At 40.6% G+C, this 260,179-nt stretch overlaps 4 protein-coding genes across 7 annotated transcripts; 2 read left to right on the top strand and 2 right to left on the bottom strand.

Annotated features, from left to right (window-relative positions):
• The first annotated feature begins 21,170 nt into the window (after positions 1-21,170).
• On the top strand, positions 21,171-26,063 carry FAM237A (family with sequence similarity 237 member A). Its single transcript, XM_066233022.1, has 2 exons — positions 21,171-21,579; positions 25,891-26,063. The coding sequence occupies exons 1-2, from the start codon at positions 21,171-21,173 to the stop codon at positions 26,061-26,063; spliced, it is 582 nt and encodes a 193-aa protein (XP_066089119.1).
• A 3,592-nt stretch (positions 26,064-29,655) lies between these two features.
• On the bottom strand, positions 29,656-84,384 carry DYTN (dystrotelin). Its single transcript, XM_066233335.1, has 12 exons — positions 84,366-84,384; positions 80,032-80,106; positions 77,345-77,546; positions 75,367-75,452; positions 74,776-74,876; positions 70,546-70,617; positions 70,123-70,286; positions 64,713-64,824; positions 62,538-62,686; positions 41,661-41,820; positions 37,795-38,299; positions 29,656-29,759 (listed from the first exon to the last, which is right to left on the bottom strand). The coding sequence occupies exons 1-12, from the start codon at positions 84,382-84,384 to the stop codon at positions 29,656-29,658; spliced, it is 1,749 nt and encodes a 582-aa protein (XP_066089432.1).
• A 4,832-nt stretch (positions 84,385-89,216) lies between these two features.
• Positions 89,217-127,157, bottom strand: MDH1B (malate dehydrogenase 1B). 2 transcript variants are annotated; one of them, XM_066279583.1, is made up of 14 exons: positions 127,124-127,157; positions 122,758-122,870; positions 118,735-118,869; positions 118,393-118,535; positions 107,466-107,962; positions 103,651-103,792; positions 101,651-101,814; positions 101,093-101,143; positions 99,887-100,026; positions 99,521-99,572; positions 94,389-94,451; positions 91,634-91,699; positions 90,629-90,682; positions 89,217-89,294 (listed from the first exon to the last, which is right to left on the bottom strand). In XM_066279583.1, exons 1-12 carry the CDS (start codon positions 127,143-127,145, stop codon positions 91,671-91,673), a joined length of 1,551 nt encoding a protein of 516 aa, XP_066135680.1. In that variant the 5' UTR covers positions 127,146-127,157; the 3' UTR covers positions 89,217-89,294; positions 90,629-90,682; positions 91,634-91,670. The 2 variants fall into 2 exon arrangements, with proteins under 2 accessions (XP_066135680.1, XP_066135681.1); XM_066279584.1 differs by lacking the exon at positions 101,093-101,143.
• A 108-nt stretch (positions 127,158-127,265) lies between these two features.
• FASTKD2 (FAST kinase domains 2) lies at positions 127,266-145,042 on the top strand. 3 transcript variants are annotated; one of them, XM_066279580.1, is made up of 12 exons: positions 127,266-127,513; positions 128,204-128,987; positions 132,438-132,541; positions 133,262-133,370; positions 133,637-133,760; positions 134,045-134,184; positions 135,335-135,507; positions 139,797-139,960; positions 141,207-141,419; positions 141,812-141,896; positions 143,859-143,973; positions 144,840-145,042. In XM_066279580.1, exons 2-12 carry the CDS (start codon positions 128,268-128,270, stop codon positions 144,957-144,959), a joined length of 2,067 nt encoding a protein of 688 aa, XP_066135677.1. In that variant the 5' UTR covers positions 127,266-127,513; positions 128,204-128,267; the 3' UTR covers positions 144,960-145,042. The 3 variants fall into 3 exon arrangements, with proteins under 3 accessions (XP_066135677.1, XP_066135679.1, XP_066135678.1); XM_066279582.1 differs by having other exon boundaries at positions 144,811-145,042; XM_066279581.1 differs by having other exon boundaries at positions 128,167-128,987.
• The last annotated feature ends 115,137 nt before the right edge of the window (positions 145,043-260,179 follow it).

The raw sequence follows: 260,179 nt of genomic DNA, 5'->3' as shown, positions 1-260,179 counted from the left end.
CTCACACCAGGGAGGGAGCACAAGGACGAACTGGTGGTCAAAGGAAACAGAAAGAGACCAGAATGCCAAAGAGACAGGGGTTCAGGGCAGAATATGATATATTTCTGGTTTGCCTCCTTGTTTTATTAGTGTTAGTTATATAACTAGATGCTCTAATAGAAGACATCCTAAATAACCAAGAAATTCTTACTATTTTTGGTAAACAAATTTTTGCATTTTTTGTTTTACATAAGGAATGAAGAACATTAGCTTAAGGTCTTTATTTTATTTTATTCTATTCACTTTAGAGAAAGGAAAGAGAAAGGGAGAGAGAGAGAAGGGGGGAGGAGCAGGAAGCCATCATTTCCCATATGTGCCTTGAACTGGCAAGCCCAGGGTTTCGAACTAGCAACCTCAGCATTCCAGGTCGATGCTTTATCTACTGTGCCACCACAAGTCAGGCAAGGTCTTTTTTAAAAGACTTTTAAAGACTTTCCATAAGTGATATATTGATTTTAACTTTTTTTAAATTTAATTTTTCTATTACAGTTTCAGGTGTATAGCATACTGATTAGACAACCATATATTGCGTAAAGTATTCCCTGATATTTGCAGTAGCGACTTGGCACAATACATATTCATTGCAATATTTTTTACTATATTCTCTATGTTATTGGACTTTTAATTTTTTTTATTTGAAGTTTAAGTAAACAGAATGGGATTAACCATAGTAATTAATCCCTGTTCTTGATACTATTTTTAGTTCATTGGCCATTTGTATGCATACTTACCTACTTATTTAAAATCCTCTAGTATTTATAAATTTCTTACTTGATGTGATAGTTAGAACATTGACATTACCCAGCATTGTCTATGTGAAACTTCTCCATGTTGTCTACTGGGATCCTCCCTTCTATTGTCATTATTATTTGATTCTTATAATAATCATTTCATTGCCATTTGGAAACATACACAGTTTTTTTTTACATATTTCTAATAAATGCATAATATAGTTGTTTTAACTTTATAAAAAGGGTATTGACACTTTGTATATAATGTTTTAGTACTTATGTTTTCCTTCTCAATACAGTGTGTCCGTAAAGTCATGGTGCACTTTTGACCGGTCATAGGAAAGCAAAAAAAGATGATAGAAATGTGAAATCTGCACCAAATAAAAGGAAAATCCTCCCAGTTTCTGTAGGATGATATGGCAGCATGTGCGCATGCGCAGATAATGACGTAACACCATGTATACAGTGGAGCAGCCCATGGCCATGCCAGTTGAGATGTGGACGGTACAGAGGAAATTTCGTTCAGTGTGTTCCATGGCTCGCTAAATTTGAATCCGTGACCAAAGTGCAACGTGAATATCGGCGTGTTTATAACGAAGCGCCACCACATGGGAATAACATTACTCGGTGGGATAAGCAGTTGAAGGAAACCGGCAGTTTGGTGGAGAAACCCCATTCTGGTAGGCCATCAGTCAGTAATGAGTCTGTAGAGGCTCTAGGGATAGCTACCTAAGGAGCCCTAAAAAATCTGTGCGTGAGCCCACATTGAACTGCACTGAATAGGTATAAAACTGGGAGAGTTTTCCTTTTATTTGGTGCAGATTTCACATTTCTATCATCTTTTGTTGCTTTCCTGTAACCAGTCAAAAGTGCACCATGACTTTACGGACACACTGTATTATATTTCTAATACCATCCATGGTGTTCTGCCTGCACTTCACTTTAACTGCTGTGAAATAATCTATTGTATGAACATACCACAGTTTATTTCCTACTCTGCATTTGAGTTGTTTCTGGATATTTTCTATATAAATAATGTCTCCGTAAACATTTTTTATATAGTTATTAGTGTACAAGTGCAAGAATTTTTTTGGTGTTTATACTGAGTATAATTGTTTATTCATTCTTACTCCTTTCCACAGTGATTGTACCACTTCTAATTCCTGATTTCAATAATTTGCTAAACTCCAGGATTTCTAGACATTTATTTAATAATGAATTATTGCTGTAAATAATAGAATAATAAAGTATAAAGCAGAAAAGAATTTCCAGATGGTCTAATTAAACTCATTTAATTTACAGAGAACTTGGGTGCATAGGACAGATAAAATTATTTGCCCAAAGTCCTAGAAACAAGGAGCTTTCAAATGCATCCCCAAGAAGTATCTTCTATTTTTCAAATATTCAGTGTTTAGTGAATAATAATAAAACTTCCATTGTTAAGGTAAAGACAATAAGACCTAAGAAAAAAAGACAAGACAAAGGAGTTATCCCAACTTAGGGTTAAAGTTGAATTTATTCAATGGATAGTTTCTTCTATCAGCTCACATTGCCTTGTTCGGGTGACTTTTCTGACCTTTTCCCTAAAAACGATTCCCAACTTTCTGGACAAAGTACTTTACTGCCTTCCTATGTAGCAGTTTTTCCGAGACTTACTTGCATCTATAAATGATCATGTGACATACTTGCAACTTATGAATTTATGCTTAAATCCACTGATGAATATTTTAGAAATGCTTTTATTTTCTTGATTATAAAGTAACAGATATGTTTTGGCTGGGACAATCCTTCTATCTACTTCCAGCTTTGAATGTAGATGCGATGTCTGGAGCTATGGCAGTTACCCTGTGAGTCCAAGGTAAGCTTAAGGGAATCATAGAGGCATAGAGCCTGGTATGATTGGGCCATTGAACCAACATCAGCAGTCACTTGTCTCCAGATTTCTTATTAGGTAAAAACATGAACCCCTTTGTATTTAAGCTACTATGGTGAGGTTTCCTTTTACTTTTCACTTAATGCATTCATAGCTAATGTATCATTTTATAAAAAATAATCTCAAACTAGATTTAGAATGTTTCTTTTTTTCCAATGACTAAAAATTAGAATCTTGTCATTGAATGGGAAGTGGTTGTTTTTTTCCTTCAAAATAATTTTATTCTATCATACTTAACATCTACTTTTAGATTATAATCTTTCAACCAAAAACTCCATTTCAGATGATGCAGATACTCACATCAAGGTAATATCTCAATTCAACAAAAGTGTGATAAAAAGTTTGTGCACTGGATTAAAAAAAACCTGGACACACACACCTAAATTAATTGACCTACATTTTAATTTCTTTTCTTTATTCAGACATGGGAAGGCATTTTTTTTTCTAGCGAGAGAGAGAGAGAGAGAGAGGAAGAGGAACAGACAGGGACAAACAGGAAGGGAGACAGATGAGAAGCATCAATTCTTCATTGTGGCACTTTAGTTGTTCATTGATTGCGTTCTCACCTGTGCCTTGATTATGGGGCTACAGCCGAGTCAGTGACTGCTTGCTCAAGTCAGCAACCTTGGGCTCAAGCCAGCATCCGTGAGGTCATGTCTATGAGCCCGCATTCCAGCCAGCGACATTGGGGTTTCAAACTGGGTCCTCTGCATCCCAGGCTGACTCTCTATCCACTGCGCTACTGCCTGGTCAGGCAAGAGAGAAATTTGATTAATGCAAAGTTGATTAATACAGGTACTACTCCAATTCATATTTAAAACAAGACTATTTCCATACATTAGTTCAACCAATATTGATTAAGAACTTATTATATGTGTGTTGGGGTCTGCAGCTGAGAGTATTCAGACATGGTTCCCACGCTGAAGAAGCTGAATGTGGTTTGGGTGGCAGTGGGCAGGTGAAGAGAGACAGATCAGCACTTAGAACAATTACAATACAGTAACTGAATATTAAAAGTATGAACAAAATCTGGAGAAGAGCTGAGCTAATTCCCTCAGACACACATAAGTCAAAGAAAAATTTTTCTTCTCTTCCCAGGAGCTCTGCTTATACTGCAAGATATGTTGTGCCTTCAATATACAGGTCTGTGTCTTTATTTGTTCTTTCATAGATGTTTTCATGGTTGTCATTGAAACTGTGATATTCTGAGCTATGAATTTGTCTTCTCTTTTCGTAAGTGTTGAAGTAGAGATTTTATGCTGTTTAATGCTACTCCATCCTAACTGAAACCTTAAAAACAGAAATTTACTAGTGCTAAAACCTGAGACCTTTGTCACTGTTGCCTTGGCATGTAGACCAAATTGAAAACAAATCACTGTATTGTAGTCTCCTTTGGAAATGAGTACCCCCCAAAATGGGACAGTTCTGAAAAACAGTACTTATAATGGTCATTCCTGAAATGTCATAAGAGATAAACTCAGCTCTTAACAAAACCTTAAAAATTCACAGGGGCTTTGTAACCTACTGGAAAGAATGGGCCAAGGATGGATGGATCTTGAGACGTACCCTGGAAAGAAACCACCACTATGTCTATGATTACAGCCACAGAATCTTCACTTGTACCAGCAGGTAAAATATGAATGAACTATTTCTGTGTCTCTGAGTAATTTTCCTTTTTTTGCTCATTTTAGAATTGATGTCCAATATCATCTGACTACTTCACTGCAACTTGTCCTTATGAATTTAATCACACTTAATGACTCATCCACTTACCCCAATGGGCATTTCAAGAAATTGCCCTTATTTATTGCCATCTTCAAATGATGGAAAAACATAATAGAAATGAGAGAAAGTAATTATTTTTACTATCTGATCTTAAATGTTAAAGAAGCATCCTATTTTTAAAGGCCATCCCAAACATTTGCAAATTAATGCTCGGCTGAAGATGCAAACTATCTATATAACTGCTATGGAATTTCATTAAAGTTAATCGGAAGTCCTTTTTAATGTCTTTGAGAACTGCTTCAAGTGGCAAAAATCAGAAAAGCTACCCATGGGGCACATTCAGCTAATTGCAATTTACTTCTCAACTAGTCATTCTTTTGCTCTAGGCTGCAACTGCATAAAACTGAAACAACTCTAGATGACAAATGCCCGTCAAACCAGTTATTGAGTACCATGTAATTTTAAACGACCCATTGGTGTCCTGAATATTTTTTAACAAGTCAGAATGATGTGATAGACTGATTCTAGATGTAACATGGTAAAATTATTCTCTGTAAGTTGGACCTGCCATATGCTCTCTCTCTCTGTTGGTATTGGGGAACCAGTAGGGGGAATAAGGATAGACTATATAGTTAGGGGAACAGAGAATGACAGATAGTGCTTGTGCTTGTATAAGCGCACTATCTAGATCAGATAAATGGCAATGAGTCACACTAAATTTTGGGAACAGAACCATCTTCTAACTCTTACCAACTAAGTAAAATCCCTTAACAGCAAAACAGGAAACAAAAAGAATAAAATAAGTTTCTTTAGGATCACATGAGACCGTGTATATGAAAATGATGTTTTGCAAAATGTAGGTGCTGGCCAAATGTTTGCCATCATTAGAAAGAGTCTAGTCTGTGAAAATGAAACCACAGGATAGGCTATCACACTAAGCATTCTTATATGTTCAATAGTGTATAAAGTATTTCATTCAAATCAGTTACTGGTGGCTTTTTAAAATCTAAATGTAAGAATTAGCATGTAATTGTCATCTTGCAATTATCAAACTGATAGTAGTGTTCAGAGAAAAGATACACATTTCTTCCCAAGAAACTCTCCAATTGCCCTGATAACCAAGGAATACTAAATATATGTTATAACATAGTATGTAGTCATCAAGATCTTCTTCTAAATAAAGATATTCAAGAAGATGATGACTTAATTTTCAAGTGCAAGTTGATAAATTGTACTCATGTGAAATGTTTAATAAAGGCATTGTTATCCCTGGTGGATATACAAAAGTTTTACTGAAGGTTAAAACTTCAAGTCCCAGGTAATTATATTGAAAAGAAAAGAAAATAAAAAAGAAAAAGCATACAAGCAAACAAACAACAACAAAAAAGATTTTTGCAGGCTTTACTCCCATTGGCAAGAGCTGTTCTAGGCCAGTGGTCCCCAAATCCCTGGCTGTGGACCGGTACCGGTCCGCAGAGAAAGAATAAATAACTTACATTATTTATGTTTTATTTATATTTAAGTCTGAACAATGTTTTATTTTTAAAAAATGACCAGATTCCTTACATCCGTCTAAGACTCACTCTTGACGCTTGTCTCGGTCACGTGATACATTTATCCATCCCACCCTAAAGGCCTGTCCGTTAAAATATTTTCTGACATTAAACCGGTCTGTGGCCCCAAAAAGGTTGGGGACCACTGTTCCAGGCCATCTAGTCGGGATAGCAGCGTCACACACCCTCAGCTTCCATAAAGCAGGGGAGAGTGTTTCCATTCATTATCTTCAGACTTTCAGGAAAGGTGGAGCCAACTGCAGTGGCCTTTACCTTCCCTCTGTATCAGTGGTGTGTTCAGAATTCAGAGCTGCTCCACCTCTAAAATCTGAAATATAAATATCCTTCTCCCTGACTTGAACCTCTTTGCTTGTTAGTACCTTCTTCCTTTCCTCTTGTTCTACCTTTATCCCCCTTTAATGAGATCCCCAGTTTGCTTTATTTCCTTCAAGCCTTTCACCTCTCTACCCTCAGTCTCCTCTCTTTGTCTAACCTGCATATACACTTATTCTTTTGCATCCTTCTTCTTCATCAGAATTTACCCAACAAAGCTCTAATACTGAATTGGTGTAGTAATGACCATTGTTTTCTCTTACATTCTATCAGACCGAGCACTGCAGGAGAAAAATAATAATAAGCATTTGTCAACTACTTGCTACATGCAGCACTATTCTAAGTGTTTTCATGTATATGGTCTCATTTTATGCTCACTAGCAATAAGGGAGATTTTTGCCTGTTTATGGGCAAGAAAACTAAAACTGCTTTACAGAGGTTGAGTAGCCCAAAGCATTACATCAAATCAAAGACACCATCAGTTGTAGACATCCCTTTATTTTAACAAAACAAAAAAATAATGCTGCAATTCTAATTGCAAAGTGCCATCAGTTGACAAACACACCCTGATTTCAGCGGCATTAAATGTAAAAACAAAGTGCAAAATCTAAGAATCAATAGAATATGATAAGTGAGCAAACCCAGGCAGTTTGGATGCAGAGCACAACAGTTTTCGTCACTATGTTATTCTGCCTCATTAAAATCACGCAAGCATGTAAATAGTCTCAAACTTTATGGCCTCAAACTTTGCCTGGAATTTTAGTGCTTAGTCTCTCTCTCCTCTCATTTATCTCCTCTATCTCTCTTCTTCTCTTCAATGATTATTCCAAAGCATTTTCACTATTTTTAAGTTTCTTACTTAACACCTCCCTAATTCACTTTTTGCAGATGACTATGCATCTTACTTCCTTTAGGAAACTGAGATCATTGGTCACCATCTTTCTCAATTCCTGCTCCCTGACCCACCATACAACCTACAGACATATCCATATCCAGAGATGGCCTCCCTTCCTTTCTTGTTCAGAGAGATAGCTTATCCCCACTTCCAATAAATACTTATTCCTCCTTATTCTCTTATTTCTGTTATGTCTGATTTTCTCTGAGATTGTTAATTGTCCTTTTCTCCTGAATCTCAACTTCTTCCTGAGAGTTTCTTTCCCTCAGCCTATAAACACGACAAAGACCCAACCACTAACTTGCTGTTCTACCCTCCATAGAATGTGCTTACTGGGGCCGTCTGCATTTCCTCACTTTCCATTTCTGCCTCAGTCCCCGATTTTCCCCCCAACACTCAGTTGAAATCTTAATAAACACCTTGGTGACCTCCTATTTTTTTGGACCCAATGGAAAACTTTTCATTTTCATTTATCTGAATCTTCATTTGTCTGAATCTGTGTGATGTGGTTGATATCTTGCATCTTTATGAAAATATCTATGTCATTGGCTTCCGAAGCAGCAAGCTATCCTTATTCCTCTTAACTCTCTGTTTCTTATGTAAATGTTGGCACTTCTCAATTTTTATCCTCAGGCTACTTTTGTAGACATTTTACATACTTTCCATGAAGATTGAAGCTATTGCTTACAGGTAAATCTAACCCCTAAATCTAGACTTCATTCCTGCACACAACGCACTGTATCCCAAGTGTTTATTGTTAGTTCCCACCTTTTCCCTGCCTTTTCAACATCTCCATGTGGATGCCAGTCATCTCAAACTTAACATCTTAAAAGCCAAATTCTTGAATTCCTTTTCTCAAAACTAATACTCAAAGCATTTTTCCTCTCTTCGCTGATGGTAATTCCCAACATTCAGTTGCTTAGCCTCCCAAACTTGAAGTCATCTTCAACTTCTCTTTTTCTTGAACCCTACATCCAGTCCATTAATAAATCCTGTCCTTTCTATCATCAACATACATTCAGAATCTCATCACTTTCACTGACTCCACTGCTAACACCTATGTATATCTAATTTACCATCATATTTCATCTGGGTGGTTGCACCAGCTCCTAACTAGACTCCCTTCCGCTGCCTCAAAGGCAATCTCTTGCAACCTGTTCTCTCCTGAGCAGCCAGGATGGCTGACCTCAGGAGAAACCACCTCCCTGACCTCACTTCCTACCATTATGCCCAGAAAATACTCTTCTCACAAGAATGCTTGTACCCTGCTTCTCCAAGGCCCCATCTGGAACATTTTTTCATATGTATATGCATGGCTCACTCTGTCACTTTAATAGGTTTTTCTTCAATCTCCTCATCAAGAAAGGCTTCTTAGTATTCCATATAAAATAACTTTTCAATCATTCTTTTTCTAAATCTGATTTCCTTTTTGTTGATGATCCTTTGCTTTTTCTTATCTCACCTGCCACATTACACATACATTTTTGGGTTTCAGAATGATAGATAGACTCTCATCATTAACACATACATGTCCTTATTTACTTGTATAAGTAGCTAGTTATGTGTTTGTTTTTTATGTACAGCTGTTACTCACTGTTAAACATAGAAACTAAAAATACAAATCATTATATCTTATATAATTTTTAAATTAAAATGTAAATTTTATTTCTCCACTCCAAGTAAAATGTAAGCTCCAAGAGTGCAGGTTCTTTGTTTTATTTCTTCTGTATACAGAACATTTAGAATAGTGCCTGACACAGAAGCACTTAAAAATAAAGTAGCTTGACCAGGTGGCAGCACAGTGGGTAGAGCGTCAGCCTGTGATGCAGAGAACCTAGGTTCGAAACCCTGAGGTTGCTGAATTGAGTGTGGGCTCACCCGGCTTGAGCATTGGGTTGCTGACATGAGTTTGGGATCGTAGAACTGATACCATGGTGGCTGGCTTGAGCCCAAAGGTCACTGGCTTGAGCAAGGGGTCACTGGCTTGGTTGTAAACTCCTGGTCAAGGCACATATGAGAAAACACTCAGTGAACAACTAAAGTGCTGCAACAATGAATTGATGCTTCTCATCTCTCTCCCTTCCTGTCTGTCCTTATCTGTCCCTTCCCTCTCTGCCTCTCTTTCTTGCTAAAAAAATAAAAAAATAAAGTACACAATGCATATTTATATACCAATGTTTTCAAGGGTACTTAACTCTCCACATATCCCAAACCAGAACTAAATCACCACATCCTTACCTCTGTTCTTCCTTCTCTCTCTACAGTCATTCCCTCCATGCCTTTGTTCATGCTGACTTCTCTGCCTGGAGGAGACTGTCTTCTCTCTTTTGGTCTTGGGATACCTATATAACTTATTCTTTAGGAGGCTCACCAGTCACCTCCTCAAAGATGCCATCACTGTTCCCTTTTCCCCTCACCTTTCTTGGGGTTATCCCATGCCAAACTCTGTCCCTGTGTGTGCACACTGTGTTTCTCTAATGACCTTCTCCAAGAGGCTGAGGGCTTCTTGAAGTTAAGGAAGCAAGTTCAAGACCTCACATATTGAAGATGGCGATGGAGTAGGCAGATGTACCAACTTCCACCTCCCAGAGCCAAAATGGATTACAACTTAATTTTAGAACCATCATCTGGAAAAACCAACTTTGGACTAAACTAAGAGGACTCTTTAACCAAGGAACACTGAAGAAGCCACACTGAGACTGGAAGGAAAAATGGAAATGCGGAGAGGAGTGCCAAGCTCCTGGGCGTGAACGGCAGCCTGGAGGGACTTGCATGGCGGGAAGTGAGTTTAGCAGAGAGAGGAGGGTCCTGGGCCCCAGGAACAAAGCCCTAGCCTGCAGTCCCAGACACTAGAAGAGGCGGTATGGACAGTATTTAGCTGCAAAACAAGCCAGGATACTGTTTGTGAGAAAGAGAGAGATTTCTCAGATCCAAGATTTTTCTTAAAGGGACCGCATAGAAAATCTCTTTCACAACCACTCACCTGAGACTTTGGGGGATGGGGAGAGGTGAGAGGACCAGAGTAGCAGGAAGAGAAAGTAATCTAGGAGGGACAGGGAGAAATACTTTGAGGGACAGCCACCCTAACCCCTGGGTTGAGTCACTCCCCAACTCTAAAGTGAATATTTCCCCTGGAACCAGCAACACCAGCAAAGGGAAGCAGGACACCAGCCAAACATACTCTCCCACTGCACTCAGAAGAGTTGCTTAGAAGGAGGAAGCCATCAGGAATCCCAGTATTGAGTGCTAGGATCTGAGCTGCAGTGTCCCCACTCACACTGCTGAGGGCTTGCTGGAGGGTGGGTGGTGATGGGACGTGGAAGTGCAGTCCCATGGGCAGGGGCAGAATGCAGCCCGCCATGACTGAGGCTGGGCATGAGCTCAGTCCCGCTTGGCAGTGCATAAAAGCAGTCCAGCCCGGCTGCAGGCCAGGTGAGCAAGAGCAGTCCCACCTGCAATCACACCCATAGGGGCAAGGTAAAAGCTGGAGAACCAGCGAAAAGCCACAGCTGAGCAGGGGTGTGCAGCCCTGCCTGGGAGCCTGAGAGCCTGGGAGCCAGGGCTTGTGGCCTGGTGAGCAAACGCAGCCCCGCCATTGGGAGCAGGGCAAAAGCTGGGGAGCAAGGGTGCGCAGCCCCACACCTGGAGCTGGGTCTTGCAACCCTCGAGAGCACAGCCTTGCCTGCAGGGGCAAGGCAAAAGCCAGATTGGTGGAGACCTAGTGTAGGTATGCGGCCCCACCTGCAGTGCCAAGGCTTGCGGCCCCAGCATGGATTGCAATCCCACCTGAGGGGGCAGTGTGAAGGCCGGGGCCAGCCCAGGTTTGTAGCTTTGGCATGTGAACACAGCCCCTCTGGGGAAATAGCAGTAACTGCCGCAGCGAGCAGGCACCAGCAACACCCATACCTGAACTCCTGAGGCAGTGGCAGAGGTGGTGGCAGGCCTGCAGACAGACCACACATAGGAAACACAGAGGACAAACCCGTTGGACTCCTGTAGCCACATCCTTCTTATACACAGACAGAATGAGAAGGCAGAGAAATGCAACCCAAATGAATGAAGAGAAATCCCCAGAAAAGGACTTGGATTAGTCAGATGTAAACAAATTACCAGATGCAGAGTTTAAAATAATGATTATTAGGATGCTCAAAGATCTTAGAACAGTAATAGATGGACATGATGAGCACCTGAATAAAGAGATAGCAAATATAAAAAAGGACATTAAAATAATAAAAAAAATCAGTCAGAAATGAAAAATACAATATCAGAAATGAAGACCACAATGGAAGGTATTAAAAGCAGGATGGATGAAGCTGAGAATCAAATCAGCAAGTTAGAGGACAAGATAAATGAAGGCACAGAAGCAGAGCAGCAAAAAGAAAAGAGATTCAAAAAGTCTGAGGAAACACTAAGAGCTCTGTGACAACATGAAGAGAAATAACATCTGCATCATAGGGGTTCCTGAAGAAGAAGACAAAGAACAAGGGATAGAGACCTTGTTCAATCAAATCATAGCTGAAAACTTCCCTAAATTGATGCAGGAAAAAGTCACACAAATTCAAGAAGCACAGAGAATTCCATTAAAGAGAAACCCAAAGAAATCCACACCAAGACACATCATAATTAAAATACCAAAGCTAAGACATAGAGAAAATATTAAAAGCTGCTAGAGAAAAAAAGCCTATCACCTACAAAGGAGCCCCCACAAGGATGACATCTGACTTCTCAACAGAAACACTTGAGGACAGAAAGGAATGGCAAGAAATATTCAAAGTAATGCAGAACAAGAGCCTACAACCAAGACTACTTTATCCAGCAAGGCTCTCACTTAAAATTGAAGAAGAAATAGAAAGCTTCCCAGACAAAAACAAAACAAAACAAAAAAACTCAAGGACTCTTTATTATATGTGGCTTAAGTGTCTGTTTGTCACCGATAGCTTATTGGTTGCTTGCGTAACTGTACTAGCCAATGGGGTGAAGTTGCCACGGCTGAACGCAAATTGAACGGGTCAGGGGGAAGGTGAACATTTGTTTGCATTGGCAATCATCTGCTTTTGAAACAATTTAAGGCTGATCGCAAATTGAGCGTGTCAGGGGGAAGGTGAACATTTGTTTGCATTGGCAATCATCTGTTTTACATAAAAACTACGTCTTAACGTAATTTCTTTTAAGAATGCCTCCTAGAAAATACAGCACTGAAGAGGAGAGAAAAGGAGCTAAAGCTGCACAAAAACAGCTTTCTCAACAAAAAGAAACCACTGAGCAGAGAAAGACAAGGCTTGCTTCAGTCGCAGAGCAAATGCGTCTTTCTCAGCAAAATGAGACTGATGAGCATAGAGAAACAAGGCTTGCCTCAGATGCAAGACAAAAAAGCCTGTCTCAACAAAATGAGTCCCTTGAACAAAGGCAGGAGAGAAATGCAAAAAAAAAAAAGACAGAGTAATGCTGACTGAAACACAAAAAGGATTAAAACAATTTCAAATGGAGAAACTTTAATTTTTGAGCATTCCTCTGGTGACATGAATATTAAATGTGAACACTGTCAGTCCTTAAACTTCAAGTTAGAAACTAATCGATTTGACCGTGGCAAGAAAGGATTTTCTCAATGTTGCAAGTATGGAAACATTGTAGTTCCACTAATTGAGAATTATCCACCCCTCTTGAATAAATTATTGACTAATCAGCATCCAAATAGCAAACAAAGAATGGACGTAAAATTAAAAATAATTGATGGTCCTCTGCAAGGTGAGCTTAAAAATGATGGAAAGATCTACACAAGAAATGTTGCGTACTGCCTGACCTGTGGTGGTGCAGTGGATAAAAGCATTGACCTGAAAATGCTGAGGTCGCCGGTTCGAAACCCTGGGCTTGCCTGGTCAAGGCACATATGGGAGTTGATGCTTCCAGCTCCTCCCCCCTTCTCTTTCTCTATCTCTCCTCTCTCTCTCCCTCTGTCTCTCCCTTTCCTCTCTAAAATGAATAAATAAATAAATAAAATTTAAAAAATAAAAAAATAAAAATAAAAAAATAAAAAAAAGAAATGTTGCATACAAAGAGATCTTTGACATGTGAATTAACATTTTATTATTTAAATCACCTTTATTTATTGAGCTAGCGGTGGCTCTTAGGAAATGTACTGCCAGTGGTTTCCTTCATTGCACTCTACTTTAAGCAATTAAGCAAGTAGAAGGGGGAAACCCCATGGGGCACTAAGCAAAGGGGCGTCCTCGTCGCCTGCCCTGGATAATTCAATTTGAATTAGCAGACACTTTTGCACTAATCATTTTAATTACAATTTATAATATCTAGAACAGCGATCATTTCATATGACCGCCGGGCTTTCTAGTTCATTATAACCAAACCAGTGTTGCAAGAAATGTTAAGGGGCCTGTTGTAAACAGAACAAAGGGGAAAAGAATACAGTAAAAGAGGAGGATAGCTTTAAAGAATAAAATGGCAATAAACAACTACATATCAATAATAACCTTAAATGTAAATGGATTAAATGATCCAATCAAAAGACATAGGGTAGCTACATGGATAAGAAAACAGGACCCATACATATGCTGTCTACAAGAGACACATCTCAAAACAAAAGATACACATAGACTAAAGGTAAAAGGATGGAAAAAAATATTTCATGCAAATGAAAATGAAAAAGAAGCTGGGGTATCAATACTTATATCAGACAAAATGGACTTTAAAACAAAGGCTATAGTGAGAGATAAATAAGCTCACTACATAATGATAAAGAGACCAATCCAACAAAAAGATAACCATTACAAATATTTATGCACCTAATATAGGAGCACCTAAATATATAAAGCAGACTTTAATGGATATAAAGGGCAAGATCAACAGCCATATTATAATAGTAGGGAATTTCAATACCCCACTAACATCAATGGATACATTCTCAAGAAAGAAAATTAACAAAGAAACAGCAGACTTAAAGGACACACTAGATCAACTGGATCTAATAGATATCTTCAGAACCTTTTACCCTAAAGCAGCAGAATATACATTCTTTTCAAGTGCTAATGGTACGTTCTCTAGGATAGACCACATGTTAGGACACAAAAGTGGTCTCAAAAAATTCAAGAAGATTGAAATCATATCAAGCATTTTCTCTGATCACAATGGCATGAAACTAGAAATCAACGACAACAGAAAAACTGAAAAATATTCAAACACATGGAAACTAAATAGCATGTTATTAAATAATAAATGGGTTAACAATGATATCAAAGAAGAAATTAAAAATTCCTAGAAATAAATGATAATGAGCATACAATAACTCAAAATTTATGGGACACAGCAAAAGCAGTACTGAGAGGGAAATTCATAGCACTACAGGCATATCTCAAGAAGCTAGAAAAAGGTTAAATAAATAACCTAACCCTGCATCTAAAAGAACTAGAAAAAGAACAGCAAGTAAAGCCCAAATGTAGTAGAAGGAAGGAAATAATAAAGATCAGAGTGGAAATAAATGACATAGAGGCTAAAGAAACAATACAGAGAATCAATGAAACCAAGAGCTGATTCTTTGAAAGGGTAAACAAGATTGATGAACCTTTAACCAGACTTGCCAAGAAAAAAGAGAGAAGACCCAAATAAATAAAATTAGAAATGAGAGTGGAGAAATAACAACTGACACAACAGAAATACAAAGTATTGTAAGAAAATACTATGAAGAACTGTATGCCAAAAAATTAAACAACCTAGGTAAAATGGACAAATTCCTTGAAACATATAATCTTTCAAAAATCAATCTGGAAGAATCAGAAAACCTAAATAGACCGATTACAACAAATGAAATCAAAACAGTTGCCAAAAAACTCCCAACAAACAAAAGCCCTGGCCCAGAGGGCTTCACTGGTGAATTCTACCAAAGATTCAAAGAAGAACTCCTATCCTTCTCAAGCTATTTTATAAAATTCAAGAAGAAGGAAGACTTCCAAAGTCCTTTTATGAGGCGAGCATAATTCTGATTCCAAAACCAGGAAAAGACAACACAAAAAAAGAAAATTATAGGCCAATTTCCCTGATGAATTTAGATGCTAAAATCCTCAACGAAATATTAGCAAACTGGATCCATCAATACATGAAAAAAACCGTACATCATGATCAAGTGGGATTTATTCTGGGGAGGCAAGGATAAATTGTAAATCAATCAATGTGATTCATCACATAAACAAAAGGAAGGAGAAAAATCACATGATAATTTCAATAGATGCAGAAAAAGCATTTGATAAAATCTAGCACCCATTTATGATCAAAACTCTCAGCAAAGTGGGAATACAGGGAACATACCTCAACATGATAAAGGCCATCTATGAAAAACCCACAGCCAACATCATAATTAATGGACAAAAATTAAAAGCAATCCCCCTAAGATCAGTAACAAGACTGGGATGCTCCCTTTCACCACTCTTATTCAGCATAGTACTTGAAGTCCTAGATACAGCAATCAGACAAGAAGAAGAAATAAAAAGCATCCAAATTGGAAAAGAAGAAGTAAAGCTAATATTATTTGCAGATTATATGACACTGTATACAGAAAACCCTAAAGTCTCAGTCAAAAAACTACTGGACCTGAGAAATGAAATCAGCAAGGTGGCAGGGTATAAAATTAATACACAAAAATCAGAGGCATTTTTATATACCAACAATGAATTGTCAGAAAGAGAAATTAAGGAAGCAATCCCCTTCACTATTGCAACAAAAAGAATAAAGTACCTAGGAGTAAATTTAACCAAGGAAGTTGAAGACTTGTACTTGAAAAATTATAAAACATTGATAAAAGAAATCAAGGAAAATACAAACAAGTGGAAGCATATACCGTGCTCATGGTTAGGAAGAGTAAACATCATTAAAATGACTATACTACCCAAAGCAATTTATAAATTCAATGCAATACCAATTAAAATACATTACCAATGACATACTTCAAAGATATAGAACACATATTCCAAAAATTTATATGGAGCCAAAAAAGAAAACAAATAGCCTCAGCAATCTTGAAAAAAAAAGAATAAATTGGGAGGTATCACACTTCCTGATATCAAGTTATACTACAAGGCTATTGTACTCAAAACAGCTTGGTACTGGCATAAGAATAGGTATAGAGAATCCAGAAATAAACCCACACCTTTATGGACAATTAATATTTGACAAAGGAAGTAAGAGCATACAATGGTGTAAAGACAATCTCTTTAACAAATGGTGTTGGGAAAATTGGATGGCTACCTGCAAAAAAATAAAACTAGACCAACAACTTACACCAGTCACAAAAATAAACTCAAAATGGATAAAAGACTTAAATGTAAGTCATGAAACCATAAGCATCTTAGAAGAAAACATAGGCAGTAAGCTCTCTGACATTTCTCGCAGCAATATATTTGCTGATTTATCTCTACAGGCAAGTGAAATAAAAGACAGGATAAACAAATGGGACTATATCAAACCAAAAGCTTTTGTACAGCTAAAGACAATATGAACAGAATAAAAAGACAAACCACAAAATAGGAGAACATATTCAACAATATGTCTGATTAGGGGTTAATAACCAAAATTTATAAAGAACTTGTAAAACTCAACACCAGGAAGATAAACAATCTAATCAAAAATGGGCAAAAGAAATGAATAGACACTTCTCTGAAGAGGACATACAGATGGCCAATAGACAGATGAAAAAATGTTCAACATCACTAATCATTAGAGAAATGCAAATTAAAACCACAATGAGATACCACCTCACACCAGTCAGAATGGCGCTCATTAACAAAACAACACACCAACACACGATAGGTGCTGGTGAGGATGTGGAGAAAGGGGAACCCTCCTGCACTGCTGGTGGTAATGCAGACTTGTGCAGCCACTGTGGAAAACAGTATGAAGATTCCTCAAAAAATTAAAAATTGAACTGCCTTTTGACCCAGCTATCCCACTTTTAGGAATATACCCCAAGAACACCATATCACTGATTCAAAGAAAGAAATGCACCCCCATGTTTATGGCAGCATTGTTCACAATAGCGAAGATCCGGAAATAGCCCCAGTGTCCGTCAGTGGACAAGTGGATTAAAAAGCAGTGGTATATATATATATATAACCAAAATTTATAAAGAACTTGTATATATATATATATATACACACACACACACACACACACAATAGAATACTATGGGGCCATGAAAAAGAAGGAAATACTACCTTTTGCAATAACATGGATGGACCTGGAAACTATTATATTAAGTGAAATAAGCCAGGCAGAGAAAGAAAAATATCATATGACCTCACTCATTTGAGGAATCCAAGGAACAATGTGAATTTAGGAACAGAATTAAACCTGAAGGGAAGTGGGGAGGGAGCTGTTGGGAGGAGGGCAAGGGATATGTTGAGGGTAAAAGGGGGAGGGGGAGGCAATTGGAGTGACACTAGAATCTATGTAAACACAATAAATTAAAAAAAAAACACCTCACCTATTAACTTTTCCCATATCTTTAAGATGTAATTAAAACAGGCATTAATATGTCCAGCTCACAAATTGAGAAACAGAGGTACACTTCATTGGGTTTCAGAGCAAGAGAATAAGCCCAGAACCCTTCAGGAATCATCTCCAGAGCTCTTCTTATCACTTGAGTAGGGGCGGGGTCTCTATGTCTTCAGTAAACCTTGTAAGTCTGGTTCCTTCTGGTGCCCCCTCTGGAAGGTAACCATGGATACTACTGAGCTGGTACAGGAGTCTTCAGTTAAATTGATACAACAAGTGGTTTTTTTTTGTTTGTTTGTTTTTTTCATTTTTCTGAAGCTGGAAACAGGGAGAGACAGTCAGACAGACTCCCGCATGCGCCCGACCGGGATCCACCCGGCACGCCCACCAGGGGCGATGCTCTGCCCACCAGGGGGCGATGTTCTGCCCCTCCGGGGCGTCGCCATGTTGCGACCAGAGCTACTCTAGCGCCTGAGGCAGCGGCCACAGAGCCATCCCCAGCGCCCGGGCCATCTTTGCTCGAATGGAGCCTTGGCTGCGGGAGGGGAAGAGAGAGACAGAGAGGAAGGCGCGGCGGAGGGGTGGAGAAGCAAATGGGCGCTTTTTTAAAGATGCTTAAAGGGTTTTGAGGTGAGGGGCAAAACGTTTGTAAAAAAACATTTGTAAACGTAGGACTTTTGCCTCAGGTCTCTGGGCTGGAAATACTTCATTTAGGATGGATGCTAACGGTAACCCTGAAGGGGTGATAGAACTCTAGCTCAGGCTAAGATATTAACTAGCGGTGAGTCCAAAATCAAAGGCCAATCCCATCCTTTTTCTCTTCTTGGAAAACAAGGACCCCGCTGTGAATCCGGAGGGGTGGGCTGACTCAAACGATGCCAGTAACAACCAGAGCTCCTGAGATGATCGAGGCCACAGAGCCTGAAGAGGAAGGAATCTCCTGTCCCCAGAGGGAGCTTCCAGCAGTGTCACGCCCGTACCCACATCCTTGCCCCAGGGATATTTTTCTCCTTCCCTACCAGAACCACAGGCAAACACGAGAAATTCACACCAAGGGTGTCTCCGGGAAGCACATTATTCCCTGCAGCCCTTACTGGCCTCCCGGAGGGCGCCCACGTGCTTTCTCCGACTTGAAGAATCCCGGTCGTCTCTCACATCTCTTTATTCTCCAACTGGGCCCGCCTGGAGAGTGGAAATCGGGAGACTTCCTCTCGCTCCTAGACCGATGCGGAGCTGGGTCCCAACTTTCCAGTTGCTGCCCTCAGCGACACGCCTCCCGCGGTAGGGCGGAAAGGCACAAAGGCTCGATTCCGCCGGGTGGAGGGTGGGCGTGGGTCACGGTCAATGAGGGTGTGTGTGGCAAAGCCTGCTTATTTCCTGAAGTGAGATCTTCAAGTGAGGGAGGGGAGAGGATGTGGGAGACGGACTTGGGGGCGAAGGGTGGTGGCAGTTTCCCGGCGCTTTGACGTAGACTTGGAGAGGCGCGGAGCACTCCCACTGCTTAAAAAGAGGCACCGTAGCCTGCAGGACGCTGATCCTGGGGACCTTCACTCGCTCCGGCAGCAGCCTGGCGGTTTCTCTCCGCGCACTCGCAGAAATCCAGACAGAGCTGAGCAGGTAAGTGCGGAGGGGCACCCTCTGCCACCTGTGCGTAAAGGCGGGGTGTAAGGAGGCTAGTGGGGCACAAAGAGCACACCGAGGTATCTGGAAGCTGTGCTCCAAGGAGGGTAAGGCCAGGCGCGGGGACGGGACGCATCGAGCTCAATGCGGGGCTTGCAGCGGGAGCACGGAGGACCTCAGGGTTGGGAACTTCCACGTTCGAGGGGGACTCTCCTTAAGGCAACCTAACTGCGCCAAGGTGAGCGCTGTGTGGCGCGAGCAGACAGGGAGACCCAGACAACGCCAACTTCAGCACGCTGGACAGCGTCCCGCCCTCTGTCTTCAACTTAGCACGGGCACCTTGGACTTGTCCCCTAAAATAAAAGCAACCTTTGGGGCCCCTCGGCTTTGATATTTTAGTTTAGAAGAGGACATATTAAATATACTTTTGTACAGGTGGAGAACTTGTGTAAACGATATGACATACAACGTGAACATTTCTGAGTAATCTTGTATCTCAACATACCTCTTCAAAACAGGGACATACATGTTCAAAGATGGTTTTTGAAATATCAATTTAAGGGTATCTCAACACGTTCTGTTGCTGTGCAGAAGGAAAAGATTTTATATAAATGACCTTATAATTAAATATTTCAATTCAATATAGATGTATTTCCATGAGTTGTGCCCTGTTTGCCTTCATAATACTAACATCTATAAAAGGTTTGGACATATAAGGTAAAGTTGAAAGTTAGCTGTATAAGCCCTCCTGTTTTTTTCCATACATTAGTGTTATAAAATAGTTGCATTTTGTATTGTCTGCGAAGAGTCAGGTAACCTTTTTTAAAAAACGGGAAAATTTAAGTTACTATTATTTTAAGGACATCATTTTTTTATTGCACTTGTCTCAAGTGTAGCATAATTTCAACGTGGTATATGGATGCCTTGATTTTACTACAGCAGGGTTTGATAACCAGAACAGGTAAATGAGAGGCAAATTATTTTCATTAAAATTCTTGAGATTTATAACAAGAAGAGAGAAATAAGACATCATCTTTATGAAAGTTAAATCAGAATTAGAGAACATTTTAGGTGTTGATGTCTACTCTAAAGGGTTAAATATATGTTTCTTTGTTCACATACTTTTAAGCACACTATCTTGTGTCCACTTTTATTTACAACATTTTACAATTTTTATGCTTTTTAAAAACAAAGTCACCCTGAATAAGAAAACATTCAAGGGTAAGATATATTAAAATTCTTAATTGCATGGGAGTCCTTTATCAGAATAGCTAAGCTAAATTATGATATTATAGAATAATAAAAGTCATGCAACAAGATTTTAAATTTTCACTTAATACTCTTTTAAACTATATTCCTTTGTACTAGAAAAAAAACCCATATTTATTCATTCATCTTATAGAAAAACACATCTTAGAAATGCATGTTACATTGTCCCTATATACTTTATATACAGCTTTGTACTACCTAGCTGGACAATGAGTCATTTTATTTTATTTAAAATTTTTTATTTATTGATTTTAGAGAGAGGAAGGGAAAGAGAGAGAGGGACAGAGACAGGAACATCAATCTGCTCCTGCATGTGCCTTGACTGGGGGTCAAACCAGCAACCTCTGTGCTGCAGGGCAATGCCCCAACCAATTAAGCTATCCAATCAGGGCACAATGAGTCACTTTAGATGGAACGGGGCTTAGGACATGGGGAGAAAGCTAAGACTTTCCCTAAAGACAGTGGTGTATCTCCTTTGCTGGAGCCAAGGTTCTTAAAGGCATAATTATTTGCTTTACTGAGTAGAGCACAAGCAAGGACTCATATGAGGTATTTCCATCATTTGCATTTTCAGGGCCATGGCTGATCCTGGAAACAGAGGAGGGATCTACCGCCCCGTGAGCTTCACCTGCTTCCTGCTCATTGTGGGAATGTGCTGTGTGTCTCCTTTCTTCTGTTATAGCCAGACAGATCTGCTGGCTCTTAACCAAGCTGATCCCCAGTGCTGGGAGTCTTCCTCAATGCTCCTTCTGGAAATGCGGAAGCCTCGAATTTCCAATACAGTGTCAGATTTCTGGGATTTCATGTTCTACCTGAAGTCATCTGAGAACTTGAAGCATGGGGCACTGTTTTGGGATCTTGCTCAACTCTTCTGGGACATCTATGTGGACTGCATCCTTTCCAGGAACCATGGCTTAGGAAGGAGGCGGTTGGCTGGAGAGGAAGAGACCTCAGCAGTGCATCCACAACACACAGGGAGAGAACAAGGTGGTCAACCCCAGGTCCCAAGTCTTAAAAGGGTCAATCAAGTATGGATGTATTGAATTGTCAGGGAGACGGAAATGGCTTAGAAGAATCCATTGCCATAGATATTCCTCTCAGGGGTGAAACCCAAAAGCATACAAGTGATAAGAAGATAGATAGTATTTTCTCTTGTATTTCATACTAGTTGTTTATTTTAACATATTATTCTCATTCTTACATTTCATGTGAATAGCAGCAAGGAAAAGCCAGGAATCAAGTAAGGAGAAAGTATTAAGTCTAAAATACAACATAAAATTATAAAAGGATGCCCAAAATTAACAGTATTTTTGTTTTGTTTTTGTTTTTTTTACCATTAGCCTGAAAATTTGAATATAAGCCTGGGGAACATTCACAATGCACATAAACTTTTGACACACACACACACACACACACACACACACACACACACACACTGCTTTCTTGTAAATGGAATGGCTCCTTGAGATGTACTTAGTTTATGAAGTAAACGGTAGAAAAATTGGCTAGCTTGCAAATTTACTCCTCATTGCATTTTAAACAAATCTCAAGTAATTAACTTCCAGCAAGCTGAATAATTAATATTTAGTAATTCAGAATGTCTTACAAATTTCAAGGTTTTCACTTAAGTAAATATTATATTAAAATACAGTCTTCTCTAGGAGCACTAGAAGAAATACCTTTAATAGAATTAGAATGAGGAAGAATTAGCCTTATTCTAAGTTGAGAGATACCATAGCCTGGGACATATTCCTTTCATTCCTTTTTCGGTCGTGTTTCAACTAATAAGCTGCCAATGCTTGCAGCAAGTGTTATGTGAGTGGTAGTGATTCTAAGAATTATTTATGCCCAAGTGAAAAACACACAACTAATTTTTGCATGTGTACGTTTTATTGTGAGAATTCTTATATATTTCCATGATCTGTTGAAATGGCAGTTAGCAATAATAGTTTTAAATAAACCCTTTCCCAAGATATTATAGCGCCTTTATATACCTAGTTTGTTTGAGCCTTAGTGACCAAAAATGCTCATGATTTGCTGATCTGTAAAACCAGATAATCCACTGATATTTGTAGATAAATTTATTATTTTAACAAGTGTTATTGTAACTTAAACCATTTTATTTTTTAGCAGAAATCCTTGTTCGGCAGCTTAACTACTAAACTAGAAATACAAAGAGAGTGTGTCTTTGTCAGTTACCAATGTGAAAAAATATATTTCAAACAGAAGCTACCAAAACATCAACATCAATAAGGACTGTACATTTTCTTCATTTGCAATGTAGGGCCCATTCTTTCATTCCTGGCATATTTAGCTATCATATAAAAATCTTATATTTTTTTTTTGTATTTTTGCATTCAGTTTAAATTACTCAAGTATCTATAGAATAAATTAAAGTAATAATTGTATTCTCACTGAACATGGAAATAACTATATATATTCTTCCTCTGAAACAGCTTTCAGTTTGCTTGCTTGCAACAAGGCTATCAGAATAGTCTGAGACTATTTTTTTGAGCACACTTCATTTAACATGGCATTTCTGTCTTTTAACTTCAGCTTTGGAAGCCACTTCCTTCATCTTGTTACAGAGTTGCTATTGACCCAGCTGGTCTGCAAACTTTAGCTGGAGTTGCTATGCAAATAACAAGTGTGAACATTTCACTTTATTGAAGTTAACATTTGACATTAGCAACTGTTTGCAGATCAGAAAACAAGACTTTCCTTTTGGTTTGTATAATTATAGTCAAAAAGGGTCTTGGGTCAAGAAGACACCAAGTCTAAAAGTAAAATTGTGGCAGGAACATGGAGAGACATCTCAAGAGGCTTGACTAAATCTCTAGTGGCTCAACTGGCCCTGAATGTACCTGCACACATTCTGTACTAATTTTTCCTTTAGTCTTTGGGGGATCAACATGATTCTAAGTTGGGATGAGAATGAGGGTGAAGAGGTGTTAGCCTTTCTTGTTCTCAGGGAAATCACATCATAACAAAAAGCAAGAACTAAAATAAGTGCCTGTATAATATGCGAAAGGTTCTTGTTACTTTGATGTCTTTGAATTAAATAGTTACAGTTGAGAAATGTTGCTATAAATCATAATTTGTTAAAAACATAAAACTCCTGTATGATTTTGTGTGTTAATATATCATATTTGTTATAATTGGATCAACAAATATAAAAGCAGGAGATGTCAAGTAGCTATGTAAGTGGGCAAAGTAACTAACTTATTTAGCCCTCAGTTTCTTCATCTGAAAAAGAGGGGTATGGGAAAAATTAGATGACCCATAAAGTCTCTTCGGGTTCTCTGTTATAATGTTCTGTGAGTCTATAAAAAGAAATACAAAAGGCATGTATTTAAGTCTTGAAAGAATCTGGAAGAGCTTTACCCCATGGACAGTTTACCGACCTGGGTGATGGCTGACCTGGACATCATGATTCTTCGTAACAGTGATAAGCAGGAACAGAGGAGGTCCAGAAATGAAATGAGAATTCCAAAAAATCTGAGGACCACAGATACTATTTGAGAAAAAAACTCAAAATATCATTGTTATTTAGTCTGGAAAGATAGGAGCTAAGAATTGAATGCTGAACTATCTAGAACAGGGGTCGGGAACCTATGGCTCACTAGCCAGATGTGGCTCTTTTGATGGTTGCATCTGGCTCGCAAATTTTTATTAAAAAAATAATAACATTAAAAATATAAAACATTTTCATGTATTACAATCCATTCATTTCCTACCACTCATGTTCATGGTTGTGGGTGGCTGGAGCCAATCACAGCTGTCCTCTGGGACAACACCAAATTTTTATTGGATAATGCGTAACATACACGGGTTGTTGTATGGCTCTCATGGAATTACATTTTAAAATATGTGGTGTTCATGGCTCTCTCAGCCAAAATGGTTCTCGACCCTTGATCTAGAAGGTATGAGGCTGGTATACCAAGGCTTACCCACTAAATTGTGATAGATTACACAAAGACAGAGGGAGAGGGAGAGGGAGAGGGAGAAATTAATTAATCTAAGGAAAGAGTATGCTGATAATTCCCAAATAGGAATGAACAGAGTTGGCCCTGGCAAGTTGGCTCAGTAGTAGAGCATTGGCCTGCCGTGTGGATGTCCCAGGTTCTATTCCTGGTCAGGGCACACAGGAGAAGCACCGATTTGCTTCTCTACCCCTTCCCCTTTCACTTCTTTCTCTCTCTTCCTCTTCTGCAGCCATAGCTCCATTGGAATGAGTTGGCCCCTGCTGCTGAGGATGGCTCTATGGCCTCCGCTTCAGGTGCTAAGAAGAGCTTGGTTGCTAACAAGGGAGAAACACCCCAGATGGGCAGAGCATCGCCCTCTAGTGGGCTTACCGGGTGGATCTTGGTTTGGGGTGCATTCGAGAGTTTATCTCTGTGCCTCCCCTCCTCTCACTGAATAAAAAAAAAGCAAAGAAAATTAACAGAATTGTGATCAACTCATGGATGAGTAAACATTTCAATGCAAATGAAGACATTTTAAAGTATATATTTGTTTGTGTCAAAAATGATGTCCTGTTCCTTTAACAAACCTGTTCTGCCACTGAGAGAGGGGAAAAAACCCTGCCTGCCTGAGGAGTTCGTATGTTCTTTTAAAAGTTGTGAGGCTTTGCTTTCCTCTATGATAAAGAAATTAAAATATAGATTTATAATTTGATGATGCTTGCAATTGGTGTCTAACTAGCTGGCAAATGCTTCAGATACATAAATAATTAGATTCACAAATGCTTGATTTTCTACTTTACTCCAAGAAATGTTTTAAGGAACATACTCAGAAATTACCCATCTAGCAATCTATTCTAAGGAGACATTCAGAGATGTAACTAATGATACAGTATGAGGCTCTTCACTGCAGTATTATTTATAGTAACAGAAAATTTGAAAAAGCCTAAATGTCTCATAATAGAGTAATAGTAAACTAAATTATGGTATAAAAAGCATATGGTTATTTCTGGAAGATTATGTTAAGGGTGGTTTAAAGTTTTTACTTTGTATTTTTATATTAAAGTTTATACAATTACCATTTAAAAATCAGAAACATATCTTAATACATATTAATAAGGACATGTATTTAGTATCATTTACTTAAATATATAACTAGACTGTATAGGACACAAAGCTTGGCAGAAGCACAAATGTACATATACACCTCTGCAGTGAATTTGGATACTAGAGTGGCAGAAACAGCAATTTTTTTTAAAAAAGCAATGAATTGATATTTAATTAACATGGAAAAAAAATGGCAACTTAATGATGTGTTCCTTTTCTTTACTTTTAGGTGCATATTCTCAGCCACTAAAAATCCCTCCCCTGAAGGAAAAGGAGTTGATGGAAGATTTTCTAAGCATGCACGTGCCCAAGAGTGGGTCTAAGTTCACTGGAAAAGTGAGCAGTGGCCTGGAAACAAAAAAGAAACCTAACCGCAGAGCTAACACAAATCTGGGAATATAAATCCTGACTATTCTTGACTACTGATCATCTATTTACTTGAAATGATGGGAAATGTCCAGAGATGAATATTAAGCCACATTCAGAGTACTTAGTTTCATTTTTGCAGGCTGCTAGCATGTTCCTTCAAAGGGTGGCATTACTGGCAGATCATCCCTGAAAGAGTTAAAGGGGCTTTCAAAGATGAGCAGGGGTTGGGGGAGATTCAGATTCTTTGTAATCATTTTGAGCATTTGTTTTCAGATGCATGACATTGTTAATGAAGCAGAATGTCAAACATTTAACTTGAATACATTGCATGACTTCCAAGCCATTACCTACTGGATTGCTTATGCACTGACATATAAGGGACTATGTTTAATAATTTCCTGTTACTGATGACCTGTGATACCCAAATCAAGTTTGAGAGAATAATTTTTAATATTTTGAACAGAATGAAGCAAAGAAAAACAAAAAAACAGAAAACAAACTGCTAAATAAAGAACTGTTCCAATGGAAACAAAGTTAATAAAAAGCTCTGGACCACAGGTAGTATTACTGAAGTCTCTTTATTTCAATATTTAATGTTACCATCAATGATAATCCAATCTCGATTAAATAGCATTATGTTATTTCCAAATCAACATATTTTTTGTCTGATTAAAACTTTGTAATTGGTTACACTTTTCATTGAAAAGCAAGCTAAAAATAAAATGAACAGCGCTCTAAGAAAATTACTCATAAAAAATTTTCCCTTATGCCCTGGCCAGTTGGCTTAGTGGATAGAGCACCACCCTAGCATATGGACTTTCTGGGTTCGATTCTCGGTCAAGGCACACAGGATAAGCAACCATTTTCTTCTCCCCCCAGCCTCTCCCCCTTCTCTCCCTCTTCCCCTCCTGCAGCCAGTGGCTGAATTGGTTTGATTGTTAGCCCCCGGCCGCTGAGGATGGCTTGGTTGGTCAGAGTGGCTTGGCCTCAGGTGCTAAAAATAGCTTGATTGATTCAGATTGATTCAAGTGTGGGCCCAAACTAGGGATTGAGGGGGGATGTCAGGCGGATCTGGGTTGGAGTGCATGCGGGAGTCTGTCTTACTATCTTTTCTCCTCACACTTAAAAAAAATTCTTTTTCCCTTAAAATGCCAGGCCTGAAAGAGGTTCATGACAGAGAAGTCCACTTAGCAAAGTTATCTACTTTCTGGACACATTGCTTTTTTTGTCTCATGTAATTACTCTCATCTCTCCAGTCCTTCTATTCTAACTGATGATTGACAACCAGTTTGAATTTCAGATGTGTTACCAGTCCACTTGGTTTTTCCAGGTCCAAAGGAAGCCCCGGTAATGTTTTCACTGAAAGTTGAGGACCCTCTATAAGCTAAAATTCTTACTAAGGAGTTGTTATTAGAAGACTCAGCTGCAGCTGAGGGTTAGCCAAGCCCTACCCGTCGGGGAAGCAAGTCGGGAAGGTCATGGGGAGGGCCCGCCACAGCTTTTCTTGGTGAGGAGAATGAGCTTGTCAGCAGCTGCCACTCTGACTCCCACTTCCACACGGGGTCATGGCTTTGCATTCATGCTACTTTCTCTAATGCTTTTAATCATATTCTTAAAAACCATCACATACACTCATATCCTCTCATAAATTGTTAAAATAAAGCCACTCTTGCAATTCATGCAATGCCCGCCCCTCACTCTATCTTTCTGAGGTCTACACAACAGGAGCCACCCAGTCTTTCTGTCTAGGGTCAGATAGTAAATACTCCATGCTGTGTGGACCATCCAGTAGTTCTGCCTTCTGGAATGAAAGCGACTGGAGACGATACATAAATAATGAGCGTGACTATGTCTCAGTCTAACTTTGTTTATGCACTCTGAAATTTGAATCCATATTATTGTCAAGTGTCACGAAATAATTATTCTTTAAAAGTTTTTAAAATTGAATTTATTAGAGTGACACTGGCTAACATCGTTACACAGGTTTCAGGTGCCCAGTTCTACAGCACATCTCTGTGCACCATATTGGATGTTCACCCAACCCTCCCCACAAATCAAGTCTTCTTCCATCATCGTTTACCCCTCCTTTGGCCTCCTCCTCCTTCCCCCTCCTCCCGGCAACCACCACACTGTTCTCCAGGTCCGTGAGTTTTATTTATTTGTTTGTTTGACTTCCACAGCAGTCTATGTATGAGTCTTTCTCTGTTTTGCTTGTAAGTTCACGTTATTCATTAGACTCCACAGAAAATGATTATTCTTCATATTATTTTTAATTTAAAAATAAATGCAATAAACACTCCTAGCACTTAGCTTGTCCAAACCAGCAGTAGGCAGGATGTGGCCCGCGGGCTGTCGCTTGCTGACTGAAGCTCTGGGCAATGCCCATCCAATTTGTAAGGAACAAGCTAGGATGATGTAAGGAGAGGGAATACATTGAGCAAGAAAACCAAAATAAAATGTTTCTGATGAGCTGAATGGCAAATTCAAAAAAGATTTAAGATGAGACTGAGCAAGGAATTCAGTTCTAATTCTATCTAACTGGACATTAACTTCACTCTGGAAACAGTACTAGAAATTATAGATCACATAAACAAAAACTCAAAGCCTCTCTGAATGTAACGTGGAGTAGACATTAGATAACAGATAAAACAATGTGATCATGACAATATTTATTTACACAAAGTACAAAGCAGTGGTTTGAGTACAGGCTCAAGAGCTGGGTTTAAATCTCAACTTCTTTAAGTCCTGACAAAATGACTTTGGATACATTACCGATCCTCTTTGTGCCTCAGTTTACTTATTAAATATCAACTCGCTAGGTTTGTTGTGAAAATTCAATGAGTTAGTACATATAAGGTGCTTAGAAACAAAGTGTTCTAAAAGTAAAAACGGTTAGTTATTACGTTGGACATTATTAAGTCAAGCATCTATACCCTATCTATATACATACAGAGAAAAGAGGCACAGAGGTACTTTGACCAAACTAATTAGATGTGGGGTCTTAGTGGAAACACTCATGTTTTAAAAATAAATTTGAGATAATTGTTGATTTATATACAGTTGTAAGAAATAACACAGAGATATTCTATATACACTGCATTCAGTTTCCCTCAATGACATCTTGCAGAACTTTAGTAGAATCATACAAGCAGGAAACTGGTACAAACCAGTTTATCAGATTTCACCGGTTCTGTGTGCACTCAATTGTGTCTCTGTGCATTTAGTTTTTTATAAGCTTATTCTTTAGCAAAAGCAATCAGATAGAAAATTAGGTCCTTAATTCAATAATTTAAATAATCTTGAAGAAACAGTTGCATGAACTCCTGTAGAGCACTCGTTTGAGTATTACTTTCACTGTTTTTAAAGTAACTTTGGGCCCCACTGGAAACTCGGCACATCTGGATTGAATTCCGCCACATCTTTCCGGTTCTCTAACCATCCCTCACTCACAAGGGCTTTACTCTAAAGAACTAAGATGCATAGGTAAGACTGAAAAATAACAGTTTTTCTTCATGCTTCAAACAAGACTATTGAGAGAGAAGGTAGAAGGTTTACTTCTTTCAGTACAGATTTTGAAAATACATTTTGTCATCACCCCAAGAGGCCTTTGAGACTGGACTTCTTTTCACTTCAAGTTGGGCAAGGTGATTTGGTCAACAAGAGCTGAAAAGGCCCTGCATACTCGCTCAGCTCCATGATACAGGTCTGTGTTTACTGAAGATTGTGGGTCTGAAATCAACAAATAGGAGAGTTCTTTAGAGAAGGTACCTGTCAGTTCTCAAGCTGACTATTTTTATTATTATTCATTGATATTAGAGAAAGAAAGAAATATCAATTTGCTATTTCACCTATCCATGCATTCATTGGTTGATTCTGGTATGTGTCCTGACTGGGGATTGAACCTGCAACCTTGGTGTATCAGGACAATGCTCTAACCAACTGAGCTATCCAGCCAAGGCATCAAGTTGATCTTGATAAAGTTCTAGAACAGGGAAGAAACACAACCCATTTCTCCTCAGTTCCTGATAACAATACCCTTTCTCTAAGCTAGCTAGCCAATGAGATGGTTATTAATTAGTTGGATCAATTACTAATCCAACGAGGCTGTGGCTTCTTAAAGAGCATTTCCCCATGACTCCAAGCACAAATCTCAGTAGCCAGAAAGTCCCAATCACTCTAGAGCAGTGGTTCCCAAACTCTGGCATATATCAGAATCACCTTGGTAGTGTTAGACACTATTGTTATTTCCTACCCAGAGTTCTGATTCAGTGTATATGAAGGTTAATTTTATATGTCAACTTAATTGAACTAAGGTGCATTGATATTTGGTCAAATATTATTTTGGGTATCTCTGAGGGTGTTTTTGAATACAGTTAATATTTGAATAAGTAGACAGAATAAAGCAGATTGCCCGGGCATAGGGGGACAATGGGTGGCCAGGGCTAGTTGGGGTTGGGCATGGTGGGGCTGGTGGAGCTAAGTATATCAGAAATGCAGAAATTGCATTTCTAATCAGGTCTCAAGAGACATTGAAGCTGCTGGTCTAGGGACTACACTTTGAGAATCCCTAAAATCTGTTGTAATGGGAATTGTGCTGTAGAAAGAGCTACAATTTGGCAGTTACCAACCAAAAGTTTGATATGCATAATTTTTACCCTGAGAGTTCAATTTCTAGGAGATTCTACAAATATATTCACATAGGCGTACAAAGATATTTGTTTTAAGGATACTCACCAAAGCATTTTTATGACAATAAAAAATTGGAAGCAACTTAATTATATACCAATAAATAAATTATGGTACATTTATACTGTGAAATATTGTGCCACATTTAAAAGATGACATTGCTCAATGTCTGAGCTATATTGTCAAGTGAAAAAAGCAAAAGTAAATATAATATAACTTCTATTGAGAAAGTAAAGACGTACATACATGCAGAGAAAAGAGTTTGAGGGAAAACTCACTAAACTGTTAACCTTTGCAAAATAGTAGTCAAGGAGTAGAGGACATTATAATGAATTCATTTAAAAAATTTTTGCTTAGGCATTTTAATTTTACAATGAACGTGTCATATAATATTGTTTGTGTAATTAATAAAAAAGCACAGCCAATGAAAACATAAAAAGGCTTATTTTGTTAGTTATACACATGAGCTACATGATTTCTACAGAGGTGTTTATAGCTGTGAGTACATGAAAGTTTATTCTTGTATCATTGTTTATTAACTCTTGTGTTATTTATTTGTGTTACAATTGTAAACCTACTTTTGCCCACCACTGCGTTGTGGCTCCATCTGTGCTGTTTTTTGCTGAATGTAAGAGAAGTTTTATGCCTTATTTACTCTATCTAGTCTCTAATATTGCTCCAGAATGACAAGGACCTTCAATAAATAGTATTTTATTGTCTGAATAAAATATCTTGTCCAAAGGAAAAGTTATCTTAGTATATTTTATTTCTCAGCCTACAGGGATAAACATTTAAAATATAACAATAAAAAAATAGGGAAGCAATAATCCATTTTATAAATGGCAATTTTCCTCATTGTTTGCTTTCTTTCTAAGCTCCAGTCCCTTGAAATGTTAAAAACAGCCAAAGATATATGCACCTAGCATCTAACACATTGTTTGGCATAAACTTAGAATTCAGTCCCTTTAGGAACTGAATTAATATAGCATATAGGTGGAGGCCTAATAAAATGTTAAAAATACCTGTGAAATCAACAATTCAGAGGATATTAAACTGGGAAAATAATTCACTTGAATGTTACTAAAAATCTATTTGGTCTCTGAACAAATCAGGGATGTAGGAGAAGGCCATCGGAATGACAGATATGGAGGTTTAAAGTTTTAATTTATCTAGGCCAATAGACATACAAAAAGATACTTAATGTAACTAACCATCAGAGAAATGCAGATTAAAACCACAATGAGGCCCTGGCTGGTTTGCTCAGTGGATAGATCCTCTGCCCAATGTGCAGATGTCCTGGGTTCAATCCCTGGTCAGGGCACACATGAGGAGTGACCATCTGTTTCTCTCCCCTCCGTCTCTTCCTTCTCTATCTCTTGCCCTCTTACAGCTAGTGGCTCGATTGGTTCGAGCCTCGGCCCTGGGTGCTGAGGATAGGTCAGTTGATTTGAGTGTCTGCCCCAGATGGGGGTTGCCAGGTAGATCCCGGTTGGAGATCATGCAGGAGTCTGTCTATTTCCCCTCCATTCACTTAAAAAGAAAAATCCACAATGATATATTACCTCACTCTTGTCAGAGTGGCTATTGTTAATAAATCAACAGACAAGTGTTGGGGAGTTACGTGGAGAAAAGAGAACCCTTGTGCACTGTTGGTGGGAACACAGATTGGTGCAGCCACTGTAGAAAGCAGAATGAAGTTACCTCAAAAAATTAACATGGGACTGCCTTATGACACAGCACTTCCAAGAAATCCAAAACATTAATTCAAAAGTACAGATGTAACACTATGTTCTTTGTTACTTACAATAGTAAGTACTATTACAATAGTCAAGCTAGGAAGCAATCCAAGTGCCCATCAATAGACAAATGGATAAAAAAATGCTATGGTACATATATACAATGGATTATTACTTGGCCATAGAAAAGAATGAAATCTTACTATTTGCCACAACATGGATGGACCAAGAGGGTATTACGCTCAGTAAAATAAGTCAGTTAGAGAAAGACAAATACCGGATGATTTCACTTACACACGGAAATGAAAGAACAATACAAACAAACAAAACAGAACCGGACTAGGCCAATACAGACGAGATAGATACAGAGAACAGACTGATGGTTGCTGGAGGGAAGAAGGGTAAAGGAATCGAGACATACAGATTGATAGTTACTAAACAGTAACAAGGATGTAAAGCATAGCATAGGAGATAGTGTCAATAATATTGTTATAACTACATATGGTACCAGGTGGGTGCTGGAAATATTGGAGGAACACTTTGTAAAGTATAGGATTGGCTAGCCACTATGCTAGCCACTGAAACTAATACAAAATAATATTAAATGTAAACTGTAATTTTAAAATTAAACACAAAAATTAGTTATCTAGTATATAATTACATTTATGGGCAACTGAAATACTGAATCTACGTCTTCCTTACAACAATAGTTTACTAAGCAAACATAGTATGGGATATCTACTCTGTACTAAGACTTCTCCCTTGCGTTCCGGGTGGTATACATTGATTAACAATCTGATATATCCATTTGGATATTTCTCAGGCAATTCACACTTAATTGTGCTCAGAACAGAACTTTTTTTTTAAACATTTTATTTTTATTTTTATTTATTTATATTTATTTTTTACAGAGACAGAGAGTGAGTCAGAGAGAGGGATAGACAGGGACAGACAGACAGGAACGGAGAGAGCATCAATCATTAGTTTTTCATTGTGCGTTGCAACACCTTAGTTGTTCATTGATTGCTTTCTCATATGTGCCCTGACCGCGAGCCTCCAGCAGACCGAGTAATCCCTTGCTGGAGCCAGAGACCCTGGGTCCAAGCTGGTGAGCTTTTGCTCAAACCAGATGAGCCCACGCTCAAGCCAGCGACCTCGGGGTCTCGAACCTGGGTCCTCTGCATCCCAGTCCAACGCTCTATCTACTGCGCCACTACCTGGTCAGGCAGAACAGAACTTTTTATTTGCTTGCCTCCATCTCAGTTTTCTCAGCCTCCCCCACTGCAATTGTGTATCAACATCCACCCAAGCCAAGCCAACGCTGCTTTCTGCTTAGACTACACCAGGCTTACACTACACCCCATCTCTTTGCTCATCCCCTTGCCCTTCTCCAAGCCATTTCCACTCAATGAAAGAGTTTAAAAAACATATCTATCCAGCTAGACCATGTGGTGATGCAGTGGGTAGAACTCCAGCCTGGGACACTGAGGACCCAGGTTCAAAAACCCAAGGTCACCAGCTTGAGTGCAGGCTCATCCAGCTTGAGAGCAGGCTCACCAGCTTGAGTGCAGGGTCTCCGGCTTACGCCCAAAGGTCACTGGTTTGAAGCCCAAAGTCGCTGGCTTGAGTCCAAGGTTGCTGGCTTAAGCCCAAGGCTACTGGCTTGAACAAGGGGTCACTGGCTCAGCAGGAGCACCGCCCCCACCCCCAGCAAGAGACATATGAGGAAGCAATCAATGAACAACTAAAGTGCTGCAACAACCAGGTGATGCTTCTCATCTCTCTCCTTTCCTGTCTTTCTGTCCCTGCCTCTTGCTAAAAACAAAAAACAAACAAAACATACCTATCCTTTTCAAAATGAATACTCAGCACACACCAGAGCACTTGTCACATAGTAAATGTTGGATGACATTCTGTTAAATGCATGAGTGAATGCATGATGAACCAACCAGACACTTTTTCCTGCCTTCCTGGAGATTTATCAAGGTTTGAGTACACATTCTTAGAATTCCCAGGCAACATTTTAAAAGACTACCTTCTAAATAAGTGAGACAAGAATACAGTGCTGAATGTGTATTTCTGGGGTGGCTAAAGCACTGTTCTTTATTTCTTATAATTTGTTGAAGTTCAGCTTCATTTTTTGATTATTTACAATAACGGTTTGGGTGTTGGTTTCAGTGGGGAAGAGGAGAACAGGAGGAGCCCTCCGCCCTGCTCCCCCTTTACCATGCCCCTCCCCCCACTCCCGTGCCTTCCCTGCTCACTCTTGAAATCTACAGTGGCAAATGGATGACAAAAAGGGATGGCAGAGACGCTGGGAAAAGAATTTCAGAGATGTACACAAAAATTTTACTCAAAATGGAAAGAAAAAAATTTAAAGAGAAAGTAAGACTAGAGTATCATTTTCTTTAAAAAAAATTTTTTTGGCATCACATAAGCAAATAGTGTTAGATGCTCTGTCAAATCTAATCCCTTTACTGATAGTCTGAATGAGTTCATTGCTACTGATTTTCAATCCAACATTCGGAATTTACAGAGGTTTGGGGAACACCTTCTACACTTTCTCTTTTCTATTGAGCTTTTGTAGTCTTTTGAACTATTCTCTTAGATCTTGATACTGAATGTCTCTATGCAGTCAGTGTCAACAGTGGCCCTTAAACTGATCATCATTCTTACTGTTTTAATTTTGCTAAGTCTTACATAATAGGAAGTTCATTTTAATTTCCAAAATGTGTTGACTCCTTAGTAAAGGTCAGTCCAAAAGCGGGAGTTAGCTACTAAGATAATCACAGAACTGGGTGAATATGTTGACACTGAGTAAATCTTAGCACCTTGCAAACAGTATATCTTTCTAATCTTCCCAACAATTCTTAAGTTAAAAAACAAAACAAATCAGGGCCAGTAAAATTATCAGAAACTTCTTGATGTCATCTGATTCATCCATGACAGAGATAGAAATAAGATAAAAGTATCCAATACCTTAATTTAATTTCTTTGACTTTCCACATCTTCCTCAGTGAAGTTATCATGCTTCTGTCTCTGATTAAGTTGGTGTAATTCTATCAGGCATGCATAGATTATGCATAAATTATGGAGTGTATTTTTATAATCCATATTGTCAATGGCTAAGTAGAATTACAAACAGGATTGTATTCCTTACCAGGTTCAATAAGGATATAAAATTAATAAATATATGAGTGAGTAATGAGAGTGTTTAATAAATTTAAATAGTAGCCATGAAGGTTAACAAAGATCCAATAATTTAAAACCTCAAAGAAATAAAACTAATATAAAATAAGACTATAAATTTAAATCTTGTCAATTAGTATTTGCTGAATAATCAGAGTACACAGTATTCTAAGAACAAAAAAAGGAAAATATGCATCTTCCTGATAGTATCATAAGCACTTTGGTATAATAATGAATAATTTCTGCATAAATAGCTCAACTCTTCTACTTTGATTACGAGTGAAAGTAGAAGAAAAAATTTGAGATGTTTTTATTTTTATATTTTCTACAATATTGCTATTTGTATCTTTATACATTATTACATCATCTGAATTGAGATCTAAGCTTTACTTTTTCATGATTTTCTTTTAATGGTTCACCTTGATAGATCTCGATAAAGTTAGTTAAAATATGCATAAATCTTTTACCTTTAGGTATCAAACTGAACACAGTATTGGGACTCTGTCTTACAAATGATGTGTAAGACACCTAGTCTATTTGGAATCTGAACATGCAAAATAGCCAACTTACAGTTAGAAATCAGCAGCTTTCATAAGCTTAACTGGAGCAACAAAAACAAAAAATAAAAGTGAAATGAAGATATAAAATAATAAATAAATTTCTAGAATAAAAGTCATTTTTATGTGAAATTTTTCTAAAAAAGTCAAGTGGATATTGACTTTGCTTTGACTACTTGTCATGACCCTGGTGTTGCTTAGAGGAAATGCAGTGGGCAGAATCTTGTGTGAGCCTAAGACTGGAGCACAAGGTGTTCCCATGCCGTCTTCGTCTCAGGCAGGCTGAGCATCTTTGTGATCTGATTTCTCTAATACAAGGATTAGAACTCCAACTTCCTTCACAGTAGACATTTTTAGAATCCCAAAATAATTACTTCATTGGCGTGGCTTTACCAAGTTCAATATCTAACTGACATTATGTACCTATTTTATAGTTCACCCATTGTTATGGGCTGAATTGTGTCTTCCTCCTCAAATTCATAAATGGAAGTCTTAGTCCCCAGTACTTCAGCATGTAACTATATTTAAAGATAGTCTTTAAAGAGTTATTGATAATTAAGTTAAAATAAAGTTATATGGGTAGGTCCTAAACCACTACGTGTTGTGTCCTTATAAGAAGAGGAAATTTGGATAAGGACATGCACAGAGGGAAAATGGCACAAAGACACAGAAAAGACAGCCATCCACAAGCTAAGGAGAGAGACCTCAGAAGACATCGATGCTGCTAATACCTTTATCACAAACTTCTAGCTCCAAATCTCTGGGAAAACAATTGTGTGTGTGTGTGTGTGTGTGTGCGCGCGCGCATGCGCGCGCATGTGTGTGTGTGTGTTATTTATTTATTTACTTATTTTGCTTAAGCCGCTCAATCTGTGGTTCTTTTTATAGCAGCTGTAGCAAACTAATATATCAATTCAGAAATATTTTGAGAAGACCTCCTTTGATGCAGAAACACGTGAGAATGCTCTCTTTTATTTTATCACAAGTCTCTAGATGACTAACATGAAAAGATTTTAGGTATTCTTAAAAAGAACAGTTATAGATATCAGTATATTAAGATAACAAAATATTCTATGAATAAGACAATAGCAAGCCAAACAGAATAAATAACCATAACGAAGAATAATTAAAAAGAAAAAGCTTTCTGAATTTAGCAATTGGTCCTAGCTTATGAAGAATATGATGAGGATAATGATGGTACTACTCATAATATAGAAACCTTAACCAATGATCCTCTAGAAAGAGAGCATCACCTTTATCCTCATTTTTAAATGGTAACATCAGGATGCCCAGTTATATATGTTTTAATACTATTAATAATAATAACAAATTAATGAGCATTTATTGGATACTTGGTATGTGCCAGGTGCTGTACTAAAATCTAACGGTTTATCACCTTTCATGCCCTATGAATTAGGCAATTCTGGAAATCAAGTTTGGAGATGCTGTGGATGGGCAAAAGATTCACTAGTCTGACTGTTGATGAATTTCACTTACTATATAAATTGTAGCTGTTGGGCTAATGTGGTAAAATCAATTGTTTTAAAAGGCAGCTTAAAAGGACATCCCTATTTCTATTGTTTGTGCAACTCTTACCTGACGGCATTTCTAGAGTGAAGGCATCCATAAGTTTTGATAGCAATTCTTGCAGTTCCTCTTCTTCCAGCTCATCCTTTTCCTCCTGGATGCTACTTGTCTCTTTTCTTTCTACAGGTGCCAGAGTAGGACAATTTTTTTCAGTAAGAGCAATCTGGGAGGTGTCCCGCAGCGGTCTTTCTTGGGAACTGGTTGGGCAACTAAAGATTTCCTTGGAGGTTTTTTGTTCTTGGCTTTGTGCTCTGATGCTTTGTGTTGACCTTGGCTGCAAAGTGGCCTCTGGTGATTCTGATTTTGGCAGAGCATGGTCTACTTTTGCTTGACTTTGTTGGCTTCTGTTAATCACAGTGGGCGTAAGAAGAGGTTCCAATTCTGAACCATCCACACTGGCATTCTTACTCTGAGAAGAACCTCTTTCCTTCCAAAATTTTTCACCTTTTCCACGGTCGCCCTTGGAAATCATGTTTTGACAGGAAGAAGATGGATGGAGTGGCTGCAACATTGCCTGAGGGACAAAACTTTATTTATGAAGAAATTAACACTTACCTTACTTTTAAAAACAAATTTATTACATTTTAATATTCCAATAAAATATTTTAATGTAAGAGTTTTTCTGCTTTCTAGATACATTTATTTTATGGTGTTAATGCAATGTCAACCTAAAACTGTCTACAAAAGTTAAAACAGCTCAGATATTAAATTATCACAGGGAATAATCATAAGAAATTTGAAATTCTAAGCTCTTGAAGCTCTAAAATCATCACAAGGAATTTCTGAAAACATCAGCCTGTATAGAACTGATAGATTAAAAAGTTTTATAATAAAACATGTTCATAATGATCAACTGGGTAGATAGGTTGGGAGGGGTTTCATGATAACCCATAGGTATAAAATTTATGGGATGTGCTCCATACAGAACACAGTTTTCAAATTGTGGCCCTCAGATTCCTGGAGGTCCTTGAGACTCATTTATTTATGACAGAGATAGAGAGAGACAGAGGGGAGGACAGATAAGGACAGACAGACAGGAAGGGAGAGAGACAAGAAGCATCAATTCTTCACTGCAGCACCTTAGCTGTTCACTGATTGCTTTCTCATATGTGCCTTGACCAGGGGGCTACAGCAGACTGAGTGACCCCTTGCTCAAGCCAGCGACCTTGATCTCAAGCTGGTGAGCCTTGCTCAAACCAGATGAGCCCGGCTCAAGCCGGTGACCTCGAGGTTTTGAACCTGGGTTCTCTGTGTCCCAGTCTGACACTCTATCCACTGCGCCACTGCCTGGTCAGGCTGAGACTCTTTTAGAGGGCCATGAAGTTGAAATCATTTTCTCAATGATACTTATATGTTATTTGCCTGATCACTGTGTTGACATTTGCATTGAAGATACAAAATCAAGAGTAAGTAAGCTAACGCTGTTAGTGCCTTCACAAATCAACACAGTGTCAACAAATAGTGCTAGTCCTTACGGCATTCAGTACTTGTCATTGTGCACTTGCAGTTAAAAAAAAGGGGGAGCTACTTCCACTTAAGAATATCCTTGATGATATAGCAAAACATCTTAATTTTCTTAATAATAAAACACATCTTTTTCATATTGTCTGTGATGAAATGGGAAGTATGTGTAAAACACTTCTGACATTTACCGAAATACAAAAGTTGCCTCCTGTGTGAAAGAATTACTTACAGACTATGTTATTCAGACTTGGATATTTCTCAAAAATAATGGAAATGCAACTATCACAGCAAGGAAAAACAGTTGATAATATGTGTTGCCAGTTTTAACAGTTGAGCTTTTATATTTTTTTATTTTAAGATTTTATTTATTAATTGAGTTTTAGAGAGAGGCAAGACAGAAAGAGAGAGAGAGAGAGAGGGAGGGAGCTAGAAGCATTTGTATGTGCCTTGACTGGGCAAGCCCAGGGTTTCCAACTGGGACCTCAGCATTGCAGGTCGACTCTCTATCCACTGCACCACCACAGGTCAGGCCTTAAAATATAAATTTTAAAAGATTTTATTTATCGATTTTAGAGAGAAAGAGAGAGAGAAGGAATGAGGAGCAGGAAGCATCAACTCATAGTATGTACTTGCTTTTTGTGGCTTGACCTGAGAAGCCTGGGGCTTCGAACCAGTGACCACAGCATTCCAGGTGAATGTTTTATCCACTGCACCAGCACAGGTCAGAACAGTTGAGATTTTAAGCAAAAAAATTAAAATTTTGGAAAAGTTGCATTCATCTCCATAAGTTTGCTGGCTTTCCAATTCTTAAAGACTCTTCTGATGAGATTAGTTGTGATATAATGAATGTGATCTTTTTTTTTTTTTTTTTTTCTTTTTGGTTTTATATAATGAAATGGATGAGCATCAGGATATTCAGCACAGCTGGGTGAACTTCCAAATGAACAATGTATGAGGCTACAGAATCATGCATGGGTAGAAGAGTCATTCAAAGAGCACAACAGAATGTTATATTTTAATGAAACAAAGTATAAAATAGATATGGTTTCAGATTCAATATTGCAACTGTCCTTGAAGAAACAATCTTGATCATGTTTTGGTGTAGTATCAAAGAAGATCTCTAATTAACTGAAAAGTCTATTAAAATATTCTCTTTTTCCTGCAAATAGAACTACCTTATGACCCAGCAATCCCTCTACTGGGTATATATCCCCAAAACTCAGAAACATTGATACGTAAAGACACATGCAGCCCCATGTTTATTGCAGCATTGTTCACAGTGGCCAGGACATGGAAACAACCAAAAAGCCCATCAATAGATGACTGGATAAAGAAGATGTGGCACATATACACTATGGAATACTACTCAGCCATAAGAAATGATGACATCGGAACATTTACAGCAAAATGGTGGGATCTTGATAACATGATACGAAGCGAAATAAGTAAATCAGAAAAAACCAGGAACTGTATTATTCCATACGTAGGTGGGACATAATACTGAAACTAAGAGACATTGACAAGAGTGTGGTGGTTACGGGGGGGAGGGGGGAATGGGAGAGGGATAGGGGGTGGGGAGGGGCACAAAGAAAACAAGATAGAAGGTGACAGAGGACAATCTGACTTTGGGTGGTGGGTATGCAACATAATTGAACGACAAGATAACCTGGACTTGTTATCTTTGAATATATGTATCCTGATTTATTGATGTCACCCCATTAAAAAAATAAAATTATAAAAAAAAAAAAATATTCTCTTTTTCAACAGCAAATCTGTGTGAGGCCAGGTTTCGTCATAAATTTCAACAAAAACATCTTACAACAGATAGAAAGCTGAAGCAGTCATGAAAATCTAACTATTTTTGATTAGGCCGGATACGAATTATATTTATAAAAATTATAAAATAATGCCACTCTTGTAAGTTTTTAAAAAACATGTACTTACTGTTTTAAATTGTTATATATATAATAGATTTGCTATTTTCATTTTTAAATTAGTTAATCCATTTATTTTGAAATCTTGGCACAGTTTTAATTTTGATTATGGTAAAGAGCGATAGATATAACCCACAAAAGCTCCTTGGGAATCCTAAAAAAATGTTAAGAATTTAAAAGGGATAATGAGACTAGAAGGTTTAGGAATGCAGGCAGTAGAGAACCACCCCGCCCCAGGTCTATTATTTCTGAATGGTACTAATATCATTGTCTCCCAATGGCACTGCCTTCAGAAGGGGGTGGATCTAGTCAGGACCATGAAAGCCAGAGTTGGTCAGAGTATGAAGGGAAGAGGGAAAGGGACGAAGCTGATCAGAGTGAGGTGTGAAGTTTCAGGCTGCAGCCCTGCCTTGACCAGAGGATGTAAGGTCAGACTTTCAGATGGCCCAGACAGCCACACTGTTTCACCTTTTGTACCTGTAAATCCTGTCTCGTTTGCTGTAGCTTGGCCCACAGACTGTCCTGGTTGGCTGCGAGTTGGTGAATCTTTGTTTCAAATTTGCAACTTTTTTCTTCTTGGGAGGCGTATACAGCTTGCAACTTCTCTTTGTATCGGTTTAACTGTTTTTTAAGGAACCTGGAAAAAACAGGTCTGAGTGGGTTGAAAGGGCCAGAGGCCAGGAGACTAGGTAGAGGCATGCGTAGCAAGATTTATTCCAGGTCCTCTCTCTGGGAGAGGAGGCAGGAGAGGCCCATGCCTCGACTCTTATCTAACATCAATCAATCCTGTTTTAAACTGTTTGTTCAACAGCTGCCCTTTGTGTCTATTGTATGCACTGTTCCACTAAGAATTTTATTGGCTTTTAGAGGGTTTAGAAGACTCATCATGCATACCTTCACCAGATACTAGAATTTGAATACTGACTTCCTTCTGTATAGTTTTGTTTAGAAACATTCTAAACATTCTTTTGTTTAGAAGGATAGTATACATGTCCTGGCTAAACACTTACCACCTGACCAAGACCACAGGGAAGAAACAATGATGTAATTCATGAACTGTGGGTCTGTTTTGTTTCTTTTCCTAAATCTTGTTGTTCGTTGGTTTAAGAATGAACCGAGGAGTCTGGGTAATTCTTAAGGCAGATTATATCACCCCTTGGCTCAGAAACCTCCAGTGGCTCCCTCCCTTACTTAGAATGACCCAAAGTCCTCCCAGGGGCAGACTCAGCCGGCACGGTGGTCAAGACCCTCTCTCCTTTTTTGACCTTCTCTCCGCGTTCTCCTTCTCCATCTTGGCAACTCTGAACACATGGGGCATGTTTTCCCCTCAGAGCCTGCTCTTTGGTCCCCTCTGCCCCCAGGTTCTTGCTCATCTCCCCTTTAAATCCTTGTTCACCATCATATCTGCAGAGAGACCACCCCTGACTACCTCCCAGCCACTCCCCTACTCTACGTGTCGCCGGGGCTTTCTGTGATGTCTAATTGCTCCAGCGTGTGAACTGACCTTAGATTTTTTTACTTAATCTCCAGCTTTCAAACTTTTGGACAGTCACATTACATGACATACAACCTGTTTTAGTTATTATTTTACTTATATATTATTTACTCTTTCACTTAGTAACTGTTTATTGTCTCTATTTTGGAAACTTTTTCCCCCTATTTTGCTTGTTGTCATATCCTCAGAACAAAGCCTAAAACAGTCCCTGTCAGGGAGTATGTACACAGTTAAGTGGCTTATTCAAGGACAACCTTATTCTTAAATCAGTGGTATCGGTATATTTATTGAATTTGTAAAAATGGGCTCTCTGGTGGGAAATGCAACATTTTCCAGTGTTAGAGCCTTTGAAATTTCTAATTGCTATAGGTCTTGGAGAGATTATGGCATTTAGATTGGGCTTCCGTCAGGAAGCAGGAATTCTTTCTAAAGCCTGGCCCTCAAACTTCGTCACACTCAGGAGAAACATAAGTCTGACTCTAAAATCCTACATCATAACTGAAGTTTCAAGTATGTCTTCACGGTGGGTTCTTCAGGAAGGAGTTCGTTCAGAGATTTGATATTGCAGACTATTAAACATTCTTAGAATGCCTATCTCAGTATTTTCTGTACTTAAAGTGTGGCACTTGTTATGACCTCTAGTAACACTAGTTTCTCTTTCTCCCATCTTGTCTACCACTCCTGTCCTCTTCTCCTCTCTGGCCCAACCTCCGACAGTGAGCAGACATGTCCCCCCTTCTACCCACAATCCAGGTGAAAGTAGGTAAAGCCCTATCAGAAGTACAGTTCTCTTCTTACTCCATTTTTGTTTGTGTGTGGGGTTTATTTTGTTTTATTTTGTTTTTTGTATTTTTCTGAAGTTAGAAGCGGGGAGGCAGTCAGACAGACTCCCGCATGCGCTTGACCGGAATCCACCTGGCATGCCCATCTGGGGCATTGCTTCGTTGTGGCCAGAGCCATTCCAGCACCTGAGGCAGAGGCCATGGAGCCATCCTCAGCACTGGGGCCAACTTTGCTCCAATGGAGCCTTGGCTGAGGAGGGGAAAAGAGAGATAGAGAGGAAGGAGAAGGGGAAGGGTGGAGCAGATGGACGCTTCTCCTGTGTGCCCTGACCGGGAATCAAACCCCGGGACTTCACACACTGGGCTGACACTCTACCACTGAGCAAACCGACCAGGGCCTGTGTCGTTTTTTAAAGCAGGAATTCTCCTGCAGTTTTTGGTGGACATAGTTTACCTGACACCAAGATTTCCAGCAATGGGGGAGCCCAATAATTTCCAGGCTAATAACCACCGTTAACAAACAATTCAGATTCTTTGAGAAATAATTCTTTTCAAACAACCTGAAATCTGCCTTTCTAAACTTTAAAAAAAATCTTTATCTGTAGTTCTGCTTTATCTGTAGAGCTTGATTCTCCCATGTAATGGGTCTTTAAAATGAACACAAACACTCCCCAACCCATTGAATCATGCACAGAGCAGAGCAACATTTCTTTCTTTGATCAGCACTTAGCCAGTACAGAGTAATAAGTAGGTAACTAATGATAGAATAACACTCTTTCTTTTAATGTAGTCTGAGTTGCCTTTTAAATAATCAGTGATACAATGTTGGCTGTTATTGAACTTACAGTTAACTATATATCACAGTTCTTTTCCAGACTATTTGCCCTGAACCTGTAATTGTAGGTATTGCATTTAAATCTTTAATATTTGGCTTTTATAAATGGTCCCAATATTCCAGACTATCACATCTTTGTGACCTGAGATTGTCATTCAGCTTATTGTCTATGCCTTTTGGTATCATGTGATACACATTTGAGAAGCATGCCCTCTACTATTTTATCCAAATCATGAATAAAATAATAATGCAGAAAAAAAACAAGGATACAGTCTTCACAAGGATTTATTCATTATTCAGCCTCACACTTTGGTATACTTTATGTTGATAAATACCTTACTAGGAAACCAACAATATGGTTTCATAAGTTACCACAGATTTTAAAAATGTTTCTTATCAAAAGATAAGAAACACATTATGAAGCACATCTCATCATATATATATAATATATATATATTATATATATATATAATTAGCAATTTATTGACCATCTAAAAACAAAGGTCTTCCCTCAGGGGTAACTTCTTATTGAGGCTCAGGAAGTCTGTCTTCTAAAGGAATGATAATGGGAGACAGGAAATCAAGGAATAATTAGTCCCTTGAGACACAATAAGATGATAGACAGTTTTCAACAAATTTAAGACACCTGGTAGGAAGTTAGATGCTATTGGAAAAAGTGCACTGATTTTTTTAGAAGTAGAGAAAACACACACAAATTATACTTCACTAAAAATGCTTACCCAGTGCTCAAGGATTGCAATCAAAACTTGAAACTTAATTTAATTAACCAAATGATTTTTGTCATGCTTCACTACTCAAATGGAGACAAAACCCCTTTTACCTCCATACTGGAATCACAGGATTTTTCTGTTTAGGAAATAACTTCTAAATTAAATAAAAACAACAACATAGTAAAATCTTTGTAGAAAAAAGTTTCTATAAAAGCAAAAAAAAAAATGCTATTGATTTGTTTCTGTTGTCAGTATTTGTGCATGCACGTGGGTCCTACCTTCTTTCCCTTTGGAGAGCATTTATAGATTCATGAGTCCTCCACAATTCATTCCTAATGCTGACGATGGCCTAAAGGAACAAGAAATAGAGAAAATAAGCATTTTGGTTTGAATTTAATCCATATTCTTAAATAGTCATTATAAGAACATGATAGTGATATTTGAAAAATACAGTCTATTTCAAAAAGTGACTAATATTTGGGTGTATGTCCATATATATACAGGATGCATCTACATGTTCATATGCTCAAAATACAACCATATCATCTCATTTTTACATAACAGTGTTCCTGAAAGAGATTTAAACCTAAAAAAGAGTTTTAGGTTTTAAAATTAAGTTACAATAGTCTCATACTCAAGTTAAGTTGCTGCCCAGAATGTCTCCTTCCCCAAAAGCATCAACAAAAGCAGCTGGATCACTTTCTTAACTCTGAGCTCAAGAAATCTTCCACTTCTACCGTCCACTTTCTACTTAAACTTTCTTGTCCTTCCATTGATGCCGACTCAGAGTCATCACTGGGATGTGTACTTAGAGTCACGAGTTCTCTTTAAATTCACCAAGTCCCTTTGAATGAATAATGGTCAGCCAGCCCTCACTCAGGTTTCCCAAACCTTGTCCCTCACATCACACTCTGCCACCCACATGCAAGTCCTGACCTGACCCAGCCTGACTCAGCCTGACTCAGGCTCCTGGGGCACCATGTTCCAGCCTTGGGCTCCCACACATCTGGATGGGAGATTGCATTTCATTACATTACATTTCTAAGCAGCTGCGGCTACTCTCCATGGCCTCCCAGTGAAACTTTCCAGCAAAACAACAAGAAGTACTTCTTTTTTTTTTTTTTAAGTGAACATTCTGAGAATACTTTGTCCATGCATGTTTGAAGTGCACAGACTCAAGTCTGCAAAGGTATACCTCAAACACCTTACTTCTGGGAACCAAGGACCAGACCTCTGTTTGGGAATTATGGCTGAGAAGGACTTTATTTTTACATATAATTTTTAAAACTTTTTATAAGAGCCCTGGCCGGTTGGCTCAGCGGTAGAGCGTCGGCCTGGCGTGCAGAAGTCCTGGGTTTGATTCCCGGCCAGAGCACACAGGAGAAGCGCCCATTTGCTTCTCCACCCCTCCTCCTCTCCTTCCTCTCTGTCTCTCTCTTCCCCTCCCGCAACCGAGGCTCCATTGGAGCAAAGATGGCCCGGACACTGGGAATGGCTCCTTGGCCTCTGCCCCAGGCGCTAGAGTGGCTCTGGTCGCAACAGAGCTAAGCCCCTGGTGGGCAGAGCATCGCCCCTGGTGGGCGTGCCGGGTGGATCCTGGTCGGGCGCATGCGGGAGTCTGTCTGACTGTCTCTCCCCGTTTCCAGCTTCAGAGGAATACAAAAACAAACAAACAAACAAAAAAAACCTTTTTATAAGATGTAAACTGATTCAGGTCTTATTTATATGATTAAAGATTTTTTTTAATCAAAGAAAAACGTACTCCCTATGTAAGACAGGCTGCAGCAACTTTATAAATGAGAAGGAGGTGTGAGGGAGTGAAAGGAAAGTAAGATAAAGGAGAAAGCCGAAACAGCAAATCCTCTTTTAAATTTCTTCCCTCAGAACAAATACATGTTAAAGTGGAAAAACATCCCGCACTGTGGAAATGGCTTTCCTTCCTCTTTTCTCCGGAGCAGGAAACAGGGCAGCTCTTCATCTGTCCTCACAAGTGTCATCCTAGCTCTGCCAGCGCTGCAGGAAGAGGTGAGGGTGCTGCGTGCCTCCGCCCACAGGAGCGGATGGTGAGAGCGCACGTGGGACGGATGGACCCTCACACGGGCAGGGGGCCCCAGACCCGGCTTTACTGGGTGGGCCTCGCTCTCCATTCGCGCTTCCTCCCAGAACAGCTGCAGTACGGGAACTCTCATTTCCCTTTGCTGATGGAAAGCATTACAGACGATCACATTTGAAGACCTGCTTTAGGATCAGGCTGTACTGATGACAGCGATTGAAGGAAAGGCAGATACAAAAGGGAGGACAAGTAAACAGTTCATTGAAAACATGATAAAGTATTTGTGGAAAGTACACTTAGAAAAAAGGAGACCCCGCCCTGGCCGGTTGGCTCAGCGGTAGAGCGTTGGCCTGGCGTGCGGGGGACCCGGGTTCGATTCCCGGCCAGGGCACACAGGAGAGGCGCCCATTTGCTTCTCCACCCCTCCCTCTCTCCTTCCTCTCTGTCTCTCTCTTCCCTTCCCGCAGCCGAGGCTCCATTGGAGCAAAGTTGGCCCGGGCGCTGGGGATGGCTCCTTGGCCTCTGCCCCAGGTGCTAGAGTGGCTCTGGTCACGGCAGAGCGACGCCCTGGAGGGGCAGAACATCGTCCCCTGGTGGGCAGAGCGTTGCCCCTGGTGGGCATGCCAGGTGGATCCCCGTCGGGCGCATGCGGGAGTCTGTCTGACTGTCTCTCCCCGTTTCCAGCTTCAGAAAAAAAAAAAAAAAAAAAGGAGACCCCAATAACCAGGAAATATTTCTAATCCCTTTGATGAAAAAATTACATTGGGATATTTTTTATTAAAATTTTTTTATTGAATTTATTGGGGTGCCACTGGTTAATAAAATAATAGTGGCTTCAAGCATACAGCTCTATATTACATCCTCTGAATATTGCATTGTGAGTTCATCACCCCAAGTCAAGTCTTCCTCCATCACCGCCTCTCCGCACTTACCCTCTTCCATTTCCCCCAAAGCCCTTTTTTCCCTGCAGTCCCCACACTGTTTTCTGTGTCTGTAAGTTTTTTTTCCTTTGCTTAATCCCCCCTTTTTTTTAACTGGTCCCCTACACCCCATCCTCTCTGACAGCTGTCAGTCTGTTTCCATATCTGTGAGTCTTATTTCTATTTTGCTGGTTAGTTTATTTTATTCATTAGATTACATATGTAAGTAAAATCATATGGTACTCATCTTTCTTGGACTGGTTTATTTCTCTTGGCATGATCATTTCCAAGTCCATCCATGCTGTTGTAAAAGGTAAGACTTCTTTCTTTTTTATGTCTGAGTAGTATTCCATCGTGTAAATGCACCACAGCATTTTTATCCACTCATCTATACTGTATACACTTGGGCTGCTTTTAAATCTTGGCTATTGTAAATAATGCTGTAATGAACACAGGGATGCATATATTCTTTCAAACTAGTGTTTTGGGTTTCTTTGGATATATTCATTGGGATTTTTTTAAAGTGTCCTCTCTCATCTTATTTTTCTTTCAGCCCCTTTCACCTCTTCCTTTCTAAAATTCCTGAACACTTTTCTTACATATTGATAAGCTAATTTCCCCCCTTCACCTCTACTTTTAAGAACATCAAACCTTATGATATTAAATTGCCAAGTAAGGCCCTGTGGACAGAACAATATTTTACCTATAAGTTATATTCAGAAGTTTTGGGCAGAGTCTTCATACCTGTGGACACAGGAATAACTTAAAGATATCAAAACTGAATGCAGTTTACCTTTTGGATATAGACCTAGAAAAAGTCCCCGCAAGCCTAAATTTTGACCACTAAGGCAGTGGACAATGCAGTTCATTGGTTGTATATTGTTGGTGTTAGAATTGCTCACTCTTTGGAGGGCAACAGGTAAGAGAAAATTCTTGTTGCTCAGCTACGTGTAAATGAGGATAGATTTTTGTACCTCCTTAAGCATGTCACCATTGAGTCTTTTAAAACATGCCACCAATAAACAATATAAATTATACTATAATTAATTTTGTGTACTACTGTTACTATCAATTCATAGTTCCCAGCTGAACAGAAAACTCACAGTGTACTTTATCCTTGCAAACATAAGGTAAACCTGATCTACTCTACTCTTCAGGGAAAACTACTCAATTGATTATACTAAATAGGCCAAAATTGACAAGCAGTTATGTTCTTTGAGACTATTATCACAGGTTTTCTTAACAGATATTTATTTTGATTCTTCTGCTATAAATGTTACTTTATTTGTTTGTAGTAAAAGTTGATCATATTTGAGTTGAATTAAATAGAAATTTGAAACTTTGAAAAAAATGAGTAAAATAGTAAGTTTTTAACTTTTTAAACTAATTTTTTGAACATCTTGAAGTAGATACCTTTCTCAGGAAAATTAAATGAACAAAATCAGCTGAAGAAAGTATGGAAAAACTGTTAAGTTTGAAAAAATAGAAAAAATATTTAAATATTATAAAGGTTCCAATGTCCTAGGATTTTTCTCGAGTTCCGGCAATTGTTAAATAAACAGTACTTATCTAAGATAAATTGTTTTAAGGACAAAATAAAAAATGACTAGTTGTTTAATGTAATCATCAAAATGCAAATGTTCAAAACTGAAAAAGATAGCATTGAGAGAGATCAAGACTCTTCTGACTCTATGTTGCAAATCTAAATTTAAAAAAACCCATCAAATTTAAAGCAGATTTAAAGAATAATCCACTACAAACAAATATAGCTTTTAGCTCCAGTAATGCCAGGGATGTTTACTATTGAGCACTCTATTTATTAATACAGGACTTCCAGGAAGGAAAAACATGGGAGAAGTTCAGCTGAAGCTGAAAATGAATTTAAAATAAATAAATTCAAAATGAGTTCTGATTGCTTACAAAAACACTTAAAAAATAGGGGGAAAATGACTTCCCCTTCATTAAAAAGAACCTCAAACCTACAACACTAAGGAAATACCCCTATTAAATCTAATCCCATTTAAGATAAAATAAGCTGCCCCATTATCTCTTGCATTATTCATTGTGTTCAGAAAGACCTGGAGGCTTTCAGGAATGAAGATATGAAGCAGAAATGAGAGGTTTAGTTATTGTAAAGAAAAAGACCAAAACATCATTCTTTCCCGCAGACCACTTAATTGTTTACCTAGAAGCAAGAGATTCAAACTAAACCAATATTTGAAACTATGAAGAGTTCAGAAAGGTTTCTCTTTAAAAGATAACTATTCAAGAATCTATAACTTTTCAATATGCCATCACCAGTAAATTAAGAAGACACAAGTGAAGAAGGTCTTTATTCATAATAGCAACAACAAACATAAGATACCCAGGTGCCCTGAATGAGAAACGAGAATGACAGCAGGTGAGCTCTTTTCAGAATGCTGGCAGGACCTGAACTGCTCTAGTCGCCAGGAAACCACTTACAACAAAAACAGCAGTTTGAACTTGCACAAGGTTTTAAGAGTTCACTGAGGAAAACGTATTGATAAATATGTAGGTATGTGTGTGTCTTTGTGTGACCCACAACTCAATGGCAAAGAAATCTAAATAATCTGACTGAAAAAATGAGCAGAAGATCTGAAGAGACATTCTGCAGAGAAGACATACAAATGGCTAACAGGGCCCTGGCCTGTTGGCTCAGCGGTAGAGCGTCGGCCTAGCGTGCGGAGGACCCAGGTTCGATTCCCGGCCAGGGCACACAGGAGAAGCGCCCATTTGCTTCTCCACCCCTCCACCGCGCTTTCCTCTCTGTCTCTCTCTTCCCCTCCTGCAGCCAAGGCTCCATTGGAGCAAAGATGGCCCGGGCGCTGGGGATGGCTCTGTGGCCTCTGCCTCAGGCACTAGAGTGGCTCTGGTCGCAACATGGCGACGCCCAGGATGGGCAGAGCATCGCCCCCTGGTGGGCAGAGCGTCGCCCCTGGTGGGCGTGCCGGGTGGATCCCGGTCGGGCGCATGCGGGAGTCTAACTGTCTCTCCCTGTTTCCAGCGTCAGAAAAATGAAAAAAAAAAACAAAAAACCAAAACAAAAAAAACAAATGGCTAACAGGTACATGAACAGATGCTCAGCTTCACTAATCCTCAGGGAAATGCAAATCAAAACCACAATGAGTTTTCACCTTCCACCTGCTAGAATGGCTATTACCAGAAAGACAGAAAAGAAAAAGTTTGAGTGAGGGTGGGAAGGAAAAGGAACCTTTATGCACTGTAATGTAAATTGGTGCAGCCACTGTGCAAAAACAGTGTAAAGATTCCTCAAAAAATTAAAAATCAAACTATCATATGATCAGCATTCCCACTTCTGTTTATCCAAAGGAAACAAAAAAACAAAACTTGAAAAAAAATATTTATCCCTATATTTATTTATTTATTGCAGCATTATTATAATAGCCAAGAGGTGGAAGCAATCTGTGTCCTTCAATTGTTGAATGGATAAAGAAAATGCAAAATATATTTATAATGGAATATTATTCAGCCACAAAAAAAAAAAAAAAGAAAAGAAAAGCACACCATTTGCAACAACATGAGTAGACTTTGAGGGCATTACGCTAAGTAAAACAATTCAGACAGGGAAAGACAAATACTGTACAATCTCATTTATATGTGGGATAAAAAACAAAACAAAACAAAATGAGCTCTTAGATAACAGACAACAGATTGGTGGTTGCCAGAGATAAGAAGTAGGGGTGGGAGGTGAAATGCGTGCAGGTGGTCAAAAGGTACAAAGTTCATTCAAAAAATAAGTAAGTCCCAGGGATGGAATGTACACAGCATGAGGACTCTAGTTAGTGATATTAACTAGACTTATTATGGTGAGCATTTGCAATTTTAGAAATATTGAATCATGTTGTACATCTGAAACCAAAATAATATATATTAATTTTATCTAAATAGAAAAAAAAAACATCAAAAGAAGCTCTGAACATTGGGTTACTTTGGAAATAATCCCATACGAGCTAAAGTGATGGTGTGAAAGATCAGGAAGAAATGCAGTTGGAATAGAAAAGAATAGTAAAGAGAAAACTTGTTCCGTAATATGTTAATGGTATCATGGAGCTAGAATAATTCAAATAGTCTTTTTTATAAACTTTTTATTTATTTATTTTTTACTTAGAACTTAAATTAAATGGGGTGACAAATATATTCATACGTAAAAATAAAATTAAGACCAACTGAACAGATAGCAGTAAAAAACATTTTTAAATGGTGAACATTTTAGTATATACTAAAGGAACCACTATACAGAAATAAAAAGAAAGAAAATGATTACTTTAAGGTTAGAGAAAGTTGGCTAATATTTAAGTAAAAAGTAGAGTTTGGAGGAATACCCTGACTTCCTATCATGCATCAAAATAAAAGGTAGACTTGAATGTTGAGAATAATGAAACCACACTAAAGCAAATACAGCTAAAGAGTCATTTGATTTCTTAGTGGAGAAAAGTTTCCAAACATAACACTGTTTCTTAAGAAGAGAGAAAAAGATTGATAGCTTTTTCATAAGAATTTAAAAAGTCTAGAGAGCAAGTCACATTATGAATAAGACTAAAGAAAATAATTATGAAGATAGGCTGCCCATAGTTAAACTTAACTTTTTCAAAAGTTCAAATACATTAATAAATCAGTAAAAATTGGCAGAGGGCACCAACAGAAGACAAAAAACAATTGCCCGTCAAACTATGTGGGGAAAAGGAAGTTTCGTCTCACTTTTAATCAGAGAGATAAAAATTAAGGCAAATAAAATATATTCTGTTCATGAAATTAACAAAATTCAAAATATGGTAATAGTCAGGCCTGACCAGGCAGTGGCGCAGTGGATAGAGCATCGGACTGGGATGCAGAAGGACCCAGGTTCGAGACCCCAAGGTCACCAGCTTGAGTGCGGGCTCATCTGGTTTGAGCAAAGCTCACCAGCTTGGACCCAAGGTCGCTGGCTCGAGCAAGGGGTTACTCAGTCCGCTGAAGGCCCGCAGTCAAGGAACATATGAGAAATCAATCAATGAACAACTAAGGTGTCGCACGCGCACCCGTTCCTGTCTGTCTATCCCTCTCTCTGACTCTCTGTTAAAAAAAATAATAATTAAAAAAATATATATATAATATGGTAATAGTCAGTATCAGCAAGGATCAAATGAGATTGAATTTTTTGGGAGTGCAAATTTGGTATGCCCTTTCCAAACATCAATGCTGTAATCTGTAAAAAGAGTATCAAAAATATTCCCATTCTCATTTAATGATTCCATTTTATCAAGAATGATAACGGAGAAGAAAGTATACCAAAGTATTAACAATGGCTATATTATTGATTGATTGTAATTTTCATTTTGGCCTTTGCTCTTTTATGACTTTCCCAATTTTTCTATAGTAAATATATAGTGCTTTATGATTGAAGTTAAAAAGCTATTTTAAAAATATGTTCCTAGCTTTTTCCTTGATCACATTAACATCTTGAAAATAGTCCCCAAACTAAGGAATGAGTCGCCGAATCTGACTGCATCATTACAAAATGGTTCACAATAGTTGCGTCTTGACAACGGTTCCTTTCCCTTTCGGACTCACCTGATGGTGTGGGCTGGTGGCATCTGTCTGTTGAGCCTGAGACATCCTTTGACATACTTGTTTGGAGGCCTTCCTGGCTGCCGTTTCCACTGGACCAACTGGACTGGAATATGTTGGTATTTTAGAGCTCTTGTATTGGATAGAGAACCTGTGATATAAAGCAGAGTTTTATGAGAGATTGTAATAAGTTTTAATGAGCAAGTATAACAGTGAAGAGAGTCTTAGAAAATGTTAAATCAGATATAACATTTAATATCTAAACAATAGCAATGAAGTAACCCAATTTTTTTCCTCTCTGCTCTTTTCCAAACACTCAGTTGATAGTCAGTTAGCCAATAATAGGAACAAAAATTCCATTCTCCCCTCTTGACAATCTAGAAATGAGAACACAAAGAAATTGAGAGTTGACTGCAGGAGATCCCCAGGTCGTTGTGTCCGGGTCAGACACTAGGGTTCTGAGCGCACCTGTGGGTTTATGTTGTCATATCTGAGAGAACAGAGAGCAGAGCAGAGTAGTTTAAGGTCAGGCGCATTCCATTTTATACCATTCCATTTAGTTTCATTCCTTTTTTCAGAAACTGTTTAAAGACTTACATCTTGAGTCATTGCAGATAAAAAAAAAAAAAAAGATTTTTAAAGAAAGCAGAGAACTCCCTGTACACAGAGACTTCTCATCTAATAAACAGACAAATATACAATCATTTTTGACATAATATGATTCTTTCTACAGAATGCAAGGAGAGTATAGGAAAAGAAGCGATTATTCTAGAGTACATTTAATTATTTGTTTAAGGAGTGAGCATTTTGGGGCTGAAAAACAATGTTACCAGTAACTTCTTTGTCACATATCTTGTGAGTGACACACTACACCTACCCCATCTAAGATCACTTTAATACCTTGCGGGTATTCAAAATCATTTTCCGTACTCATACAAATATTTACGAATGTCAAAATACATGTTGAATTTGTTTTTGAAACAAAAATGGCATTATTCCATATGCATTATTAGGCCTCTTGCCTTTTTTTTCTCTCTTAAGGTCTGATGATGAATGCCCTCTAGTGTAATAAATAGGTGCTAAACTTGGTTCTTAAGTAGATCCATTATGTTCTGTTGTATGTGTGTATCATAGAAGTTCCACCATTTTCTTACTAGGGGACCAGGACGTTGTTTCTGATTTATTATCCTGCCCTACAATGCTACCATATTTATTCTTACTTACTACGTAGAGTTGCTTTTATTCCAATAAGACAGAGATCCAAAAGTGGATTAAGGACCAAAACTTGTGTATATTTTTATGTTGAGTAGATACCACTCTTCCAAAGCCAATTCCTCCACATGTGCAGTCGATTCCATCACTTCATGACTGCTGAGGGCACTGCTCCAACAGTTCTCCTCTCTTGCACCAAATCATCAAGTTTCCTCTCTACAATCTCATTCCCCTTGCTATACTAACGTGCTTTATTTTTTCCATCATAACAAAACATTCTCTTAACTTGAGTCACTCTCCTACCTAGATTATCTCTTTGCATCTGTACAGTAAAAAGTTATGAAAAAAATTGTATGTAGTATCTTCAATTCCTCATCTCCTATTCCTTCTTGACTGCCTCTGATTTTTTCTTCTACTCCCACTGTCATACAATGCTTTTTTTGAGGTCATCAATGACTTCCTTATCGCTAGATCCGAAAGTCAATTCTTCCTTGACCAAACAGCAGCATGTAGCACTGTAGACCATGCCCTCCTCGGTGGAAACTTTTCTTTGCCTGTCTTCCAGGATTCCCCATTTTCTTGGTTTTCCTCCTACTTCACTTTCTCAGTATCCCTTCCTAGTTTTTCTTCTCACCTCTGTAATGTGAAATATCATAGGGATCACTCCTCAATTCTCTCTTCTTCATCTACACTCTCTCTCTGATGATCTAATTTGGTCTCATGGCTTTAAAAGTCACATATGTCAACAACTTCTAAATTTGTATCTCCAATAGACTTTCTCTCAAATTCCAGATATGAATAGCTAACTGCCTACTCAACATCTCCACGTGTATGTTAAGAGACATTTCAATCTAAACATCTCCCCCCTTACTCTACTCTCCTGCTCCACATAAGTCTCCCCCATTTCACAATGTGGCAACTTCACACTTCTACTTTCTATAGCATCGCCATGACCATATCGTTTAGTACAGATCCAAGAATTGACCCAGGGATCTGAGGATAAGAATATAAATTTTATGAATTGATCCAAGTGTACAAAGAAAATTAATTAGTGACAAAGCTGGTATTTTAATTAAGAAGAAAAAGCATAATTGGCTATCTCTCTGAAAAACAGTGAGGAAAATTTATTTACTAAAATAAATTTAAAATGCATTGAAAATTTAAATTCAAATTAAAATAAAAGTATTAGAAAAAAATTTAAGAAAATATTTACATAACGTTGCTTCTGCTTTTGCCCTCTCTAGTCTATTCCCCACATCGCTGTCTTCTCCTGTCTACCTTCACAGGCCTCCTCCGCAGTTCTTTGCACCTGCCAAGCTCACTCCCGCTTGAGCTGCTGTCTCTTCATCCTGCAGGGTGGGCCACTCCCTCAGCTCCTCCAAGTCTGATGAAACATCGGCTCTCACTCAGGTCCGCTATCACCAACCTCCTCAAATTTGCTACCCAAGCTCCCTCTACTCTGCTCTCTTTTACCTGGCTCTCATTTTTTAATTTTACTTTAGTACCATGACTATGTTTTCTTGTGTGGTTCCCCTACTGGAATGAAAGCTGTATTCAGGCAGAGACCGTTTTTCTCTCTCTCTTTTTTTTTTTTTTTTTTTTTTTGCTGATATATCCCAAGTGCCCAGAACTGTGTTCACTAAATAGTTATTGAATAAATAAGTGAATGAGCATTTTTCAGACTGCTTTCTGAAGAGCCTGTGGCCATGTATACATCTACCAAATTTCAAGAACACCTATGTTCTTTCCTATTCACCAGCACTAGGTGTTGTTATTCCTTAATGTTTGCCATTCTGATACATAAAATGATGATCACTCATTGTTTCTTCAGTTTGCATTTTTCTAACCACTAGTGAGGTTGAGCATATGTTTGCGTTTTTAATGACAATTAGGAAATCCTCTTCTTTGGCTGCCTATTTATATATTGGGTGTATTTTCTTCCTCACCCACTCCCTCCTCTTCCTCATTTTCTTCTTTATTACTTCACCCCCTCCTCATTCTCTCTCTCTCTTTCTTTTCTTTGAGGTTTTTTAAAAAAATCAATTTTCAAGGATAACTTGTATAGCATAGGTTGTGCTATTAGTGAAAATATTTTTCTAAGTCTAAGGCTTATCTTTTGATTTTGTTTGTGATATTATTTATCCTAGTAAACTGTTTAAATTCAGATGTTAAATATAGCTGTGTATCTATCACTTCATGATTCCTTGTTTTTCTGTCTTGCTTACGAGGTTCTCTTCCAACCCAAGGTGTCCTAAATTTTTCTAATATTTTTATTTTAATTTCTTTTCATATCTAACCTTCAATTGATTTGGAACTTACTTTAGTATGTGGGGTAAAATAAGGGCAAGTTTTGTTTTCTGTCAGATGAAGAGACAGTTATGCATTCTTTTTTCCATGGGACTTAAATACCATCTTTATCATGTATTAGGGTCCCATTTGTGCTTGGATCAGTTATTAAATTTTGTTTTCTTGTCTTCAGGTCTACATGGCCATTCTTTTCTAAAATCTATACTATTTAATCATAGTGGTTCTACAGTAAGTTTTACTGTCTGTTGAGGAATGCCCTTTCTCATAGCCTTCAATTTCATAATTTTAAATATTCTTGTACATTTATTCTTCCAACATGTCCTCAAAACTATTTTATCCTATTTTAAAAATTGTGATTCTATTTAAAAATATATTTAATTTAAATACAACCAAATGTCATTATTGTTCCTTATGCTCTACACAGTCACCGTGAACAATGAATTAGTGAAAATCGAGCCATTGCTCCTAGGCAAACTATAGAAATAGGCTCTTGGAAGTCTCTGGTCAGAACATTTTCATCAACCAGTCAATACATAACCTTATTTCATGTGTCTTTCTGTTTAAATATGTCTTATTTCATACACAGTGTTGATTTACTAACATTGGACTCGTGGTCAGCAGCTCTATAATTCATGCCTGAATGAAGTTTACCTGACACACACACTTCCTGTAAAGGCAGATCACATCCTTCTTGCACTTAGGAACACTGGACACCAATTCAGCACTATGTTTGGGATCATTTACAATCATGAAATCACCAACAGAAAGCACAAAAGTGTGAAAACATGGTACAGGGTAAACTGTGACAGGAACCTGCATTCACAGTGTCAGAGCCGACGGGGGGTGGGGGGCAGAGTGTCCCAGGTCAGCCTCAGCTGTGCATCAGGCAGCTCTGTGCCTGTCTACAAATGGCCAAGAACGCATTCTGTGAGGAGTGGCTTTTGGGGGGGTTACAAATACATTTTTGTGAGTAGGTAAATTCATAAATATGAAATTTGCATACAATAAGGATCAATTATATAAATTTTTGGAGCATGTACATTCTAAGGCTAGCTAGTGGCTTCTCTTAGGAATTTGTATGTTTCTCTGTTCACGCTTTATTTTCTGTACTCAGTGAGATATTCCAGTTTTCTTTATATGAGTTTTTAAATTTTTTCTGTGTGAAGCTCCTCCTCTTTTTTAATTTAAGTGAGAGGAGTGGAAATAAAGAGACTCCTGCATGTAGTACCCCGATTGGGATCCACCTGCATCCCTGTCTGGAGCTGCTGGTTTGCCATCTAGGGCCATGCTCAAAACTGAGCTATTTTTAGTGCCTGAAGCCGAGGCTCCATGGAGGGAGCCATCCTCAGGGCCTGGGGCCAACATGCTAGAAACAATCAAGCCATGACTGTTAGAGGAGAGGAGAGAGAAGGGGGAGCGGGAGGGATGGAGAAGCAGATACCTGCTTCCCCTGTGTGCCCTGACCAAGAATTGAACCCTGGACATCCACATACCAGGCCGATGCTCTACCACTGAGCCAACTGGCCAAGGCTGTGTGAAGCTTTTTTTTCCAGTTTGTTTTGAAAAATTTTTTTTACAGACATAGTAAATGGAAGTTTTATAAACTTTCTAGCTGACTATTTCTTGTACATTGAGGAGTCATTTAATTTGTGCATATGTATTTTACTTCCCACCTTCAAACCCTATTAATTCTAGAAGTTTTCACTAGAGTTGCTTTCCTGGGGATGCACAATCATATTGGCTGAAAGGCAAGGAGTTGTTTTCTGTTCTTTTTCACTGTTTTGATTTTCTTTTTTATTATGGTTTCAAGAACTTCCAAAAATCTTTAATAATGGTTGTATTTGGTACTTAGCTTTCAATTATGTTTTTGTAAGTGAAAATATTCTCAATGTAACCATTACATGAATAGTAAGGGAATCCATATCAAAAGAAGGAGGGTTATTACCATGAAGAATATTCACTGAATCAATGGATGAACTTAATTATTACCTGTTGGCAAAACCATTATCTCTTAGAAAGTTATCAGTACTAATATGTCAACTTAGATATCAAGGATGTGTTTTTGTGTATTGTCACAATGTAAAATAGTAGTAGTCCACATTCATTTCTTCTCAGTAGCCACTAATCAGCATTTCTGAACTCATTAATATCTAGGATGAAGTAAAAATTACTTCTTAATTTTATTTTGGGGAACAACTCTTGCATTTGGGTGGAGAGATTATAATACATTGACAGTTCAAGACACATTAGCTTTGTATAGTGTCTGCAGTTTCCTTTCTTCCTCTTATCCCTACAAACGCCTCTTTGAGAGCAGGAAGAACAGGTTACCTGCACTACCAGGTGGAGAAACTGAGCCAAAGAAATGTGAAGTGACTTCCCCCGGGCTACACGTACAGGTGGCAGAGCACAAGGTGTCTGCACGTCTGTCCAGGCTCAACCAAGCTCCACCATCTTCTCCCAACACCGGGCAGTTACTCCTCTAACACTCTTTCGTGCTTTATTTTAAAAGAGCTTAAGATCCCCTTATCTACTCACCCATCATCTCTTAATCAGGCATCCACTCATTTTATTATTCAGTCAGCCAGTCAGATTCAGACATTGTTATAGATTCAGGTAATATAACTGAAAACAATAAAAGTTTTTTCCCCCACAAAACTTATATTTTAGCAAAAAAAAAAAAAAAAGGAGAGTTAACATACATAGGGTGTCAGATACTGATGAAGTGCTTTATAAAATAGTAATAAGGCGGCCCTGCCGGTGGGCTTAGCGGTAGAGCATCGGCCTGGCGTGCGGGGGACCCGGGTTCGATTCCCGGCCAGGGCACATAGGAGAAGCGCCCATTTGCTTCTCCACACCCCCCCCCCCCTTCCTCTCTGTCTCTCTCTTCCCCTCCTGCAGCCAAGGCTCCATTGGAGCAAAGATGGCCCGGGCGCTGGGGATGGCTCCTTGGCCTCTGCCCCAGGCGCTAGGGTGGCTCTGGTAGCAACAGAGCGACGCCCCGGAGGGGCAGAGCATCGCCCCCTGGTGGGCGTGCCGGGTGGATCCCGGTCGGGCGCATGCAGGAGTCTGTCTGACTGTCTCTCCCTGTTTCCAGCTTCAGAAAAATACAAAAAAAAAAAAAAAAAAAATAGTAATAAGGCAAAGGAGGAAGACTGGAATTGCCAGGGTGGGGGCGGGGCTGAGAGGCGAAGTGGGCGGTCAGGAGAGGCCTTAGGGATGAGATGAGTTTAAACAAAGATCTTTTGTGGGCTTTTAGGAAGTGAGGAGTCCAGCCATTCATGGAGGTATCCAGGGGACCAGTTCTTTAAAGTAAAGGTTTTAGTCTTGTGAGAAGAGGGGAGGGATCAGGACTGGAGCAGAGAAAATGTAGGTGAGGGCTGGGGCACAGAGGTGACATAGAGAGGTTATCAGGTGACAGATAGGCAGGAGCTTTCTAAGTTATGCTGCAAAGCTTCGTTTTTAGCTTAAAAAAAGAGGGATTTAAGGCAGGGAAGTTTGGAGAAGATGAGCATGTGAGAAACGAAATCATATTTGTGGTTTTAAAAAGCCGAGTCAGGCTTTGGTGGTCAAAAGAAATTAAAATAAGAATATGGGTCTTTGTGTTCTAACTATGGGAATGTAGGAATTTAAACAAGATATCAAGTATCCAAGAAATCCGACGGCTCAGTGACATATTTTATTGTTACTCTGTTAGGGAAAGGTGAAACAAATGGATTGAAGAAGACAGATAAATTAGAACCTTTGCTTTTATATTCAAATTCAAATTCTTTGTGCTCTATTAAAGATATACATCCTAATGATACACAAATGTCATGAGGCTACATTGATAAGAACCTGCTAGCAAATGTGACACAGGAACAATGAAGGCCATCTAATTGCAAAGTCAACATATGCCTCTTCATCTAAAAAGCTACAAATACATATTTAAGTTATACCAAATTGTCAAATGATAAAATAACCACAGAAATGAGCCTTAAATTGAGATAGAAATACACTGGTGGCTGTCTGAGAAAAGATAAGAGAGTTAAAAAAGAAATTTAGAAGTTAATATCAATTTAAACTGATTTTTAAAAAACATTCCCAGTAAATAAAATGGGAGTGAATAAATAAAGTAAATAAAAAATTCTGGTTTTTTTAATCCCAAAAGTTTAATGATCATAACCTGTAGGAAACATGATCTTTTCCCTTTCCCTTCTGAAATTTTAAATTACAAAGAAGGAGTTATTCCAAAAGTTAAGATCATGAAGACTTTTTAAACGTCATCTGCAGGCTGGCGATGAGGTCTGTGACGGGGGGCTCGTGTCCCGCTGGTGGTGCGGCTGCTTTGGGATAGCCCCAGGGAGCACTATTGGCATTCTGAATTTTGAGGATTAACAAAATTCACAACTTTTGTCCTAAGATTTCACTTGAGTGAATTTATTTTAATAAAGTGTTAAAAATATGAAAAGATACATGTATGTGTTTTTTTGTTGTTGTTTTTTACAGAGACAGAGAGAGAGAGAGTCAGAGACAGACAGAAACGAAGAGAGATGAGAAGCATCAATCATCAGTTTTTCGTTGTGACACCTTAGTTGTTCATTGATTGCTTTCTCATATGTGTCTTGACCTCAGGCCTTCAGCAGACCGAGTAACCCCTTGCTCGAGCCAGCAAGCTTGAGTCCAAGCTGGTGAGCTTTGCTCAAACCAGATGAGCCCGCGCTCAAGCTGGCGACCTCAGGGTCTTGAACCTGGGTCCTCCACATCCCAGTCTGATGCTCTATCCACTGTGCCACCACATGGTCAGGCTGTAGGGATGTTGATAACAAAATTTAGGGGGACAAAATGTGAAACTAAGTAAAATTGTCAATAATAGAAGGGATTGCTTTGGAATTGCGGCACTTCCTTATAAGAGCAAGAGTGAAGCCATAAAAAATGACGTTTTGGAAACTGGTGACATGAGACATGCTCTTCATCTAATGTAAGTGTGAAGAAGAATAAAAAATTGTGTCTATAGCATAATCCCTGCTTTGGAATATTAAAATGTGAACAGCATTCATCAGCGAGTGACGGAACACTAACTGTCTTTTCCTTTTTTTTTAAAAAAAAGCATTAGTTTCAAATTAACCTTTCAAAAGCAAACCAACAAAAAAAAACAAGGTATATAAACAAAGTTTTTCAAATACTCTAATATTAAAAATCTTCTGTGTCTGGTGCCCTTAGTGGGAATAACTAAATATTTAGATAGGCCACCTGAAGGTATTTTTACTTCTTACTCTACTTTAAAATTAAAGATCGTTGCTAGAAAGAAAAAGCACCTTAGTCCCCCCCCCCCCCCCCCCCCCCGCCTTCTGTAAGATCCCTTCTGCAGGATCACCAGCATTGTGCAAGCTGCTGCTCTGTCCCCAGGTTCTGGGCTGCCACCCTGCGGGACTGTCACTCGTGGACACTCACCTGGCTGGTGCGTGGTCGGTCATGTCCTTTGGAGTCACCAGATCCAGCAGCCACGGGCTCCTCGTGGCCTCTCTCCTCCTACAGGCCCCTTGGAGCAGGTTGTCCTTGAGGGTCGTGAGGAGGAGTTTTGTATTCTCCCTTGCGGACATCTGCTGGAATGGCCAACATAGCAAAGGGCATCAGATCGGTCTCAACACGGTCCTCTTTCCTTACTTGGGTAGACTGGCTGCCATGAAAATGTCCAGAAATACTTCACTTACATTTTTGCCCTCAGAAAAATCATTTTACTTTCTTACTACCTGCATTTTGTCACATTCCCTCTGTCTACACGTACACATAGCATACGTTTCCAAATTAAATACCTCTAAACTTCCATAATAATTTTTCTTTTTTAGAACAACCCAATAATGTGGAATTTTAAAAGTGGGAGGGGTGGTGTGGGAGGGCTAAATCCGTGGTTATCATTTCAGCTGTGGATTCCTTTAAGAATTGGGTGGTCACCTGTGGTGTTATCTCCAGAGAAATGGTCATACATTTAACTCTGTGTAAAATTTCAGTGGATGTCCAGACCACCTAAAGTCCACCCATCAACCCCATATTAAGAATCTCTGCCATCCTGGCTGGATAGCTCTGTTGGGAGCATTGTCCCAAAGTGCAAAGGTTGTGCTCCGGTCAGGGTACATATGAGAACATATGAATGTTCCTGTCTTTCTCTCCCTTCCTCTTTTTTTAAAATCAATAATTAAAAAAAAAAAGAAAAGAAAAAGGAAAAAACCTCTGCCAAAAACAAAAACAGGCCCTGGCTGGTTGGCTCAGTGGTAGAGCATCGGCCTGGCGTGCAGAAGTCCCGGGTTCGATTCCCAGCCAGGGCACACAGGAGAAGCGCCCATCTGCTTCTCCACCCCTCCCCTCCTCCTTCCTCTCTGTCTCTCTCTTCCCCTCCTGCAGCTGAGGCTCCATTGGAACAAAGATGGCCCCGGGCGCTGGGGATGGCTCCTTGGCCTCTGCCCCAGGCGCTAGAGTGGCTCTGGTCACGGCAGAGCGGCGCCCTGGAGGGGCAGAGCATCACCCCCTGGTGGGCAGAGCTTCGCCCCTGGTGGGCATGCCGGGTGGATCCCGGTCGGGCGCATGCGGGAGTCTGTCTAACTGTCTCTCCCTGTTTCCAGCTTCAGGAAAAAAAAAGAAAACAAAAACAAAAACAAAAACAAAAACCAGAGAAGGAATGCAATAAGGTATTAAAATTTTTCAGCACTTGAAATCTAAAGTGTAATAAACAATATGGCCACATGGTGTCAGTCTAATACCGATGAACTATATCCCCGTCAGCCTTCTAAAAAACGGGAAGATCACAGGCTAAGGAACCTGAGGATTTGGGTTAATAAAGTTTAGTAAAGCAGTGCCCACTGGGAATTATTTGGCAAGATCCAGGCACTTGACTTTTTTTGGACTATTCTTGTTAAAGGGGAGAACGAGAGAAAACTGTCCTCCAAAAAGCGAGCTAATCAAGATACTTCATTCACTATTGTGGTAGTTGAGGATGATGTCATCTGGAGGGAGAGACCGATTCATAGAAACTTTGTTGAGAAAGAAGTGTTCTTTCTGGAAAAACTTAAGTACTCTTTGTTTAAAATTTACTATCCCATTTCTCTTCTTAGAAAGATCTGGATGCTCTTGCTGAGAAGTCTTAGTTTTAAACTCTTCAATTCAAAACTGAGATAGTTATCTTTCTCTTCCATTTTCCCTAGAGAAAAAATAGTGAACATTCAGGGCCCAGGAGAAGACAAGTTAAGAAATAAGACTCCCCAAATGTCCTAGCAACTAGAAGCCTGGTTGTATCACCTTAACTAACCAGAGCCTTTCCTCTTCAATTCTCCCCTATTCTCAAGGCCTCCCCCCTTACACCTCAGACATTTTCTAGTCTGAGATCAATGGCTTCAGACTGGACTCTAGTTGGCCTTTTCTTAGCCCCAAAAAGTTTTATTGAAATTTACAATGTAAAGAACGCATATTTATGTGGAGACTTAAGGTTCACTTTGCCACTTCCTTCCTCTTCCATCTTCCTGGTGACTAAAAGGAGCAGAGTTTGTGGTCTTACTGGAGGGGGAAGCTCTGACACCACTTTGGCTTGTCCGGACACAGTTCACAAGGAGCTTTATACAGGAGGGGAGACGCTACCTGGACACGGTGCTCAATCACAGGATGGGACTGCTGGTGGGACCGGCTGTGCAGGCCAGACGAGAAACACAGCTGGCAGATGTCAAAGTCGAGACACTTCAGACAGCGGTATCTGCCAATTAAAATGGAAGTCTGACATCACCGCTGGTAGGAGAATGAAGAAAATCATATTCAGGGAGAAAAATGAGCAGAAGCACACAGGAGATGTCTGATCCGTCAAGTGATTATGAAGTTTCTCCCAAATTTTGCAGATCTAGGTGGTAAATGACTCTGATGTGTTTGTTTAATCAAAGAAATCTTTTAATAGCATTTTTATAAATATGGCATTATATTCACATAGTTTTATCCAACAAACTATATTATAAAAGTCTCATTTATTCCCCCCCCCTCCAATACCTCTGTATGCAGGGTATTGTGTGCTACCGTCCTCAGGACAGACCCTTAAGGTACAGCCACATTTTATGTCACTGTACAATGCATTCAAATATTTTGATTTTAGTTGCCAACTAAAAAACACACACACAAAAAAAAACCTGAGACATTTTAATAAAGTTTGACTTCTCTCTTTTCTTAATACTTTGCAAGTTATTATGATATTGGACCTGTGTTCTTGCATAGTGCTAGAGGAAATAAAACCATAGATAAATAATTGAAGATAAACTTTTTCTAGAAGTCTGTAAAAATGAAAAAAAAATGTAGAGGACAGGGAGTTCCTTTTCAGCCAAAGTGACCACCACACCCAAGTTTCTTAACAGGCCAACAAGGCTTCCTTTAATGAACAGTAACAATCTTACATGTCCTGTGGTCTGGAGGAGAGAAAAGAATCCTGAGACCCTCTGGTAAGGAAAGGTGCCTCATAACACTCAGGGCAAATATTATGATATCAGGGTGGGGGGCTGGTGAGACCTCATAGGCACGAATTAGTAACTTTTAAGGATATTGGAGTGAGATCATATTGCTGCCTGTTAAAGATCAAAGATATTCGCCCCCCCCCCCAATATTTTAATTCTCTTCTCCAACTGCAGTGAATATGGCATAAAGCTCCGTCTTCAACAGCAACAGTCGGTGAGGGACAAGCGGCAGCCACTCCGCTCAGCTGGAGATGCCATCTTCCGCCCGCCACGGTCCCTCCCCTCACTTCTGCTACTGGCCTTGCCCCTGTAAGCATTTGAGTTTTCAGTCCTGTCTGAAAACTCACACAATTAAGAGAAATATGACAAAATCCCTAGACTCTTCAAATTTCCTGTCTTGTCACAGAGATGATACGGAAGCTTGAGGTTCTGGCTAGGGGAGTGAGGTAACATGTGATTATGTGAGGTTACATGGGAGACATGGAAAGTGTCACAGGGAGAGAGAGGGGATGCTGCTGTATGGTCTGACAAGTCTTCCCAGGAAAAGTGAGACTTGCTGTGCAGCAAATGCTGGGCTGGAGTGAAGAAGAGTCTGGAGTTAGTCAAACCTATCAGACCTGCTGAGCACTCTGAAGAACAGAGGGATACAAACTTGGAATGCCCCTGCGGCCACATGGCGGAAGGTCCTGAAAGTCTGAGTCAAACCCCAAAGTCCTCTGGAGGCAGAGCAGGAGATTGTAAGTGCCATGACACACACCCTCGCTGTTCTTGTTCACTGTGGTACCCTGACACCTCGTCCCGTGGGAAGGTATTAATAGTGTTGAATGGCTATAATAGTAGGTAACATTTTTGAGCACTTCTGATATAGTTAGTCCCCAGGGAAGTTCTTTAAGGTAAGGCATTATTATCATTCTAACTTGACAGATGAAGAAACGGAAGCAGAGAGTTCAAGCAACTTGGCCAGTTCCACAACCACTTGGCAAGTTGTATTAATAGAAGCTGGTTCTGAGCCTAGGGATACCAGCTGACTGGAGAGCCAGCTATTTTAACCACTATCATAGACCCCCAAGGCAGGAGGCTTGCGTCTGAATCCACAGACCACCAGTACTACTGACCTTGAAGTGGAAATGGAAGCTTACTCTTTTGGGGGATACCTGGTCCATGGACGGTTTTCAAAGAACTTTAGTAGTTGAATGACAGTTTCTTCGCCAGGACAATGGGACTGGTAAACTCTGCCCACTCAGCTTTGCAAAGTGGTTACAGGGCTTTGAAAATTAGTCAACATGCATCACTGGGAAGACATTCACTTTTTACATGAAATGTATAATATTTTTGTAAGGATGACTTGCTAAGCCACCTGGCCTGGCTGCTTTATCTAGCGTTACACATGGTTGCAGTTGACTCATTTTGGGCAACCTTGTTGACCCTAACCTTGCATTATTCCTCTGCCCTGAAATTACAGCAGGTTTATGGGAAAGAGTGCAGTGTGGTTAATGAGACTGGTCTGTTGTTGATGCTTTTACCAAGTCCCCCGCCCCCCATCTCATCTTAACTCTTAAATAGCCATTTCAGAGCATACATATGACCCATTCTGCTAAAATTTAACACTTGGCTTAGGGACAATATTTAGTCGGTGTCCTTTCTCTTTGGCCTGACTAGGCAGTAGCACAGTGGATAGAGTGTCAGCTTGGAACTCTGAGGACCCAGGTTTTGAAACCCCAAGGTCACTGGCTTGAGCGTGGGATCATAAACATGACTCCACGGTCACTGACTTAGGCTCAAGGTCACTGGCTTGAGCAAGGGGTCATTGGCTCAGCTGGAGCCTCAGGCACATATGAGAAAGAAATCAGTGAACAACCAAGGTGCCGCAACTATTAGTTGATGCTTTTCATTTCCGTCTGTCCTTATCTCTCTCTCTCTCTCAAATAAATAAATAAGTAAAAATAAAAGTCACCTCTTCGCCCTCTTTCTGCTACCTCCAGACCTAGCCCGCTGCTCTAAAATGGCTTTATTAAGCTTCACTAAAATGAAAAACCTTGAGGCTATTGCTAGAGGTCCCGAGAGCCAAGAACACAGGCTTACGGTCAGGATTGTAATAGAGTCAAGCAATTTCTAATAGATCCAGAGGGTTACAGCTAAAAGAGGCCTGCGACATTATTCAACCCACCCCTCCTACTTTACTTACAAAGGAACTGAGGCCCACAGAGGGGACAGGCCTTGCCTAATCCCCCGGCTGTCTCGTGTATGAGACTGGTATGTGGCCTTGGGTGTCTAGGAGGAAAGATGGTTCAGAGGGAGGCACTTCTAGGAGGAAGCTTAACCTCCTTCTGAACAGACAGGGACACAATCTAAAACTTAAAGTGTGGCACCGTGTGTCCCCTGCCTCTGTCATTATTTGAGTGACCTGAGCAAGTCATTCAAACTCTCTGCGGCTTTTTTATAGAATAGGAATAACAAACATCTGATATATGTTACATAATTTTGAAAAAAATATTTCAGTGTAAAAGCTGCATTTTATATAATTTCAAAGTGAGTTCTGTACCTAGCTCATGTGGGACACATAGTTGCTGCTTAATTAATACTTGTTTATTGGTTACAGGATTATAATATACATGTAACATGGTAAATCATATTCATGTCCCTCCACTGTCCAATATTAAAAAGGCTTATTTTTCATTGTACTGTGGAGATTTCTTTGGTGTGGCTTGCTTGGTTTTCAACAGTCTTCTTCATTTATATGTTTTATTGGATAAAGTTCACTTATTTGCAAAGAGTTTTTCATAAGTGAAGTCTTACTGTGTCTTCAGAATTCTTTTCAAACCTAATTTATTTTTTTCAGCAAAATTAAAACCTGACTTCCAGTTTTTTAGTGGGCTCAGCAGACCCATTTTATATCTGCGGAGAGTATGTTTAAAGTCTGGGGCTAAAGGCTGGACACACAGAGGAGACGAGAAACTGATTGAGCCAGGCCCTGACTCCTGAGGCCCCCGCCCTCTGACCGCCCCTCCTTGGACTTGTTCTAGCTATGTAGGGTCCAGAACAAGTTCTACTGCGCCAGCCTGCAATACAGATTTATTTCAGTTGAAAATAATTTAAGTTCAAGAAGAGGTTTTTTTCTCCCCTTCCCCTTACCTCCCTAAAGGATGTCAGATAGAAAACCCTGCTTCGGGAAGGGATCCCCACATCGTCACCTGAGCGCATACGAATTACGTGTGGCAGACAGGGAGGACCCAGGAGTCTGTCAGATAGAAAACCTGCTTCGGGAAGGGGTCCCCGCATCGTCACCTGAGCACATACGGATTAAGTGTGGCAGACAGGGAGGACCCAGGAAGTCTGCTTGTCAGATTGTCCTGTGTGTCCCCTTGTTTCTGGGTGGCCAAGCATTTGTTTTCCACATGTTTGCTCTTTCTCCTCTGCCTGCGAATTTCCCACTTTCCCCCGGAGATCTCGGACCCCTGACCCCCTCTCCTGGGTCCAGAATGGCATATAAGCCTCAGCTGCCCAACGTGTCTTTGGGTTTCATATCCTTACAAAACCTCCATCTGTTCATATGTAGTCAATTTGGTCATTTTCTCTTGTTAAACTGTCTCACATTGATTTGATTATTAGTCCAGCCGGAAGAATGTAGAAGAGGAGAAGGAAAATCATCTTCCTGCTCCCATGGCTACCTGATGTCCCAGCGCCTCAGCCCGTCCTTGTCTCCAGCCCCTACACTGGTATTCACTCACCGTGAGAATGGCGTCCCCGTGCCTGGCTTACACCTGTTGCTTTCTTTCTCTCCTCCTCTAATCTTCAATAACAACTCCAATTTCACTTCGTTATTGTTTTGTGGGAAACCTACAACATCTGTTTCTTAAGATGAAATTTTGGGGGTCTTAAAGATCTAACCCTCTGAGCCTTAAACCTAGCTTTCAAATATGCCCTTTCTTCTAGGCAGAGAGAATTGGAGTGAGCGGCTCCCACAAAACCTGATCATTCCTGTGGGTCCAAGGAGTAGTCTCAGTTTCCTGCACAGGGGGGCAGCATTGCGCCATGACTGCAAAGCAGGGATCGTGAATTCAGACTGCCAGCTCCTGCCACTTGCTAACCACGTGAACCTGAGCAAGTTATTTAGTGTCTCTGCAAATCAGGGATTGTAATACCCTCTTTTATAGGGAGTTATAACAAGCTATAAGTAAAATAATTCATGTGAAGCACACAACCTAATAGTTATTTAACACTTACTAAAGGCAAAGTATTATTATTGTTTATGTTATGGATGGCTCCAAAGTATTTAAAAGGGTTTTTTTTTCTTTGTAACTAAAGATAAATTTTTTTCCCTTAGAGGAATAAAAATGTCTACTGCTTAAACTATTTGTCAGAGGAAGAATTCAATATTCCACTAATTATAGAAGATAAAATGCTTATTATCAACCAGGGTCTCTCACATAGGAAATTATTGCCCTCCCCCCCGCAAAAAAAATAAACTGAGCTTCAGCTGTGTAAGAAGGACCACAAAAAGAACCCAGCAAGACACAGTTGAGAGTGACTGTCGGTGTAATACTGATGAGTGACTCTACCTCAGTCCCGTGATTGGGAAGTTCCTGCATATTCTGCACCGAACGGGGTGAGCGACCGTTTCGGTGGCTGACAGTCGGTGGCAGGTCGGGAGCCACAGGAGGATGGGAGGCTCAGTCTGCAGCCAGGACAGGAATTTCTCTTCTTTGATCGCTGGGCCCAACACCTGAAAAACAAGGGCACCCTTCCATGTGTTCTAGACACAACTCTGATCTCTAGTATAGACGAAAAACATATTTTCTTCTTCTTTTCTGGCCCTGTTTCTGTGAGCTCTGCTGAAAAAGCTCAGTGCATGAAGTCAGAGGCAAGCCTACCCCCTCAGTTAGGTTGTCTGCGATGCTGTGTGGAGTAAATATTTCTGAACTTGAAATTGGTCCGCAAACGTGAATGCCCCCATCTCCCAGGGACGTTTGCACGGTACTCACCCCTTGGAAGCAGCTGCGCGTAGCACTTTCCACAGAGCACAGAGCACGACTCTCACCTACGACAGCAGGGATCTGCAAGAGGCCAGACACCCCAGGTAGGCTGTTAGAAAATGCAGAACTACGTGGACGTGGACCTCGGCATGCCTGGCTAGGAGGGCTTACAGCCACGGAGTCACCAGCACTGGGAGTTCGAGACTGGACGAGCTGTCCCAATCCAAGCAAACAAGAAATGCATAGGTTTTGTGCAATGATGAGGCAAATTCATGAAGAAGTGGGAAGAAGAGAAGCTGAGAGAAGGGAAGACGGTAAGAAGAAAGTCTGGCAATTGGGCAATACAGGGATGCCCACTGTTTTCTTATAATCTCAATTAAATTATTCTAACCCTTTTTTTGCCGTCATTTACCTCTGAATTATATACATACAAAGATACCGTATTAAAGTTCAGAGTAGTTTCAAGAAAAACCTTTTCAAACACTTTCATCTCATCTCATGTTAACAAATGCCCGTTTCTGAGGTGGGGCAGGAATCACTGCCCTTGTGTAAAGCAAAAGGTGGTTGAAATATGATATTTTGTTCCAGGTTAAACAAAGCGAGTTATAGCTACAGAGCTACAGAGGACTCCTTACTCTACCCGGGGCTCTCACAAAGCTCTGTCACTCCAACAGCAGGTTTATTCCAGTGCTCGGTCTGCACTCGCTCCAGCTTTCCATCACATTCACCGTAAGGAGTTTAGCTCAAGGGATTAAGAACGTCTTGTGACTGCCAAGGTGGCCAGGGACTTGGATCTGACATTACCTATATGCACATCTATGTTTACCTGTCACCTCCATTTATGCCCGTTCGGTCGCGGGTCCTGATTTCGCATCTGATGTCTTCTCTAGCACAGGCTGTCAGCAGGCACTGCCTGCAAACTCAGAAGTGATTTCAAAGACCCCCCTGCTGAGTCCATCAACTCGAATAAACATTCTTCTAATCAGGAAAGTGGCACTTAGAACCACTTTGCTGACAATTAGCCAGGCAGAAGTCAACAAACATTTGCCTAATAGTGACAAGATGGCTTGTACTTTAAATGGATAATAACCCCATCGCCAGTGGAACAGAAGGAACTACTCCCTGCGTTATTTGGTCTTTGTCTGAAAAAATAACTCGTTACCCATACTGTGGCCTGTGAATGCTGGTGAATTAACTGGGCCGCTTATTTAGACCTTGTCCTTGAGCCCTAGGAAAGGGGTTTAACCTAATTTGTGAAATAAGGGAAGTGTATCAGATGGGATTGACCTGCAACTCTGGGATTATGACACCAGTCAAATGAAAATTCACTTCTGTAGTGGGTTTTAACCTGCATTTTGGGCTTTAAGCGTGTTCATAAAGATTTTTTTTTTTTTGGTGGGGATTAATTACCCATTTGACTAATTTCTTGCAGGTGTTCTCTGGAAGAGTTAAACATGACTGGATGACACGCCGGGTGCAGGCAGAACGCCACTTGAAATGATAATTAGAATTCTTGGGGAGGGGTTTGAATCACAGAGCAAGACTTGGAATTTTATATGGACCATCTCTGAGTTCTTAATGGAAGTCAATGGGATGATAATTTGCTATGCAAATCTCCGCCTCTCCAACAGTCTTCTCAGGGGCATAATAATGTGCTGGGGGCAGACAGAGCTCTGCGGGAGCTGCCATTTCAGCAGCTCACGGACCTCAGCTGAGACTGAAACAAGGGCAGATTTTTAGGGCCTGTTGGGTGGGGTGTTAGCCTGAGGCCCGCTGTCAGGAAGCGAGCACAAGAATTCTACAGGGGAAGGAAAATGCCCGTCAGTCCACCCATCTCTTTTCATCACATCCACCTACACAGGCCAGTCTTGGGAGTCTCACTGTGTAAGTGAACAGACAGATTGTCTCACTCTCTCTGGCTCCCCACCAGCTTGAGTCCTGAGAGAGAGACGGGGATTGTTGAAGCAGTGCCTCTGCTCTGGGTGCTCCTGGGGGCAGCAGAACACTGGCCGTGAGAGTCATGTGCTGCTATGACCACCAGAACAGCTCAGAAATAACTACACCTGATGTCTTAACCTTTGTAATGTACAAAATATCGTTACTCTTTTTAAGAGATATAAATATATGAAACATTGCTTGGAATTTCCAGAATAGTTAAATGTTTGTTATTATGATCAATACGAACATAAAATATTAAGAGCAAAGCAAAGCAAAGGTAATTTTGGATAGGTTTTTCCAAATCATATTCTCTGTCCTGGAGTTCCAATAACCTTTCTCCACACACACTCCCCTCCCCAATCATGACTAGCCCCGGTTTAGAATTCCCGGTCCTAAAAGATACCAGAATATGTCATCCCAAAGGATGCTTCTTTAAATTATTTAAATTAAAGGCCATTGAGAAAAAGTAGATACAGGAAACATTCTAAAAATAAGGTACAAGTTTTCCTTTTGTAAAGAAAATGTACATTTATAAAGAAACTTTCCCATGCCAAAGGTGTCTCCCCCTCTCTATCAGGAAGAAAAGAACTCTTCAAAATGCTTATTAATGTAGAAGGAGCAGACTTAAACCTGAATAACAAACCTTACTAAACAACCCTTATTCACCATACCTTTTCTGGCCACCTTCTCACAACTTGCCTCCCACACTCAGAAGCTCAGAACCTCTTTTCTTTTGTTTAGCTTAAGGTGGAATGAAAGCCTGAGTTCTAACCACCTCTTTGAGTTACTCATCACTGGGTACTCCCATGTGATGAATCATGCACATATTAACAAACTTATTTGTTTTTTTTTTCTTGTTAGTCTGTCTTTTGTCAGTCTAATTTATAGGGTTTCATCCAGAGGAAACAAGGATGGATAGAGGAAAAGATTATTTTTCCCTCCCCTACAGCCTAGACCCAAGAGAAAAATGTCAGAAAGTTAGTATGGCTTTACCTGTGCAGAAAACAGTGTGGGGATTTTACAAGCGCTGGACAAAGAATTGAGATATTTTCTAAATGAGTAAGAGGTTTAGTGGGATGATGTGTGTTGAAGGCCTTAGTATGATACCAGGCACTTTTCAAACCATGGTAGAAATAAACATGGATGAGATATAATCCTTGCTTATAAGAAGCAGTCTAGTGGGGAAAGCATATGTGTAGGTAATAATTACAATAGAAATTTGACAAGTACTACAACAAAGTTATACCCAGGGAATTAAAGAAACTTTTAGTGAAGAGATGACTAATATTTAGTGATCTTGAAAGACAAACTATTTGTCAAATGAAAGAATAAACAGTGGTTTTGCAGAGAGTTGGAACTGTGTAAGTCAAGACATGGAGAACTTGGTGCATGGTGGCGCAGTGAGGATTTAGAAATGCAGGAGTGAAAAGGGTGTAAAGAATGTTAGGAAAAATCAAACACTCTGCAGTAAGCCAAAGAAACCACCAGTTATCTTTTTAGTGGGGATTATCTGAACCTCTAGAGATATGTAGACAGTGTATCTGTGGATATAAAGGGGGAAAATGAAAAGTACTTTTCTTGATTCATTATCTTTGGCTAGACTATTTTACAATTCTTTAAAGATTAGAGTTACCTTGTAGAAAACTGATCTAAATGCAAATAACTGTTATCTATAGACATGCAAATAAATTCTGTCCTGGATAAAGAACAACCCTCCCCCTTTCCCTCAAAGCTAGTCTTATATCGACTTCAAATTCATTTTAATATTTCTAATCTCTCAGTGTGTCTGTTTTTTTGGTTATTTCTTCTAACTAGCTGTAACACTTTACCAGTGTTAAAGTTTAACTTAATTAATAAGTTAAATAAACATTTGGACACATGTTCATTTTATATTCATATGAGAATCATGACTTTACTTCTTTTTGAAAAGAAAAGGATTGATTCAATTTATGAAAGCTTTGCTTGTGATGCTGAGTTTAGGGTTTGTTTGTTTTTTTATAGACATCAATGGCCATTGAAGAATTTGAAGCATGAGGGTGACATGTGTTTTGGAAGTCACTGGCTGTAGCATGGAGGTAGAGTTGGAGAGAGGAGACTGAGGTAGAGCTGAGGAAACCAGTTAGAAAGTGATTGCAATAGATCAGGCCTATACAGTGCTCAGAGAACAGTGGCTATTAAGTGGAGGAGTTGCATGCGGAATCATATTAAGGTAGAATTGATACTGCAAAAATCAGACTTTTTATTAACAAATGTGGCTAATAACTGGGACAAATATAGAATTCTTAAGCAGTGGAGATTTACCTGCTGTAGATCTGTTAGTAAATTTCTCAAAACCCTCCGAGTCATGCGCGCCCCAGAATCATAACCTCCTCTCTTATTTTCTGCATAGAGCTGAAAAAGAGCTAGACACAAAGGGGGAAAAGAAATCTTTAAATTAAATTATTGCAATGTATCTTTGAAGTGTATATGCTTTAAATTCTAGACAGTGTATCTGTGGATATAAAGGGGGAAAACGAAAAGTTCTTTTCTTGATTCTTTGCTATTTTGAAGGCTTTTCCAACTAGATCCTTTGATAACTACTGAAAACCTCTTTCACATTTCAACCCCTTGATGATTTCACATCGATGATGAAGGCCAAGAGATAAATAGCAATGTAAGGAGAGTCTCAGCCTTTAGAGTAATAATAAGCAGTGTTGTCTGAATAACCTCTACAGAAGTTAACCAAGTTATAAAAAGTAGAAAACATAGATCAACATCCGGAAAACCTCCAGGTTGCACTGAGTCTCTGGTGAACAAGAGTCACGTGGCCGGGATATAGGACTGAGAGAAGATAATGTGTGGGCCATTCGGAGGCCATTGCATTTCAGACACTCAAACTCCCGCGTAGCTTACCTCTGTATTTTGTGAGAGGGCTGTCCCCCGAGAGGGCAATCAGGGCAGCGGCGGCAGGTGCCAGCTTGAGAAAACCCGTTCCTGTGCTGCGTGGCGACAAACACAGGGGCAAGGATGGGAAAGGCAGGCCGACACATGGTGAAGTGGTTCATAAAAAACACAGCCATTAATAAATTTTCTGACCCAGTGTTATCAGTTCAAGCTTTTCATAGTCTGTTTTCCTTTATCTAGAATTTGACCAGACTAATAATTGAATTATAATATTTATCATCTATTTTTGTGTTCAGCTAATATTTATTGGGTGCCTCCTCTTTGCCAAGCATGGTGTTAGGCTCTGGGGATAGAGAGGTCCACCCTGTCTTCACAGAGCAGGGAGTCTTACTTCCTTTGGACTCACGTGTCTGGAGACCAAGTATCATAGACAAGGACCAAAAGGGAGGTGTAAAAGGAGCAAACATTTATATATTAAAAAATCCACCAGTTCACAGGCCCTCACTTGGAGCCTAATCATCCTTTGGCCACTGGCTATGCAAGTTTCACACCTATGAAACAATGCATTAAAAGCCAAGAGGATTAGTGCTTGTTAGGGGCAGGCACTGATATCAGAAATGACTGTCAAAAGCTTAATGTTTAGGGAGGCTGCAATCATGAAAAAATAACTTGTGAACAAGGTATAGGTTATTTGTGCAATTAAAGTAAATAAATAATAAACTAGAAAAGGAAACACCATAGAAATTTGCCAGATGGTTAACTCTGGGAGGCAGGCTTTGGGGTGATATTTCTTCTTCTTTATTCCTTTCTGCATTCTCCAAGTATATTATAGCCACTATGAATTTTTATTTATTAAAAAATTTATTAATTGATTTTAGAGAGAGAGAAACATCAGCCTGTTCCTGTATGTACCCTGAAGAAAGCGAGCCACAATCTTTGCATATTGGGAAGATGCTCTAACCATCCAACCTATCCAGCCAGGGTTCACTATGAATTTTTAAGAGTCCATTCTAAAGGATGAGGCTTGCTGGGTCAAAACCACATTAAATAAACAGAATGAAATGAGACAGAAGAACAAGAAGGCCCAGAGCCAGCAAGATGCACAGAGAAACATGTGCACACACATACACGCACATGCACACGTACACGCACACATTACTAACTCCAGGGCATGCATTAACCAAGCCTTTGACATGATCTAAACTGGTCTATAGGTGCAATGAACTGAATGTTTATGTCCCCCAAATTCATATGCTGGAATCCCAACCCTCCATGTGATGTTATTTGGAGGTGGGACGTAGGGAGATGATTGGATCACAAGGACAGCCCTTAGTGGTTGGATTAGTGCCCTCATAAAAAACGCCCTTGCCCTTTTTGCCATGTGAGGACACGGGGACTATATGGTCCTCTGTGAGCCAGAAAGCAGGTCCTCACTAGCTACTGACTGGCACCTAAACCTTGGACTTCCTAGCCTCGAGAACTATGAGAAATAAATGTTGTTTAAGCCAAGTAGTCTATGATATTTTTGTCATAGCCCAAACAGACTACGACGATAGGTTAGCCATTCATGCACAGGTCGTTCAACCTTACTCCACTTAAGAAACAAAACAAGAAAACTAATAATCGGTTACAAAGAAGTAAGCAAGGAAGTAAACTACTAGGGCCTCAGGAGAAAGCGCCCATTTTCGCATGCATCGAGATATAATTGCCATCGCAAAGGGTGTGCGTCATCTAAGAACGGAAATGGGTGTGTCTGAGAGAAGAGCAACATGGATTTTTAATTCCTTTTTGCAATCCAGAAGTCATTTCTATTAGTGAAGCTAAAGAACATGTCTTCTTTGTTCTCCTCCTGAATAAGTAATACGTTCGTGGAAAACAAAGAAGCCATCTTCCATATCAGACCATAAGCAAACATTAGACAACACCAAATGGTCAATGACCAGTGGCAACTAAACACTGCCTTCGAGGTGTGAGCGCTACACCTTACCTGTCATATATCGTTGTGAGAAGGCTCAGGGTGAGTTCCGAAGCTCTGGGACGCACCTGTCCCGGCTTTTCCACCCTGGCCCTGTGAAACAGCTCCTGGAGGGCCTGGAAAAGGTACTGTACCGAGAGGGGGCGCTCTCTGGTTTGCCAGAAACTTGGACGTAGCAGGACGTGCTGAATCTGAGAACTGTCAATCAAGTCCACTGTAGAAAGCAAATGAAGAGGTGAGTCTGATTTTCTGATGGGAACAAAAGGTTTCAAATAAAGCAAATGTCACATACTGTTTAATTAAGACTTTCTTTTTAATGGCAGCTGTTTTCTTTAAAAATAATTAGATATGACCACTATTTGGATACGTATCTCTTCTGCATAATTCCAGCATTCCTATTCTGACAGCCAATTTGATTCTGGAAAAGTGCATGTGTTAGTGAAACATAGTTATAACATTATTTCCAGTAAAATCTCTCGGTGTTGCTTTATGAAGTTGAAAGAAGAAAAAGCAAAAAACGTGAAAAATAGCCTTCCAAGGAATTTAGGACACTCTGGTGAAAAGTTAGGGAAACATTTTTATATTCTCTAAGTCGACTGAGCAAATTTAGTTTCAATGTTCAAATATTGTTTTTCCTGTCAGCAGCCTAGCTTTAAAAGTAATATTGAAACGCAATTGTCTTAGTTAAAAACCCCGCGATCTTTCTTCAAGAGCAGTTGCTGAATTTAATATCAAATATTTTAGGTTCCGCCCTTGCCTCGGGAATATGTCTTTTTTTTAAATTTTTTTAAATCTTGGTTCTATTAGTATTATTATCTGCGGAAGGCACTAAGTAAAACCGAAGCTGCTTACAAAAAATAATGGCTTATTTCCTATATATTTTTTACCACCACCTACACATTTTACAAGGCAATGAATATAAGGCAGAATGAAATAGAACTAACTCTATGGCTTCTTACAGATGGTGGATGACAGACAAAAGCAATAAACACCCAATTGTGTCATCTGAGAGATGCGGATGTCAGCGGCACCAAGAGCTGCTGGCGCTTAAAATGCTTCCGTCTGTGAAATGATAAAACCCTGTACTTCTCTCTGCTTCGTAAATCAATCTCACCGATAAGAAATCTAGCAAGTATAATAAAATTTTTTTATTTGTTCTCTCATACTGCTTTTAAGGAGAGAGTCAAAAGAAGTGAGGAGCAGGTTCCGGGATGTGGCTTTAATAAAACACCCCGCTGCAGGTGGTGGAGGCTGCCGGATCTTTTATCGTTACCCAGCCGCACAACCTGTCACCTCCGCCTGGCGTGCCGCGCACAGGACGATCGTGACTTCTGCTGAGCGTTCTGTCTTACAGCAAAACAGATAACACCCGTGTCCATTAATCTCACCACAAGATTTATGCAGCGATGCTCACCAGATCCCGCTGCCTGGAACTCGCAATATGCATTATATCTGTGTCTGGGACTCTTATTGGTTTCAGAATTTTATTTGGATATCTTTCTTAGGTAGAACTAACGACTCAACTACTAATTTTGCGTCTTAATATTTCCCATACGTGTTATTTATATTTACTGTTTCTGATGCCAGGGAAATAAAACGTATGAAAAGGCATCTCTTCAAATTTCTGCCTTTTGTTGATGCCCAGTAACAAATAATAGTTATAAAGGAGTTTGTCTAAATCAGTGATTTTTTTTTTTTTCCAAATCAAGAATTCTTTCTTCAAAGGGCTCTTATACAGAAATGCAGTATGGAAAATAGAGCGATACAGAGTTGTTCTGGTTGAGGAGACGATTTGGGGGTTCACCTAGCCTTCCTTTCCCATCTTGCCAACCTTTTCCTGTCCTACATCACACCCATGCACACGCTGTGAAGCCCAAGTTGAAATTCATTGGTCAATACAATTTAGTAGGCAGAAAGCAAAATATAAAAAGATTCAACCTATCTGGGGAAATGTCACATATATACACAGCCTCTTTTAGGTCTCATATGGTAATATCATAAATAATTTCACATAAAGTAATTTTTTGATGTAATACAGAACTTATTAGAAATAAGTTTAGAAATGTTGCGTGCCTCTTGTTTCTCACAGCCAGGACCCACCTTATTTCATGTTTGAGAATTTTTTACATGATAAGTGTTTTTACAGTATTTACTTTATTTTGCTTAGATAGCAATATAGGAAAAGAATACCATAGTATTCAGTTAGATATAAATTTAGCACAAAAAGAGCAGTTCACAGGGAATTCTTAACATCGTTTTAAAATTTATTGCCCGAGGACTATTCCTCTGAACCTACGTTTGCGTGCTCAGAGAGATAAGAAACACAACTTGAAAATGCAACTCTTACGGGGTAGAAGAAATTAAAAAAATTTTTAACTTAATTTTCCAAGCAAGGATTCTAAACTAACTTATTTTGTTATTTTATTTTGTGTTAATATTGGTATCCCGAAAAGGAAACCAAAAAGAAAAAATGAAAATAAAATCTTCATTCAAAAAACATGTTCTGTTTTAGTCAACGCAGCTACCCTTCGATTGAATACATGTGGTATTCTCTGTTACAAACGGAGGACATGCATACATCCAGCCTTCTGGAGTCCAATAGTCACTCACGTGAGTTTTTGGGTTTTTTGTTGTGTGTGTGAACTTACATAGCACATCAGGATCAAATTACACCAAGTGTTTCAGAGAGTTCTACTTACATTGACACATGGTTTGAACAGATCTTAATTTGAAGGCTGTTCTATAAATGGAATTCTCAATACTATTAAGAGCATCTGTAAAGAAAACATGAAATAACATGGATCAGTGATCATCTCATTAGATAAACCCCACATCTGGGAAGGGAGTCCTAGAGATCATGTAGCCTCACTTTATTTTGTGGGAAAATGAAGGTCTAGACCTCTCTTTTCTAAATGGAAACAAATAATAATCATCGAATCTTAGTCTGCAGGGAACCCTAAACCCACCCTCTGAAGCCACCAAACTAAGGAATCCACCAACAGGTGTGGATTTCTCCATGAACTTGTCCACTTTTTTATATAAAAAGAAAACAGCCTTATGAAACAAATAGGATTAGAACTTTATGTAGAATATAAACTCAATTTTGTTACTATATTCTAGTCATATGTACACGCATGTATTTATACATATATAAAACACAACTCAAAAGCTATCCATCCATTCATTCACTTTGCAAATATTTATTGAGCTCTTATTATATGGTCCTGGCATGACTCCAAGCCCTTGAACTATAGCAGTTAACAAAACAGATAAAAATCCCTACCATGTAGAGCTTAATTAGTAGTGGCATTCACCAAACTGGTAATAATGGATATCTCTGGGTGCTTGAATTCTTCTTAGTGTTCACAGTTTTCTTTCTGCTTGTTGATATTACCTAAATTGTTATAGGAGGCAATGAGAGAAGAAACCAGTCCCAATCTCTGGAAATGACTGCCAAGTAACTTTGTATCTCCAATATGTCTTGTGATAACAAGTTTCAATTCTTCTCAAAAAGAGTTTATTTGCATAATGCTCACTTGAAGGCAAGGTTTTATAGGCAAGCAAATGTTAAGCCTAGGATCTACTTGTATTTATTATGCTGAAGGGAAGATGTCTTGAGGAGAATAAAACTATTTTCAAATTTATTGTCAGCCGATTACCATAAAACTCAGGAAATTGAGAGTGAATAGTCTGTGTGCTCAACTAGCATGTTTGTGGCTAGAAACACAGCCAGCTCTTTAGCCTGGGCTCAGCAGGCCTTGAGAAAAGTGAACAGCAGACTGTGCAGTGGATTGCATTAGTTTCAGCACATGCAGCAGGATAATTTATGGCGACATTACTTACTCTCTGGTTCTTGAAGCAGCATGGGGAATTTAAAGAATGAAAAGGCGATATTTTGATGTCCACTCCTGTGTGTGTTCCACAGTCTGTGCTCTTTTTACTCTTTTGAGACATCTGACAGCTTCTTTGTGTTTGAAAAACCACCCTGAAGCCAACCCCACTCAGGCCTCAGTATAAAAAGACCATCAAATAATTAATGTCATCCATGGAAATGGGAGAGAGTTGGAATCAACACTAGTGAAATTTCATGGGCTAAAATCAGGAGGAAGTTGTTCTTCTGAAGCAAAATAGGTGCTCTGGCTCAGCAGATGCTGGGTGTCCAGAGGGACAGGCTCCCTCCAAGAGGGTCCTCTGCACATCAGATACCCCTGGGTCCCCTACTTCTGAATCAAATCTTCCTTATCAAATCTCCTGGCTCCTCCTCCCTGACCCGTACAAACATTCTGGACTCTTCCTTGTCTTTGAAATCTTGGACTTCAGCATTGTTCTAGCTACCGTTCTGTCTTTGTCCAGGTGGGGGAGAGTCTGATGTCTGGACAGGAAGTTGGGAGAGACCTGTCTGGAGTTGAGGCATGGGGTTGTTTTCAAGGTTGTCCTTCCTAACAGTTCCTTGAATGGATAGAATGGCTGTGTGGTGTAACTATGGAGACCAGCTGATAAGATTGGCAAGGAGTTCTGTGTCCAATCTTGATAGGGAGTCCCGCATCTTCAAGTGAACCCCAAAGCCAAAGCCAAAAAGCATAGCAAGTGGTGGTCATGCTGGCATTTCCGACCAGATGTTCTGAACACTTCGGACCAGATGTTCAGGATAAAAACCTTAGAAGTTTCTGACTGTCTCAAAGGGGTGGCTTCTTTTCAGATTTAACTCACTGCAAATTTCATATCAAGGTATAGTGACTTTACTTTGGTTTGAAAAACGACGTTTCTTGCTCTTAAATGTTGGGTAAAGTCCTATCTGTTACATGTATGGGTACTGAACCCGGTCAGACCCACCCTAGAGCAGTTGAGCACCACAAAGTCCTCTCCGTGAACATATATCGATTCAATGATCAATATATAATTATGAATCAACACACCCACCTCAGGTGAATGTGGGCTGTGCCTAAAAATGCCACCAAAACAAACGATATTGTTTAAAAACCTCCACATTTTTTTCCTTTTTTTTTTTTAAGATTTGTACTATTCATTTTTAACAATTTTTTTTTCATTTTTTTTATTTATTCATTTTTTTTTTTTAGAGGAGAGAGAGGAGAGAAAACAGAGAGAGAGAAGGGGGGGAGCCGGAAGCATCAACTCCCATATGTGCCTTGACCAGGCAAGCCCAGGGTTTTGAACCAGCGACCTCAGCATTTCCAGGTCGATGCTTTATCCACTGCGCCACCACAGGTCAGGCCACATTTTTTTCCTTTTCTGAACAGGTAGACCCATAGCAAAAACCCTTACAATTTGTTCTAAGTCTTCTGTTATTTAATATTTCCTTATAAAAAAATACTTCCTTTTCAGAAAAATCCAAAGTTAGAATGTAGGAGAAGTCAGAAACACCTCTGCTCTATGTCCGAAGTAAAACAAATTGAGAATAAAGTCTGGAAATAATTCACGAAAGTGTAACACATTTCTCTTCCCTTCTGGAAATTGGCTCATTTTTATGCCCTGGTTCCTCTCAGATGTACCAAATAAACACAGAGAATCAGCAGACTAGGGATTCTGTGGGTTCCCAGATGCTGCCCTTGGTGGAAGAGCGATTTGGTAGCTGCTGTGCCATCTGGTCCGTCACCCTCCTGTCAGATTCTGTTTTGCAGCGTCATCTGATGAAGTTACACAGCGTAACAGCGCAAGCTGTGATACAGCGCATCGTGGAAAAGGAGTGTGCATCCCAGGTGATGCACCACCAGCCCTGCTGGTGAGAGGAAATTCAAGAAAGGGAAAAATTGCTGGATATACGAGGCCAAAAGCGATGAACAACGTAGCTTTAGACGCTGAAAGAAATATTTATAATAACAAAAGCTACATATGACCTTGTTCATGGAAGCATTTTGACTAGGAAATGTTTTTTCCCCCTTTCTTGAAATGATATTTAATTTTGTTTAGACAAACCAATATATGCCATTTTCTATAGATACTAAGAATATAATAAAATTTTTTTCAACTGTCCACCATCTACTTTGCTGATCCAGAAGTGGACAATTTAGGCCACTGGCTGTCAGAGTGTAGTCCTGGGTGAACAGTGTCAGTATCATCTGAGAACTTGTCAGAATGCACATGCTTGGACCCTACCCTAGACTGACTGAGTCACAAACTCTGGAGGTGAAGCCCAGCGTTCTGTTCACCCAGCAGGTGACTCTGAGACACACTGCATTTGAAAGACACACCTTTAGGGTGAGAAAATTGGGCTCGAAATGCATTCTCTGCAGTTCTGTGTTAAGCTTATTAATACAAGGGTCTAAATTTGGAAAACCCAAAGATAATTTGAATTACTCATAATGTTGTTTTAGATAAATAACTTGAGATATTACAGAATTTTATATAGAACAAGTGAACAAACAATCTAGATGTTAGCCAGGGGAATAAGACTGCAACTATATTCATCAATGAAATAGTCATAAGCCAGTTCTGGGCCTAAGCTGGCCTTCAGATGTATTAGAAGAAAAGAAGAATCGGTTCCCCCATACCTGCTTGTCCAATACTTATATAACGACAGCTGTGAGAGAAAATTGTCATAAACCAGTTCTGGGCCTAAGCCGGCCTTCAGATGTGTTAGAAGAAAAGAGGAATCGGTTTTTCCATAGCTGCTTGTCTGATACTCATATAATGACAGCTGTGAGAGCTTTCTCCCAACTCTGGGCCCACGTAGTACTGCGAACTTAACCCCTGACATTACAGTATCTACAGCGATACCATTTTAACAGTAAATTATGAGAATAATTTAAAAACAAGTCACTTCATGTAATTATATTGAGACCAAGTCTTTGTTAAATTATTTTGGTGCTTTGGAGACAATAGAAAAAATACTCTTAAATATGAATTTCTGTTTAGAAGAAAAAGCCTTTTGAATCACCCCAGTTTCTTTTTCAACCAGAAATTTGCCAAATGTCTACTGCTGTTGCAATCCAGAAGTCTGAAAATACATCTGTGCTTAATTTTCTTTTTTTTGTTTGTTTACAAACTGTGCTCAGAAACGACAAAAAATACTCACCTTGTTTATCTGGGTCCATTTCAGGAATTTCTTGGAAGGGCAGATGGCAAGTGAGTTCTCCTCACTGAAAATGAACCAATATTTTAAGCAGAAGGTTTGCTGGGGAAGAATGGGGGAGGGGACAAAAAGACAACTAAGGCCCTGGCCGGTTGGCTCAGCGGTAGAACGTCGGCCTGGTGTGAGGGGGACCCGGGTTCGATTCCCGGCCAGGGCACATAGGAGAAGCGCCCATTTGCTTCTCCACCCCCCCTCCTTCCTCTCTGTCTCTCTCTTCCCCTCCCGCAGCCAAGGCTCCATTGGAGCTAAAATGGCCCGGGTGCTGGGGATGGCTCCTTGGCCTCTGCCCCAGGCGCTAGAGTGGCTCTGGTCGCGGCAGAGCGACGCCCCGGAGGGGCAGAGCATCGCCCTCTGGTGGGCAGAGCGTCGCCCCCTGGTGGGCGTGCCGGGTGGATCCCGGTTGGGCGCATGTGGGAGTCTGACTGTCTCTCCCCGTTTCCAGCTTCAGAAAAATACAAAAAAAAAAAAAAGACAACTAAAAGTCGTTTCATCTGTGACACAAGAATGTGAAATGTTTAGGGAGCCCCTGCGACCTCTTGAGAAGATAACTACAAAGAACACAGATGGCAGAGGCTTCTTATACGGGTCATACTCCTCGCAATTTAGGCTTCTATCTCAGAAACTGAGAACAGCTCCTGAAACAACCACTATGACTACCCGGAACCTCTGAGACATTATAATTTAAAGAGTGAACTTCAAGAAAACATAATTTTATTTGCATTTTGAAGGAAAAAAATTTGAAGCTCTCAGTGGTTTAATTTCTAATATCACTATGCCAAACAATTCTACATATTAAATTTTTGACGAATACTATCCATTTAAACATCTTATCATACAATTCTACATATAGAATTCAGTTAATATTTTAAAAACAGTAGCTACTTGTTGTTTCACATTGCAGTTATTGTTCAAACTCAATATACATATATATAGTACACGTTTTCTTTTAAGAAAAAAATGGGGTGTGATATAAGAACACTATACAGTTATTAGGAGAAGGTATTTCTTAACATGAGCAGTTGAAAACTGTTTTAAAAAGGTACATGATAATTAAATTTAAATAGTACTTGCCCCTTTCTAATGAATTAATTAAGAACAAATTATTAGACAGATAAATGATATATTGGAAAGAGAGAATCTAAAGCAAAAACTGACTTATATTAGGTCTTTAAAAACATGATAGCAACAGTGATTACAGATTTGTCAAAACTAAGAAGGTTTCAGGTAAAATTTGTTTGGAAAGCCATATTAAATGAAATCAGGGACGAACTCCTCTTGGTGTAGAAATGCCCCTCAAGCTCTTCCTAGAGCCCCCAGGTAGGTGCAGAGAGGTCCAGCCCCCTGTCCTGTCAACAGTACAGCTCTCTGCCTCCACACCAGACCCTTACCTTTCTTAGTTTCCTTGGAGAGGCATTTTAGTCCAACATTTTTCATAAATTACTCAGCAGCTCTGGATGAGGGAAGAGCTGAGTAATAACAGAGTTCCAGATTCCTGTGGCATTCCTCAGGAGAGCAGATGTCTTGTTCTGACTGCTGAGCAAGAGCATGCAAAACAGTGACATCGAATCTACACTATTTGTTAGGGCTCGCGTAAGTGCATTCATTAGTAATAAAGATCTTGAATAATTTAAGGCCACTGCAACATCTCTGTTTCCAGGGGCTACTTGTGTATTAATTTCATGTGTAGGAGAGGCAAGTAAAACATCTGGGTGCTGTAGGGAGCAGCTGTTACCACAGAGGCTAGAAAACAGCAAGGGGGGGGGGTTCTGCATCCCAGGTATCAGTCACTTTCCTGACTGACCATCCCAGGGAAGAATGACCTAGGACTGGAATCTAATTATTTGATTACATCTTTTACAAAAACAGAGATATGGTCACTCATTTTTAAAAGGTACCAGATCAAATGCAAATCTTGAAAAGGATAATAATAATTTGCTACCAAGGCTCATTTCCTCTTAAGTTTTAAGTATAATCTGAAAAAAAAAATATTTTTAAGAAGTTTGAATTAAAAATAAGCATGGTCTTCAATTCCCAAGTCAGGGCCCATACAAGAGCAGATAAGACAATGTAGGGAGAGAGCAAGGCTATCGCACATGAAACGTATACCTGAGTGCTGCCCACTCAAAACTGAAATCATAATTAGAATTTTTATATTCCATAACATCTGCATCAAGATGTAGCTGAGGTATTGGCGATAGGAAGAGGTTGAAGGTTTTCCTGAATGCTATGTTGTGAGTTGAGCAGACTTCTGGCATTAATTACGTAGATCAAGAATCTTGATACTCAAAATAATAGAACAATTATAATAATAGTTGCAATAAAAGTTGTGTAAATGTGGTCTCTCTCTCTCAAAATATCTCATTGTACTGTACCCTGTACTCGTCTTTTCTCCCAAAGGAAGCACATCACGGGGTCTCTGGGGCCTATCTGCATGGCCAGCATCACTGCTCCTGCTCTTTAGGGCTGTTACTAAGTAAAGTGAGAGTTCCTTGAACACCAGCACTGTGTCCCCTCCACAGTATATCTGATAACTGAGAAGCTACTCAGCGACTAAGTGGGGGAGGGGGAGGTTGAGTATACAAGGTGGAAACTGTGGAAAACGGGCTGATTCATGTCCCTGGCTGGCTGGAACAGGACATTCCAGGTTTCATCATGCTGCTCAAAACAGCTTGCAATTTAAAACTTAGGAGGTTTTTGTTTTGGGAATTTTTCTTTTCATATTATCAGACCATGGTTGATCACGGGTATCTGAAACGTCGGAAAGCGAAACCTTGAATAAGGTGGACTGCTGTTCTTTCCTCCTGGTGTAATTCTGTGTTTTATATTAATCTGGGACAAATGTGTTATTAGAATCAATTTGCTCTGTTCTCCAATGGGAGTCTTTCCTAGACCATCCTGATCATCGTGTAGTGGTTCACAGTCATCCTGGAAAGTACAGCCTGCTGGGGAGGGGCTCAATGTCTCCTACGTGTCCCTGAAGAGCATAAACTCAGCCCATGTCTCCCTTCAGTCCTTTCCTAGATGTTCACCTATTGGAGGAACTGCTGCTTTTCTGATTGGTCAGCGGTTGAGAGCCACTGGGAAGAATATCACTAAGCCGCAGAGCCACTGCCTTGAAAGGTGATGTGTGTTCGTGGTTGTATTCTCTGTTCCAGCTCTTCCCCCTGCTTCCTGCTAAGTGATTGGCACACCTGATTTATGGGGAATGGAACAGGAAGCTCTGCTTGCGTTTCTCGGTCTGAGTCACCTTTTCCAACCTCGCTCAGTTTCACCAGGAAGAAGCCCTGCACAGAGCACCAGGGGTCTCCCACCCAGTTCTCGTTCTTGCGGTCACACTCCTTTGGTTGAGGTCCCCATAGGGAGAGACAGGGGAAATAGTAGGATTAGGGCACAAAACCTCACCCAAAGTCCTTAACACAGACAGATACCAAGATTTTTCCACATGACAGAAAATGAAGTGTTGACTTTGAAAACAAGCAAAACATATTGTTGTGGTTTTTTTGTTTGTTTTTTTAAAGAGAGAGAGAAAAAGACATGAAGGGTGAGAGATGAGATCAATTTGTAGTTGTGCCAATTTTAGTTGTTCATTGATTGCTTCTCATATGTGCCTTGACTGGGGGGGGGGGGGTTCCAGCCAAACCAGTATTCCCTTGTTCGAGCCAGCAACCTTGAGCTTCAAGCCAGCAATGGTTGGGCTCAAGCCAGTGAACTTTGGGCTCAACAGTGACTTTGAGATCATGTCAATGATCCCACACTCAAGCTGGAGACCGTGGGGTTTTGAATTTGGGACTTCAGTATCCCAGGTTGACAACACTCTATCCACTGTGCCACCACTGCTCAGACCTTAGTCATGGTTTTGAATCATGATAGTCAGAAGCAATGTAACAGAATCTGAAAGTCCACTGAATTTTCACAAAGTAAGTTGCATCTTAAAAGTCATTTAAAACTACAAAGAAAGTACAGATATCAGCAGTTTTTTTTTTTAACATGACTCCTGGGCTTTCAAAAGTTTCTAATTGGCATTTGTAAAAGGTCCTTCCTATTAGCTTGAAAATACTATGAGCATTTGGTTTGACTACTACTGCTTTAATAATAAAGGACTGTAATTTTTATTTAAACCATGCAATTACTTGGTAAAAACATTATGCTTTTCTTTCAAAATTCAGGTCACATCTGGTGTTATGAAACAGAAACCAATTCAATGTAAACTAAAGTAAAACTGTGATTTATAGTAAAAACAATTAAACCAAGCAAATCCAAAGAAAGACAATGCACACCAGGTCTTACAGAGGTGGGAACTTGACCAGCTCTAAAGACCTCACAGGTGGAACATCTTGGCCTTCTCTAGTTCACTACCATTACCATCACTCACACACCAACCTACTCATTCACTTTTCTCAGTTCAATTTTTTTTTTTTACAGATTAAGAGAAAATCTGATTGGTTATCCTTGAATAAGGTGTGGCTATTCTGACCCAATCAGTTAAGGCCAATCTGATAAGAAAAATCTGAGCAAACATGGCCATCTAGGCCTATGTCCCAGGCATGAACTGCAGCAGGAGAAAGTAGGTTCTCCCCAAAGGATGTACAACCAACGAGACAGTGAGTGACAAATTATTTTATTGTAGGTTCAAAAAATAAAAAGTGAAACCAAACTATTTATGAGAAATTGGTACTAAACAACCATATGAGTGGATACGCAAAATAACTGGACTTTAACTTGTTCGAGTTACTGTTATTTAATTTTCTTGCATAATATTATCTAAGACTGAAGTAAATCTCTCAAATTATGGGTCTTTATCACAATAACAAATAATTTTGATAGTTGGTCTAATTTGATCTGTTACTTTTCCACAGTTTTGCCTCCAGAGTCCTGTAGAAGGGAGAAAAATGAAAAGATGTAATAATTTAAAAAATACATTAGTAACGTTGTAATTGTTAGCTTTTCTTTTGCTGCCTCTTTTCCTTCTGTTATCTGGATTTCTGTTCTCAATCTGACCCAATCAGCTGAGGTGTGTGTGTGTGAGGGGGAACCTGTGAGGGAAATCAAACCAGAAGACCATCATTCGATATTTTTATATCACAAAATTAAATTCTGCCCTCTTCGCTGAACTGAGTCTATTTCTATGTGCAGTCTTTCTTGGCTCCTGTGCTTCTCAGTCTGAGTTTTGTTTGCAGCTCTGCTGCCCATTCCGTTTCCTCTCTTGGCCCTGCTCCTCCTCTGTGCATGAATTCTAATTCCCCATGATTGGCCCCACTCCAAAGCCCATTAATACTGTCCATTTTTGGAAAAGGCACAATGCATGTGTTCATTTTATAGGATATTCAAATAAAAGTTTGGAGGCATGAGTGAATATCTTGATTGGTCAACCACAAAGAAATTTATATCAACCTTGTTTTCATAAAGTATCAGGACACCTCAGTTTTATACTTTGGACTTGCAGATGTATCTGTATCCATTTCTTTTTTTATTATAAATATTTATTAATTTTAATGGGGTGACATCAATAAATCAGGGTACATATGTTCAAGAAAACATTTCCCGGCTATCTTGTCATTCAATTATGTTGCATACCCATCACCCAAAGTCAGATTGTCCTCTGTCACCTTCTATCTGGTTTTCTTTGTATCCATTTCTTTATTCATTCTGAAGGCAGAATTTTTTTTATTTTTATTTTTGTATTTTGTATTTTTCCGAAATTAGAAGCGGGGAGGCAGTCAGACTCCTGCATGCACCCGACCAGGATGCACTTGGAATGCCCACCAGGGGGTGATGCTCTGCCCATCTGGGGCGCTGCTCCATTGTGGCCGGAGTCATTTTAGTGCCTGAGGTGGGAACTATGGAGCCATCTTCAGTGCCCGGGCCAATTTTACTCCAATGGAGCCTTGGCTGTGGGAGGGGAAGAGAGAGATAGAGAGGAAGGAGAGGGGGAAGGGTGGAGGAGCAGATGGGCGCTTCTCCTGGGAATCGAACCTGGGACTTCCACACGCCAGGCCAACGCTTGAGGGAAGGATTTGATTGTCACTGTCATATTTCTGGTTATAAAAGCAGGAAGCTAGGTTCTAGGAGAGTCAGCAAGGCTGATCCCTGGGAACGTGGGAGGGGGGAGGGTTTGAAAAGAACCCGATCACGGAGACATACTCTCTTCTACCCAGTTATATTTATAGATTAAGAAGAGACTAGAGAATGCTTTGTCTACCACTTACCATTTATGGGTTCTTGACTGAGTGGTTTGTCAAAGTTAGTCTTACGAATCGTATCTGAAAATCCATTGTAGTAGAGAATGAAATGAACAGTCTTTAGTGTTTAAAGCACATTGATTTTTTTGCACTGATTTTCTCCTCTCTTGTTCCTTACAGTCCTCTGAATACCTTGCTCTCTTTGGGAGAAGTTGCTGAGTCAATTATACAAGGGGTCTCAAACCATGACAGTGGCTTATCCATGGCCCACAGGCAAATGGAGCAAGCAGGTGTGCAGGCGACAGCTCCGCACAGCGTCTTCCTCCTCCCCTGCCCATGCGGCCTGGCTCCTCACAACCTAAGTCAGGGGGCCACTTCCCAGCGCGCCAGCTCTGCCCATACAGACAGATTCAGGTAAAGAGTGGTCAAAATGGAAACAGTCTGGATGATGATTATTTTTTAGATATACAATTTGTATAGGCAGATTTAGCAAATATATAATCTTCTGTGTAGTTTTAATTACATAAATATTTACAAGCATTTTGTAAATTTAAATATTTACATAAAAATTCACAAATTCTATCTTGGCCTTCTCAGTGTCTTCCCCTTACCCCTTTCTGAGGAGGATCCTGACATGCCAAGTCAGCGGTTTGGGGCTTTATAATGAAGAAGAAAGAAGAGAAAGGGAAGTTGGAAGGTGACTCCTGAGGGCTAAGGCTGAGGTTAGAGTGTACCGGGAGACTCTGCCGTGAGTAGGACAGGAAGCAGTTTCAGTATTTAAAACATTGTTGACATTTTTTATCTCTCCTTCAAAATGTTAACGAAAGGTAAGAAACGGAGTTATTTCCAAATTATGCAATACTATGGTTCCTGGACGATGTTCTTCTGACCACATCATTCTCTAAGACTAAACAATGCGAATCCTGACTCTCAGCAGCACTTTAAGGGTAAGAACGATGTTTGGTTTATGTTTATGTCCCTAGCACACAGCGGAATATAACCAGGAGATTGCTTCTAATGCGACTGACTTACCATTGGGCATAACTCGATCTTTGCCTCCCTCTTGGATTCAGTCAGTGTGAATGTTAGCTTCATGTTCTGAAATCAAGGTTGGATAAAATATGTTCGGTTTAGACTATGACTAACAACTTGTAGATGTTTTAAGTCAGTGTTTTCAAACTTTGTTGACTATAACCCACATTTAAAAAAACGCATTTTACATGATAGTACAGGCCCCTACGTGCATATAATGAAAAAAAATAGTTATGTGAAACAGTGTTTACCCTTTTCCAACTTCTTACCCTTTTCCTACCTTTTTTACTTGTCCTATTATTTTTTCTATTTAATTCTAGTTTATTGGGAAAAAACTCTGGCCTCCTTACTCTTTTACTATCAATTTTATTCTAATTCAAGGGAAAATGCTAGTTATTTCATGACCCACTAAATTTTTCACAATCCACTAAACCACAATATGAGAAATGAAATGTTATATTTGATTTTTATGCTCAATCAACAAAGAGCTCCCCAATGCACCTGTAATCAACCCCATTATCTCCACTTTATCACCACCAAAGTTCTTCAGTCTGTATAAGATGATAATCTATTAGAGGGTCTAAGAATCTAACATTTTAACAACTTAAGTTGTTCCAATGCAAAGACTTGGGAATATATACTCTACAATTTGGCTTGTCTTCCTCTGTCTTGGGGAGCTGTAAGTCACCCTCTTCATGATAGATCTTCGAGTGTCCTTGGATCCCTTCCCAGAGCCCTAGTGCCCCCAGTCCTGTCCCTGAGTCTGCACCAGTCTGCTGACTAGAACACCAGTTAGGTGAGCTGGCATAACAGTGCTGCCATTCAGACACCTTGAGATACTGTCTATCTGGGTGGGCCTCTTTAAGATATCTAGCCTGGCTGGGACCGAGTTCACCACACTCCTCTGGACAGTGATTTCGGCTGCGTGATCACACTCCAGAGGGCCAATGATAAAGCAGGTTAGGCCACTAAGCCTGACCCCATCTATTTTGTGCTTTGTCCTGCCACCCAGAAGCGGTATTCCTGAGCTCCCAACCAACCTTCCAACCAGACAGAAGATGCCCCCTACCTACCTTTCCAGCTGTACTCACGCTTTTCGGATCCTCTGCTCTTGCTCAGTGACCCTACTTATTGTCTTCTGAGGACTTCCTTATACTGTCTCAGGCTTCAATTTCTGGCCATGCCTTGATCACCTGAAATGCCTCCTTTGCCCATGTTTTTCCCTCTGGTGGGAAAACCTTTCACAGCCTCTTTTCTAGACAACCCTCCACTCTCACTTGCAATAGATCACACAAGTAACTCCTACGCATTCTGCTAGACTGAGCTCCCATTCTACCTCCTCCTGAAAGCCTTCCCTAACATTCCCAGTGTCTGTCGGGAGACCGGCCGATGTGGTCCCATTAGACACTGGGCCTCTCTCTAGCATAACACTTCTTGATAAGGTAGTTCTGCTACGTCTCATGTTAGACGGCAGCACTTTAAGGGTAAGAACAATTTATGTTTATGTCCCTAGCACACAGTGGAATTTTCTTTTTATTGTGATAATAATATGTAACATGAAATCTACCTGCTCAACAAAATCTTAAGTGTATAATGTTGTTAGTTATATGCACACTGTTGTACAGTGGATCTCTAGAATGTTTTCATCTTGTGTGAACGAACTAGTACAGTTTCTGAATAAATAAATATCCATGTGACTACTTTTTGCCATATTAAGTCACAACTAGATTTCAAGATATTAAGTTTTCTCCTTCATATAGTACAAGAATCTTTATTTTACTTGTAAGTTGTTAGATTACTTATTAGATACATTCTTTCTTTTTGACCTGTCTTTTTTTTTTTTTAAACTTTTTTTTTTCTTTATTCAGTTTTAGAGAGGAGAGAGAGAGAGAGACAGAGAGACAGAGAGAGAGGAGAGAGAGACAGGGGGGAGGAGCTGGAAGCATCAACTCCCATATGTGCCTTGACCAGGCAAGCCCAGGGTTTCGAACCGGTGACCTCAGCATTTCCAGGTCGACGCTTTATCTACTGAGCCGCCACACTGTTTTTTTTGTTTGTTTGTTTTTTTTACAGAGGCAGAGATAGACAGGGATAGACAGACAGGAACGGAGAGAGATGAGAAGCATCAATCATCAGTTTCTCGTTGCGTGTTGCAACTTCTTAGTTGTTCATTGATTGCTTTCTCACATGTGCCTTGACCGTGGGCCTTCAGCAGACCGAGTAACCCCCTGCTGGAGCCAGGGTCCATGGGTCCAAGCTGGTGAGCTCTTTGCTCAAGCCAGATGAGCCCGCGCTCAAGCTGGCGACCTCGGGGTCTCGAACCTGGGTCCTTTTGTATCCCAGTCCGACGCTCTATCCACTGCGCCACCACCTGGTCAGGCTTGACCTGTCTTGACCTTAGTTTTAATGAACTTTTTAATTCATTGTCAATCTTGGCATTTACTTTTTTCATATTCTCATGGCTCCTTCCCCTCAGATGTGTGTGTGTGTGGACCTCACTGTGCCCCTCAGTGTCTCTCACAGTGACTGAAAAATAGAAGCTGCTCAATGAATATCTGGTAATTTCCTTCAAAGATTTTAATAGATGTTAAATATGATCTCATATTTGAGTATAAGGTGAGAGTGATGAAAGACTCAACTTCTATTTTATGGCTAATAGGTAATCAAATTCCCTTGAAATTTGGTCAAAAGTCTTTGAAATGCAGTGTTAAGTCTTGAATGAAAGGGCATTTCTTCTTTCCAAGTGACAACCTACCCTCTGAGACTTCTTGGTTTTCTTGGTTGTCATCTGTGGCAGCTAAAGTGGTATTTTCAGTTTCTAAAAGTCAGAAAATTAAGTATTAACTTAATTGAAAAGATGAAACAACTCTCAGACAGGCATCGTCTCATTGATATGTTAATAAGCAGAGATGCCCAAATGCTGCAGAGTTCTGATTATTTTCAACGCTCTGATCTGAATCTCTGGAACAGTGTTTTGAGCAAAGTCCAATGATGGTAGTCAAGATCAATCAACTCTCTGTATACCTTGACCTTTGTTAATAAAAACACCCCATAAAAATCAGGTCATTTTCTTTCACAAAACCCTCTCAAATGCAAGTGTTATGAGAAATTTAGGACTAACTACCAGTCAATGGAGTCATATTTAGAATGACTACTTTATGGCCCATTATCATGAAAAGAATTTACAGCTTTAGAAGTCTGCCAAATGCAGGAAGCTGCACAGAGCACCTCTAAATTCTGAAAATAAAAGATTTCACATTAAAACCAACTGCTCATCAGCCTTCTGTGCCTGCGCCCGTGGCCTCTGCACTGCCTCTGGTCTTTGCTTTGGCCCACTGCTGTTGACTTGACCACCAGCCAGACTGAGTTGAGTTCCCAAAGCCCACCCTCTGCCATGAACTCTTTTCCTTGCAGTCTCTCTTCCAATACTTTGGCTTTTGACTTCCTTAAACTTCTCTGGTCTGGACCAAGGGCAGGCCTATCCCTTGCCAGAGTTTTTTGTTTGTTTGTTCTTAATAGCTAATCCATTCTGAGAGGCAGCAACTGTTTTAATTGGATGAAATGTATACCATACTGGTTGTTAAATATTTTCAATACTATCTCCACCTGAAGTTTTAATTTTTATTTTTATTTATTACTTAAAAAAATTACTTCCTTATTTATCCAGTGTAGACCCCTGTAGTTCATCACTTCGTTGGTTTTCTTGCAAGAATCCTCAGCTTCTTTGAATCACCTCCTTCCTTCCCAAATGGTAAGTAAAATAACCAAACTGCTCATTTTCCATTCCCATGCTCAATGCCCATGACCAAATTACCTTGGCAGCCATTTAGGATGCCAGTAAAACAAGAGAAATATGAGGAAAAAATAGGAGAAAAATAAAAACTTTGGGGAAATAATTTTACATTCCAAATAAAGTCACCATAGAAATATTCATAATTTTGTTGGAATATAGTGCAGTGTTATTTTATTCTAATTGCAGGTGTGGCAGAACACTAAAATATTTCAGGGCTTCCTACAAATCATGCCTCCAGGGTTCCACTCCTGCATCTAGGTTGTTGAATACCTTTGCAAGCAATCACATAGCTAACCATTACAGTCATTACACATTCACGGTTTCTAATTTCTACTGAGCCTTCAGCTTTGAAAAAAAATTCTGTGTTTTTCCATTGTCCTTTTTTTTTCAACAGTTATTTTAAACCTTCACCTCTTCCCTTATAATTCGAGCCTTTTCCTTAGTCTTGGGGACCTGGTCTTGCTGCCTATTTTTTTCTGAATTCCCCCTATCCTACATACTTCCTTTTATCCACACCCATCACTTCTCTCCTTCTCTTGCTGCACTTCCTGTTTGAAGCTGATCCCGTGTTCTGGAGCCTGTTTTCTAGTGCTCTCCTGAGAATCTGTCCCCTCTCTGTCCTCACCCTATCCCTCTCCAGCAGTTGTTAAACATTCATTGATCCAGATCTATCTGAGCCAACTACTTACATATATTTTTGGACGTGTGAAACCCATACATGGAACAAAATTCAAAAGGCATGAGGGACCATGCAGTGAAGAGGTCTTCCTTCCCTAGCCACTCAGATCCTTCTTCAGAGGATCACCATGATTATCAGCTTCTTCTAATAACTACCAGTGGCTGATGACTCTGTATCCTCATCTCCAGCCCAGATCTCTCTTCTGGCCTCCACCCATGTGTCCGTCACCCATCAGACAATTCCACTTAGATACCTCTTGAAAATCTGCTCCTCCTATATTCCTTACCTTAATTATAGCTTTCTAATCACTTTCATGACTTGGTATGGAGAGCAAATGACCAGAACAATAGAGACAACCAACCTGGGGACTCCAGCTGCCCCAGACTCCTGGGGCCATGGCGATCATTGGCTCCACACACTCAACTCATTTGTGGCTGACTGATTGGGAAGTTCTGTCTTAGGGAACGACACCACCACGTGTGCAGATGCTTGACTCGGCATTCTCGACTCCCTGGAGCTCTCTCATCTTCTATCTCAGATTGGTCAAGTTCTGTCACTCTGTCGACCCAGCCCCTCCTTTACATCCCCATGGCTGCTTCTTGCTTAAGGCCCTCATTGTTTCTCTACCTGCAAAAAAACTGGTCTTCCTGCTTCTGGTCACTCCCCTCCAATTCATTCTTTCCATTATGAAAAGAGTGATCATTCTAAAATCAGAATCTGCTCCTGTCCCTTCACTGCCTAAAATATTGCATTGGTTTTTAATAAAGTAAGTAACCTATCTGGTCCCTGACATGGCTCACTTCAAACTTTATTTTCCAGATAAAATGAATTAGCAGTTCACAAAATGTTCTTTCTTACTTCTCTGCCTATGTATGTGTTGCTTCCTCTGAATGGAATAAGCCTTTCATTTACCTTAACTAATGCCTTCTATTCTCTCATGACTGGGTTTAGATAACACTTCCTCCAGAAAGTCCACATCATTGACCCTTCCCAGTGTCCTCAGCACCCAGCACTAAGCACACCAGCTCCACAGTGAGACTGTGGCTCCCAAGGCAAGGTCCTCCCCTCCTACTCTGCTCTCATTTCTGCCCTCCTCATTACACAGTCACACGTGACCTCTACGCCATCCATCCATCCAGTGGGTACTTTTCAGGCCTTGTTTTTTTAGTTTCCTCAGCAGCCCCTGACGGTATAGACAGGCTCTCATTCCTGAAACACCCTACCATTTGGTCTTCCATGACATCAGATTCTGGAGGCTCATTCTGTCTCTCTGACTGCTCCTTTCTCAGTCCTCTGTCAGTTGTGCCTCTTCTACTTAATCATTTAAGAAAGACTAAGTCCCATCCAGGCCTCCTCACAAACTCTCCCGACAATATCCATCTTGCTCATGGCTTCATTTCTATCTAGGAGGCAACAGCTCCCAATCTGACAAGTGCAGACTACATGTTTCTGAGCTCCAGAAAGGGTGCAGTTCTCTATCTTGTATTTCCATTTTTAGATATCCCACAGATAATTCAGACTCATAATGTAAGAAACAAAACGCATTGTTCCTCTATTCTGGCACTGTGCCCTCCTCTACCACCCAATACACACAACATTCTTTATCTCCTTCTCAAATAATGTTCTATCACCATCTCCCCCACCAGGAAGTCCACCCACTGCTCAACCAGAAGATGCCTGAATCCTCTGTTATTCCCCAGAGTCCATTTGTCACCAAGTTTTGATAATTCCACATCTCTCTGCCGTGTGTCACTATGTATCCTCCTTGTACCAGTTTTTCTGTAAACTAATCTGTTCTCCAAACTAATCACAATCCTGATCGGGTAACTCTCCTCCCAGAGGTTTTCTGTAACTTTCTCATCTACTCTTCCTGGCTCTGTCTCTCAGCTTCGTCTCTAGGCTTTGGCCACACAAACTTTAGCTTCTCAAACAAGTTGATAGCTGCTTTCCAGCCTTAAGATCTTTCTTTATACCCTCAGGCATAAGCTCTCACAACACAGTACCCTGTACTTCTCATGCCTAAGACTCACTACACCTGCACTCACTTGTATAATTTGTGATCTTTGATGGACTGTAGGTTCCAGAAGGGCAACAATAGGTCTGTCTTATTCACCTTGTATTCTTAGCTCCTAGAACAGGCTTATAGTTAGTATCCCATAGATATTAGTGGAAGGAAGGAATGCGGGGCTTTCAAATGCATTTGATTAAAGCTCTTTGTATTTGAATTTATTGCTATGCTCCTCCTTCCATATTTAAGATGATATTTCTTTAAGGCAAAAGAAAGAAAGATAATATCACTTCCTTGGGAGTTTGTAATTAGAGAAAATGCCAACAAGAAAAATAAGCCTATTGAAATATCAATAGTTGTGTGTTTTTTTAAAGTTATCTAAAATAAATAGAGTGTTGTGGGTTTGAACCTGTGTTTCCCAAAAAGGTATGTTGAAATCCTAATCCCTGGTACTTGTGAATGTGACCTTATTTGGAAATAGGGTTTTAGCAGATATAATCAGGTTAAACTGGGGTCATGCTGGATTAGGGTGAGCTCTAAATGGAATGACTGGTGTCCTTGGGTTTGGAAACAGAGAGACACACAGGGGTAGACAGACATGTGAAGGAAGAGGCAGAGTGGAGTGATGCAGCTACAAGCCAGGGGGGCCAAGCACTGCCCCAGGTGCTACAAGAGGCAAGGAAAGGTTCTCCCCTGGAGCCTTCATGGGAGGCACAGCCCTGCCCACACCTTGATTTAGGTCTTCTAGTCTCTGGGACCATGAGAGAATACATTTCTGTTGTTTTAAGCCAGGGGTCGGGAACCTATGGCTCACGAGCCAGATGTGGCTCTTTTGATGGCTGCATCGGCTCACAGACAAATCTTTAATTAAAAAAATAATAATGTTAAAAATATAAAACATTCTCCTGTATTACAATCCATTTATTTCCTACCGCTCATGTTTATGGTTGTGGGTGGCTGGAGCCAATCACAGCTGTCCTCTCGGACAATACCAAATTTTTATTGGATAATGCCTAACGTACATGGGTTGTTGTATGGCTGTCATGGAATTACACTTTAAAATACGTGGCATTTATGGCTATCTCAGCCAAAAAGGTTCTTGACCCCTGTTTTAAGCCATCCAGTTTGTTGTAATTTGCTACGGCAGCACTAAGAAACTAATACATATCTTATACACAAAACTTGTAAGGCCACAGTGTTTTTATGATGTGATTTCTTTATCATTCTTATGAGATATTTTATTTCAAAGGACATAGTAAACTTGGCAGTTTGTTTTATCAATAATTTAGTTTAAAGGTGATAAGATATAGGTTATAGTTACCTACATTAAATAGTGATTCAGTTTTAACAAATATTTTTATACTCTTTTAAGAGCAGCCCAATAAAACATCACATCTAAAAGATTACCTGTTTGATATGGCTGAAAAGTTATCAAATCTCCAAGTGCAACATGTTTTTCCTGTTGAGAAATTTTATAATCAGAGAATTAAATAACTACAACTATAAACTTAATCATTCTATAATAGAAAAACACTTTGATTCTTGATTTTTAAATACCAACAAATATTTTTAACATACCAGAAATTATATAATCAAATGAGTAGTGTTCATCTGCTGATTTTTTTTCTCAAGTTTGTGTTGGTTTCTTACTTACTGTTCTGGGGAATATGATTCAAACTGAATGCAAAGAAAACCAATGGATGCCTTTGGTGTAGGGGAGTCGGTTTAAGATCATCATCAAAATCAGTTGCCTTGTATCTATTAAGACATTACCCGAATTAGATCACTTGTCATTCTGGTCATTATTTGTTCACTTATTTCAATATCTTCAAGATCTGTGAGAACCACCCAAGTTCCATTCTCAAATTTCACAGGCATAGAAAAAACGATGCCTTCAGGGATACCAAACTGGCCTGCAGTGAGCAAACACAAAGCAAAGTGAAACAAAACCGTTGAGAAAAAGAAGACATACCTATTAAGCACTGTGGAACAGACACACTGCATAATTGGGGTTTTTTTTTTACTTAGAGAATTAATTTTAACAGGGTGACATTGATCAATTAGAGTACATAGATTCAGAGAAAACATCTCCAGATCATTTTGACATGTGATTATGTTGTATACCCATCACCCAAAGTCAAATTGTCTTCCATCACCTTTTATTTGGTTTTCTTTATGCCCCTCCCCTCCCCTCCCCTTTTCTTCTCCTCCCTTCCCCTCCCCCTGGTAAGCACCTCAGTGCATGGTTTTTAATGATAATGGTGAAACTCAATTTCTGACAATTCCTCCCCAGGGAGAACTGGAACACTTTAGAAGTATTGATTGGGCATCTATCCAATTCCTGACAATCCCCCTTCGTGTTCCTCTTGGAAGGGAGCACCACCGTCCCCTCTTCTTTATTTCTTTTGTCCTGCACTCCGACTCCCTGCCTCTGCCTGGGGGGCCAACGCAGGCTTTTCTCTCCCTCTAGCCTGGGTCCCTTTTGTCTGCTGTCCAAGGCTTTTCTCTGTGCCCCAGGTAGCCGTGAGCCCCCGGTCTCTGTTCGGTCTGGCCTCCTGCTCTTCTAGGGCATGACAGCACTCGTGAGGCTAAGGTGAGGCTGGGACCTGGGTCGGGAAAGAGAGGGAGCACGGGAGTTGGGGATTTCCCCTCAGCTCCCAGGTCCCAGCGGGGATGTGCTCCAAATAAAAAGCTTGACAACACCTGTTACTAACTGAGCAACATTCAGATAAACTTGCCCTCCGCCTTTGTGCCTCGATCAAATAAGAAAATTATGCTTGCCATTTGTCACCAAAAATGTTGTCACTAGGGAGGAAAAATGCAGGTGGTCAAGAAACTAGCATCTAAAAACCTCTTCCTCAGAGGGTGTCCCAGGTCCTCTGTTCACTCTGTAAAGAGCCAGCTTTGTGGGAGGACAACACAGGAGGATTGACCTCTATGTACAGTTTCGGGGAGACAATGATCATTGGCTCCACTTACCTGATACTGCATTGTTTATTGATGAATTCCAATAGAGATGATTAAAAATTTCTACAAATAAAGATAAGGTTTAAAATGCCTACTTCACTAAAAAGGTAGTAAACTGATTTGAATTTACACATTTTAACTTCAACTGAACAAGATTCATTGACATCCCAAGAAGAAGCAAGAGAGCCTGGCAAAGCCCAGCCCTCAGGGTATACACACGCTAACGGAAGGAACAAACACCAACTAACCACACCTTCAGCAGAGGCAGGCTGCAATATGCTTTCTGGTGGAGGAACACAGTGCCATCTGAGTGCACAGGAGAGATAGAGATTGCTCTGACTTGGGGGATTCGAGGAGATTTCCTTAAGCTGCACCATGGTCACAGGAGGAATGGGTAGGAGGGTGGTGCTTCCACTAACAACATGAGAAATCCAGGGAACACAATTATGAAATTGTGCAAATCCAGACAGCTTACAGATGGTGTTAAGAGATAGCAGGTGGGGACACAGACGTAGGAGTACAAGGCATGCATGGAGGTTTTCGTTACAAGCAATGAAAGAGCAGGCTTACCTTCGCTCAGTACTCCTAAGGACACGATTTCCCCGGGCGGTGAGCCATGGTACCAGTGTCTCAATGTAGTGGCTATACTGTGTGCAGCCAACATGCCTCTGAAGTGTTTCCCTGTGGCAGTCACCTCGTTCAGGTTTGCCACAAATTCTCTGCTTATCCAGTCACTACAAAGAGAGAAAAAAACCAAGTTTTCAGTGGAGGGAGAAATGGAAATGAAAAAGACTGTTCCTGGGTCACAGAATCTGAGTATCAGAAAACATCTCCACACAATAGAGAGATGACTTCTCGTGTCCTTCCTTCAAGCTTCTTTGATGCCATGAAAAGTTGACTGAAAAGTAATAAAATAGAGCAGGAAGTAATCTCAAAGTTTCTAACTAAAAAGACATAAATATGGAACACAGAAGAGTGGTCAAACGTGGCAAGAACAACTACTTGCATTACAAAGAAATTGTTCTATGCAGACACTATCTTGGGATCAGTGGTGTCCTTTATTTTAAATAAAATAACATCATAAAGTGTTCATTATTCACATGGAGAACTAGTGAAATAATTGTTTTTTTCAGTTTATTTTTTTATTAATTTTAATGGGGTGACATTGATAAATCAGGGTACATATGTTCAGAGAGAACATCTCCAGGTTATTTTGACATTTGATTATGCTGCATTCCCATCACCCAAAGTCAAATTGTTTTCCGTCACCTTCTAACTGGTTTTCTTTGTGCCTCTCCCCTCCCCCAACCCCCTCCCTCTCCTCCCCTCCATTCCGTAACCACCACACTCTTGTCCACATCTCTGAGTCTCATTTTTATGTCCCACCTATGTATGGAATCATATAATTCTTAGTTTTTTCTGATTTACTTATTTCGCTCATATAAGGTCCATCCATGTTGTTGTAAATGATCTGATGTCCTCATTTCTTATGGCTGAGTAGTACTCCATAAGTATATATGTACCAAAGCTTTTCAATCCACTCATTCACTGACAGACACTTGGGCTGTCTCCAGATATTCGCTATCTTTATAATCTGAAGTGTAAAGTCAGGGACCATTGGCTGGACTGGAGCGAGCACTAAATGGCTAAAATGGTGCCCCTGCCAAGCCACCAGCTCAGCTCCATGAGGCACTGCCCCTCGCCAGGCAGCAGATGCAGAGGCACCACGCTCCAGGAGGGGAAACCTGGGGACACGGGATTTCTAGGGATGAACTAAGTTCCTGAGGTCTGAGGAAGGGGAGGGGGGGGAGGGACACTGGAAAAGCAAGTGCTGCAGAGTTTTGACAAATACTTCGAAGGCTCTCCTCCCCTCCTCTCCTCTCCTCCTCTCCTCGGCCCGGCACAATGGTAGTGTTGACTGGAGCAGGCACAGTTGTAAGTGCCTTGCCTGTAATATTAATCCACTTAATCTTCCCAAAGACTCTATAAGGCCTGTACTATATTATCATTTCCACTTTGTAGATGAAACACTGAGGAATAGAGAGGTTAAGTAACTTCTCTGAAGTCATCAAACAGCTAATAATTGGCTACATGAAAATTTCAGCTCAGGTGGTTTAGGTCTAGAGGCTGTGCTCCCTACCACTCCTCCATTCTGTCTCCTGGGACAGAACACCCACTACGGCCTGGGCCAGCTCACTGCCCTAGTTCCCTGTCCTTGAAAATGTTCAACAAATTTCAACCTGGACACATATCTCTGTCTTTAAGTTAAATGATTCATTTGACATATGCTTTAGAGGTAACTTTAGTGGAATATGTGAGCCACTTGAAGGATAATCTGAAATATAAAAATGTATTATTTCAAAACCAAAGAAGGTGCAGGTAGGGATTGACCAGTTGGAATCCCATGGAACTCTCTCTGTTTCTTCAATAGAGGGCATAGACAAAGATGAGTGTGAACAACGTCAAGCTATTTTCTGTACAAAGACTTCCAAGATGATTTAAAAGATAATAAAAACTACTAAACATTTATTCAACACTGCTAGTATACTTCACTTAAGAATATAGAGTACCTATCAAAAACCAAGCTTAAGACAGGGCGTGAAAAGTGAGGAGGTCCCCAAATAGCACTCTCATATCTGTAAATCTTGGCTTTTCTCAGATCGACGTAGACATTTCCACTAATATTACCCCAAATTATCACATCTTTAATGCCTGTGAAGAAAAGAAAGAAAAATTAACATAATAATAAATGTTAATACAAAAAAATTGCCTGTGCCCTATTTTGTGTGTGTTTGTTTGTTTGTTTTAGGGTTGGTCCTTTTGCTAGAAAACAGATCGAAGTTTTATAATTGCCTCAAAATATGCAAATGATGTGAATCAGTCATCTCCTTAATCAGGGTTCGACAATCCTTGCTAACGCTCTATGAATGGTGTGGGCAGTAACAGAAATCAAGGAATACTGAGATACTCCCTGAAGAAATTGCTGCTGAGAATTATACCACCGGCACTGGTCTTGACTTCATTACTTTGCTTGCCTTAAGAGAACTTTTTATCTGCTTTGATTCTGACAAAAAGTCCTTGATTCTAGACTGGAAGAGAAATTTGGCCAAATCACTTAACTCCCTGGGTGTGTTTTATTTGCTGCAGAATGAGTGTTGTAATAAGAGAACCCCAAGGAACATCTTGAATAATGCAGTTATCAAATTAGCTTCTATGTGTGGGGTACTTCCAGGTGGTAAGTTTATAAGAAAGTCAATTAGCCCAAATCCTCACAATGTTCTAGGGGTAGCAGGGAGCAGGTAAGAAAACATCTACTACATCCAGTGATGCATACTTTAAAGAAAAATAAGAGATGGGGCTAGAGAGAAAGGAATTGGTATTTAATTTGATTCTATAATTGCAATTTTCTAGGGATATTGTATCCAAAGTGAAAATAAATCATCTTATTGATTGATTTATTAAATTATTTGCTTTATGAAAAACACCCTTAATTATAAGGCCACACCACTTCCTATATTAAAGATGAAATTCCTAGTCTCCTGTGTGAAGTGAGATTGCTGTTGGCTTCAAGTAATAGACTATCCAACAGACTTGGTTTTAGTAGAAAGAATTTACTTTTTGCAGATAACAAAATGACACTGGTGCTTATTCAGCAGCTCAAAGATGTTATTTCTTTGGGCCTTCCCCTCATGTTTCCGAAATGGCTGCAGCAGCTCACGCATCACACTCTCACAGGTGTGTTCAAAGTCAGGCAGTAGGGGAAAGAATGAGACAGAGGCTCCCTCTGTTGCCTTTCCAGGGAGTGAAACATCTTTTCCAAGGGACTTCATGTGGACTATATCACTTGACCATCCCCAGATGCAAGAGAAGCTGAAAAAATGAGTGTCTTTTTGAACCTTCATAGCTACAGATAGACTAGGGGGTGAAGGTGGGGAGAAACAGATTTTGTGTAGTCAACCATCAGTGTCTACTGTCCTCCTCTGAGATTCTCTCACTCCTCAAAGTGACTCATGAAGTAGGAAGAGCTGGTGCTCCGCTATCACCCAATTCTTAACAGAGCTAGTGATGTGCACTCGGGCTCTCTTAGTTTTATGTTGCCAGAGGGAAGGGGAGGTGCTAGTCTGCAATGGAGCTCATGGGATCCCACATGGGGGAAATAATTCTCCAGTCCCAGGTAAGCATATGGTAGGTTTTCTTCCTAAAGTCTAAAAAAAGCCTTTTAATCTCACTGGGTATTATTTTTCTTATCAGCTTTAAGGCTCTTTATAGCTCTAATATCCTGAGTTATAGTGGACATCTGCTTTTTTTCCCTCCCAGCGTCTCTTCCTACCTTTAAAAAAAAATTTTTTTTTAACAACATCCTGGTTTTTCTTTAAATAACCACTGTTCTCTAATTTCAGTCCATATGGTGTGAGTGGGGCTGTCCTCACCCTTAGGTCTATCAAAAGGTCTGAAACCAAATATCCATTTTCTTGGTCACAACAACTCATCTCAAAGATGGGCATGTGGTCTAGGCCTGGCCCATGAGGCATTATCCTGCTATTTCAAATACTTGAGAGAGAGAGAGAAAGCCCTCTTTCCACTGGGGAAGGTAAGCTATGAACATATGAAAGTAGAGATGGCAGGAGTCATCTTGCCAATTCTCAGGGACCCTGATATTGAGCCAAACCATCACCAAGGAAAGTAGAGTTGAGTGACAGGTCAAGAGAGCATGAGCCACTCCTGACATTGTCAATTGAGTCCCAGCATCCAGCTAGGCCTGAAATCAGAATGATCTTCCATGCTTTTCAGTTATATGAAAGAGTCCTTTTTCTTAGTTACTTTGAATGACTGTTCTGTCATCTGTGACAGAAAGAATCCTAATTAAGCAAAGGCACATAGTCTGACAGACAGAGCTATGTATGAAATGAACTCAGGGAATATCCCGAAAAGCTTTGCTACCCTCATAGCATCTGGGGTTTTCCCTGAATGATTCTTCTTGATGGTTCTGTATTTCACCTCATTTTGTCTCTGTTGTTGCTGAGTTTCCCTTGCTACCCCACTGACAAGTCTACTTACTTTACTGTCCCTCCCATGTCTCTCTTTCCTTTGCCCAACTTGTCTTTGTCTTTCTTTTTTTCTGCTTCTCATATGCTTGTCTTTGAGTACAGCAGGGTTTAGGATTTATGGCACCAGCAGACCAAAAAGGGAGCAGCTTTCTGGTTAAAGGCCCCTGCCACCTGCACCTCGTTTTAAATTTTATAGCACTGCCTGTTCTTGACACTTTCATCAGTGTATACTAGATCTTCCGTGATAAATCAGTATCTACACATACGCATATAAGGTTGGTTGACAACAGAGATAAAATGATTACAAAATGTTTTGCTTTCCCACCGAGTAATTTTAGTATCAGTTTGGCTGAAGTATGCACTGGCCCTGGGGGTAAGACACTAAAGATCTGTATGCAAGAATACCAGAATTTATGGTGCTAGGGCTTCATTGTAAAGACATGGATAATACAACTCTTGTTATAATGCGTTAGCAGCTCACTGAAGTCTTTTATAGCTCCATTCAGAGCATTCTAGGTTCATATTTCATTATCTTCACAATTGCTTGAGGGAATGCCTTGCACTTCCTTGCATTCTCAATGGACTCTGTTGTGCCTGCTCCATCTAAGGGCACAAATGGCTAAGATTTGTCTAGTATGACAAATATTTTTAAATATAGAAATCCCCTTTTACATACAACAATCCATTTTCTGATCCAGTCTCATCCTCATATGATTCTGACATCGACCAATCCAAAGATTAACAGGAGCAGAAACTGATCGGGTTTCATAATCCCACTGACAAGTTTAATACCCTTGCAAATATTTACCATTGCCAGGTGCTCTTCCATGCATTTAAAAAATATTATCTCATTGAATCCTTGCTTCATTTCTAGGTGCTATCAAGGTCCTCATCTTACAGGTGAGGAAACGGAAGCACAGCCAGGTTTGGTAATTGCCCTAAGTCACACAATTAGGAAGTGGGTAGAACCACTTCAACACAGGGCTTCGTTGCAAATTTTTTCTTAAAGTTATTTTTTCAAAAGACACTTACTACCTTAATTAACTATTATCATGGAAAAAATGGAATATTAGGTTTCAAATTATTACTTGAAAAGTATAAACCTTATTATATTACATTTACTTATTAATGTTTAATAATGCTAGACAGTCAGGTAGTCAGGAAAGCCAGTTAAAATGTTTGCACAGTCGTCAAATCACACAATAAGAAACTCTTTTGTGTCTGCTTCGCACTTCCTACATCAAATTCCACAGGGGTCCTAGAGGGTTCAGTGTTCTTCCCAGCTGCTTTGAAATCATATGGTTTAGACACAAAAGCAGAAACAGGAGTTCACTCACACGAGGCAGATGTTTGCAGTTTTCTGGCCAGGGCGGCTTTGGCCTTCCCTTCCACCCCCAGCGCCACAGCGACAATATTGTGCGCGATGCTTGGGGCGTATCGAATCAGCAACACCGTTTTAAGGTTGACGAAGTTTTTCCCTCCTACAATAACTCGGACAGAATCGCGTGCGTTTTTCTCAAGCAGGGATCCGTAGAGCCGACACAGAGGCACCCGGCTGCGGATGGAGTCCTCTAACGTGTACACCTCCTTGTCGGTGGGCTCGTCCAGGATGATGACCACGTGGGCCTGGAGGAAGGCCTCCTCCGCTCTCGTGCAGACCGAGACGCTCCGCAGCAAGGGCGACACCAGGTCCTGCACGTCTGCTGCGATGATTTGGAGATTTTCTTCTGCCTGCTTATTGTCAAATAGGGTTATGCTAATTTCCGTGTGGGTTCCAAACACTTCGCCGCTGGTCAAGATGGGAATGAGGTTGTAGCAGGCAGGAGTAGACGCACTAATAACAGTGCAAAGCCGTATTAGGAATGGTTAAATCTTTTATCCCTTTTAATAAGCCTTTATTAATAGATATTTCTGCGTGTGCATTAATAGAGTGACTTAATATTTTAATGGGCAGCCATAGATGTATGGGCATTTTTTTCCATAATTTGCACATGCTGTTGCTTCTTTTACAAAATTTTATCTTTATTGAGGTATAATTGACAAGATTGTAAGGTATTTAGGGTGTATAATTTTGTATATGTATGTATTGTGAAAAGATTTCCCCCATCAAGTAAATCACCTCACGTATTTACCTTTTTTTAAAAAAATGAGAACACTTAATTTTTAAGGCTAAAATTCAAAAGTAGAACAAAAAATTTTCACTACCAATCCCTTGTTCTGGCCATCTGAAAACAACCTCAAAATAAGAAGCATACCTCTTTATAAGGCTTTTCAAATTAAAATACAATATGCAGAAAGCAAAATTCCAGAGAACTGTGTCATACTACTCTAATTACATACATGTTTACATCTTCTCTGAGAAGATAAATAAGTTCTGTCAATCTTAGCTCTTTTGTATTGCAAACCCTTATCTACATGAGGCAGGAGAGGAAGAAGCCAGGAAAATTCCTTGGCGAGTAGAATGGGGAAACTGAGACAAATAGCTGAACAGGCTGGCTGAACAACTTACGGCCAGATGCAGAATGTCACTTTCCTAGAGGTAACATCTGGGCTTGAGTTGTATTTTAGTGCCAGGAACAGCTACGATGATTAATGACCCCTTGCCCTGGGACTAGCTAAGAAAATATTCTTTTGGAATCCTCCCCTAAGACTACCCCTAAACTCGCCTTCTTTAAAACCCCCCAAGACCAGAACTCCCCCCCCCCCAGCACAGCTGTGCCTGTCCCTTCTCCTCTGCTGTCCCTGAGGCGAGGCGTGTATCTCCTAAACTTTAAGAGTTCCTATGAGACTTGCAACCAGGGGAGCAGTGGGCAGCGGCAGCTTGTCCTGGGCTAGCCCCTGAACCTGTCTCCAAGGCCCCCTCTTCTCTGACTGCCCAGTGAGCCAGAGCAGCCCCACCTCGGCCCATTTCTTTCCTGTAACATTTCAAGACAAGGCAGCCCTGCCTGGGCTCTCCTGTTATTTCTTCTATCCTAAACCCCTCCTTGTTGCCTCATCCCAGCTTTAATAAATGTACTCTCAAAATCACCTGGACTTGTGCTATGACGGTTTTCCTACACAAAGTCAAGAACTCACACACTACTGGCTGGCCTTAGGTCCCCTCTCTGGTAACATACAAAGCAATGACAATTTTTGGAAAGGACTAGCTTTTTCTAAATCCTTACAAAGAAACCTAGGATTGGAGATACTCTGGGATGACGTCACAGTGATGGCGCGGTAGGAAGCGATACCGAAAATCTCCCCATAAACTCAACAAGTTCTTCAACCAGAAACAGAAAAACCTATCCTTGGAGTCTTCAGATGCTTCACAACACACCCGAAGGTAGGATCGAGCGAAAGATTGGCTAAATATATGGTCAAACTCCAGGGGAAATAAGGAGTAAGAAATGCTCCGCCTTCCTCTCTAATCCAAACAGGATGGCTTTCACTGAGAACTGAGAATATAGAAACTAAGGCGGGCATAGGGAGTGAATAGATCCAGGCTGCGGTACAAACAGCCAAACCAGGCTGTGGCACGGAGATCCAAGCCGTGGAAAAACCTGGGCAATTCAAGCTAACACGCGCACCAAACCCAGACAAAGAAAGACAAGTGGGGCAGCCATTTTCCGCATCTCCTGGTTGGCGTGGTTAGTGGTCAAGAGATTCCTACGAACACTTCAGGGGTGGGCGCCGCCCGTGCTAACCCACAGAGAAGCAGAGTCAGAGGCCTCTGTGTGGGCAAAAAGCAGCATCTCCTAGGAGCCCCAGCGCCCTGAGGGGACCAGGCACGGGGAGGGAGCTGGAGCCAACTCCAACGGCGGAACTTTTCTGTGCGGGAGGAGGGCTTTCGTGGAGCGAGAGGCGTCCCGCCTGAGCCTCATAATCTGGTCAGTGCGCACGCACGCAGAGTGGGCAGGAGATTCCTCCGAAATCCTCAGGGGTAGGTGCCCGTGTTTTCCCTCAGAGGAGCAGAGTCAGAGGCCTGTGAGCGGGCCAGGAGCGGAAGCCCCAGCGCCCTGGGAAAGCCGCACGGGGACAGAGCGAAAGCCAATTCCAACCCAGTAACTTCTCCGTGTGGGCAGAGGGCTTTCTCGGAGTGAGAGGCGTCCTGCCTGAGCCTCATAATCTGGTCAGTGCGCACGCAGGAAGAGTGGACAGGAGATTCCTCCGAACTCCTCAGAGGTGGGCGCCCGTGTTTTTCCCACAGAGGAGCAGGTCTGTGAGCGGGCCAGGAGCGGAATCTCAGGCAGCCCTAGCCCCTTGGGAAAGCCGCACAAGGATAGAGTGAAAGCCAATTCCAAAGCTCGATCTTTTCCGTGTGGGTAGGGATTTCACTCGAAGTGTGACCTGTCTGGTCTGACATCCTGGTGGGTGCGCACGGAGAGTGGGCAAGAGATTCCTCCGAACGCCTCAGGAGAGGGCACTCAAGTTATCCCACAGAGGGGCAGGGCCAGAGGTCTTTGAGTGAGAGGAAGCCACGCCTGATTATGCTGGCAGCTCTGACTGACTGAGCCTTACTCAGAGCCCTGTGCTGAGTGGGAATAGAGTGGGGAGTTGCCAGCTCTTTGAGACTCTTACTATCCAGGCAGAGGCAGCAGCAACCCCATAGCTGGATTATCAGGCTTCTAACTGTGGAAGGAAAGACTAGGAGAGAGGCTCCAGGAACACTCTCACAGTGAGAGATCCTCTCACTGTTGGAGCCTATAAACACTAATGAACCTCGACTGCCAACGAGACTGAAGCCCAATACATGACATTGCCATAGAGAATTATCAACTGCAAACCTCTTCCAGAGCGTGCCACAGGGGCAGAACCCGGGGTACAAAGTCACCGACCAGAAAGACAGAAAAGAAAAAGCAAGACGACAACCTCTCAAAATCAAAAATAATCTGCAGATTTTATAACCTATCCCATTTTATTATATTTGTTCGTCTGTGTCTCTTTTCTTCATTCTTGATTTTTTTTTCTCTACTCCAATTTGGTCATTTAATTCTCTCTCAGTCTTACTCTCGCCTCTCTTTGAACTACACTACCCATAAGTGTTACATCTCCCATTATCTTTTCTTTCCTCCTCCTTTCTCTCTATGAGGGTTGCAATCCAAAACCCCTAACTCTCTCTTTCTCTCTCCTCCTTTTTCTTTTTTATTCTTTAAGTGGTTCCATCTTTTCTCTCTCTCTCTCTTTTCTCCCTCTATATTAGTCTCTTCCTCTCTCCTTTACGTCTTCTCTCATTCAAACTTCAATAACGAACAAATTATCTTATCTGGGACTCAAACTTAAGTTTCTGGCATTTTGGAGGGTTTTTACTTCACCTTTTTAACACATTAGCAGTGCTCCCATCCCTGGCTCTCCATTTTATCTAGTTCTTGTTCCACTAAATACAATAGTAATTTTTTAATTTTCCACCCCTTTTTCCTGTTTCCCTTTTATTCCTCTCATCATAACTCTGAGTCAGCCAACACCTAAAAGCAAATCATTTTATTCTTGACCCAAATTTTTTCCTAATTTGCTTTTTGTGGGTCTATACTGCTCCCCCCTTTTTTATATATAAATATTTTTTTTTCTTTCTTTCTTTTTTTTTTTCTTTTTCCTTTACCCCTATATTACTTCTCCCCAATTCAGGCCCTCCACTACAGGTATTGTTTGTTCTATTTAGTACAATATAATTCACAGTTCATCACAAGATTTTCTCAAAAAAGAGGGGAGAGGAGAGGAGAGGAAAAAAGGAGGGGAAGGAATTATTCCCTTTTTTCCTCAAATTTTTATCTTATTTTATTTTTCTTTATTTAATGATTAATTTTTTTAAAAAAATGCGCAATTTTTTATTTTTATTTTTACTTTTTTATCCTTTTATTCCTTATAAAATCTCATTAATACTATCAAGAAAACCACCCTCAGATGCCATTAAAGAAGAGAAAATCGAATATCATGGATACAAAAGAAAGAGAGGTAACACAGAGAGATGAGGAAAAATCTATGGAGAAAAAATTTAAGATATTGGAAACCTTGGAGTTAAACGACAGAGAATTTAAAATAGAAATTCTAAAAATACTCAGAGATATACAAGAAAACACAGAAAGGCAATTTAGGGAGCTGAGAAAACAACTCGATGAACACAAAGAGTATATCTCCAAGGAAATTGAAACTATAAAAACAAATCAAACAGAGATGAAAAACTCAATTCATGAGCTGAAAAATGAGGTAACAAGCTTAGCTAATAGAACAGGCCAGATAGAAGAGAGGATCAGCGAAATAGAAGACAAGCAACTTGAGGCTCAACAAAGAGAAGAAAGAGATTCAAAAATTAGAAAAATGAAATAGCCCTACAGGAATTATCTGACTCCATCAAAAAGAATAACATAAGAATAATAGGTATATCAGAGGGAGAAGAGAGAGAAAATGGAATGGAGAACATACTCAAACAAATAATAGATGAGAACTTCCCAAGCCTCTGGAAAGAACTAAAACCTCAAATTCTAGAAGCAAACAGAACTCCAAGTTTTCTTAACCCCAACAGACCTACTTCAACGCACATCATAATAAAATTGGCACAAACCAACTGCAAAGAAAAAATTCTCAAGGCAGCCAGGGAAAAGAAGAATACAACATATAAAGGAAGGCCCATTAGATTATCATCAGATTTCTCAACAGAAACTCTACAAGCTAGAAGAGAGTGGACCCCAATATTTAAAGTCTTGAAAGAGAGGAACTTTCAGCCACGAATACTATACCCATCAAAGCTAACCTTCAAATATGAAGGAGAAATAAAAACATTCACAGATACAGAAAAGATGAGAGAATTTATCACCAGAAAACCCCCACTCCAGGAAATACTAAAGGGGGTTCTCCAATCAGATACAAAGAATAAAAAAACAACAACAACAAAGCCACAAGTAAAAGCTCCAAGAAGAACATAACAAAACCAACTTTAAACTGTGACAACAATAAGAAAGGGGGGGAGAGGATGAAGATTAACAGTAGCAAAGGGCGATGGAGGGCAAAAGTACTCACAAAATAGTGCACTACAATGAACAGGGTAGGAACCCTTTTCATTACTTAATGGTAACCACCATTGAAAAAACCACCAGAGAAGCACATGATTTAAAAAAGATAGCAACAGAGGAAAGATATATGGAACACAACCAAGTAAAAACAAAAGATAGAAAAACGAAAGAGAAGAATCAAACAAGGCACAAAACTAACAGAAAGCAATAAAAAAAATGGCAATGAGGAACTCACAAGTGTCAATAATTACACTAAATGTAAACGGATTAAACTCACCAATAAAAAGGCACAGAGTAGCAGAATGGATCAAAAAAGAAAATCCAACTGTATGCTGCCTACAAGAAACTCATCTAAGTAACAAGGATAAAAACAAATTCAAAGTGAAAGGCTAGAAAACAATGCTCCAAGCAAATAACATCCACAAAAAAGCAGGCGTAGCAATACTCATATCTGATGATGCTGACTACAAGACAGGAAAAGTACTCAGAGACAAAAATGGCCATTTCATAATGGCTAAGGGGACACTGAATCAAGAAGACATAACAATTCTTAATATATATGCACCAAACCAAGGAGCACCAAAATATATAAGACAGCTACTTATTGACCTTAAAACAAAAACTGACAAAAATACAATCATACTTGGAGACCTCAATACACCCCTGACAGCTCTAGATCGGTCATCCAAACAGAGAATCAACAAAGACATAGTGGCCTTAAACAAAACACTAGAGCACCTGGATATGATAGACATCTACAGGACATTTCATCCCAAAGTGACTGAGTATACATTTTTCTCCAGTGTACATGGATCATTCTCAAGAATTGACCATATGCTGGGCCACAAAAACAACATCAGCAAATTCAGAAAAATTGAAGTTGTACCAAGCATATTTTCTGATCATAAAGCCTTGAAACTAGAATTCAACAACAAAAAAGAGGGAAAAAATCCCACAAAAATGTGGAAACTAAACAACATACTTTTAAAGAATGAATGGGTCAAAGAAGAAATAAGTGCAGAGATCAAAAGATATATACAGACAAATGAAAATGATAATACGACATATCAGAATCTATGGGATGCAGCAAAAGCAGTGATAAGAGGGAAGTTCATATCACTTCAGGCATATATGAACAAACAAGAGAGAGCCCAAGTGAACCACTTAACTTCCCACCTTAAGGAACTAGAAAATGAAGAACAAAGACAACCCAAAACCAGCCGAAGAAAGGAGATAATAAAAATCAGAGCAGAAATAAATGAAATAGAGAACAGAAAAACTATAGAAAAAATCAAGAAAACAAGGAGCTGGTTCTTTGAAAAGATCAACAAAATTGACAAACCCTTGGCAAGACTTACCAAGGAAAAAAGAGAAAGAACTCATATAAACAAAATCCAAAATGAAAGAGGAGAAATCACCACGGACATCGTAGATATACAAAGAATTATTGTAGAATACTATGAAAAACTTTATGCCACTAAATTCAACAACCTAGAAGAAATGGATAAATTCCTAGAACAATACAACCTTCCTAGACTGAGTCAAGAAGAAGCAGAAAGCCTAAACAGACCTATTAGTAGAGAAGAAATAGAAAAAACCATTAAAAACCTCCCCAAAAATAAAAGTCCAGGCCCAGACGGCTATACCAGCGAATTTAATCAAACCTTCAAAGAAGACTTGGTTCCTATTCTACAGAAAGTCTTCCAAAAAATTGAAGAAGAAGCAATACTTCCAAACACATTTTATGAGGCAAACATAACCCTTATACCAAAACCAGGCAAGGATGGCACAAAAAAAGAAAACTACAGACCAATATCTCTAATGAATACAGATGCTAAAATACTAAACAAAATACTAGCGAATCGAATACAACAACATATTAAAAAAATAATACATCATGATCAAGTGGGATTCATCCCAGAATCTCAAGGATGGTTCAACATACGTAAAACGGTTAACGTAATACACCATATCAACAAAACAAAGAACAAGAACCACATGATATTATCAATAGATGCAGAAAAGGCTTTTGATAAAATACAACACAATTTTATGTTTAAGACTCTCAACAAAATGGGTATAGAAGGAAAATATCTCAACATGATAAAGGCCATATATGATAAACCATCAGCTAACATCATACTAAATGGCACAAAACTGAAGGCTTTCCCCCTTAAATCAGGAACAAGACAGGGTTGTCCACTCTCTCCACTCTTATTTAATGTGGTACTAGAGGTTCTTGCCACAGCAATCAGACAAGACAAAGAAATAAAAGGCATCCATATCGGAAAAGAAGAAGTAAAGGTATCACTTTTTGCAGATGATATGATCCTATACATCGAAAACCCCAAAGAATCCACAAAAAGACTTCTAGAAAAAATAAGCCAATACAGTAAGGTTGCAGGATACAAAATTAACATACAGAAGTCAATAGCCTTTCTATATGCCAACAATGAAACATTTGAGGCAAACTCAAAAGAATAATCCCTTCACGATTGCAACAAAAAAAATAAAATACCTAGGAATAAACATAACAAAGAATGTAAAGGACTTATACAATGAAAACTATAAACCATTGTTAAGGGAAATCGAAAAAGACATTATGAGATGGAAGAATATACCTTGTTCTTGGTTAGGTAGAATAAATATAATCAAGATGGCCATATTACCCAAAGCTATATACAAATTTAATGCAATTCCCATCAAAATTCCAATGACATTTTTTAAAGAAATGGAGCAAAAAATAATCAGATTTATATGGAACTATAAAAAGCCCCGAATAGCCAAAGCAATCCTAAAGAAAAGGAATGAAGCTGGGGGCATTACAATACCTGACTTCAAACTATATTATAGGGCCACGACAATCAAAACAGCATGGTATTGGCAGAAAAATAGACACTCAGACCGATGGAACTGAATAGAAAGCCCAGAAATAAAACCACATATATATAGTCAAATAATTTTTGATAAAGGGGCCAACAACACTCAATGGAGAAAAGAAAGCCTCTTCAACAAATGGTGCTGGGAAAACTGGAAAGCCACTTGCAAAAGAATGAAGCTGGACTACAGTTTGTCCCCCTGTACTAAAATTAACTCAAAATGGATCAAAGATCTAAACATAAGACCTGAAACAATAAAGTACATAGAAGAAGACATAGGTACCAAACTCATGGACCTGGGCTTTATGAATTTGACTCCACAGGCAAGAGAAGTGAAAGCAAAAATTAATGAATGGGACTACATTAGACTAAGAAGTTTTTGTTCAGCAAGAGAAATTGATAACAAGATAAACAGACAGCCAACTAATTGGGAAATGATATTTTTAAACACCTGCTCAGATAAGGGCCTAATATCCAAAATATACAAAGAACTCATAAAACTCAACAACAAACAAACAAACAATCCAATAAAAAAATGAGAAGAGGACATGAACAGACACTTCTCCCAGGAAGAAATACAAATGGCCAACAGATATATGAAAAGATGCTCATCTTCTTTAGTTATTAGAGAAATGCAAATCAAAACTGCAATGAGATACCACCTCACACCTGTTAGACTAGCTATTATTAACAAGACAGGTAATAGCAAATGTTGGAGAGGTTGCGGAGAAAAAGGAACCCTCATCCACTGTTGGTGGGAATGTAAAGTAGTACAACCATTATGGAAGAAAGTATGGTGGTTCCTCAAAAAACTGAAAATAGAACTACCTTATGACCCAGCAATCCCTCTACTGGGTATATACCCCAAAAACTCAGAAACATTGACTTGTAAAGACACATGCAGCCCCATGTTCATTGCAGCATTGTTCACAGTGGCCAGGACATGGAAACAACCAAAAAGCCCATCAATAGATGACTGGATAAAGAAGATGTGGCACATATACACTATGGAATACTACTCAGCCATAAGAAATGATGACATCGGATCATTTATAGCAAAACAGTGGGATCTTGACAACATTATACGGAGTGAAATAAGTAAATCAGAAAAAACCAGGAACTGCATTTTTCCATACGTAGATGGGACATAAAAGTGAGACCAAGAGACATTGATAAGAGTATGGTGGTTACGAGGGGAGGGGGGAGAGGGAGAGGGAAGGGGGAGGGGGAGGGGCACAAAGAGAACTAGATAGAGGGTGACAGGACAATCTGACTTTGGGTGATGGGTATGCAACATAATTGAACTTTAAGATAACCTGGACATATTATCTTTGAATATATGTATCTTGATTTACTGATGTCACCCCATTAAAAATAAATACAATAAAAAAAAAGAAACCTAGGATTGACACAGTCTAGGTGTCAGTATCTGTACCCATAAATCAGTAAGTCTGTGGGTACTATATAAAAGGTTACTATTAACAGAGCTGTAATGACTATTAAAGAAGTTGGGAAGTGCATCTGGGCATTTGGTTTTCACAGTGGTTTTGGAGAGGGGTACAGAGGAATTTCAACAGTAGCTGTAATATTTTAATAGTTTTTTTAAAAAAATAACACCTAAAACAGATGTAATATTTAGGAAATCTAGGTGTTAGATTCCTATAAGTTCATTACACCATTCTCAAATATAAATATTTTCTGCACTCTTCTTCCAAGAATGATAGCAAAATAGAACAAGCATGTCAAATCACTACCATTTCACCCATAAGATACCTATGTTATAATAACAATTTTTAAAAATGAGTGTCTCTATTAGGATACATGCACATGTGGTCAGAAGGGCAGTGTGAGACGAAGATTGAGGGGTGAGTAAAGGAGAGGGGGAGTGAGAGACAGAGCAAGATGGACAGCAAGAGAGACAAAGGGAGACACAGGGTGCAGAGATCTATAGAGAGAGAAAAAGAAATGACAAACACTTCAAGTGCCCAAGACTGAGAGCAATGAGGAGCAGAAAGAAGTGAGAGGGAGAGAAAGAAGCACAGAGAATGAGTGCATGACAAGAGTGAGGACAGCTGTGGCAGGTGAGAAAGGGGAAGGCCACAGGCCGGGCAGAGTGAGGGGCTGAGAGCTAGAGACAGCCATCAAAGTAAACACCTTTGTTATAAAGTTGCTATATATGTACACACATATGAAATCTCTATGTGATCAAAAGATCATAAGGGCTATATTGGCATATACACACCCATATACCCATACCCACGCAAATTACAAACTTGACATTCAGATATTCTTCTATCATGGGATTACTCCTATATCATCCTCCTTTCTAAATATAAAAAGCCAATCTCACAAATCCTAGGGTGTGAATGGCCCCCCGGAATCGTGGGGTTGGAATGTCCCACCTGGTGATCCAGACCTGCAAAGGGTCGATGAGGTCCTTCAAGGTTTCTTTCTCCAGCTTGTTTTCTATATGTGCCTCTAGGTTCTCTTGTGCAATTAATTTCATCAGCTCTGTCGTCATGTTAGTGGTGACACCGTAGTAAAGCTAAACATTGCAGAAGACGTCAACGCCAGAGAAAAGAAAGATAGTTAGGTTCACAATGGCTATAGTGGAAAGTCCTTGTTCAAAGCAGAAGGGAGTCAAAAGAGGACTGAGAATACTTTAGAAAGCAAGGCACTGAAAAAATAGAGCAATGTGAGAGAATGATAATGTTTGGAACAATAAATCAACTTAACTTATATACCTGGGCATGCTCCAGGAACTCATTATACCCTCCCAAAAGCAAACCCTTTCCTCCACGATCCAACAGTTCTCTCCAGATGATGGGGGAATTTTTGTGGCTCCATTTATTTTTTTCACACAGATCTTTCAGCCACTCCTATTGAATGATATTTCAAACGAAGTCACACATTAAATCTACCTCAGAATTTAATACTTTTAACATTCAAACACTAAAATACTAGCTTTTTAAAAAACTATTACTATAGATACACAAAATTTAGATAGCTTAAACTGTAAAGTGTAAATATAGAAAACGGTGATGAGTTGAGTAACAAATAAATCAAATAAGAAAGAATAGTCTTCAGATTCGCTGACCAAATAAAGGTACAGAAAGTTGCTCTCTTTGCTGAGAAGACCTGGAGTGTTTATGTTAAAGGGAAATCATGTGTTCCAACTCAACTGATTTCAAAAAAAACTTAACTGAATTTTTCCCTTATTTTTTTTATATGAGATACTCCAAGTCTTATGGCCATATAAATTTGATACTGCTTTCCAAATCTGTGTGTAAGATTTATATTGTTCAAATTAAATTAATGAGCTAAAAGTTACTTGAGGATTATTGTAAAAAGCTTAAATCATTATCTGGTCTGTGTAGATCATCAGGTCGTCCAGTGACGAGAACTGAGTAGAGATAAACAGCAACGTTCTTATGGGTAAAGAACAAGACAGCAATCTTGTCTTTGCAGGCATGTGTAATGAGGCTACCTTACAAAGAAAATCTTAGAAATGAATTTCCCTTCTGATGCTGGAATCTCTCTGCCTTTGTCCCACCTTAAAGCAAAGTGCTGCTGTAAAGATTCCACCGTGGTCTCTCTATTCACAAAAGGGCCTGACCAGCGAAGTGCTGAGTCTATGGGAGAAAGGGACTGTACCCCTAAAGGACCTTCAGCACCAAGTACATGTTGATATCCTGGTGAGAGCTGAGAGAGTATGTATAGGACTGGACCCTGAGGGTGCTGAATCAACCGTGGGACATAAAGTTGGACAAGGGAGGCTTTATCAGTATGAATCACTCTTCTGTAATTAAAGAGTGTACACCCTGGCAAAGACCTCAGAAGAGAGTGATGGCATGTCACTAGGATGATTCTCCTAAGCTTGGAGAAGATGAATACTCAAATGAAATGAAACAGAAATGCCAGAATTGCCTTGGAACAACAGAAGAAGTGATCAGAAAGCTTACAAAATTGGCCTGTAAGAGTAGATACACTACTACTGAATGCTGGAAACCTACTAGTCAACTAAGTACTCTAAAGGGGCCTCAGACACTACATTCACTAAAGTGATACGAAATGCACTGATGAGAGGGGTCTCAGTATTGCTGAGAAGCAGCCTGTGTGGCTGTCCATTCTAGGCCAGGTCTGTTAAAGGACATGCTGTGGTAGAGCTGGACTCCAGGCCACTGGGATGATAGAATCTCGATATGAGAGGCCAGTGGGCAGTGCCCACCAGAGAATATCAGTTGTGAAAGGAGCACTAAACAGCCCAGCAGGAAGATAACTTAGCTGAAGGTACAGTGTACTCATGAAGAGACAGAGGTCATCAATGACCCTAAGATCAAGCTGCCACTCACCAAAGCTGACGTAGCTATTGCTGCCACTAAATAAATATCCAGTGTGCAGCAACAGAGGCCAATGCCTCGTAATGGCGTTATTCCTTGAAGACACCAACAAGCCCTTTGGTGGTAAATTGATTATAATTGGACTCCTTCCACCCTAGACATGACAGTGATTCATCTTGATTTGAATCAACATATATTCTGGGTAAAGAATTGTCTTTCCTGCTTGTAGGGTTTTACCTACAAGCTTTTCCTGTTGAAGAACTCATGTAATATCTAACCTACTAACATGGGATCCTGTGTAACATTACTTTGAACCAAGAGACACACTTTAGTGTAATGGATGCATGGCGTTGGGCATCTAACCAAGGGATCCACTGGCCCTATCTTGTATCATACCACCTAGCAGCCTGATAAGAGCAATGGAACACTCTACAGAAGCTACAGGCACCAGAGACTGATGCCTTGCAAGGATGGGGCACTGTCTTGCAGGATGCGGTACATATCATAAATCAATACAGTGTTTTGGCCTAATAGGTAGAATACATGAATCCAGGAACCAAAGTGTGAAATTAAGAGTGACTCTGCTTACCATCACTTCTTGTCACCCATGCGGGGAATCGTGCTTCCCAAACCCCCCTTGCCCTAGACTCTGTGGGTCTGCAGGCTCTAACTCCCAGGGTGTGGGGAGCTTCTCTCAGGAAGACTCCCATTAAACTGTAAGCTCTGGCTGCCACTAGGTCACATTAAGCTCCTGTGCCAAAGAGACCAGCAGGCAAGGAAAGGAGTTGCCATCCTGGAAGTGATAATTGGCTCTGATGGTCAGGAGTATATTGGGCAGCTATTACCCAATGTGGGCACAAAATTTGTTATATAGATAATTTACAGGGACATATTTGATACTATCTTGTTCAATTTTTTTTTTCCATTTTTCTGAAGCTGGAAACAGGGAGAGACAGTCAGACAGACTCCCGCAAGCGCCCAACCGGGATCCACCTGGCACGCCCACCAGGGGGTGACGCTCTGCCCACCAGGGGGCGATGCTCTGCCCATCCTGGGCATCGCCATGTTGCGACCAGAGCCACTCTAGCCCCTGAGGCAGAGGCCACAGAGCCATCCCTAGCGCCCGGGCCATCTTGGCTCCAATGGAGCCTTGGCTGCGGGAGGGGAAGAGAGAGACAGAGAGGAAAGCACGGCGGAGGGGTGGAGAAGCAAATGGGCGCTTCTCCTGTGTGCCCTGGCCGGGAATCGAACCCAGGTCCTCTGCACGCTAGGCCGACGCTCTACCACTGAGCTTGTTCAATTTTAACAGCAAATGGACAAGTGCAGCGGTCACATCATGAAAAGGGAATGGAGACTAGGGCTCAGGCCCTTTAAGGATACTGGTATAGGTCACCACACCTAGTAAGCCACCTGGGCCGGCAGAGGGTGAAGGGAATCTACGATGGATAGTAGAGAAGAAAGGTGATGTGTGTCAGTTACAGCCCTGAAATGATGTGTAGTGCAGACTATAGTTCATTTGACTAACATTCTTGTCAAGTTTCCTTAGGGAGGGAGGCCCATCAGAATCCTGGAAGAGCTGTTCCCAGATGGTGTGAACTTGTTACATAAAGGATGTGGATCCAAAAGTCACATCTAGTGAACTGTCACAGATCCTGTCATTGCAGCCAGATTTCCCCTTCATGACTAAGACACTCAGTCCCTCAGGCACTGGGTGTTTGGCTGCTGATGGCTCAGTGCTGAGTCTCCCTCCAGGAACTGATTTTAGTTAAAGGAAGGTTCCCTGCCTTAAGTTCAATCCCTTCTGCAGGCCGCCAGCATCCAGTCACTGTTAGCTGGGGCAGTGCGAAAGCCCAGCCCTCTGGCCTGTGCTTTTCTGTTGGTGTGTGGGGGCTACCTCTGAAGGGTCAACCCAGTTTCAGAGGGTATAATTGGCTGAGTCCTCTGTTGCAGCTGGATGTCAGTTCAACCTCTCGCATTGCCCAACCCTGCTGGCCTTATTCCTTCCCAGGATGTCTTGCCAAGAGCAGCCCCCAGGAAAGGAAATCTCCATCTCAGTCTGTTTCTGGGGAAACCCAGCCCCAAAGAATGGTATTTCAATTGAACAAGCACCTCATGTCATTAGAAATCATGAAATCATGAAGGTGAATGAAAAATTGAAAAGTGCAATATTAAGTTACATGGATCCTTGGGGGGAAAACCTAGCCAAATTTACTTTACTTATTAGTTAGGGCCTTGTTTGTTCTACTAGGTGTTAGGGAAAAATGATGTTTGAGACTGATAAGTGGGAATTTATTTTATTAGTAACAAAATACCAATATACATGAACATTCATTATTGGAAGTTATCTGATATACTAGCTAATATTAATCAAATAAGAGTACATTTTCTGTGAGTATGTAAGTTTAACAAATTGTAAAGGCTTCTTACCTCCCAAACATTAGGATGTTGTACAATTTTATATACTTGGAAATCAGGAAGATTCTTTTGTAAATAGTCTGCCAGAAGTTCTGCTTTAGCATAATATGGGCAATCTGCTCTACCTAAAAAAGTTAAAATTAGCAATGCTTTCTTTTATCATATAGAACTTATGAAGTTATAGGAATATGCTATATAATTACATAATTAATCATATTTCTACCTTATAGCATAGTTATAGTATAAATCACCACTACACAAACTTTTGATTTTTAGTATATTGGTAAAAAGCAGGTCAGACTCTTTAAGTAATAAAATGTATAAAGGAAAAAAAGATTATTAAATATTCACTCTTCTCCAGTGCTACGTTAGCTCTCACTTCCCCTAAGACAGTGGTCCCCAACCTTTTTTTTTGGGCCACGGACCGGTTTAATGACAGAAAATATTTTCATGGACCGGCCTTTAGGGTGGGACGGATAAATGTATCATGTGACCTACACAAGCGTCAAGAGTGAGTCTTAGACGGATGTAACAGAGGGAATCTGGTCATTTTTTAAAAATAAAACATTGTTCAGACTTAAATATAAATAAAATGGAAATAATGTAAGTTATTTATTCTTTCTCTGAGGACCGGTACCAAAAGGCCCATGGACCAGTACCGGTCTGCGGCTCAGGGGTTGGGGACCACTGCCCTAAGAGGCTTCCATGCTACTGATTAAGCACAAATGACTAACAGTGAACTACTAATTAGTAGCCATGGAAAGGCCAAGTGTGAAGGAAGTGAGGGGTGCTGGTAGAAGCACATGTAGATTTGATGTACGTGGCAGGGAGGTTTGTGGGAGGAGAAGCTGAGGGAGAGAGAAGAGTCTGGAATAACTTCTGCTTTCTGGTTAATGTAGGTGATCCTGAGCTTAAGCAGGGAGAAATCACAGATGAGAAGTTTAATTACAGACAAGTGCAGCTGGAGGTATCTGTAGCACATCTAAGTGGATGTGACCAGCAGGTAGCTGTATGTGTAAGTCTAAAGTGCAAACCCCATGTAAAGGCTTAAGGTGTAGATTTTGCAGGCTTCAACACACAGGAAATTAAAGCCACCAATGTACATGGGATTGGGTGTCTGATAGGCAGGGGCAGAAGTTTCTCTAGTCTATAGCTCTCTTCTCCTGTAACCCCCAATGACCAGTTCTTTAAACTCACGGAGATTTCTAAGTCATAAAACCCCTCTCAGCCTCCCTTATTCTGTTAGCCTCCCTGTCTAGTTCAAATCCATAGTTCAAGAATCCAAACCACTTTCTGGCTTATGTCTCAAATTATTAAATCTTGAATGATTTCCCACTGTGCTCTGGAGAATCAGCCTGATTAAAGCCTTTCACCCTGGATGAACCAAATTACCTGCCTTTTCTGTGTTTAGGTCCCATCTGGTAGGCACCCCTGGATAAACATGGCAGAACCAAGCAGAGAGGCGCCATTAAACTCATGGTCACCGGCCTTAACTGGCCCTCAGCTCTGCCTGGAGACCCCTGTTTCCCTTAGCAGCACTCTCTTCTTTTCCCCTAAGCTCTGTTAAAGACTGTCCACTTCCTTCAAAACTCTTCCTTCTCGTCAACATTTTTCTGGACCACCAAAAGACAATAGATAACCTTACTATCTACTTTACAAAAATAAACCCAATTCATATAAAAAGGCATCAGTTGGGAAATCCCCCAACCTCCTGCCTCATACATACAAGCCTGTCTGCATTTGGAGCCATCCTTCCTTCTTTCTCCTACTCGATAGAAGAGGGATCCTACCTCCTCTCCAGGTCTAATCTGACCACTTATGCTCTGAATACTACCTTCCTCCACCTTCAGAATTTCCACTGATTTGCTCAGTTGGTTATACCTTCATTTTAGCATCTTATCTCTATTTCTAATGACCCCTTTCCTTCATATTTAAATATTCTCATTATATTTAAGTTTCTCCTGTACTAAAAAAACAAAACAAAACAAAACAAAAAAACCCATGCCCCCCTGTAGCTGTTGTCTTTTACCTGACCTTTGCTATTAAAACTTTTCTTTATTAAAACTTGAAAGAGTTCTCTGCACTTGCAATACTCAGTTCTTCACTTCCATTTATTTCTCATCCCACAGCAATCTGGATTTTCCCATAATTCTCTAGAAGGTCATCAAGGACCTCTATGTCACTAAATCCAATGGATACATTTCGATCCTTTTCTTATTTGCCCTTGGAAGCATTTGGCCCCCTCCTACTCTTTTGAAGCACCCACTATGCTTGGGCATTCTCCAGGATTTCTTTCTACTTCTCTGGCCACACCTCACTCTACTTTGTAGGTTCTCATTCCTTTATCAGTCCATGGAAAGGTAAGCATTCTGCAAGTCTTCTTATTTTTATACCCTATTCTTCCTGGCCAATTTCCTTTATTCTCTTGGTTTCAAGCAGCAATCTGTATTTCCAGTTCAGACTCATCTCCTTACCAGGTCTATAGCTTCCTGTATTTTTTTTTAATCTCCTTCTGAATGTCCCAGAGACACTCAGCATAACTATGATGGATTTCGCCACCACCACTCCCCCCACTAAATCTGCTCCTTCTCTATGTTCCTTATGTCCATCTTCCCAGTTATCTAAGAGTATTAAGAGTATCCATAGTATTAAGCCTTATTTACTTTTTTTCTCAATAACTCCTTATATACCCAGTTATCAAAAACACTGCTTGGGAATAATTTTAACTCTTTCTTTTCCCTTAATTACATTCCTCCACCCAATTAGACAACTACATAGTTCTATGGATTCTGTCTTCCTAACATCTCTCCAATCCACTCACTTCTTTCCATTTCTATTACCTACTAGCCTCGTTCAGGCCACCATTATCTCCTTACTGGACCATAGCACCTAACTGGGTTCTTGGCATCCAGTCTTCCTCTTCCCACACTGCAGAGATAAACACTCAATAAAATGTAAATTTGATTGAGTTCTCCCCTTCCAAAGACCTTCCATGTACTTTGGATAAAGTTTAACATACTGAACATCCCTCACAAGAGTCTACATTACCTAACTCTGGCCTCCGGCTGTGCTACTCTTTTCCTTGTACTCTTTGCTGCAATCCTATTAAATCTATTTCAACTTTCTGCTTACTGTATACTCTCAATCCCCATCAAGCCAGCTCTCCTCATTCCAACCCCACTTCCTCGTACCTATGCCTGAATTTCTTTCTTCTTTGTTACCTCCTCTTTGCTAGGTAACTCTTTGTCATTTTTCAGGTCTCTGCTTAAAAACCACTCCGTCTGAGAAGCCCCTTCGCCTGACTAAATAAGGTCCTCTGCCACTGCCCCTGGAGAACCCTGCCTGATGCTGCCACACATGCCGCATCCTTTGTATGTTTGCTTATTATTGTCTTCCCATCATACAGTGAGCTGGCACTCAAAAATATTCCTCTGAATGAATAAAGAAGCAAAGAAAATAGATTTTAAGGAAGATGGGAGGTGCCAATTGTGTTAATGCATCAGAGAAGTCAAATAAGACAAGGACTGGACAGCTTCCCTAACATGATTGGTGACTTTCATGAGGGCCATTTTGAAAAGGAGGCAGATGTAGAAGCCAGATTGAGTGGAAGGAGGATCTACAGATAGAAGAGCAGTCTACTCTGTTAAGAAACCTGCTGAGAAGGAAAGGAGGCAGGTACATAGCATGTTGTAGTAAAAACTTCTTCATTGTTTTTCTGGATGCCAGTCGTCATTTTCAATTTTTCATCTCCATGGCTGACAAGGTGGACTTTCTAAAATGCAAGCCCATTAGGGATGCTTCCCTGCTTAAAATTTTTCAATAGTTTCTTATTGCTTTCAAGATACAGTTCAAAGATCTTTGCTTGGTACACTTAACAGATCTGGCTCCATCTCCCTTTCTAGCCCCGGGGTCCAGTCACTTTCTCAATATCCAGAATGTCTATTAGGCCATGAGACTTGTAGCCTCTGTGCCTTTATCTGGAATGTCCTCTCTATACCAAATTTTCACAAATCAGCTCCTGTAACCTTCCCCCGACCGCAGCCCTGTACATGTATCCCTACTGCATTAATCACACTGTATCAAAATTACTTGTTCACATGCTTCTCTAACCCATGAGGCTGAAAGGTTTTCGAAGGCATGGACGTGTTTTTCCCCCTACTATATCTCCAGTATCCAACAGTGCTTTGCACAGCGTCACTGCCAAGTAAAGTGAGTAAATATCTTTGCACGCATGCATAAGAAAGCCTGAAATGATCAATATAGTGGTTGGAGTTGCTAGAATAGAATCCAGTTCAGAAGATCACTGCCAAACGGCTGTAGGAGAGGAGGAGCTATCGGTGTTTTGAGCGATCTGCGGGCTCAGGCAGAGATCACTCACCCGCTAGGACGAATTTGGCCATGGTGAAGCTGTGATCCCACGGCAAGAACCGCGTCTCCGCGTTTCCTGGCAACCACGCCGCCAAGGACCGGGCGCAGGCGCACTCTGTAGCTGAGCGCGGGGTCTGGGGCCCAGCGGGAAAGGTTAGGTACACGATCATACATTGCTTTTAAAAGCGCTGAGGTCTTCCCCCATTCCCATCCTTACAGCTAAGAAGAAGTTAGTCGTTTTCTTCGATAGGCTTTCATCTCTTTAGGGGAATTCCTTATCAAATCGTTGCGAACGCGTATTTTGGACCCGTGAGGGACCCGTCAAATCTCGCGATGTGAGCAGCTCGCGTGGACGCTGTCATGGCGGTGTCTGGATGTAACCACTGTGTTCCGACCTAAGGTGAGTGGAGGACGAGCACAGGCGGAACAGTTGGCCGTATTACACTCCAGACTTACTGCTTTTCGGAGACAGGTCTCACGAATTTCCCGGGCATTACGTCCGAAAGGATAGGTTCCCGACACCGGTTCTGAAACCTGGTGAGACTGGCTGGTTGTCTCTCCCTCCCAAACGCAGGCCACACTCAGACATGACTTTAGTTTGCTGTTTCCTCTCCTGAGCCGGTCTATCTTCTTGTCCACATTCCTAGTCTTTAATGGTCCGAGTTCGGCCGTTGCTAAATCGTCATGTTAAAAAGAATCCATCAACGTTAAATCCCTAGGTTTCTTTGAAGGCATCTCCAAGGTGGTGGTAACAGTCTGTTCCTGTAGAGGAAGATTTGTGGGGACACTTTTCCACGAGAAATCCAGTTCACCTTTTTTTTTTTTTAAAGCTCACTTCTACAACTAATTTCAGAGTAAGGTGGCTTCTCTGGGACTGTATACAAGGTGGCAGAAGAGGAGGAAGCCCATATTGATAAAGGAGTTTTACCGTTTTAATGTAAATCTTTAGTGACCCTATAGATTCCCACTTTAGGCTCAGTTAGGTGCGTTTCATTTGTTTAAGTAAAAGGTTTGCTTCAATTTTTATTCCTTTTATAATCCTTTCCCCTACAGGAAAACAAACTACGCATGTGTTCTCTTTCTCTGATAGGAGCAATGTTTGCGTCATACTGACAACTTTAAAGCCATTGGAAAGTGTTTCAGTGAATACCAAAATGAATAACAGAGCAGGTTCCTTTTTATGGAACCTCGGACAATTCAGTACTCTAGCTCCAACAAGCAGAACTGTAAGGTTGTATCCTTTGGGAGTATACAGACCAAAAATTGTTTATTCAAACCGGAACCCAAGACACCTTCTCTTAAATAACTTTGATAATAGAATGCAATCATCTATTAGATTTCTCTTTCAGGATGCCTTGATTTTTAAACCAGGAGACGATGACTTTCAAACAAAGGGCATATGCACTGTAACAGCCCTCTCAGTCAACAGACTACTTTGTCCCAGAAGACAGCCTTCAAAAGAGTCTCCTGTCTTTGATAATGGATTAAAGAAAATAAATTTTTATCATGAGGCCTCCAGTAAAGGTGTTCTCACCAAGGAAACAAAACCAACCCCTGTCACCTGTGGAAAACTGTCGCAGGAGTGTACTTCCCTCAGTGATGTGTTAGATACATTTTCGAAAGCACCTGCATTCCCTAGTAGTAACTATTTCTCAGCAATGTGGACAATTGCCAAAAGGATGTCCGATGACCAGAAGTGCTTTGAAAAACAACTGATGTTTAACCACCCTGCATTTACCCAGCTATGTGAACACATGATGAGAGAAGCCAAGATCATGTATTATGACCAGCTCCTGTTCAGTCTTCATGCTATAGTGAAGCTTGGTATTCCTCAGAACACTCTGTTGGTACAGACTTTGCTGAGGGTGGTCCAGGTAAAATGAAAAGGAGACTTATACCTCTGTTTACTTGGATTGAGTATCTTGGAAGAATGAAGGGAAATAGAGATGTAGCCTTGGCACGTATTGAAATAATGAGGGGAGGTAGAGACTGTCAGTGGAACGGTCGTTTCCTTTATATTTGTTTCTGTATATATATGATCTAGAGTCCTTAAATTAGCTAGGTCTTTCTTTGCTATGGAAATTTATGAAAGCATACCCCATTTTTCTTCTCCAGAATTGAGTAATAGTGAGTAATAAGCTAAAGTGAGGAGAGATATAAAATTTACAAGGAAGGTTAGGTAGTTGAAGGAAGGAGAAAAGGGAAGGGAACTAATATTTATTGAGTACCTACACCTTTTACTTAGATAGTTGTGTTTAATCTTCTCAGCAGCTTTGTAGAGTTGAGTAGTACTCCAGCCTGCTGGGAACTACCAGTGTCGCGTGGGAAAAACCTACTCAAGACACAAACTGATGTCAAGAGGAAGAGGGGGGAGGCTGCCAAGGGAGGCAAAGAGGACCTGAATTTTCTTCTCCCTTAGCTTTTTTTGATCAGAAGCAGAACAGGGTTAATGGGATTACAAGGGAGAGAGGCCAGGTGATAAGGGGAAAGATTGACTAATGGCCATTTTGCTGACAGGGAGAAAGGGCTAATTTGATCAGTACATTCTTTTTCTTTTGCTAATTAACAAGCACAAAGGAAGGGGCAATCTATAATAGAACCTCTAGGCTAACTTTCTAAAGCCCGCTCACATGCATTCCTTTGTGTCTGCACAAAGGTCACACTCACTCATAGTTTCTTGGTGTTTGCCTCCAAGAGACATTCACTCAGGGCTTTTTACTAAAGTTCCCCAATCCTAGTCATAGAGGGTTCAAGGTTAGACGGGTGATTCCCTACAGAGTTGATGTTACCTCAGTTTTCCAGATGAGGAAACAGACTTAGTGATGTTAAGCAAGTTGGCTAAAGTCACACAGTTAGTGGATTCCTTCATGCAGTAAACACTTACTGGGTGCTAACTGTGTATCAGTTACTGCACTTGTCTTTAGGGATATAAAGCTAGAGAAGACATGATTGCCGCCTGTATAATCTAGAGGCAATATGGATATTTTGTAGGCAATTACAAAAATAACATTCATTTTAGGTCAGTTAGTAACTGTTATAGCAATTGTACTGAGTACAGGAGAATATAATTATGAACAAAATAATGGTGACACAGAACTTAGTGCAATGAAACAAAAATATAGAATCTTGTGAGGGTGTATATCGGGCTACCATTCTAGTCAGGAGAGGGCCTTCGATGATGGGAAGAGCAGATAGGGAAGAAGGATACAGGATGAGGGTTTGAGGTAGAGATGTGTTTGAAAACAGAATTCCCTCATGTAATCCTCAGTGCAGCCTTTTAAAATAGATATTACTCTCATCTTACCAATGACTAGGAAATGTAGGTTTAGAGAGGTTAAAAAACTTGCCCAAGGTCACATATTGGTAAATGTCACTATTTGTAGGTACTTGAGAAGTATTTAGAATGGACAAACACCAAGTCTGTTATAGAAGTAGGATTCAAGCCCAGTACAAATGATGCCCAAGCTGAATCCCAGGGATGCACAGCAGTCAGTGAGAGACTGATAGTGAATGGGATGGTTTTTACACAGAGGATTGCATGCTCATCCCAGAGCCAGCGCTTGGGAAGCTGAAAGCAGTTAGCTGTGGGGTTGTGTGTTTGAGGCAGTGGGGAGGAAATTGTATATCTGGTGGTCATGGAGGAGGGTTTAGGGGGGTAGTGACAAGACATGAGACTGGGAAAAAGGGGAATCTTTTTTGAGCCTTTTTTTATATCTAGCTAAGGAGTGTGGATTATCCTGTAGGTAATGAGTATTTTAAACAAAGAGTTGACATGCTCAAGTTTGTGTTTTAGATCACTGTATGAATGGAGAATGGATTAAAGGAGGATGAAATTAGATGGAAGAGCCACTTTTTGTTTCAGACAAGGAAGGGGGAGTCAGTGTCCTGTTTGATGTCACTGCAGCTACACTAGATATGCCGAGGGGAGGGTAGCTTATTAAAGTAATCACTTGCTTTTGAGAGTGGACATCTCAGACTTAAAGTCAATGATCATATTTAATTTTTAAAAGACAGGAATTTTTTTAGAATGATCTAACACATATCCTTACCTACTGTAGAATTCAAGGATTGGTTTAATATGAGAGTTTTTAATTTTAACTTTTCATGTTACTGTGATTTCCATATGTCCCCAACCAAGAACTAATTTTTATTTTGTGTGTGTATGTGTTTAAACCACAGAATATCCATGTTTATTTGGTAGACTGTGTTCCCTATGTAGTTATTTTAAAGTGATTATAGTAAGTCACTTTACCTTGTCAGTGGTGCTCTTACTAGATTTTGGACAGGTGTTCACATCAGCATGCCACCTGCATTGGTGAGCAGTGGATATTTGAAATCAGAATATCTGTATGAATGATTGTGTCTCCGTGATCTGTTGGACTTTTGTAAAGACACTTGATCTATAGATGAAAGGACAGTATGTCAACAATGAATTTATCTTTCAAAAACTTAGCAAAATGGCTTGTCTTTTCATAGTAAATATTGATGGCATGTTGTAAGTTGTTATGGAAACCCTCCCAGGGAATGAGACCTTTTTTTCTTCCACCCTTATCTATTTCTTACTCATTTCTGACTTGAGACTTGTGCCTTGTTAGTCATATAACTTTAGCAAAAGAGCATACCCCTTTCAGCTGTTTCCTCAGATGTGATTACAACTGCTCTTGTGAGTTGTATAGAGAAGTTGTGATTAAACTATAGCACTGGGTAGGCTGTGTTGTTACTATTCATTTTCCAATTTATGCCCACTGCCATTTCTGGGGTCTAAATTAGTCCCCTGACCCAAGGGACCAGAAGGAAGAATCTGGGGCCTGGAGCTCCCCTTGAGACCCAGACAGCGGTGGTAAAATGTGACAGCAGATGAGGATCAGAAGATTGACAGCTGAAGTTAGAGTTTGATATCTAGGAAAGGATACAGGCAAATTATGAGGACTCAGCTATGTAAGGTGCTTTAGAACATTGTCCTCTCTACCCCAGTAGCTCTCCCAGTACTGCACATGTTGTCTTCATGATGACCTTGAGTCCTAAGAAGTAAATATAATATCTGATAAACATTACTTCAGAAGCAGAGGAATATAATCAATAGCAAATGGATTTTCAGTGATAATGGTGAATGGAAAGAAGTTCTGATGCATAAAAGAGTATGTATTATTTTTTGAAAAATTCATGACATTTTATTTCCCAAAGATGCTATTTATTGATGATTATCTCTGTATGAAGTATTAGTTTCACATTTAATTGAAAACATCACTGTAGTGGTTTTGCATGGTGCCATAGTCTACTATGGGCTCATCATCTGTAGTGTTTTTGTAATTATATTTCAATAGGAACGTATCAATGAGTGTGATGAGAAATGTCTTTCAGTTTTGTCAACTGTTTTAGAGGCAATGGAGCCATGCAAGAATGTGGATGTTCTTCGAGCAGGATTGCGGTGAGAACTTAATGCTTTCTTCATGTGGCAATCTCTCTTTCTCTTACATCTCAAATCAAAAACCAAGGTGAAAGCAGAACTGCTTTTTTTTTTTTTTTTTTGGTTTTGGGGAATCTTTGAAGGTAGTTACAGCCTTCAATGCCTTCTTAAACTTAAAATTCTGACTCTATATCTATATCAGGTAAAGGTGAAAATAATGCTGCTTTTATAAAGGTGAAAATAAAGCCCTCTCTAAGAAAGGTATGGGTAACATTGAAATTTAAGTTTAAAACATAGTATTGCTGTGGGCTGGGAGAGAACTGACAGGTATTCAGTTTATAATGGTTATTCGGCACAATGTGGAGGTTAGCAGACTGGCCTAGCTTGAAAAGAAACTTGAATTTTATAATTTATAAAATTGATGCAACTCATCTAATGTCATTGGCCAGTGAGAATAATACTTAATTCCCCCTTTTCATTGACTATGCATGAGGGTATCTTACTATTGATAATCTGACGTGATTTACTCATTCATAAAGATCGCAGAATAATGTGAGAGGACATAGTCCTAGACCGATCCTGGATCTTTCACTAGCGACTTACACTGTCTTCAGCAGGTAGATCATGGCTGTGGGCTTCGTATTTCCTGTCTAGAAGTAGGAGCTGGACCAAATGACCTTTAAGATTTCTCTTCTGGCTGTAAGACTCTAGGTCTGTGATATTTATTATGTTTGATTGCAGGATGCTGGTTGATCAGCAAGTTTGGAAAATAGAACATGTCTTCACATTACAAACTGTGATGAGAAGTATTGGGAAAGACACACCCATTGTTCTGAAAAGGAAATTGGAGGTAAAGCCCTCCTGAATTTTCTAAGAAAATTATTTCTGTGATCTGCCTTCACTTCCTGCAGTTGGACATTGTACTTCTGTGTTTAACTTTGTTAAAGTGAAATAAGAGAAGTAGCTGTATATTTATTTGTGTATATAAATATATGATTTAATCTATATATCTATTTGAGTCATTCTGCTTAAACTTTCTCTTTTTTATTTAAAAATAAGAGTTTAATTTTTTTTTTACCACAATGCTAAATTAAATTTAATCTTGTTTTTCTTTAGATGAAAGCTCTGAGGGAATTAGACAGATTTTCCGTTTTGAACAGCCAGCGCATGTTTGGGGCGCTGGCCGCCATGGACCACCGTTCTGTGACGCTTTTGAATGAATGCAGTAAGGTGGTCATAGGTAAGGGGCAGTTTTCTTCAGGATATTTAGCCTCTGACCTACTGCTCCAGCCTATATTTGTTTTGTTTGTTTGAAGAACTTTGCTATTACATATGAAAAATACCTGATGATATGGTTAAATCTAAAATTTATTTTTGCCTGTAATGTTTTTTTTTCCCCCTTTTTACAGAACACAGTGCTATTTTCTTAAAAAAGAAACAAAAGTATTGAGTATAGAGTATCTCGGATCTTATGTTACATACTATCTGGTAATTTTTGTTTGTTTATTTGACTCATTCTTAAAGGTAATATCCATGGGTGTCCTTTTAAAGTATTGTTCAGCATATTGCAGTCTTGCAGAGACCTCCAATACCGTAATTTAGATCTTTTCAACGGAATAGCAGATTACGTGGCTACAACTTTTGACATCTGGAAGTTGAAACAGGTAAGTATGTTAGTAGGTTAGAACAAGCCTCAGAAATGAATTCAAGAAGCATATTAATTCATTTAGCATTCTAGATATTTCTCTCTTAGATTTATAGCAGTTAAGTTACCAAAATATTCCAATGCTAAATTGACTTTTGAAAAATTAGCTCTTTATCATTTCTGTTTGGGAGTTACCTATTAACATACAGTTTAATCTTTTGACCATTTTTCTATTTGAAATAAAAATTATTTTGTTCAATGTTTGCTGTTCTATTTGTTATTCAAAAGGTTGTATGGTACTTTGGATAATTCGGATTAGTTCTTTCTCATTTGTGTGTGTGTATGTATCTGTGTGTATGAGATTTAGAATAATACATCTGGGTGATGTGACAGGCTTTTGCTTTTTGAAGAATAAAATGTAATTACTTATGATCCTGTCTGTTTTCTATTTATGGAATGTTTGCTTATTTCCTCCAGAGTAAAAGTCTTTAAATTCAGTGGCTGTGTTAGTAATATAAACATTAATGAAGCAGCCAGTAAAAACTTTTTGCAGTTAAGGAGTGGTAACTGTGTGATCAGTCATTTCAGTTTACTTTGGAGGGTAAGATAAGTATTGAGTTGCTATAGATATGATTTTGGAAAAGAGAAATACTAATTATAAGAAGGATCAAGAGGACTATGAGAAGTGAACTGGAAATTTTAATTATATTATTTAATCTCTGTTCTCATTTTGAGAAATTTATATTGAATATAGAAATTCTTGAGTTATATTTCATATGTTAGATTCTACAAAGTGTATAGGTTTGGAAGGGGGAGCAAAATTGAATTGATCACTTTGAAAATTTTCAGAAAAGGTGTATTTTAAGTAGTTTTTAGGTCTGTTGTATGACAAGCCTATAGGATAGGATTTATTTTTAGTGAAATGGAAACATGGCAACCATTGTATACTCTGGTTTTCTGCTTATAAAAAGAGGTTGCTTATTAACTTAATACCTGACTTAAATTATTGGAACAGATTTTATGAGGAAAAGGTAATTGTTCCTTTTTAGGGAATATTCTCTTGATCAGTACAATTTTATTGCTGTTCAAATTTTTTGAGATCTAAAGAAATTACTACTTGTGTACTGTAATTATTAAAAAGTTTTTTCTCTATTTGCTCTTTTTTTAAGGTTCTTTTTCTCCTCATTTTATTTGAAAACCTTGCCTTTCGACATACTGGTCTGATGGACTTATTTATGAAGAAAATAGTAGATGAGCCTGACTTCCTAAACATGAAAAACATTGTCTCCATTCTTCATGTGTATTCTTCTCTGAATCACCTCCACAGGTGCCAGGCCCGAGAGTACGTACTTGTTCTTTTTTACTTTTTTTATTGCCACTTAATAACATACTTCTAGAAAAGGTTACAGATCTTCATGAGGGCAGTGAATTTTTATAGGTAAATACATCAATGGCCATCATCCATGTCAAGAAATAAAACAGTATTCCTTATTTATGAAGTTACACAGGATTTTATGTTATTTTCATTGTTCTTGGTCTTGTTATCCCTTTGTTCTTTCTCGTGTATCTGTGTATAATGAAATAGGAGTCAAACTTTCCCAGCTTATTCCCTCAGCTCCCCAGTTCGTAGTCAGATTTGATCCTAACAGTTCATTCATTTGGTCTCACACTCTGCTTTCATTCTTTTCATTTTTACCCATGGCCATGCATTCCTACTATTAAATGCAGCAGTTCCTCAGACATGCCAGCCTCTTTCATTCCTCTCTTTCCACCCAGAACATCTTTCCTTCCTCTCTAGGTCAGTTAGGGTTTGTTAAAAACCAGAAATGCATGTAAAATGTCATTTGTAAGAAGACTGATTAAGAGCACAGACCCAGGAAACATCTTGCTTAGGTTTGAATCTCAGCTCTGCCATTCATTAGCTACTTACCTTTTGGCAAGTTACTTATCTCTGTCTCTGTTTCTTCATCTGTTTAATGGGAATAAGAAGTCAGAATTATATCTAATCACATTGGGCTATAAAGATTAAATGAGGTCCTGGCTGGTTGGTTCAGTGGTAGAGTTTTGGCCTGGCATGTGGATGTGGCAGGTTTGATTCCTGGTCAGGGCACACAGGAGAAGTGTTCATCTGCTTCTCCACCCTTCCCCTTCTCGCTTTTCTTTCTCTCTTTCTCTCTTTCTCTCTTTCTCTCTCTCTCTTTCTTGCTCTCTTTCACTTTGTCTCGCTTTCACCCCCCTCCTGCAGCCATGGCTCAATTGGAGCGAGTTGGCTGTGGGCGCTGAGGATGGCTCTATGGCCTGGCCTAAGAAGAGCTTGGTTGCTGAGCAACAGAGCAATGCATCAGATGGGCAGAGCAGTGCCTCCTAGTGGGCTTGCGGGGTGGATCCCTGTTGGGGTGCATGCATGAGTCTCTTTTTCTCCCCTCCTCTCACTGAATAAAAAAAAAATAAAAGAGATTAAATGAGTAAACTTATGTCAGGTTCTTTTTAAAAATTTATTAGAGGCTAAGGGATGTGAGCAGGAGAAACAAACATTAATTTGTTGTTCTACTTATGCATTTATTGGTTGATTCTTGTGTGTGCCCTGACTGGGGATCAAACCTGCAATTTTGGCCTATTGGGACCATGCTAACCAACGGGGCTGCTCGGCTAGGGCTATGTCAGGTTCTTAAAACAATTCCCGGCACAAAGTAATTGTTAGATTAAAACAAAATGGGTGTGTAGGCCACAGAGGCCTTGAGGAACAGATTGGCAGCTCTGAGTGTCTCCAAGGCATGCTTCACTCAGTGGCCATCTTTGTGCTCAAGTGACTGGACTCCAACTGCGTTCTGTCCCTGTGGTTTCCCTTGCGATTCAGGTTTCTAACAGAGGACGTCTGACTGGCTGAGTCTGGGTCACGTGCCCATCCCTCTGTGGCAGGTAATCAAGAAGGGGTGCTAGGCCAACTGAAAAGCAGCTGCCCCTGGACCTCCCGTAAAATTTGGATGAACACATTATATACCTACATGTACGTGAATCATTTTATTTATGTGATGACCTCCGGGAAAGAAGGGGTGTTAAATCCAGAGTATCTTCCTGGGTTTGAAACCCGAGGGGGAAAGCTTTGAACATTTAAGCTCTGTTATTTCAGTCCTTTCATCTCTTCTCTTCTTGATGCTCTTACCACCAGATTTGCATCTGGTCATTTGTGTGTCCCTGGGCTCCAGAACAACTTGGACTGCATATGGACCCTGTAGATCCCACAGGTGTCTTATGGTCAGTAACTCTGGCAGCTCATTTTTTTTCTTTCTTTTCTTTTTTTTTTTTTTTTTTTGGTCAATTACCTACTATGATCAACCACCATACAAAGTGGTTTTTTTAAACCACTATATTGAGGTGTGATTGACATGTAGAAAGCTATACTTAATATGTACAACTTGGTGAGTTTTTAGATCGTTATTCTTCTGTCCTCATTTAAGTTTATTTGGTCAGAAAACCTGTGGCAAACACTCAGGTACTAGGACAAAGATGATGAGTAAGACAGCATCCTTTTTGCCTGAGGATTCTGTGTAATTTGTACGGTAGACACAGGAATCAGCAGTTATGGTAAATCCAGCATGAAATTGGACTGGCAGAGCTTCATAAGGACGTATGGATGGAAGGGTGTACCAGGAAGCTGGCATGGCCAGGGGAGAGTCGCGGTAGATGCCAAGTAGTGCTGCCTGGAGGAGATGGTACCGAGCAGACTCTAAAGGATGGACAGACTGGAGGTAAGAGAAACAGAAGAACAGCCTGTGTGGTAGGACCCCCTAGTCCTGAGCAGACTCCAACAGACTGGAGGTAAGAGAAACAGAAGAACAGCCTCTGTGGTAGGACTCCCTAGTCAAGCCAGGAAGAAACAGCAGAGCGTGTGCAGGGAGAAGCATGTTGTTCGGTGTTGCTGGAGCGTGAGGCGCAGGGTGAGAGGCCTGGAGAGGTGATCAGCATGCAGGCCCCAGACTTCATCATCTGCAGCCCTGCTTTTTCTTGCTGCATGCTGCCAGTTCAGTCAGTTACCAGTCCCTCAGTGCCCCCTGCCTCTGTCTCCAGGACCTGTTACGTTGTTCCCATCCTGCTTAACCTGCAGTTCTACTTAGCCCGCCTCTGCCTCCCTCCCTCCCTCCCTCCCTCCCTCCCTCCCTCCCTCCCTCCCTCCCTCCCTCCCTCCCTCCCTCCCTCCCTCCCTCCCTCGTTTCCCTCTGCCTCCTTACCTCGCCCATCTGCTCCCATCCAGGCACTCCAGTTGATCTCAAACATTTTCTTTTGCAGCCTTACGGTTAATAGTTCAGGCATACTTGCCCCGGTGTTAGAAGAAAGAATCACTTCTCTGTGTGTTAGCCTCCAAGTCACTGTAGCACAAATGACATGCTCTTTCACGTCTCCATTTCTTTGCTCAGTTTCAAATGTTCTTCCCTTTTCCGATCTTTTCCAGTTAATGAAGTTCTCCTTACCCCACAGCGTTCTGTCTACTTTCTGTTCTGTCGGTACCACCGTCCTTTACGTGTACTTCATGTTTGTCTTACAAAATGTACAGCTTATGCCCTAAGAGCTGCACAGACCTGGGTTCAAAGGGTGTTTGTGCCATTTATTAGCAGTGTCACCCTGGACAAGTGACCTTTCCCAATTTTGACCTTTCCTCTCTTTGTGCTTAACTGTTTTGTTCTATTGGGTGATAGGATTAGGCTTGTGATGTTTCTTTTTTTTTTTTTTTTTTCCTTCATTTTTCTGAAGCTGGAAACGGGGAGAGACAGTCAGACTCCCGCATGTGCCCGACCGGGATCCACCCGGCACGCCCACCAGGGGCGAAGCTCTGCCCACCAGGGGGCGATGTTCTGCCCCTCTGGGGCGTCGCCATGTTGCGACCAGAGCCACTTTAGCGCCTGAGGCAGAGGCCACAGAGCCATCCCCAGCGCCCGGGCCATCTTTGCTCCAATGGAGCCTTGGCTGCGGGAGGGGAAGAGAGAGACAGAGAGGAAAGCGCGGCGGAGGGGTGGAGAAGCAAATGGGCGCTTCTCCTGTGTGCCCTGGCTGGGAATCGAACCCGGGTCCTCCGCACGCTAGGCCGACGCTCTACCACTGAGCCAACCGGCCAGGGCTCTTTTTTTAACTCAAGAGTATTGATAGCTAGAGAACATTAATCAGTTGTAAACCGGCAGTGGGGTGCCAGGCCTTATGGACATACTATGATAAAAATCTAGCATAATGGTTAAAAGGCTCTGGAGCTTGACAGCCTGGGTTCCAATGCTATCTCCACTGCTTCCTGGCTGTGTGCTCTTGGAAAAGTTACTCAACCTCCCTGAGCCTGTATCTTTATTACTAACGTAATACTAACACCTACCTATAGAGTTTTAATAGGAATTAAATGAGTTAAGCCCTGCAAAACATTTGCTCTGTGCAAGACACAATGATAGCTAACATTTATTGAGTATGTATATTTATTATGAGACAGCCACCTGACTTGAAAGATGGGTGAATACTTATTTCAAGCCTGACTTTTTTACCACCTGTCTTTGGACCCCTTAAAGCCATTGGTTCTGTGGCAGCTCACTAGCTCTACCATGACCTTGTCTTCTCTCTGTATTTGAAAGCTGACTTTTCTTTATTGCCCTACAGGTTCCTAGAAATTATGGCCAGTGCTCTGACTGGGTATCTCCACCACATCTCTTCTGAAAACCTGTTGAATGCTGTGTATTCATTTTGCTTGATGAACCATTTTCCCTTGGCTTCTGTTAATCAACTTCTCCAAAAGGACATGCTCAGTGAGCTGCTGGAGTCAGGTAGGCTGCCAGCGCACAGTGGGGACTGGGGGAGGCCTTACAACTAGCGGCCTGGAGCTTCGGAGTGCGGTCTGCGTTGGCGCGGTGTGAGAACGTGCAGAAGACGCTGCCGCGGGGAGGACCTCACAGTGAAGTCAGAGGTCATACAGAAGGCTGGAATGAGAAGCACATCCTCGTCGTTCCTTTGATTCACACTCCGTACAGGTTCACGTTGTTCTGTATCCTCGAGCGGAGTGTCTGCACTGCGTCACCCTGGTGCTCATCCTGAAGCCGAGCGAAGTCAGCTCTCGCAGCTGTGAATACCTTGTCCCTCGCGGCCTGTAGTGAAGGCGCAGCCGTTAGGTCAGGGAGCCAGAGAGTTCCCCAGGTTGTGAATTTATCTACTCAGGGAAACAAATTAATTGTTGACTTTTGGTTTTTAATATTGAGTAAGGAAAAGCATATCAGGCTAGGTGTACAAAATTTGATGTCTGAGAATAAATTGTTTTAAAATGTGATGAAATGACAGTTGAAGTGAGACGAAGGAGCCTCACGTTTAGATTTCTGAGGCAGTGTGATGGGGGAGGAGCCTGGGGTTTCTGAGACAGTGTGATGGGGGAGGAGCCTGGGGTTTCTGAGGCAGTGTGATGGGGGAGGAGCCTGGGGTTTCTGAGACAGTGTGATGGGGGAGGAGCCTGGGGTTTCTGAGGCAGTGTGATGGGGAGGAGCCTGGGGTTTCTGAGGCAGTGTGATGGGGGAGGAGCCTGGGGTTTCTGAGGCAGTGTGATGGGGGAGGAGCCTGGGGTTTCTGAGGCAGTGTGATGGGGGAGGAGCCTGGGGTTTCTGAGGCAGTGTGATGGGGAGGAGCCTGGGGTTTCTGAGGCAGTGTGATGGGGGAGGAGCCTGGGGTTTCTGAGGCAGTGTGATGGGGGAGGAGCCTGGGGTTTCTGAGGCAGTGTGATGGGGAGGAGCCTGGGCCCAGGGAACCTGGGTGCTGGTGGCTCTGCCTGCAGTGCACCTGAGGTCTCAGCATCGGGCGCGTTCCGCATCCCTTCAGGGGAGAGTTGAGACTAAGTCACCGTGGAAGATGGTTAAACTTAAAATGTTCTCAAGTACAGGGTATGGATCTGGACACTGGGAGCCAGGGAGACACAGAGCCATTGCTCCTGATAAGAAACAGATCATCAGAAATGGAGCTGCATTAATGTGTTTCTTGATTGTGGTGTTGCTATTTTGTCTCAAGTACATGTTTTCTCTTTTCGTTCAGACAACAAGGAGAGGAATGTTCACAGGCTTCACGTGCTGGCTGCCTGTCTTGCACTTGACGGTGTTCCTTGTCACAAGGCCATAGACTTAGCGCTGCCGTCGCCGCCACCCGTCCGGCTGCGCCCGAATGCAAAGGTTGCCGAGGGGCTCGGGAGCCTCCTGGGAAAGGGCTACTTCTCGGAGGACGTACAGTTGCCACATAATTATCGTATCGGTAAGGGGCTTGATTTTCATCTGTTGTATTTTATCTTCCTTTTTTTCACACAAAAGCTGCCTGTGGCTTTTCAGCGTGGTAGGGCAGTGAGGGCGCATGCGCGGGAGTGGGGCCGCGGGTCGGGTTCTGGCTGTGCTTGTGCCGGGGGCTGTGGCCTTGGGCACTTACCAGCCCCTCTCCTGAGCAGTAAAGGGGCAGTCACAACAGCCACCTCACAGGGCTCCCCTCAGGGGTGGGGAGACTGCGTGTAAAACCCCGACCAGGGTTGGCGCAGGGTAAGCCTATATTTTAGCTGCTGCCATTCTCGTTGTTGGTAGTAGCAGGGTACATTTTGAAGCAGAAACTCACTTTGAGCAATGTTTGAAAAATTCATGTCAATTCTTTTCTTTCAGATTTTGAAATCAGAATGGATTCTAACAGGAGTCAGGTGCTCCCACTTTCTGATGTGAATGTGGTAACTTCTACAGATGTCCAAAGGTTGTTACATCTGTCCATTTGCTTCACTTTCTAATTTTAAATCTTTATTCTCAAAGTCTTCCTGTTAATAGCGGTAATAATACTAAGACTTTATATTTTTATAGAGTTTGTGATGCACAAAGAGACTTCTCAACCACTGATCTACTCTGCCCCTGAGTGTGGGCACAGTGGCTGAAGACAGTGGACAGGAGCTGGGCGGTTTATTGAAATAGGCAATTTTTAAAAAAATAAGTTTTAAAGCTAAACAGTTCAAAAAACTGTGTTAATGTAACTGAAACGATCAGTGCAGTGTAAACTTTTGTCAAGATAATGTAATAGTGATTATAAAGAATTAAGGCATCTACAAATATCAAATGCCCAATAAATATTTTACTCTAACACCGAAACCGTTGTGAAGGTGGAGCGCCCTCAGCGCTGTAATGAAGCTCTGTCGTGTGGGTCAGACCGTGCCGAAGAGAATCCTAAGTGTTCTCCTTCGCCACACACTGCAAGTGCGTGTCTCTGGAGCATCGTGCTGCCTCACCTTGCGAGGTCCTGCCTTTCAGGACGATGCATCAGGTCGTGTCGCACATGGCCCCTGCTCAGTCAGCCTTTGTCAGAGGTTCCGCTGGGCCCCGTGGGGCACACGACCATGAGTCAGGCATGGAGCCCAGCCCCAAGGGACTTACATCCCACGTTGCTTTGTAGGACGTGGTCATAATACGGTAGAGAGAGGTACAGAAAAACACCTGTAAGGATTCAAATGCCTGTCTGCCCATGCCTCTCCGTTCACAAACAGCTCTAACTTGCATCCATCGGGCTTGTTCCTTGGCCCATCTCTCCTCAGACAAAGGCTTTCTCTCTTGTGGAAGGACCGTTTTTCTTTTTCAAGTACTCCACTGTACAGGCATGATAATATAGCACGGTGGCTCTCAGCTGAAGTACAGGGAAGAAGTGAGGAATGGGAGCATTCCTGTAAAAATATAAAAACTTTTTTCTCTTATCTGTTATCTCAGATAACAGCTAGAGTCTAACAGAAGACAGCAGGGTTATAAATGTCAGCTAGGAACAGTGGAAAAAATCAAATTACATGTTCCACGTTTTTGTTACACATACAGACAATCTTTTTTTAACAGTGTTGCCTTTTAGTGTTTTCTTTTTTGTATTCGGTCTTCCCATTCTGGTTTTTAAATGCACGCTCTGGGGGGCACTGTGTCCAAGGAGAGCATTTGCTGTCTGTATCATCTACATCATTTCTACTAGCAGCGGAAATCATTACCTTTGTGGTCAGAGGTTACCACTGCACACAAAAGCCTTAAAATGGGGACTTCGATATTTGAAATTTTTCCTTATCAGGGATGTAGCCATCCTTAAAGATGATTGAAGGGTACTGTTTGTATAAAGCATTTTTTTTTTGTATTTTTCTGAAGTGAGAAGTGGGGAGGCAGAAAGACAGACTCCCACATGTGCCCAACCTGGATCCACTCGGCATGCCCACCAGGGGGCGATGCTCTGCCTATCTGGGACGTTGTTCCGTTACAACCGGAGCCATTCTAGAGCCTGAGGTGGAGGCCATAGAGCCATCCTCAGCGCCTGGACCAACTTTGCTCCAATGGAGCCTTGGCTGCGGGAGGGGAAGAGAGATAGAGAGGAAGGAGAGGGGGAAGGGTGGAGAAGCAGGCGCTTCTGTGTGCCCTGACCGGGAATTGAACCTGGGACTTCCACACGCCAGGCTGATGCTCTATCACTGAGCCAACCAGCCAAGGCCTGTGTAAAGCATTTTTATAAGCTTCTGGTTATGAAGTTAACCTTCATATACTGGAGTATGTACAGAGGCCTGTTAACAAGGAAGTGAGGGACTAATACCGTAGGGAATGGTGAGGACTGCATTCAGTGGGGAGCTCAACTTTGAAATCTCCAAAGAACAGGAATTCAGCAAGTGATCTCAGTAACTATTCTCATATCATGTATTTTCGTTTCCAGGGTAGCTGTATTATGTGTTCCTAGATCTGCTTACTGTTTGGATTTAACCCACCCCAGAGGATTCCTTGCTATGAAAATGCGTCATTTGAAAGTAATGGGTTTTCATGTGATCTTGGTAAGAAAAAGGTGCAAATGACATATTCTTGTTGCCGATGTCCAGTCTACTGGGAATGTTGTAGTTGAGGTTGTTTACTAGGATCTAAATGGATTGTCAGTAGTGTTGAAGTAAGTGTTTTAGTTACTTTTTCTGGTATATGATTTGGCTTCTACTTAGTTGATTGCTGCCATTTACTAGGGCTTTTATAAATACTATATTTGGTCAACTTTCATTCTTTTTATTAAAGTCATGTTTTCATGGTCCAGTGTGAGGCTGTTACAGGATGTCTGTCCCCCCAAAAAGCTGGGTATTGGTAAGAAGGTTCTCCTTCCCTTTTCTGTTTCATTGTGATTTTGAGCACCACAGCTTTTCTCAAGCAGCACCTTCAGGTGTAGGGAGCAAGGCCTTTACAAGTAAGTTTATACTTACATTAATGTTGGGATCGATCTATCTAAATGCCACTCATTGGTCCTGTACACAGTGTGAAATATAAGCGTTCTGATCTTCACTGTGGTACTTAAGTATTATCCAAAAAGGGATTACATATGGATCCTGAGGTTAAGATGGCCCCTTTCTCTTAATGGGCTACTATGTGAGACCTTTTTTCCTAATGGCTGTTGTATGTATTCTAGGGAAGACTATCCCAAGAAAGGAATTTTTGCACCCATTAGAGGGCGTGTAAAGTTTTTATAATGTTCGGTGTTAGAGCTTTCTTCAACCCTAGCACAGTCCTATTAAGGCTTTAAAATGTAAGTATAAGATGACATTTGCTTTTAAAAAGCAGTCGGCTTGCTGTTACTTTAATATATTTGAGTTTAGAAACTAGTTTTATTTTGTCTCATCATTTTCTTGCAGACTGATTATTTTCCTCTTTCTTTGGGAAGGTCAATAATTGGGAGGTGGAGAAACTAGAGATGAAGGATACCGTCACATTTTTGAAGTCTGAAATCTACTCAACTGAAGCCCTTCCAATTGCTGATGTTAATTTTCAAAGCTCATGTTAGAGTAAAAAACAACCTTTTCTTATTAGGAGATGAACATAAATTTGTAACAATAACTTTAATAAAGATTACAATTCAGTTGTCAATGGAATTCACTTGACTGATTACCATAACAAAAAGTGTTACTTCAGTTCACTGTAAAATTAGTTTTAAGGATGGAAGAAATATTATCACTAGCATTTTAGAAAATGCTGAGAAAATTCCAGGAGGGTCATTTTTCCAACTGTAACTATTCCCTCTAGTGCCCAGATATTTGACAAAGTCATGAGTAGGTTTTACTCGTTCTCATTAGCTATGACGCATTGAAAATTGGCTTTTTAGTTGTGAATTGCAGGCCAGTTGATGTGAGCAGTCTGTGTGTTTGGCTCTGCATATTTATACTCTTGGTATCTGTTTGAGGACTCAGGCATTGACCACATTTCAAGCATTGACCACATAGTGGTTGGACCTGGTTCTCAAATGTAGACTAGAATGGGTCAGGTAGCAGGTTAGAAATGAGTGTGGATTGGGCATCTGTATTTGTCACATTCTAGGTGGCAGAGGTTTGTGGGCCATACTAAGAGAAACAGGTGCGCTAACACAGAGAAGGCAAGGAGTCCAAGTTTATTCAAGTGGATAGGCTGCAGGTTGCTAACCCTTAACCCTTGCCACTATTGAGGTCATTCTTTTTCTATTTTGTCCCCTGCCCACTACTTTGTAGTCTTACATTTTATAGACGTATATGGCTGAACTGTTGTGAGGCAGACTTGAGGACTATTTTTTCAATTATGTGTGTTCATTCTTTTGTTGACATTTGTTCAGGTTTGCTGTCCACCTAGTATTTGACTCACTCGGGATACAGTGAGTTTCACCTGTGACTCCTGAGTGCCACGGGAGTTCGTATTATTCTACCCCCGTGCCAAAGACTGAATGTTTCTGTTCCCCCAGGATCCATCTGTTGAAACCTACCCCCCAATGTGATAGTATTTGGAGGTAGACCTTTGGGAGAAGATAGGTCAGGAGGGTGGAGCCCTCGTGAATTGGATGGAAAGGGACCTCGAGCTCCCTCTTTGCTTCTGCCATGTGAGGACCCAGTGAACAGCTGACCCAGGTGACCATCTCTGAATTAGGAAGGGACCCTCACCAGACACCCACTGCCGGAACCTTGCTCTTGGACTTCCTAGCTTCAGAACTATAGAGATACATTTCGGTTGTCTGTAAGCCACCCCATCTATGGTGCAATTACTGGGCATCTCTTTTCATGATTTTTTTTTTTTACAGAGACAGAGAGTCAGAGAGGGATAGATACGGACAGATAGACAGGAACAGAGAGAGATGAGAAGCATCAATCATCAGTTCTTCATTGTGACACCTTAGTTGTTCATTGATTGCTTTCTCATATGTGCCTTGACCATGGGGCTACAGCAGACCAAGTAACCCCTTGCTCAAGCCAGGGACCTTGGGTCCAAGCTGGTGAGCTTTGTCAAACCAGATGAGCCCGCGCTCAGCTGGTGACCTTGAGGTCTTGAACCTGGGTCCTCCATGTCCCAGTCCAATGCTCTATCCACTGCGCCACTGCCTGGTCGGCTCTTTTCATGATAATAATAATGAGTTCTCTCTGAGGGGCAGGTAGGTGCTCTTAAGATTCTCTTAGGCCCCTCATTTCCTTATCTCTCATCCGAGGATAAATTATTTGCCAACACAACACAGATAGTAGGGCAGGGCTAGAGTTTGACCTTGAACTGACACGGCTTATGAGCAAAGTGGTCAAGGAACCCCAGTAAAAGTACTCAGGATGTGACTACAACTGTCAGAGGTTTAATCAATGTACCGAGCCTGCGTTTAGGAAAGGTGAGTGCTGAGAGGAAATTCAGCGATCATTTAATCCACCTCTCATTTTATGGATGAGGAAGTTGAAATTTTGTTTTTTCCCGATTCTCGGCCAAGTCACTGATTCCCACATCATTTCACCCTCCACTGCTCTTTAGCTTGTGGCTCAGGATATCTGGATTCTGGTTTCAGACTGGGCATCATCTAGTTTTGTGTATGTGGCCAAATGATGTAACTCTTGTAAACTTCAGAACAAGAATTGAAAATACTCTGCTAATAAACCAAGATTTGTCTTTTTTTTTTTTTTTTTTTTTAATTTTTCTGAAGCTGGAAACAGGGAGAGACAGTCAGACAGATTCCCGCATGCGCCCGACTGGGATCCACCCGGCACGCCCACCAGGGGCGATGCTCTGCCCACCAGGGGGCGATGCTCTGCCCATCCTGGGCGTCGCCATGTTGCGACCAGAGCCACTCTAGCGCCTGAGGCAGAGGCCACAGAGCCATCCCCAGCGCCCGGGCCATCTTTGCTCCAATGGAGCCTTGGCTGCGGGAGGGGAAGAGAGAGACAGAGAGGAAAGCGCGGCGGAGGGGTGGAGAAGCAAATGGGCGCTTCTCCTGTGTGCCCTGGCCGGGAATCGAACCTGGGTCCTCCGCACGCTAGGCTGACGCTCTACCGCTGAGCCAACCGGCCAGGGCCAAGATTTGTCTTTTAAATGTTGTGTATCTATTTGTTTTAATGGCTAATTATGACTCATATTTACAGGATTGGACCAATTTATGAATACTGCCTTTTGGAGAAGTAGTTTTTCTGAATTTGTACTGACTGAGATGGCAGATAAAAGGGCATTTCTCTTTTATTAGTATTAACATTCTTCATTGCTTTGTAATCATTCTTTTTTTTTTTTTTAGAGAGAGGGAGGGAGAAGCATCAATTTGTTCCACTTAGTTGTGCAGCCATTGTTTCCTTTTCACACATACCCTGACCAGGGCTTGAACTGGTGACCTTGGTGCTCCAGGATAATGCTTTATCCATTGTACCACTGGCCAGCACCTGTAATCTTAAAATAATCCTCTGAGATAAGGTTCAGAGTCATGAAAACAGTTTAAATAATACATGGCTTTTCAGGATTATTAATGTAAATAAGGATATACTCACTTTAGGAGGAAATACAAATACCCTTTTTTTTTGGTGTTGATCCAATTGACTCAAGAAACCCAAAACCATACAACTAGTTTCACTTTATGTGTTCATTTCTCACATAGTAAGATAATAAGTAAACAAAAAGTGGGTGTTTACAAATTAAAATTCTGTCTGCTGTTGATGAAATCAAAGTATTTTATATATTAGTATTAGCTCCATTTTAAAAAGGATGAAACCACCTATTTTACTATGTTACCCAACCAAAAGACTGAACATGAAACATTTTTTTTATTGATTTGAGAGAGAGAAAGAGATGAAGGGAGAGAGGGAGAGAAGAGAGACAAAAGGCATCAACTGTAGTTGCTTCACTTTGGTTCATTGATTGCTTCTCATATGTGCCTTGACCAGGTGGCTAAAGCGGAGCCAGTGACCCCTTGCTCAAGCCAGTGACCTTGGGCTTCAAGCCAGTGACCTCTGGGGTCACACTCATGACCTTGGGATCATGTCAGTGATACCATGCTCAGGCCAGTGCCCTGTGCTCGTGCCTGCAACCTTGGGGTTTCAAACCAGAGACCTCTGTGTTCTGGATCGATTTTTTTATCCACTGTGCCACCACCGGTCAGGCTGAAAAGTTATTAATAATTATGTACATGGCTTGCTTCTGATGTTTTACACTGTTAGCCACCTTATGAAAGAAATTAGGTAGCTGTAGAAGAATTAGATTTTTTTGTGTATTTTTTTTTTTTTTGCTTTAATAAGCTTTCTTATGTTTATTCATGTTTGGAGCAGTGTCAAGTTTAGTTTTTCTTTGATTCTTGAACTTCTTTAAAATGTCAGTTTATATTATAATTACATCAACTACATACCAAGGTAAACATAAAGTCAAGGGAAAAATAGGTGATATATTTATGACACATATCTAAATGAAGAGCTCCCATAATTTGATAAGAAACACACATTACAAAAGATAAAATGAGCAAAGAGCTTATCAACATAAAAAAAATTAAGTCTACTAGTAATCAAAGACATGCACATTCAAAGGAGATATTTTTGCCTTTCAAATTAGGGGTTTTTTTCCTGTAAGAATTACAGTGCTGACAAGGTGTAATGAGGCAGGCATGCGCATATGCCACTGGTGGAATGTAAATTAGCATGACCCTTCTGGTATGCACTTGGTGGCTTTTGTCACTCCTTTAAAAAAATAGCTTCTATTTAAAGTTTTAACAGAATATATATATCTGATATTCATATATGTATATATCTGTATATATGTATATATCTGATACATTTAACAGAATATATATATATATGAATACATCACCACAATCAAGATAATGAACAAATCTGCCATCCCTAAAATTTCCTCCCTCTTTGCCTTTTCCTTTGTTCCCTAGAAACCACCGAACTGCTTTCTGTCACATGGAATGCCCTTTGTCTATATACGTCCAGAGTCTTGAAAATGTTGGCACCTATCCACACTGACCAGTAATTAAACTTTAAATCATCTTTGTGCCTGTATGCATACCTCATATATACTTGATAAATATTTTTTTATTCCTACATTATTGTTAGGATTCTTATCATTCCATTGATGGTATTTCACCACATGAGAGCCACACACTGGAAACTAAATGTTCATCATTAATGGAAACTATCTATCTTTCAAGTTCTTGCTGCACAGAGTGTGGTCCAACAGACCAGCCGAGTCAGTATCATCCTGGAGGGTATTAGCAATGCAGAACCTTGAGACCCATCTTGGACTTACTGAACCAAAACCTGAATTTTAACAATATCCCAGGGGATTTGCATGCTCATTATAACTTGAGAAGCACTGTTCCAAGACGTAATTTTAATATTTGTAAAATGCAATCTGGATATGCCATAATTTACTTAATGACACGGGGAAAACTTCACAATTATATTAAATGAAAACGCAAACACTAACAACTAGGACTCAAATTTTGTTTGTACAAAGTGCAGTTTAAAGAGTGGATAGAAGTACGTAGAAAGACAGGAAGGCAAGGGGTAAAATGTAGAAAGTGGGATTTCTAAATAATGAAATTGTGAATGATTTTAATTTTCATTACACTTTATTTCTCATATTTTCTAGAATAAATACATATTACATTTAAAATTGGAAAACAGGTCATTTGGAATGTTGATTCCCCATACAGCATTTTCGCAATTAGGGATGACCAGTAGGAGCTTTATTTACACCCAGAACTCTGGTGGTTATCAAGAAGTTAAGACAGAGATCCTTTCAAGTTTCTTACAAGATAAGATGCCATTATTGTGTGTCAAAAGCCTGATACATGACAAGGGCCCAAAGCAAAGATGAGAGGAGGTCAAGGAGAAAGGGGTCCCGGGCTGGGGGTTTCAGAGCTACCCCTGCAGAGGAGTACGAACAAGACTTGACAACCAAGGGAAACTGTATATGATCGGAATATTATTTTAAGTTTTTAATTAGATGCAACAATAGTGGTGGTGGGTGGTACAGGTAATAAATTCTGATAACCTAATTTTAAAAAGGAGAGGATCCAAGAGCACTCTCCTCTGCTTAGAATGTTAATGGAACAAGTAAATAATTTTCTTAAATTTACTATGGAATATTGTGTGTGTGATGCTGTGTGGCATATATTGCAAATTGGCTCATTCTACTCCATTCTAAGCCCTACTTATTATGTCACGGTGTACGTAGTCGTAGAGTATGATGGTGTTTTCATAGGACTAAGCTGGAGAGTATTTTAAGTGTTTATCTAGAGCTTAGTAGAACAAAATATATTTTCTTTATATGATAAGAGCTAAAATTAGCTAAACTGAAAGTATTAAGGAAGATTTTAAATGTTAATTTTGTGTAAAATTCCAAAATACGTTTTTAAAAATACTTCTTTAATGAGAAATTTGATTTTGCTTTCTAGACATAATGATTAAATATCAAATGGTATGCTCATATTAGGCATTGAAATGGCTAAGTGTAATTTCTTTTTTATTTTCTTTTTTGAGAGAGAGAGAGGAAGGAAGACAGAGGGAGGGAGGGAGGGAGGGAGAGGGAAAGGGAGAGAGAAGCATCCACTTTGTTGTGCATTGATTGCTTCTGCTAATGTGCAATTCCTGATTAAGACATTTTAATGATGAGTTCTTAAAATTCTTGGTAGTCACCATTTACAAAAACCATTGTTTATGTAAATAGTGATGAAACAATTTTAAACTTTTAAAACCATTCAGAAATTGAAGATTTTATTTAGAGACTAACAGCCCTTCTTGTTTTGTCATTGACAAAAGTGATGATGTTTGTTGTGATAATATGAATGGATATCAAATGCAAATGAAGTTTTACATATCAAATATTTCCAAATAATGATGAAAAACTAATTTATATAGTGTGTGTGTGTGATGAGAGAGAGAGAGTGAGAGAGAGAGAGAGAGAGAGTGAGAGAGTGTGTGTGTTATTAGAGTAGTCACCCTGCAATTAGTTTGGATGTCTCTAAGCAAATAAACATCGGTAAACATAGACAGAGGATTGGGCCAGCTACCTGGAGCTTTTCTTATGAGGAGCTAGCCTTCCCCAAACCCAAGCTGTATAACCCCAATAATTACCATGAAATTATTCAACAACTAAACTGCTCTTCTTCCTGATGGTCAGTGGCTCATTCAGCAGCAGGCTCCTTAAGCAGCTGTCCAGTGACTGGATACATTCTTGGCTTCACATAACACATCACAGCAGAGCAGTGAAGGCCAGTGGCCTCCCATGCTCCTAATCACTAGGAACTGAGGACAAACACTAGACCCCACTCTGAGTTACTTTCTAAGGAGTGCTAGGTGAGGAGGTTACTGGCCAAGAGGGCCTTGGCTGCCCAGCCCCTTGTGACTACCCAGAGGCTGGGGAGATACATATCTCTTGATACACTTGCAACCCATTTGTGGCACATGGTTGTGCTTTGACTCACTGGTGGGCCCAGAAAACGGAAGTGTCTCCATTTCCCAGATGTGAGCTTGCTTCCTCCAAGCAGATGTGTATGCTTGAAATTAAGAAAATCGGCTGAGATGGAGACCATATTTTTCTTTTTTTTTTTTTTTTTTTTTTTTTTTTTTAAATATATTTTTTTATTTATTCATTTTATAGAAGAAAGACAGAGAGAGAGAGAGAGAGAGAGAGAGAGAGAGAAGGGGGGAGGAGCAGGAAGCATCAACTCCCATATGTGCCTTGACCAGGCAAGCCTTGGGTTTTGAACCGGCGACCTCAGCATTCCAGGTCGACGCATAATCCACTGCGCCACCACAGGTCAGGCGAGACCATATTTTTCTATTTCTGCCAACAATCATGGAGCATTTGTTTTTGTTTTTGTTTTTTTCCGTAATAGCAGTAACAGAGGTCCCAGGGTGTGGTGCGGCAGGATATGGGCATTCTTTGGGCTGGTGGCAATTGTGGCCAAGGTAATGTGGCTCCGGAACCAGCAATTAGACAGCGTCTTCATGATTTTCCAGCTTCCAGGTTACCAGCAGAAATAGATGCTCTGCTGTCAGCCAGTTCTGCGGTCGGTGGTGTTCTGAGAGTCGCTCCTGGGACTTAGACTACTGGTGGCTTCTTCAGTTCTTCCAATCATCAGGTGAGCAGGTGGCCAGAGGGTAACATCCAAGCACCCCGTGTTTCAACTGGAGTGGTTTCTGTTATCTGAATACTGATTGTTAAAGACAACATTATCTATCTATGTATCTATCATCTATTATCTATTATCTATCTATCTATCTATCATCTATCTCTCCATCTCCATCTGTCTCGCCAAATATGAGGTACCCTTCTCTAAAACTTTCTAAATTTTACTCTAATGAATTTCAATTGTGTCAGAGTCATACATTATGCTACTAAGAACCGTGAGGGTATCCCCGTACAGTGCCCGCTGGTTTTACAGGTCCCTCGCCCTGGAGGTCTCTCCAGGCAGCACTGACTCTCCCCTGGCAGAAGAGCGAAGCCAGCCCACCTGCCTTTAGCGTCTGCCTGGTCCCCCCCCCCCCCCCGCCCCGTGCTTACTGTAGCCACGCCCCCCCCCCCAGCTCTGCCAGTTCCCTCCCGCAGTCTCTTACCCCAGGCCCGCATCTTCCCGGAGAGAGAAAGGAGCATCGAACTTTTGTCCACTCATCCCAGGAAAGCTATTCCAATTTTTAAGAGAAAAAAAAAATGCAATGAATGAAGAAATACATAGAATTTATTCAATATACCAAAGATTTTCATATTGTCATAACTTTGAAGTTAAATTTGACAAAAAGCCAATCTATTATGTTTTGGAAACTTTGAAGTGCTTTGATGTTGCTAACACTCAAAAAATATTTCCTCAATCTTACGAAAATCGAGAGAATTGAAAGGGTGGGGGTAGGCCCTGGCCGGTTGGCTCAGCGGTAGAGCGTCGGCCTGGCGTGCAGGAGTCCCCGGTTCGATTCCCGGCCAGGGCACACAGGAGAGGCACCCATTTGCTTCTCCACCCCTCCCCCTCTCCTTCCTCTCTGTCTCTCTCTCGCAGCGAGGCTCCACTGGAGCAAAGATGGCCCGGGCGCTGGGGATGGCTCTGTGGCCTCTGCCTCAGGCGCTAGAATGGCTCTGGACGCAACAGAGTGAAGCCCCAGAGGGGCAAAGCATCCCCCCTGGTGGGCATGCCGGGTGGATCCCGGTCAGGCGCATGCGGGAGTCTGTCTGACTGCCTCCCCGTTTCCAGCTTCGGAAAAATGAAAAAAAAAAAAAAAAGAAAGAAAGGGTGGGGGCAATGCCATCTTTGCCAGCTTGAGGCTCAGGTAAAGCTGCCTGCACAGCCTCCTCTTTTGCCAGTACTATTTTGGGGGTGATCTTCAGGGACCATGAACCTTTAAAGAAAGACAGAGGCGGGGGTGGGGGGGAGGGGAGGGGCACAAAGAAAACCAGATAGAAGGTGACAGAAGACAATTTGACTTTGGGTGATGGGTATGCAACATAATCAAATGTCAAAATAACCTGGAGATATTTTCTCTAAACCTATATACCCTGATTGATTAATGTTACCACATTAAAATTAATTTAAAAAAAAAAAAAAAAAAGGGAAACACAAAAGCGACCAAGGCAGTGCTAGTCACACTTTAGCGCATGTGGGTGGAACACTGCTTGTGAATTGACTTGTTCATTTTTAAGAAGGATGGACCACACGCATTTCTAAGCCTACGTCTCATGTGGCAGTTGTCCTCGGACCACAAACCAAGCAAGACCTTTCTCAAACTCACACTTCACTGTAATTTTGATCCCTGATGTGAGCTTTTTATTAAAAAAGATTTAATTGTGATAAAATACACATAAACTTAATTTTTCTTAAACACTTTTAAGTGTCCAGTTCAGTGGCATTAAGTACATTCACACTGTTGCACAGACATCACTACCATCCGTTTCCTGGACGCTATTCATCTTACGTAACTGAAATCGCGCCCATTAAACAATCACTTTCCGCCCCCTCCTGCCAGCCCCCAGCAACCACCCTTTACCTTCTGTGATCATGAATTTGATTACTCTGGGTACTTCAAACAAGTGGAACGATACAGTATTTGTCCTTTTGTGTGATGACTTCTTTCACTTAGCATAATGTCCTCCAGGTTCGTCCATGTTGTAGTGTGTGATGGCTTCTTCCTCTTTTAAGGCTGAATAATATCCTATTATATGTATATACCACCTCTTCTAACTCACTCATTCATCCACGGACATTTGGGTTGCTTCCACCTTTTCTGTCAATGTGTCGGGTATTCCCTTCCTCCAGAAACATGTTATTCTCTTAAGTATCAAATTGTTTGAAGTGTTAATTTCTAATTTCTAGGGCATTTCTTATCCTAAAGATTATATCTCTATCTATCTATTCTTTTATCTATCATCTCTTCTCTGAAGAATCTTCAGTTGTTTGTTTAATTAAACACACGTTGCTGTAGTATATTTATATATCGTCAGATTCTTTTACTGTGTATTTAATTTTTGGAAATAACAAAAGGCCACAGAGGGAAAAGCTAATGAACTAAGTGAGTGATTGAGTAACAATAGTAATGACCATATATTAAGTGTCTACTCTATACCAGGCCCTGTACTAGCATTTCACACTCATAATCTCATTCAGTCCTTGCCAGACTGTTTGGCGGCTATTAATAAAAATCAATAATCATTTAATAGAGAAAGAAACATACTAAGAGGCAGTGGTGGGATTCAAATAATTTAACAACTGATTCTCTGCCCTAATGACCGTTTTAAGTATAAAAATATATATACCGAAAGATAGTTTGTTATTTCATGCACTTAGTACTTCTATGACTTCCAAAATGGGTGATAAGACAACCCTTAAAATCTATTTTTATTGGTTCATTGTGTCCTAGCTTCCTATTGGTTCACCATTCAGGGGGCACTAGCACACTCATAGTATCTCAGAGGAATTTGGGACATAATACAGTGTGTCTGTAAAGTCATGGTACACTTTTGACTGGTCACAGGAAAGCAACAAAAGACGATAGAAATGTGAAATCTGCACCAAATAAAAGGAAAACCCTCCCAGTTTCATACCTATTCAGTGCAGTTCAATGTGGGCTCATGCACAAATTTTTTAGGGCTCCTTCGGTAGCTATCCCATATAGCCTCTACAGACTCATCACTGAGTGATGGCCTACCAGAACGGGTTGCCAGTTTCCTTCAACTGCTTATCCCACCGAGTAATGTTATTCCTATGTGGTGGCACTTCATTATAAATGCGCCGATATTCATGTTGCACTTTGGTCACGGATTCGAATTTAGTGAGCCACAGAACACACTGAACTTTCCTCTGTACCATCCAAATCTCAACTGGCATGGTCGTGGGCTGCTCCACTGTATACACGGTGTTACGTCATCATCTGCGCATGCGCACATGCTGCCACATCATCCTACAGAAACTGGGAGGGTTTTCCTTTTATTTGGTGCAGATTACACATTCTATCGTTTTTTGTTGCTTTCCTGTGACCGGTCAAAAGTGCACCATGACTTTACAGACCCACTGTACAAAGCTGAAACAAATGACAGCTTGTTACCCCCTGGTTGTTTGGCACTTTGCCTCTTTATGTTATATATTTGTGTACTGAGGTAACAAATGCAAGGGAATTAAAATGTAGTATTTCATCAAAGGTAATAGTGAGTTTTATAAAATGAATAAATAACTATTACAAGCATAGTTCTGTCAAAATTTTTTTCACTTGTGGACGGAATGAACATTATTACAGGAGCTTAGAATATGCTGTTGAGCAGCTAAATGTTAAAAAAGAGTAAGGAAAGTAAATTTATGATTTCCACATTGGGAGAACCCTGGTTACAGTGTCATTTTAACAACCGGTACGCAGAACTCAACAAAAAATTAGGTATTGGTTCTGCTGAACTGGTGCAAACTGGCTATATCCCACCACTGCTCAGAGGCATTACCTGACATTCATAGAGGTGCACAGTTAGAGAAAAAGACAGAGCTAGCCATGAGACCTAAGTCTTTCTGACTCCCATGTTCCTGTGTGTACCATTGCGCCAGTATTTCGAACACTTCCTGGGGATTAGAATCACTTGTATACTTGGTGAAACTACAAGTTCCCAGATACACTGGCCCTGTCCCAGGTACACTGAATCAAAATCTACAGAAAAGGGGCCTGAAGAAATGACCTGCTTGACATCATGATATTTATAGCACATTTTTGTTAAACATGTAACATACATCTTAAGTAAAGGACTGTTAGCTCTGCGCGAAGTTCCCACAGCAGATACTCGGAAATGTGATGAACGTTATTAGTCCTTGGAATAAGAGTATAGCCTTCAAAGTGATTTCCTTGAAAAACAATAAATACTATTTGATTGTTCTGACTTATTTTCATTAAAGTGATCAGTCTCACTTCAATGTAGGCACAATATAGAGTAAAGAAAGACAGCTTTTTTTTTTTTTATTAAATAATTTTATTTTTTTAATGGGGTGACATCAATAAATCAGGATACATATATTCAAAGATAACAAGACCAGGGTATCTTGTCGTTCAATTATGATGCATACCCGTCACCCAAAGTCAGATAAGACAGCTTTTTATAGTGGAAAAAACTAAGCTTGTCTCAGATCTTGAGTAAGTTGCAACATCCCAGAGACTTGGTTTTTTCATCTGTAAAATGGGGATGCTAATACCCAATTTGAAAGACTACTATGTATATTAGAAATCAATATATATGCCTTGTAATGTAGTAGGTGCATAATATAATAAAATATAATACTATAATATACTATAATATACTATACTATAATATACTATAAATATATTAAAGCAAAAATTTCCATGGTGATTATAAATGTGAACCACAACCCAGGCAATGGTCACTATGTAATGACCTCATCGACCAGGGTTTTCGGCTGAAGTAAGTCTGGAGCTGAATCTTGAAAAGTGTATGCAGAGTTTCTATACTTTTTTCTTGAAGAAACAGGGAGGTGGTGGTTTTTTGTTTTTTGTTTTTTTTTTTGGAGAGGGGGGACATTGCAATATTTTAAAAGGAGCACTGTAGCAAGGAATGAATACAAATGTCCCCTAGGTGGCGCTAGATCATCGTGAAAATGCAAGTGGGAACCGATATTTTTAGAGGTGACTTCCCTCCGGTTTGAATTTCAAATAAGAGCAGGACAGCTCCCTGGGATGTCTGGGAAAAAGTGACCAGGAAGAAAGAGTCTTTTGAGTACGACTGAGTATACAATACTCTTGCCCATGAGGCCCCATCGGGTATTAGGTTTGCTGTAGTTGGAAACAGGAAGCGGGTTCAGGCCAACTTTTATTCATTCGCTGTTGGAGCCATGACTGATTTTGACAGATCGAATACCATTTATAACACTGCTGTGGGGGACAGTTTAGCCGGATATGTTAGCGCTAGCCCCTCCAGGGACTAAGTATGGGATGTGAGGGATGTAAGGACCCCTGGAATATTCAAATATATATGCTAATGAACTTAACAAGAATAGCCCTTTCTTGTTTTCTGTGTCACTGTGCATTTCTCAGCTCTACTCGTCCTTTCCAACCTCAATTTCTGGGCAACCTATTTTTCTTTCGGCATCAGAAGCGATAGCATCTGGGAAGTGAATCTGATGAATTCTGTCTGGCAACCAGCATCCCTCAGACTGCCAGACCCTCCTGCGGGAGGAAACTGAGATGCTCAGGAGTTGGTTCAGGGCCAGGGATACCTGTCTTTGAGGTCCTGGTGATGGAGGAAAGGGGCTGGCCAAAAGCGGAACTTCTGAAACTCTGTGTCCTGAGTTCATTTCCATTTTGGCAAAATGTGACTTTGGTTTCCAAGGGAAAGAGTTTACATGTATTAAAATGTCTCATTTGCTGAAGTTTCTTTGTGTCCTCCACTAAAGCCTTCTGCCATCAATCGCCATCTTCCAACACATTTTCTAATGTGGTGTCTTTGCAAGGTAACCATAGCAACTAAGCTTATTCAGAAATGACTGAATCTAGGCAATAAAGGGAGAGGTAACCCCATGGTATTTTTCCCTGGAACTCACAGGACATGGTTGACTGTAATAATTGTTAAAAGTCTGAGTACTGTTATCTGTGTACCAGGCAGTGTCCTACATTTAAGACATTTGATTCTCACAACCACCGTATGAAGTAATCATCATCATTATCCTTTTAAACAGTTGAGAGAACTGTAGCACAGAGATTTTCATGACTGGTTCATGGTTGTACAGATGGTTAGGTCTGCTGGCCTTTGGATCCAAGAAGCTTCTATATGCCCTATAAGCTCTGCCTCCTCAGGAGAGCTAGACAGCAGTCTCTCAATGCCTGTTTTGCAGGTAGTAAAAGTGAGTCACGGAATCGTAGAAATTGTTCAAGAAGCTTTTGAGCCTCGGCCTCATCCCGCTCATACCTTTCCACTATAGGGAGCGATAGAGTCCCAAGGTGATCTCATCTGATGCTCACAGCAGGTCTTTGTGATTATTAAGTCTATTTACAGATGAGGAAATTGAGGTATTAAGAAATTAAATGACATTTTCCAAGGTCACAACCATTATATTGAAGAATAAGAAACTTAAACCACCTCCAATTCTATGTTCCTTTCCTAGATTTGGTGCTTTAAAAATATTTCATCCCTCCATCTATCCATCCATCCACCAATTCATCCACTTCGTAAGATTTTATGAATGTATTGGGCACCATATATTGTGTGTGGTTGACAAGGTTTTCAGGATTCAGAAATGAATTTCAGAGATGAATTTTACTGTATATATATATACGTGTGTGTGTGTGTGTATATATATATATATATATATGGACCATCTTTGACTTGAGTATTGTGGAAATAATGCTTATGAGTACAAACTTATGTATGTGAAAATTATATATTCAAATTAACCTTTCAAATCCATGTTTAATGTGCTATAGATGTGAAATCATATATTTATCTCCATAGATTGCTTAAAATGATGATGGAGAAGGATGTTATGCTTGAAATTTTTAGTCAGAGACTGAAATAGTCTGAAGAGAAACATGATCTGTAATCCTAGCCAGAGCCACCTGCCATGCAAGGAGCCCAGGGAATGGAGAGGAAGGGTAGGGGGATTGCTTCCACACCCCCCCCCCCCCGGTAGGGGCAGTGTCTGCTGGCTTAGCCTCATTGTTTGCTCAGTGAGCTAGAGACACGATTCATGGAGGGACACTCAGAAATCTCAACTCAGAAGTTTTCTGAGAGCTTGACGTGAGCCCTTTGAACATTGGGCGCCTGCGGAGAGGACCCTGACTTTTGCTTGGAAGAGCCCAAAGGCAGGAGGCTGCCTGGGGCTGCTTCGTATGGCAGAGCAAACCCGGAGGGCTGAGTGAAAGGGAGGGCCTCAGGCTCCCAGGTTTTGCCAGGGAGGGGGAGGGGATGGATGCACAATGTCTCCCATGGATTCAATGGGTGCTGAAGAAGCTGGCAAGCTTGAGCCATCCTGAAAGGCACCGCCCCAGAGGACCTGCTCCTACCCAACCTGCAAAAAGAGGCTGTGTGAGGTCTTCCTGGGCAGCCTGCGAGTGCATTGTGTGTGGGGGAGGGGTGAGGGGGGAGGCTCAGGGCAGAGACGCTGTGGCACCCGGGCTGCAGCCGGCAGAAAGGGGGGGTGGATAGTGGGTGTCACTGCAGAACCCCCAAAGGCCCTTCATGTGAGGGAGAGCCAGCGTTTTTGCATCTAATACCCCAATGGCATCTCCACAGGACACAAGGTCACCGGTGACTAGGCCTTGCCCCTGTAGCCCTTGTCGCTCTTCTCCATCCTGACCAGAGGCAGCACCGGGAGTGGGGCAGGAGGAGTGACAAGAAGAGCAAGGTGGACGGACAGCAGAAGAAGAGACTGCTGCTCATTACTGAGGCCAAAGAGATGACTGCTTTGAGAATAGATGATTAGAAGGACTTTTTAATACCTGGAAATGAGGCTATCCTAACAGCCAGGTGGGGACCCAAATGCTCCAGAACATTCCAGGGATCTCTGCTGGGTGAGGAATGGTGGGCGGGGGTGGAACGAACCCAAGCTGCTTGGGCCGGATTGCTACCTGGCCCCGCGTGGGGCTGGCGTCACCCAGGGAAGCCTGCCGCGTGGGCGACACACTTTCCAGGGGGAACTCCGGGGTTTCTTCCCTGGCTCCTTCTTCCCCTGCAGCTAGGTTCGCTCTGGAATCCATATCCGATGTGTCTTTTTTTCTTTTCACTTCTGATTAGAGAAACATCCCTATCCTCTTCCGCTTGGCTTCTCATTTCCACTTTAGGGTTATTACCAGGGAGAAAGGACACTTTTCCCATAAACTGCAGGCAGGAGCTGCGGGCTCCCTCTAGGTGACTTTGTTGGGGCTCAGGATGAGGTTGGAATCTGAAGGGAGTGCACTGCAATTAGAAAAATTACCTCTTGCCATAAAGCATCCTCTAATACTGCCTATGATAGCATATACCCTTATGTGGTGAGGGGCCCAAACAAGATGTACTCATCTGCAATTATTTATGCTCACTGGGGAAAGGTTTTTCTTTGTTTATTGTTTTATTCATGATTAACCAGCAGTGTAATGATAGGGTTATAATGATAACAACATGAGGAATGAAAATGTCTGAGGTGCAAAGTGCAGGCAGGTTGCTAACCCTGGACTGAAATTTTCAGAGGCAGGGAGTCTGGGGTGTGTGTGTGTGTGTGTGTGTGTGGCTCGGGGTGTGTGTGTGTGTGTGTGTGTGGCACTCGGGGTGTGTGTGTGTGTGTGTGGTGTGTATGTGTGTGTGTGGTGTGTGGTGTGTGTGTGTGATGTGTGGTGTGTGTGTGTGGGGGGCTCAGGGTGTGTGTGTATGTGTGATGTGTGGTGTGTGTGGGGGGGGGGCACTCGGGGTATGTGTGTGGTGTGTATGTGTGTGTGTGGTGTGTGGTGTATGTGTGTGTGATGTGTGGTGTGTGTGTGTGGGGGGCTCGGGGTGTGTGTGTGTGTGTGTGGTGTGTGGTGTGTGTGTGTATGTGGCTTAGGTGCAAGGGGAGGGGGCGGGTATGGATCAGCTTTGTGTCAGGATGGGCAAGGAGTGGCCCAGGTGCTCTTCTTATGTTTTCCACAGGCTGCTCTGCATTCAAGGTCACGAGCGCTTAGGGCTCTCCCAAGCTTTCTCCTCTCCACCTCACACAGAACGAGAATTAATCATTCCCAGAACTACCGTGCTCTTTCCTCCTGTGAAAATCCACATGCAGTCTTCTCTGAGAGGAGCATTTCTCTCTCAAGTTCCAGAAAAGTCTAGCTTCCCAAGGGCCGACCTTGCTTTATCAACACTCCTGTTTTCTGTTTTCTCTTTGTTAGAACTGGGTTTGGTCCTGTGACTTATTATGACTTTCCCAAGGTTTCTGGGCCTGACCTAGCAAGTAGAAAATATGTCCCCTCCACTAGAGGATGTAAACTCTTTTAAATACCCTCAGTCACAGCAAAACTTTATCTTTTGTCTTTGGTTTTCACACATGGTTAAAAGTGCTTCATAGCTAACATTGGTAAACTTGATAACACTGAGTTATACCCTTTTGGGCCAAAATATAGGCATAAAGGGATAATTTTCTCCCAAAATGTAAACACTAGTTCTGAAGGCAGTTTCAGAAGAAAAATGCAGCAGATATTCTGAACAATGACATCATCATGGGAATAAATATATGGTCAGTCTCCCAGGGAAACTATTTTAAGCCCAAACCCAAATATATAACACATGGTAATAGCCACTGTCTTTTAAATATTTTTCTCAATGGTTAAATAAAACACTCCAACTTTGAGGTATATATTATTATACTCATTTTACAGATGAAAAAAATGCAAACTTAGATGTTATTTTGAGCAAGTTATTTAATCTCAGATCTGATTCTGGAGCATATATGATATATTACATAACTTTATAATAATCAAACAGAAAGCAAGTACTTTTCAAACAAATGTCATCAAATTTTCTCTCATTTTTATGCTAAGAGTGCCAATAATACATAGATAATTTGTTTTTTTCTTTTTTTTCATACCTTTGAATGAATTTCATCATGGATGAGAAAGGCCCTTTTCTCCTTTTTTTCCTATTTTGTTCTTTGAACTTTAGGGAGAAAGAAGAAAGAGAAGAGAGGTGATTGGACTAAGCATCAGGACACCCAGGCTCCAGCCTCTCATTTACTTCCTCTGGGTCTTGGTTTCTCGTCTCTGTAACAAGGTAGACGGAGAGACCTTCTCTAAGATGTAAGGCTCTTTCTTTTTTACAAATGATTAGCATAAACCCAGATTTCCAGTTCTCACTTCTGGTCAAAGGTCCCTCTTCTTGCCTCAAACCACATTTTAAGCTCATAGAGGAGCAGTCTGTCATCCCAGGACTAAAAATACACAGTACTTCGTAAATCAAATTCAACATTAAATTGCATTGCAAACATAAAGTTTTACACAGTTAAAATGTTGGCGTATGGAATTTAATGAGCTCCATATGCCTGACCTCTGGAAAGAAGTGATTTTGGGAACTGAAGCTGTGAAAGAGTCTAAGGGCATCAGCATCTGGTGTGAGTTACTTGGAGTGAAGGGAATCGACCATGATTTTGTATTCTTGCCAAGCCGGGGAAGGTAGGAGTACTGTGTAATCTGTGTGCTCACCTTCTGAGATAATGCTGACAATTTTCCAAACTTAACCTCACTCTTCAGGAAGTTGTGGAGTCGAATGAGCCCTGACTTCCTCTCCCACATGTCTCATGCCCTTGAGGCCACAGGTTTTCAGATCTGCCCTGTTGAAACCAGGCTCTCTTGTTGGACGTGTCAGTGACTTTGACTACTTGTATTTGTTTTGATCGACTCTCCTACTTCTGAGGGGGCATGCCTAAAACCCGGGTCTTCTCCCTTATTTAAAAGATTCAGGTCTCCTCATTGCTTATGCACTTACTGCATGTCGGTGAGTTGAACCCTGAACCCATTTTTTGAGATTCCTTGGTCATTAATCCCCATCCTCGCCATGTTGTGCTCTAACCATTCGGAGCCCATTACCAAATTTTCAATCTCCTCTTTCTGAACCTTTTCACGTGCTTCCTGCTCTGCGGAATTCCCGCCACCTCTTCTCCATCGGGAACTCTCTTAATCAGTGTGGCTCTAACAATATGTTCCCCAGGATGTTGCTGCCCAATTTGTGGCTAGTCTTTGCCATTTCTGTGTTCCTCTAGCCCTTAGATACAGTTAAGACTACACAGGAAGAGTATATGATCTCCCCGCAGGAAATTAGAGAACTTTTCATGAGTGAAAACACGTCTGATTCTTCCTTTTATTTTCCTGAGCAGAGTGAAGTTGGCTCTCAGGAAACGTTTGCTGAGTGAACAAATAAAGGAATGAAGGAATAAACAGAAATTTCTTGGAAACCAAGCGGGTTTCCGTCTTTTGAAGCTTCTCCACCACACTTCTCTGATTTTCCTGCATGTGATAATTATATGTCTTTCGAAGTTCATGCCATATTTACGTCCTTGTTGAAGACTACTGTTCGAGGATAGAAAAACAACTAGCACTCCTCTGACCTTGGGAATTTGCTTTGGAACAACACGGAAGGAACAAACCAAGAACTCTCTTGTCTTCACAGAATGCTGTTGCTCCCTGAGCTTGTGCAGCATGTGGAAGACTCCGGCTTTAGAGCTAGGCAGTCGTTTTCTGTGCCCCGTTTTGCAAATAGACAGGTCTACCTCATTGGAAACTGAACAGAGGCAATAATTTAGGCCTTCCTTTATAAAATAGAATGTATTTTTAACTTAAAATTTTTTTTAATTTATTGATTTTAGAGAGAGACAGGAAAGGAGCAAGAGAGAGAAGGAGGGAGATTGGGAGGGAGAAACATCAACTTATCTATACATTCACTGGGTGGTTCTTATGTATGCCCGGACGGAAGATCAAACCCACAACTTTGGCATGTCAGGAAGACACTCTAACCAACTAGGCTACCCAGCCGGGGCAAAATGCAATTTAATTCTAATCTTTTTTTTCCCTATTTTTATATTTCAGTTTATTTTCTAAACTCTGAGACATATTGACCATGAATCAACACCTATTGTCTTAATACCAAATTCTGATAATAAAGAATATTCATATTTTGAGGATTCTTAGTATCGGTACTGTAAAATAAATTTTCAGAAGAATTGGTAGTAATATTTTAATAGGACATAGTAACTTTCTCATATGTGGTCTCATGTGATACTTGCAACGCTGTTGTGAAATGGACAGGCAAAAACGAAGATCCCTATTTTACAGATGAGAAAGCTCACGCTCACAGAAATGACTTACCCAGAGTCCCTAGCAAGGAAACGGCCATGCTAAGACCTAAACCAGGTATGATTATGGGGGTCACTGCACCTCTCATTACAAGTGTTTATAAATGAGGAGACATTCACATTGTCGCATGATGGTTTTGGCTGCCCGTGCAAGTGTTGAGCCTCTCAAGGCGGATAATTCGTGTTGGGGAAGCCGGGTCCTCAGGGCCTCCTCTGTCTCATCGTCATGCTCTGATGAGATCACGAGAGAAGTATTTATGAGAGACATGAGACTGAGAAAGGAAAACACTGAACATAGACCCTTTGTTTGACTAAAAGCTGGATGCAAATGAAACTGAAGTTTCTTGAAGGAAAAAAAAAACAGATTGTGGGGTTGAGGGATTTTGTTTGGTTTTGTTTTTAAAGTGGGGCTAACCCTTTTCTTTCCATTCTCAGAGAGATTTAGACAATGATGAAGAAAATAGTGATTTCATTTCTTTTACTAACTGGCTCCTTTTCAGAAAAGGTGCTGGTGGTAAATGTGTTAAGAATTCAGTTGAAAAAAACAATGGACAATTTAAAATTCAGGAAATCAGGTGTTCCCTGTTTAGCCTGATCTTGTTAGAATAATGGAATTTGAGGGTTTAAAACATAGCTTGTTTCAGAATGATGCATGAATTCTCAAAAACATTGTTTAACATATTACTGGAATAATGCATATGAGATGGTTAAAAATGGAAGTAGAAAAAAAAAAACCCCAACACCCTTAGAGGAATTTGCAATTCATAAAGTTACTGACAATTTTGCATTATCATTGTCATGGTAACCATGCTAGGCTTCTGCTAAAATGTTTCTCAAAAGGGGAAGGAATAGTATATAATAAGCTCTTCCAGTGTAATTTTTTTGTTGTTGTTGTAGTCGAATTAGTGTGTAGTTCTTATGGGACTATTTTGGTAATCCATGAACGTGGACTCTAGTTATGGTTCTGATACCCTATCTCCTATGTGGAAGCTGTGAAGGAAAAGTTGCTGCTTACTAGCAATGCTTGGTAATTAATTATAAAAATAACAACAAATAGCATTATCCACAGCAATTAATTATAAAAGTGAAAACAAGAAAGCATTTCAAACCCGACTGTAGTGAATTTCTCAGACCAAAGCACTGGCTTGTTTATTGATTCAAAGTCCTTTCAGCCAAGCTTTTCTGCTACGTTCACGAGTCACCCCTTGCCCCCTTCTATCCTTCCCATCAGAAGAGTTCTAGGCAGTGAATAGATGAGGACCAATTAGACTAAAATAATACTTTAATTTGGACATTTGGATAAAGAACTATTTTGAAATGGTAATTGAGAGAGAGAGAGAGAGAGAGAGAGAGTGTGTGTGTGTGTGTGTGTGTGTGTGTGTGTGTTGCCTTCATGCCACATGCACCCACTGGAAAGAAGATACGATGCTTATGGCCTGGTTTTGACCATGCATCTCAGGTCAACAGTCCAAGGGAAGGCAAAACTATAAACTAGAAGAACCCAGTGGCTACTAAAACTTCTATAAGATCGCCAACACCCAACCCTAATCAAGAGAAAGCGCCTGAGACAAGGACAGCAACTGAGACATATTCACCTATAGCATACTAGCCCTGTGAGTTTCTGTTACATTCAATGCCAGAGAAGGAGCTAATTATTTTCCATCACAGTGTTTAAGGGAGAAAAAGAACCAGGTAGTCAAGGGAAAGGTGTACTTCACCTCTTGCTGCCACATTCCAGCAGCCCACCAGTACTGACAGAAATCTAGCAGAGAAATATTTTATAAGCAAAAATTATGCAGAAAAATTAGGAGGGAAAAAAGCCTGCACACCTGGCTCAGTTTCTCTGGAGCTGGTCTAACAGCAGAGCGAGAGCAGAGCGTATCTGGACAAGGAGCTGAAGCTGTTCAGGGCTTGGTTTCATGTGGTCAGGCTTGAATACAGGAGAGGGGTTTTGGGGTAAACAGACCTGGATTGCGTTTCAGCCTCTTGTTTTACAAGCTGGGGTCTTAGCAAGTCACTTAACATTTGGAGCCTCAGTGTCTTCATCTGTATGAATGGGATGATTACGCCTTTCTTGAAGTGTTTTTCAGAATTAGAGATAATTGGACATAAGGCACTTGGCCCAAAGTTTGGCCTAACGTGTTAGTTGCCTACTGTTGCTATAACAAATCACCGTAGATTTAGTGGCTTCCAACTACAGGTGTTTATTATCTTATAGCACTGGAGGTCGGAAGTCTACAAAATGGGTCTTAGAATAAAATCTAGGTGCCTGGAGGCTGCCCTCCCTCTGGCTTTGCCAGTTTCTAGAGGCCACCTGCAGTCCTTGGCTCCTGGTCCCCATGCCTGCATCTTCCAAGCCTGCCATGGCTGGTTGAGTCTTTTTCACATCTCATAACTCTGATGATGACTTCTCTGCCTCCTTCTGCTGCCATTAGCATCTTTGTGATTATATTACGCCCACTCAAAAAATCCAGGATAATCTCCCTCTTTTAAAGTCGGTTGATGAGAAACCTTAATTCCATCTGCAGCCTTAATTGTCCCTTGTCATTTTGACATAGCATATATATGGTTTCTGAGGATTAGGGCATCTTTGGAAGTGGGGGTGGAGGTCATCATTTCACCTACCACACAAATGAATGGTAACTACATACCATTATTATTATTTGTAGTATTAGCAATAACAGTACTTACCCCAATCTAAAAGAAGGCCCCAATAGGAGTTACTAAAACAGAGAGAACTGACAAAATCCAGAGCATCTGAGTCAAATGTTGGCCTGCATGAAGCTCTCTGTTGACTTTCTGTTTTCTGATAATCACACCCTAACCGATTTGGGTGGGCCCCTAGAGTTGGAACCCATACCTGGAGAGCCGCCACTGGGACTGGGTTTTATTTCCCCAAAGTCTTGCTTTAATATGTTCTTAATTATGAGAAGCTTTATTTCATTAGCACTGATTTTTTTTAAGTGGTCTTCTCAAAACGGCTTACTTCTGGAAGCCTAGGAATCGCCCCTTAAGAATCAAGGCTTCAAGGCTCTGGAGATGACAATGGGAGTTCTTGGTAATAATCTTCCAGGAAGATGACATCACCATACTCTAAAAGCAATGCCTGTGCCTGTCAGCCCTATAAGAAAACAAGGTGGCGCGGGGCTCACCATAAAATTTGCTGTGGAAAAACTTATGTGTTGGCAAGCATGATATAACCACAGGCTTGAAAGCATTTGTGCCATCAAGTTTATTCTCATTCTTACCCTCTTCCTTATTATAAGAATGTCTGTACTAGCCTGTTGAGTGATTAGAGAAACTTGGGGACAGAGATGCATTAGCTCAGTCATTGCAGCCAAGGACATTCTATATCAACTGAAAGGCAGCCGACTCCCATCCATCAGCATGTTTTATACATACATGTGAGATTATGCAACCAAGATCAGAAGAACCACCAGCCAAGCCCAGTCAAAATCAGCGGAGTTGCCTGATTAACCACCCCAGAGACATGAGCAAAAATTGCTTATTGTTTTATTTAATTGAAGTGTTGTGATTGGTTGAGAGTCAGAATTGTTGTGGGAACAGTTAACAAGGTAGCTTTAAAGACACTCATTTCTCCTTAACAGCCACACTTTCATTTTTCCTAAGACATGGTGTATATCTGTCCACTTGATGTTCTCGCATATTCTACAACAATTTCTTTGGAAGAATGAAATAGCTGTTTGAATTATTTGCTTCTGGTGGATTGATTCATGCTTCTGAAAGACTTCGATTAAAACTGCAAAAATCTGGCCCTGGCCGGTTGGCTCAGTGCTAGAGCGTCGGCCTGGCATGCAGGAGTCCCGGGTTCGATTCCCGGCCAGGGCACACAGGGGAAGCGCCCGTCTGCTTCTCCACCCCTCCCCCTCTCCTTCCTCTCTGTCTCTCTCTTCCCCTCCCGCAGCCAAGGCTCCATTGGAGCAAAGATGACCCGGGCGCTGGGGATGGCTCTGTGGCCTCTGCCTCAGGCGCTAGAATGGCTCTGATTGCAGCAGAGCATCGCCCCCTGGTGGGCATGCCGGGTGGATCCCGGTCGGGCGCATGCGGGAGTCTGTCTGACTGCCTCCCTGTTTCTAGCTTTGGAAAAATAAAAATAAATAAAACAAAACAAATCAAAACAAAAAACAAAAAAACTGCAAAAATCTAATGAGTGCCTATGAATTGGAGGAGGAGATTAATTTACTTATCCACCATTTATTGGGTGCTTGGGTGTTAGTTCCATATCAGACATGGTGCTGGGCTTTGGGGAAGGGAAGCGAGCAAATGTAAAAAAGCCTATTTGTATAAACCTTGCGTTCTACTGGAGGGCACTCAAATGGGCAAATAGACAAAACAAAACAAAACAAAACAAACAAAAAAACCAGCCTAGTACAGAAAAGTATTAACACAGAGGGATGAGCACAGTTTTATTTTCAAGTCTAAAAAGACACACGTTTCAATGAAAACACTTGAATTAAAGAAATACTTAGATATTATTAGGTTATTTATTCATTCAATACATGTTGAACAACTTGTATAGACAAAATAATAAACTAGACGCATACAGGCTATAAAGATAAGTCCTTAAAGAGTTTAAAATTAGTATGACACACCAGCATATAGAATTAATATAAATCAGAAGGAATAATTTTGATTAAGAAAATCATACAGTGCCTTAAGGATGCATGGAATTGAAGCTGGACTTCTAAATCAGATCTAAATCTCTGATTACAAGATTCTGGCAAGAGAAAGCTGAAGGATGTTGCCGAAGAAGAGAACCTAGAAATAATGAGGGCTAAGGCCTGGGCTCCCCGGGGCAGTCGATGCTCTGGATGTGTGACTCACCAATTCCCTTAGCCAGGTCGGCTTTCTCATCTCAGAAATGACTGAAGTGATTCTAAATGCTCTATACTGACCCTTCTGGCTTAAAGACCCTGAGTGACCTAACTAAATTACTCAGCATATGTTTCAACACTTAAATACATAACATGCCCAGTATTTTCCATTAAAGATAAGCCAGCCTGGGCTCAGCTATTGGGTGTCATGTTTAAAGAGATACAGTTGGAATATTTTATACATTTCAGCTACTCATACACAAATACACTTCAATCTTAATGTAACGAACACAATATGGTGGAACTTCTGTTCATTAGTCCGAGGAAAGGGGAGGTTGAGGGGATGTTGTATTACCAGTGGGGACGTTGTATTACAGGTAGAGACAGCATCAGACAGATCTGGGTGTGAATGCTGGTTCTGTCACCAGCAATGTGATTTTTTGCAGAAGTTACTTAACTACTCTCTGCCTCAGCGTTTTAATCTTCAAAGTGGAATAATAATCCTGCTTCATAATGTGAGGCTCAAATAAGGTAATATATGTAATGTTACTTATTAATAGTTCACTATGAATAATATGAGTAAATTCTCTGCATGAGGTTATCCCTCCCTCTGCACAAGAGATGTGTTCCTAAAAGATTATGTGTGATTTGAATGTTTTATACCGCCTTCATATTTGAAGGATGCTGTTTTAAAAATTCCTGCTGTGACTCTTTTTGCTCAACAATTAATTGATATTTAGATTACATGTAATTCGAATTTATAAAGAAGGGCAATTATTTTCTTAAAGAACAGAGTATAAAACTACTCTGACTGTGGAGTAAACTGTTAGTTTATTTAAACCCACTATTCGCTTTCTTTTTCTGTCTAAATAAGATGTTCTCTGAGGCACCAGTGTTCTCAACTAAAAGACTTCACGTGACAATGTTTTTTGTATAGAGGGGTGGCCAATGGTGATAGAAGCAGAAGGCATTCTTTTCATCCCTGAATTTTTCCCTTTTCTTGTTTGGGATGAAGTTTGGACGTCCAGAGACCCAGAGACGTTTTGCAGCTTTGTGAATGGAAGCTACCCACTGAAGATGGTGGGAGAGCTAGACTGAAATTTCCTGCAGTTCCAGCCCCCAGCGATTCTCTTTGACTTTTCTGTTTGTGAGAAAGCAATAACCTTCTACTTTTTAAAAGCCTTTGTTCTTTCTGTTCTCTGATAAGAGCAGTTTATTATAGTTCTAACAGGTACACCTAGCAATATTGGTGACGTTATCAAGTTCAAGAAGCTTGGGGTGTGTATATCTGAGCCAGAAATCAGAGTAGTAACCATGCCTGATAACCCCACCCCCAACTAATCATCTGTGCAGGATCCCGCAAGAATAACCAGTTAGTATCAATAAAGTTTATAAAAATTCACTTAAATACTGGAGACACATAAGAGTAGAGTACCCTAGTTTAGTCTTGAAGGACCAAGAAAATCTTTATTAGGTAGATCATCTGTAGGCTTAAAACTGAAGAGCAGCCCTGGCCGGTTGGCTCAGCGGTAGAGCGTCGGCCTAGCGTGCGGAGGACTAGGGTTTGATTCCTGGCCAGGGCACACAGGAGAAGCGCCCATTTGCTTCTCCACCCCTCTGCCGCGCTTTCCTCTCTGTCTCTCTCTTCCCCTCCCGCAGCCAAGGCTCCATTGGAGCAAACATGGCCCGGGCGCTGGGGATGGCTCTGTGGCCTCTGCCTCAGGCGCTAGAGTGGCTCTGGTCGCAACATGGCGACACCCAGGATGGGCAGAGCATCGCCCCCTGGTGGGCAGAGCGTTGCCCCCTGGTGGGCGTGCTGGTGGATCCCGGTCGGGCGCATGCGGGAGTCTGTCTGACTGTCTCTCCCTGTTTCCAGCTTCAGAAAAATGAAAAAAAAACAAACAAAACTGAAGAGCAGCAGCAGTTACCTACTAAAGCTGAGAGAGGGGAGCTGGGAAAGCAGAGGACAAAACTTCTGGCAAATGAACAGTGTTTTCAAAGAAACAGAGGCAGAAATAAATTTGGTCTCTTTGAGGGAACTGCAAGTAGTTAGCATGTATTTTCAACAGTGTCAGAAGTAGGTGATAGAGAGTGGAGGGTGGCAGCAACTGTGACAGAAACTGGGCAGGGGAGCAGGTCAAGCAGAATTTTAAACCACATCGGAGCATTTTATTCTATCCTAAACGGAATGAGCTTCCATTTTGAAAGACCACTGTGTTGGCAAGGAGGAAAATGAGGAGGAAGGAGGGGCAGGCGTGGTTTGGTTGTTTCAGTGAATGAGGCTCGCAATGAGAGTACTAAACTATGGTGTGGTATTGGAAATACAAAGAGTAGTCAAATCTAGATAATAATATGGGTTAAAATCTTAAGAATTAATAAATGAATGTCTTAGTGCCAAGGAAGATGCCTAGGTTTCTGGCTTGGGAACTTAGTGCAAATTTGAGACTCTCATAGGTGGCATATTTGCTGCTACTTATAAGAACCTTAAATGTCTGCTTCTTATTTAGAAGTAAGCTTGGTCAGAATTGGCTTAGTGAAAATGAAATTTTATTGATAAGAAGAGTAAGCCATCTGGCTATTCTCTGACTGGTTGATATCTATTTCTCTGGGTATAATAAAGATGTAACCCCTGCTACAGGAAGCTATTACCTGATATTATTTATTTCCTGATAAAAAAAAGGAGCAAATCATGCCTGGACATCTGTAGAAAATGAGTTTCTAATAAAGCTAAGGTAGTTAATGTCTAAATGGGAGTTTCTCTTGCAATGATAAATGTCTGCTCTGTTGAAATAGTTTTCATAAAAGTCAGGAGGTAAGAGAGTAGAGATACTGTGAAATTGTCAATGAGGCAATAAATGGATGTCTGTTTACTGGATTTGTAATCAACAGTGAAGCCCAACTCATAAAAAAAATGAAAATGTTTGGGTGTATCCATTTAGAAACAGAAGTTTTGTTTCAGAAAAAAGTGTATCTCAGTCTGTATTTAGTATAGCATTCAGTGGATAGAAGCAAAGAATGTGGAGGATGCCACTGGGGAAAATAAACTGTGGCCATGTGTGGAAGTTCCATGCCAATAGCTCTCAGAACAAATAATAGCATATTACTCACCATCCAGTGTACACAAAGGGCTTTTTCCCCCCCTTAATTGTTCTGCATAATTTTTGTTCATAAAATTCTTCACTGCTAGGTTTCTGTCCGTACTGGTACGTGGTAGCAAGAGGTGAAGTATGCCTTTTCCTCGACCTGGTTCTTTTTTTCTTATAAACATTTTTTTTAAGCAGGAGAGAGAGCGACAGACGAATAGGAAGGGAGAGAGATGAGAAGCATTAGCTTGTAGTTGAGGCACCTTAGTTGTTCATTGATTGCTTTCTCATATGTGCTCCAGCCGAGCCAGTGACCCCTTGCTCAAGCCAGTGACCTTGGGCAACAAGCCAGATGAACCCACACTCAAGCTGGCAACCTCGGGGTTTTGAACCTGGGTTCTCAGTGTCCCAGGTCGACTCTTTATCCACTGAGCCACCACCTGGTCAGGCCCTTTAAACAGCTTGATGAAAAATAATTAATTGCTTCTCTGGCATTGAATGTAACAGAAACTCACAGGGCTAGCATGCTACAGGTGAATATGTCACACACAGTTGCTGTCCTTGTCTCAGGTGCTTTCTTTAGATTAGAGTTGGGTGTTGATGATCTTCTAGAAGTTTTAGTAGCCACTGGGTTATTTTAATCTGTAGCTCTGCCTTTCCTCGGACTGTCCTCAGCTGCATGGTCAAAGCCAGGCCATAAGCAGCATATCCTCTTTCCAGTGCGAGGGAACAAGGAAAGAGGGAACTGAGGGCAACCAGCTTCCATTTATGAAACTTCTCAGAAGTTTCTCATCCCATTGGCCGGATTATTGCTATATAACCATACCTATTTTCAAGGGAACCTGGAAAATAAAGTCTTCAGTTAAATGGCTTCATGCCCAGCTAAAACTCAGAGTTTTCTAGTTCTAAAAGAAATATGGGAGAAATAGCGACCCCGGAGAGCTTGTCATAATTCTCTGCTGCACCGTCCTTCCCACCTCTCTCAGAGTGTGCTTCATTTCATGGGGTGCTGGGGGAGGGGTCCCCGTATCTTATAGATCCGTTATTTTCAACCTTTTTCATCTCATGGCATGCATAAACTAATTACTAAAAATCTACAGCACACTAAAAATTTTTTTTTGCTGATCTGCTGAAAATAATAGGTATAATTTTGATCAATTCTTCCCTGGATGGCTGCTGTGTTGCTGTTGTAATTTTTTAATTTAACAATCTAAGGGAAAAGAAGTCCGTGTCCCTGACTAAACAGTCAGTTATTGCATGTTTTAAAAATGATTGTGGCACACCAATTGAAAATTGCTGTCGTAGCTGATGTCCAGATGGTGACTGTTCGTTGCTGGGGGAGAAGCCACTAGAAACTGCACATCTCGAATGTCATGTTTTAACTATTACACTTTGAATATTTCATATATTTGTTATTCATACATGAATACACTTCAATATGAATGTAGCAAACTCAATATGCTGGTAATTATATTGTCTATCATATTTACCAAGGGAAACCTGAATATATGTTGAAGATTTTCCTGTATTGTTTCACAACCTTGTTCCTGGAACATGGCAATTGAGAGTTGCTACCAAGAAATAAATAACAGCACTTGAAATTGAACGGGGTGCTTTGTTTATTTAACACTTAAGGAAAATATATTGAGTGCATTTGTATTTCAAAATAGAAAGTTTTGTTTCCATTAAGTCAAATGTACCTCAGAGAATTTGGGTTTTTGTTTTTTTCTACAATGTTACGTGGTATTTTTTTCTGTAGGGTTACCGTGAGGCTACTTGATGGGTTAGGGCTGGTGAATTAAAAGGGCCTCATTTTTGGAAGTTTAGGACACACCAGGATTTCCTGAGAGCCCAAAGAACCATTTTGGGACATTCAGTACTCTCTTCTACCACAGTGCCAAATTTAGTATCCATTTTGTATGTGTGGTTACCTGTGTTTTTCAACAACAGACTCTGAACTTCTTGGGAGTAGACTATGTGTTCTCAGGGCTGTTTGAAATATTGAGTGAATGAATGGGGGAGAAGGCAGGTGGGGCAGTAGCCCTAAACAGGAGTTGGAAAACCTCTCTCAACATACCAGGATGAGAAGAGAACGAGACGGGCATGGAGACAGAAAGTCCAGGGAGCTCCTGTCTGATAGCTCTGTCTTCTCAGTGAGGTGTGAAGAGCTCCACCTTCAGTTGATAATAAGATGGGGCAGAGAAGTTAAGAATTTTGAGAGAGTAGAAAACTTTGAAATAATCACTTGGAAAACATGAGAGACGGTTGATGGGGAAATATACGGGGTTGCCTGGCAGCATTTAGGATCTCTTCCACTTCCTGTCTCATATTCTACTTATTTGCGTCTTGGGCATTCAAAGCCCTTCTACAATTCTAAATCCCTCTCCAACAATTGTCTTCTTCCTCCTCGCCTTCCCGGTTTTCCTCCCTCCCTTATACTTCTACCCTCCTGACTCCATTCTGTTTCCTTCACTGAAATCATTCTCAATGAATCCTTTGAAGTGTTGTCCTTGTGGCTAAATGCAACACAAACTTAAGGTCCTTATCTCACTTGATTTCAGAGCAGCTTCTGACTGCTTCTTTTTTTCCCCTGGAAATTTCCCTTTTTTGGGCTTCCAAAACATCTTCGTGTTTCCTATTTGTTTAGATTCTCTTTCCAATGCTCTTTGCAGGTCCCTCTTCTACCAGTCCTCAAGTATTGCTGTTCTTCCCCTCAGAGTTTCGATCTGAATCTTCTCTTCCTCTCGTACTACATTACCTTGCTGCATGATCTTACTTGCTTTCACGTCTTCGATTATCTCTTGCTTAACCCCCATCTTCAGCTCATACATTTCTCCTTAGCTCCAGGCCCCTGTAACCAGATGCTTCCTGGACCTCTACATCTGCATGTCACATAGAAACCTAAGGTCATCATGTCCACAACTCAGTTCATCACCATTCTCTTGACACTTGCTCCTCCACCACATTCCCAAGTCTGTAGTCAATGGCATCACCACCTATCTGGCAGACCAGCCAGAAAACAGGACATCATTCCTACCTGCAAGCTCTTCACTGCCATTATTTGATCTCTCAAAAGTCTTTCTGGCCCTGGCCGGTTGGCTCAGAGGTAGAGCGTAGGCCTGGCATGCGGGGGACCCGGGTTTGATTCCCGGCCAGGGCACATAGGAGAAGCGCCCATTTGCTTCTCCACCCCCCCCCTCCTTCCTCTCTGTCTCTCTCTTCCCCTCCCGCAGCCGAGGCTCCACTGGAGCAAAAGATGGCCCGGGCGCTGGGGATGGCTCCTTGGCCTCTGCCCCAGGCGCTAGAGTGGCTCTGGTCGTGGCAGAGCGACACCCCGGAGGGGCAGAGCATTGCCCCCTGGTGGGCAGAGCGTCGCCCCTGGTGGGTGTACTGGGTGGATCCCGGTCAGGCGCATGCGGGAGTCTGTCTGACTGTCTCTCCCCGTTTCCATATTCAGAAAAAAAAAAGTCTTTCTGGCGATACTGCTACAGGATACTGATTAACTAGGCTGGCCACCGAGATCTCTTGCCCTGTTTACTTTGACAGATGCCAAACCCGTTTTTCTGTTTCCAGTCCAGCACCTCTCCAACCCAAATCTTTCTATTGTAGGCAGACTGGCCTTTCCGAATGCAAATTTTATCATTTTCTCCCCCACTTAAATTTTGTAAATGGTATACTCTTTCCTTTCTCCATGAAGTTTACAATTTTACGAGGCTTATAATCATTCATGATCTGACCACATTTAATTTATCTTTAGTCGTTCCCTTCTGACTCTGAAGGTCACATACACATTGACTTTTTTTTTGTTTCTTTATCTTACCATGTTACTTTTTATATCTCAAATTCTCTTTCTTCTTTCCTCCATCTGCTTGGCTAACATTCATTCATTCACTTAACACACACATTTTGTTAACATATTATAGTGTTGGTGAGGCATTGTGATATTAAATAAAATAGAAAAGTTTCTCTTCACATCTGGACTGGTGCTGTTCTAGTCAAGTTTTTGTGTCATCTGTCATGGCAAGCGTCCAACTAGAGCTCATTTGTGGGTTCTTCAGGGGCGCCCAAGGGAAACTTTTCACTGCACCATTCCCAAAGGAAGTATACTGGGTAACTAATTAAACCAAAGGGAAAGCTAAATGATGAGGACTTGGAGAAAAAATACCCAAGAAACCTCTAGAATCTTAGAGCCAGGAACCCTTGGATTGGCTCTTGATGGTGCTAACGTTGTGACTCATCTTTAACTAGCTTCCTAAAATAAGGTCATGATGGATTCAGGCTATATTGATAGGCAGAAACGGACAAGATTTGCAGAGTGAAATGCTTGACAAGTTTAAAGGAAAACGAATCACAAGCGATGAGTAGATTTTGGGTTTAAGCATCTACTAGGAAGTGATGCTATTTCCTGAGAGACTGGGGGAGGAAGGAGATTTGGGTTGGTGGGGTTTGGAAGTAGAGAGGAGATCACAAATCTACTTTGGTTATGGTCAGTTTGAGATGCTTAATCAGCCACTGGATGTAAAACTGGAGCTCAGTGGAACAGTCAGATATAAAGGTATAAATACAAGTGTCTTCAGCATAGAGATGCTGTTTAAAGTCAGTAGTCTAGACAAGGTAAACTATGAACAGATGGCAGGTAGAGATGAATAAAGGCCCTGGGTTAAAACTGTACTTGGAGGTTGTATTAGAGGAGGAAGAGCCAGCAAAGCGGCTAAGAAGAGAAGCCCAGAAGGTAAATGGGAAAATGGAATTTTCCACCATTGTCACAGAAGCCAGACCTTATTATCAGAAACAGATCTTCTATATGGATGTCTGTTCAATCTTGAAATGCGTAATCTTCTTTAGTCATCCCCAGTTGGATTCATTCATGCCATCCCTATATATCGTAATATACCTGATTTAATCCATGACTATTACAAATTTTATGGACAGATGACCCAAACCAGATGGCCTGTGTAGCATCACTCACAGCCTAGACCACATGCTGTCTCTCTTTACTGTGATGCTTATTTTCCCATTTCCTTTTACAGTTTCCTGTCCAGTTTATACTGTTCTGCTGTGTGTATGGGAGAATTCCCTACAGCTTATGTATGTTGTGGTCATTGCTTCCCACTGTTGACTGCTCTAGGGCTATACTCTAGTTAGCAGTGGTCCCCAACCCCCAGGCCGTGGACCGGTACTGGTCTGTGGGCCATTTGGTACTGATCTGCAGAGAAAGAATAAATAACTTACATTATTTCCGTTTTATTTATATTTAAGTCTGAACGATGTTTTATTTTTAAAAAATGACCAGATTCCCTCTGTTACATCCATCTAAGACTCACTCTTGACGCTTATCTCGGTCACGTGATACATTGATCCGTCCCACCCTAAAGGCCGGTCCCTGAAAATATTTTCTGACATTAAACCAGTCCGTGGCCCAAAAAAGTTTGGGGAACACTGCTGGTTAGGACTTTTTATAAGCCTACAGAGAGTATTAGTACTAATAGATGGATTCTAAGCAATCCTATAATAAAGCTCACCAACCCTTTATTTTTAAGATGAAGAAGCTGAAGCCTAGAAGTGGTCGGTCATCTTGTCTAAAAAGATGTGATGATGACATTTTTGCAACTCTACTAGGCTAACCAATGAATTAGTTAATTCTGTTATATATTTTAAATACAAGTCCATAAATATCAGAGACCAGAGAGCATAAGTGTCTGGGAATGAGGCAAGATGAGGTATTTGTATAAAGAAAATGGTAACACTAGTTCTTCGCCTTTCATGGTGTTTTCATTAGACTCCTCGAATAATACTGTAAAAGTTCATCATAAATAATAAAATGCCTTACAAATGAGATTATACTTCTTTCTTCAGATAAGCCAGGTAAATATTGGCTGATTTTCACTTTTATTTAAGGGAGGAACTTATTTCTTGCACGAATACCTTTCTTGATTCAGATTTCTCAGCCTCATACGCATTTATAGACTTTCAACACCAGACTAGGGTAGCACATACATAAAGTCAAGTATCTTTGGAGGCTTTCACAAGAGCCCTTGAAGTTTAGTCCATACTTTGCTATGGACCAAGGGGCCCATACTTGCTTTTCACTATAAGAGGGATGTCTCTAAAAGGCCAGGGGGCACTGGAGGGTGGGAAGCCAGGCTGGATGACAAGCTTAGTCCAGGGGCAAGCTCTGGAAGGTCGCAGGGCCACCGCAAGCCCTCTAGGAGGCACAAGAATATTAGGCAACCCCAGTCAATGACTGATAGAAAACACCATTAAATACATAGAAATAAATAACACATACTCTTAAAATACGGACAGATGCATTTTAGCTTGATTTTATTTTCTCATTTTTTTTCTTAGGGGGCCAAGTGCCCAGAAGTCCCACAAGTGGAATTGCTATTAATCACAATCATTTACCTCCCAGAGAGGTAAAAAATAAAGTTCACCGTGTGCAGGCTGTATTTCTAAAATTCTGATACATCTAGAAACCACAGGTCCATTCTTCCAAGCAATTACCAACTACAGAAGAAGAGAGAAGGCTTATAATCGAGGACCGAATGTCAGACTTTTTGGCTCTTTCATTTAGGACATTTATCCAGCTTAGAAAAAAAAAATATTATTAGATTTCCATTCTAGATTTGTGTCAGAGAAGGCTTTTCACTTCCCCTCCCATGATGCAGATCTTAATATAAAACACAGAGGGGCTACCGGGTAGAAAAAGAACAGAATCAGATGGGAATTTAGGGATCTACAATTATAATAAATATCATTCTATGGACAAGGTAAGAGTAATCTCTAAACATATCCCTCAGCTGTGTCCCCACACCTTGTTCACCCGACTGGCTGCCCATGCATACAAGTGATTGCTTGGGGTCTGAAGGACCAATGCCAGGCAGAGGGACCTGCCAATCAATGCCTGACAACAACTCAACCTTCCCTTAGGGCAAGAGGGTGCAGACCGACCACAGCCAAATTCAAATTCATCCTCCCGTTCCTCTCACTTTTTCACTTTAGTATATCTATTGCAACTGTAACTGTCTAATGTTAAGGGAAAAAAAAAGCTCAATGGGTAATTTCTCATCCAAAATAATGGTCTGATAAAAACAGCTCATGTTAATCTTCATTCTGAAGAATCCGAGCCCTGCACACCCACCACTGCTTCCACTTCTAACAATAACCTGACGCTTTTCTCTTCCCCTTTCCTTTCCATCCTCACTCTCCTTTATTTCATTGATTCTCCGCTTGCTCCCACAATCACAAAAATAGAAAATGGGTTTGAGGTGTCCACAGGAATATGTGAAATATAAAATATAACAAGAAATAGATGAGGAAATTGGGGTGAAAGGGAAATTGGGTTGCAGAGATGAGAGACAGCCAGGGATAAGGTTAACACTTGAAACCACAGAAGGTAAATTCCTTGGGAAAGCCAGAGGTTGGCTGTAAACGCCGCTCTGAATTCTTGAATAAAGGAGGACATGGAATGAGTTGCAACAGTCAAAGTGTCTAACAGTCACAAATATACCAGTCGCTCCTGAGACATTTCTTCACTAATCCTCCCCATTTTATTTAGCTGCTATCAAACCTTTGACCATTTTGGCTTCTCCATTCTGTAATAAGCTGGAGCAGGAAGATGTGAAGATATACATCATGTGTGATCTGGGTCTGAGTTCTTGATGTAGCAGCAGTTCCTACATTAGGTAACATACCAGAATCACCCAGAAAGCTTTAAAAACATGTATTCCAAGGGGCCTATCCATGAAATTGTGGCTGTGGAGGTATGAGGTGGAAAATGAAAAATACATATATATTTTTTCTCCAGGTCTTTCTGGTCTAGCAAGTCCAAAGACATATTTAGAAACTGCTGATGACAGATGTGAGGGGGAAGTGCTACACATCAGGTCCTATGGAACAGACCTTGGGGCAGAGGTTTGCATGCAGAAAATGTACTGGGCTGTGCTCTTGGAATCAGCACCCAAGTGAAGGAGGAAGGACTTGGTTGAGGGAAAAATTGGGCTATGAAACAATCATAAAAAAGGGCCTCAGAAGATTCCAAGGAGAGCTTTGGATCTGGGATAGATCTGCATGTTTGTCCAAAATCGGGTAAGGCGGGAGGGTCTGGGTTATTAGCTGTCAGTTGCCAACACTTAGCAGCTGGGGAATGAGTGCCTCTGCTCTGAAAAAGAGGCTCTAGATGCCGCAATGCAGGATCAGCTACGGCCCACCTCTTAAGACTTTCAGATCTCCTGGCTTCGTGTATGTCTTGGGAGCTGCTCACCTGACCTTCTAATGGCCCTCTTTTCCCTGGAGGCACATATGAGTGGACGTTTAATGGATTACATTATACTCCCTACTTCTGCCTTATCTTAGGGCGCCCGACTGGGATCCACTTGGCATGTACATCAGGGGATAATGCTCTGTCCATCTGGGGCATTGCTCTGTAACAACTGGAGGCATTCTAGCACCTGAGGGGGAGGCCATGGAGCCATCCTCAGCGCCCGGGCCAACTTTGCTCCAGTGGAACCTTGGCTGCGGAAGGGGAAGAGAGAGATAGAGAGGAAGGAGAGGGAGAAGGTTGGAGAAGCAGATGGGTGCTTCTCCTGTGTGCCCTGGCCAGGAATCAAACCTGGGACTTCCACATGCCAGGCCAATGCTCTACCACTGAGCCAACTGGCCAGGGCCAGGGTGCCTTATTCTTTTAAGCATCTCTACAACTGTCTAAGAGTCAGCTCCCTCCAGCTGCCCCTCTGTCCTTATTGCTCATTGCAACACTTGCACCCACTTAGCTTCAGGCAACTGAGTGCCACTCCTTTCACCTCCTTTATCATTCTGGGATTTCTCTGCTAGCAGGGTGCTCACTACTATAATGGCATCTCCTATTGTCAGGCATGAGATCAGTAGTTGGCCACCATCAAATTCCCAACAAGGCTGCTGCCCCTTGCGCCAGTGCACCCCGTATTGTTTTTTTAAGTAGCATGCTCTCTGGGCCTTCTTGTGGTCCAGAGTCAACTGGTACATTTTCTAACTTTATGTGATGTACCTATTACGGCCTACTTCTCTGATCCTTTTGAACTTCCCTTCAACCACATGACAGTATTTCTACATTACTTGGTGTGGGCCATTGCTTTCTCTAAGTTCCTAAAAACCCTCCTAGAAACAGATTACCACTGTCTAACTGAGTCCTTGCAAAATGTTAAATTCTATATTGCTATCATACCTATAAATTCTTCTTTATCTGTCTTTATGCTCCATCCACCCCCTTAATCCTTAAAATCCAGTTCCATACATACCGCACACTCCTAGTCCTGTCAATACATGTTGTCTAGAACTATAGCTCCTTTGCCTTACGATCCCTTTTCCCCCTCAGCATGCCCCACACTCTCCAGGCCAGATTTTGTTGTGACTTAAATCTAGTCATTAGAAGGATGAGAAGGAGAGGTGAGGGTAGATCCTGTTGTTTTACAAAGGCAGAATCCTTCTGTCTTATCTTTTATCAAGGAAAGACCTTAGCTTTTAACAGGGAAGATTGGGTCTTTCTACAGAGAATTCAGGGAAATCCACAGACATAAGATTGTTGTGCAAATCAACTCAGATAAACCCCATCTTATGTCTCAGAGTCCCATTCCTTCCTAACTGGGGCCTTGATCTTGGCATGTCAGACCTGACAAAGATTTGGCTCATTGGGAGTTGTGCTGCTTTTGTCCTTATATATACACGTCTTGGGCTTGGCTCTCAATTTTATCTGCCCTCCAGTGGCAGAAGACGAGGGTCACTTGATATGCTGCAAAGTAGGCTTAGGCTTTCACACTTGGTCTTTAGTTGGTGATGAATTACCCTTATTATTATCTCCTCTGAACTTCTCAAATACCTCACGCATCGGACCTGTTAAACATTCCATTTCACTAATGCAGCATCCCTGTTCACCATCATGGAAAATTTTGCCACATGTTAGGGTCTATCCATGTTTTACCATCAGTGATAGGGATTATTGTTATTAAGTGGCTTGTGGATGAGCCAGGTCCAAATACACCAACTGTTCCATATCAGGGTCTCTGGGAGATAGTGATCTCTGGATAGACTCTTGTGGAAAGGAGACAGAATCAAGATTTGTCAGAGGAAGAAACTGGGCTAGGATGCATTCATGACCAGGACCCCAGCCAGTCCCATGGTTTTCTCTGGAGCTGGAGTGACTCTGCATTCTCATCTCAGATTGGTGAAGGAGGCCTGGTCTTTCTATCTCTGACCAGTCACGGGATGTGGGCTGCTCCTGGGAAGGAGTTGTGAGCTTAGGTTAGGCAGTCCCCTGTAATAAAGAACAGTTTCTGCAGCGGAACTCAATTACAGCAGTCTGCTACCAACATGCCCAGCATGGGGGAAAGCCAAGCTTCTGTCCTGAGAGGGCAGAGGATTCAGGATGGCTCAGCACAGTGTCCGCTAGAAAAAGAAACGCAAGTTAGGGCTTTGAACCTTCAGTCACATACGTAAAAGATGTAAAGTCTGATTTGCTTTCTGCTATACAGACCAGTATAATATCATAGAACCATCTGAGATTGAGACTTAGAACACTAATGTAACTTTGGAGAGATGAAGGAAAAATTGTTGGATGGTACTTGGAGAAGTTGGCGGGATTTGAATCAGATCCATATGAAGCCACCACCACCTTTGAGCAGTGGAGTAGAGGACTGGCTGCTTTTGGGGACTGTAGGCTGGCTGACTTTTACAACCATGTGTGAGGAAACTGAGAGCTCTGTGGAAGAGGCTTCCTGGGACCTGCCAACTGAGCAGTGGAAGAAGCTGGAGCTGGAGCAAGCACCAGAGAAGGAGGCCAACCTGGTTCACGAGATTCGCTTGAAATACAGCAGCTGCTGGAGGAGGAATCAGAGGTTCGTGAGTTGCAGATTGCCCTGGACGTTGTGGAGAGCCAGCCAGCAGTGGGAGGCTGGGGCTGAGGCCGAGGCTGAGGCCAGGGCTGGGACCAGGGGCTGTAAGGCCCACGGGGCGGCATGGGGGGCGGCATGGGGTGCGGCGGCCCTGGGCTCAAGCCCAGTGGCAGGAGCTGGCTTTCCAGCTTCAATACTGAGGAGGAGAAGGCTAAAGATGCCATCTGCAATCTCCAAGAGGTGAGACGCCAGCAGCAAAGAGAACCTACTATGCCTCTGGTAGGTCTGCGATTTTTAGACATAGGGGCGAATGCCATCATGCTTTCCGGAGCAGAGATGAAAATGATAACGGCCATTGCCACGTGCTCTTCCTTGGGACAGCTTAAAAGCTGCCAGGATGGCAGGGATGGGGGGGGGCTGAGTCCCCATGTGCTTGGACTGATTCCTGGACTACGACGGGAGTGGGCACTGGCTCCTTTGTTGGATGGACTTATGGATTTTGGACAATGTGAAATACCCTGATGGAGGCAGGGGGAGGCTTTACTGGAGGCCCTCCCCCTGCCCCAGGAAGCTTTTCACAGGCTAGAGAGAAGTCCAAGAACATTTTGTGCTTTTGGCAAAGTGCTCAGAGACTGGTGAAGTGTATCTTTGTAATTGTTGAAATTGTATGATTTGTCATGTTGTTGTAATTTGTGTAATGTGCCTAATTTCCTTGTGCAAGAATACCTGTGCTTTAGATTGTAAGTGAGCAAAAGAGGTGGAATGTAGGTCAAATAAGTTTGCAAATATGATGTATATGTTTGCTGGCTCATAGTTTGCATTGGATGTGGGAGACAGGCTGTAAGCAGGCAAGGTCCTTATAGCCTAAGGCTTAGTTTTAAGACTAAGCCTTTCCCACCCTTTTAATACTAAGATCTTCTCAACACTAAGCTTTTCCCCACACCCTTGACTGTTGCATGATGTGGAGTGGTGCACTCTCATGAGGAATCCCATTTATGCCTCAGATAAGTGGCTTTATATAAGAGACTTCTTTATCTATATATTGGCTTAAAGGCTTTAATTTCTACACTATAAAATAAGGGAGACCAGGGGCTCTCTCTCTCTTGGTTCCTAAAATTAGCATTGCAGAGGAGAAGCAGCCAAGATGGCAGAGTCCTGAAGGAGAAGCCGGTTTGTGCACAGTTTGTGAAGAGAGAAGGAGATAGGGAACAGAGGTGAATAAAGCTGGTGAGGTAGAAGCCTTGAATTCTAGGAATACTCAGATGAGTCAGTGGCTTTGGGAGCCCTGAATGGAAAGGGAAGTGTTTTCCTGCTGTGTGTATTTTCTCGCCTGCCAGGTATGAGCTAGGATTAAAGGTAATGGCCCCCCAGTTCTTGGCTCCATTGTTTCATTACTGTCTATCCAAATCAAATGCGAACATGCACGGGCCAGGTGGCTGTGATGGTGGCCATGGCTACTGGCCTTATAGTACTCCGATTATATAAATTTAAAAAGCCCTCCTGATGGTGGTCACCTCTTTAAAATTTTTCTTTTCTCTCAGTCTAAGGCAGTCTGAGGTTTTTAATTTCAGTTTCCCCAGGTCTCTGTTCTATAAGCACTATAGTCTATAATTTTAGAGAATGTAAATGTCAACAGTGCACACTACTGTCCTCCAGGTAGGTGAATGGTAAGGCTATTCGCAGGCTTAATCAATTGAAAATCCTTCCACTGCTTTAGTGAGAGCTCCCTGAGGGGTGCAGAGGGGAAAGAAAGAAGGAAAACAACACTGCATTAAATGTACATATATATTATGTCAATTTCCAAAATGTTAAAATGTGCACAATTGTGTGCCTCAGTAAGGGGACCATAAAGTGTGAGGCAGTGGTGAGTGCTATAACAAAAGACACAAAATTATGGAGAACTCTAATAAAGGAGAGAATATTCTAGAAATAACAGGAAAAAGCCTCAGGGGAGAGGTAAAATTTGAATAAGGTCTTGAAGAAAAAAATGTGACATACTTGAGGATGAGTGTGAGTTTATGATTATTGACCTTTAAAACCTGTAGATTTATCTGTTCAGCCTGGTCTCATCCAGTAGATAAAATCACATTTTACTATTCCATTCTTTATTTTAGCTGAATCTCACAGTATATTAAATTTGAGGAGATCTAATTATCGGTCCACTTACATTATATTGTTATTTAAGTATTCCAGAGCTATTTGCATATATATCATGTTATGGTGTCAAGAGACTTTGCAGCGAAGGAAGCCTATGAAAATATCAGTAGAGCAAATGGTGTTTACATGTGCTTTGCTGCTTGTTAACATTGGCCAGTTGAGTGTTGTAATCTCCTAGTAACAACAAGGACAGAATAATAAATTCGTAGCTCGGATGACATACTTACCCGAATTTGCTGCAAAGCAATGTATATAAAGCAATTCCCAGTTACTATCCCATTTCACATCTGTGAGTGGTAGAACCGGATGAGAAAGAAATAAAATAATTTGATGAAATCACAGTATTTTGGCAAACCTTAAGACATTTTCAAATTCAAGTGCCTTTTCCGCTTGTAGAATTAATATATGCTCACTGTAAGAAGTTAGGAAAACACAGACATGTGAAAATTGGGATGAATTATTCCCCCATAATGTTTGGTAAGTTAAGAATAGCAATATGGCCATTGAAAATAAGAATAATGCCACCATAGAGTGAGTTTTGGATGTTATCATGGTAAACCAAGTTTCAGATTCACACACACACACAGACACACACCCTGCGTTCTCTAGTTCAAATCTTTAGGAAAATGATAAGACTCTTCCCTCCCTCACTTCCCCCCTTCCCCCTTTCTTATTTTGTCTTTTCCAATAAGCCCTTGCGAATAACCTGAGAATGCACTTTAACAAAGCTTATAGAACAAGGAGCCAGAAAGGCTGCTATACCAGCCAGCACATGTGAGGCAGCTTTGAACATAATAGGAAATTCAAGATGATTTCAAAGCTGGTGTCACGGCACTATCCTGAGAACTATTGTTCTTCTCCAGGAGAAATGCCAGACATTGGCGGTGACACTTCAGAGTTGTTTTAGAGCAGTGCTCTCTGTTGCCATTGCTATGGTGATGAATAACGCGTAATAAGATTTGTTGATTTAGAAAAACCACATTACATATAAAAACATCCATTTGTAACCATTTGACCAGTCTATCTTTAAAGGGATTTGATTGTATCTACTAAATCTCTCCAAAACGAAATCTCCCTTGTGTTAGTTGTGGGTCTGGTCTGTAAATCTTATTGGAAAGAGTACAGATATAAATGATCAGAGAGTAGAAGTGGAACTCTGGGCGACACACCTCTGTGGTGAGTACTGATGGTATGACACAGAACAAAAGCCATGTCCTGAAAGTGAGCTATGTTATGAAGGCAGATGGTCAACTGAATATATGTCATTCACCCTAAGTTGGTCTAACCTAATTATACCTAATGCAAGAAACAGATGTCTGGGAGCCTCATAAATGTTATATGGGAGACTTTACAGTGTGGCTAACATAATGGCAGCTATTAAAATATCACTGATGTCCAAAAATAGAAAGAAAAGTATGTTAAATAATATTTTATAATTATTTTTTTCCCAGGAATTTAAAACATCTTATCAGCAGTTATGAGACACATGCATAATAGTAACAATAAAGGAGGGCGATTTGTGAGATCACTCACCCTGTGTAGGTCCTTGGGAGCGTTTATTTAAATGATTGCTTCTGTGGACTAAAGTGTATCCTTGTGACCTGCAACATAAATGCACCTCTGAATGTTTTCCATGTCCAGGCAGGATCTGTTCTTACAAACACTGTAATGTTTCTATACTTAAAAGGAAGCCAGTGGGAAAATTTAGACTTGGTCTAGAGAGATAAACTCAAGCTTCTTAATTCCAATTTAGTTGAGTCTCTGATAGATGAATATAGTGTCTGTGAATACCTATGGATATAGTGTCTGTGCATTTATCCCGACTAGTTGGGAGCTCTGATTTGATCAAATAGAATACATTTTAACAAATCAGGTCTCCTAAGTACTTTCTGCTTTCTTTTATTTTTCCTTATTATTAAGGATGTTAGTGGCGTCTGACAGTTGGCTTAGTGGTAGAGTGTCGACCTTGCATGTGGATGTCCTGGGTTTGATTCCTGGTCAGGGCACAAGGAGAAGTGATCATCTGTTTCTCTTCCTCTCCCCCTCCCCCTACCCCTTATCTCTCTCTCTCTCTTTTCTCCTCCAGCAGCCATGGCTTCATTGGTTCCAGGACATGAAGCCCCAGGCACTGAGGATGGCTCCATGGAGTCTCTACCTCATGTGATAAAAATAGCTTGGTTGCAAGTCTGGACTTAGATGAGCAGAGCATTGGCTCCAGACAGGGGTTGCTGGGTGGATCCTAGTCGGGGCGCATGTAGGAGTCTGTCTCTCTATCTCCCCTCTCCTCACTTAAAAAAAAAAAAAGAAACTGTATCTAACATACAGATGAGTATTAAGAGCAACATAGCAGAGTTACCAAATACCAAGATTTAATAAATGCTTTAATATTTATTAAATATATTAATATTTTATATATTATATAAATATATTATATAAATATTAATATTTATTAAATAATTAATATTTATTAAATAATATTTTTTAATGTTTGCTTGAGATCTTTAATAGGGAAGTGATGGAAGAAAACAAAACACTCCAGATGGAGTTGGGAAAAACTTTTCCAAGCCCATTTCCCTCTCTCCTCAGGGGAAAACTTTATCCTGAAGTTGACCAGTGCCTTTCCTTTCCATGATTTTATGTTATATGTAAACATAAACAATATCCAGAACAGATACATATATCTATTCAGAATATATAGAATAATTGGCATTATTACTATACATAGTCTACAACTTGTTTTTTATTCAACATAATATGTTCTATTCTTTTCTTTTTGTTTGGGAGTGTTGCTTTATTCAATCTCAGCATCTTCAGTACTATATTTATTGTTTTTTAATTAATTAATTTATTTTTTGTATTTTTCTGAAGCTGGAAACAGGGAGAGACAGTCAAACAGACTCCCGCATGTGCCCGACCGGGATCCACCCGGCACGCCCACCAGGGGCGACTCTCTGCCCACCAGGGGGCGATGCTCTGCCCCTCCCGAGCGTCGCTCTGTTGCGACCAGAGCCACTCTAGCACCTGGGGCAGAGGCCAAGGAGCCATCCCCAGCGCCCGGGCCATCCTTGCTCCAATGGAGCCCCGGCTGCGGGAGGGAAGAGAGAGACAGAGAGGAAGGAGAGGGGGAGGGGTGGAGAAGCAGATGGGCGCTTCTCCTGTGTACCCTGGCCGGGAATCAAACCTGGGACTTCAGCACGCCAGGCTGACGCTCTACCTCTGAGCCAACCAGCCAGGGCCCACTATATTTATTATTATTGGACAAAAATTTCTTCTTTTAGAAGCAATACTTCCGAACACATTTTATGAGGCCAACATAACCCTCATACCAAAACCAGGCAAGGATGGCACAAAAAAAGAAAACTACAGACCAATATCTCTAATGAATACAGATGCTAAAATACTAAACAGAATACTAGTAAATCGAATACAACAACATATTAAAAAAATAATACATCATGATCAAGTGGGATTCATCCCAGAATCTCAAGGATGGTTCAACATATGTAAAACGGTTAACGTAATACACCATATCAACAAAACAAAGAACAAAAACCACATGATCTTATCAATAGATGCAGAAAAGGCTTTTCAATAAAATACAATACAATTTTATGTTTAAGACTCTCAACAAAATGGGTATAGAAGGAAAATATCTCAACATGATAAAGGCCATATATGATAAACCGTCAGCTAACATCATATTAAATGGCACAAAACTGAAGGCTTTCCCCCTTAAATCAGGAACAAGACAGGGTTGTCCACTCTCTCCACTCTTATTTAATGTGGTACTAGAGGTTCTAGCCAGAGCAATCAGACAAGACAAAGAAATAAAAGGCATCCATATCGGAAAAGAAGAAGTAAAGGTATCACATTTTGCAGATGATATGATCCTATACATTGAAACCCCAAAGAATCCACAAAAAGACTACTAGAAACAATAAGCCAATACAGTAAGGTTGCAGGATACAAAATTAACATACAGAAGTCAATAACCTTTCTATATGCAAACAATGGAACATTTGAGGCAAACTCAAAAGAATAATCCCTTCACGATTGCAACAAAAAAAAATAAAATACCTAGGAATAAACATAACAAAGAATGTAAAGGACTTATATAATGAAAACTATAAAACTATAAACCATTGTTAAGGGAAATCGAAAAAGATATAATGAGATAGAAGAATATTCCTTGTTCTTGGTTAGGAAGAATAAATATAATCAAGATGGCCATATTACCCAAAGCAATATACAAATTTAATGGAATTCCCATCAAAATTCCAATGACATTTTTTAAAGAAATAGAGCAAAAAATCATCAGATTTATATGGAACTATAAAAAACCTCGAATAGCCAAAGCAATCCTAAAGAAAAAGAATGAAACTGGGAGCATTACAATACCTGACTTCAAACTATATTATAGGACCACGACAATCAAAACAGCATGGTATTGGCAGAAAAATAGACACTCAGACCAATGGAACAGAATAGAAAACCCAGAAATAAAACCACATATAATGTCAAATAATTTTTGATAAAGGGGCCAACAACACACAATGGAGAAAAGAAAGCCTCTTCAATAAATGGTGCTGGGAAAACTGGAAAGCCACATGCAAAAGAATGAAACTGGACTACAGTTTGTCCCCCTGTACTAAAATTAACTCAAAATGGATCAAAGATCTAAACATAAGACCTGAAACAATAATGTACATGGAAGAAGACATAGGTACTAAACTCATGGACCTGGGTTTTAAAGAGCATTTTATGAATTTGACTCCAATGGCAAGAGAAGTGAAGGCAAAAATTAATGAATGGCACTACATCAGACTAAGAAGTTTTTGCTCAGCAAGAGAAACTGATAACAAAATAAACAGAAAGCCAACTAAATGGGAAATGATATTTTCAAACAACAGCTCAGATAAGGGCCTAATATCCAAAATATACAAAGAACTCATAAAACTCAACAACAAACAAACAAACAATCCAATAAAAAAATGAGAAGAGGACATGAACAGACACTTCTCCCAGGAAGAGATACAAATGGCCAACAGATATATGAAAAGATGCTCATCTTCTTTAGTTATTAGAGAAATGCAAATCAAAACTACAATGAGATACCACCTCACACCTGTTAGATTAGCTATTATTAACAAGACAGGTAATAACAAATGTTGGAGAGGCTGTGGAGAAAAAGGAACCCTCATACACTGTTGGTGGGAATGTAAAGTAGTACAACCATTATGGAAGAAAGTATGGTGGTGGTTCCTCAAAAAACTAAAAATAGAACTACCTTATGACCCAGCAATCCCTCTACTGGGTATATACCCTCAAAACTCAGAAACATTGATACGGAAAGACACATGCAGCCCCATGTTCATTGCAGCATTGTTCACAGTGGCCAGGACATGGAAACAACCAAAAATCCCGTCAACAGATGACTGGATAAAGAAGATGTGGCACATATACACTATGGAATACTACTCAGCCATAAGAAATGATGACATCGGATCATTTACAGCAAAATGGTGAGATCTTGATAACATTATATGAAGTGAAATAAGTAAATCAGAAAAAAACGGGAACTTCATTATTCCATACGTAGGTGGGACATAAAAGTGAGACTAAGAGACATTGATAAGAGTGTGGTGGTTATGGGGGGAGGGGGGAGAGGAAGAGGGATAGGGGGAGGGGGAGGGGCACAAAGAAAACTAGATAGAAGGTGACAGAAGACAATCTGACTTTGGGTGATGGGTATGCAACAAAATTGAATGACAAGATAACCTGGATATGTTATATGTATCCGGATTTATTGATGTCACCCCATTAAAAAAATAAAATTATTTAAAAAATTTCTTCTTTTAATAGTGATTCTAATTTTTAATTGAATTTATTGGAGTGACATTTGTTAATAAAATTATAGGTTATAGATTTCAGGGATACCATTCTATAATACATCATCTGTACACTGTATTGTGTATTCATCACCCCAAGTCTCCTTTCCATCACCATTTGTCCCCATTCTACCTCCCACTTCTTCTCCAGTTCAGCAAGGCGACATAACTAGCAATGGCCAATGAGATGAGAAGCATCAATTCTTCGTTGTGGCACCTTAGTTGTTCATTGATTGCTTTCTCATATGTGCCTTGACTGGGGTGCTGCAGAAGAACTAGTGACTCCTTGTTCGAGCCAGTGACCTTGGGCTCAAGCTGGTAAACCTTGCTCAAACCAGATGAGCCTGCGCTCAAGCTGGCAACATCGGCGTTTCAAACCTGAGTCCTCTGCATCCCAGTGTGACACACTATCCACTGCACCACTGCCTGGTCAGGCTAAAGTCCCATTTATGATATATCAACTTTCCATGTATGTGTGAGTCTGTTTCTGGACCCTCTGTTTTCCATTTTTGTTGTTGTTGTTTAATTGTTTATCCTACACTAATACCATACTCTCATGCTATTTTCATAACTAGAGCTTATTATCTGCTAGGACAGTCATTGAACCTTTTGTTTTCTTCTTTTTATGTAGAAGTTTTGGGCTTTTCCCCCCATCATTGGAAACTACTGTCAGCTGGTTGTGTATTCACAAGTCTTTTCTCCCTGCATGCACACTCCTCCTGTCTCTTCCTCTTCTTATCATGACATCAGTCCTGCTTGATTAAGTCCCCATTCTTATGACACCATTTAATCCTAATTTCTTCTTTAAAAGCCATATCGCAATACAATCACAGTGGTGATAAAGGTTTCAACATGTGAAGGTGAGGGGAGGACACAATTCAGCCCAAAAGGTATGTATGTATGTATGTATGTATGTGGCTATCTATCTGTCTCTCTCTTTCTCTATCTATCATCTATCTATCTTATGAAACCTTCTCAGTGTAAATTACAGTCATCATGACCCTTTATCCTTAAATACTTTAACAAAAATCCCCGCAAAATAAGCCCATTCTTTGCATAATAATTACTACTGTATTGCCGCGGACTAGCGCGGCTCCTAATAACAGCGCGGAATTAAGGAAACATACTCATCAAGAAAAAAATAGGACTGGGAGGACTCTTCAAATGCTGATGGCAATATCTGAGTGCCCCATAACCCCAGTTTGCTTTATTATATAGCCATAAAAAAATCAAGAAAGTCCTTGATACAAAGTCTTACTCATCCAAGGCTAAAACAAGAACTCTCCCAAGGGCTAAACAGGAATCCCCCCACCATGCACAAGTGAAATCAACCAACATCTGAACAAACAAAGAGTAAGAGGAAGGGCATATAAATTGCTTCCAGCAACTTAAGGAAGCAAGTGAAGTGGGTGCAAATACTTAGCATCATAGCCAATATGGAGGTGAAGGGGGGAGAACTTAGCCTTTTGCTAAGCCTTGAATCTACAATGGCTTACTGCCATTTATGGTCCACAACACTATAGCACCAAAGAAAAGAAACAAAATAACATCCTAAAACCAACTAATATCAACTCCATATTCAAGTTTTCTCAGTGGTGAATTTTCTACTTCTATTCTTCCTTCTACACGTGCTAGTGTTCTTCAAAGAAGGGCTTTTATCATCAACTAGGGATAAACTTCATTTGTTTCTAAACAGCCAAGTTAATTTAAAGCACAAATTTTTAACCTGGAGTTCCTACTGAGCCAAAGATATACTTTCAAGAGTTTTATGAACCTCTTGCAATTGTGTCTATGTACATTTTTCTTGGAAGGAGGTCCACAGTATACTGAGATTCTCAAGGTGTTTGTCATATCAAAAGATTGAGAATGACTTTTCTAAGTTTTCCTAGTCATCCAGTGTCACATAGGTGTTCTGTGTTCACTTAGACATAAGAATTATATCACCTTAGAAATAATGATCATTTCTGTTTAAGAGTGCACATTGCTATTTAAAGGCCAAATAAGAGATAAAATATTTGAAAAAATGAAGGGAAATAAATGCAACTATGAATTAGGATCCAGTGTATGATGTTATTGTAAAGGATAATGATTTCTTAGCTTAAATGATATTCAATATGTTGGTCACAAGTACCATTAAGGGAAAATTGTTACTGAGCTGGCTTCTTTGTTAGTCTGTAAAATGAAAACCTCCCTAAAAATGAAAGCATCATCTGCAGACAGGCGCTAATGACTCTGGGGCTGACAAGTTAGTTTAGTTCAAGCATTTCGTAGATGATTAAAGTTAATGAGTAAAGTGTAAGCAGGACTCTAGTTAATGAATGTGTTAATTGTTTTTCTTGCTGCAAATATTAGTGCTGCTTTTAACTACAATATACAGAAAATTAGGAGCCAATTCATTACACTTTGTTTAATGAGTTATATTTATACAATTTAATGGCATTGTTAAATTCACCCAGTACCCTTCTTAATATTCAAAGCACTTTACTAGAGCACTTTACTATTTTAAGCTCAAAGCCACCCTTTGTCAAGAGAAAAGGCAGGGATAATACGCCTGTTTTACCATGGTGGTTATGAGCCCAGGCTCTGAATTCATGCTGTCTGGGTTTTAGTCCTGGCTCTGCCAATTTAACCAGCTGTCCGATTTCCAAAAAGTGATTGACCTCTCTGTGTCTCAGTTGTCTCTTTCAAAAAGAAGAGTGAGTGATAGTATTTACCTCACGGGGTGTTACAGGATTTGGTAACTGCTTATGAAGGCTTTAAAGCAGTGCTGAGTACACTGCAGACCTTGTAAGTGGGTTCTGAGTAGTTTCAGTTACACCTGCACCCTCACGAGCCATTCTCCACACAGCACCCACAATGGTCCTTTAAAACTGAAACCCCTTCATGTTACCTGACTGCTTAAAACACTCTGGGTCCCCGGCTCTGTGCCACACTGGTCTCCGTTCTGTTTCTCAGACACATCAGCGCCCTCCCCACTCCAGAGCCTTTCCTTGGACCTCCCTTCCCCGCCCTGATTCACGTCTTAGCTCAAGGCAGGTTCAGGAACAGGAGACGCCTTCTCTAACCATCTTACCTCAATTACACCCTGTGCTGTTTAATAAAGAAAGTGTTTGTGAACCTCAAGGTTCATCACCTCTGATTTTTTTGGTAGCACGCATTGCATAGAAAAATGCGTAAGTATATATGTAGGGTATTTATTTATCTGAATCAATTTGTAGAGGTGTGTAAGTCCTTTGGGACTCAGAATCTCTCTGGCTTATTCTATGCTTTTTTTCCATATGCTCTTTTAGACAGTGCTGCTCAAAGCTCAGTGAGTGCTGTGCCTATCCCCAGAATTTCTGATTCAGCTGGTCAGGGAAGATTTGTTTGGGAAGGTGACATTTAATTTGGGACCTAAAGAATGAGAAGTCCAATCTCATGGTAGCTGAAGAAAGAGAATTCCAGGTAGATGGAACAGTAGCTGCAAGTACTCTGAACTGAGGAAACAGCAAAGCATTTGTGTAACAGAAGAAAGTCTGGTGTGGTCTGTGAAGTGTGGCGTGTGGATGGAAAAAATATCCCTGGGTGAGTTTAGAGAGGAGGCAGGGCTTGCATCAGGCGGCGCCTGATTGGCTGGGGGGCGGAGGTTGGATTTTATTCTAAATCAGTGGGAAAGCTTGGGAAGGTTTTAAGCAAGAGAAAAACCTGGTCCGATTCACATCGTTTTAAACCAACTCTCAGAGAACCTTGCATGGGTGCAAAGATGAAGTACTAGCATTCATTCTACCCCTTTCTCTGAAGCTCTAGTCTCTTCTGTCTTCCACAGCATACTTTGAATTCTAAAGCTGCCCTAGAACTACTTCAAGGTGGGCACTTGCCATTGTAGGAAGCAGAAAAACACAGTGTCTGCCTCACTCCCAGACTCGGAGGGAAAGCCCCAGGGACAGTCCCTGCGTAAGGAACAGCCCAATTAATTTCTCATGTGAGGACTTTCATGTTCTACCTGGCCTGTCCTATGGCCCTGGCCCCACTGACTGGACCAGGAGGGACACCAGGACAGCCAGAATACAGGCTGACCAGCAGTGTGTGACGTGGCCCACCACAGGGCTTCGCCCACCAAGGTCAGTGATAGCGAGCAACTCACTGCAAACAGCCTCTGCTTTTCCTCGCAGCAGCAGGACGAGGGGCTTACACACAGGGAGCCAGCATGGGAGCAGGGTTATGAGGCAGTTAGGAATGAGCAGAATTGACTGGTAAGCATAAAAGGCAGAGAAAATAAAAAGCCCGGCGTAGAGGTGTTTGTTTGCTTGGTTGTGGCAGAAAAGGCAGAAGCCAAGGCAAAAAGATGTTGATCGCCAACTGGTAGACAGCCGATGAGCTTCTGCCTCTGGGAAGCGGGATGAATGGAAACAGAAACACTTGGTATCTGGAGGAGGGCCGGCTCCTCAGGGGAAGGCGACTGCAGGCGCCTGCGGCCGGTCTGTCTGCATGGCTCTGCCGGGGTCTCTGCCTTGGTTGTCTAATTTCTGCATGTGTCCTAAAAGTGCCCTCCCTACCACCTCCCCCCTTACCAGGTTAATATCTGCCCCACCGACCCTCTTTGCCAGAGTGAAGCCTGCCAACCACCTGCACACTTAGGAATGTCTTGTTCACTGAACGTCTCTTCCATCTCTGAGATGTACAACTCTATCACAGTGTAGGCCAGAGTAAATAATGTCTTCATTTTAAATTGAAATTTTAGTTTTTAGATTGATATTTACACTCAGAAAAAGAAGTAAATACGCACAGGTACCAAAATATGAGAGAGCAGTCAAAGTGATTGTTAATTACTATAAAATAATAAAATCCCCTCCTAAAATATAGTTTCTAATTCACTGAGCTACACACTTATGGTTTATATATTTATACATACCTAGAAATTATAAAAATTAAATGTAAAATACAAAAACATTTTCCCATGGATGCAAAGGAAATGTATCACTTCTCTCTTTAGAATCATTTATTAGCAATTTATAACCTTTAGGACATAATTCCCAACCCTTAGAAGTGCCGACGAGAACCATCTCTACAGGTCTGTTTTTCTTCTTTTTCTCCTAAAACACAAAGTTTCTGCTCCACCTATGTGGAACCACCTACAGCATCCCAGATGGCTGTGCTATCTCATGCCTTGTACTATTATTACAAAACGTGGCTGCTCTGAGAAGCCTTCCTCCACTGCCGTCCCTTCTAGTTGAGCGAGTCCCCTCCTCTGTGCCTGCATCATACCCGTGCTCACTTCCTTTTTGTTGTGGTATGTTCCACTAGACTTTTCTGTTTAGTTGTCTGTTTGGGGCTTGGCTCTGAGCTCACTCAATGCACGGATTCTGTTTTCCTCTTTCTCCAATGTCAGTCATACAGATTGTGTGGTCCACGATAAATGTTTGATAATGTCTATGACCCCACGTTCAAGCCGACGATCCCATGCTCAAGCCAGTGATCTTGCTCTTAAGTCGGTGAGCCCGCGCTCAAGCAGGCAACCTCGGGGTCTCGAACATGGGTCCTCCGCATCCCAGTCTGACTCTGTATCCACTGCGCCACCACCATGTGTTCATTTCTTCCTGGCCTCCCTGAGCACTGGATGCCAGCTCCTCAGGAGAAGCGTTGGTCCCTTTCTCTTCCCCAGACACAGCACACTCAGGCATTGTCCGCGACTGGTGAGCATTTGGCTGGATGTGTTTGGGATGAATTACCCTCTGAAAAAGTATCATATTCTTTTCTTTTATTTATTTTTTCTTTTCTGAAGCTGGAAACGGGAGAGACTGTCAGACAAACTCCCGCATGCGCCCGACCGGGATCCACCCGGCACGCCCACCAGGGGCAACGCTCTGCCCAACTGGGGGCGATGCTCTGCCCATCCGGGGCGTCGCTCCAGAGCCACTCTAGTGCCTGGGGCGGAGGCCAAGGAGCCATCCCCAGCGCCCAGGCCATCTTTGCTCCAATGGAGCCTTGGCTGCGGGAGGGGAAGAGACAGAGAGGAAGGAGGGGGGGTGGAGAAGCAAATGGGCGCTTCTCCTATATGCCCTGGCCGGGAATCGAACCAGGGTCCCCCGCACACCAGGCCGACGCTCTACCGCTGAGCCAACCGGCCAGGGCCTGAAAAAGTATCATATTATTAATTGGTGTGCCCAACTTTGAAAAAAATTATGGAATTTAATTCTCAAAACACAAACTGGGAGGTAGGAATTGCTATCATTATTTTACCAAAAAAGAAATAACCCAAAGAGAAATAGACTTGATGAAAATTACAGCCAGGGATAGGAATAAAGACTTGGGCTCAGGTTTTCTGACAGGGAGTCAAGTTTTTATTTCTACAAGATCTTCAGAGGGAATTTCAGGAGGGCTGAAATACGAGCGACTGTTCTAAAGATGGCAGAGGAGATTCTATTGTCTCCATGATCAACGCAGATGAGGGAAGAGAAAGAAAATCGATAAGGCAGCCCTGCAATGGTAGTATAAATGATCAAATGGCCCATCAAACATGTGACTTATGTTTTCCTTCAAGTCACTATAGTTACCTAATTTATTACAAAACATCAAGATCTCAATCTGTAATTCACACCAAATTCCCTGTAGCCTAACTTGTATGCCATCTCGTCTTTAGGAAGCTTTTTATGAACTGAGTTGGTAAGTGTTAACACAGAGATTTAGCAGCCCAACAATAGTGGAGAAAACTCAGACGCAAAATTCAGTTCAGTCAAGACGGTGTTTATTGGGTGGGAACCAATCAAAACGAGGCTCTGAGTTCATCATTCCAGTTTTCAGAAGGCCCTTTCAGGATATACACTAGAAAAGATTTCATTTTCAAAATATAGTGCTTTGTACAAATTAATATAAAGCACTATGACTCAGAAATTGTAGTTATAATATCTATATATAAAAACTGCTGTAAGAACATATGGAAATAGTATAAGCTCCTGTGAATTTTGATGAGCAAATACCACTGATTCATGTCTCTGTGAATTAAAAGTTGAGAAATGTCTATGAACCCTCCCTTTTGATGTAATATTACCTGCTAAACCATACAAATGTGTATTCTTGTGTATTCTTGTGTATTCTTCTCATAATAAACGGGGATGTTTCTATACAACATTCCTCAAATGATTTTGGCCACAGTCCATAGTGAAAGAAAGAGTTATTACTTCTGCCTATGGTAGGAACTGGGTAGGCCACTCACAGGGAGAAGAATTTGGACTGGATTTTGGAAAGTGAAGAGGACCTTGCTGAATGAATGAGGCGATTCATGTTTTCTTTGGGAAGGGACAACATGAACAAATACTTGGAGGTGAGATATATCTGCATGGTACTGAGAGTTTGTAGAATGCCTGTGAGCATGGAGGACAAAGAGAGAAGGGAGGAAGGCAAGAATAGGGAAATAAAACTGAGGAGGTAAGTCGAAGCCAAGAAGAGCCTCATGACATATTAAGCTATTTTAGGCTTCATCGTGAGAGCACGGGATGTATTTCATCATATGAAATAGTGTTTATGAAATTAAAAGCAAAGCTCAAATACAAAGATATGAACCAATGCAACCTTTGCAAAGTTAACAACTAAACATACCTCTCTTTATTCATAGCATTCTGCAGAGAAAATTAAGACCAGAGACAATCTTTCTCTCATTATTAACGTGGAGCAATGGTGGTTTTAGTCCATGGTCTACATTTGTAGGTAAGCCAGTATGCTGAAACCCAGGAATGCATTGGGATGTGGTTTAGGATCTCAGGGTGTGGAGTTGAAACAACTAGGTTCTTTTTAGCGACTATAAGCTTTGAAGTCTCTGGTCTAACACTTCACTTACCTGGGCCCTGGTTTTATTCTGTTGTAAATGAGGAAGTAGAATTAGATCAATGATTTATGTCAGTGGTTGGCTTTTTTTTTTCTATGAGGGGCTGGATCATAAATATTTAGGATCTGAGAGCTATCACAGCTACTCAGCTCTGCCATTGCAGCTCAAAAGCAGCCATAGACAATATATAAATAAATGAATGTGGCTGGGTTCCAACAAAACTTTATGGACACTGAAATATGGATTCTGTATAAGATTCAAATGTCATGAAGTAGTATTCTTTTTACATTTTTTTCAACCATTAAAAGCCTGTTTTCAGGCCATAAAAATCAGGCAGTGGGTTGGCTTATAGCCCATAGATTATTGTTAGCTAATATTTATTGCTATATGCCTTATTTACTTACAGGAAAAATGTAATACCTTTTTAAAAGTTCAACAATAGTATATTTTCCAATTTTTTTACATTTAGGAACTTAAAAAATATATATTCAATCTGTATTGGTAAAACTTATTCTGGTTATAAGGGTGCTTACTTTATAATTATAGAGATTTACTGAAGAACATTCTATAGGCTCAAAATAGAATAACTTTTCTTATACCTTCCCCATGACCACAGAACAGTTTAAAGAAAATTACTTCATCTATTTATATTGTCACTCAGAGGGATAAGAGGATATTATATTTTAAAAATACAGCATTGAGGCCCTGGCTGGTTGGCTCAGTGGTGGAGCATCGGCCGGGCGTGCAGGAGTACTGGGTTCGATTCCCAGCCAGGGCACACAGGAGAAGCACCCATCTGCTTCTCTACCCTCCCCCTTTCCTTCCTCTCTGTCTCTCTCTTCCCCTCCAGCAGCCAAGGCTCCATTGGAGCAGGGTTGGCCCAGGCGCTGAGGATGGTTCTGTGGCCTCTGCCTCAGGTGCTAGAGTGGCTCTGGTTGCAGCAGAGCAACACCCCAGATGGGCAGAGCATCGCCCCCTGGTGGGCGTGCTGGGTAGATCCCAGTCGGGCGCATGCAAGAGTCTGTCTGACTGCCTCCCCGTTTCCAACTTCAGAAAAATACAAAAAAAAAAAAAAATACAGCATTGATATTTTAAAGACATTGTTTTTTAAAAATGAGGAAAATTTGAACAGATATTTACACACTGATGTTCATAGCAACATTATTCCCAATAAGCAAAAGGTGGAAATAACCAAAATATCCATCAGTAGATAAATAGATAAGCATAATGTGATATATACATTCAACAGAAATTTTTTTTTTCTTTAAAATGAATGAGCCTGACTAGGCAGTGGTACAGTGGATAGAGCATTGGCCTGGGATGCTGAGGTTTGAAACCCCGAGGTCGCCCACTTGAGCATGGAGTTGCTGGCTTGAGCATGGCATCATAGACATGACTCCAAGGTCGCTGGCTTAAAATCCAAGGTCACTGGCTTGAGCAAGGGGTCATTGGCTAGGCTGAAGCCCCCTGATCAAGGCACATATGAGGAAAACAACAATCAATGAACAACTAAGGTGCTGCAACAAAGAATTGATGCTTCTCATCTTTCTCCTTTCCTATCTGTCTGTTCCTTTCTCTCTCTCTCTCAAAAAAAATGAAATTCTGACACATGCCACAACATGGATAAACCTTGAAGACATTATACTACGTGAAGTAAGCCAGACACAAAAGAACTAATATTGAATATTTCCACTTCTATAAGGTCCCTAGAGTAGTGACATTTATAGAGACAGAAAGTAGCATGGTGGCTGCCCGGGGCTGGGGGGAGGGGAGTGGAGAGTTAATGTTTAAGGGGCGTAGAGGCTGAGTTTAAGAAGATGAAAAAGTTCTGTGGATGGATGGTGGTGATAGTTGTATAACAATGTGAATGCACTTAATGCCACTGAACTGTGCACTTAAAATGATTAAAATGCTCGATTGTATGATACACGCATTTTACCACAACAATTTAAAAAATGAGGAAGACAACAATGAATCAGTTAACCTAGTATCACATGAGGCACAAGGAAGCGTGGAGAGCAGTCTGTAGGGCTAAAACCTAGTATAGAAATACAGCACTCTGAATCTAAAATTACCATGACAACTTTCATGTCTGTTTGTTGAGCATCCTTTGTATTACCAACGTCTGTTTTCTGAATACTCTATTTCAGAATACATTATTTCAGAGAATCCCCTCAAATGACATTTTACAAAGGAAGAAAGAGAGGTTCATTGTCAAGAAACCAACAGGCAGGTTGCAAACCCATGACTGTGCCTCCAAAGCTTTGGTGCTAAGCCACCATGGGACACTATCTCCCTGAAACTCTCAATCTACCCATTTTAGAGTGCAACATCCTCTGTCATTGAATACAGGATCTTCAGGGTGATTCATGTCACCACTGTTACCTCTGAAGGAGAGACGACTCAGAGAGCTGCGTTTCGGAGAGTCTGGGTCCGCGGCACAGGACCTGTGTGCTGTTGGTTTATGGAAAGGCCGAAAGGTTGCTGCATGCGCTGGCCGCTGATGCCCTGGGCCAGGGTGATTTCTGTCTTCACTCTCAGCACAATGACTAATACAGCCTTTTAGCCTACAGAGTCCCACCTCACACGTTTACACAACACCACTAAATAATAAATATGTGCATGCCCTATCTCCCCCCACTTGACTGTAAGGGCAGGAGCTGAGCTTGTTTAATATTTATATCCTCCATAAGATCACCCTGTGCAGTGCTGTGCACCAAGCAGGCCCTGAGCAAATATTTGTTGAATGAATGCATAAATGAATGTTAAATTATCTGCCTCCAGATTTTTCTTTTGTTTCAAATTTTCTCCTCCATCTGACATACGCAAGTGCCTTCATTGTCTCTTTCGTGGATAGTACAGATGTCCTCAACTATTTTTCGTGTTCTTCTGGCCCGATTTTTCTCATCACTGCCAAAACAGACTGGGGGCCAAAAATAGAACCTCCTTGACAACTTTGCAGAGGACTTACATCCCCAACCCGAGGTGGCCGCACTGATTCTGTGAGAGCAAGACAGGAGTTTCACAACCGCCACATTTTTTTATTTTGCCTGACTTTTAAAAGGTATAAAAATTTCCCCTATACAGTAGTTAGTACAAACTCCAGTCACCCTTAGAAGGTGAGGTTAGGGACAAATAGAAGACTGCCATCACGTAGAGGAATGTCACAACTTGTCTTCAGGATGCTTAAAGATGCTGAGAAGGAGACAGAATTCCAACTTTCTCTCTCTCTCCTTTCTCCTCTCTCTCTCCCTCCCTCCACTCCTGCTTTCTTTCTTGTTCTTTTTCTCTCTCTTTCTCTCTCTCTCTCTTTTCTTTCTTGCCATCTCTGGTTTATGGCAGGATTAGTGACTCATATGTGTTTTCAACCCAGTGTATATTATGAAGACACAGACGAGAATGTGTATAAACACGTATTCTGCCATAATGCTGATTGCTTTGGACTGAACTGGGGAAAACCCACAGCAACAGATACTGCCTTGATCTAGAATTATCTCTCATCTATCAGGGATACTATAAGATAGTGGAAAGATAGGACAGATACAGAGCTAATAATGCAAGGGGACAGCTAAGTGTTAAGGCAAGGGTCCCCAAACTTTTTACACAGGGGGCCAGTTCACTGTCTCTCAGACCATTGGAGGGCCAGACTATAAAAAAAACTATGAACAAATCCCTATGCACACTGCACATGCACATATCTTATTTTAAAGTAAAAAAAACAAAACGGGAACAAATACAATATTTAAAATAAAGAACAAGTAAATTTAAATCAACAAACTGACCAATATTTCAATGGGAACTATGCTCCTCTCACTGACCACCAATGAAAGAGGTGCCCCTTCTGGAAGTGCGGCGGGGGCCGGATAAATGGCCTCAGGGGGCCGCATGTGGCCTGCGGGCCGTAGTTTGGGGACCCCTGTGTTAAGGGATACTAGTAAAATCTAAATAAGCACTCTTAATAATAAAAGTTTTCAGTCATGGAGTTTTCTCTGTGCCAGGCACCATGCTAAGGACTGTACATACTTACCTCTTGAATTCTAACTACAACCCACTACCTCAGTGCATGGTGCGGGGAGGCAGTTGGATGCAGTGGGTAGTCCTGGGCTCTGGAATCAGATCACAAGGTCCTGGTCCCAGCTGGGGCCTGGCCTCTCCCTGCTGCAGAGACAGAACACCCCTTCCCAGATATTGAGTCGGTGCATCCAGCCTCTGTCACTGGATGGGCATGGATATCCCTCTCTTTGCTTCCATCTTCTTATCTATAAACTAAGGATAATCATGAAATTTAACTTATAGAATTGATGTTAAATGAGATAATGTAATCCTAGTGCTTAAAGCAGTGCCTGATGTGGAGTCAATGGTTTGTGAATATTAGGTTTTATGACCTTGAGGCTCAGAGAGGTTAAATAACTTGTCAGTATTCACTTAATGAATTTATATCAGAACGAGAATTCAAACTCAAGCCTGACTGATCCCACGGCCCTCCAATCTTAACCACCATAATGGTAGGTCAGAGAGCAGTCAATCATTACGGATTAGTGTGAAAAGGGAGGCGATTTACAGAGCATGTGAGAGGGCTTGAACAATGGAGTAGGATTTATTGGAAAAGAAATGGAGATAACCAGGTTTTGATGAAGAAAGATTTCTTGAGTTAATAAAATGTCCCTCTTTATCAACGACTACCCCTGGGTTTACTTTCGTTCCTGCCATTCAGACTCATTCTCCCCACAGGGAAGAAGACACAACCGCTGAAATACCCGCTGAGGATACTCTGAGGGTCAAAAGAAAAAGAAAACAAACATACAAAACAAATTCTTCCTGCCACACCATGAATGTCTTAGAATGCTACTCTGGGTCTCGAATTCCTTCGCTCTAGTTTTTAGATTTCACTTGCTAATGTGCATCTGACCTTAAGAAATAAAATCTAATATTTTAGCGCTTAATTATAGACACATTTTACTTAAGCTTGAAACAATATTATAAACGTGGCAGGTAAGGCGTACCACCTCTCTTATCCTTGGGAGAACCTGGATCCTGACAAAATTAAGGAAAAGAGGAACTTGTAAATGTGTATGTGTTTATCTATCTTTATCTAGACCAGCAATTTTCAACCTTCTTCCCCTCACAGCACACATAATATATAGTTATATATTACTAAAATTCTGCAGCACAACAAAACCCATAATTTTTGCTGATCTGACAAAAAATAATAGACATAATTTTGATTTATGCACAGGGAATGGCTATTGTTGTGTTGGCTGCTGTCATTCTTTTATTTGACAATCTAAGGGAAAAGAGGCCAGCGCCCCTGACTAAACAGTCAGGTATTGCATGTTTTAAAAATTCTCGCAGCACACCAGTTGAAAATTGCTGATCTTTATCAGTTTCTGTAGCCACACCCATAGCCCATCTCTGGATCTCTGTTGGAATGCAACAGGAGTTTGGGAAGTGCTCTGTCAGCATTATGAGCTACAGGAGACTGGCTAGCAGGAATTTCATCTTTGTAGTTCATGTAGTGTCTAATTGTACTTTACATTGCTAACCTTAGGTGCAGCCATAATGATGGTTGCCCTCTCTGCCTTCTCTACATTTGGGTCCTGGAATTTTCACTCTATGAGGAGAGAGAATGACTGACAAGTAATGCACAGAAGATCTTGGGGAGGAGAGGGGAGAGAGCAGGCATTAGCAAGGCTGAGGGACTGCAGGGAGGCCACAGGTAGGCGCTCAGCACCCAGAACAGGAAGGGGGAAGGCCCTGCTTCTGAGAGTTCAGGGAGTCCTAAAATAGAAAAGGGTGGCCATTTGCCAGAGCACATTATCCTCTGGTTCTGCATGAATAACCCTATTTGCATCTGAAGCAGAGAAGTGACTAAACCTTTTTGGGATTCCCAATTTGTGTTTGACACCTTCTGGCTGCTCCACTTCTACCCAACCTAGCTGTCAGCTGGGTTTCCCCAGTAAGGAGACTGGGTCATGAAGACATTGCTAAATGGATCCATTTAACCAGTTGACAATGAGACCATTTTGATTACTAACCATATGACCCTTCCTGCTATTGTTAGAGGCACAGATCGAGGTGAAATGGCTAAGTCATTTTTATGTAATATCTGCTTTTCCCTCTTCACCCTGCACAACCTGAGATCTCTGGAACATGTTTTTATTTGTTTGTTTGTGTTTACCTCACAAAATGTCCAGAAGTACATTTGAAAAATCTTGTAATGGTTACATTTTGTTTTTAATCTGTGTTGTGCCTTTGTTCAAGGATTCATCATTTCTTGCCTAAAATTGCTATAAACACCTTATCAGTTTCTGTTGTAACTAATGTTGAAATTGTCCTTGTAGATTACAAATCTACTATTATCATTTTCCTGGCTTCATCATTACCTGATTTTTATCTTAAATTTTGTCTTTATTTTTTCCACCAATGATATGTAACGTGGATTCCCAATCTGTAAAACATTGAAGGAGTCCGGCTCTTCAGTGGAAGTGGGTTGGTTGCAGGCCGAGTGCTTGCTCACTCAGTCTGTCTCACCCCCTTGACCTTGAGCACCCACAGCATCCCTTGGGGCCTGTTTTGAGCGTGAGCCTCCGAAGCAAATGGCCCAGCCTCTCCGGCACCCTCTTCTGCACTCCTTCCAGGCAGTCAACTCCAGGCACTCCCTGTGTTTTTCATCTTTGCAGCAACTAAATCCCATGCCCCAGTGGTTTCCTCTTATCCGTTGAGGAGGAGCTCAGATGTCACCTCCTTTTAGACCAGCGGTTCTCAACCTGTGGGTCGTGACCCTGGCAGGGGTCGAACGACCAAAACACAGGGGTTGCCTAAAGCCATTGGAAAATACATATTTCCGATGGCTTTAGCCGCTGAGAAGTCGTGCTACCGTCTGCAGCAGCGCTATTCAGCTTGAACGCACGCCGTTATGGACGTGCGTTCCAAACTGAATGCCTGTGATCATGTGCAGATGTGATTGCATCATCCCTCCGGGGCCTAAGGGGCAGGGGAACACTCCACAGTCCATAGCAGCGTGGCTGCTCATCCATAGCAGCGCATTTCGTATGTCTGGCGCTTGCTGACGTCATCAGTGGGTGGGTGCAGCAAGCGCAGGAGGACAGAAGCCTAGGAGCCGGAGAGGCAAGAGGCGGAGAGCCAAGAGAGCCTGCGAGACAGCCTGCTGGTGTAAAAAAGGTTAATAATGTAAAAACAGTGCACACACCATACACACAATACTGTGTAAGTGTAAGGTGCTTTGTGTGTAATCATTACACAGTACACAAAGCAGCTTACACTTACACAAAGCACCATACATTTACACAGTGTGAACTACATAGGTCTTATACTATTAATATAAGAGACCACTATAAGATGTAGTTCACACTGTTCCCCAATGTGTAATTATCCCCATATCTCCCACTATTTTCCCATATTCTGAATGAGGAAACTGCTGAAATCAGCGGTTTCTGGCATTGAATCCGCCTCCTATTGATTTCATTGGGAATGAAATGACAGTTCTGACACATTTCTTCCTCTACTATTCAAGTCAATGGGAGGCTGCAGCAGATTCCGCTCAAATATAGAGCATGTTGCTTAATTTTTTCCATGCGAGAACTTTTCCTAGAGCAGAAAAATTCCGAAGGTGGAATCCACCCCCCCCCCAATAGACTTCTATAGGAGGCAGATCTTTTACACTGCAGAATCCGCACAGCAGATTCCTCAGTGTGAGGCCTCTTTCAGTCTATTGGGGGTGGCATAGACTTCTATAGGAGGCAGATCTTTTACACTGCAGAATCCGCACAGCAGATTCCTCAGTGTGAGGCCTCTTCCAGTCTATTGGGGGTGGCGGATTCCACCTTTGGAATTTTTCTGCTCTAGGAAAAGTTCTCGCATGGAAAAAATTAAGCAACATGCTCTATATTTGAGCGGAATCTGCTGTGGCCTCCCATTGACTTGAATAGGAGAGGAAGAAATGTGTCGGAACTGCATTTCTGCCCTACAGGGGATCTCTCTTCTGTGGAATCCACGGGTCTCCCATTGAAGTAAATGAGATGTGGATTCCACCGCAGAAACCGCTGCTTTATAGTGTGAAAGAGCCCTGAGAGATACCATGCTGTTCAGAAACTGCAGTGTATCCTATGACGTAGTTCACACTGTTCTATATAGGAAACTTGCCACTAATCTGGAAAAAACAGATCCATTAGTTAAGCAGCTATTTACGGAATGGTAGCCCCAATACACTAGGTAAGGAGGTCCATTAGTAATAAATATTTCTCAATATATAATTAAATATTGTTTTTGTGATTAATCACTATGTTTAAATTATGTTTGATTTGTAGCAATGAGAATACATAATGCATATCAGGTATTTACATTCTGAATCATAACTGTAGCAAAATTACAGTTATGAAGTAGCCACCAAAATTATTTTTTGGTTTGGGGTCACCGTAACATGAGGAACTGTATTGCGAGGTCACGGCATTAGAAAGGCTGAGAACCACTGTTTTAGACCATCTACAATATCCCTGGAGAGAGTTGGTCACCCTCTGTATCCATGGCTCTCCTGTGCATCTCTGTTGCCCTGTTCACTACATGGTTTGGCAGTTCTATCTGCATCAGTATCAACCTCCACTCAATTACCAGAGAGGGCATGTCTTATTGTGTTTGTTCCCTCGTGTCTGTTCCTAACACCTAGCACTGTACTTGTCCATAGCAGATTATAAACGGTCATCCAGGGTTAAATGGGGAAAAACTGTAGCAAACCTAAGTCAGAATCAAAGAGTATCTGAGTTCATTGATAGCTTAGCAAATTTGGTGAAAATAAGTGAACGTGTTCTTCATTTTTTTGTGGAGGAAACTAACACTGTGGCTTGTCCTTTACACCAGTGTTTTCCAACTGCTGTTCCACAGACCAGTCTGCCAGAAATTTTGTGTCAGTCCATGAAAGAGTTAACCCCCCTGGTGTTGTATGAGGATTACAGACCCAATGATCTGTCTTAGAGGTCTCCAAAATAATTCTCCTATTTTCACCAGTCCCCAAGTGTAAAGAGATTGAAAGCTCTATACTACATCATCAAGACAAAATAAACTTTAGGTCACATTTTCAGTCAAGGTGTCCAGAGTTAAATGAAATGGTAGAAAATGGTTCCCTAGTGTTCCTGGGAAATGACCCTCCCTCACTTTCAAGACCCAACTCACACATTCCTTTCTCCCTGGGAGTTCTGTTGGCTTCTCAATCACATGTCTGTCCCTTTATAATGCCTCTAACAGTGATTGTCTCTACTACATAATCCATCTCTGAATTCCCTACCATGGACTCATTTAGTCTGTGAGTTGAAATATGTTGATTGGTGGAAGCAATAGTGAGTCTCATGGCTCTTTGTACCTGTCTCCTCTGTTAAGCAACAAAGGATTTGAATCTCCATCAGCTCTTTTTAAAAAATGTTAGCCAAAAAAACTAACAAAGAAGCAAACAAGCAAACAAAATCCTCATGAAAGAAGGCTTATTGAAAGATATACCATTTGTTATTGTGAGCATGTGGGTCCTCTTTAGAAGTCTTATTGGAAAGTAGAAATTATATCCAAATATAAGGAAAATTGCTTATTTGCTTCCACATTTCAAGGATGTGGCAGAATTTAACTAAGGGCAAAGATGGCTTTGCTAGGGGAATCCAATAATGAGCATGATTTGGTATGCAAAAGTACCAGGTAAATGAGCGAGGTGGCGTACAACAGGAATGCTCACTTTCTCTCTGGTAGGCAGGGAATGCTGGGGACGGGGAGAGAGGGGAGTTGGAAATGGGGATATAGGTAGGGACAGTGTGCCCCAGCATTATAGAGGAGAAAGGTGGTCGAGCACAGTGCATAGAGAAGAGAATAGTCACAGGAAAAGAAGTAAGCAGGTGTGGAGGAGGAACACACTTTCCTCTACTCTCAAGGCTCTTCTGGCTGGTCCAATGATCAAATGGACATGAGTCAGATCAGCAGGAGAAAACAGCCAAATTTAATACATACACAGTTATGGGAACCGCACATACAGGAGAGAGTCAGAGACCCCATGTGCAGGAGAGGTTCAGAGACAGAAATGGGGATTGAGGTGTAAGACATCTGGGGCTAAGGATGAGGCAAGGCACCTTAGGAGTTTCAAAGGATCCTTGCAGGATGATAAGAACAGATACTTAGTAAGTAGAAATTTCCCCTGCCCTATAGGTAGGTCAAAAGAAGTTTTCTCTGATAATAGCTTATTATGGGCCATGCCCCTGATTCAAGTTCTTTCAGGTAGTTAAAGGGGGAAGGGAGGGCAGAAGTTCTCTTGAGCCTGAAGCTAAAATTGCCTTTAACTCAAAGTAATCTGCATTCACTGAAGCACATCGTGGGCTGGCTTATTCTGAACCCCCTCTTTATACACACACACACACACACACACACACACACACACACGGATCAAGAATTCAGAAGAAGCAAGAATTCTGGGCAAGAGGTAACAAGGCTGCCGTAGACCTGTGGGAAATACCACTGATGCTGTACCTCCCCCAGTTCATGGACTGGGAACTCAAACCATTTTATTTGGACATTAAAGGAAAAGGTGCCCCTCTCCTTTTGGGCTACAAAAAGAACGTTTAGCTGAAGAATGTGTGTGCTCTTTTGCTAGCAGGAAATGCATCTCTCTGTTAGCAGGTCTATTTCCAGACCGCTGTGAGGTCTGGGTGTCTTGATTTTAGAGAGCTCTTGTCACATTTGTCACATTAAATACAATAGAGAATTTTGTTGTAAAAAAGTGAAGTCATTTTTTAATTTTGCTTTTGAAATTATTATACAGCCTTGATATAATTATTCATTTCCATTTTAGAATTTAGTTATTTTGAAACTAATAATTTTTTAAGAATCGATCTTAAACATTTTCATGAACTTTTGCAAAGTTTGTGAGACTTCAGCTCTGTGCTTAATATAGCTAATGGATAAAATGTTCACACACCAAAGGAAGATCTTTATTCCAGAAGTTAAGCCAATTCCCAAAGAGGTATTATCAGCTTCCTTAAAAAAAAAAAAAAAAAAAAAAAACCAACAAAAAACAGACATTTAACTTACAGCCGCAAACAATTGATTTCAGCCTTGATTTTTCAAGTGAAATTTCAGTAGGTTAATTAAAATAGCATAGAAATAATTTTTAGTGTAGGTCTTTATCTATAAGCCTTTTGGTTATCGATTGGGGTCTTGTTTCTAATTAAAAAATAAAACAAAACAACACACACAGTAATTAGTACATTAAAACCCTGGAAGTAAACCTCAAGGCCTGATAAGAATTCTAATTTTTTAAAGTGTTTTTATGTCAAGAGACTATATAAAATATAGGTTTTATAGATACTTTCCTTTTAAATAGAATTCTCTTAGCTAATCGGATGCTGAGAGGCGTTGCCTTTAATTCGATCTGGCCAAGCTGCCCTCCATCTGTTTTCCCAGAATGCTCTCATTCTCTCCTCCAGATGTTTGGCACAGCCATCGCAACTTGATGTCTATTTCTTCTTATTCTCCTTCACCTCACATGAACCTTCTAAGTCATAATTCTTTGGAAATAGACACAGGGAGCTTTATTTCAAATTACCATCTTTTACTTAAGGAGTTCCATCCCTAAGGTTAGTACAAATCAAACAATTTTTTTCTTTCTCATTTGAAAATGTTTTGGCTGTGTAATTTTAAAAAGAAAGAAAGCAACCAGAAGTACAAGATTGTTCAGCAATGTCCTCATGTTCCCATAAGCCAGGGACTCAGGAATAGGAATTAAACATCAAGAATTTTACTTCTGATTCTTTTTTGGACATTCGATTTATCGCAAACCGACGCTATTCTATCAGTCTCTCTCCAGCTTCAACTTTGATCAAGGCCTCTATTCAATAGGGGGTCAAATACCTAAAGGGAAATTGAAGAATCCTCTGGACCATATGGCAGTAAAGGACCGTTTGTGTATGCCTGCTGAAAAGACGGATGGCCCGCACTGCCTGCCCTCTCGCTGTGTCAGTGTTCTCTGCTGCTCAGCTGATCAGAGACAATCTTGTGCTCCAGCTAATCTGCTGCTTTTCAAAGCAAACTCGATGGAAAGAAAAGTTTAAATATCTGGAAACTAAATCATGACTTTAAAAAAAAAAAAAGTAGTGGCCTGAAAAATTTTTCCTGAAACCGTATACAGCATGTTAGGAGAATTCTTTTCTGAGACCACCTGCTGATATTCTATTTTCTAACTGGAGAGAATACTGCCTTATGTCCAAGACTTTTAGAATTCGAGCTTTTTGACGAGGAAGATAAAATGCCACAAAGCTCAGTAAGAACTTAGGTGGTTTTCATAGTGGGAAGAAATCTGCAAACTAGACAAGCTCTTCTTCCTGTGAGATAAAGAATAGTTTCTTTTTCTTAATGTCTTATGCTTACCCTTTGTTCCCCCAGCCGGCTGCCAACATCTGGGTGAGGTCAGTGGGGGCTCACGCTGCACTTAAGCAGTAGCTTCCAACACAGAGCTCCCTGCTTCCGGGCTCTCCTGGATCCTGTCCATCTATCCTACTAGGGCTCTTCCCAAGGAGAACTCTGCATTTATTTAGGAGAAATACCTCTCAGGGTACTGGGGGAGAAGACAAAGCACCAAGCACCACCCAAGTGCATGAGTGGAACTGCCCCAAGAGAAACAGTATGAGCAGCTCATGTCATAGGGAAAGAGAGTAGAAAAAAAAAGGGGGGGGGAATTGGAAATGGGAGAAATGAACCCAAGGGATAGTAGAAGATATCTCTCTCCTTGATGTAATCTTTCCCTAAAACCTCCATTCATCTTTAGAATGTTACCAAGCTCATAAAATATTTGAAGGTCGTGGATTTTTATGGAAACCCAATATGGAGCTGTGAATCTTATATATGCACAGTTTAGGGGCATGAAGATGTTGGGAAATGAGGACGCAAATGTAAGAAAGCGTGGGAAATGTGCTCAGGGCTTTTAATAACCACAGCCCATGGCATTAAGCTCATCAAAGCTCAGGGAAGAGGTAAAATGGCTGAGTTTTAGGTGGGAATGTGAATGATTCACACTGCCTGCGAGTTGACTTTGAACTTATTTGCCTGACATTCTAGCCTTGTATGATTTTGCTTTGATTGACTACATTCCAGCTTCTTTTTCCCGGATCTTCTTTCAACTTAGCCAAACTGTGCAGGTCATTTTTCCATGAACATGAATATTAAATTCCAATATCATCAGTGACTGCCTGAATGATTGCGGGGAAATTATTTAGCAATTCAGAATTTCAGTCTATTTATCTGGAAATTATCTGGGAATAGTCTCCTATGGTTGTTCCAAGACTTAAATGTAATAATATGTGTAAAAATAAATCTATAGTCTGCTTCTTACACTGTAGGCACTCAATGGATCTCAATTCCCACCTTTTCCTCCACATTGTCCCCTATAAATTTTTGCTTCTACTGGTGCTTTTACTTGACTTGCTTTTCTCTCTGCCAAGGTGAAAGTCCATCTTTTATGAAATACTATCACACCAGCATTCTAGTTATTAACAGCTTTCTCTTATCTTCTTGTAGATTGTAAACATCCCAAGAATATTCATTTTTATATCTAAAGAGTTTTCAAGTAGTATGTGTTTCATAAATATTTATTAAATAAATTCTCCATTATTGTTTACTAAAACACTTTACATAATTTTAAATCATAAACACTTAAATTTATTCCACGAAAGTCTCAAAAATAAGGCAGAATTTTGCTATTATACATTTTCCATTCTCTTTTCAAGGACCATATTTTCAATTTCAAGCCACTTTCCCTGAAAGATGTCTATAGCTGCCTAGGTCATAGCCAGTACAACATTTTGACATTAATCAAGTCAATAATAGGAAATTAAATAGAACTATTTCAAGCTCCACATTGACGAAGAGAGCTGCCAAACATTGGACAGCCGCTAATGTAAAAAAATGAGATGTTTCTTTTCACTGTCCCTAAATTATTGGGATGGCAGGTGTACCTGCTTTATGTTGTTGCTTATGTTTTCAATTGAGGAGTCAACTTTGTCTGTAGTCAGTAAATCATCTGAGCCTTTTGGAAAACTTAATTGAGAGGTCATTATCTGCTCTGCTTCCCTCTTCCTCCACATCTCCGCAGAGTATCAGCAGTCACAGTGACGTACCACTCTGCTGGTAATTCACGGGGTATGTTCAGAACCACAGATCATGGCTGTTAGACCAGATGTTTTTAGTCCCTCGCCACAATTAAGTTCCAGCATCGCCCAATTTGAAAGAGATCAAGAATCCACAGTTCTAATTAAGAATATTCATGAGTTTGCACCTTGGAAAGCCAGAAATCTCATAATGTGCCAGAGTGGACAAACTTTTTTCCTTTGAGAAGAGAAAAAAACCGCCATTTTAAATAAGTCACCAGGCATACACTATGGGACGTTCTGAAGTGAAACAGGAAGTATGGGATTGAGTGAACTATTTGAACTCGCAGCCAAACCTGTCTTCATACGACTTTGAAGGGTTCTTTCAGGGGCTCCTAATACTGGCTGCACATTATCATCTGAAAAGCTTAAAAAGGAAAATCCGTGTCCATGCCTGGGTCTACCCGCAGGGCTAGTCTAGATAAAGAAAAAGAAAATACAAAAAATGAAACACTTGTTTTTGGCACCTTCATCTCCACACACAAGGAGTCACCTCTAGACAGTTGCTATAGTAACTCTGAGAGTGTTCTTAGATGTTACAAGTAAGAACCCAAGACATCCTCAGCTGGACTAGAAATCGGTGCCATGCAGCATGTTCAAGTAGGGCCCACCAGTCCACCAACCAAACTAAGCAATGCAGAGGCTGTCTGCTACACCAGTGATAAGTTACTAGAGGTTCCTAATGGCCTCTTCAGAAAACAAACAAACAAACAAACAAATAGGAAATGATCTTCATTATGACACTTGCCTGAAGTGGTAAGGTTCACATTCTGTGAACTATTTTTGGTTGAGTCCATTGTGATCCTTAGTGTTAGGACCCTTGGAAAGATGTGGAACACAGTATCACAAGTTAAGAGAACAGGGTTCTGTTTCTGTCGTTACTAGCTGTGAGGTTTGGGCAAATCACTGGACCTTTCTTGGTAACCATTTCTTTATGTAATAAAGGCAAGGTTTCAAGAGATAATTTTAGACATGTATGGGTTCAGAGGGGCCTTAGAGGTAATGTTTTTCAGCCTATGGGTCTTTCAAAATCCATTTCCCCTTTATTCTATAGTTGACTCTTAATTTTTCTTTCTTTTTTTTTCTTTTTTATTTTTTTATTAAGATCGGGATCCACCCAGCAAGCCCACTAGGGAGCAATGCTCTGCCCATCTGGGGCCGCTGCTCAGCTGCTTGAAACGGAGCCATTTCAGCTCCTGAGGTGAGGCCATGGAGCCATCCTCAGCGCCTGGGGGCCAACTTGCTCTTAGCATTCGAGCCATGGCTGCAGGAGTGGAAGAGAGAGAGAAAAAGTGAGAAGGGGAGGAGTGGAAAAGCAGATGGTTGCTTCTCTTGTGTGCCCTGACCCAGAATCAAACCCGGGACTTCTACATGCTGGGCTGACACTCTATCGCTGAGGCAATTGGACAGAGCCGATTTTTCTTTCTAAATCAATCTTCCCTCACTCTCGTTTTTTACTAACTCTACCTCTGGCTTCAGAGAAAGGCATTTTACCTAGGTCTGGTAATTAAAAACACTGCATTTCCGCATTTACACAGTATGAAGTTTAGGGATATAATGGAAGACAATCAGATCCTACGAAATTCAAGTCTGGGATTTTTTTTTTTTTTTTTAGAATTATGGCAAAGGATAAACTCTTTTCTACTGGGCTTGAAGATTTAGGAAGTAAACCTGGAAGTTCAAGGAGCAATCTTGTCATCACAGAGAGAGAGCATGCCTGAGGATGAAGCCAGGATGAAGCTACCACAATAAAAATTTGAATAGATGGAGAGCGAGAGTGTACTAGTGACATCATTTAAAAATCCTAGATCCATAGTGGTAGAGCATTGGCCTGGCGTGTAGGAGTCCTAGGTTCGATTCCCGGCCAGGGCACACAGGAGAAGTGCCCATCTGCTTCTCCACCCCTCCCCCTCTCCTTCCTCTCTGTCTCTCTCTAACCTCTCCCGCAGCCGAGGCTCCATTGGAGCAAAGATGGCCCGGGCGCTGAGGATGGCTCTGTGGCCTCTGCCTCAGGCGCTAGAATGGCTCTGGATGCAACAGAGCGACGCCCCAGAGGGGCAGAGCATCGCCCCCTGGTGGGCATGCCGGGTGGATCCCGGTCGGGTGCATGCGGGAGTCTGTCTGACTGCCTCCCCGTTTCCAGCTTCGGAAAAATGAGAAAAAAAAATCCTAGATTCAGCTATGCTTGCAGATGGCCACCTTTTCCATTATATAAATCAATAATGTTCCTTATTTTTTAAGTTGAGCCAGTTTGAATTGGGCTTCTTCCACTTGCATGTAAAAGAGTTTTGATTAATATACAGCCCTCATTTTATAGGCTTAGGAAATTGACACCAAGGGTGGTGACTTGGCTAGATGTAGACAATAGCAGAGGCAGGACTAACCAGATCCTGACCTTCTCTGTTCAAACACTTTAAAAATACCTCTAAACCTTAAATTTTTAAAAGTGAAAGTACTGACCTCTTTGAAATTTCTATTTAACCGATTCTTCTCTCCATTCCAGTTACATCAGTCTTCTTGTAATTATTTTTTTATTTTATTTTATTATTTAAAAAATTAGCTTTAACAGGGTGACATTAATCAATAAGAGTACATAGGTTTCAGGTAAATATTTCTATAGCATTTGAACTGTTGATTATGTTTGTGAAACAATGGAGCCAAGAACTGGTGGGCCATTACCTTTAATCGTAGCTTGCACCCGGCGGGCAAGAAATACACACAGTGGGAAAACACTTCCCTTTCCATTCAGGGCTCCCAAAACCACTGACTTATCCGAGTTTCCTAGAATCAAATGTTTCCACCACACCAGCCTTATTCACCTTTGTTCCCCCATCTCCTTCTCTCTGCACAAACTGGCTTCTTTTTTAGTACTCTACCATCTTGGCTGCTTCTCCTCTCCTCCACGTGACCTTTCTCTGCTCTCCTCTCTAATGCTAATCTCGAACCAAGAGAGAGCAAGCTCCCGGTCTGGTCTGCCCCATTTTACAGAAATCAAAACCTTTAATCCAATATACAAACAAGAAAGTCTCTGATACAAAGTCACTTATCTGAGGCATAATGGTATTACTCATGAGAGTGTATCACCCCTATTACGCAACAGTCAAGGGTGTGGGGAAAAGCTTAGTCTTAAAACTAAGCCTTAGGCCAGTGGTCCCCAACCCGCGGGCCGCGGACCGGTTTCGGTCCGTGGGTCATTTGGTACCGGTCCGCAGAGAAAGAATAAATAACTTACATTATTTTCGTTTTATTTATATTTAAGTCTGAACAATGTTTTATTTTTTAAAAATGACAAGATTCCTTCTGTTACATCCGTCTAAGACTCACTCTTGACGCTTGTCTCGTAAGTTCGACAATTATATTTAAAAATACCACAGTTTTTACGCCAGTCACATAATTTTATTTTGTGCATTTATCCATCCCACCCTAAAGGCTGGTCCATGAAAATATTTTCTGACATTAAACCGATCCGTGGCCCAAAAAAGGTTGGGAACCACTGCCTTAGGCTATAACAACCCTGCCTGCTTACAGCCTGTCCCCCACACCCAATGCAAACTATAAGCAAGCAAACATATATATCATATTTACAAACTTATTTGACCAACGATGTTGTATACTCATCACCCAAAGTCAAATCATTTTCTGATAGATTTATTTTCTTGCAGCTTTTTGCTGTCTCTAAATTCATTTATTTTATAATTAGTGTGCCTACCTACCAAGTTAATGATAAACAAACATTGTGACAATTCACTCAAAGTAATATTTTGGTATAGTATAGATAAAATAAGAATAAGTTGTCTAAGTCATTTTTAAATATATTTTAAAAATCTATTTTTTAATAGATTTTCAATACATCATAGCATCAAGACCTCAATTTCCGATTTAAGGCAGAAGAGATAGATATCTTAAAAAGAAAGATCATGAAATTAGAGCTCAATATTTAGCTAAAAACTGAGCTCTGTCAACTGTCTTTCTCAATCTGTATCTTGTGCATTGATAGCCAAATAATGAAATGTTTTGTAAAATCTGTCAATCCAGCTTGAGAGCTTCATTATTCCCAAACAGTGTTTTCCATACCCACTATTTATCTCTCAAATAAAGTATTTTTATTGAATTCTTACATATCTAATTCCCTAATTGGATTTTGAGCCCACATATGCCAAGGACCATGTTTTAATCATCTCCAAGTCTCATGAGCACTTAATTATTATGCATTCTATATGTGCATGGAGTGGAGGTTACAATACATAGCTGTTCCCAATTTATTACTTCAAGCACTGAGCCAGCATGCTTCCTTTGACTCTCTCCATGACCTGGTGTCAAGTTCATTTATGTGTTATTAGTATGTGTGAGAAGAGTTCAAATATATTCAAACTAGTTTCAGGTTTTGAAAGCTTCCACATGAACCATTTTTAATCAAGTAGAATCTCTTGAGATTTTAGACCCTGAAGTATCATGTCTAATTGTTATATTTTTTGTGTCCATATCTTTGGTAATCATCTAGAAGTGATATTATGGACTGACACTCAGAGACTGTGTGAACTGTGAGAATCTGCGTTCTAAAATCTTCTCAAATCTTTCTTGCTATCCTTTCCATTCATCACACATCATCTGGAGCATATAAAGTGTGAACCTTTTTAGTTTTATATACCTGGAAGGATTGAAACCAACCAGAGAAAGACTAAAGAACATTATAGACTTTTATCTTATATATTAAGCGTACATGTAAAATTGTGAAGTTCTACCTGTAAAGCCAGTAGCCACGGCCACCATCACAGCCGTCTGGCCTATGCAGGTTCGCATTTGATTCGGACAGTCGGTAATGAAACAGTGGAGCCAAGAACTGGTGGGCCATCATCTTTATCCTAGCTTGCACCCGGCGGGCAAGAAATGCACACAGTGGGAAAACACTTCCCTTTTCATTCAGGGCTCCCAAAGCCACTGACTTATTTGAGTTTCCTAGAATCAAAGGTTTCTACCTCACCAGCCTTATTCACCTCTATACCCTATCTCCTTCTCTCTACACAAACTCCGCAAAAACTGGCCGCTTCTTCAGCACTCCACCATCTTGGCTGCTTCTCCTCTCCTCCACGTGGCCATTCTCTGCTCTCCTTTCTCTGCTCTCTCCTCTCTCCTCTAATGCTAATCTCAGGAACCGAGAGAGAGCAAACTCCCAGTCTGCCTCATTTTATAGTGTAGAAATCAAAACCTTTAATTCAATATACAAACAAGGAAGTCTCTGATACAAAGTCACTTAGGGTGGGAAAGCCTTAGTCTTAAAACAAAACCTTAGAGTATAACAACCTTGCCTGCTTACAGCCTGTCGCCCACACTCAATGTAAACTATAAGCGAGCAAACCTATATATCATATTTACAAACTTATTTGACCAACATACCTCATTCAGAATAGAGAGATTGTGAATATTTTTTAATGTAAGAAGCGGTTATACTAAAGTTATCAGTGCTATTTGTCATTTAAACTAGGGAGTAGAGAAGAAATCAGAGCAGTGTTCATTTTAAAAATAAGAGAATCGGCCCTGGCCGGTTGGCTCAGCGGTAGAGCATCGGCCTGGCATGCGGGAGACCTGGGTTCGATTCCCGGCCAGGGCACATAGGAGAAGCACCCATTTGCTTCTCCACCCCACCCCCTCCTTCCTCTCTGTCTCTCTCTTCCCCTCCTGCAGCCAAGGCTCCATTGGAGCAAAGATGGCCCAGGCGCTGGGGATGGCTCCTTGGCCTCTGCCCCAGGCGCTAGAGTGGCTCTGGTTGTGGCAAAGCGACGCCCCGGAGGGGCAGAGCATCGCCCCCTGGTGGGCGTGCCGGGTGGATCCCGGTCGGACGCATGCGGGAGTCTGTCTGACTGTCTCTCCCTGTTTCCAGCTTCAGAAAAATACAAAAAATGCAAAAAAAAAAATACAAAAAAAAAAAAAAAAAAAAAGAGAGAACCTGGCCCTGGCCTGTTGACTCACTAGTAGAACATCAGCCTGCATGTGGCTATCCTGAGGTTGATTTCCTGTCAGGGCACACAGGAGAAGCACCCATCTGCTTCTCCACTCCTCCCCCTCCCCCTGACTCTCTCTCTCTCTCTCCCTCTCCTGCAGCCATGGCTCAATTGAAATGAGTTGGCCGCAGGCACTGAGGATGGCTCTATGGCCTTCGCCTCAGGTGCTAAGAAGAGTTCAGTGACTGAGCAAGAAAGCAACACCCCAGATGGACAAAGCATCGCCCCTAGTGGGCTTGTTGGGTGGATCCCAGTTGGGTTGCATGCAGGAGTCTATCTCTGTCTCCCCTCCATTTACTGGATAAATAAATAAAAATAAAAGAGTAAATCCAAACAGGTTTTATTGGAGAATTTAATTTAATTTTTTCATTTAAAAGTGGACCGTTAAGATTTGTCTATAAATGTAAAAAGAGACACTAGTTCTACATATATTATCTCAACAACTCTTCATGACACCTCTAATAAAATTATCTACATGTTGATAAGTGAAAAACCAGCTTTAGGGGTGTTAAGTAAATTGAGGTTAAGTCATGTTGTCAGTAAACAGCTGAACAGGGTTGGAAGTCAAGTATATTTCTTTCTTTTATTTTTTTTACAGGTACAGAGAGAGAGTCAGAGAGAGGGATAGATAGGGACAGACAGACAGGAACGGAGAGAGATGAGACGCATCAATTATTTGTTTTTCATTACAACACCTTTGTTGTTCATTGATTGCTTTCTCATATGTGCTTTGACCGCGGGCCTTCAGCAGACCGAGTAACCCCTTGCTCAAGCCAGCGACCCTGGGTCCAAGCTGGTGAGCTTTTTTTGCTCAAGCCAGATGATCCCATGCTCAAGCTGGCAACCTCGAGGTCTCGAACCTGGGTCCTTGGCATCCTAGTTTGATGCTCTGTCCACTGTGCCACCGCCTGGTCAGGCAAGTATGTTTTTTGACTCAGTTTCTATCTTGACCACTTAGCTAGATGACTTTTCAAAACACAGTCTAGCACCATTAGGTATTACATGTTAGCTACCAAGCTACATACTCTACCCATTGTCTCTGTTAATGCTCATAATGACCCTGTGGCTTGGATATTACTATCTGTACTTTAGACATCAGGAAACCAACCTAAGTAATTTGCTCAAGATCATAGAACTTGAAAGGCAGAGTCATACAATTAGATGCTATTCATTCCTTCAACTCACATTTATTAACCATGGCCTCTGGGCTGGGCATCACAGGACCAGAATTGGGCCAGGGTGAGAAAGAAACACCTAATTTTATTCTCAGGTACTTTAACTCTTAGTAAAATATTTTTTGAATGAAAGTATCGACTCATACAAAAATGAAAACAAAACCACACACACACAAAACAAAACAAAACAGACATTATCAAAGCATTAAAAGTATTAGTGTCTCTGAAAGTTGACTTTACGTACTCCAAAGGACCCTCACAATTCAGTGCCTCCCTAGATTATTCTTTGGAATTATTGAACTGAGTTTAATCCATTTGCTTTCTAGAAATCTCAGAAAAGCCTCTGCTCTGGGGCTGTAAGGAACCACTGGCTTCCTTTCCAGTCTCCTTTAGTCCCACACCCACCAGGTCTCCTGCAGGGAAGAGCTTCACTTCACCTGCTGATGCCCACCCGCCATCATTCTGTCTCCTTTCTTACACTGCCGACCCCTCCATTGAGGAGCTTATCCCATCTGCTTCCATTCCCACACTGCCTAGTTCTTCCTTAAGTTCCTCACCCCAAATACTAATGTTCAAAAGTCACCGATGACAGCAAGTTATTAGTTTAATGACCTTTTCTTAGTCACCTCCACCAACTTCTGATGACCAGATCCCTTTGATTGGACTTTTCTTGTTTTCTGCAAACTGGCTTGACCCAGAGTTCTGTTTCCCTCCTCCATGATTCTCTAATATAAACAGCTACGTTTCAGCAAAACTGGTCCACTCTGTGTTTCTTGAAGGTATTTCACACATTTAGCAACAGGCTATTTCATTAGGCAGATGAGGTATAGCTTAGAGTACCGTAAAATAGTAGCAAAGAATAAAAGCGAAGCTTCAATTAAATTATCCAGATTTGTTTTTATTAGAAAATCTAGAAGGAAGCTATTTTTATTTCAGCACACATGGATGATCTGTACTTATTTCAGGGTGTGTGTGAATATCTCTTAATTACATAAGGGATGAGACAGAGGGTGTACTTTTCAGTACTTAGTGCTTAACTCTCTTGAATGACTTTAGATAGAGGACCTTGAGAAAGTTCTCTAATACAACGAGTCTCAATTAACTCATATATAAGATGGAAGTGATTATAGTACCTGCTTGATAGTATTGATTGGAGAAATAGAAGAAATAATGCATGTGGAAGTGCTGGTTATAATAGTGGCTGCCTTTGTACCAGCTCATATGCATGCATCACTGTCATAGCTAGTGTATTAGAGTCCTGTGGCTGCTGTAACAAATGCCACCACAACCTTGGTGGCTTAAAACAACAGAACTGTATTCTCTCGTACTTCCAGAAGCCAGAAGTCTGAAGTCAAGGTGTCAGCATGCTGCACTTCCTCTGAAGATGCCAGGACAGTATCTGTTCCAAGCTTTTTGCAGCTTTTGATGTCTTGGTGTTCATTGGTTTCTGGCCACATCACTCAAATCTGTGTCTCTTTGTACATTGATTTCTCTTCTGTCTGGGTAGGTCAAATATCTGTCTCTCTCTTGTAAGGACACTTGGGATGGCATTTAGGATCCACCCAGAGCAGCGGTTGGGAATCTTTTTGGCTGAGAGAGACATGAATGCCACATATTTTAAAATGTAATTCTGTGAGAGTCATAAAATATGTTTAACACTAAATATAAATACAAGTAAATGTGTGCATTTTATGTAAGACCAACAATTTTAAAGTACAATAATTCTCTGAATTCTTTTTAATAACGTTGTTATGCTGTTGCTAACCAATGATGAATAAAGTACTTTTTACCATTAATGCGACGTCTGGTGCTGCACGGTTTTGCTGATGGCTTTGTAGTCCAGTTGATATGTGGTGAGGTTAAGCTTCATGTAGGCGTTAAGACTTCCATCCATTAAACGTGATCGTAGGTTAGTCTTAACGTTCTAGATGTGAGAAAGACTGCTCACACGCATATGTAGAGCCAAATATTGTCAGTACAGCAATACTCACATGCTGCAGTGCGTGGTATGTGACGGGAAGCACATTCCAAGTTTTGACAATCAGCTGGTCTGTGGGTTGAAGTTTTTTCATTTCTCCCCACTTGTGTTTGCTCACCAAGTCTGCTTGCTGTAGTGTAAGTCTTTCCAAATCTTCATTCAGTGACTTGAACTTATTCACCTACATGTCTGAGGCCTTCAGGTCAGCAGTTTGTAGCTCAAAATCTCTGACGGAGACACCGGGGATGTAACTCAGGTTGGTGATGAAGAGTTCCAGCTTGTTTTCAAATGCAAACACTGCTTGCTGAAGGGATAAGACTGTACTTCCAATGCCTTGCATTTTCACATTGAGCTGGTTCAGATGTTCAGTCATGTCCATGAGATAGTAGAACTTCAGGAGTCACTCAGTGTTAGCTAATTCAGGATGCTTGACGTTTTTCATTTCAAGAAAAGTCCAGATTTCTCTCAGACAAGCCGCAAAGTGGCTGAGCACCTTCCCTCTTGACAACCAACTCACATTGCTGTGCAGAAGCAGACCAGGATAATTATTCCCAATTTCATCCAGCAGTGTTTTAAACTGGCAAACATTTAAAGCTTGGGCAACAATAAAGTTGACCACCCGAATGACCAGCGACATCACCTCACCAAGCTGCTCACCACACATCTGAGCACAAAGTGCCTCCTGATGTAGGATGCAGTGAAAACTTAGGATGGGTCTCTTTTCATGTTCACGAAGAAGTGCTACGAATCTTCTGATTTTCCCCACCTTGCAGGGAGCACCATCAGTACACACCCAAATAAGTTTATCCATCAGTAGATTTTTTTCCTTTAGCAAACTCAGTGAAAGATTTGAATAAATCCTCCCCTCTTGTTGTCTCTTTCATAGGCAAAATAGCAAGACTTTACTCACATAGTGTGTCACCGACAGCATACATTGCAATCATGCTGAACTGGGATAAATGGCTTACATCTGTTGACTCATCCAAAGTGAGAGAAAAGAACGGTGCTGCATTTATGTCCTTCACTTGTGTTGCCTCAATTTGATTTGCCATCATGATGGTACGATTGTGAACAGTTCTTGCTGACAGGCATGTCTTATTCGTTTGATTATCTTGTCTTTATCCAAAAAGTCATCAAAAGTTCATTGGCAACATCAAACATGAATGTTTTGGCATACTCCCCATCTGTGAATGGCTTTCCGTTTCTCACAATTGCTAAAGCACCAGCAAAGCTAGCCAAATTCCAGTCACTTTGTTGGGTCCAAACACGAAGTTGCTGCTGACTAGCTTGCACTCTGCACAGTAGCTCTTGACATGCTTTCTTCCTGCTGTCCCCCACTGGATAGTTCGATGCAAATGAAGTATGACATGTGTCGAAATGCCCCTTTATATTGGACCGTTTCATTGATGCAATTTTATCATTGCATATTAGACACACTGCAGAACCTGCTCTCTCCGCAAAGGCAAATTCCTCTGTCCATTCCTGCTGAAAAGTACGATACTCCTCATCTTTTTTTCTTTTAGCATCTTCTTCGTCAAAGGGTTTCTGTAATTAACTAGCTGACTACTTGATTAAAAGGAGAGAAGTTTACTTCCTGACTTCACAACAACCCGTGCACATTATGCATTATCCATTAAAAATTTGGTGTTGTCCCAGAGGACAGCTGTGATTGGCTACAGCCACCCGCAACCATGAACATGAGCAGTAGGAAATGAATGGATTGTAATACATGAGAATGTTTTATGTTTTTAATGTTATTATTTTTTTAATTAAAGATTTGTCTGCGAGCCAGATACAGCCATCAAAAGAGCCACATCTGGCTTGCGAGCCGTAAGTTCCCAACCCCTGACCCAGAGGATCCAGGATAACCTAGGATGACTCTAGATCCTTACCTTAATTACATCTGTAAAAACTGTTATTCTAAATAAGATGAAACAAGATTTGGACATGTCTTTGGCAGCTGTTATTAGCCTATCACACCAAAGTAGAGGCTTTGTGAAAGGAGTAACCCATTCATTCATCTTTACACCACCCACAACATCTAGAACTATGTCTAGAGGAACAAGGGTGTTCATAAGTTATTAATAAGTAAATAAATAAATACACAGATAAGTAAATCGCCAAAGAGGTTCATGCTTGGGACAATGATAAATGTGTATGTGCCTAAGTTCTGATTTTAACAATTTTAAAACACAGAAGGCATCTAGCTAATATCCATTGAATGAAAATCCTAATATTGAATATCTTATAACTAGTCAGTAGTTTAAGATGACTATTAATTAAATTATATAAAAAGTTAAATTTTCAATATAACAAATTATAATGTGTGCTAAGCTATGACCCAGGCAGTCCAGTCTTGTTTTGAGAGGTTTCATGCTCAAAGACACACAATGCACAAAAGGACTCCAATGTTAACCTACATTTCTCTCAAACATTTGACCATCCAAGCACAGGTGCATAACAACTTTTATTAAAATATCCTATTTCTTGTAGTCTCTAGCCTCTTCTGCAACGTTTGGGTCTCTCATTTGATTGGCCACAAAACACACTTCCATTCACGGTGTTCCACTGTGTTGCCTCTTTCCAAGTAAGTGTACTCCTTTCCTGTGCTTGTCTTACTTACCTCCTGCCCACCCAGGGAGCCTAGTGAGGCATGGATACTCTATTGGGACATAAGGGGCACCTTGCAGGTATTAGAATTGATAAACACAATTTTGTGGAAAAGCTGGTTTCTATTCTTGCCTCCTTATAGTGTGCGCCAATCACAGAAATGTATTGCTCGCCCCTGGCACTATATATGGTCTCTAGAAATCAGATATTTGGCCAATAGCCCACTGGGGTCCAGTCAAAATAAGATGAATAATTCTTTAACTAGTGTGAGATTAAAAAGACAAAGACTGTTTGTGTGTGTAAATCTATTTTCTTTCTTAGAATCTTAGAAATCACTGCAGTAGGCCCTGGACTTTTCATTGCCAAGGAGGAAATTCAAAATAAAGGCCCACCACTGAATGGATTGCTCAGTCAAAGGAGAGCCATGGCGCATTAAATTCAATAAGCCACTCAAGCTTCTGATCGAATATATTATGGGAACACTATAGGCTACAGTTTAAAAGATTAGTCTAGGAACAATATACTACTGTATTGGCTTTCTTGCTGGCAGTCTCAGCTTCAGGCACAAGACGATGCTGCCTGATAGTTGCCATGGTAACCATGCAAGTGTTCAGCTGAGCATTTTCAAATGGAAAAATAGAACATCATACATGAGTTCGCTGTTTAAAAAGGAAAGAAGATGGGCAGCAGCTTGGGAGAAGGGAGTCTATGTGGATAAATTTTGCAATGTCAGGCTCCTGAGTGAGGCTGTCATGGCAAGCCTGCTCATAAGTGTCTAAAATTGGTGGTATCCTGGGTAACTTTCAGGGGAAAAATGGGTTCGACTTACATCAGGAACACTGGAGGTTGGAGAGGAACCTATGTCCTGGGGTCTTGGGCTTGTGATATTTCCCAAACTATAGCTCTCTAATGTCTTGTTGAATCCACCAGGTCCTGTGTTCACAATGGATTATATATCCACTTGGCTTAACAATGTTCTGCCCTGACCCTGTCTCCATGCCCTGCACACCAATTCTTTGTTGGCTGTAGCTTTTGAAAGATTGAAGGATTCATTCAATGGTCATTTCAGCCTATATGAACATTGCCCTACAAAATGAGGTTCATGCCTTACCTCTGTCTGCAGCTGCCTCACAATTATCACACAATCCCTAGAACTTCCTGCACTTTACCACCTGTACTCCTCCTTTGCAGTGTGGCTGCTCTGTTATCTATCCATTGGTAGGTCCCTGGGCAGAGGTTGCAAACTACACACATGGGCCATATCTAACCTTTTGTTGGACCTCCATAATGTTTAAAAAACTAAACAAACAGCATGACCAGGTGGTTGCGCAGTGGATAGAGTGCTGACTTGGAATGCTGAGGACCAGGTACAAAGCCCCGAGGTTGCCAGCTTCAGTGTGGGATTGCTGGCTTGAGAGTGGGATCATAGACATGACCCCATGGTTGCTGGCTTGAGCACAAAGGTCTCTGGCTTAAAGCCCAAGGTCACTGGTTTAGGCCCAAGGTCCCTGGCTTGAGCAAGGAGGCTTGGCTGAAGACCTCCAGTCAAAGCATGTGAGAAGTAATCAATGAACAACTAAAGTGCCACAACTATGAGTTGATACTTCTCATCTCCCTTCCTGTGTGTCTGTTTTTCTCTCTCACTAAAAAAAAAAAAAAAACAAAACAAAAAAAAACCAACCAGGGGGTATCACATGGTATTCCTGATTCTGGCAACTCCAAACCCATTCTTGATATGGCAGCAATTGGCTGGAGCTGAGGAGTAACCGCCCTCATTAGATCAAGGTCACACTTCTGTACCCTCCGCTGTTGTGATGCTATGATTACATACCTGCCTGGCTCCTGTAACATCCGAAAGGACTCTGTTCCTGAGGATAGAATAGTATCCCATTCTGTTCCTCCCTCTGTGTTCCTAATATGTATTTGTTTCTCTCAGAGCCTACTTCCTTCACTTGGTAGGTGAGCAGTATAGATTTACTGATGAAAATCAAAGGAAGTATCATTATGTGATGAATATTTCCTGCTTCCTCAGGCTCTCCTCTTCAGACAAAGTCGATCTGAGTTGCCTGCATGATTTGGTGAGATGCCCAACCTCATAATAAAAAAATTCTCACTATTGGATGGAATTTCTAGTAGTGAGCGATTCACTAGAGATGTAGCCCCAGTTTGGGAAACTTTCTTGAAGAGGATTGACAAGAACACTGGGCAAACCTGAACATAGATGCCTTGGCAGTTGCTGCAGGGCTGCTTGAGGGAACCACTGTTACGCCCCCCCATCCATCCATCCATCCATCCATCCATCCATCCATCCATCCATCCATCCACCTACCCACCCACCCATCCATCCATCCAGTCAGTCATTGCATCAGTGTCAGTGGGGACATTTAACAGCCAGGCATTACAGACAGTGGTGACAGTGGGAAAAACAGTCCAAGTCCCTGTTCTCATGGTGTTTACATAGTCTAAAGGATTGTTTGTTGTTGCTATTTTTTGCTTTTTTCTCCCAAAAGGCTGAAGCAACTGCTGAATGGACTTCATGACCGGTTTCAGAGATATCAAATTGTGCCTGAGACAAGTTCAAGAAGGAGGAGAAGAGAAGTTTATGGCCAAAACACGGATGGATGTAAACTATTTGACTTCCCCACGTACAAGAAAATAAAATGAAAACACTGATGATATATCCTTCTAACTACTCAATTTGGTGAAGATTATTTAAATAGAATCATAATATCAGTTGTGAAAAACACGCAAAGCAAGGAACACTCTTGTTTCTTTTCACGGGAAAGTAATTTGGCTCAGTATTTTAAAAAGAGCAACTTGCCAATAAGTTGAAAAATCGTAAATATTTTTTATTTTAGTAATACAATTTCTAACACTCATTCTCAGGACATAATTAAGGATGGGAATAATAACTTAGCTAAAAAAGAGTTTTATGAGAGGCTTGTTAATAACATCACATACAACCACATAAGAACTAAAGCAACTAGCATGTGTTTAACATGTCTGACATGTGTCTCTCCCTTAAGACACTGAACAACCCCTGTGAGAGGGGCATGATTGCTGGTGAGGAAACGGCTTGGAGAGGTTAGTGACTGGAAGGGGGCTGAGCCCATTTAGTTATCACACCATCTTTCTGTTGTCTCTAGTGGTGAAAAAAAAAAATCCAAATCTTACATTAGGAAATTGGCTTAATAAATTGAGGAACACCATATTGTGGAATGCTAGTCTGCCATAAAAAAATAAATAGCATCGATGAAGATATAGCTTCTTGAAAAGGTGTTTGGAAATTGATTACTAAGCTGGTTATCAGACAGTGTTTGCAGAGTGGTTTTGTTGTGCAAGAGAATCAATTTGTAAGCACACGAAAATATAGACATGTCCAGAGTGGCTAAAAAGGTTCAAGCAGTGACTATCTTTGGGTGGTAAGATAATTCTTTTATTTTTCATTTTTCCCCATCCATTGATTTGTTTTCTTATCTATATGTTTATTTTTCAAAATATGTATTGTTTATGTAAAACCCTTTATATTTACTTTTTAAAAATATTATGGTGTCCCTGACTTGGTATTTTTAACATTCCAGGTCATTATATGACACTGACTCTTACTTCCCTGAACTAACACTGTTTTCCTGGATTGCAAGCAGGCTGACCTGAGTTTTAGGCCTATCTCATCTATTGATACATCCAGATTGTGTCCTGAGGCAAGTTCCCAGTTCTGGTCACAGCGCGAAGGTGGCAGGGAGCGCTGAACTCTGAGGCCCCTTCCAGCTCTGACATATCATGTGCTCTTATGTATTAACGTCCTGCTTTGGAGACAGCCTGTGACCATTTCCCATCTACAGGAGAGTGTCAAGAATGTAAAATCATTTTCTTCTATAAAAGAGCATGGATAAACACCTGCCTAATCCATTTTAAGAAATAATAACATGACATTTATAAACCACATTGCACAGTGTGTATGAATTCCCTCCCTGGAGGCTCCGTGTTTGACTCTACTTATTCTAGTTATTTACACGCCAGCATTTGGGTAAAGCATTTGCAATTGTGACGGAGAGAATGCTTCCTCTTGAGATTACTGTGGAGTCAGTGTCACCTATTATGCTGCTGGTGCAAATACGTTAAGACTAGTTTCTCGGACACAGAAAATACTCCCCACCCTCTCAAACTGTGTGACTTCATTTCAGCCTTGTCTTTCTTTCCAGCTGTATCTGTGGGCAATAGTCCTTCCTGAAGGCAGCTGAGCCTGACTAGAATTGCTTATCAGAGTTGCAGCTTGCCCCCTAAGGACAGCTTAGAGCAGCAGGAGCCGCTATGAGAAGGGGTCATTTTTCTCTGAGAATGAAACATTTTAGTGGCATTTGATATCCTCTGATATTTTTCTTTCTTTTCTCTTCTTTTTGAGAGGGATACATAGACAAACAGATAGGAAGGGAGAGAGATGAGAAGCATCAATTCTTAGTTGCGGCACCTTAATTGTTCACTGATTGCTTTCTCATATGTGCCTTGATCAAAGGGTTCCAGCCAAGCTAGTGACCCCTTGCTCAACCCAGTGACCTTGGGCTTTAAGCCAGTACCTTTAGGCTCAAACCAGTGACTATGGGGTCATGTCTACAATCCCATGCTCAAACCTGCGACCCGCGCTCAAGCCTGTGACCTCGTGCTCAAGCTGGTGAACCTGTGCTCACATCAGATGAACCTGCACTCAAGCTGGCAACCTTGGGGTTTTGAACCTGGGTCCTCAGAGTCCTGGGCCAACACTATATCCACTGCACCACTGCCTTTTCAGGTGATATCCCTGATTTCTGCAAAATAATTCTGCTGAACTTTGATTTCACATTTGGGGCTTTTCGTCTCTCAGGATGCAAAAGAAGTCCTAGCTTGGTATGTTACACTTGATGAATAAGCACTTAAAAATAATGAACTTCCCAATGTATACAGTGTTGTTTAGTTACTTCTAGAATATGTAAGAGGTTAGGTGTATTTTCCATACCACATGGAAAGACAAGAACCGGTGATAACATATGTTTTATTTTTGAGCACTTCTCCTAAGGAAATTTGATGTCTTTTGCCTCATCCAATCTAATAAACAGGTACAAAGGAGTATCTAGGCATTAGCCAAACTAGAAGGGGCAGATCCTGGAGCATCTAGCAGATTACCCAGAAGTCTCATCTGTAAAATGTGGAAACCAGTAGCCACACCATTAGGGTTGCTGTGAAGATTAAATAAGATAAGTCTATCATGAATCTAATGGGTGCCTGACCCATGGTAGATACTCAATAAATGGAATACATAAACATTCCTATGAATAAAACAAAATGTTAATCCCTTTTATGAGGCTTATTCCATGTGTAGTATGATCAGTTGTGAAGCAGGATAACAGAAGATGAGCTGAAGGGAACAGACTAGAATCCAGGTAACTGTTACAGTGAACACTGTATACCTTGCCTGTTGTTTACGATTGTAGAACACTAGGCAGAAAGAATTATGAAGCCCACAGGATCCTTTTAGAAAACAACCTGAAAAATGTAAAAAGATAATGTTATATTGCATATTTTATAGATTCTTCTCTTTGTTATTTCAAACTCTTAGTGTAAATTGTCCTGTTTATTATTCAGTTGTTTACATATTTCTCTTTACTACTAGATTGGGTCACTTCATTCATTATTTAGTAATTCATCCTGAACCCTTACCATGCTCCAAACACTGTGCAAAACACTCGGTCCAGGTGGATTTCCTGCCCTCAAGGATCTGACATCAAATATAGGGAGAAACAGAAGTGCTAACTTCACAGATTTTCTTCTCCTCCAGCCATCTAAGGGGAGTCAACTGCTGACTATACCTTGGTAAATAGGTTCAAAGTATAACTAATCATTATAGATGTTCCTGGTACAGCTGAGGACCTCAAGTGGGAGAAGTCAATTTGAGGAAGGAAGGCTCAGAAAGAATTTTAGAAAAAGAAAAATTTTTACAAAGAGCTAAAACCATGTTGTACTTACATTTGTAATTCTGATTCTGATTCTCTCCTCCCCGCCCCCAGAACCTATCAGAGTGTCCTAGACGTGTTGTTCATTGAATTTGAGTTTTTCCATGTTCACGGAGAAGTCTTTTCTTTGATTGCTCTCTAAGAGGTCAAATAAGATAGAACCAGGAGCTGTGGCCCAAAAAGGAAAGATAACCCATCAAGATAAATCTGAAGAACTAACTTCTGAAAAATGAGTTAAGTAGTCTGGAGCGTGGATTCTAAATTTGCCACTTAACAGTTACGTGAACTTGAACGAGTGACATAAACTCTTTCAAGTTTATGTGCCTTTACACTGAAAGTAGTGATACCAATGCCACAATGAGATAAAGTATACAAAATCAGTTAGCAAAGTTTGTGGAATTTAAATGGCTTTCATTAAATTTTAGTTTCTTTCTACTGCTTCTAGAAACAGCCCAGAATATTTTGCCCAACCCTCCTCTTCATCCCCCTTCCTGGCTGATTGACAGAGGATCTACCTCAGATGGTATCACTTAGAAATTCAGATATTTAAGGTTTGATTAAATGATACCTTACTTGGTCATTGTTTAATGCTAATACCCTTTAAAGACTGTTGCGTGTATTAGTTGGGATTTTAATTTATTTTAATTTCAGATCTCAGTGATAGTTTTTAAGGTTGCCTTCAGCAAAATGCACCATTTGATCATCTAAGAATGGTACACCTTTTATCTAAGTAAGATAAGAACAGTGAAGTGACACAGCATTCCACCAGGAATGAGCTGTGAGGTGAAGGAAAGCACCCTTGGAAGGTGAGAAGGGTAAAGAGAGAAAGGTGTGTTACCGAAGTGACTAGCCAGCCTTTGACAGAGTCATACGAGAAAACTATTGACTGTATAAACTCACTTGACTTCTTTGCAATGAGTCAACGTGATAGCTCTAATGCTATCTACACCTTGAAATTATTATTTGTTCTGTGTTTAAATGGGGAATTGAAGTCTGACAAAGTCATTTGGACTAGCCCCGGTTTCATGCAAAGCAATTGGTTCAGAGCTGTTAGCACAGCAGATTTCTCGGTCCATTGAGAGTTTGATATAGTGGGGGAATCTCCTTGTGATTCTTTCCAGTTTAAGCACCAGACAAACTGCCCTTTCTGGGTCTTTAGCTTGTTTCTCTGATTACTTTTTAAGCGCCTCTCAGGAAAGCTTTTCCTCAATTTGGTGCTCATTGTTCCAAGCCTTTTTCTGCAATGCTTCTCTCCTTGCTCTCTGACAGTTGTTGTTTTTTTTATACACTATTTTTGAGAAACCACATCATATGGAAATCTCCTAGGTTTCTTATTTTCCACTCTTTACTCTCTTCTTGGCTGACTACTCAAATTTCTCCCTTATATTCTCACAGTAATATTTTATTTATTTGTTCTTTTCTTTTAAATAGTTGCCAAAATATGCAGCTACTTCCTCCTGAATATTATAAAGATCCACCATCTTATTTATCAAAAGGAGGAAAAAAAATAAGACTATTTCCAAACCTTAAATTCCAGTTAACCAGATAGGAAACTGATAGAGTCCCTAACAATCTACTATTCAGTAGACTGTTTTATAGCCCCAACTTCTCTTGGCTGGATTGGCCGAGGCTCAGGATGCTACCATCGTCATTTCCATGGACTCCTCTCCACTGTTTACTCAGTGCCTTGTCCAGGCAGGTGTAGTGGGCGCAGGTGTAGTGGGCACAGCTAACAGTGGCATACACTAGGCAGATGCCATAATCTTCTTGTTGCCAGGGTCATGAGGAGGACTTTCTCAGAGGGTGGGGACCAATAGTGGGAACATTCTTTTTCTTGCTACTTATTTTTTCTGGCCAATAACAAAGACATTTCCAGTTTGTCTGATGTAAGAGGAAAAATCTTTTTTTTAAAAAAAAATTTTTATGGCCCCTTCCCACACAGGAGGAGTGGTATTTATTTGTTTGTGATGGTGATGGTTGGGCATCCACTGGCCTGCTGTTGGGTGGACTCACTGTGTGCAGGGGGGAATGCACTTGTGGCCTCACTTACCTTTTCTCTGTTAACGGGGTCCTCTGCCTTCAAAAGGGATGATGCAAGAAGAGAGAATTTAGGAGAGAAGAATCTTCCATGCATGGGGCCAGGCAGGCAGAATTCAGCTGGGTTTTTATTGCAAGTCGCTGGAAATAGAGATTAGCTTCTATTAGAAAAAGTAAAGACCTTTCAGATGCCCAAGGAGACTGGAAAGTACTATGAATTAAAAAGAAAAGAGGTAACAACAACCTTCCCTCCAATGTAAGAAAATAACTTTCAATTTCTTCTCTTTGTTCTCAAAAATTGTAAGTAGATTTTTTTTTTTTTTTGCAGAGTGGATCTATTATGATCATCAAGTTCTAAACATCTCTCTGTGCTTATAGTAGTTACATTCTAGGTGGGTTGAGGTATGACTTGTAATACAGGAATTATTATGGAGGTTCTATCATGTTGTCATGGTCCATTATTAGGTCAGTCTCTATCCCCTTGTCCCTCCCCAGAGGATGCAAGTGGGGCTGATTTGTCTTTCTGGTGACCAGCCCCAATCTAGGAGTCCTCCAAGCATTGCTTCATTGGAACAAAAGACACTCCTATAACCCAAGACATTCTAAGGGATTTAGAGCCTTCTGTAAAATGCTCCCATCACCCACCCCTGTTACTCAAGAAATCTAGAATTTTAGGAGCTCTGTGTCAGGAATCAGGGTCAAAGACCAAATATTAGAACAAAAGATGCTCTTAGCACTTTTATTGTTCAGGAGATTACTAGGGTTTTAGGAGCTCTGTTTCAGAAACTGAGGTCAAAGACCAAATAATAGCAGGAATGGAGCAGAAAGCAATATATTCTTATTATTTTATAGATATGTTCTCTCTCAGCGCTTTATATATGTTGTTCTCTCTGCATCAATGATACTTCTGCTCTTGACCTTACACCTCTTTCTCCTGGCTAATTTCTGCTTGTTTTGGCTCATAGTTCTCCCTAGACTGGGTCAGATGCTCCAATTATGTCTTGTTATGCAGGCATGTATCTTTTTTTTTAATTAAAAATTTTTTTAAAAAAATTTATTCATTTTAGAGAGGAGAGTGAGAGAGATAATGGGGGGCGGGAAGCATCTGGAGTAGGAAGCATCAACTCCCATATGTGCCTTGATCAGACAAGTGCAGGGTTTCGAACTGGCCACCTCAGCGTTCCAGGTCGACGCTTTATCCACTGCGCCACTACAGGTCAGGCATGTACCTTTTTTTTATAGCACTTACTACAAAATATTGAAATGACTAATTTCCACATCTTCACTAAAATGTACACTCTGGAAAATGGACTTGTGTGTTTTATTTTAGTGTCTCTAGTACCTGGCACAGCGACTGGCACATTCCACAAATGCTTAACGGAGGGACTAACAAAATACTAGGTTTATGGGACCAGTAGTGGTAGCAGTGAATCACACATAGATTTTCTACTTCTCTGTTACTCTTTTTAATCTGTGCATCTGGAGCAATACTCCCAGGTGATTTCAAAAAGCACTTGCTGCCTGATCAGTTGGTGGCACAGTGGATAGAGCATTGGACTGGGATGCAGAGGACCCAGGTTTGAAACCCCGAGTTTACCAGCTTGAGAGCGGGTTTACTTGGCTTGAGCGCGGAAACACCAGCTTGAGCACAGGGTCACTGGCTTGAGTGTGGGATCATAGACATGACCCCATGGTCGCTGGCTTGAGCAAAAAGGTCTCTGGCTTGAAGCCCCAAGGTCACTGGTTTGAGCCCAAGGTTACTTACTTGAGCAAGGGGTCACTCACTCTGCTGTGGTCCCTCCCGCTGTCCCAGTCAAAGCACATATGAGAAAGCAATCAATGAAGATCTAAGGAGATGAAGGAGCTGCAACGATGAATTGATGCTTCTCATCTCTTTCCCTTCCTGTCTGTCTGTCCCTATCTGTCCTTCGCTCTGTCTCTGAGACACACACACACACACACACACACACACACACACACACAATGCTTGAGGATCACACTTTGAGAAGCCAAGCTAGACAGTTGAGAAATGGAGCACTGGCGCTCAAGTCCTGAGCAGGACAGAAGTGAAATGGAGCTAAAGAGTCCCCATTCCTCCAGACCTGCCCACTTTCCTCCCCACCATTAGTTCCTGGGCTCCTCTCCTAATCTAAATCTATTTCTTGGAAAGCCATCACTTTCTAAGGTTAAATGGCAGAAGAGTTTAAATAACCGTGTTACTTGTTCCATATTGTCTGCACTTTCTAACAAGGAAAAAAGCCCCTGTTTGTTTTGAACCAAGGGAACAGAGCTCTCACCTTGTGCAGTCAGTTTTAAGAAGCTAGTAAGGAAACAGGAGACCACACACGTAGGTGACCGCAGATTTGACTGACTTAGGAAGCGCAGCACTGAGAACGGTGCCCAGCATGGGGTAAGTGCACAGACATATTTGTTCAAGCAGTAAAGTCAGACCAGTCTAGCATATCCTTCAGCGAAAAGAAAAATACAAATAGAATTGCACAGAGAAAATGTGCCTTGTGGGCTTTCTGGAATTGTCCATGAGATTCATTAGAGAAATTAAAACAAACAAACAAATAAGAGAAAGACATATTACCTAAAGAGGACTTGCTCATGTTCCATGGGGGGGGGGGAGCCCTAAAAATAAAATATTGTAAAATAGATGTCACTCTTGCTGAAAATATGTGCATCTGGTAAATGATTCCCTTTATTATCTAGGCAGAAATAAGCGTAGAGAGCTCACTTTGAAAGAGCTGTCAGGTATTGTATGCTTAGAGTTAAAAGTAGGGAGAAGTATGAATTTCTGTGCCCAATTTCTTGCATTCTTCTGCCATTAAGAAAGATTCTGTTACTTCAAAATATAGAGATTTATAGTCTCTGATTTTTGGAAACTTCTCTGAAGTTGTTGGTGCCTCTAAAAATGGGCGGTTTGGGGAGACCTGTGCTGCAGAGGGTGAGAGCTGTCACAGCCTTTGTAGAGCACAGAAAGGGCGCCAACCTGTGCTTTTTAAAAAAATTTTATTTATTGATTTTTAGAGAGAGGAGGGGGGAGAGAGAGAGAGAGAGAGAAAAAAACAACATCTCTTTTATTGTTTCACTTAATATTCATTAGTTGATTCTTGCACCCTGACTGGGGAATTGAACCTACAATCTTAGTAAGCATGCTGTGTTTTGAGCATTCATTACTTCAGTGAGTACACTCTCATTCTTTGTGGTTACCCTCATGAGCCATCAAGCACTCCTGATGGATTGGTAAGGCTCATACCAGGTCTCCAGTACTCCATCAAGGTTAGGGATGCTCTACTTTGCTGCCTTTTTGGTGGTTTTGTGTTGTGTCACTCCTTTACAGTCTTTTATACATGCCTCCATGTGACACTTACTGATATCACTGTTTCTGAGTTTGGGCATGCTTCCACAGAAGCTCAGATTGGCACCTACTTTTTCATCCGATAAATTTATCTAAGTATTGGGAAAAGACTTTTAGAAACTCCACCGCCAGTTGGCAACAACTACATTTCTTAAGAAAAGAAAAATCTTCAATTTAGTTAGAAACATATTTCTTGTGTGGGAATGAATAAGACCAAAAATATATTGAACATTTGGGCATGGGCCTTGATTTTTCAACATACATCTTTCATGTGTTAGGAACTGATGATGCATAATTTCCCCCTGGGGATCTTCCTTTACTTAAGCATTAAATTACCTGCTCAGATGTATAAATTATCTACTATCTTGAATGGATGTGCTCATTAGCAATGGCAAAATTTATAGACATACCTTGAGAAGAAAAGAAAGATTAAAATCCTACTTTCTTTAGGTATTTTACACTTACTAAAAGGGAAAAAAATTAAGGTAAAGTGACTTTCTTTGTCTAAATGACAATATAGGAATGAATGGCATTCCTGCAGTGAGTGGAAGGAGGAGAGAAAAAGCTGTCTTTCGCATGCCTCTCTGGTAGATAATCTTAAACCCTGCCATCCATGAGCCCCTGTAAAAGCTCCCCTGGTCAGCCTTTGACCTTGTGCATGTCTCTATCTATCTGTAAACCAATTCATCTTGTAGGTTACCACCACTAAACAGTTTTGAAAAGCTGGCCAACTCTGCTTACTCTTGTGATATTTCCATTCAGTGGTTCTCAAAGTGTGGTCTCTGCCCCAGCAGCAACAGCATCACCTGGCAACTTGTTAGAAATGCAGACTCTCGGGTGCAGTTCCAGACCTTCTGGGGTGGTACCCAGCAGTCTATTTCAACAGACACTCCAGGTGATTCTGATGCATGTGCCAATGGGAAATATCTTGCTTCCTGATTTGAAAATGAGAAGTGAAAGACTGTTCTTTGGTCCTGGTCCGAAATAATATACAAGTAACCAAGTAACCACAGAATAAGTATTAACTCCATACTAATCAATTAGTGTTAGCCCCAAGTCTGTGAAGGTCAGCCAATCAGCATCACGCCAGGAATTGCTTCTGAGAGTCAGCTAATCTCTAAACTTCACAGCTGAAAGTCAGTCAGTCTTGGAACACTCCGTTTCAGAAAGTCTGCCAATCCCTGAACAGCATGCTTCCTAAAACCCATTTTGATATCAGGTTTTGCTTCGTACAGAGAGACTGAGATTTATAAAAATAGCTCTCCATTGGATAATAAGCTATACATTTAGCTTATCTGTTTCACATATATGTCATTGAGAATTTCATCTGGCAACAAAAGGATTGGAGACACTGAGAAAGTCAGAATTTGTATTGAGAGGATTCACCAGCATTGTCAAACTTTGTTGATGAGGACTTTTATTTATTTTTACTTATTTTTCAATTAAAGTTGACATACAATAATACATAGTGGTTAGATATTTATGTGCTTTACAAAGTGATGATAATGAAGACTTATGGAATATAACATGCTTGTCCAAGACAAGGACCAAATAGAAGAATTTATCTAGTAATCAAAAGATATACAAAAATAAAATAAGGAATGAGACATAATCATTCATTATATATATATGTATATATATATATATGATATATCATTATTATAGCATCAACAATGAATATTCAGCCTATAAAAGTTAGTATCCCTCAGGGGATAAGGGAGATAAGAAATAAAGGCATGAGAATGGAGTTGGTGCTATATCATAATTTTCTATAACAGAAAGCCAAGGGAAGGAAATAAGAGAGACATGACACAGTTGGAAGTAGATAAAGTAAATGACGTCACAGTGCATATCAGTTAAATTTTAATGCAATTCAAGAATTATTTGTTAAGGATATACCTTGTACTGTTAGATGCAGAGATGTAAAGATAAAACTCCATCAGAAAAAACAAGGTGAAGTAATTTCAACCTAATCCAAACAATAAATTAATTAATTCTGACAGTGGCGATTATAGTGAGACCAAGGCAAAGGGGAAATCATGTGAGTTAAGCCTTTTAAAGATGAGTAGGCACTGCCTAAGCTGATTGAAAATAGAAGAGCATTCCAGGCTGAGAAAATAATGTGGGCAAAGACAGAGGTGTAAAAGTGAGAACAGGTTCGGTAAATAGTGCGTAATTTGGGGAAATGACCAGACGTGAAGCTGGAAAAATAGTTTAGGGCCAGGATATAAAGAGCCTAAACAGTAGGATGAGTTTAGATTTATCTTGAAGGCACACTTTTCATTTTAACCTGAAAGAATAATGTTAGTTTTTACTGACTTAATGTAACCCGTAGCTAAATCAGACTAACATTTACTGTTTTTAATAGCGGTGTGCAATCGGCTGAATTGTGCCCCCCCCCCAAATTATATAGTGAAGTCCGAACTACCAGTGTGATTGTATTTGTAGTATGTTATTAAGGTTAAATGAGGTCATAAAGATGGGGCCCTAATCTGATAGAATTAGTGAATAAGTGTTCTTATAAGAAGAGACATAAGAGAGCTCTCTCTCTCTCACACACAAGAACAGAGCGAGAAGGCAGCCATCTCTCTGCAAGCCAGAAAGAGGGCTTTCACCTTGCAGTCCAAACTCAGATTTCTAGCTTTTAGAAATATAACAAAATAAGTTCCTGTTTTTAAAAGATATTCTTTTTTTTTTTTTTTTTTTTTTTTAATTTTTCTGAAGCTGGAAACAGGGAGAGACAGTCAGACAGACTCCCGCATGCGCCCGACCGGGATCCACCCAGCATGCCCACCAGGGGCAACGCTCTGCCCACTAGGGGGCGATGCTCTGCCCATCCTGGGGGTCGCCATGTTGCGACCAGAGCCACTCTAGGGCCTGAGGCAGAGGCCACAGAGCCATCCCCAGCACCCAGGCCATCTTTGCTCCAATGGAGCCTTGGCTGCAGAAGGGGAAGAGAGAGACAGAGAGGAAAGCATGGCGGAGGGGTGGAGAAGCAAATGGGCGCTTCTCCTGTGTGCCCTGGCCGGGAATCGAACCTGGGTCCTCCACATGCTAGGCTAAAAGATATTCTTAAATTTTTATTTAGAAAATTAAATTTAATGGGGTGACATTAATCCATAAGGTACACAGGTTTCGGTTAAACACTTCTATGGCATTTGAATTGTTGATTAACATGTTGTGTACCTATCACCTAAAGTCAAATCATTATTTGTTACTATATACTTGTCCCTTTTTACTGTCCTGTTCTTAAATTTAATTTTAAAAATCCCTGTGTTTTAAGTCACCAGTCCACGGTATTTTGTTATGGTAGCCAGAGCTGACTGAGACAGGTGCTACTGACACTGCTTGGAGCAATCCTTCGCTCTACAGGACTAGCCTGTACATTGCAGGATATTTAATATATCTGGTTCCCAACTATGAAATATTAGTAGTGCTACTCAGTCACTATGACAACCCCAAAATGCTCCTATTCATTTCTAAATGACCCTTAATTGAGAACAGTACTATTCCTGATAGAATATCAGAAAAGAAAGTTATTAATAAGACTACTATAATTAAAAAATGATTCATCGTACTTCTTCCTGATCTCTTAGCAACTGTGGAGGAGGGAGGAGGGCTTTACTTCTGAAGAGAAGGTAATATAGTGTAGCAAGGAAAGAACCACCTTGATATTCCTCCCAAGAATATCAACGTTGGGATGGGGTCTACTTTTGAGAAAGCAAAAGTGACCCCTTGTCTTGTTATCAAATGACATCACATATCACAGTGAAAAAGCAAGCAAACAAACAAACCAACAACAAGCACTTTGCTTCTGGAAATAAAAAATAAAATAAAACAAACAAACAAACAAAAAGAAAACAATAGGGAACACTCTGTTTAGCACTAGTCTTCAAAATAAAGGAAGCCCTGGATGTTTTCTATTAAGTTGTTTACTCTGTAAGAAAAAATTACCCCTAATTTTTGCATGACTACATTGGGCAGATATGTGACACTTTGAAGATACAATAATTGTGTGAGGAAATGGCTATTTATTTCACCTTGAAAAGACTAAATTTAACTTTGGTAAACTTGTGAACTTTTTCCTCAGACCTGTAGTGTCTTTTATTCGGAGAACCCACAATTTTTTCCAACTATTTTTACTTTAAATTTTTTTATTCAATTTATTGGGGTAACATTGGTTAATAACATACATAAACTTCACGTGTACAACATTATTATGTGACGCCTGGAAAACATTTGGAAACAGACCTGGTACAATTTAGATTTAATCCGGAAGTTGGTGAAGACTGAGGGCATTTGGGTTGCTTTATTTTAAAATTTATAATTTTTTTTTTGTGTGTAAGAAACACTTGTATATATTTATTGGCTATATAGATTGAGTAATTAAGAGGAAGAGTTTGAACATAAGAAAATATAAGTAGAAGAGGAAATAAATCAATTTGCTGAGGTCCTGGTCCCAGATGAACTGAGGGGTGATGGTGGAAAAATAAGACAAAGAGAAATGCAATTTTTCTGTTGAGTCAGGGGACGAGGAGTGGAGATGGACATGAATTTGTAAACATAGGCTGGACTTCCTTAGTGCAGTCAGAGGCTGTCCCATTTGCTAAGAGATGAGTAAGACGAGAGTGGACTAGAGGTCTTGAGGACAGCCATGAGGGTTTAACTATTCGTTTAAAAAAATTGTGGTTGACTGGGCAACTGAAGGATTGATTGCTGAGTGGTGTCAAGGGCCCCACTGAAGAGTTGAAGATTATGAATTTGAAGTGGCATAGCCTTCCCTGACCCCCCCTAAGTTTCTGTGTTAGGTGCCTTCCTATGGGTTTCCATGGCACTGTGTGTTTCCCTAATGATAATACTTTTCACCCACGCCATCAGAAGTGAGAAGAAGTAGACCCTGCCTTTTCCTTACTGCTGTGTTCTCCATAATCTTGCATAGTTTCCTCTACTGTTTTAGCAAAGCAAATGCTCAATAAATATTAGAGTAAGCATCAGCCATATGGCAGTTGTGAGAGAGAGTTCTATAGCTCTCAGAAGCCAGGGTGGAGAAGGAAAGAAGGTAAATGAAATAAATGATTCAGAGTGATTAGAAGGTTTGCAGGGTTGGGAGTAGCGTGTGGTGAAGATGTTAAGGGCCCTGGCAAGAACCTTATTGACATGTTGCTTCGTGAGGGCGGGATTGAATAGGATTTCAGAGGTGGGTCCTGCCAAAGTGAGAGAAAGGCCTGGGGCGAGGCCGTGGGAGTGGAGTGTTTATGGGAAGCATTAGGGTTGAGGTAGGGCTGGGACATGACCTTGGCAGGTCTAAATGTGCTCCTGGCCTTTAAGTTCCACTTCTTAGTGCATTCCTCACAATCCAGTGGGCCTTCCCATCCTCAAAGAGAAGGAGGGGAAAAAACCTGAAACAAAAGTAAAGTCTACTTGAGAAACAAATTTGTGAGTGGGGGAAGGGAACAATTTTAAATTATATTACTGACATTACATTCTTACAGATAACTTTTCTTTAAAGTAGTTTAAATGAGATTTGTCACTACCATAGTTTTTGGTCACTATTATTATCTTGGGTCCAAAAGCAGGGCCCATACCCAAATCATCTTTGCATACCCTGGGCTTGGCACATGGGGGTATTGTCCAGCAGGCTTGCATTCATTTAGTTTGTTAATAATTAGAACCTGTTTCCACTGACATCCCAATCAGTTAAATTTACATGCTTGTTGGAATAGCTTTTTTTCTTTAATTTTAAAAAATTTTTAGTTACTGTAAAGCCATTATCCACGGCCACCAACACAGCCGCCTGGTCTATGTAGGTTCGCATTCGATTCGGACAGTCGGTAATGAAACAATGGAGCCAAGAACTGGTGGGCCATTAGCTTTAATTCTAGCTTGCACCTGGCAGGCAAGTAAAAACACACACTGAGCTCCAAACCCACTCACTCATTCAGTGCTCACAAAGCTATTGACTTATCCGAGTTTCCTAGAATCAAAAGTTTCTAGCTCACTAGCCTTATTCACCTCTGTTCCCTATCTCCTTCTCTCTGCATAAACTCTGCTCAAACTGGCTTCTCCTTCAATACTCCGCCATCTTGGCTTCATCTCCTCTCCTCTATGTGGCCTTTCTCTGCTCTGTTCTCTAATACTAATCTCAGGACTGAGAGAGAGCAAGCTCCCGGTCTGCCCCACTTTATAGTGTAGAAATCAAAACCTTTAATCCAATATACAAACAAGGAAGTCTCTGATGCAAAGTCACATATCTGAGGCATAATGGGATTCCTCAGGAGAGTTCATCACCCCACATCATGCAATTAGTCAAGGGTGGGAAAGGCTTAGTCCTAAAACCAAGCCCCAGGCTACAAGGATCCTGCCTGCCCATAGCCCGCCCCCAACACACATTAATATAATCACGCCCATGCCAAGCAAGAAGGGCAACTAATATCATCACCTGGGTGATGGGCTTTCACATGGGCAGCGCCATCTTTAACAAAGTGAACATAATATATTTTATCTGCCCAATAGTTACTCAAGAGTTCCACTTTTTATTTTGCAGACATTCCATTCAGATAACAGCAGGCAGGGCAAAGAGAGATTTGTATAGTTTTGGAAACTTTATGAACAAGGAACATTCACAGGTTCAAGAAGATGCATGAAGAACTCACATGTGCTGGGATAATTTATTTCACCATAACAAATAAGGACTGAATGTCTCATCTCTAGAAAACACTGAACAAAAGGATAATATATATTATTTCATCTCTCAAGGAGTTTATGTCAGGTAGAGAATGATGAGAATAACACAAATAACTAAAGAAGAAAAGAGAATTTTGGAAGAGCCAGAGGAAAATATAAAGGTAATGGAAATATAGCAGAGAGAAACTATGGTACATAAAGTGCCTTCATTAATTACAACATTCTAAATAAACAACTTTTAGAAATTTCATATTCTATATATTTTATATCAATGAGTTTGTAGTAAAAATATGGTCTTAAATTATATAAAGAAAAGTTAGTTCTTAGAATGCCATAGCAATTCCAGAGAATATAACTAATAATATATAAAATTAATACCTGGAAATCAAGAAGCAATATAACAATTGATAAAGGCATTAAAGGATGTCACAATTGGATATTAATGTGTAGAAAAATAATTAAATCTATGCCTCATTCCTAAAATTTCATTAAATTTCAAATGAATTAGTGGGTTAAATGGTGTCAAAATTTGAAGAACACCAGAGTATATTTCTTCCACCTATATAAAAGAGTTATGTGTCTGTTAAATTACACATTTTATACCATTTAATAGAATAAATCTAAGAAATCTGACACACATTTCTCTCAGAATGAGAAAATTATAGGATCAACATATAATTGAAACTTACTGTTAAAAATAAATAATATATGTATAAAGTCAATAAAGTCAGAACTTAAAACGTGGCTTAAAATGAAAACCATTTATTTAGCACCTGAGGCCATGGACTGGCAGTTTGGACTGGCTCAGTGGTCCTCCTGCTGGTCTCTGCCAGCTTACTCAGGCATCTGGGGTCCCGTAGGTGGTCCTGCCTCTGGGGTTGGCTCGCTGTTGGCTGGAGCACTGGGAGCACCTGCTCTTACCATCTGAATGTCTCCTCAAGGTTTGCTCATGTGCGGCAGGCAGAGGGCAAACCACGAGTGCTTTTCATGTTTGCTTGTATCATATTGGCTACTGTTCAATGGTGGGATTCAAATAATTTAACAAATGGTTCTCTGCCCTAATGATTGTTTTAAGTATAAAAAAATATACTGAAAGGTAGTTTATTATTTTATGCATTTAATACTTAAATAAGAACAATAAAAGAGGTACACAAAACTAGATTATGTTATAAGAAAGAGTTTTGGCCCTGGCCAGATGGCTCAGTGGTAGAGTGTCGGCCTGGCGTGCAGGGGTCCCGGGTTTGATTCCCGACCAGGGCACACAGGAAAAGCGCCCATCTGCTTCTCCACCCCTCCCCCTCTCCTTCCTTTCTGTCTCTCTCTTTCCTTCCCACAGCGAGGCTCCATTGGAGCAAGGATGGCCCGGGTGCTGGGGATGGCTCCTTGGCCTCTGCCCCAGGCGCTGGAGTGGCTCTGGTCGCAACAGAGCGATGCCCCGAGGGGCAGAGCATCGCCCCCTGGTGGGCAGAGTGTCGCCCCCTGGTGGGCATGCCAGGTGGATCCCTGTCGGGCGCATGCGGGAGTCTGTCTGACTGTCTCTCCCTGTTTCCAGCTTCAGAAAAATGCAAAAAAAAAAAAAAAGAAAGAAAGAAGAGTTTTAAAATATTAATGAAAAAATATTAAATAATACCTGACAAAAGCAATAAAACTGTTATTTGAGATCTTCCCATATTGCTTCTTCGTTGGCATCCTCACTTGCCATTTTTTTCACCTATGAATGGAATAAACATTACTACTAAGGGCACTTAGAATATACTGTTGAGTAGCTGAACGTTAAAAAAGAATAAGGAATGTAAATTTGTGATTTCCACATTGGGCAGCTGCCCAGGCACCCACCTTAGAAAGAACCCTGATTACAAGTGCCATTTTAACAACTGGTTCACTGAACTAAACAAAAAATTAGTTATCGGTTCTGCTGAACTGGTGCGAACCGGCCGATCCCCCCACTACTACTGTTCCATGAGCCCACATAATCACATGGTCAACCTCAGAGTCTGTATGGAAGGACACGGCCAAAGCATGTAGAATCAGGGAATTGGCGGACTTGTGGCTGTTTTTACCCTGCATCAGTAATTGGCAAAGGAAACTGATGACTTAACCACAGAGACTAGATCATCATGTGGAAACATTATCCGTACTAGTGATTAAAGAAATGCATATTAATGTTGGCTTCTAGATTTCATTATGTAGAGGAGGAAACTGAGGCCAAAAGCCTTGCTAGGATCATGCAGGAGATGACTTCCGAGCCTGCTGCCTGAGCAAGGTCTCCAATGCCTAATCCAGCAGTAAAAGGCAAGTCTGGTTTCAAACTCGCTCCATTATTTCATAGTAGTGTTTTGTATAATATCGTGAAGCCTCAGTTTCATCTCCCTAAAACTAGAAAAATAGCACCTACCTCAGAGATCATGAGGATTAAATGAGATCATGTGAAAATACTCTGCAAAGATCCAGTTCCTGCTCAGTTACACATTTTCTCCTGCTTCTGATTTTTGTAAGGTGAAAAGCCCCCCCAAAACCAACCAGCAAATAAACAGATAAAACTGTGGGGGCCAAGGAGAAACTGCTACATTTGTATATAAATGGTGACTGTTCATAGAGTTATTAATTCAACAATTATTGAGTGCCCCTTCTGCACCTGACACTGTACTAGAATACAGTGATGAACAGAAAGAGGTCAATCCTTGCCCTCATGGAGCTTATAGTTTAAAGGCAAATATAGACAATAACCAAATAATCACAACAATACGTGTAAAATTGCAGCCTTAATTAGTGCCATAAAAGACTGTTGGTTAGTGCTAGTGGGTGAAGGTCCAAGGACCTGAGAAAAAAATAAGTTGATTATGATGGAGACAGTGTCCTTAATCTAGACCAGGGTAGGGTTACATGAAAGGGTCAGACCACATGATCCCTGCAGGGAATGACAAGGAGGTCGTCCTAACCCTTAAAGCAATGTGAAATTGTGGAAAGATATGGCCAGAGTTGGGATCTGGAAAGCTTTCTCTGGGATCAGGGTGGAGAACAGATTGGAGGGGAGAAGAAGTGGCTGCAGGCAGATAAATTAGGAGGCTGTTATAGAAGACATAATTTACAAATTTGTTCCATTTTCCATAAAGGAATTAGAGACCTATTCATTTTAGTTTTGGCAATCTCTAAGGAAATACATTTCCAAATACTTGTGCACACTGATCAAAAGTGACTGGTGACTAACATTAGACTGATAACAATACAGTTTAGAATGAATAATGTTGACTGAGTGGGTTTTAGATAGCTAAAGAAATTAGTATTAAAATCCATGTATATTTTTAACAACCACAGGCCATATTTATTTTGGTATTATCAATTTTAAAAATCCAGGTACCCCAGACAGGTTTCCCTAACCTAATGTTACATTGCACAAGACTGACTGAGCAGAGCCTGAACAGCTACTGAGTGCAGAAAGAAGTGTGGATGATGTGAAGGTGTCAGTTGTAATACAAGGTGAACATAAATTATTAAATAGCTCCCTTATTACTATGGAAAACTCATGAACAAAGTTCAGGAGTAAAATTGGAGTTTTCCCTCTGGCTTAGGTACTTGGTTTTAGAGACTTAGAAGTAATATCGAGTTTAACAGCAGTGTTGGGAATTGGGTTTACTTATTCTTCAATGAAGGGGTTCATCACATGTACTCCCGAAAGAAGGCTGAGATACTGTTCTCCCTGCACCATATAACTGTACTTGATCTGCTAATCGGATTTTTAGAAATAAGGCAATATATAGATACAAATCTTTAATCCACATGCTCAACTTGAGCATCACCATGTACCAAGTTTTTGGTAATTTATAGTACCTTTTCCTACCATTGCAAAACTCCTGTGGAAAGTGATTACATTTGGAATATTTTAGCTTCATAAGAAATGGAAGAATATAGAGCTAGAGTTGTAAAACATTCAGATATTTCAAAAGTAACTGTAAAATACTGGTGAAATTGGTGACCAAAAATTAAATTTCAGGTTGCCACTGAATTGCCTACAGTAAATCTAGACCGCATTGAGTAATAATCAATTTTTCTTTTCCAAAGTAACACTACAACTTCAGAAAGAAGAAAGTTTTGGAGGTTCTTGGAAATAACATAAATTAACTAAAACTGCAACCTTAAACTATGGGAAAGAGGATGAATATTGGCAAAGATAGGTCTGATTCAAATCCCTACCCTTAGTAGGACAATTCCATTGTCCATCTGAATTTCAATTTCATCACGGGAAAAACAGGGATAAAAGTAACTACCATTCAGGGTCAATAGGAAATGGAAATTGGGTATTATATAAGGAAGTACCTAAGGAACACTCTATTAGAATACTAGAGTTCCTTCTGTAATCGTTCTTTTCTTTCACAGACTTAAATGAGCTTTTTGGTGCATATTCACTTTTCAGCTTGGCAAGCTTGATGATGACAACTTCCCAAGCCACACTGGAATTTTTTTAAATTTTTATTTATTTATTTATTTATTTATTTATTTATTTATTTACAGAGACAGAGAGAGTCAGATAGAAAGGGACAGACAGACAGGAACAGAGAGAGATGAGAAGCATCAATCATCAGTGTGACACCTTAGTTGTTCATTGATTGCTTTCTCATATGTGCCTTGATGATGGGCCTTCAGCAGACTGAGTAACCCCTTGCTCAAGCCAGTGACCTTGGGTCCAAGCTGGTGAGCTTTGCTCAAACCAGATGAGCCCGCGCTCAAGCTGGTGACCTTGGGGTCTTGAACCTGGGTCCTCCGCATCCCAGTCTGACGCTCTATCCACTGCGCCACCGCCTGGTCAGGTGCCACACTAGACTTTGACCTCCTTATCAGTAAAATTTGTACAGACATCGCAAAAGTCAGGAGTACTGCAGGTAAAACTTGGATGTGGGCTTCACCTTGGCCACAGTTATTTGGAGATACCATTAGCTGAATTAATCTTACTTAAATTCCTAACTAAGCAAAGCTTCTAACTTGGTTTTCACCTAACATTTGTCTGTCCCAACAATCAGTAGACCATAAAAATACTGAGGGCTGTCAGGAAAATTTGTAAAAAGCTATGTAGTGGACCACAAAGATTATAGGGCATCTACAATGGAAAAATTAGACACTGTCCAGAGCACTATTTGTGATTACCTGTCTTTCATTGTCGTGGATCTATTTTACAATTTTGTACATTGTAGAAAATAAATAACAAACTAAATTATTATTGTCCATAGAAATACAGATGAGTGATATTCAGTGGAATTCAAGTGATAAATTTTGCATGTTTTTGTAAAAATTCACTTCAACATTCTTTATTGCCTACATGTGTGTGTTTCTTTGACTTCTTTGATCTGATTGTAACATGTTACTGGATCTATCATTAGTTAATGTATTAAATAAAATCTTTGACTTGTATTCATTTTATATAAAGTATTGCTTTTAGGTTTTTTTTAAATTGTCCTCTTTCAGTATCTACTGTAGGGAGTCCCTAGCATTGGGCTGGTGGCAGGGGAGATACACCAATTTGATACGTGAAATATTTGCAAACTAAACATAGAAGAATGGGGCAGGAAATAGACTTTCTAACAGCGACTTTAGATTGCCATTGGGTTTGAGAGAAAGAGAACAGGATCAAAGGAGTTATAGAGAAAAGGTATAATTTCAGAGCTAGGACTTCTGACAGCCCAGAGGAGATGGAGCTAGAACCTTCTTTGAGGAGTAAGACACAACTGGAGATGAAATCTCGTGGAAATCAGCATGGCCTGTTCAGAGATATTTGCTCTGTGGCAGGTCTGGATGGGAAAAATAACTCTCGAGGCTAAATTTTCTTTGGTATTCCCAACATAGTAGGCAATGGGAGCTAAAGGTTCTCAAACCTAACTATCCATTAGAATCAACTGAGGAAATAAAAACATGCTAATGCCTGGGCCCCATTATCAGAAATTGTAATGTGAGTGGTTGGAGGAGGTGCAGGAAAAACTCCTCAGGGTGATTCTAAAATGAAACCAAGGAAGTGAACTAGTGTGTTATGCAGTTTACATGTGCATTTTGATTCAATTTAACCCTCATAGTAACCCCATAAGAGAAGTATTTTCATCCTTGTTTTATAGACAAAGATACAGAAAGATTAAATGATGTGTCTAATGGGGCTTGTGCAACTTGTTGCTGAAAGAATGAGAAAAAAATTTTGATTAGGGAGGGATGGTTTGTGGATAATTTTAATGTTACTATTACATTTTATAATTATGAATATAGAATTCACTCATTCAGCATATATTTACCAAATACTAAGTGCCAAGCTTTGTTCTAGGGACTGAAATCAATGTGATGGTGAAAACAAAGTTTCTACCATCATTCTGATAAACAGAGAGAAAGCTGGCTATTTGGTCATCTCAGAGAAGAGTGCCCCAGGCTCAGAGGAGAGAATGCAGTATTGTAGTAACACACATTCCTCTAAGGTATTAAGAAAATGCTAATAAAAACAAATAGGACCATTATGCTGTACACCTGAAACTAATCATAATAAAATATAAACTGTAATTGAAAAATATTAAATTTTTGCCTGACCAGATTGTGGTGCAGTGGTTAGAGATGCACCACATGTGGTGCAGTGGATAGACCTGGGATGCTGAGAACCCAAATTTGAAACCCTGAGGTCACCAGCTTGAGCCCAGGCTCAATAGCTTGAGCTCAGGGTTGCCGGCTTGAGCGTGGGATCATAGACATGACCCCATGGCCGCTGGCTTGAACCCAAAGGTTGCTGGCTTGAAGCCCAAGATCTCTGGCTTGAGCAAGGGGTCACTGGCTCAGCTGGAGCCCCTGGTCATGTATGAGAAAGGAATCAATGAACAACTAAAGTGCCACAACTACAAGTGGATGCTTCTCATCTTTCTCCCTTCCTGTCTGTCTGTCTCACTAAAAAAAAAAAATTAAAGCTGGTATATATACTTTATTCTTTTATAGATCTGTGGCGTATTATTCAACCACAGCAAAGAAGGACATTCTGCCACTTGTGTCAAAATGGATGGACTTCGAGTGCTTTATACTTAAATGAAATAAGTCAGAGAGATAAAGACAAATACTGTATCATCTCACTTATATGTGGTATCTATAAGAACCAAACTTAAAGAAACAGAGTAGAATGATGATGACCAGGGGATGGGGGCAAGAGGAAATTGGAGAGATCTTGATCAAAAGATGCAAACTTCCAGTTAAAAGATAAATAAGCAGTGGTGGGATTCAAATAACTTACCAAAGGGTTCTCTGCCCTAATGACTGTTTTAAGTATTAAAAAAGATATACTGAAGGGTAGTTTATTATTTCATGCATTTAATACTCAAATAAGGACAATAAAGAAGTATACAAAACTAGATTATATTATAAAAAAGAGTTTAAAAATATTAATGAAAAAAATATTAAATAATACCTGACAAAAACCAAAACTGTTATTCAAGATATACTTCCATATTGCTTCTTGACTGGCATCCTCACTTGCAATTTTTTTCACCTGTGGACAGGATGAACATTACTACAAGCAGTTAGAATACGCCGTTGTGCAGATGAATATTAAAAAAGAATAGGAATGTCAATTTGTGATTTCCACACTGGGTGGCTGCCCAGGTGCCCACCTTAGAGAGAACCATGTGCCATTTTAACAACCAGTTTGCCAAACTCAACAAAAAATTAGGTATTGGTTTTATCAAAGCATTGTGAACCCGCTGAATCCCACCACTGCAAATAAGGCTCTGGCCATTGGTAGAGTGTTGTCCTGGAGCACTGATGTCAGCAGCTTGAGCCCAGAGTTGCTGGCTCAATCCCGAGGGCCCCAAGAGCCTAGCTGGCCCCTAAGGTCACTGGCTAAACCCAGTCAGGGCTCCACCTCAGGGAGTTGGCTCAATTCTGAGGGCACCCGCTAGACACTTAGATTGCTGGTTCGAGTCCAGGTCAGGGCACCAATGAGAAGCAATCAATGGGTGCACAACTAAGTGGAAGAACAAGTTGATGTTTCTCTCTTTCCTCTCTCTCACTCTCCCTCACTCCCTTCCTTTCTCATTAAAAAAAAAAAAAGTTCTGGGGACCTAATATATACCATGGTGATTATAATTAATAATACTGTATTTTATACTTTAATAGTGCTAAGAGAGCCTGAGTGTTTTCACTACAACAAAAATATATGGTAATTATGTGATGCGATGGAGGTGCCATGGTGGTAATCATTTTATAATATTATACACATGTATCAAATCAACACATTCTTCACCAGAAACTTACACAATATTATATGTCAATTATATCTGGATAAAACTGGAAAAAAATATATAAAGGAAAGGCAATACAATTCAAACAGGCTTTCTTCCCTGGATTTTGCCCCAGGTTCATTACCCTACACCTTCTCATTTTTGTGTACTATATTTAGCAAGATCATTATAGATTATTACGCTCATTGTCAAAACCTCGGAGCAGTAAATGAGAAGTCATGGGTTCTGATTCTGGCTCCACCATTTATTAGCCTTGTGATTTGGAGCAAATCTCACCTTTTTTCGAAAACAATTATAACTGTCTGTCCTCCCACTCAGACTTGTGGAGCATATTAAATGAAATAATATATGTGAAATTCCTCTGGAGATTATAAAAAAAAAACATAAAAAATATATGGTGTAATTATCCCAGACACTAATAACAGGATCTGTAGCTAGATTATAGTTTTCACAGGATTATTCCAATGTGATAACCACACTACACAGAAGAGAAAAACCAAATTCCCTAACAGAAAACTGCAGAACTATTTTCTCTCTTACTACAAAATTTTTTCAATGTGAAATTCACAAGAGGATTTACCTAAGAGAAGGGGGATAAAAGGGTTCTCTACTTTATATATACCAGAAAAACAGATTTTTGAACTGCAGTATCTGTTGAAAATGAATTATATCTTAGCTACTAAAATCTTAGCTAATAATGGAATTCTTTATTTTTTAAAAAAAACCCTAGTTTAATGTAATTCTTATTTCTGTAAATTTCCCTATATCTCTAAATTAATTTCTATAAAAGAATAGAAGGGAGACTCCTACTTTATTTTATAAATTGAGATTAATTTTATACACAGAAAGAATTATTATGGGTTTTACTAAGGTGACCAGTATCATCCTCGTTTAGGGAGTACAGTCCTTTTGTAAGTTCTGTCCTCCCTCGAAAAGTGTCCGCCTACAAGTCCTCCTTTTTGATATTGGAAGACTAATCTGTAAATGTCCGCATTCGATGGATGCAGAGTGGATCCATTGCGTGTGATATGACGTATTTGTATCTAAATGAGTACCTTTTTCTTACAATTATTATTAAAAATTAATAGGCATGTAAGCATAATTACAATATAAAATATTACAAATGTTTTTATTATGCATTTATCATATTATAGTGTATTATTGTTGCAATGAATAAAATGCTTATTTATGATATTTTCTTCAATTTATTTTTGTCCTCCTTTTCATTGTAAAAAAGTTGCTCATCTTAGTTTTAGTAAACCTAAGCATTCAAAAAAGTTCAATTCCACATTTGTACATTGAGACCACGCAATTTCATAGGACAACTATGAAATTTCTATACTTGTTGTTCTATACGTGAAAATGATATTGTCAGTGAAGAGTGGGTGTGCCTTACTCTAACTTTCCTATGTCCTTCTTGCTACTATTAGCATTTCTTTAACTCCCTAGAAGGATGCCATGTTACTCTGATGGGAAGTCTTTTAAAATATAAAGCCAATCATAAAGTTATAAAGTTTATAGAGTTATTACTATGTCCCTGACACTGTGCTTTAATGCACAAACAACCTTTAGGTAATAGGATCAATTATTGACCCCAATTATAGGGAAGGAAATTGAGTCACAGAGGTCTTCACTGACCATACTAAAAACTGAAATCAAATAAAAAATCAAAATGTGGGCTGGGCACCAGCAGCATCAGCATGACCCAGGCACCATCAGAAAGGCAGAATCTCAGATAATATATATATACATATATACTCTTTATCCATTCATCTCTTGACAGACACTTAGGTTTTTTCCCTATCCTTTGCCTCCCCTTTAAATATCTTTGAGAGATCAAAAGAAGCAGAACACCAAACTAATAATCTTCTTTATCAAGTTCTCCCGGGGGATGAATTAGAAATGTTCTTTTTGAAAACTAGTTGGTGGCTGATGCTGAATAAGATATTATCCAACTGGGAAAGAGACAGAAAAGTATCCAAAGGGCTAATTCCCAAGTTAATTTCTTTTCTACACCTTGGTTTTCTGCCCATCTCCCCACGGCAGGCAGGTTGCTGGGGTTTTTGGAGAAAATCCAAGCTCCTCTCTGGTCCCTCTTCAGTCTCCTTCCCCTCCCACTTGCACTCCAGCCACCTGAGAGCGTGTATTTCTTCTCTACTCCTCTTCCTTCCTCTAATGATCTAAGTAGAACATACATTAACATGAAAGACAAAAAGCAAAGTTTACCATTTCCACAAAAGTTTGTGATCATCCTGACACACAATACTGTGAACACATTAGACAGGGCAAACAAGCAGTGAGATAGAAAATGCTCTCTCTCTCTCTCCTCTCTCTCTCTCTCTCTCTCTCTCTCTTTAAACCAACTAGTATGATATGCTCTTTAGCAAGTGTGTGATTATTCTAGTTTGCTTGCTGTGTTTTGAAACCTTTTAAGGCCTAGCCATGTAGGACTACCCCTGTTCTTCAAAAGTTCAGTTTTGTTTTTGCCTCTAATTATCCACAAAGTCCAGAATATCCTTTTGACTCAAGGCCAACTGTATTCACGTATTTTTATTTGTCCCAGAGTCTGGTTGGTGTGTTGGCTGGATCATCTGAGTAGCAGATGCCAAGGTGAAGTTAGAAGTGGAAGAGATTTTTTATTTATTTATTCACTTTAGAGGAGAGAGCGAGAGAGAGAAAGAGAGAGAGAGAGAGAGAGAGAGAGAGAGAGAAGGAGGAGGAGCAGGAGCCATCAACTCCCATAGGTGCCTTGACCAGGCAAGCCCAGGGTTTTGAACTGGTGACCTCAGAGTTCCAGGATGATGCTTTATCCATTGCGCCACCACAGGTCAGGGTCGAGATTTATAGAGGGTAGTCCTTGTGAAAGATACCAGGGAGAGGAAGCAGGAGGAAGCAAAGAGAACCTTTAGACCAGGGGTCTCAAACTCGCGGCCCGCCGAGCAATTTTGTGCGGCCCGCAGACTAATCCACGAAGTTCAAAATATTTTGGATAAAATTAAGTAAGCCTTGGGGCCTACTTGTATTTTTCATTTCTCTAGCATCCTAGCTAGATATTAGCTTAGTTAACAGCACTTGTGATGCGAACTACAGTTTCTGGTCGTTTTGTGACACTGAGTAAACTGCATGTACGATTGTGCTTGTTGTACTGATTTTTTTTTGTTTTCAACTGCAGTGAGAAAAGTGTTGCATAACAGTTGCCTTTTTGTAGACCTAGTGCGGCCCGCCGAACGGCTGTGATCTTGCTCTGCGGCCCACATGCTGAGTTGAGTTTGAGACCCCTGCTTTAGACCATGATACAGGGCTGTCACCTGTCCAAGAGAGGGGGAGGGAGGAGGATTTGGTAGGAAGAGCTCAGACTGTTTTAGGTCCAAGAAGATTGCTCAGAGGAGAATCCTGCCTAGGAACCATGGTGAGCACCTGTGCTCAACCAACTCTGTGCTCAGTCATTGGAGGATGTCCAGGTAGCCAGTTTCAGCTTGAATATTGAGTCAGATTTTGAAGGCACCAATAGCCAGAGAATGTCAGCAAGTTTCTTTCTCGAAAGTAGATCTCAGTGTAAAAAGTCCTATAGCTGCCACAGCTGGTCAGAGGGGAGCAGATGGTCACAGAAAGCTAAGTGCCTAGCTGTATATGTGAGAGGCTGGACCTAACCAAGGGATTTATGCCATCTGACAAGAATATGACAGAGATCCATGCACCCATCCATGCCCTCAGGCACCCATTCATTTATTGCCTTAGATGGTAGCAGCAATCTCTGAAACTTCTGTCAGAACAAGAACCTATCCTTGGTGTGACCTCAGAAACCAAATCTCAGAGTTGCATCTTCTGTCACTAAAGCCATAATCTCTGAGTGAAAATCACTTTGTATCTCCACCCAATCTACTTCCATCCCTGCTTGTGACCATAAGTTAATCTATTATACTTCTGAGACCAAGTATTTCACCACACCCTAATTTCTGACAGTCTGACACATCCCTTTCTTGAGTCCTGTTGGTACTTTGCTCCCTTAGAAGGACTATAATTCATGTCCTAGCCCTTTGACTCAGTGTTCCAGGTATAAAAGGTACATGGCAAGTGATGAAGTTTACTGCAATGTCCTTGGGTTCAGGGTCAATAATAACAAATAAGGAGCAGCGGGGGTGGTGAGATAGCTTGGCTGTGCGCCTTCCAACTCTTAAGTCACTGAAACTGTTTAGTTTCAATATGACCCTGGCCTTTAGGAATAATATTTCATAGCAACCTCTCTCCAACTGATATGGCAACCAGCCATGAGAAATCATGGGCATCATTTTGAGAGCACATTATTTTGGAGAATAAAGATGGTAGAATCATCTAGGGCTTGGCAGATAATTAAAAGAGGTTGATTTTTCAAACAAATATTCCTGCCAATTAGAATTTAATCTTCCCCTAAATCAGCAGTCTCTAAGGTCTTTTATTTCTTTCATCCTATTACCCATTCTACCAAAAAACATGGGTCTCACCTTAATAGGAACTAATTCCATTTTTCCTCTCAGAACAATGTTTACATTTTGGCAAGACTTCTCTTATGTGGCTTAAAGAATGACATGTGTTTGCAGGCATTCTCTCAAGTAGTTTAACATAAAACTTGCAGTAATATTTTTGGGAGTAAATTTTATTGTAATGGCTTTAAAACACAATCAAATAAAAACAAGAATTCCATTAGTAGTTGAATATTGCAATAATAGAGTGGAGAATAAATTTTACTGTTAGAGGAACTATAAAACAGCAATAATAAAAAACACTATTATTGTGAATAAATTGTGTTGAGATGACTAACTAGAAAGCTATAAAGCACAACGATAAGGAGTAATCTAATCACCAGGAAAGATGTGATAATAATTCACCCTTGTTAGTGAAGAGCTCATGGTTCCAGTTCATTGGCCCCGAGTTCTCTAGGTTACTGCTTGCATTTCATAAAGTTGCAGAAAGATAATCTTTGGACAGTGGACTGGCAGGAGACCACATATTGCAGTAAAATTGGACATGGGGGTTGATGAAAATCCAATTATCAGTGACTGTTAGAAAAATCCTGTATAGTAATGCCAAATGTCCTTAAAACATATTAAAAATTATTTTTGGGTTTCTACTAACAACTTGTATGTAGTATTTGACTGTGCCTTTTCACATATTTTTTATTTATATATTTATTTTCAGAATAGCTGCATGGGATTGTATCTGTTGGGGGCAGGGAGCCTATTCTATTCTTGTTTATTCCCCATTTCAATTACTGGGAGAAAAGAAAACACCCTCGAGTCTTAAGTTCCACTCTTCCTCTAGGGAACCCACAGCTCCCTTCAAATCCTTGCTTCAGGGTTAGGAATACCAAGGTGGCTGTCCTGTCCCTAAACTTGGGTGAGGGAATGAGTGTCACGGGTGTTGCATTTTACCCATCTGAACATCATCAAAATTCAAATTCAAATTGACGGTATCCCAGGGGCATGATAGAGAATCATAATGAAGCCCTTTCCTTTAAAGTGTCATTAATTCTTGCTGATGGAGTTTTCTATTCTCACAGCCTCCACTTTCTCACTTCCCTTTCCTTCACTAACCAACTCCAATGAGGCTGTGGTCCCTACCTCATGCCACATGCTGACTTGAATTGCTCTTTTCAGGCCTCCAGGAACCTCTACACTGTTGGGTAAGTTTGCTAGTTATGAATAATCTGACTCAACAACATTTGGACCCATTGATAACACTCACTTTCCTAAAATGCTTTCCTCACTTGGCTTCAGGGACACAGCAGTCTCTCACATTCCCACCTACCTCACTGGCTAGTCTTCCTCAATTTCCATTGCTTGAGTCCTCTCCTCTACCAAGACCTCTAAACATCAGAATGACTCAAGGCTCAGTATTTGTTCTTCTAGATGAGCTCACATCCTAGATGAGTTCCTCCAAGTGGATTCAAACACCATCTCTTGCACACTGAAGTCACACATTAATGTACCTCACTCAACTTCCTTCTGAGCACCAGCCTGCCAAAGTTGCTGCCCCCTACCCCCAACAATCCTCTGGGAGTCTAATAAGCATCTCAAAATTATCAGAGTCAAATAGAATTCTTGATTTTTCACCACCTCAAATCTGTTCATTCCTCAATTTTCCCCATCTCATAAAAAGTCAACACAATTCACCCCATTGCTTGGCCCCTAAATCAAGGAGTTGTTCTTGAGTTTCCTAATTTCCTCATACTTCATATTCATTCCATAAACAAATTTGTTGGGTCTGTTTCTAAAAGAAATTCTTAATGTAACCATAGCTTACCATTTCCCCATGGCTAGCCTGAGTGCTATCATCTCTCCTCTGGAATGTTACTGTATCTTCCTGGCTTGTCTTTTTTTTTTATTCTTGTCCTTCTTTTATCTTCTCACTATGTAGCAGCCAGAATAATCTTTTAAGATATAAAACCAAAACCTTTTTTAATGACTACTTAGAATAAATCCAAAGTCGCTACTATGGCCAGTGGTTTCTACAAGATCTGGCCCCTGCCTATCTCCCTGACCTTATTTTTCATCACTCCCCCTTGCTCCCATCTCACTCAGACCCTGGCTTTTTTCCAGTTCCTCAATCACATCAAGCTCATTTCTTCCCTAGGATTCCTACACATGACCCCCTCCCTTTACTTAGAATTCTTTCTTACAGCCCCATGAATTGCATCAGTTTAGAACTTAACTGAAAAATCATCTTAGTCATGAGAGGCCTCTATATCTCAATATTCTCTTGACCCATGAACACCTCCCTACCACTTTAACTTGATTCTTTTTACTTAACATTGTATTATTTATTTGTATAGTTGCTTATTGTTCTCTCAACTCTACTGTGAATTCTGTAATGGCAGAGATTCTGTCTGCCTCACTTACTTTTGTATGTATTCATCTTTGTACTAGTGCCAGGTATACAGTGAATACTCATGGCATTTTTGTATGATGAATGAAGAGGCTAATGAATGATTATAGGGCAAAGAATTTAGACTGGACCATCAAATGCCAAGGACCCTGTTTAAATTCTTGACTCTCTGCACCAAATTTTACCTTGGTCAATTAGACTTTTTTTTTCTTTTCTGAAGCTGTAAACGGGGAGAGACAGTCAGACAGACTCCCGCATGCGCCCGACCAGGATCCACCCGGCATGCCCACCAGGGGGCGACGCTCTGCCCACCAGGGGGCGATGCTCTGCCCTCCGGGGCATCGCTCTTTTGCGACCAGAGCCACTCTAGCACCTGGGGCAGAGGCCAAGGAACCATCCCCAGCGCCCGGGCCATCTTTGCTCCAATGGAGCCTCGGCTGCTGGAGGGGAAGAGAGAGACAGAGAGGAAGGAGAGCTGGAGGGGTGGAGAAGCAGATGGGTGCTTCTCCTGTGTGCCCTGGCCAGGAATCGAACCTGGGACTTCCGCATGCCAGGCCGACGCTCTACCACTGAGCCAACCGGCCAGGGCCTCAATTAGACATTTAGCAGTAATCTTAACCTGAGCCTTTACTTTTGCTGGTCACTGTTTGAGATTCAGGGATACCTTGGGTTTGTCTGAAACCATGGTGAGCTGTCTGATAGAGACCTTTATGTGTGGGAAAATTCATTTGAGAAAGAATTTTAGATGTTTTCACTGCTCATATTAGGAGAGATTTGGTTTTGTTTAAGAAGCTGGGAAATCAAGACTTCAAAGAGGCTCTACTAGATAAGGATATCACAGCTGGAAGAAGCCTACAAGTCATAGAGAATAATGGGTAGGAAGAGAAGCATAAGTCATATGCTTCAACAAGATAAATCCTCTGATAAAGTCTTGGATGAATCGGAAGAAATAAAATTACCAAATGCAGAGTATAAAATAATGATTTTTAAGATCTCAAAGCTACAATGGATGGACTTAATGAACACTTCAATAAAAAAATTGAAAGCATCAAAAAGGACACGGAAATCATGAAGAACCAGACAGAAATGACAAACACAATATCAGAAATGAAGACTACACTGGAAGGAATTAAAAGCAGGTTGGATGAAGCAGAGATTTGAGTAAGTGACTTAAAGGACAAGATAAGTGAAAGCATGGAAGTGGAGCAGCAAAAAGAAAAGAGACAGAAAAATCTGAGGAAACTCTAAGAGAGCTCTGTGACAACCTAAAGAGAAACAACATCTGCATCATAGGGGTTCCTGAAGAAGAGAAAGAACAAGAGTTAGAGACCTTGTTCGGTGAAATCATAGCTGAAAACTTCCCTAAATTGATGCAGGAAATAGTCACACAAGTTCAAGAAGCACAGAGAATTCCATTAAAGAGAAACCCAAAAAATCTACACCAAGACACATCATAATTAAAATGCCAAAGCTAAGAGATAAAGAGAAGATATTAAAAGCTGCTAGAGAAAAAAGACTATCACCTTCAAAGGAGCCCCCAGAAGGATGACATCCAACTTCTCAACAGAAACACTTGAGGCCAGAAGGGAATGGCAAGACATATTTAAAGTAATGCAGAACAAGAGCCTACAACCAAGACTTTTTTATCCAGCAAGGCTATTGTTTAAAATTGAAAGAGAAATAAAAAGCCTCCCAAACAAACAAACAAAAAAACTTAAGGAATTTATTACAACCAAACTAAT

The sequence above is a fragment of the Saccopteryx bilineata genome, chromosome 5, assembly GCF_036850765.1.
Source record: "Saccopteryx bilineata isolate mSacBil1 chromosome 5, mSacBil1_pri_phased_curated, whole genome shotgun sequence".
Lineage (NCBI taxonomy): Eukaryota > Metazoa > Chordata > Mammalia > Chiroptera > Emballonuridae > Saccopteryx > Saccopteryx bilineata.
Note: the sequence above shows the minus strand (reverse complement) of the source record. Positions and strands in the feature narration are given on the sequence as shown.

Bases quoted from the DNA above. Each gene is read 5' to 3' on its own strand.
- FAM237A (XM_066233022.1), top strand. From the start codon at position 21,171: ATGGCTGATCCTGGAAACAGAGGAGGGATCTACCGCCCCGTGAGCTTC. The intron at 21,580-25,890 runs GTGGTCAACCCC...CTTTACTTTTAG, and splicing joins ACACACAGGGAGAGAACAAG to GTGCATATTCTCAGCCACTA.
- MDH1B (XM_066279583.1), bottom strand. From the start codon at position 127,145: ATGGCCAAATTCGTCCTAGCGG. The intron at 100,027-101,092 runs GTAAGTGGAGCC...TGCTCACTGCAG, and splicing joins AATAAACAATGCAGTATCAG to GCCAGTTTGGTATCCCTGAA. The intron at 99,573-99,886 runs GTAATGTCTTAA...ATTTCTCAACAG, and splicing joins TGACAAGTGATCTAATTCGG to GAAAAACATGTTGCACTTGG.
- FASTKD2 (XM_066279580.1), top strand. From the start codon at position 128,268: ATGAATAACAGAGCAGGTTCCTTTTTATGGAACCTCGGACAATTCAGT. The intron at 133,371-133,636 runs GTAAAGCCCTCC...GTTTTTCTTTAG, and splicing joins TTCTGAAAAGGAAATTGGAG to ATGAAAGCTCTGAGGGAATT. The intron at 133,761-134,044 runs GTAAGGGGCAGT...TCATTCTTAAAG, and splicing joins ATGCAGTAAGGTGGTCATAG to GTAATATCCATGGGTGTCCT.
- DYTN (XM_066233335.1), bottom strand. The intron at 77,547-80,031 runs GTAAGTAGAACT...TGCTTTCTACAG, and splicing joins TGTTCAAACCATGTGTCAAT to TGGACTTGATTGACAGTTCT. The intron at 70,618-74,775 runs GTAAATCTCCAC...GGCCTCTTGCAG, and splicing joins TACTAACAGATCTACAGCAG to ATCCCTGCTGTCGTAGGTGA.